At 39.5% G+C, this 217,716-nt stretch overlaps 19 protein-coding genes, 2 long non-coding RNA genes and 1 other non-coding gene across 49 annotated transcripts; 14 read left to right on the top strand and 8 right to left on the bottom strand.

Annotated features, from left to right (window-relative positions):
- Window positions 1–14,894: 14,894 nt before the first annotated feature.
- On the bottom strand, window positions 14,895–57,856 carry LOC143903807 (uncharacterized). Its single transcript, XR_013258806.1, has 3 exons — window positions 57,706–57,856; window positions 17,256–17,320; window positions 14,895–14,963 (listed from the first exon to the last, which is right to left on the bottom strand). It is a non-coding gene; the product is annotated as an uncharacterized LOC143903807 (long non-coding RNA).
- Window positions 57,791–108,447, bottom strand: LOC143903806 (ras-related and estrogen-regulated growth inhibitor). 3 transcript variants are annotated; one of them, XR_013258805.1, is made up of 7 exons: window positions 101,364–101,904; window positions 97,234–98,897; window positions 92,724–92,780; window positions 87,788–87,864; window positions 74,336–74,517; window positions 59,382–60,230; window positions 57,791–57,860 (listed from the first exon to the last, which is right to left on the bottom strand). XR_013258805.1 is itself a non-coding variant. In XM_077417776.1 (6 exons), exons 2-6 carry the CDS (start codon window positions 97,292–97,294, stop codon window positions 59,972–59,974), a joined length of 636 nt encoding a protein of 211 aa, XP_077273902.1. In that variant the 5' UTR covers window positions 97,295–98,897; window positions 101,364–101,904; the 3' UTR covers window positions 57,791–59,971. The 3 variants fall into 3 exon arrangements, 2 of the variants coding, with proteins under 2 accessions (XP_077273902.1, XP_077273903.1); XM_077417776.1 differs by having other exon boundaries at window positions 57,791–60,230; XM_077417777.1 differs by lacking the exons at window positions 97,234–98,897; window positions 101,364–101,904 and adding an exon at window positions 108,309–108,447 and having other exon boundaries at window positions 57,791–60,230.
- On the top strand, window positions 102,240–108,455 carry Spag1 (Spag1 axonemal dynein assembly factor). Its single transcript, XM_077417775.1, has 10 exons — window positions 102,240–103,322; window positions 103,733–104,009; window positions 104,239–104,455; window positions 104,682–104,843; window positions 105,131–105,258; window positions 105,521–105,624; window positions 105,829–106,747; window positions 106,959–107,082; window positions 107,484–107,654; window positions 108,345–108,455. The coding sequence occupies exons 1-10, from the start codon at window positions 103,159–103,161 to the stop codon at window positions 108,422–108,424; spliced, it is 2,346 nt and encodes a 781-aa protein (XP_077273901.1). The 5' UTR covers window positions 102,240–103,158; the 3' UTR covers window positions 108,425–108,455.
- Window positions 108,456–109,746: 1,291 nt separating this feature from the next.
- Window positions 109,747–109,818, bottom strand: Trnaa-cgc (transfer RNA alanine (anticodon CGC)). The gene has a single exon. It is a non-coding gene; the product is annotated as a tRNA-Ala (tRNA).
- An 808-nt stretch (window positions 109,819–110,626) lies between these two features.
- Med (Smad/Smad4 homolog Medea) lies at window positions 110,627–121,980 on the top strand. Of its 7 annotated transcripts, none has more exons than XM_077418453.1 (12): window positions 110,627–110,997; window positions 111,380–111,587; window positions 111,916–112,064; window positions 112,782–113,061; window positions 113,393–113,644; window positions 114,136–114,273; window positions 114,840–115,034; window positions 115,182–115,355; window positions 115,471–115,722; window positions 115,808–116,089; window positions 116,200–116,330; window positions 116,612–121,980. In XM_077418453.1, the coding sequence occupies exons 2-12, from the start codon at window positions 111,521–111,523 to the stop codon at window positions 116,690–116,692; spliced, it is 2,001 nt and encodes a 666-aa protein (XP_077274579.1). In that variant the 5' UTR covers window positions 110,627–110,997; window positions 111,380–111,520; the 3' UTR covers window positions 116,693–121,980. The 7 variants fall into 7 exon arrangements, with proteins under 7 accessions (XP_077274579.1, XP_077274581.1, XP_077274578.1 ...); XM_077418455.1 differs by having other exon boundaries at window positions 113,378–113,644; window positions 114,870–115,034; XM_077418452.1 differs by having other exon boundaries at window positions 113,378–113,644; window positions 114,843–115,034.
- A 586-nt stretch (window positions 121,981–122,566) lies between these two features.
- On the top strand, window positions 122,567–124,045 carry Mrps26 (mitochondrial ribosomal protein S26). The gene is made up of 3 exons (XM_077418471.1): window positions 122,567–122,727; window positions 123,059–123,311; window positions 123,428–124,045. Exons 2-3 carry the CDS (start codon window positions 123,070–123,072, stop codon window positions 123,867–123,869), a joined length of 684 nt encoding a protein of 227 aa, XP_077274597.1. The 5' UTR covers window positions 122,567–122,727; window positions 123,059–123,069; the 3' UTR covers window positions 123,870–124,045.
- A 479-nt stretch (window positions 124,046–124,524) lies between these two features.
- Window positions 124,525–139,479, top strand: LOC143904128 (A-type potassium channel modulatory protein KCNIP2). Of its 3 annotated transcripts, none has more exons than XM_077418468.1 (6): window positions 124,525–124,764; window positions 125,034–125,251; window positions 135,627–135,854; window positions 136,285–136,355; window positions 136,505–136,723; window positions 137,097–139,479. In XM_077418468.1, the coding sequence occupies exons 1-6, from the start codon at window positions 124,715–124,717 to the stop codon at window positions 137,205–137,207; spliced, it is 897 nt and encodes a 298-aa protein (XP_077274594.1). In that variant the 5' UTR covers window positions 124,525–124,714; the 3' UTR covers window positions 137,208–139,479. The 3 variants fall into 3 exon arrangements, with proteins under 3 accessions (XP_077274594.1, XP_077274595.1, XP_077274596.1); XM_077418469.1 differs by having other exon boundaries at window positions 124,541–124,613; XM_077418470.1 differs by lacking the exons at window positions 124,525–124,764; window positions 125,034–125,251 and adding an exon at window positions 132,412–133,074.
- LOC143904123 (uncharacterized) lies at window positions 125,477–130,779 on the bottom strand. 2 transcript variants are annotated; one of them, XM_077418458.1, is made up of 4 exons: window positions 129,958–130,779; window positions 128,396–128,629; window positions 126,980–128,150; window positions 125,477–126,742 (listed from the first exon to the last, which is right to left on the bottom strand). In XM_077418458.1, the coding sequence occupies exons 1-4, from the start codon at window positions 130,054–130,056 to the stop codon at window positions 126,234–126,236; spliced, it is 2,013 nt and encodes a 670-aa protein (XP_077274584.1). In that variant the 5' UTR covers window positions 130,057–130,779; the 3' UTR covers window positions 125,477–126,233. The 2 variants fall into 2 exon arrangements, with proteins under 2 accessions (XP_077274584.1, XP_077274585.1); XM_077418459.1 differs by having other exon boundaries at window positions 126,980–128,132.
- A 102-nt stretch (window positions 139,480–139,581) lies between the features above and the next one.
- LOC143904126 (palmitoyltransferase ZDHHC16A) lies at window positions 139,582–142,673 on the top strand. 2 transcript variants are annotated; one of them, XM_077418465.1, is made up of 6 exons: window positions 139,582–139,826; window positions 140,048–140,195; window positions 140,660–140,969; window positions 141,119–141,309; window positions 141,396–141,706; window positions 142,173–142,673. In XM_077418465.1, the coding sequence occupies exons 1-6, from the start codon at window positions 139,771–139,773 to the stop codon at window positions 142,261–142,263; spliced, it is 1,107 nt and encodes a 368-aa protein (XP_077274591.1). In that variant the 5' UTR covers window positions 139,582–139,770; the 3' UTR covers window positions 142,264–142,673. The 2 variants fall into 2 exon arrangements, with proteins under 2 accessions (XP_077274591.1, XP_077274592.1); XM_077418466.1 differs by lacking the exon at window positions 139,582–139,826 and having other exon boundaries at window positions 140,054–140,195; window positions 140,653–140,969.
- LOC143904124 (serine protease snk) lies at window positions 142,663–145,541 on the bottom strand. The gene is made up of 5 exons (XM_077418460.1): window positions 145,336–145,541; window positions 144,192–144,848; window positions 143,722–143,983; window positions 143,247–143,494; window positions 142,663–143,030 (listed from the first exon to the last, which is right to left on the bottom strand). Exons 1-5 carry the CDS (start codon window positions 145,400–145,402, stop codon window positions 142,693–142,695), a joined length of 1,572 nt encoding a protein of 523 aa, XP_077274586.1. The 5' UTR covers window positions 145,403–145,541; the 3' UTR covers window positions 142,663–142,692.
- Window positions 145,542–145,553: 12 nt separating this feature from the next.
- Window positions 145,554–148,879, top strand: LOC143904131 (uncharacterized). Its single transcript, XR_013258855.1, has 2 exons — window positions 145,554–146,333; window positions 148,455–148,879. It is a non-coding gene; the product is annotated as an uncharacterized LOC143904131 (long non-coding RNA).
- On the bottom strand, window positions 146,651–169,960 carry LOC143904120 (spermine oxidase). Of its 3 annotated transcripts, none has more exons than XM_077418447.1 (13): window positions 169,800–169,960; window positions 155,725–155,918; window positions 155,312–155,579; window positions 151,842–152,055; window positions 150,915–151,148; window positions 150,700–150,831; window positions 150,355–150,554; window positions 150,132–150,252; window positions 149,811–149,917; window positions 148,474–148,658; window positions 147,828–148,282; window positions 147,012–147,758; window positions 146,651–146,843 (listed from the first exon to the last, which is right to left on the bottom strand). In XM_077418447.1, the coding sequence occupies exons 1-13, from the start codon at window positions 169,844–169,846 to the stop codon at window positions 146,715–146,717; spliced, it is 3,033 nt and encodes a 1,010-aa protein (XP_077274573.1). In that variant the 5' UTR covers window positions 169,847–169,960; the 3' UTR covers window positions 146,651–146,714. The 3 variants fall into 3 exon arrangements, with proteins under 3 accessions (XP_077274573.1, XP_077274574.1, XP_077274575.1); XM_077418448.1 differs by lacking the exon at window positions 169,800–169,960 and adding an exon at window positions 156,276–156,652; XM_077418449.1 differs by lacking the exons at window positions 155,312–155,579; window positions 155,725–155,918; window positions 169,800–169,960 and adding an exon at window positions 152,636–152,776.
- LOC143904127 (uncharacterized) lies at window positions 152,795–155,259 on the top strand. Its single transcript, XM_077418467.1, has 8 exons — window positions 152,795–152,934; window positions 153,088–153,331; window positions 153,476–153,674; window positions 153,811–153,944; window positions 154,039–154,221; window positions 154,476–154,645; window positions 154,814–154,950; window positions 155,071–155,259. The coding sequence occupies exons 1-7, from the start codon at window positions 152,921–152,923 to the stop codon at window positions 154,938–154,940; spliced, it is 1,071 nt and encodes a 356-aa protein (XP_077274593.1). The 5' UTR covers window positions 152,795–152,920; the 3' UTR covers window positions 154,941–154,950; window positions 155,071–155,259.
- On the top strand, window positions 156,749–161,155 carry LOC143904125 (uncharacterized). 3 transcript variants are annotated; one of them, XM_077418461.1, is made up of 7 exons: window positions 156,749–156,893; window positions 157,390–157,492; window positions 157,857–158,119; window positions 158,516–158,709; window positions 159,088–159,247; window positions 159,444–160,591; window positions 160,736–160,976. In XM_077418461.1, exons 4-7 carry the CDS (start codon window positions 158,617–158,619, stop codon window positions 160,850–160,852), a joined length of 1,518 nt encoding a protein of 505 aa, XP_077274587.1. In that variant the 5' UTR covers window positions 156,749–156,893; window positions 157,390–157,492; window positions 157,857–158,119; window positions 158,516–158,616; the 3' UTR covers window positions 160,853–160,976. The 3 variants fall into 3 exon arrangements, with proteins under 3 accessions (XP_077274587.1, XP_077274588.1, XP_077274590.1); XM_077418462.1 differs by lacking the exons at window positions 156,749–156,893; window positions 157,390–157,492; window positions 157,857–158,119 and having other exon boundaries at window positions 158,159–158,709; window positions 160,736–161,155; XM_077418464.1 differs by lacking the exons at window positions 156,749–156,893; window positions 157,390–157,492; window positions 157,857–158,119 and having other exon boundaries at window positions 158,160–158,910; window positions 160,736–161,152.
- Window positions 161,406–172,884, top strand: LOC143904119 (uncharacterized). Of its 3 annotated transcripts, XM_077418445.1 has the most exons (14): window positions 161,406–161,575; window positions 163,178–163,212; window positions 163,504–163,970; window positions 164,827–164,891; window positions 165,117–165,345; window positions 165,466–165,591; window positions 165,768–166,058; window positions 166,218–166,358; window positions 166,482–166,935; window positions 167,350–169,248; window positions 170,919–171,828; window positions 171,968–172,094; window positions 172,182–172,321; window positions 172,552–172,884. In XM_077418445.1, the coding sequence occupies exons 3-14, from the start codon at window positions 163,649–163,651 to the stop codon at window positions 172,771–172,773; spliced, it is 4,926 nt and encodes a 1,641-aa protein (XP_077274571.1). In that variant the 5' UTR covers window positions 161,406–161,575; window positions 163,178–163,212; window positions 163,504–163,648; the 3' UTR covers window positions 172,774–172,884. The 3 variants fall into 3 exon arrangements, with proteins under 3 accessions (XP_077274571.1, XP_077274572.1, XP_077274570.1); XM_077418446.1 differs by lacking the exon at window positions 163,178–163,212; XM_077418444.1 differs by lacking the exon at window positions 161,406–161,575 and having other exon boundaries at window positions 163,142–163,212.
- Window positions 172,885–173,319: 435 nt separating this feature from the next.
- On the top strand, window positions 173,320–175,357 carry Tfb4 (transcription factor B4). The gene is made up of 6 exons (XM_077417806.1): window positions 173,320–173,542; window positions 173,627–174,120; window positions 174,211–174,333; window positions 174,428–174,563; window positions 174,711–174,747; window positions 175,216–175,357. Exons 1-6 carry the CDS (start codon window positions 173,533–173,535, stop codon window positions 175,289–175,291), a joined length of 876 nt encoding a protein of 291 aa, XP_077273932.1. The 5' UTR covers window positions 173,320–173,532; the 3' UTR covers window positions 175,292–175,357.
- LOC143903829 (anaphase-promoting complex subunit CDC26) lies at window positions 175,279–181,313 on the bottom strand. 3 transcript variants are annotated; one of them, XM_077417815.1, is made up of 2 exons: window positions 180,934–181,313; window positions 175,279–175,810 (listed from the first exon to the last, which is right to left on the bottom strand). In XM_077417815.1, the coding sequence occupies exon 2, from the start codon at window positions 175,804–175,806 to the stop codon at window positions 175,585–175,587; it is 222 nt and encodes a 73-aa protein (XP_077273941.1). In that variant the 5' UTR covers window positions 175,807–175,810; window positions 180,934–181,313; the 3' UTR covers window positions 175,279–175,584. The 3 variants fall into 3 exon arrangements, with proteins under 3 accessions (XP_077273941.1, XP_077273939.1, XP_077273940.1); XM_077417813.1 differs by lacking the exon at window positions 180,934–181,313 and adding an exon at window positions 176,608–176,859; XM_077417814.1 differs by lacking the exon at window positions 180,934–181,313 and adding an exon at window positions 176,261–176,396.
- Window positions 176,485–180,048, top strand: Ing3 (inhibitor of growth family, member 3). Of its 3 annotated transcripts, XM_077417794.1 has the most exons (7): window positions 176,485–176,626; window positions 177,417–177,488; window positions 177,576–177,935; window positions 178,152–178,575; window positions 178,864–179,062; window positions 179,127–179,247; window positions 179,885–180,048. In XM_077417794.1, exons 1-6 carry the CDS (start codon window positions 176,599–176,601, stop codon window positions 179,241–179,243), a joined length of 1,200 nt encoding a protein of 399 aa, XP_077273920.1. In that variant the 5' UTR covers window positions 176,485–176,598; the 3' UTR covers window positions 179,244–179,247; window positions 179,885–180,048. The 3 variants fall into 3 exon arrangements, with proteins under 3 accessions (XP_077273920.1, XP_077273919.1, XP_077273922.1); XM_077417793.1 differs by having other exon boundaries at window positions 179,127–180,048; XM_077417796.1 differs by lacking the exon at window positions 176,485–176,626 and adding an exon at window positions 177,190–177,328 and having other exon boundaries at window positions 179,127–180,048.
- Window positions 181,314–181,327: 14 nt separating the features above from the next.
- Window positions 181,328–185,137, top strand: LOC143903819 (sideroflexin-2-like). The gene is made up of 6 exons (XM_077417797.1): window positions 181,328–183,288; window positions 183,635–183,805; window positions 183,913–184,114; window positions 184,429–184,727; window positions 184,853–184,900; window positions 185,008–185,137. The coding sequence occupies exons 1-6, from the start codon at window positions 183,104–183,106 to the stop codon at window positions 185,117–185,119; spliced, it is 1,017 nt and encodes a 338-aa protein (XP_077273923.1). The 5' UTR covers window positions 181,328–183,103; the 3' UTR covers window positions 185,120–185,137.
- A 135-nt stretch (window positions 185,138–185,272) lies between these two features.
- On the bottom strand, window positions 185,273–191,134 carry Sfxn2 (sideroflexin 2). Of its 4 annotated transcripts, none has more exons than XM_077417801.1 (9): window positions 190,848–191,134; window positions 188,263–188,452; window positions 187,760–187,930; window positions 187,221–187,419; window positions 186,852–186,977; window positions 186,561–186,627; window positions 186,347–186,446; window positions 186,202–186,249; window positions 185,273–186,118 (listed from the first exon to the last, which is right to left on the bottom strand). In XM_077417801.1, the coding sequence occupies exons 2-9, from the start codon at window positions 188,415–188,417 to the stop codon at window positions 186,007–186,009; spliced, it is 978 nt and encodes a 325-aa protein (XP_077273927.1). In that variant the 5' UTR covers window positions 188,418–188,452; window positions 190,848–191,134; the 3' UTR covers window positions 185,273–186,006. The 4 variants fall into 4 exon arrangements, with proteins under 4 accessions (XP_077273927.1, XP_077273931.1, XP_077273928.1 ...); XM_077417805.1 differs by lacking the exon at window positions 190,848–191,134 and adding an exon at window positions 190,458–190,638; XM_077417802.1 differs by lacking the exon at window positions 190,848–191,134 and adding an exon at window positions 190,332–190,637.
- A 474-nt stretch (window positions 191,135–191,608) lies between these two features.
- Window positions 191,609–204,699, top strand: LOC143903810 (uncharacterized). The gene is made up of 7 exons (XM_077417781.1): window positions 191,609–192,097; window positions 198,145–198,472; window positions 198,901–199,138; window positions 199,823–200,510; window positions 200,839–201,418; window positions 201,556–201,690; window positions 201,839–204,699. Exons 1-7 carry the CDS (start codon window positions 191,937–191,939, stop codon window positions 201,983–201,985), a joined length of 2,277 nt encoding a protein of 758 aa, XP_077273907.1. The 5' UTR covers window positions 191,609–191,936; the 3' UTR covers window positions 201,986–204,699.
- Window positions 204,700–206,087: 1,388 nt separating this feature from the next.
- On the top strand, window positions 206,088–217,085 carry LOC143903820 (uncharacterized). Of its 3 annotated transcripts, none has more exons than XM_077417798.1 (6): window positions 206,088–206,247; window positions 208,692–208,858; window positions 209,944–210,161; window positions 210,684–210,758; window positions 211,152–211,383; window positions 212,484–217,085. In XM_077417798.1, exons 2-6 carry the CDS (start codon window positions 208,699–208,701, stop codon window positions 212,597–212,599), a joined length of 801 nt encoding a protein of 266 aa, XP_077273924.1. In that variant the 5' UTR covers window positions 206,088–206,247; window positions 208,692–208,698; the 3' UTR covers window positions 212,600–217,085. The 3 variants fall into 3 exon arrangements, with proteins under 3 accessions (XP_077273924.1, XP_077273926.1, XP_077273925.1); XM_077417800.1 differs by lacking the exon at window positions 206,088–206,247 and adding an exon at window positions 207,890–207,989; XM_077417799.1 differs by lacking the exon at window positions 206,088–206,247 and adding an exon at window positions 207,996–208,166.
- The last annotated feature ends 631 nt before the right edge of the window (window positions 217,086–217,716 follow it).

The raw sequence follows: 217,716 nt of genomic DNA, 5'->3' as shown, positions 1-217,716 counted from the left end.
GGAATATTCAGTGCAACGTATAAAAGCCCGTTATGCACGGCGACCAGTGCGGTTGCACACGTGCACGCGTGTGCATTAGTGTACGGCGCATGCTATAAATAGATGTAGCAGACCGCAGAGATTCTAAGTACCCCCCGCCTCCTTTCATACGCGATCGCATAGTCGATAGTGCGCAAGAGCGGAAAACTCACCCATATCTCATACATATCGCGAGTTAAAAAATCAAAACTGAAGAAAATTTATTATTTTCGAGATCAGAGCAGCTCTCTCCCCTCCTCACCCTTCTCGTGATAATGATTATAATCGTGCAGTTAATGTATGAAAAAGTGTCCATCTTTTAGCATCGATTTCAATAAAACTCATTTTAGAAGAGGTAAGAGCAGAAAACAGGAAGCAAAGAACACATTGTAGATCAGGCTTAATTCGCGTCAGAATTCAGGACAAAATTTTATTTATAATTTTATATATACGTCCTGTATTTGGGTGTTCTTTCTGTGATGTGTATTTTAAATTCTATTAGAATTCTATTTGTAATTATATTTGTCACTTAATATATGACAATATAAGAAATCAGAATACATATATAAAATATACATATTTTTAAAAATACACATATGAAATTATAAATAAAATTCTATCACAAATTACAAATCGTTTAAAATGAGCTTAAAAAAAGCTTATAGACGATTATGAGCTTATAAATAACGAAAATAAAAAAAAAATATTTGAGATAATAGTTATTGGCAGTGAAAGATTATCTTCAATGTAAGTAACCATTTCAATGCAATATAATATATTTCTATTCATCGTTATTAATAAAATTTTTACTTCCATCGACTAAGAATAGTGAAGCGTGGCAGGTGGAATTTCACGAAGAAATTTTATTGGAGATCGATAATCAACAAACCGTTTGATGTCAATGACGCGGATGGCAATGAACCGTTGACGGAAGTGCTTTGCGAAAGCGTTTTGCTTTCGCAAAACGCTTTCCGAGGACGTCCTTTTCTTAAATACCTTCTGTGTTGCTTCTCAGCAACGTGTAAGCTGTTGTCTTGGACTCATGTTCCGTCATTAACAAGGCGTCGATATAACCGTGCAATTTAAAACGCCGTTTTCGCGGCGCGGGCCGTTATGAGATACCGGTGCAGCCGACCGATTCTGGCAGGCGGCTTCTGTTTTCGGCAATGAGGATGTCAGACGAGTTACGATGCTGAGCGGCAAGTGTTACACAGGAAGCGAGACCGTGCGGTCCACCTTCTATCTTTTTTCTCTCTTTTATTCATTTCGACATTGTCTACTTCATCCCTATTGATCTATCTTTGACGCGAAGTCGCATTTGTCGAGAGAAAGCGAGAAAGTTCCAAGTATTAGTGACTTTAGATCCTTAGGCCTTAGATATTCTCAAACATATGGAAAAAATCTTTGAGTCCGAGAAATTTCTTGGATCCTAAAAATATTTGATACTTCAGGAATAACGTCATAGGATTCCGCAAAGATCCGTTTCATTAAGCGGAGTCCAAAGACTCCTTCGCAACGTCAGAGATAACATTCCTTGAGGCTGGAACCGAGTTGTACTCGCGGTGCAACAACGTAAGCAACCGGCAGGATCACGTTCCGAAGCCGAACGTGATCCGTGGAGCAGCGAGCATCAGGCATGGCGCTCAAAGCTGCAAGGCCGCGAGTGTGATCTCTTCAAGGGCTTCAAGGTCAGCGGTACAATCCACGACGCTGGAGGGCGACCGCGACCGGGAGAACAAGCGGCGAACCGCCACGCGGTGGAAGGAGAAGAGAAGGGGGTAGGTAGGGGTTGACCAGTTCGTTGCATAATTGCGTCACGTTGTCCGGGAATCACTGCCCGTGCACACTAGCCCGTTTTGCAAAAACTCGCGGCAAACTGGATTTCCCTTAAGCAGGGTCCACATTATCGAGCAGAACCGCGAGCCGAACTTCGCCGCGAACCGATCATGCGTCCACATTATCGAGCCGAACCGCGAGCCGAACTTCGTCGCGAGCCGATCATGCGTCCACATTGTCGAGCCAACGGGCTCGCGCGAGGCTCGCGAACCTCGAATCGAACATCAGTGCGAACCATCGCGTACTCACCCCACGAATTTACAAGGATTTTGATGATACGCGGTTTGGCTCGCAGTGTCCCACCAAAAGTCGGTATTTCGACGAAACATCAAAAGATGCTATTTATGATCAGATTACACGCTTTGTCGGGTGGTAGACTGGTAGTTAAGCTTCGAGCTAGACAAATAATGACAAAAAACAAAAAATGAACGATGAAAGAAAACGTGAGTAATTGCCCAGTCGCTGTATTTGATTCTATCCACGTATGTGCAGTCTACACGTCTACTGATAGACAAAATGGAATGGTCTGATAAAAAATGTTTAAAATTAATTAGTGATTATGAGCAGAAAAGATTATTATATACGGGACGCTAAAAATCCCGAACATTATAACAATTAAAAAAATGCATATTTATATTTACAATCGTATTTTTAACGTTGCAATATATATTATAAATTTATTGCGTATTTATCATAGATTTAGAGTATGTGTTTATGCAATATTAAATATAGTTGTAACCACTCTAAATATATAGTTTTATGGTTTGAAAAGGAATTAAGCTTTGAATACAAGAAAATAATAAAAGCACGCATATGTATACAAATAATTAGACGTATATACCAGTTTTAATACTTTTTTAATAAAAAGAAATAAGTAAAAAACTCAAATGTGATAGTGACATGTGATAGTGACAAAAAGATGACAACATTATATTGGCATCTCTGCAAAAAGAAAGCAAAAATAAAAAAAGTATGGAAACAGGAAAAGAGGTGAGTGAATATATGTATATGTGCTTTTATTATTTTTCTGTATTCAAAACTTAATTCCTTTTCAAACCATAAAACAAAATTTAGAATTAATATTGCATAAACATACTCTAAACCTGTGATAAATACGCAATAAATTTATAATATATATATTGCAATGTTAAAAAATACGATTGTAAATATAAATATGCATTTTGCATACATGTATTAAGAATTTATATAAATTTTATTATAAATTTCAATACGAGATTTAACTCCAAAAAATTTTAACTCATGTTCGCGGTTCGCGATGGAGTTCGATTTGAGGTTCGTCTGCAAGTTCTGCTCGAGGATCGGTTCGGGACTCGGTTCGCGGTTTGGCTCGATAATGTGGACCCTCCTTTACACGCGTGTACTTACACGTACGCGCAAATACGCTCCACGCACTCATGCGTAAAACACGAAGAGACATTACCTCCATGACTACATCAAAGACTTTTCGTAATGTTGCATGTAATGATAATTGAGCGCGTTTGAGCTCGTAAAAATCAGAACGCATTAAAATAATTGTAATATAATTATAATTAATACATGATCGGCACGCATTCTTGTTAAATATTAATAAAAAGCTACATTAATCATGAAGTAAAAGAACTTCTTGTTACTGTAAATTTATGGAAATTTAAGAAGTTACGACAAAACGTTGCCTATAAGAGAAAATAGTGACGTATTATTCAAAATAATTAAGATTCTAATTTTGCATTCGAATTTAGAATTAATTTATCGACTCATTAGGCGCATTCCTGTTTTTGCACCACCATGACGATCAGTGATTATATAACTACATTTTTCTTTTCCAGTTAGACTTTAAAGGACCAATTCGAGGGCCAATTTGTTTAATTAATTCTTTGATACTTTAACGCAAAAAAACATATTTCGTTAAATAATCTCGAGCCGAGCGTCTTCATGTAATTCAGTGCTTCGTAGCCGTAACTTTTTGTAGAATGTTTCCTGGCGTGCGCGTACGAATGTAATTTGTGTCCGTCGCTCGCAGGAACGATTACACAAACGATTAGATGGCCGGCCGCAACGTGAAATTATTAACACCAGCGCCGGTTATCTCGCGTCCATATACCCTTCGCCGCGCCGCGCTTTTTTATCTACGTTCTCTTTCCTTCCTTCAGACGGAAATCTACCGTCACTCAACGCATGTTTTAAGCAGCTCTTTAAAGTTTTTATATGACGCGGCAATACATCTGCAGTCCCATAGATAATGCGGATACGTCGCTTTTCCGCCAAGTCGAGATTACTGTGACCGTCGTTTGTAACGCGAAATTTATCGCTAAACATTAAACATCCGATAATCGTGTCAGACTTAGCAATATCTTCGCGGAACCACATCAGCATTCAGAAAAAAAATAGTATCAGTAACTATAGCAAATTGAAAAGAAATAGCGCATCTCTCATTTATAAAATTACAGTAAAAAAAATTAATAAGTTGAGAAAAAAATAGTAATGTTAATTTATAATAAAATATGGTTGAATAAATTATAAAATATAGTGATGTAAAATAGCTATATTAACGAAGAATATATTATTAATACAAAAAGCATATCACAGTGCATCATTATGTCACGATAACTCAATTAAAAAAAAATTTATTTAAACCAAAAAAATATAACTATCACATTTGATGTATAAAATCTAGATAACTACGTATAATTGTCCGGCAATTTTATCGTTTAATATTATTCTTTAATAATTATATACAATTAATAAAATGATGTTAACAATTAATAAAAATAAGAATCTAATTATCAATTATATAATTTATCTAATGATTTCTATATCGTTGCAGCTACAGATATTATATGTTACGTCACATTTATTGTCGTGACTATGTTTTGACAGTTTTCAATTCTTCTTTCGTTCTCTATGACTATAAAATTAGCTGCGAGCACTTAAATCTCAGAAAGTTGTCACATTACAGTTCCCAAGACTATCTTGTTTCCTCTGAATGGACTAGGTATTTCGAAACAATTTTTAATTGCTTTCATACTATCGGACACGGACTTCATTATATATAATTAATAAACTAGCGACTGTTGCGATACATTTGATCGCCGTCCAATCGCTGATAATTATAACAGTTCGTATATAGCGACAGGCCGCACCGTGCTGTCCAGTAATGTCGACATCTCTGCGCAATCCAGCCTCGCGAAAAAACCTTTTCCTCGGCTCAACGCGCCTCTCCCCTCTTCCTTCCGTGCTTTGATCATTTATTGATTCACAACCGACGCCGACGGTACGATTGCAAATAAATCGGCAATACCGTCGAGACTCGGAAAAACGGTTTTTTGCGCAACGGCAGCATCCGTCTCTTCGCGCGTGTGTTATATACGGAGACGGATTTATTTATTCGCTCTCTTATTTATTACGTGAGATTTCTCCAGCCGTGGCTTACGATTAATCCGCTCTCGTCGTGGCGCCATTATTAAAACGTTGCGCCGCGTGTGTCTAGGATAAATTATCGCCGCGCATAAATTCGCTCGTGACTTTAAGCACGTTGCGCACAGATATGTGTGCGCGCGCGTATAGCATTAGAGCGACCCGATCGTATAGCGCGTGGGGTGCAAAAAAAAATTCATTAGAATGCGTGTGAGTTACGCACGAGCAATTAGACAACGTGAAATATCACGGTAAAACCTGTCTGTTGTGATCACGTCCTCTTATAATCATTACCGATCCTCCATCACCGGCGAAAAATCGTGAATATAACGAGCCTTATACAGATCCTTTGAGCTACTTTTCTTCTCTCAGACAGTTGCTCATCAGCTTTGACGATTGATTCATGTATACGAGTGCGAGTGTTCATTTTAAGAATTGATTCCTCGAATTGCGTTCTGTCACAAAAGGCGTGACGGCGAAATTAAGCCTACGATTCTTCATCGAACAGGAAATTGATTTTTGCACGGTGTCACAAAGATGAGCCACGTACGAAACGATTCGCTCGTTTAAGGTACATTCGATAATCCCGCCATCATTACGCGCGAATCCGAGATTTCGCTAGTTAACCTACTTGCAAACGCGCTTTCTTCGCTCTTTTTTTATTTATTTGTTATTTTTTTATTATCACACACAATTTGACTCAATAACAGTTTGGAGGAACGATAATGAATACATAGAGTGATGTGATCATTGGATAAGTTGGAGAAAGTTTTCTGTTTGTGTGAAACTCTATCTACCATTATCATGAATGATCTCATTGAATTGTCGATTGTCCATCAACAAGCGCGATTAAATTCGCCACGAGATTCGACGGATTCCCGTCGATCGAATCCGTGCCAGGCCAATCCGGAGAAATTGAAACGTCATCGACTCGCTCGCTCGCAAATCCAGCAGTAATGATCCTTAAATCGCCAGCTAATCGCGATTAAGATTCTAGTTTGCGATTTACGTAACGCGCGCCTTCTCTGCAGCAGTTCTCTTTTGAATGGCACACAAGCGAGTCTAACAGCCTCCTTTTAATCCTCGACGGATATATAAAGCAATCATAAAATATCGATGGTCTGCGAAACGGCGCGGGAAAAATAATGTTGCGCCGTAGGCGAGATTATTGTAACTTTTTTTGCATCGCGGACATTTGATTGCCGGTGTTGATCGACGATACGGCAGGTGGCGAGAAGCATTGCGGCGGTATTGAGTGAAATCGGGAGCGCGCAGCGTATAGCAACTTCAATTAAAATTTGACAGTTTTAAGAGTCCGCCGGGCTCGTGCCGGAAAGCGGACAAAGCTGAGATCTATCGAAATCTATCAGATTAATAAAGCCGAAATAATGTAACTCGACTTATCGCGTTCCGCATGCTAAACCCCAACCGCGTAAAACCACTAATGTAGAGGTACCTGTAGGATGTGTTCTGCTTTCACTAAACGCTAGAATGTACGTTAAAGTGGAACCTAGATATGCTCGGGAGCTTACCTAACACGTCGTAAAAAGCAAATAATGATTAAGTCGTCTTTTTTAACAGAGATTAATTGTCCATCGCGATTGGGAGATATGGCACAAGAAAACATTTACACCGTTCGAAAGGTTTCTTTTATCAAGATACGTATATAAAATCTGTTCTCACGCGAGACTGGCTACTGTAAAATTTTAAGCAGCAATTAATAATTACGCCTTACATCAGAGGCAAAGGAATCTCTCGATAACATTTTACCTTGTTACCGCTTAATATGATGTATCTCAGTTACCGCAATTACAAGTCATAATAAATTCTGTACATACATCCGTAAAATAAACGCAGACGCGCCGTTTTACTGCGCGCGTCCCGCTTTTATTTAATTCACATCATATTAAAATCGCCCGCTCTCGCGAACTGGGACGAGGGGAGATTTACGGTCCCGATCAATTAGAGAAACGAGAGGCGCACCGTGAATTTTACGACGCACGAAACCAGAAACGTAATTTCGAAGTGCGAGCAAGTGCCGGCGCCGCGCGCTGCAGAGGTTTATACGGTTCATTAAATTATATTTCCGCGCGCGGGCGCGCAACCGATGTTTATAGTGCCTCTCGAAAACGCCGACAGAAGAGTTTCACACGCACCATTTTCATCCGCCACCCCGTCCTAGCCCCCCTTTAATCCCTATTCTAAAATTCGCGCGATTGGACCAAAGAACGATATTTTCGTAATAAAAGACGAATTACGTCGCTCGGGGGACAGAATTATTTAACGGCGAAAGTACGGAACAAAGTATTGAGGGGGGTGGCTCTCGGTGCGCGCGTATCGCGCGGAAGAGGACGTTTTTCATCGGACCCATTGCGAATTACCGACTTCTCGTTCGGGCCCGAGGGTCCGACTTTCGGAAACCAAGTGGCGGTTCGATCAAGCGGAAGTGATCGATGATCGCCAAATCGATTGGAGGGAAAAGCGAACTACGCTCGACTCGAGTTTATGTTCCATAGCGTGTAATTGGATAGAAATAAGCTGATTGATACGCAAGCAAGTTTAAGAAGTTCTCGAGATCGGAGTTTGGTCCCTCAACTTTCCAATCGGAATAAATCCTGCTGTAACGTGTGCACTGTGCATAACGTATATAACGGTAATATCGGCTTATAACGCCGTTCAAATTTGGACTGACTAAAATCACCGTCGTCCAGAGAGACTTTGTCGAATTCGCAGTTCGTGAAATGTCACGACTTCGTTATCTCGCTATAGTATAGGCGTCTCTTTGCAGACTCGGGGCTCCCGGGCTGCAGCCGCGCTCCGCGGGCGCGCTTCGACGTGCGCCGGTAATTGTTAATTGCGCAACGCAATCATCCATCATCGGCTAATGATACAATCCGGTGGCGCACGGTGGATCGTTATTACATTTCGGATGGCCTAATCGCTAATAAGGATTTATGGGCATCGTGCGCGCCGTTGGCAGAATGTGAAAGTCTCGGGTGCACCGTAACGAGGGTGTACCGCGTGCCTCATTCTCCCGTCTCCGACGGGATACGTTTATATACGTATCGTCCTGTATGAAGTAACGGCCCGCCGATATACCCCCGATGCAATTATTAATGAATCCGCGACGTTGCGATACTCGCGCGCGGCGACCTTTCCTCCGCGATTGCTGTATGTACGCAATCCACATTCGGGAGCGAGACGCTCGATTACCCGCCTCGCATTTCCATCGCGCTCTAATGAAAATCGCTGAAAAGCGCGTTCTAGATCCCCCGATGAAAGAACGCGTATACGCTGGAATTCGATAATTCTATTCCTATATATATACGTACCCGAATATGCCGAAAGGTAATCATTTAAAATAAAAGAAGACGCTAGTTCTTTTCGCGCAACCAGTCACGATACCTTTATACTTGATGCCTCGCGAATCATTAGAAAGTACCGATATATCTATAAGATATCTTTAGGCATCGTCGTAATTTCCTTCGGCCGGTTAGACGTAAAAAAAAAAGACGCGCAACCGCACGTAATTTGACACACGCGTCCTGACCCACATGCGTCTGCACGCACGAATCCCGTTTGAGAATTTTTGTGATTGTAAGAATTGTCAAATTATTGCGACGACGACGTACACACCAACGGTCTCGTACGAAAGTCCCGTTTTACATATAACGTCGCGATGACGTAATTGTCACTCCATTATTCTAACGAGCGCCACAGCTGCACTCGATGATTTCCTGACCCAGAACGCAGCGAATAATCGACTTTCGTTTACGACGAAATTCCGGTCGTTCCGGTATCATCCGCAGGATTCAGGGACGCCGTATTCACCTCGTTACCGTGAAATCGTGAATTTATGACTGGACCAAGATGTCAGTTATGTTATTAAAAGAAATCATGATATACATATATCTCGGCGAGGCTTCTCTCCTCGCTAATCTCTATTTACAATTACCTATAATCCTCGGAGATTTCTCCTTCCCCGGAGATTGACATCGCAGAGAGGCTCAGTGTTACTCGATAGATTATCTTTTTCTCATATTATATAAAAAATTTAAAAAAAAACAGAGATTATTAAAATCTAAACGCGATGTGATTAAATTTTTTCGTCAACATCCTCATCATAATTGTCTTTACGGTTTACTTTAGAGAATAATTAGATAAAGTCCCAAATTGTAGGAATTTTTATTTCTGATTTCAGAAAGTGGACTCGAAATGCGATATATAATAAATTAATAAATTTAGATCAATTCCCAGAAAACGAATAATTAATTCACCTCTATCTGATTCACTTAGGTTCTGATTAGTCCATTATTATTATTATTATTATCATCGAACAAAAGAACTTTTGATCATTAATGCTCACTTTCATTCAGAATCTCATCAGAAAACACAAGCTACAGATAGTCCAAGAACTAAAAGTTCAAAGCTGGAGGTTTTGTTTTTCCCACAACTACATCCTTTAAATCTCTGGAAATCTAGACTGAAAGTCGAACGATTGAATCTTCAGATGTCTATCACAGTATCACGTCGTGGTGATCCAGCAAATGACCTGCCTCGACAGGCAAGTCGTGATTCCCATCAGCGCCAGCGTTTAGACTGATCGGAGCGATCGCTATCTGGCTTGAGCAGCGCGGCGCCTGCGACGCGGCAGGCGCCGCGGCGGCCGCGGCGCGCAGCCTCGCTGGATAACTCCTAATTCCTTAGCGCTATAAGGCGCTCCTCAATTAACGTCACGGCGCTAACTTTCACCGCGAGGCAAAGCCGCCTCGGTTACGCCCCATTACCTTATTGCTCGCTTTGCACGCGTGCCTGTCTGCGTCAGCCTGCGTGAAAAGACGCCCCCCGGCGCCACGCCGCGCCGCTCCGCGCCGTGGCGCACACGCGTGCGTGCATGCGTGCGTACATGCGTGCGTGAATTGCGGTGCTTGGTCGATCGCGCTTGGCCGATCGGCCCGACCAAGAGAGGACGCGTAGGCGGAAGTGGATGCGACAGGGCAAGAAGATGAACAAGCGCGAAAACGGACAGGCGAAGAAAAGAATTACTTAGGAAGAACGGAGATGCGTTAAACTGATACGAAAGATTTATTGAGATCGTTCCTCCATTAAGCTTTGTATTGAATAAAATTAGAAAATAAAATATCTTCGGAAGTAGGATTAAAAATCTTCTCTCTGGATAAGAAACTTCACTTATAAATACTTATTTCTTCATGTTATATATTTAGAAAAGTTGAGCAAATATCTTATTACATTTTATGAGTATATATTGTTTCAGCATTTTAACAAATATTTCCTTGTAAGTATAATTAAAAATTTCGAATTTTTAGGATTTTAAATGCAGCATTATTTTTTCGCATTTAAAATTTATTATTATTTTTTAAATCTTATATTATTCATATTTCTTATATTTTTATATAATGCTAATGTATAATATGCTGTTATACTATACAATCTTACACGGTCTTTGTATGTCTAGCCATTCGAAAAGAATTTGTTCTAAAAAACGATAAATACCGTCCATCCAATTGGTAATTGTAAAAAGAAATGCCTGTTAACTATACGATCGGTGTACGAGTTAAAATAAAAAAAAAAGCAAGTGCAAGATCAGTCTCGGATACGTGATGATAATAATTTTTGCAAAGATCCGCTGTTAAGGAGATTGCGCGTCAATGATGGCCGTTGCGCCGAGCAAGGGCGTGTCCGTGAGGTAACGCGGAGTCTCCGGTTCCACACGATTAGTAGTCGATCACCTTATACTAATCTTTCGGTATAGCCGAAGTGCATCGCACACCACTTTCACCACGTTTTCCTCTTTCCGATCTTTCCTTTCCGCGTCGCGTCGCAGCGCACCTGCGAGACGCGCTCGCTTTTGCGCGCGGCGCGTCGCAACTGACGCGAGAGTGAAACCGGATTTACGAGAGAAGCTATCAGTTCTCGTATTCTATTTCGTATATCTATGGAATATCGCGTGTGCTCGAGCTGTACTCTCGGATATCGCTTAATGCTCCGATTACTCTTTTACCAGCAACTTCTGTCAAGGATTCGACGGAAGATTCTTAATCGTGCAAGCTTACCTTCCTCTTATTATCTTTTACAAGATAATAAGAATTTTATTGCAATTTTTTTTACTGCAACGTCTCTCGTATATCAGAGCAAGCCTACACACTTACCAGTATGTCTTTCTGATACGACAGGATTGACAAATATCCTAATATTACGTTCCTCTAATTCGTATCGATTTGGGTATCTTGATTAAGTTCAAAAAGGTCGACAAAGCGACGTGGGAAAAAAGTACTGCATCATTGCGCGTTCGTCGACTGACCGATCACGCAAATTCATAGCAAACAATAGAAGAGACCTTCTCCAGGCTTTTCTATCCTTCGCGTTTAGTCGAGGGCGCTATTTACGGATCAATTACACCGCAAATTTCTTCGGCTCACGCTCTGAATTGGACGAGTTCTTGCAAGTCGGCCATCGATAATAAACTTTATCTTCGAACTCGGATCTTTCTCATTTAATTGCGACATTTGCACACGGACACATACACGAAAGCAACATTTAAAAGCGATTAAAGGCAACGTTCGAGGCAGCCTCACAATCGGCGCCTCTAATTAAATGCCGCGACGAAAAAAAAATTTGATCGATTCGCAATTAAGACGAAATCAATGAGCGGTGCGCATCGTTAAACTTTTTACAGCCGTCTCCAATTCTTCAAGAGCTTAAATTAAGATTAGCGTACCTTCTTTTTTCTTAAGTGCCTTTAATTAGCCATTAATTAAAATTACTTTTATCAAATGTCCACGCGAGATGACTTTGGAAAAAATCAGATCCGTGTAATTGCAGCAATTCCGGGCAATGTCTGCGTTTCCACAAGGGGATCGGCTCGAGGGACTTCTCCGGGATGAGATTCTTGACAAGAATGGCCTTACAAATTTACATGCGAATAAATTTAACGGCGCGTCGCGCGAAAATAAACTGATAAGAATAACGGGGGATACGGAGACGATAATAAAGTCGGGATGGCGAGTTTGCGGAGGTGGCACGGCGTGTCGCGTGTTGCTGATGTATCACTGTAATTGGCGGTGTACATAATCCCATCCCGGCGGTGTGTCCGAATTAGGAAAACAATTAACGCTGCGGGCGACGAGCGAGCGAGGAGCGAGCGAGAAAGGAGGAAGGACGACGAAAGAAAGAGAAAGAGAGGACAGCACGTCGATGATGTTCCGGCGCTGTTGCCCGCTGGGATCGCATCAATCTCGTGTTCCGGACCATTCAAATGATACTATCTCGCGCGACTCGCGCAGTAATAAACAATGACATGTTCGCGAAGGCAACGGCCGTCGCGCGCGTCCACTGCCTTGCCCTTCGTCCTTTCGGTCTCTACTCTCTTGCGCTCCGCCCTGTCGGTCGCCCCACGAGCCCCACGGGATTTCTTTCAGATTAACGCGGCAAGCGCGTGATTTATCCCTTTGCATTTTTCTTTATCCGGATAAGCACGCTCCTCTTTCTCGCCCCCTTATCTCTCGCGAAGACGAAGGCGTCACGAAGATGACTTCACCAAGAAGGACCACAATCGGTAAAGTGAACAATAATTCTCAAACCATGCTAAGACAATTTTAGAAATCAATTTTTACTTTCGTAGCTACCTATTAAAATTCAAGTTAATATTCTAAAATTCTAAATAATAAAATAGGAAAGTTATTTATATAAAAAGCAAATTATATCGACAAGCTGCAGGCTGAAGGAACTTTGTAATACGGAAAAACATGAAATAAAAACTAAAAGAAATCTACGAATACTGATAAGAACAAAAGATATTTTTGATAATTATATAAAAACATCCGGAGGCACGTCTATAGCGCGCAGATAAACGCTCGCCTGTCGACTTTCTCGCCGAAAGACAAGCAAGTAAAATGTAGGTTGTCGTAAAACACGCGGCGAGGCGAGGGTGCCGCGATGAGAGGAGCCATGCAGACTTGCAGACATTGCAGACGTGCCGCCGCTCGTCCTCCTCTTCCTCCTCCTCAGCCTCTTCGCGGTATACTAAGGTCAGTCGTAGAGACGCGCGGTAGATGATTTCACCTCTCGGCCGTATTTATTATCCTAATCTCGGTACGGTGCGCGCGCGCGCCTATTTGGCCTACATTCACCGCAAATTGCCCGACCGACCGACCAACCGCCCCCATTTTTCTTCGCATACAGATCGAGCGATCGCGTGCAATCGGCAGTCTCACCTCGCACCGTAACACCGCGGCCGTTTCCTCTTTTTCCTCCCTCTTCCGCTTGACGCGCCGAATACGATACGAGACCGCGGTCGGCGGTCTAATAACAATAATAATGACTGCAACGCGCGCGGCGCAGCGCGGCGCGACGACGCGTGACGGCATGCACCGGTCGGATTACTTCCAAGAGGAATGCGAAGCTGTCTAAAAACCATGTCCCGCGGTGGACGGGCAGTTTGTTTAACCTTCGATCTCGTCGTGCTCCAATCCGCGAGAATCTTCGCGTTCTTGCGCATTACCCTTGCAATAAAATGTCTGGTGACGCGCAGGAAATCTCCGAACCTCGTCATGCATGCGAGTTGCATTGAGGTAACAGATTATACGTTCAAAATTTTTTTCGCATTTGCGAAATTAGCGGACTTTACTTCCAGGAATCAATTATATGGAATAGGGATATATAGCCGAAATTCTGCAAGATATTATATTTCTGGGTAAATTTTAAATACAGAGATGACTTCAGTGACTTCACCGATTATTTTGAAAGTCAATATATTTTATGTATTTCGAGTAGAAACAGAATCTGCGCTCTTGTCCGCGCTTTTTCATAAACTCGTATTCGAAAACGAAGACTCATTGCTTTATTGTATTTCATGTTGTTTTTTTTTATTATAGAATTTGTGAAGCAGTCTTTGATTTAAAATTTACATTTATCACGCATTAAATTTATCACATGTTTTATTAATATTTAGATAGAAACAAAGAATCCTTACTTTATAATCCCTATAGTATATAATATAAATATACTATGCTTTATTAATGTTTATGCAAAAATAAAGGATCATTGCTCTATAAATTATATAGAGAATAATTTCTCTGCCACACATAAAGAACGAAGTGATGCGAAGAATTTATGAATTTATAGACGACAATCGGAATTACCACTAGCAAAGTGATGGTCGGGCGTAATTAACGGCCCGTAATTAACGCTCCGAGCTCCGGTACTAACCGACTAATGACACCGATTTTCACCCACGCACTCATGCCGTGGTATCGCGATATCGCGGGCGTAATTAAGTACTTACGTCCGTGCGCCCGACATTAGCGCGCAATGTTCCATTGTTGTCACCGCGGCGAGCTGCTCGAGAAATGATCGCCTACCGCAATCTAGCGAACGCCTTCTCGCGTTTTTCGTCGGTGATCGCCACCCTCGCGCGGAATTCACCGCTGGTCTACCGCGATTATTTCCGGTACACCGTGAAAGATCACCGTGCAGTACACTCCTCTGTCTTTGCTCGCTTACGTGTCATATCTCGTTGAATTTACTGTTATGTGTAACGTTACACACACATTAAACGAGTCACCATCGTCTGCTGAATGGCGCTAATCAAGAATTGAATCTTGGTTCCGTGCAGGGCCTAATGTATGTTCAGCAAGATCTAACCATTGAATCTAATTCAAAGTATTCGTTATGGTCTGAAATAAACAGTTTAGCAGCTAGAGGAAAATAATATACAAAATATATAATATATAATTGAGCGGAATATTACATAAAGAAATTAAGAGAAATTATTTAAGTCCTGCATGTAAAGGAGAAAATTGTAAATGTTGTAAGAGTTAATAAAAAATAAAAATTTCAATATTTAATAGCGTTTTTAAGGAAGCACAATATTTTGACACGCAATTGTAAGATATCAATATTAGTTTTATGCAAATAAATTTCGAAGTAAAAATTAAAATTTACAATGCAGTTATCTATATTTATTGGATATTGGGACACATACATATATATATGACGTATATATGTGTTCATAAATAAATAACGTGAAACGTAAATATCACACTGCTATAAAAGCGTCTGATGTCAAAGTGCAATGGCGCGTATAATCGCGAGAGGGTTAAATAACAACGAGATCACAGGTCACGGACGGATATCACGGCGCGATCGCGTCCCGCTTCTTTTACTTTCGTCGGGTACGAACGAACGGCTCGAAAATAACCGCGAGCGAAGGTCTGAGCTATTAAAACCAGTTCCCTCTTGGCAGCGCGGCGCGGGCGGCCGGCGCGGCGCCGCGGCGTGGCAATTATTGCGCCGCGTGGCGCGGGGTTGCCCCGGTCGGCGCGCATCGCGTCAACCCTTCTCGCGCGAATTTTACAGCCCGCGGGACGAAATGGAAGTGCCACTTGCTCGTTTGAGCGACCGATTAACCACGTACCGCCGCCGCCGACGTAACGCCGCACAGCAGTTGGACAAGCGCCGCTGCTGCTCCGACAACGTACGTTGCCGAGATATACATATATAATATATGTCGTCGGCATATTTCCAAGTAGGATTCGGAGAAGCGACTTTGGCCTGGCCCGGGGTCTTACGGTTATTCGCGCGAAATTAAACTGCCACCCTCAAAGGCACCGGAGAAAGCCTCCGCGCGCTGCACGATCTTAGCTCGATCTTAGACCTCGTTTGCGCCTCACTTCTTTTTTTCTTTCTGCACGCAACAAAAATCCTCCGATTCGACTCCTCGTACCCGAGGATACATCGGCGGGCGTAAATTTTTTCGCATGCAAAAGGATGAAAGCACCGCATAAATCCGATCACCGTAGATCAGTGTCTTGTATTTTTGTTCATGAGATCTTGCTCTCACATTTTGAGATTTTTCGAGACGCGAAGCTACATTTTCAGTGAGGGTCATTTAAAAACATTTTTAAAATCCGGGAAACATTTACAATTTTTTTTCTGTTTTTTTTTGTTTCTGTTTAAAAAATGCGTAGCAATATCTTTCTTAGAGAGACAGAAATTCAACTCGTCGCGCATATATAGTAAGTGCCGCCTTAAGAACCATGAAGGTTCAATAAATCCATGCAAAAATTCACTACGTGTTTCACGATTCACGATAAATGTACGCGAGAGTCACTATCCTATGTTCTCCGGAATGCAATAGCAACGTCATAGTTACGTCTTCTTTGAGAGACGCAGAAATTCGAATCGTCGTAAGAGTATACCTCCCGGAGCACATCTTCTCGTATACTTAGTCGACTCGAGTTATGAAATGCGCGGTAGTAGCGGTGATATCTAGGAAGAGTTGGCCGTCGAGGAAACGACGTTGCGCCGGGACATAATAATAAAGAAATGGTTGCGGGGTGAGTTACGAGACAGGATAAGTGATATGGTAATGAGGTAGTACCTTAAACGAGCTAAACTGCAGCCCGAGTAAAATGAAGTGAAGTGAAGCTCGCTGCCGCGGCCGTAAGCGGAAAAAGCGCGCGCGCGGACGGCGCTCTATCTCTAATAATACGGCGAATAAAACGCAGGGGGGAATCAAAGTACCAGTGAAAGCCGATCGGTCGTTCATCCGTTCGATTCCGAGGGAACGGCAGAAGAGAAGGGAACGGCGGGAGTGAAGAGTCAAGTATCGGACGATATCCGAGTACGCCGTTGGGCCCATTGTTTTCGAGGGCGACGGCGTGTCCGTGTAATGGCGGAAGTGAAAAACTCGAGCCTTCGAAAGTGTGCCGATCGTCGTTCGAACGGCGAAACGCCTTATCTCGCCGAGGGATTATCGCGAGAGGTATCCCGCTGCGTGATTTTTCGTTCCGTCGAGGACGATGAAGGCGATCGGACGAGGCGATCGGTCGAGAGGCGAGTGACGCGACTTGCATTCATATCGGTGCCGGAAACGTTGAATTTGTTCCGACCGAGCGGTTCTCGCTGCGTCTACTTAAACGACGAGTTCTCGCGCAAAGGAATGGAGGATCGATCGTTTTACTCACCGGATCGTGGAACATATGGCTCTCGGCGGTCGGTTGCACGAAGACGTATACCGATAAATGGAATCCTGAAACGTAAATGAGAAAAACATTTTTAATCGCGATTATTTCTAGAGCCGAGAGTAATAACCATTAACTTTATTAAACTTTGAAAAATTAAAAACCGAATTTTTCTTAATTAAAAAGGCTCAAGATCAATGAGATATCGTAGAAGACTTATCATCGATAATTTCCAAGTTATGTTATTAAAAATGGCACATTTTTACCGAATTACACGTTACCCTCGAGTCATATATATAGACGTATAGAGAGTTAAATGGCAAATCCAATTTCAATCCTACTTGACGTATCAATTCATAGAGTGAGTTTACAATTAGAATTGGTCACGTTTATCTCCAGCGTGAAGTGATTATCGACCGGTCGGTCCCGCGGTCGAGCGAACACGAGTGAATTTTCGTCTTTTTGACAGCCGCTAAACTGATCTTGACTGTAAGCCGTAATCTACAATGTTGGATTCTCCGGCGCGCCCGTTGTTAAATCCATTCGCCACGGACGTGTAAAACGACGACAAGGCCGATAACTCCGAGAAGCTTCGTCCTTTCGGTCGGACGGCTGTAAAATTGACGTTGGAATAGGCGCAAATATATCTTGCCAGTTCCGATTGCCATAATGACGCACGTGATATATCGCGACATATCGCGACGGAACGTACAGAAATATCAATACATATATGGAAAGATCAAGATCACGTCCCAGGCCGTACGATTTCCGACGTATACGATAATATCGTTCTTAATGAATGATATAAATGACTCAATGGGCACAATACACATGGAAACAATACCTCTTAATCGATTTCTCTCGAGATATATAATTTATCGTTAAATCTGTTGCCACTCTATCACGATTTAATTTATTATGATAAATACAAATCACTGTTAGTTTCAAGTTCGGGAGAAATTTTATCAAAATTTTCGTGAGAGATAAACCTCCAATATCTTTTTCGGTACTCGAAAGAGAGTTGACAGATATATATCTTGGATTAAGAATGCCTGTGACGAGAGAAGAAGAACGCGGGGCGCGAGAGATATTCGGAAAACGCCAAGTAAATCGATGCAAAGTAACGTAACGTGGACACGAGCGTTTCGTGCCCAGGCCGGGATCCTGATTAATGCGGTTCGTGACGCGTCCGCGCACCGTATAAACTCGATCCTGATTAATACTGTTTACAGCCCCGCGAGATACCAAGAGCCATTAATCAGGATCGAGTGACGACCTCTCTTAAGCTACTCCTTCGTCCTCGACCAGACGCGGTATTCGCACTAATGTTAATCTTGCTGCTTATACGCACTACTTTTCAGCTCGGTTATTTTCGTCGCATATTACAGAATTTGTCCCTTTGTCGAAAATATAATTTTGTATAAATGTCTGTCCCCGGATTAACAGGAAGATAAAAAAAGATATAATTGAAAACCCGCGATCTCCATCGGGACTAGGCAGTGCATTTTGTTTAATCCTTAAAATATACGATGCAAAATTAACTTTATTAATTAATTTGTAAGCTCTTAAAAATCAATATTGCATTTTATCGCACTTTATGGAAAAGATAAATTATCACATCGAATCTTTCAAATAATATTTCAATTCAAAAGTATAGTTTATTTAACGTTAACGCTTCATACGAATTTCATGATGACATTTCCAGAAAAGGATTTTAAAACGTAACGTCTGACACACAAAAAACTTGCCACGTTTACTATGAAGATTCAGGATGAGCCGCGGATCTAACGTTAAATAATGTAAACGTGATTGTGGTAACGATTTGGAACCCGATCCCTTGCTCAGCGGATGATATCGATGCACTTGGCTCACAGGCTCGATCTCGAAAACCATTAATCAGGATCGAGCTCGACGACCTCTTCCCAACGCTACTCCCGGTGTGCATCGGCGTTGACCTTGGATCTATAAGCTCGAGAGCGCGAATCCATGCAAGCGCATCGGCGCGAGCAGGTGCAGTAGGCAGGAAACGGCCGGGTGACAAACGAGGAATATCGTATATCGGGCGGAAAACCGATATTATCGATATAAATATACTTGAGCGCGGCGATCTTGCTCCTTTAGCGGATTTTTCTCCCGCGGCAGTCGCGACGAGGACGACTCACGATCCGCGTAAATCAGCATTTACTCGCGGGCTCCTTGTCGCAGCCCCGCGACAGATGGTTTCCGCCGTAATTATGACAAAGCGCGGATAATGAGCATATTTTAGGTACGACGATTATACTCGAAGGCGCGGATAAATTACGGTTGCGCGAGTCGCGAACTCGTAAGTTATTTCGGTAAATAAATTATTATTCCCGTATATGCACCCGCGCGTACACAGAGCCATACACGCACATATATACCCACGCCTGAGTCATATATGTTGTATGTAGAGTGTGTGTTCCAGGTTTTCCTTCGCTTCCTTCAATCGCGCCCGTCTTTGTTCGATAAAAGCGCACAAGAACAAGGCGCGTTACAAGAACAAGCAGCTTCATGGAGATAGATCGTTGATAATATCGGTTGTTTCCAACGTCGGGAGTACCGTAATGAACGTGTCAAGTTGGAATCGAGGTGTGAAACTGAAATTCTTCCGCCGTGTCCAATCGTCTGCGAGCCGTCACTCGCGGGTCTATGAGTTATTGCATTCCTTTTTTTTTCGGCGCGCGCGAGCGAAAGTGCAATGCAATGTCGAAAGAATGAGAAACAACGCCTGGGAAACAACATACGCCGGATACGTCGCGTTACAAATTACGTTGTTCGCGCGAACCATCGATCTTCGGCTGCGAGCGCGTTTTGCTCGTTTCTTGAATTTCGTAGATTGAAATGTAAATTAGATCCCGCCGGCCCGACCGAGAGAGCGTCAGGGATTAGTCGAACGTGGCGCAACACGTCCGAGAGGCTTTTAAGCGTTTCGATTATGCGAACGAAGTGGAGAGAAATTAATCGAATCGGCTATTTGTAAAATCAATTCGTGTGTTTTTTTTTTCGAAATGTTATTACCGCACGGTACCTCGTTGCAAATTGCAAAATTTAAACTTTAAAAAGAAATATCGAAGAGAATATTTTGCACAATTTATTGTTATAGCACAGCTGTAGTTCATCGGTTTGCAATATTGATATAATCTTTAATGAACAAATCGGTATAATATTAATATTATTAATAACAATTATAATTACCATATATTCCAGCCGAGCGGCGTACACGATATAGCGTTCGTGAACGAACAAGCGGCACACGTGAGTGCGTACGAAATGCAATTTCTATACACACAGGCGCGGATTTAAATATAGTCGTCTTCGAGGGACGGTCGCGGAAGTTCTTTTACGCGGCGGGATAGGCGAGGGAGACGAAGGAGAGGCGGCAGGAAAGAGAGGGCACTTCGTGAAGTGCATCTAAGAGAGCAGCGCGCCCGCGGATTCCGTGAGGCTCGAGAGCTAAGTCGAGAGCGAAATTAATAGCCCACTTGTCATAACAGCCAACGATAGGAGCGAGCGTGGCGGTCCGAGAGAGAGAACCGGACTCGCGGTGATCTTAACGGCGGATATAACGTCCAGCCGCGAGCAATTCGCCGTGACGAATTTCCCCTACGTCAGCTCTCTGCTCTCTAGAGGCTCCCTCGGTCCGAGTGACGTATGCAAATCGCGCGCGTCTAGGAAAGCTTCTTTTCGCTGGATATTTGTGTTCACCGTTGGGTAAAAGGTCAAGTCGGATGCGTAGCTAAAAAGACTGTCAAAGGCCGACACATTTTCAATTGCGAGCAGCAAGAGCAATGGGAATACATCCTTATTTGGAAAATGTACTAGCAAGTATAATTTTCTCTCGGTATCCCTCGAGGTGCGTCCCCGTTAAGACTCGGCTCGTTTCAAAGTTCTTTGATTTTTCGTTATTTAACCGCGACGCGAAGAACTGTACTCCATCGGTCCTCAAAAGGGATATGAGGAAAGAAGTATCGGGTCGGGTACGGTATGATCCGAGCGGTGTCCGCAGCTGTGCAATATTACGCGGTAACAACGTTATAGCGCGGTAACGGCGCCTCCTATTACCGTGCTCTTTTACGCAAAGTGGCAGTCGAGCCGAGCCGAGCCGAGCCGAGGCGGCGAAACAAAAGTGGAAAGCGGGACGGATTTTAAGAGCGGCCTCGGCCACTTCAAGTACCGGCGCGATTTTCCGAGATGAGGGTAGGCACCAGCGCGCGCGAAATTATGCAAAATTGTCGACGCGCTAATAAAACGCCGCCAAGCAGCGGCGGCGGCGGCAACGGCCGACGCGTTGCGCCTCTCTCTAACGCGTGAGACGCTATACCTTCCTTCTTAACGCCGGCGTCGTTAGAGATCACCTGTTATCCGACCGATAATATATCTCCCCGATAATATTTCACTGACAATTCCCGGCTATTGAACGAACGATCACTTCGTTCGCCGCGTATCCACGTCTTACGTTTCGATATTCATATCGTTACTTAACACCGCGGAACACCGCGAATTGACGCGCGACATGTGGTAGACAGGTACTCGAAGGATTAATAAGTATACGCAATACACAGGGCCCCATGAGGGGGTCCCCCCCGCGCGCAGAAAATCACATCGACGTTCCGACACCACGCTCCGCCTCCGAGACGCTCTCCGCGAGAGAGAACGCGATCGAGGAGTATCTTAAATCCACGGCGCACCCGGATGCCCGCACGATCGTAAAAATGCTGGCGTGGCGACGGCGCGGCCCGCCGTGGAAGACGCACGTGGTTCCGGGTGATACCGACGCCCTCGATAAACAGCAAACGCGGGCGCTGAAATTTAAAACGCTGCCGCGCCGCCGGCACCGGCGCGCGTAAAAGCGCGTATATATATATGAACGTATTCTTCGGCGGTCGCGCGATTTCAATTTCACCTGGGAGGACACGGCGCGACGTCACCGTTACGTTTCGCATCGTATGGCACGGTCTTCATAAAGATAAGACCCGGCTGGGTGAAAGTTATTAAAAACTGGATGGCGCGCGGCGCATACGAGAAACGCTCGGGATGTCTCGAAACGTTAGATCAAGAGCAACGTCGTCGTCGTCGTCGTCGTCAAACGAAAGCAACGAGATCGCGATGCGATGTAGTCTCTAATACCGATTGACATCGAATGGACGCGTTTCATTCCGCCCGCGGCTGCCTCTTGCAACGCGCTCGCATCGCGATCACGCACTTGCACATCACCCCGATATTGCAACTCGCGACGTTCAATAGACAAGGGGGAACTTTCTCAAGACCTCAATACTCGCGAGACATTACGAACCTCTGCCTTCGCGAGCGATTCGAGCGTGAAGAAAATATGAATTAATAAATACCGGATGGATGACTCTCTGTTTTAAAGCTCTCAGTTTTTCCAATAAACGATAGCTTGTGCATGATTTCCACAACGGGAGAGATTAGAGAAGTCATCTTTTTTCAGCTTCTATTCTGTATACGGGATTAATAACACGATAAGCTTTGCGATGCGCCTCGTGGACAGCTCAATAATAACGATTGAATCGGAGTAAATAATTACAGTGATTACAAGTTGTGACGGGGGGCCCCGAGGTCGTCGGAACGAGAATGACGGAAGTTCCCTCGTCATTGCCGCGATAATTAATACGGCGAGCACATCGGCTGTTAACCCGCTTTTACACACTTGTATATCTCCGACCTTGCCTTACTCTTTATCAGTCTTTTAAATCCGCACGCGATCGGAAGCCACCATATAAGAGCGCCCGATGATCGATGGCTCTTGCGACTGACAGCGAGGTTTTCGATGTTACATCAGCGGCTAAAAATACATTCGCGCCAATCATCATGAAATATGACGTTTTATTGACACCGCACTAGCGCCGGGAGTTCGAATTAATTGATGAGAGAGTTATACTTATTGAATTACCTATACATATTATTAATATTTACTGCATAGTAATTTAAATTAATAATAGCTCAGATAAAAATATTGTTTCACAAAGGGCCTCGAAAAGCGGAGTCTACTTTATAAACAACTACGTCATATATATACACAACACACACGTATAGATTTACAAATCAATGAGCCTCTGTAGCAAATTAATTATTCAGGCAGTTACTTTTCTTCTTCCATCCTTTCTTCCCTCTCACAAAAGAATTGCCAATTACTAATGGTAATTCGCGATTTTACGATGAAACTGCCGGATGAGTTGCGAGAAGTGTCAAACGCAGAGCCATTACGACCACCACTAAATTCGGGGTCGACGTTGTCTGGACGTAACGAGTATAACGACGACTCGTCGTATTCTTATATTAGCTTCGTCTCGCGGCGAAACTTAACGCGCGCGACCCGAGCCGAGCCGAACGCGATCGTCGTCGTCGCGACGGCGATCGGTCATGGCGCCACCTTATCGTACCCTGCCCTCGACTTCCTGGTACGGCCACGGCGATCGCTTAAGGGCGAATCCGACGAATTCCTAGAACGTTCCGTAAGCGATTCTTCTTTCGCCGTATATACGTGAGCTAACATGCCTGCGCGAGAACGATATATATCGTCTCTTACGCCACCGTCGCGTGTGAAGCCGCGAAATTGGCACGTACGAGAAGTAATTAAAAAAACAATAAGGTGTTCCCGCATGACAACATCCCGTAACAAATCTCGCCAGTTTTTAAAGAGAGCTGATTTTATTCCTCGAATCGGAGTAATTTAAAAAAAAACTATATAAGGTACGAAAAAATTTAAATTAATAAGAATTTAAATGCTTAAAGGCTGAAGAAGAAGACCAAAGTTCAGTTTCAAACGCTCGCGAATGGAAAGTTTACAATTTTCTGATTTAAAATTACTATCTTCAGCCCGTCGACGTTGCCTAAAATGTCTGTGCCCGTTCTCCATTCCCGGCGTTTCTCCGGGGATGAAATTTAATTTTCTTTTTCTCCTCCCCCCCCCCTCCTCTCTTAATCGACCCAGCCTGGACGATGAAATCCTCGATGCCCCTTTCCTCCCCGTTCGGATACCGTGATTGCGTTTTCGTAGATTAGACTTCGGGGCCACCGCGGGTCTGAGATTGCCGCGCGCGAACGGACACGGCCGCCTAGGAATCTCGCTTTCTCAATTATTCGGTGCAATTGTGCAACGCCTAATTACGGTATTTTCGCGAAGCGGAGCCGTCGCCGTCGCTCTCGCGCTCTCGCGGCAGCGGCGGTAGGCGCAATTATCTTGGGCGCGCGCACGCGCGCCGGTGCGTCGGGATGAAAGGATCACGTGTTTCATTACGGCACGATATCCACCTCCCGTGGGAAGAGAGGCGAATCGTTCGCGCGAATCTTATTACGCGAGCGAGAACACGCGCGTTCATGACGAAGCGTTGCCGGTCTACCGCGTCGTCGCTGGGATTTCCCCCCTCGAGTGTGCCATATTATACCTCGGAATTTTCTTTCGGACCTCCGAGATTTCTCCGTTCGGAGATTGCGGCAATCTTGCAATACGTATGCGTTTTAATATCACATTTATTTCTACGTTCCGATTTATAAAGCGTTAATTAGGATTCCTGGACGCGTCAATAATATCGCGATATTATTATCGCGCCGTTCAAATAACGTCAGCTCCCGTGAAAAAATCGGCGACGAACGCGACTTAAATGCAATTTAAATGCACCGTGCCGGGCGGATTTGTTGAATTTTTGTGCGAGCGCGCGACTCCCGCGAGGACACGGCTTGCAATTTACATATTTGGTGAACGCTAATTAGGGATTCGAGGCTGGCCGACAGCCGCGGCACTTTGAGAGATCCCGGGCTCTTGACCGCGGTGTCACGAGACGTGGCGAAAGGGACGAACGGAGAGGGAAGATGATCCACACTGCTGCACATCTCCCCGCCTCGCAGCCGCCGCATTGCACGTACATCACTCGCGAATGATTTACACGGCCTTACATTAGCACAAAAGAGGCGGCCGGTAACGTCGCAGTTTGAATTATGTAAATCCATTTCGTTCGCGTTTTCACCGCGCCAATGACACCGCCGCGCCGCGGCGCGCGGCGCGATGGACACGGGTTTCACTTGGAAAGTCAAAGCGATTTCCACCGCGTAATCGACGCGAAAATAAACGTGTCGTCTAATATGATGCCGACCAATTTAGAAATTAGGACATCGCGTCCCACTTTTGCGCCTGGCCGCGAACGATTCGTACATGCGATTCTCGCGCGCGCGCGCGAGCGAGCGATGCTGTCTCATCGAGACATTCGGATGAGAGACAATGGAGCGTATGTCGCGCACGTGGCCCTTCCCGCCTCCGACCCGTCCGTCATATTTAGCGTCAAACGCGTCGCGTTTATCGGCCGTCCCGATTCGCGGTTTTACGAGCCAGGTGTTCGCCCCGGCTCCCACGCGTTTAAAGTTAAACGATCTACTTGGGAATTCAATTTCACCGCGCGCGTATACGCGTCGCAAAGAACACCAGCATATTTCATCGGCGAGCGGATGCCACGACGCCGAGCGACAGTTTATCGCGTTTTATCGCGTCGCTCTATTACTCTCCCACGAACCTGTCGAAGCCTCGCCGCGGTTCGCCGGTTAATTAATTGTTCGCGGCCGGGGCTCGTATGTCTTGCGCGCGACGCGTAGGAGGAAGGTCGGCGAAATTCCAACGCGCACGTTAATCATCCTATTCATCGATCTCGATGAGATCGATGGCGACCAGACGGCTTTTTGCGGTATATATAGGTTCCGCAAAGTCCCGCGTCCCGACCTCGCCGACTTTCCAAAGAGGCTTGGCAGCCGGCACAATAACGCGCAACAAAATCGGTCTGTTGTGTCGAGGCGCTCGTCGATCAAGCCGCAATGTTGCGCGGACCGTTTATCAAACTTACAGCGAATTTTCGACCCTGTTTTCGACGCGACTTTAATCCCATCGAGCTACCGATTAACAGATCGCGGCTCGTTCTTCGGTTCACCGATTTGTAAATCTCGAGATTCACGAGATTTGCGAGAAAATTATGCGTGACCCATATTTTACCTGTCGCTATATTTTACGATACTTTGTGTGTATTGCGATACGATGAAAATTTATTTCACGCGCGTGTGTCTCGTGCGTGATATTTATTGGAGAGGCGGGGTGAGGGTGATTAATCTAAACTTTCGATCGAGACCGAGAGAAAATGCGCGGCGCGGCGCCTCGAATGCCTAATGATCTAATGGTCCTTAGCGATTCGAAGCGCGGAAGAGTAATCGCGCGACGAAGCCGATTCGCGCACGTGGCAGATTCGCGTTTGCCTTTCGCCGCGACCCGCTCCTTATTGCTCCTTTCGCCGTTTCGGATGCGATATGCGCGCATCTCTTAATTGATTTCTTCCGGCACGTGGTAATCACGACGTGCTCTTCTCGGGATCGGGCAGGACGGGGAATCAAATTGATTCCGCGATCTTTTCCGGGCAATTTAATAATCCCGCTGTGACGTGAACGTTCAAATAAAAGATATTAGTCCGTCACGTTTAATCGTAAAGCAAAAATACATTTTAAAAAATCGAGAAACTTATTAAATTATCGCATCGTCGTTAATGTATAAAATATTATCAAATAACGTTAGTGTCAGACATTTTTTAACAAGAGAAGAAATCACCGCCGATGTTTCATTTAGTTCAGTATAATAATCCTGTTTTCCGCGCATCATTACCAAAGTGTTAAAAATTCCCTAGTACTACACACGTTCGTAGAAAGGAATTTAAGATTGAAAATAATATTTTTTTTATCCATAGTTGTCTCGATAAACTTCTCGAAAGTGGCGCCAAGCCGGGGATTAAAACCAAGAAAGCAAGGCTGACGGGACACTAAGCGACGAGAAAAATGCATAAGCGCCGCGCCGCTAAAAATCCTTTCTTCTTTCCCCTTCGATGAGGATCGGCGGGTCCTCGATCAAGGCCGCGTGCCTGGCTTAATGCCGCTTCGTTCGTGACAATTAAATGCAATTGCCGAGATCGTCGAGCAGCTCAGCGCGGACAAAGCGCGCGTTGAGCCGCTGACTCGCCGGGCGAACAAAGAGAGGTCCTGCGGCTATTTTTAGCCCTCTTGTAGCCCCGTCGTCGTAGCGTGTGCCGATTCGTGCGCGTCTCGTACATGTCGTCCCTTAACCCGGGGCCCGTGCAGATGCGCGCCGGACGTTACATCGGCGAAACGAGAATGCATCGGCGCTCGCCCGCGTGTGCTTTTACCGCATCAGGAATTTTTATTGGCGCGAGAATCTTTATTGGAGGATGGAGAGTGAAGGAATCCCGAATTGGAAAGAAAAGTGTAAACTGTGCAGAGAGCCTGTACGTGTTCAGCATATGTGAGTGCAGATATATTTAATTATACAATATATTATGAATTTATATTTCTTGAATAGTTTTTATTATATTTTTTAATATCCAAAGTATATAATATTAATTTATTAATAATCCATATATTGTAATAATGTTGTTTATATTTTACTAATAATGTTGTTAATATTTTCGATAATAAAACATGTCGCGAGAGCAAAAAAGGAAATATAAAGAAGCATCCTCGTGTGTTAGTGCGAAGGGCTGGGGAGATAACAAAATCACGAGGATGTAGGGTCGCGTTTCCTCGATCGTCAGAAATATCGCGGAGATGGATATCGCGATGCGTTACACACGGCGGAACGGCCACTTTATCACGGCCTCCGTCGCGATTACTTCCGGGTTCTGGCGCATCTTCCAGATGCACGATGATTAGCGATAGATGGGCGCTAAACCGCGGCACGAATGCATCGCCGTTGAATGCCAAATGAGGGGGGGAGGGGGGAATTCGTTTTCCCAGCAACCGACAACAGGAAATTTATGCCATCGATCATCTCTTATTCCCGCAACCCCATCTTTTGATTACCGTCCTATACCTCGTCTCTGGATTGCGCAAACCATGCCTTCGGCATTGAAAAACAGCGCGCCTCTTAACGGGCTTACGTAAACGCATTGCCGCGGATTTGCGCCTTTCGCGTTTACGGCAGCGCTTCCTATCCCCCATCCGCTTGCTTTGAGAGTTACGCGAAGCTCCGAGAGTGCCCGTTTGCAAGTTTTCAGGTACGAAATATACGGCCGTGATCTTGCCCTGCTCGCTATAAGCTTCATTATTTCCGAAGTTTTTTTGCTCGTTACGGAGCGATATATAGTTCAGCGATGTCGATGCGGATAATGAGCATTCCGGTAGCGCAGAGGGGCTCGTTTCTGCCGTGCCCCTTTCCCCTCTCCTCGCTTCCGCATGCGTGTTGCACGCATGTGCGTGCGCAGGTAATTCATGAGCCTCTGCGAAAATCGCGCGCGCGGTCGCCTTTGTGGGTCACACACAGACGCGGTGAAAGCCGAGATTTGACACTGGTCTGACCACTTCTTCGCACCCTCGCGTCGTATAACTCACGACGGACATGCCGCCGCGCGCCTCCTCGGAAGCGTCCGCTCGTTACTCATTGTGCCGCGAAAGAAGAGAAAAAAAAATAGAGAAGAGGGAAAGAAGAAAGTGAAGCATAAAAATTCTTCGTTGCTTCCAAGAAAAACTCCGCGAGACGCCGCGCGACTATTTTTGTATTCCCGATTATTAGCTGCCATCTCGAGACGCCACGTGGGTTTGAGTTTGACAGACGATGGGTTGTAAAATGGATCGAAAATCGCTGCTCACATCTGCTCGTCCGATACATTTTGCTTTATTTTATCTTTAAAGACTGAAACTTAAAGATTAGGAGTTGCAATTTCTACCTTTGATTTTTGCGTCTGCTTTTGAGTTATAGAAATACCGGAAAATCATTTAGTCTGTTTTTGGCAAATTCTATCTTTGTGTGTGCAAATAATTATGCTTTCTCTAATGTATCTTAGAGATAAAAAAAGGATGTCGATTTTAAAATGCATGTGTGTGTGTGTGTGTGAGTGTGTGTGTGTGTGTGTGTGTGTGTGTGTGCATATATATAGTTTTGTCTTTTTGTTATTCCATAAAACCCACTTCGCTTTAGTCCACGCTTAATTAATAATTCCGTAATTTGCGTAAGATTTCAGAATATAGTTCTATTTATAATTTTATATATTATATATATATTTTATATAAATGTGATGCATGTACATGTGTGTACTTTAATTTGCATTTAATAAATTTATATTTATTTTTTATTTTTCGTATTTTATATATATATACATGAGGGAAGGGGAGGAGCACGTAAAATTATTAACTGAATTATATTCTAGAATTCTAATACGAGTTTATAGATCGTCTAAAGTAGGCTTAATACGAGTGGCTTCTCGATATGCCGTTGCTTACATGTAAAAAGCGAAGTTTGACAACTCGCCTGAAACACGTTTTGTCGTTGGGCCACGGAGAAATTCTCCGTTTCCATTTTGCTCTTATCCTACCCGTAGGTAGGCGGATAAGTTAGTGCGAAACCGATCCGGAAAGAGGAGGCGATATCTCTCTGTGTTAGGTAAACCACGGGACAGCTAAACTGCGTTGAACCATACGAGTTTGCGACTTCTAAAGTGCATCAATAAACTTCGTATTGAAGCGTGACAACCCAAATTTCCGGCCGGCTCACGAGAAACGACATTTTTTTCGCTTTGCGTTGAAGAACGATAAACTCGAGGAAAAAATTATTTTCACTGGAATTTAGTTTAGTTTCCTCAGCGGAATTTGCTTCGCGACGAACATACACTGACAATAAGTGGCAAACATGTCGTACTTTCTCTCTCAACATATTCGATTAACGCGTATATGATGTATAATTGACGAGTCCAAAATTTCTGATGGCTCGTTAAAAGGGAAATAAGGAAACGCGGTGAAATCGATTTTGAAATCGATAATAATATTTGTAATCTTTTTCGGATTAAAAAATTTGATGCTTATTTGACTCGTACTTTACATTTCACATATAATTAATAGTCGAGTACATTTAGTAAATTTTACATAAATTATTAGGTGTAAATAACTTCACGCTACTTAAAAATATGATACGACGTTCTCTTTTAAATAAGCCCGAAAACGGAAGAGGTGCGCTTTCCTCCGTTCACGGACCAGCGACAATGCAACTTCACGTATTACAATGCTTCCTTGAATCCGACAAGATTAACGGCCCGGTATACTTCGCGGGACTTTCGGAAGAAAGCCTTCCGCATCGTGACAATTTATGAGCGGCGACTTTTCCGGGCGATCGCGCAACATCCGCCAAGGCGAGTATTTTAAATTCGCTCTCACGGTCGCATCGAAAATAATATAAACACACTTCACTAAAAACGCCACAGTTTTGTTATAAAACCCGATTTTTCTAACAAGGCAGAATTATATAATCTTGATTTTTTCGGAACTAGATGTTTCAAATTGATTCACAAGACTCAATTTAAAACTTAATGACACGCTTAATGAAGCTTCAAAACGGCAACTTAAAATTAGCCTCGCAATATTGCGCGATTGGTAAATAATAAGGAAGGTCGCCCGTATTTGCGGGAAAGGTATGTACGACTCTCCCGTCGATTGTGGGAAAGAGGGTTGGCAGGGGTGAGGGGAGGTAAGCTGTCGGGCTACAGGTGGCTCGGCGAACAATGCTCACGACGCGGTCACCACAATGGAGATCATAATCAAACCCTCGACGTGTAATGACTTATAGGCGCTCTCGCTCGTCCGCGTGGCGAACAATAGATCGACGGCGGTGAGACTTACGGCGGGAAACCGTCCTGGGGACCACTGCTCCTCGCGATCTCTTACGCTATCTCTCAAGTCTCACGTCCGTGGGACCGAGGGTCGATTGAGGATCGCCAGAAAGCCTCATCGGGTGCCATTTGCAACCGAGAGCTACCGAAATAGTCGAAGAAATGATAGAGGTTCGATCATGCGGAAATTTTAGAAACATTTAAAAGCCTACGTGTCGATTCTTAATAAAACAGCTACCGGTAATTAAGGAAGATATTAACGCCGGACGACATACCATTTCCTGAAGAAACGAGGAACAGATATCGAGAGTGAAAATCTGGTTTTGAAAGACTGTTCATTGAATCATTCAACTTCTATGTTACGACGACAAAACAAATTTTGCTCGAAGTTCGATATTTTATCTCAGCTAGATTTCAGCATTTCTAAAGTGTCGATCGTGTAAGTACGAGCGCGCGAATTAACTTCCTTCCTTCAACCGTTAATCGTTTGCGGATTTATCGCCTTTACGGGCGTCGGCGTCGCTGGAGACTTTAACGTCGCGTTACGTGCGCGCGAATATAAACATAATTCTTAAACTTTCCTTTCTTCCGTTATAAAACGCGGAATTAGCACATAGATTTTTGGTCGGATCGATAAACCGCGTGTGTCTCGGTAGGAAGTGGTCAAGCGGATTACACGGGGTTAAAGCAGATTCGGCGAGAATACGCCGCGGATTTTTTTTCGTTTACGTTTTTCGAGAGTGGCGCAACGCTCGCGTGACGGACGTCGCGTTCCCCTTATTTTCACCGGCACATGGGTGCACATTTCCGCGTTCGTTTGTGTAGTGCCACGAATCGTGATGAATATAACGGTGTGCCGGTCTCGCATTACCGAGAGCCGCGGTGGAGCAGAAGCGCTGCGCGTATACGTTTGATTGGATCATTCGAAACCGACCGCCGCCGCGCCGACCGTCCCGTCCGGGGCCGAAATCGTTTCCCTCGCCTCGACCGAGAGACGACGTGAACCTGCAATTTAAACTGCATTTTCGCGCGAGCCGTTATAATTGAGGACCGGCAGCGCGGCGCATCGCGAAACTGCGCGCAACGCGCCGGGCCGAAGTCATGGGTGCGCGATGATCGAGATTCATGCCAAATCGATCTCGCGCGATCGACGAAATTCGCTGCCGCCGCGGCACGCATCATCCCATCGTGCAGACGACGCATGGGCGTGCGAGGTCGAAGGGCGGCGCTGGCCCCATTCCGATTCGCATCCTTCAGTCTTCCTTCGATTACCATATAGCGTGCCACAATTCCACCAGAGATTCGCGAATGCAGAAACGAGACGACGTGGAATAAAAGCTGAGTGAGATTAACTCAATAAGATCTCGTGTTGAATATGACGGACGTTTGTATATAAGGGTATCGAAATTTGCCGATCTATCGATCTATCGTCAGATAATCTAGCATCTAGCAATATACAAACGTCTCTTACAGTTCGATTCTTTAATCTTCGAAAATTCAGGACAAGATATAATAATTTGTTAGTAGATCTTTATATCCTTAGGCTCTTAGACTGTTATGCTCTCAGATTTTTAAACGCTCGCGCGTTTTCGAGCTTTCAAGCGTTTAAATACCTCGTATCAGATCGCGCCAAATCCTTAGAGCCTAGGAAATTGCGTCGGTAATACAATTACGATTCATGTCCATCGAATGATACATTTACGCGACTGACGATTAACGGTGTTTAAATTGAATTCGTCTGCGAATGCGAAAAAGGCTCTCCTCCCCTCCCAACCATCTAGACTATAGGATTAGCTCGGCTCGAAATTGACGTTTCCGGCCGCACCTATTCCTACTGACTGCCGTATTGCTTCTCAGCGGCACACTGACACCGCGAAAGTAATTCCACTTGCCTATCAATAGTGTCGAATACGAAATTAATAGTTATTTGTGCAACGAGCCGAAAAGGCGAGTACATCAACTCCGCACCCGGGAATTTTCATCTTTACGCACGACTTGCACACCCTATTTTATATGTTGCAAGTGCGTGGAAAGTGGTCCATGCACGTGTTACATAAAAATAATTTTCACACTAATATATTTTCGATGATACTGCTGCGTATGATTTCCACCTGATAACTAATAAGCCTCGAAAATGAAGAGACCGTGATAAAGAAGTGATATATCAAAAATGCAAAAAAAAAAGAACTGTGTTTTGGAAACTCAGATACCTCATTGATTTGAAACAAATCCATGTAGTTGTCCATATGTATATGTATCTCAACTTCCTAACTTATTTCTTCGCTTTCCGTTTACCGACAAATGTCTTAATTTAATTGCGTATATAAAAGCGGCATACTGGTAACGATAGTAAAAAAAGGAAAAAAGCGAGAGAGACAGATAGGTAAGGCAGGCGGTACGAAAAGAATCGCGCTGAATTTCAAGTTTATCTTATTACCTTATTACTTCCTCAATTAAGTTTCGCCGGGAGCACATTAGACGGATAATGTTATATAGGACTTCGCGAGACCGGTTTTGCAATTCTCGTCCCGCCGATCACCAACGCACGCCTCGTGCGTTGAGTGTTGACACAACGTATTTGATCGCCGTACAAGATTCGAAAATTGGAGAATAGATCGTTATCGTGCCTCGTTTTTCCCTACCCACGGTATATTATAAGATACTTACTACGAGTTGATTTTCAAGAATTTCCTGTGTGAAATTATGAGAGCAAAGATTTTCCTAATAATGATTTTCTCGTTTTTTTTTTTCGAAGAAAATAATCTTTAGAGTATTCCACCTTTAATTATGATTAAATTAAAATATTTCTATATGAAAACGACGTGATTCTGTTCTTACATCTTTCGATTATCATATTCTTTCGATTATAATTTCATTATCATATTCTTAGAAAGCGTATCGTTGGATTATTACATTCTCGCGTTGTTACACCCTTAAGTGATTATATCCTCGGGTCGTTAAATCCTCAAATGATCGCATCCTCAGATCGTTACGTCTACGGGCAATTGCGTTCTTAAATTATTGTAATCTCGCGTTCTTACACCCTTGAGAGCGCCTCTCGAAACCTCCGCGGCAACGAATCGCTCCGCTCGTTCGCGAGTACATTTCGCGGTTACGGCGAAGGACCTTACAGATTACCCCGCGAACCGACGCCGCCGCGGTGTTATTCCGACAAATTACAGAGCGAGAGAAGGAGAGAAAGCGGGAGAGGGAGAAAAAAGAAGAAAGAGGACTTCCTCGAATCAGCGCCGAGAGAGACCCCGGACGCTTTAAACGCGGTCGTGTCACCGCAAAATTCAATATTTGCGGTAGGGCAGCGCGACTTTGTCTTCATGGCGCCAATGAATTCGCCGCCGCCGTCGCGTCGTCGGCACGATTTCTGCAATATACCGGGATTTCAATGTGCTTAAACGTGTTCCTGAACGTAAGTGCTATCAGACTAATGGCAGCTTCTCCAAATCAGCTCCGCGACCTTCGCTGTTCCTTAGGTATTGCGAATTAATGCCAAATAAGAGAGTTCTTCGAAGGAGGGAAGCGCTCACTTCCCTCTTTCAAATTTTTACGACAAAATGTATTCTTGGACGCAAAAAATTCAATTTGCGTTCCGTCTAATTTTCCTAGAATTTTTTATTCTTGCTTAAGTAGTCTTAACGACTAATTATCTTAGATGTTTTGATCCTGTACGTAATATGCAAATTCATATTTTCATTGTAATAGTCTCCGATATACGTTGCTTAACGAATCAACGAGGAAGATGTTTCTCCTGACTCCGCGATCTGTGTTTCCCTTAGCGCTGAATCAATATTTGCGTACTCCGGGGTTTGCCGTCGGTAAGACCGACTTGTCATCCATCAGCCACCGCCGAGTGACCTTGGACCAAGTTTTCACCGTGAAGCCGAAGAAACATGGCACGCAGAAGAAGCCACGAGGACACTGAACTCGATCTACAGCACATCAGCCACTATTCACATATTTGTTTCGCTAAGTGAAATGCCGTGTTCTCTGCTTTATATTATACTTCGTATTCTCAATGTGTTGCTTCAATCAATCACAAATCAAGCGCGACGCGCAAGAAATTGTTTTGAAGAGAAACGGACGACGACGACCCGTAACAAAGACGATGAAATTACATCGAGTTCTAAATAAGAAATAGGAGAATATTGAATGGAGCTAGATATCTCTCTCTCTCTCTCTCTCTCTCTCTCTCTCTCTCTCTCTCTCTCTCTCTCTCTCTCTCTCTCTCTCTCTCTCTCTCTCTCTCTCTCTCTCTCTCTCTCTCTCTCTCTCTCTCTCTCTCTCTCTCTCTCTCTCTCTCTCTGGTAAGAAGAAAAAAAAGAAAAGTCCCCATTGTAGATGCGATTTAATTTCCCTTATCGGAAAAAAATCGATCCGATCACGTCGATATTCGACAAGTTTCGCGAAGGGCAAACGATGAGGCGTTAAAAAGATATCGGGGTATCCGGCGTTTTGTTTCGCATAACGCCCCTACCGAGCATGATGAGGATTCGTTTCGTCGACCTTATAATTCCACGGGATATAATACTCTGGAGTGGTAGGATAATCATGAACATTAAAGGAGAATCCTCATAGGAGGATGGGGAAACTCACGTGATCCGCGATCTCTCATCTCGTTCAATGCACGCCGCGCTTAAACATTATTTTCGATGATCAAAAGACGCCTCGTGCGCGCGAACGATAAAAATATCCCGAGATAAGCCTCGCGATTCGTATTGTGTGTAAATATATACCCAATAAAACGTTCAACGTACCGAATGAATTTATAACGTGTGGTCGAACTCAATTAAGTATCTTAATTTAAAGTTCAATTATTAACGCGATGACGTGAAAGAGAGATCCACAGCTCTCGAAGATTAAACGTCTGTGTATCAATAACACTTCGTACAACAGTCCATTTCATGTAACAGTCCGAGTTTTGTAATAGAAGAGGTAATTAAATCTGATACATCTGTTACATCTCGAGAAAACAGTTCTTTGATGCCAACTCTTGCATTGTGCGCAACTCGCTTTTTCCGACAGCGAAAAATTTTAGCGGCGTGCGTAACGATCGCAACGCGTAACGGTATTATCTCCCGTGAATGGGCGATTGTCGGTGCCGGGGATTCGAATGCGCTGTAGCGTTGCTACTTTGCCGAATAAAATGCAAGTCCCGCGTAAAGGAGAAACTCTCGCGCGGGATCGTTGCCGGCTGTCTAACGCAGAAACTCACGTTTCTCACGGCGCCGCGATAGGAATCGCCTTTACAATTTGTCTCGCGCTCGAAATGTCAGCAAGCACTGACGGCTTTACGATCCGCGAGGACTTATTTTCAAGCGTCTCGCAAGGAGAGCAGGCCTTTAAAGACGTCAGACAGGATACCACGCGCGGCCGTAAGGATATAATTAAATTTATACGTATCCCAGGATCGTTAGCCCGGGGCTAATACGCGAGAATATATATATAGTATGACATGATATAATTACACTACCTCCCCCACTATAAGGAATATAATTCACGAACCCAACGAAGATATAACGAAACCTACCGTGTGTATATAATTATCTAAAAATATAATTCTATGAATCTTTCTTGAATGAAGTGGAAATAAAAATCATTCAATAAGTCCTATCATGAGAGACGAAGTCAATGTATGTAATTTTACGAGAAATAAGTTTTTTTTTTATATGTAGTGGAGAATAATTTAAATTTATGGAAAAGTGTTTTTTTTTTTTTTTTTAGAATGGAGAAGAGATCGTGAGATTTAAAAGCATTGTCTGATTATGAGAGCCATTAGAATAGAAACTATTATGCTTTCGCACAAGCGCGACCACCCAGAAAAGGACCGCGAGATTAATCCGATGTTTGTAATGACTATTAAAGGTGCGCGCCGACTCGGAGGCAGAGGTTGCATTCTCCGAGAGCGAGAAGAAGGTGCCTTTGTCGAGGATGCGCTCGCGCGACGAAACTTCGTGGATCGCATGAATGGGCGCCGGGATTAGCCCCGTGACATTATAATGAAGATGAGAGCCAAGACTAATGGCGGCAAAGTGAGCCGACGTAGCATTAATCAATGTCCCTTACGTGGCACGCTCTGCCGTGCAACAAAGAACGCCGTTTTCCTGGTGGAAAAACCGCCGCGGGAACGTCACTCGCCTGCGCGATCACAAGAGAATCCTTGATTGCCTGAAACAACGCGTCCGTCCATCGATATCCTCGCAGAGCCCACGATATCGGGATTTCTTATATCCCCTTCTAAATTAACCCTCGTGCGTCGTTTCACCTTTACGGATTACCTAGTTTCTTTTTTAAAACTTCCGCAAAGGCACGCGTAAAGTTGTACACTTTTATGTAAATAAAGAGGTTCGGATTTACGTGGATTGTTGCGTTACCACGGCAGCGCGTGCCACGTGTGAAGCGAGTGTATGTTCGTTAATGTACTTAAAAGCACGTTAGACCACCCAAAAGCCTTATACGAGGAAACAGGCCACCGCGTCGCGGCTGGACACGACGACGCTGTCTGCGGCTGCAATTGCAGTAACCGATGATCGATCGGTTCAGCCGCATCATTACAACGGAACAACGTGCCAATCAGGGTTAACGGGCAACGCGCATAATTATCAATGATACTTTCTCGAACAGAAGCCCCAACGAGGATGAATGATCGACCCGAAATCCGCGGCGATATCTTGGAACGGCACCGACAGAGTTGTTTTTCCTCTAACAAACACGCGACCTATATCTCGCGATACCACATTTCATATAATTAGCATAATCAATAAATCCGAAGCCGTTATAACGTATAGTATCTAAGTAGACTCGTTTAGAATTCCTATATAATTCCTATATAATTTTCTGGATTATCCGCGATCTGTGCTAGGTTGTTCGAAAGAAAAAAAAATGTTTCTTGGAGCCCAATTCACACGCCACTGAGCAAAGATTTCGATAAATATACAAGCTTTTCAGTATTTTTCACACCTGATAACGGACCGGAAATCGAGCTTTCACTCCGCGCTCGGAAAAAAGTCAATCGGAATCGCGAGGGCGCGACAAAAGCCGCGCCAGCTAGAAAACGGAACGCGGCAGGCATACTTACAATGAATTCATCCGCGACCCACACCCGCCACGGCGCGGCGGTGCAAAGTCGTCGCAATAAACTTTACGACACTTAATAACAATATCTACGGGCAGATAGCCTAGCTGAACGGAGCGCGCGAGCGAGCGAGCAACGCGTATCTTTATCACCCGGTTTTACTGCACCACCTTCGTGCCGTCATAACTGCGTCTCCTCATTGTCGTCGTCGTCACCGTCGTCGTAGTTCCTTATTAAAATCGACGACGGGGAAGAAAACAGCGCCCACGTCGTCGTCCCTCCGATCAAAGGTCTTAAGGTCCTTGCACACAAGTCGCACGATTAGAAATTCAATCTTCTAAGAAGTAATTTATAAGAAAGAGAAAAAGAAGAAGAGAAAAAGAAGAATAATCACTCGAATGTACAAATACTGTCTGAATAAAAGTGTGTATAAATAAGAGGCTGTTCTGATGTAAGTGCAAAACTAGACGCGAATTAGATACATCGGGATAATAAAAAACAACGGAAGAATAATTACATAAGTACATGGAATGAGTTAGAATTAATAAATTCAGTTAAGATAATATGTAAATCGTAACCTCAAGAGCAATCAATAAAGCATTTATCATCATCAAGCAATTTATAGCGATATGTCGATGTCATTTGGTGGCAGTTTGCCGTCTTTTTTAATATTTTTCATACCACTGCGTATGCGAATGTGATTTATGCTGTTTCGATTTATCGACGAGTCTGATTCTACTACTTAACAAGCGATATAATCTGCCATTCCTCGAATTTAATACGAATCGACTTTAACACGCTTCTTTTAAGCTGATACGATAGCAAAGTAGGTGCGGCATTGTATCGCAGACGGGCAGAAAAAAGCAGGCGTGTAAATTTTAGACGCTAATGTGCACGGCCCTTTATGGTGCGCCCATACGCGGAAGTCGCGTCGTGGAAGGTTGAACGACGTTTATTTTTATTTATTTTTTTTTTTTTACATCCTACGGAGAGCCAAGGATCCTCGTGGCAGCGCGAAAGCGAGAGTGGCCGGTGGTAGGTGCGCAGAGCGCATGAAAAGGAGCCGTACGCGATGTGCCGGGGCCCCAATTAAAACACACAGCATCCGCAACGCCACGCGATTGAGAGAGCGTGAGAGATGCGACGAAGGGAGAAGGAAGGAGAAGGAAGGAGAAGGAACCCCCAGTGAATATCCGACAATAATTCATCTTCGCGGAACTTTCCAGCGCGGTCGCGCGTCAGGAATAACTAATTATACGCGAAATTGATCGTGTCCCGTCTCGAGGGAACGTGCGTTTTCAATTAGCTTCCGATTACGACGATCGGTTCTCTGCGCGGGAACGCCACGCTCCGCCCGTCCATCTCGAGTGTCCTTCTCCGCCGGGGTGACGTAACGTTCGAGGTTTCGACGATTCGCGCGCCGCGAATAAAAGAGAGGGATATGGAACTGGCGGCCGAGGGAGAAGGAACGAGATCGTTCCTCCGGCAGCGGTAAGTGCCGGGTTCGTTATCGAACATCGGGCTTGGGTGCACCGTCCTCATCACGCCTTGGCCCTCACCCGGGTCCCAACTCGCCCCCTCTCTCGTCCACCCCGCCGCCGCAGACCAGTGCATCGCGATCTCGCTCACGCGGTCGCTCGCCTTCGCGAGAGCATCGATACCCGCCTTCAAGTTATGCAACTATGTAGATCGCGATAGAACCAGCTCTTTCAAGGCCCTGGGATGCCACCAATGCACTTGGGACGACTTGGGATAACGTCGCGAGGGAGGGGGGGGGAGCCTCTGGAGTATCGCGAACGCCGCGATAAGCCGCGAACGTTTCCCTCTCCTTCTTCGTCTCTCGACACTTCGTATTTTGCTATTAATTGAACTGCGAAGCGTCGATCGGTGAGAATAACCTGATTCTAAATTGATATATGCGACGCGTCTAACGTTACCGTTTCAAAGCTTCAGGTTGAATTCGCGAATGGCATATGGATAAGTTAAATTTAAGAAAATACCAGGGCTACAGATATTCAAGAAAAGATCCACTATTATTCTGAACTTTTGCCTAGGCGAACTTTTCACCCGCGAACGAACGTACGGCTCGGTATCGAAAACAGACGAAACTAATTGGGATTCTGCAAGCTCGTTGGCACGGCGACGCCGCGATCTTTTTCCAGCGTCGTATATCAGCGCTAAATTAAATCGGACGATAAAAGCGGCGTTACCCCGAGGGAGAGGGAGCATACGCTGGTCAGATTCATTACCGATACAGCAGCGTGGGAACTATGTAACGAACCTTGCGTAGAGGCGCACGAGTCTCTTCCGATAAATAAGACTCTTGCATATGCGATAGGAATATAAATCTATATAAATTTGATTCTGAAAGGGCGCAAGTTCTAGTGGAACTTATGAAAACCGTTTGACGCATTTTGATTCAAAGTGGGATGTCGATCTGTTTGATTTTAAATCACGAATCTGAACTAACAATAAAATGAAAAACATATAGCAGAAAACGAAATACTAGATTAAAAACTTAAGATTTTCAATCCTCTTAGAATTGATCTCTTCTTGACAAAAATGTCAAAAGGCGTTTCAACAGGCTTCGATATTTGTATTCGTTATTATTTGACAAGAATAGAGTCTTGTTTCGTAATCATATACGAGAAAATTCACGCCACGCGATTTATAGAATAGATTGCGCGAACAATGCGGAAAGAGGGCAGAGATTTCGCGAAGCGAACGAGACACCGCGACAATCTGTTGAAATCATACTTAATAAGATACCTGATAGCACCGTCCGATAATCCAGGATAACCTCGTCGTCTCGAGCCTGGGCTCGATCCTTGTCTCGCGATCGAGTTAATGTATGCAAATTGCCATGGCGCGAAATATTACTGGGATTAGATCAGCGAAATGCAGATTACGATAATACCGTGGAGGCGTGTAAATCGATCTCTTGGAATCTGAGGTATTTCCCTGACTTTTAGAAGGGGCTGTCCAAAAACCGACGGAGAATTCTTGCCTTCGCACATCGATTCTTAGGTTCCTTAATTCACGTCTGGCTGCAGCAAAATGCAATTAAGCGCATTTTATACGCACATATCATTTTTAACGAAATCCTTGACATAATCGTTTCATGTAGAAAACGATAAATAGTCTACTTTTATTCCGTATCTACTTTTTACATATCTTCTCTTTCTTATAGAAATCCTTAAACCTTCGGATTATCCGTTTCGACAACCGTCAAAATCTTTAAACTCAATTAGGGCATATTAATGTCTGTCTCAAAAAGTCCTTATTTTATCAAACAGTTATTCAACTATGTTTCTTCACGACAATTTATAAACCCTTAGATTTTCGGATTACGAAATTGTTCGACGATCAAATTGTTCGCGCGAACGAAACTTCAGCAATATCTGCCGCAAGAATAAGCTCTCATTTTTTTTTCCAAATAATTGTTCCACTAATTGTACTCTTCTATAGCAATTCTTAAATCCGTCAATCTTCAAACTGCAGACTCCAGAGTCGAACTCGAAAATCCTGGAACATTTGCCAGAATCCAATAACACCTATTCCGACGAATGAGCGTTCCTCTTCCTTCTCCGGGCGTCTATTTCGCGGGCGACATTTCCCGATGCAGTCTGGACGGTGTAGGTTCTTGCATTACAGGGATTACATGCTTGCTCGTCGTACCTGTGTGTCCCAGCCTCTCTCTCTCTCTCTCTCTCTCTCTCTCTCTTTCTCTCTTTCTCTCTTTCTGCCCTTCTGCTTCTTTCTCCGTCTTTTTCCCCCGTTCGAACGAGCGAGTGACGTCTCTCCTCTCTTCCCCGTTTGCCGAGCTCGCCTCGCGCGCTCTGCCTAAGGCATGTCTTCAATGGCGAACACGCTGTTAAATATAGCCAGGGCATTCATAAATCAGGCGAATACCGGCGATGTTAAAGGGGCGGTCGCCTCGCGTGGGCAGGCGAACGCGAATGCGCACGAGAGGAACGTTAAAGTAGGCAACATCGAGAGTCAAGGAAGAAAGGAGGAAGAGATAGAGAGACCATAACTAAATTCTTCCACCCCCCCCTTCCCCGACCTCGTGGGCCCTTTCTACCTCCCTCGTCTTCACGCCACTTCGACAGGATTATTTCCTTCTGGGTCCCTCTGCATCACCGGAGGCGACCACTTACGTATCCGCTAATTGCTACCGTGCGACACTTTTCTTTCTTTCTTTTACCGGGAACGCTGAAGCTGTTCATTTGGGATTTTGTTATCTCGATGCGTAAAACGAAACAGATTTAATCTCAAGATGTAAAAAAAATGCTTTCAAAAATTTAAAATTTTATGATTAGAGAGAGAAAGTTTAATATTAAAAGTGAAAACAAATAGGAATGATAAAAATGTAATTCAGTATATCATATAATGCAATGTAAATTACGATGTAATTTCAAATTTCTTTACTCGATTAATTAATTACGACACGCATGTGTGCCTCCTTTTTCACTGTTTACATTTTAAAGGAGAAAAAGAATACTTTAATATTACGAAAAACGCAAAGTGTTCCGAGTAATGTCACTGTTAATGCTATTTACAGATGATATTCAGAGAAAAAAAGAGAAAAAATGAAATGTATAAAGATGATGCTACGGGATAAACGCCACCGTCTTTCGAAGTCAGTCGCGGGAATAAACGTCTGTACGAGCCGACTAAAAGGTAAATAGAGGCAGAATGAATGAGAGAATGGCCCACTTCCTGACAGCGCCTTATATGAGCATCTATTACAATGCCGACAGCGCGGAGATCCTGCCGAGGACCGAAGGCGAAACCGGTCGCGAGCGCCTCTTCTTTCGTCTACTTCCTGCTTTTTAAAGTCGGGAGTGAAAGTGAATGCCACGAAAAGAAAAATGCCTACCGCGCGCGCGGTTATTAATAAGCCGTTATCGAATCTAGAGGGTCGGGCGATCTCCTTCGCGAATCTGTTCGAAACTAACAATAAATGACAGTGGTCAATTAACAATAGTAATCATATTAATATAACGAAAATAAAGTAAAAAAATCTAGAACAAAAAATTTATGTATATATTCATGTGAATGTTTTGTAAAACGGAATAATGACAAATTTTCTTTGCTTTACATTCCTATATATTAATCACATTACAAATTCAAGGATTTATAACTTACAAAAAATAATAAAAATTTATTTCGTTTGCTATATAATATTTCTCGCAGATGACGTTAAAATCCAAAGATTAAAATCAAGTGGAAATAGTCATCGGCAGAAAGAGTGAATATCGTATGTACGTAATATTTAACAGTAAAATGGTTAAAATAGATTTACACAATTTACGCACGTGGCTTTTGAAGCTTTTCCGCGAAGTCGCAGAGATTTTCCGTCAAGCAATTATTCCGGCAACGCGCAATTATTTTCGGCAGATTCACTGGCGTAACTGCGCTTGATATAGAGTTTGATATTATAATCGTCGCGGATCGGCCGAATTTATCCCATTATTTGTTTAAACGCAACGAACGTCAGCGTTTTAGAGTCCATCGGCCGATAATACGACGAAATCCTATTTCGAGCTGATGATTCCTCCAAAATAGAAGAGACGCAAAATATTATCCTGTCTCTATAAAACAAGTAACGCCAGTACTAGATCGATGTATGCTACGAAATTATCGTTTGAGAATGAAATATCGCGGTATAACGCAGGGAAAAGATATAATCAAACTTGGACAAATTCAAGAATTCAATTATCTACGAGTTTAAACAATTTAGAGGGAGAGAGAAAGAGATAGAGAACAAAAACATTCAGAAAAAAACTTAGAATAAATAAAACTTGATGTTAAAGATACTTTGAAGCATATAAACCCATCGTTGCATCTTCTCTGATTACGTTCATAGAAAATAATTTTTTAAATTAAAGATGAAACGATACTAAAATCTCCAACTGCAAGATTTCAAAATCTGAAAGCTTATAGTGATTCATGAGATATGTAGATATAGCACTCCAGTTGTAGATGTTAAAATTTAAAGATGTAAAAATCAAAACGGGCGAGTACCTATCTCTAAAATATTATATAAGGATCGCCAAATCTAAGAATGCGATGATATTAACGAACATTTTTTGAGGTTGCTTGTGTCAAACGTTGCGCTTCTGTACAAGACGCACATCAGCCTGTGAATTTATGTAGGATGCTGGATGGAATTTAAATGATTGTGGAGATAACGGTCGTGATAATTATCGCCGCATAAATCTGTCAACACTGCATTTCTGTTTCGACAGGGACGGTTTCTTATAGGAAAGATTGATAACGTTCAATTCGCAACTGCGCATAGCATTATCTCGCCGGCTTATCAGCGACACTCTTATCTTGGCTCTTACTCGCGAGCGTAACGCTTGCATTCATATGTGCAAACACAATGTACTTTTTTCGGATCCTTACCCGACGTTAATTAACATCGAAAAAGGGATTCCTAAAGATCAAACCGCAACACGCCGCCACTTTTGCGTGGTAGCAATAAGCTAGTAAGACCACGGTACGCTCGCACGGGACACTCGTGCCAGGCGATCCTTGTAAGGGACGAGCCATCCTTAACGATTTTAATTAACTCCGTTAGTCGGCGAGGGCCTCGCGTACGCAAATGCAATGGTCGGCTGTTTTACCGTTAGAGAACTGATAGGGAGAAGATGCGGTCACCCGCGTTCGTGTCCGCGGGGAAGCAGGACGAATCCTGAGAAAAGTCTGCGGGCAGATCGCAAGAAACGGTTCTCTTAAAAACCGCGACTCTACATGACCACTGTAACTTAAATCGGTGGTAATTAATCTTCTATTTTATATAAACTTGCTCTAAATTATTATTAAGATCTAAATTATCATTAGAAAATATATTAAAATATGCATTTTTTTGAAGACGTTTAAAATCTCATTTTATTTTTAACGTGCGTGTAAAAAATGTATGAAAAACATAAAAAAAATTGGGAAATCAACTCATTCTTGGATTCTTCGTTCGTGGATTATTCATAATATTCATGCAGCGACGAGAAAAATTTGAAGAGTCGATAATGTTTTATCTCCCACTTCATATACATTTTGTCGAAATGATTGCGGAGCGAAATAACAGCAACATGCACACTTGATTATTCCTACCGTGCGTTTCTCTTACAAACAAATTATACGCTTCCCGGGGAATCATATAATGGAAGGTATACCAGGGGATTAAAAGTAGGCCGTATGATATAACGTTAATTATAGGTGATGACATAGAAAGAACTTCAGGCGAGCTGACGAGCTGATGATGAAGATGATGACGTTCAAGACGGGTGTCGATGATAATGGCGAGCGAGCGCGGCAGCGCATCGTTCCGGATTGCCGGGCGTGCAACGTGAGTGAGTGAGTGGGTCGTCGGGCACAACGCGTGTCGCGATAATGTGTTTCTGGGTCACTCAACCGCCACTGTATATACACAGGGTAGCGATCGGAAAATTGCTGAAGCCAAATAGCTGTTATTTTGCAACAAATAAACGAAATAAAGTGAATTAAACTCTACTCTGCAAAAGAGAAACCCGTCATTCTCCCTTTTGCATTAACATAAAACGCAAAAAGAACATTTATAAACTTGTAAAAAATTTTAAAAAGTCGCGAACTTGGCTGATATTATAGTTGCATGACTCAATAATATATTCACAAAATCTCGACATGGGTGGTCATATTCATGAAAGCTGAAATTGCTCGAAGATACCGTTACAGTTATTAATGTTAGAGTGCGTATTTAACAGTTTTCAGAAGCACCTCGATTATTGCGCAAGTTCAAATGCTCATAATTTCGAGAACACATTGAGTTATGCAATTAATCGAATTGTTGGACCTTTCTCCTATTTATTTTTACAAATTATGTGTGTATATCTTTTTATATTATATATTAGTAACAATTACGGGTTTCTTCTATAATATTTAATTCATTTCATTCTGCCCACTCATTACAAAATAACAGCTATATAGTTTCAACAACTTCCCTATTGTTACCTTGTACACGCCTCGCGTGAATACGCGGCATGCGTCTATCATCATTTCACGTGACGCGAGAATCGATGATTAACCCTTCCGTACGCGACGCTTCAGCGGATCCAGCTGGAAAGCGATGAGCGTTATTTTTGTAAGTGACATACGGGGCTTCATGCAATTCCTGCTATGTAAAGCTCTTTAAGAAACGCGTGATCGATTCTTTCCTCAACATGAATACCAGAGGAACAGTTTATTTCGGACGAACGTAAACAAAGCGAACACGAACAGAAAACTTTCTGCAAACCGAAGAGCGAAGAGAGAATCCTATTCTTTAATTAATTTTAAATGGAATGCTAGTAGCAGCCTGCCTGTACCGGTAATAAATTCTCGATTAGTGACGAAAGGTGCGCGAGGATTGCCCGCGGTAATATTTAGCAAAGGGGGAATTGGGATAAGCGACACACGAAGTCGCATTAAACCGCTCCGAAAACAGGTTTACCGCCGAAGAGGATCGCGTTCTGCATGTGCGACGAAACTGGAAAGAAAACCTGTATTATGAGGTTCCGCCGCGCACGATCACGAATGGTTACGTATAATTCCGGAATTCTCGCGATTAGACTAGGCCAGGCACAGCAATATCTCTGGAAAATGAGCGAGCAGAGGGAGAGCCATTGGACGTTTAGCTGGGACAGTTTGCGGAGCACACTTCGCCGATCGTTCGAACTCTCTTCCCCCCCCCCGTCGATTCGGCCGAGAATTTGTACTCGTATAGATCCGTTCGACACGTTCCGATAGATCCATTTAAACATTTTAAACCGTTAGAATCGAGTTGGAGAACGACTTCTCACCGTTCACTACTTCGTATAGCTTACGTTATATTCCAGCCCATCTCGCGACGTATAGCATACGTATCATCGTTTAGCAGAGCTAATTACCTAACGGAATGATTGGGCCATTATGTGACCTGTAAAGAGAACGAACGTTTCTGTCCGATATCCGAGAGTCTCTATACAGTTCTAATCTCGACTAGTCATTCTCTTGCCCAAGGATTTTAGAGTACAACGGCATTGCGCAAGATAAGGTTCTTTAACTTTCAATGTGTGAGCAAAATTAAACTTGGAGATCGAATTAATACTTTAAGAATTATGACTGTTCTCGAAAAGCCAAATTAAATTCGAGATATATTTAATTCTTTCGTGAATCTTGGTTATCAATGCGTTACTTACGCACAAAGACTTTTACCGTTGAACACAGAAATGAAAACAACGGCTATATTTAATGGTTTCGGTAAACGATAAACGGAGCCGCCCAAGACAGGTACAACTTGCCGCGCTTATAAGGACGGTACATCTCTATCTTAACCGGCGGATATAATGGATAGTCTGCTCTCGGTGCGTGTACATACGTATGACCACGTGGTAACAATATAATCGCGATCCCATGCATATGCCGATCTCATAAGGTGGCGCGCTCGCGCGAACACACCGGCTTTTGCAAGAACGGACGTTCTCTCGCGCGCGTGTACACGAGAGACAATACGCGGAAATCGCATTAACGCGCGCGCGGCCGCGGGGTAGAAACCGCCACCGCGCGCGTTTGAGCACCGGGACAATAAGATCGGCATCGGCGAAAGGGCGGTGCCGAAAACCTTTTTGCGTGTCCGCTCATGCGAATCGCTCCGGCGCGGCGCCAGTTTCTCCCTTGTGTTATACACGTCCGAACGTTCGTCGCTAGTACCGTTCGCTTTAAATTTTCTCTTGTTTCATAATTTTCTCTAGCCCGTTTGTTTCATAATTTTCTCTACACAAATAGATCCACATTATAGCTTCTACCCAGTCTTTATCTGCGCTTTCTATCTACTGTATTTCGCTAACGTTTATAATTTCATTTCAATTTGAATAAGGAAATGAAATTTACTTTATTCGAGCAGTTTTATTTTTAAGATCCATTTTTTTGAGTTCTGAAAAAATCCTTATACTTAAAAACTAGATATAATTTCTATGTTTCTTATGATATAATAAAATATAAAGATCAAAATTTATGAATTGAGAAATAGAATTTTTCTAGTAAATTAAATTTTTCAAATTAAGCTTTTATCGATACGCGTTCTTGGCTCATTTCGTAATTTCTTCTACATATGTAAATAAATTTCCATTTTATCTTTATCGATTTTGTCCGCCTTTTCTCCCCGATCTTTATTTCACAAACATTTATATAGTTTTATTTTAATTTAAATTAGAATTTATTTTATTTAATATTTATGATTTTAAGACCTATTCTTGAATTGCTAAAAACAAATTTCTTACTTAAACTAAACTTAATTTGATATTTCTTACAATAGGTATAATAAAAAAAACATGAAAACATGTTAAATAAATACATGACAATAGAAATATATACATTGGGAAAAACAGAGATCTACAAATTATACGAATTAAGCTATTTTAAAGCTCCTGTGAGATGTTTCTGATATTTTCAAAGCGCAATGAAAACGCCTATAAATTATTGCTATCTTATCAAAGATGGTAATCCTAACTCAAGCAGATACATTTCCAAGATACATTACACACAATTGTGCACACGACTGGTCTTTCGAAACAAAGATGTTTCCGGCGCATTCAACAATGCACCTGTTGCGTAATCTACTGTCTACTAAGTGCGTCGAGAAAAGTTCGACCGTTCGTATTCTTTATATGGATGTCTGGCGACCTGGCACCACTGAGAGAGAAGTCTCTCGATTCAAAACAAGCATCAAAACCGTATGATTGAGTGCGCCTGTAATCTCCGCGCTTAAAATGTCCACTCGCTCGATTCTTATCGTTATTATACCGTACTTCGCCTATTTCGGAGGCTGTAACAAAAGCACACGTCGGCCACAATGGAAATGGTACCGTTCATCATTTCGACATCACTTTTCCTAGCTACATATAACAAGCCATAAAAGTACATTTCCCAACTTACAACGTAGGCGATATCGACCGACCACTTTTTGATAATAAATTAATTTGAGACACAATAAAATAAGGAAAAAAGATATAGCAGAAATAAGGAATAGAAAATATATTACTTAACTATCAACATAAAAAAATGAAAGTTACAAAAAGCCACATAACCCATAAATTTATATATACGTTCTTCTTTTTCTTTTTTAATTTAAAAGAGAATTAAGATGTCTTATCGTATATTAAGTGAGTCATGACCGTTATGATAACAACCAAGTAAATAGAAAATACCAATATACGATCAGAGACTGGATCTTTTGTGTCTAATAATATTTTTCGCGTAAACTTTTGCGAAGCGAAAACTGTACATAAATTCACGCGAAAAATATTATTAGGCATAAAAGATACAGCAAGACCGTATATTGACACATTTTCTAATTGTAAGATAATATCTCATAAACCGCATTCGTGCGTACAAATCTAAACATTATTAAATTTCACCTGTACTTTGTGCGCGAGGCTTATGGTCGTTTTTCCGAGTCGGGATTTGCCGTAAATGTCCGCACAAGCATGAAATTTATAGGATTAGAAAAGCAGGTCGCGCGAGAGGTAAAATTAAACGGACGACTTTTTTGCTAACGCTCCAATTAACGTCTTTAATCCCGCGAGTTGTCGCGACAAAAATCGTATTTCCGGATTATCGACCGATCCTTTGATGCAGTTTGCGCCACTATTGAATTCGTAAATCTCATAATTAATCGGCTCTGATAAACATTCCGATATTCAAGCTCCATAAAACTGAATCGTAAAAGAAAAAGAAGAGGAAAGAAAAGAAGACAAGGTGCAGTGCCAAACAATTTACGATGTAAATACAGAATTTTTTTAACCAATTTAAGTGCATGTCAAGCCTACTTTAAATATATATTTCAGGTCAGAAATCAGGATAGAATATAATTTTATGTGTTGCATGACACGAAAAACATTGAGAAATCAAAATTAAAATATGAAATATAATTTAAAATACACATAAAAATGTATAGCATATAATTATAATTGGAACTCTATTCTGCAACTTAACGCGATTAACATTGTCTAAAATGAGTTTTAAGTAGTGATTATTCTATACAATTCTTGATAATAAAATATTTTCCGAGAAATCTACAAATTATTTTTTAATTTTTTAACTTTGCTATTAAATTTAATTATTATTTCTAAATTATCAAAATTTCGGTTTTTTTAAATACTTTCTTATTATTAGATTCTCAGAATGTTATATTATTACTTGTGGTTACATTAGATTATGATGATTAATTTTACATTTGTTTTAGGCTCTCACATATGTTGAATCATCACTTCCTCCGAACGTACGAACAGCTAGAAAAGCGTCAAACATAAAACGTAATAATCTAGCAGTCACACGTGGGAAAACCGTGTTGCGCCGACTGCTGCTCTAACGATGCGAATTTATTTCGCTCGCAATAAATATGCTGGTCGGCCATAAACGCGCGCCTAATTGCGGCGGCGGTCTCGCGTTCGCCTTCTCTCGTTTTGCCACGCGAGCGATTTGCATTTCGCCGCGATTATAACCAATCCACCTCGCCCCATTTCGCTCAGGCTTCGAAGTGTTACGAGGAGTTCGCACTTTCAATGTTCACGTTTATCAATAGCTTATCATAGCAGCGACGTGATCCTAATAATTAAAAAAAAAATTACCGTGGCGACGACGTAGTATAAAATGTCGTTTTCATTCGAAAATTGGAGAATTGTTTCTTTCGAAAGCGATCAAATCAGTTACATCATCGTCCGCTCGCTGCTTATTTCTCGTGCAAAGCGGCCTTCATTGTAATTACTTCGCGATAATTGATACGTTGAGATAACCGGCGCCATTGGTAATTTCTAAGTTCTCGGTCCACTGCGCAATTATTTTACGACTAACGTCGAGAAAAAGAAAGAAACGTGGCACTTTGGATTCGATCTACAAACTCAAAAGAGATCTCCTCGATTTAAAATCATCAAGAAGTTGCGTTGAAATTTTTCGAAAAAAAAAACGAAAAGTCCAAAATCGATAGTAAAAATAATTTTCATAAATCTTGAAAAAATTTTTTTTTATAATTATAGATGTTTTATATTTTACAAATAATTTTTTTTTTAGAATACAGAAGATTCAAAGATTTATATTTTTATTGAAATTGATTGTATTCCTTTCTATCGTAACGCGCTCAATTGCATATGCTCATAACATAGCGCTGAAATAGATCGGACAATTAATTCAGTGGCGACGATTAACTCGGAGTGTAAGTAAATTTATGCGTTAAATCCGTTATCAAGAGGAAATCCGAAGCCGCCGCACGCTAGCGTGGAGAAGCCGTCGTCAGTTATCTAAAGAACCATAATCTCGACGCTCATTTATCCCGATTTAAGACGGTGTTAAGCCGTCGCATTCGACGCGGTGGCCGCTATTTATCGGTCCCCATTGTTCGTCGTAGAAAGTCTCGGCGGCAAGATAATCACTTCTAATTATCACTGGCCCAGAAGCGTACGATCGCGATAATCGTGCATTTCCCGAGAACGGGCCCCGGCGCACCAAAAAGACCCGCGTCCTCGCGCGTTCCGCCCGATAAGCCGATCTGTTCCGGTCTCCAAGATGCGAGAGTGCACAGTGTGTATCAATACCGCTGCATCGACGTGTAGCAAAGTAACGAGGCGTTCTTCGACATCCCTTGAAGCCGATTTGGTTTTAAAGCGGAGGCATTACTGATGCATCGCCGATGATTCTTGCGTCGCTACATTTTTAAAGCGTCACTATATTGGATTTCGACATTCTCGATTTGTTAAGAGATTATTTTCAGATTATTACGTCCCGAGATTATACAGCCGTGATCGGGCAATTACATCTCGTTGCTGCATTACACGTTTCGCTTCTCAGTCTTACGACTGCCGATACTCTCTCGAGATACGCGCAACTCGCTTCGAGTTGTTCCCATACAAATATAGATCGAGCGGCGAGGAAGGCTAACGTGTAAGCGCGCGAGAGTGCGTTTAAGACAATGAGCAGTTGGGCGCGGAGTTAGGTGAAAGCACGCCAATCATCTTCGCGATGAGGAGAATCTCGGCGTACTCCCTCAGCCATGAACAAACAATGGCGTGGCCAATTACCCGGCAATCAGACCTGCCGTTTGATCTCGCGAATCGCCCGCTCTCTCAGCAGGCATCTTGATAAAGCCGCGCGGCCACGCGCGATTAAACGGCGAACTTCGGCGAGCGAGTTTGCGGATAAGCGGCATGAGCGAGGTGGAGTTTAGGTGAAAGCACACAGCTTCCTAGTCGGGAAGCGTTGAGGATGTTAACGTAATCTCCGAGCCGCAAACAAACAGGTCAACCAATTACCGAGTGTAATACGATGATCTACACACGGCGCGGCGCGGATGGAATGGGATGCCGTTCGCAGCTTCCTGTGGGCGTCAGTTTAGGATTTCGAAATGACAGCGCTGAGGCAATTTAATAAACGCGTAGATTCTCGGGAGAATTTAGATGTCCGGAGAGATCATCGGATCGGATCATCTCTGCATCCTTATGATATGACACGAGACGTACTCGAATGGCGCTGTTAAATTCTTAGATCCTCCAATTGTGATACGCAACGCTAGTTTCTCTCGAATCTTTACCGTTTTATGATCCCTGAAATGTTAGGTCGACGAAATCTTAATAAGAAGTATCAAGTATAAATTGTCTCAATAATATGATATAATTATATCAATGACATGTATATAATGAAAAGATATTGTAACTAATTTTTTATTTATTTACCTAATTTTATTTGAATTGTGACTAATAAGACAATTTTTGGGAACAGAAGATCTCGAAATTCTCTCTCGAAAAGTTACAGTTTACCTTCAATATGTCTCGAATTTAATAATGTAATAATTCAGAAATCCCTTTTACAATCAAGCTTCGCTTGAATGGAAATTAAATAAACTGCGACAAATCCCCTCGCTTTCTCTTTTTCATTTTCTGAAAGAAAAATCCAATTCTTGAGTCTCTTGGAGATCGAATGAAGGAACGATCGTTACATCAATCCAGCCGAGATGATTCGTCTTGAGCAGCAGAAATCGGGGCGAAGGGACGCGTTACATTTATGGCGTGACGTTAATTATCCGTCGGGATCGCATCGCGCAGGGAGAAATTCCAAGGCGGCGCGCATGATTAAGCGACGCGCGTTCACTGGCAACATTACGGCCAGGTAACTGTCGCGTATTTATCGCGAGCGCAAACGATAAGCCTTTTCGATGCGACGTGGTAACGCCTCACGTTAATTAGAATTATTCGTACCCCTCTCGTTTTTCTCGCCCGCGCTGATTTAGCGCAATATTTATCTCTCGCGTCGCGCACCGCCGCCGTTCTATTAGCACTCTCCGTTCGCTCGCGTCGCGCGTTTGTCTCCTTTTATCTCGGATTTCTCGGGGGTCGTTGTCGTTACCACGTCTCGCGTCTCGCGCGAAAAGATACTCGCCGCAGAATATCTATTTATATTATGCTGCGGAGAACCACTATTTATGCTGTATATCGAGGAGATTATGTCCGATGCCTTCCAGTGGCAAATATTAATATCAATACTCGTCGAGAAAATGGAGAAATAAGGCTATGAATGATAATCGTAATGGCAAATGCAGAATATTTCAGGAAAAAAATCTACGAGACTGTAAACTGATAATTTTGGAAATTGACGATATATACTTATAGATTTCGTTCCTTATGAAGATATGAGCGAATTGCATAATAGTCGTGTTACTGTCAGTTTCCGCCGTTTAACGCTACTCATCCTTCAACATATAATTACGTGTTTAAGATAAAAAGTTTCAAAGTAGCTTTACGACACACGCCATGCAACCCGACGCATGCAACAAGCGCATGTTTCTTAACGCGCGAGTTAACCCTTTGTGAGAGACAGACCGTCGAGACCGGAGAGCGCAAACCTCATCGTGACCTCTCGGTACTCCTCTCCGTGATCACCCGGATCCCTTTTGAGGGATAATCTACCGAAGGGCTAGCCTAGGTAGGTCCGTCGATCGAGGCCACGGAGGAGAATCCGGTGTGCGCGCGTATTAAATTTCAAACTCTCGAGGTCAGATATGCCGCCGCGGCGCAGGCTGGTTCCCTGCCTTCCTCCGAAGGCGGAGGTGCAAGGTGCAGCGCGGGCCGACCTACGACCTTGGCAGTCACGACGCCGAGCGAGCATCGCCGACGCGCGTAGCGCATGGAATATCGTTTTCCCACAACGTCGTCGATATACGGGGCATCTGGATGATAGAGAGTCGCAGAATCGGATCTGAAATGATATCGCATTTGAAATCCGTCCGAAAAACTGCCGCTTCAGATCTCGAGATTTGCAAGACGTGAGTCTCCTTGAAAAGAATTCCGGAAGAATATAAAATATTTCGTTGCAATTTTAAGCCCATTTTAGACATTTATAATTCGCCCACAAAGATTTTGTTGAATATATTACAAAAAATATCTTACAATTAGACAACATTTGCTTGTTTCTATAAGGAACTTTTTCTCCTTGGCGATTTAAGTTTTGCGAAGGTAGATTACTCGCAAATTTTTTTTGCCGAAGGATATATTTCTAAAATGTCTCTTGATAAATCTGGGGGAGCCGGGGAGGTATATCCTTCATAAAGATGGGCTTACGTAAGGGACTGCGGAGTCGAAGGCTTACGTAAAAGGGACTGGCGACATTTACCGCTGACTGGTGGTCATCCAATTCTCGCGTTACACACGTTTTCACAATCAACCGGGACAGATATAACCGGATAGCCATAATTCGCGCATAATCTGATATAAATCTCCGATTCCGCATTGATACCGCAGCGAGTATAGAAACGTAAGTATTTGAGACCGACCGCGACGCTCGCACTTCAACCTCGATATCTTTCGGCGAAAGCAGCTTTATCTCTCGGGGTTCACCGGTACCGGCGAAACAAGAGCCGAACCGTCAGCATCCACAGAACGGATTTATTCTCGACGACACGACAGAGCCCGCGAGCAAGGGGAGAAAAGGGGGGGAGGCCCCCAAGTACAGCGCAAACGACTAAGCATCGTTTTCACCGTCGCGAGTCGGATAACACCGGTGGAAACCGTCGCTTTCGCCTTTTGCCGATAGCGAGTCGCGATTCTCTCTCCTGTTTCTCTTTTCTGTCGATCCCCCCTCTCCCCCTCAGCCCCCCATCGACCCTCTTTCCAACGCGTCCCTCGATCTCGAAGCCCGCTTCCCTGTTATCGCTCCCTGTCGAAAGTCAGCCTCCAGAATCGCGATCGGCAGGTGGTCATTGTCGGACCCTGCGCACGGGTGCACGCGCGAGCGAGAGAACGAGCGAGCGTATACGCTCAATTGTCGCCAATGGCGTCATTAATTAAGTAGGAGCCAGGCGAACTGGGACGAAAGCGAGCGAGGCGGGCTGATTAAGGCGATGTGAAAAGTTGTGCTCGAGCACGACCTGCCGATTTTTCGCGTTCGCGCAAGCCGCGAATTGCGCTACCGACAGGACAGGCAGTTCTCTGGCCTGGCGCGAGATAAGCGCCCGGGATATATCGTTATCGGCGACATCGCGCGCCGCGCCGGATTAAATTATGCTCGTTAGCGAGTAATAACGCCACCCACTCGGCTAACACGGTGCACGAGCAACGGAGTTGTATAGTCGAAGTTTAGTTTGGTATCTTTCTTAATGCGCACTCCAATCTTATTAATTAATATCAACAGTATCTCCTCTCAACAGGAGTTGTTAAATTGACATTCACGTAGAAGAAAATTGTAGAAAATTGTCCTGTTGAGAGGAGATACTGTTGTTTTTTATGGGATTAAAGAACTCTGTGAACACTGATCTGTGAGATTAATGCAAGATCAGTGAAAGTTTCCGATCAATATTATAAAATTAAGTCAGTAATTAGCAAAGAGAAGGAAACATCACGTTAAGTACAAAAAATTTTGATGGTTTGCTATTTATCTTGAAACACCAAGATTGCCAAGTGAATTATCAATGAAAGACTAAAGTTTGCAAAAGTCTCCAACCAGAATTACTACTTATACGATACATCTATCTAGAATCTAGAATGCAAAGAACGACAAGAATTTAATACAATAAAAAAACTGTGATGTCTCATTTAGCTTTTTGAACGTAACAGGATAATTGGTTTGGTTTCGACGCGCTGCACCGGGCGAGAGTTCCCGGGTTTCAGTGTGAGGTTTCGATTTCCCAGGTGAAATACGCAAATTGGAATTATCCGGGCTCGGGGCGAACCAATACAGTCCTCGAGCGACACGGTCCCCACGCGTAGCGACATCGTCGTGGCGATAAATCGACGACATCGGGGCATCGTTTTACCCGTACTGGCCGGATCGTTTGTCTTCGGGGAAGACGGCGAGAGGATCGTAGATGAGAGGAGGTAGCGGCGGGAGTGCCCGGGGGGGGGGGCGGATGTAAAGGACGCAAGGTAATATGAGAAGCGCGCAGCCCACAGGAAATTCTGTAGCGCTTAGACTTAGATGACTCGCGACTCGGAAATCTTAAACCCGACCAGGTTTTGAATCCTTGTACCTGCTTATCACCTCGTAATGTCGCTTCACGCCGGTGTATGCGAAAAGGTCCCGTGTGGTCCTCTCGCCTATGATATACGGCCGGTTCAAAGGTCGGTGTAGATTCCTTTATTCGGGGATTTCGGATTCCATTTCAAAAGTAGAAAAACTATTTAGAGACGTTATTATTTTATAGAGAGAGAAAGAGGAAAAGAGAGAAATATACTCTGTTTTTATTCTCTTTCCGGAAATACATAAGTTATTAAAATTTATTTTTATTCTTTTTTATGTCTTTCATAATACATTCATAAAACTTGATAATACTAAAAACACTTTTGCAGAATTTTTCAAATATCATTAAATTAATTAATTGAATTCTCAAGTGATTGTATTTTATTTCACTGTTGTGGTCATTAGTCCTTTATAAGAATATATACAAATTTACAAATACTCTCTTTTCTCGCTTTCTCATATTTCTCATACTATAGACACACTCTTTTGTGAAATTTTTTTAAATATAGAAGATTAGAGTCTTAAGTGAATGAATACATTTTATGTTTCACTATTATACGATTATATATTATTACTCTGCTCAACAGTGATATATATTTAATATTGCCGCCATTAGAATTTCTCTCTTAGATAACAAATTCTTATCATTGAAAATTTAAGACTCTCATTTCCTGCGAGATATTAGACCCCTTATTTACGTTGAGCTCCTGCTGCATCACTGCCCTTTCTTCTTTTTGCATTTTTCTGTCGAGGCGCGATCGTGCCGTCATTGCGAGAGAATGCATATAATCGGGGGCCCGTATTTTATTTCTGTATTTCGCGACCCGAGAGAGACGGGCGAACACGTGTTGCACTCGGAACCTTGGCCCGAATCGCTAGTTATTCGGCCGACAGCGAGTTCGCTTAACGAAATTCGCTAAATTCGCTCGCGAGATTGCCCGACCGACTTTTCGCGAAATCTACGATCGTCAGACGCCTCGCGAGGCTTCGTGGCTTTTGGCTCACAAAAAACAATGCGGTAACAAGCTAATTTCAAATCTAGCTAGCATCCGTAAATTTCAAATATACGAAAATACTGGCTAAGAGATTTGAAAAAATCTCAGAGCTATTTCGATATATTATTTTACATAAGAAGCAATACTACTTATATAATATTACATTTGTAGAAATAAAATCTCGTTAGTTGACTCACCGTGGGTGACCATTGATGATTCACATGGACAGGAAATGGGCGGTAGGACGGTGGAGTTTGACTTGGCATCAGGGTTTAACAAAAGACGCTCCTTTATTATTATCCTCTCTCGATAACAAGTGACTAGCACTTCGAATACAGCGATCGACATCTGCCTGGAATCGAATTACGCACTCTCTCACTCACACACATACAAATATACATACATATTTTAGAGGGACGCTAATTTCAAGTGGAATGTATCGTGAAAAAGAGAGACATTAGCTCCCCCGAACCGTTCCTGGTTCGAAGAAGCCAGCTTTAAAAGCCTGTGTTTTACGGTATTTTTTTTCTGTTGGAAACTGACGCGCTCTAAAGGGGGATCATGCAATTTACGGCTCGTTAACTATTCATTTTTCTAAACGTAATGTAAATAGAGTTGTTTCTTTTTTTCGTTAACACTCGCATCAAAAGGCACGTCAGCTGTTGGCAAAAATGTAAACGGATTTTACATTGTCCGGAAAGGCACTCTGAAAAAACTCTTTACAAACTACGAATCTCAAAAGTCGATCGTAGTCTTTATGCTAGAAAAGAGATCATTTACAAAACATCGCGCGCGATTGAAGAGCTTAGCAAGAAGGCAAACAACCAACACTTTCTACGATAGAGTAGTCGATAATCGATCCGTCATTTGACGGACGCGACATGGCATTCATTCACAAACGATTGTTAATATCTTTTTAATCCATTAATAGCTGTTTCTTATCGTTTATTCCGGTCTGCGAGAAATCCAAATGCAAATTACGATAAAATGACCAACTGAAAAATCTTCAATTGAGATTCAAATCTGTATTATTTCGTATCCTTTTGTTGCGATCGTAATATTCTTCATCATCAGATCGAATAAACAAATCAAATAATAATCTTTAATTGTAAACATTCGCACTCATTATTCTTTTCTCTTGTATGTAAATCTTAATGATTATTTAAGTCTCCGAGACTCTCCGCAGAGTATAAGTGAAGTATCGTGTGCGCTATTTACACTTAGGCTACTTTCTTTAGGAACATTAAGGTCATCGAATCAATCACGCTTGGCGATAAAGGTGTTACTCAAGAAGAGCGCTTGCGAACACCTTCCAGATACAACTAAGACGATAGGCAGAAAATCGAATCTAATCGCGATCTCTTCCACTTGGTGAAAATATCGAAATTTGAAAGACTCACGGGTTTCGTTCGGAAGCATCGAGAAAAAAAATAAACCCTAAACAGTATAAAATATTTTAATCTTGAGAAACGATATTTAATTTTGAAATCATAATTAACAAAGAGATAACTAAAAAATATATAAAAGTGGCGCGTAAAAACTATACGAGTTAAAAAATTATATATATAGATATCTTTTGAAAAGTTTAGATTTATAAATATCACAGAAGAAAATAATAGAGAAAAAAAGTTTATTACGTTTTGTGTATACTGTTTAGGGTTAATAACGTAATAACTTAAACACCGAGTGATGTGCAAGTATATTGTATGTATCCCAAATTATAAAAGTTGCACTCGCGGAACTACTGATTGCGAGGCGATTCGCAACCATAAGATCATTCTCGATAAATCGTTCTAAGGACTACATCGTTCAGGAACAACTTGCCAGTCACTTGTAATCACTGTGAAATTATCATAATATTAAAAAAAAGTACCTTTGCGTATCACGAACAATCTCTGAGTTCTACGTCGACACGCTTCTCTCCCGCCACTGAGAGCAGGATCACACGCGAACACCATGTAAATATCCTTCTTCGGCACATAAAAGTTTTTTCAAAAATAAATGTCGCCCTCCATGACTGGAACCTGCTCGGAGTTTGGATCTTCCAGCTGCCAGATGTCGAAAAGATCCTTTAAACATTTCGCACGTCAGACTTCCAGGGGGTATTGCACCTTGGGTATTGACCCTGCGTATCCTCAAAGCCAGAAAATCAGTCTTATGTCCTCGGAGTTTAGATCCTCGAATATGCTTCAGGACCGAGTTTGATTGCCTCGGGAATTGATTAGCAAATGTATTTTTTTTTTTACAAGATGCTTGAAAAGACTCATTCTCTTGCCAACGGACGAGAATGGTCTTCTGATCCCAATGATGGCGGCCTTTGTTCAGGAAGGCACAAGGGAGATTTCTACATCCTTAACGAGGACCTCGTCAGCGATTGGAGTAGACGTTGCTGCTGAGGACGACGATGTCAGTTCTCCTGCCTGGCTCATCTCGTCCTCCGAGGAGGAGGGCGCATAGAAGGCGTCATATGCTCAACGACGGCCTCTTCTTACGGTCCTTGGTGGTGTTCTTGCCGAAGATCGTCCCGAGGACTCTCGAGACCGAGTGGACGCCCAGTTTCCTGCGTATCGGCAACGCTCGCAGAAGCTGGACCGATCTCGCCTCCCGCAGGAGCGCCTGGAAGGCTAACGCCGCTCCCGCGGGACTCTCCGCGGCGCTCACCTCATAAAACTGACATCCATGCGCCAGCGACAACTGTTGGCCTTCGTCCACGCACACTTCTCTGCAACAGAAACGTTTATCGATTTCTCTTTAACGATCTCTTTGACGAATGCGCGCCTTCAAGATATCCAAGATTTAAAAAAAAATTCGAAACGTCTGCAAGAACATACATTGGAATTTTCTGTTAATATTTCTATGTAATTCAAAGTGTCTCCTTTGCATACTGAAAGTATTGCATTTAAATCCCAGCTCACCTCAAACTCGGTTTATATTTAAGTATAATAATGGATTTGGATTTAACGGTATTATTATTATTAAAGAATTAAATATTGCAAGACTCGAAACTATGTAAGTTTCCCAGGATTCGCGAATTTTCATCTCGTAAATAGCTTTGCAACTTCAATTCTCAAAAATAACAAAAATTTAAAGATCTTTTAGCTTTAACTTCGAAATCGTAAAACTTTGGGATTTACGGTCTCCCTGCTTTATGACTCTCCTTATAATTGGAGACTCGGAACACGATCGTCGGTTGAGAGGATCATCATTTCGCATGATTCACAGGGAATGGTTTATGTCGCGGAACACTCGAATCATGTGTTGAAACATCGATCGGGAGCGGCGGAAATGCGGACCGGATGTTGCGGGCGTTCGCAGATTTATACCGTTGGCGGACGTTGGCGCTTTCCAAGTCAATGGAATCGTCCAAGGCTGGAATTAAATCCTCGAAAAACGGCGGAACGTACCGGACGGACGACGGATGCTATGAGTTTGGCAAACACCAGACGCGTGGAGAGAGAGAGAGAGAGAGAGAGAGAGAGAGAGAGAGAGAGAGAGAGGGGTGATTGAACGACAACCGTAAAGACCATACATTTATGAGAGGAAGCGGAGTCACTGGAATTTCGCCAGGATGAAGCCGCCAGGCGCCACAGGATATTTATGATGTTAGAGTTAACAAGAACTTTGTTACCTCTTGTATATTTCTGTACATCTATATAATGCGCGCTATGTCACGTTTATTATAACATATGGGATATTATTTTATTCAAAATAGAAAGTGAAACGAATTTACAGAAATATATTTACGAGATTATTTAATTTTTAAAATAAAGCTTTATAAGCTCAATATATATATAAGAACTTGGCAAGTTTGACATTTCATTATAGTCTTTAAAAAGTTTTGAAATTATATTAGATTAATAATGTTTCACATATTTCTACAATATTGGCTTTTCGAATCGACTTTCGAGTAACTTGATGATAAACATGCCGACCGCAGCCTGCTTTATGCATTTTAATTACCACACACACCCACACACACACACACACACACACACACAAATGTGCGGATTGAAAGATTCGGGATCTTCAGATGCTTGGAATGAAGACGGGAAGGCGAAGGAAGGGAGGTATCCCTGTATTTCCAGCGTGGAGAGCGCGGCTCTACGTGTGGGGCAGAGGGGTTCCGATATTTATGGAGACAATTAAATTCGCAGGAATACATGATCCTCACGCGGGGTGCGCGTCGAGAAGAGGGCACGTGGGAGGGCGAGCGATTAGACGCGATCGTGCACAAGCCGACGCGACGTGCCACGCTCGCGGCCGTTAATATCTCCCTGTTCCCTTTTATATTTTATACGCGAGGCGCGATCCCTCCCCCCCCCCCACACCGTTGTTTACGAGCGGCGGGTGTTGGTTCCTGTCGTTCCCGCGCTCTTTCTCAATTCGCAGTAGACGGACGAGATATTTACGATGAGTATTCTGAGACAAGAAGCGCGTCAATACGCTCAATCGGATAATACACCATAAAAATGGTACGTGAAAGGGTGACGAAGATTTGTGTGGAGGAGAAAAGAAGCTGTAATCAAGTTTCGCGTACAACTGGCAAATCAAAAGATTTTGAGATTTTCATAAGTAATAAAAAATTTTCAAATAAAATTTGAGGTTTTCAACGTCCAAAAAACTTCGAGAGAAAGGAAGTTTAAACCAAAACTACTCGAAATACGAAAGTGCCAAAGATAAAAAATCACAGTCCGAGAAACTGAGGCACCTCAATTGAAACGGAAATGGTTCTTCCCGAACGAGTCGGTCTTGTCGCGCCTCGCTGCGAGGGATTGTCGGTCGCGATATTTCGAGATAAGCGTTATCGATGCGCAATATTCGCGACTACGACGCGACAGCTCTCTGGATGCATCTAAAGCGGCGAAAACTCGTTCTCGGGAGAGTGGTCTCACCAGCCCTGCAGCGGACTTCACTCTAATCTTTATGAGCTCCATTAAGACGACGAGCGTGGCTACTGGATAGGAGAGACCACAACGCGGTGGATCTGTGTGGCACGACATTCTACGAATTTCAAAAAAAAAATAGAGTTCTGATCAACACTTTTCATAGTTTTATAGTTCCCTATATAAAAATCAAAAAGAGTTTCGCATTCCTTAATTATGTTAAAAAATCGAAATTTAAAAAATATCCTAACTTCATGAATTTAGCACGATATTTTTTCAATTTCAATTTTTTAATATAAGGAATGGAGAACTCTTTTTAATTTTTATCGGAAACTGTAGAACTATGAAAAATGCTATCAGAACTCTGTTTTTTTTTACATTCGTAGAATGTCATACCAACTTCACAGATCCCAACGCGGTTTCCTCGGATCGATTTCAATATTCTGTCATTCTTCAAGCTAAAAAAATTTCACAATCTTATAACAAATTATTTATTTTTCAAAAAGTTTACCTCATTAGTATTTTAAAATTCTCTGATAAACTTTGCACTTTGTAACTAAGATTTAATAGCTTAAAATCTTAAAATTTTAAGGTTCTTTAAAAAGCTATAAGAAAATTTTAAATTATTAAACTATAAAACTTCAAGGTTTTATAACAAATAATGTATATACCTTTTTAAGGAAACTTTATCTTGTTTCGTAGTCTTACATTAGAGTCACACCTGATAAGATTAATTTAAAATCGATCATTTTCCGTACACGCGACACGCAAGGAGAGACGCGCTGTAATTTATGACCCGGGGATCGATGGATCTCTCGAATAATTCCGGTTTAATTAAATTTCTCGACGATAATCGTGACAGTTACGAAGAGCGTGTATCTCTTACATGCCATCAAAATGCCAGTTACGTAAATCGAATTGCTCTTTTCACGTCAGTGCCGCAATCACCGTCGCGGATCGACGGCCAATCGCTCGCTTGCAACACCGTCCAGGTCGGTGACATTTTATTTGTGTGACATTTTTGGTATTCGCCCGTGGCTATCGAGGCACCCCGTCGTCTTTCCCCTTTGTTAACTCTCCGCGAAATTCCCAGCAAATGCACGACCCCTTTATTTACTTCGATCACTCTCGTACACGCCTTGTAAAACATCGCTCGACCTCCGCCTCGTCATCCTTGCTGTTCTAAAGGTGAGTCCGAGGTTGAAAGGCTGAAATGCCGAGAGTGCACCCCTCGTCGAATTCTATTGTGCCTATTGCCTATCTCGATCTATTTGTCCCTTTTTTTTCATTTACGTGATATTTAGCATCTTAGAGCATGAGATGTCACTTCTAAAATTATCAGATTCATGAAACCATTCTACTTTTAAATACCACGATCTTTATAAAACGATAAATTTTTCAAGCCTCGAGTCCTAGGAGATCTTAGATCGACAGATTTTCGAGTGGAATAATATAACTCCAAGCCAAGCCTTAAAAGAAATATATATTATATATATTTATTTATAACATCGGTTATAATATTACACGTCTGGTCTTGGAACAACTCTTATTTAAAAGAAGATAAAGCATGAGCGACTTGGAATTCCTTCGTGAATGGAGCCTCGCGGCACGAATGTATACTTTTTTCGAGACATCCTGTGTATAGTAGCATCGAACGTATGTAATTGCGGCGCCGCCGTCGTTACTAGATCATCGGTGAGATTTCTCCCGGTATGCAAAGCCCCATAAAGGCGACGTAAGGAAGAGAGGTGGCTCGTAAGGCGAGAAAAGGAGCGTGTCTTCGTTAACGACGATCCGCATTCTTGCGGGAAATTCCTCTGCGTCCGATGAAGAAGGGATACCAAGTGAGGTTCTGTTCACCTACGTGTTTCTTCCGCGACTACAACGGTCGAGGCGCGATCTTCGCGATGCGAGCGACGTAACAAGCGATAATGAAGACGATTCATTAGCGGAAAGAGCTAAAATAAGGATTATCTTCGGCTGTCGATCGTATAAAAGAAATTTCAATCTCTTTAAAAAATTTTACTAATTAATCGTCAATAAAATTTTGTATTAATACTTAATTAATATTTACATGTCTATAAGATTCTGTATTAACATTAATATTAAACGCAATTGTAAATATTTTATTTTTTATTTATATATTTTACTATTATAAGAAATTTTATTTTGAAAAGCTGAAAAATGATATTTTATTTTACAGGCCATTAAACTAGGATTTTAGGTGGTTCGAACCTAAGAGAAGATTTACGTTCTTTGCATTCGTACGCTTGAAAGAAAACCATCGATCCGTGAATCCTCGGCACGGTAGGTTCACGAAGTGCGTCTCGAGAAACTCGAATATTTATTCGCACGCGCATCACTGTCCTGTTAATTTACCAGCAGCGGACACATGAGAAGCCGATCCAGCAAGGCTAATGAGCCACCACTCTTTATTCGAGTTACAAGCAAAAAAAACAGCGATCGCGAGTACTTGTATTTCCTAGCTTTCTCTCGCCCGAATCACGCAACGTCGATGATGCATTTTGAGTGATTGGTTGCATAAAATGCGACGAGATGCATTAGCACTCAAGAAACCGCACGCGCAAGCCACACCTTTATATCGCGCGTCTTTTATTAAACAAGCTATGTTTTTCCACGATTTTTCGTTTAACATTACTGCATGAAAAATCACGTTATGCATCGAAGAAATTATATTGCATTATAGAAACCGATCGCGTAGCCAATGATCACTAATTGCAAAATTAGTTTACTGAATTACACTCAGTGTTATGAGAGAAATTGATATTTCTCTTATAAATTTTTAAAATTAATATGTCTCATCTTATAGAAATTTTCTTATAAAAATTCTTGAATTAAATTCTAATAAAATAAATTTTAATTCTTAAATATTTCCGGATATTTAAATTGCTGAGAATCTTGCAGAGAAACTTATACAAATATCTCTAAGAATGTGATATAAAATCGAGGAAATTTATACAATAACTTAATATCTTCGCGTTTTCTACGATCAGCAAGCTCCTTGATATATGACGTCCATTTATCCGCATACTTATAGTCGATCCTCGACGGCAATACGTGAAACGTGACACGTGGCATCTAGACCGCAGACCGCAGTGTCAGTATGTGGCTGAAGCTAGCAGCGGGAGCTAGCAGCGGAACGTCCCGCGGACAGGGCCGAATATCATGTGGGTTCCTCAGGGGGTCCGAACGTATCGTAGGTTAATTATTATTAGCCGCTGGGCTTTTCTTAGATATTATTAATTAATGAAGATTAAATTCATCTATATATAAATATTTTTTACAATATTCAAACTGTTTTTTTATCGGTTTGATATAAAAACATGTTTTAATTATTATAGATTATTCGATAAATAATTGTAGAACATAGCAAAGAACGATTTTCTTCAAATTTTTAGGGAATCACGTTCTTGTAACAACAAAACGATTTAGAAGGTATTTGCAACAATCCGCGGTTCTCCTTAATTGTTATTAATTTTTTATTGATAAATTATTCAGCGGCGACCAATCGCAAAGAACGATTCTCTCCAAATTTTTATGGGATCACGTCCTTGTGATAACAAAACGATTTAGAAAGTATTTGCAACAATCCGCGGTTCCCCTTAATTGTTATTAATTTTTTATTGATAAATTATTCAGCGGCGACCAAACGCAAAGAACGATTCTCTCCAAATTTTTATGGGATCACGTCCTTGTGATAACAAAACGATTTAGAAAGTATTTGCAACAATCCGCGGTTCCCCTTAATTGTTATTAATTTTTTATTGATAAATTATTCAGCGGCGACCAAACGCAAAGAACGATTCTCTCCAAATTTTTATGGGATCACGTCCTTGTGATAACAAAACGATTTAGAAAGTATTTGCAACAATCCGCGGTTCCCCTTAATTGTTATTAATTTTTTATTGATAAATTATTCAGCGGCGACCAAACGCAAAGAACGATTCTCTCCAAATTTTTATGGGATCACGTCCTTGTGATAACAAAACGATTTAGAAAGTATTTGCAACAATCCGCGGTTCCCCTTAATTGTTATTAATTTTTTATTGATAAATTATTCAGCGGCGACCAAACGCAAAGAACGATTCTCTCCAAATTTTTATGGGATCACGTCCTTGTGATAACAAAACGATTTAGAAAGTATTTGCAACAATCCGCGGTTCCCCTTAATTGTTATTAATTTTTTATTGATAAATTATTCAGCGGCGACCAAACGCAAAGAACGATTCTCTCCAAATTTTTATGGGATCACGTCCTTGTGATAACAAAACGATTTAGAAAGTATTTGCAACAATCCGCGGTTCCCCTTAATTGTTATTAATTTTTTATTGATAAATTATTCAGCGGCGACCAAACGCAAAGAACGATTCTCTCCAAATTTTTATGGGATCACGTCCTTGTGATAACAAAACGATTTAGAAAGTATTTGCAACAATCCGCGGTTCCCCTTAATTGTTATTAATTTTTTATTGATAAATTATTCAGCGGCGACCAAACGCAAAGAACGATTCTCTCCAAATTTTTATGGGATCACGTCCTTGTGATAACAAAACGATTTAGAAAGTATTTGCAACAATCCGCGGTTCCCCTTAATTGTTATTAATTTTTTATTGATAAATTATTCAGCGGCGACCAAACGCAAAGAACGATTCTCTCCAAATTTTTATGGGATCACGTCCTTGTGATAACAAAACGATTTAGAAAGTATTTGCAACAATCCGCGGTTCCCCTTAATTGTTATTAATTTTTTATTGATAAATTATTCAGCGGCGACCAAACGCAAAGAACGATTCTCTCCAAATTTTTATGGGATCACGTCCTTGTGATAACAAAACGATTTAGAAAGTATTTGCAACAATCCGCGGTTCCCCTTAATTGTTATTAATTTTTTATTGATAAATTATTCAGCGGCGACCAAACGCAAAGAACGATTCTCTCCAAATTTTTATGGGATCACGTCCTTGTGATAACAAAACGATTTAGAAAGTATTTGCAACAATCCGCGGTTCCCCTTAATTGTTATTAATTTTTTATTGATAAATTATTCAGCGGCGACCAAACGCAAAGAACGATTCTCTCCAAATTTTTATGGGATCACGTCCTTGTGATAACAAAACGATTTAGAAAGTATTTGCAACAATCCGCGGTTCCCCTTAATTGTTATTAATTTTTTATTGATAAATTATTCAGCGGCGACCAAACGCAAAGAACGATTCTCTCCAAATTTTTATGGGATCACGTCCTTGTGATAACAAAACGATTTAGAAAGTATTTGCAACAATCCGCGGTTCCCCTTAATTGTTATTAATTTTTTATTGATAAATTATTCAGCGGCGACCAAACGCAAAGAACGATTCTCTCCAAATTTTTATGGGATCACGTCCTTGTGATAACAAAACGATTTAGAAAGTATTTGCAACAATCCGCGGTTCCCCTTAATTGTTATTAATTTTTTATTGATAAATTATTCAGCGGCGACCAAACGCAAAGAACGATTCTCTCCAAATTTTTATGGGATCACGTCCTTGTGATAACAAAACGATTTAGAAAGTATTTGCAACAATCCGCGGTTCCCCTTAATTGTTATTAATTTTTTATTGATAAATTATTCAGCGGCGACCAAACGCAAAGAACGATTCTCTCCAAATTTTTATGGGATCACGTCCTTGTGATAACAAAACGATTTAGAAAGTATTTGCAACAATCCGCGGTTCCCCTTAATTGTTATTAATTTTTTATTGATAAATTATTCAGCGGCGACCAAACGCAAAGAACGATTCTCTCCAAATTTTTATGGGATCACGTCCTTGTGATAACAAAACGATTTAGAAAGTATTTGCAACAATCCGCGGTTCCCCTTAATTGTTATTAATTTTTTATTGATAAATTATTCAGCGGCGACCAAACGCAAAGAACGATTCTCTCCAAATTTTTATGGGATCACGTCCTTGTGATAACAAAACGATTTAGAAAGTATTTGCAACAATCCGCGGTTCCCCTTAATTGTTATTAATTTTTTATTGATAAATTATTCAGCGGCGACCAAACGCAAAGAACGATTCTCTCCAAATTTTTATGGGATCACGTCCTTGTGATAACAAAACGATTTAGAAAGTATTTGCAACAATCCGCGGTTCCCCTTAATTGTTATTAATTTTTTATTGATAAATTATTCAGCGGCGACCAAACGCAAAGAACGATTCTCTCCAAATTTTTATGGGATCACGTCCTTGTGATAACAAAACGATTTAGAAAGTATTTGCAACAATCCGCGGTTCCCCTTAATTGTTATTAATTTTTTATTGATAAATTATTCAGCGGCGACCAAACGCAAAGAACGATTCTCTCCAAATTTTTATGGGATCACGTCCTTGTGATAACAAAACGATTTAGAAAGTATTTGCAACAATCCGCGGTTCCCCTTAATTGTTATTAATTTTTTATTGATAAATTATTCAGCGGCGACCAAACGCAAAGAACGATTCTCTCCAAATTTTTATGGGATCACGTCCTTGTGATAACAAAACGATTTAGAAAGTATTTGCAACAATCCGCGGTTCCCCTTAATTGTTATTAATTTTTTATTGATAAATTATTCAGCGGCGACCAAACGCAAAGAACGATTCTCTCCAAATTTTTATGGGATCACGTCCTTGTGATAACAAAACGATTTAGAAAGTATTTGCAACAATCCGCGGTTCCCCTTAATTGTTATTAATTTTTTATTGATAAATTATTCAGCGGCGACCAAACGCAAAGAACGATTCTCTCCAAATTTTTATGGGATCACGTCCTTGTGATAACAAAACGATTTAGAAAGTATTTGCAACAATCCGCGGTTCCCCTTAATTGTTATTAATTTTTTATTGATAAATTATTCAGCGGCGACCAAACGCAAAGAACGATTCTCTCCAAATTTTTATGGGATCACGTCCTTGTGATAACAAAACGATTTAGAAAGTATTTGCAACAATCCGCGGTTCCCCTTAATTGTTATTAATTTTTTATTGATAAATTATTCAGCGGCGACCAAACGCAAAGAACGATTCTCTCCAAATTTTTATGGGATCACGTCCTTGTGATAACAAAACGATTTAGAAAGTATTTGCAACAATCCGCGGTTCCCCTTAATTGTTATTAATTTTTTATTGATAAATTATTCAGCGGCGACCAAACGCAAAGAACGATTCTCTCCAAATTTTTATGGGATCACGTCCTTGTGATAACAAAACGATTTAGAAAGTATTTGCAACAATCCGCGGTTCCCCTTAATTGTTATTAATTTTTTATTGATAAATTATTCAGCGGCGACCAAACGCAAAGAACGATTCTCTCCAAATTTTTATGGGATCACGTCCTTGTGATAACAAAACGATTTAGAAAGTATTTGCAACAATCCGCGGTTCCCCTTAATTGTTATTAATTTTTTATTGATAAATTATTCAGCGGCGACCAAACGCAAAGAACGATTCTCTCCAAATTTTTATGGGATCACGTCCTTGTGATAACAAAACGATTTAGAAAGTATTTGCAACAATCCGCGGTTCCCCTTAATTGTTATTAATTTTTTATTGATAAATTATTCAGCGGCGACCAAACGCAAAGAACGATTCTCTCCAAATTTTTATGGGATCACGTCCTTGTGATAACAAAACGATTTAGAAAGTATTTGCAACAATCCGCGGTTCCCCTTAATTGTTATTAATTTTTTATTGATAAATTATTCAGCGGCGACCAAACGCAAAGAACGATTCTCTCCAAATTTTTATGGGATCACGTCCTTGTGATAACAAAACGATTTAGAAAGTATTTGCAACAATCCGCGGTTCCCCTTAATTGTTATTAATTTTTTATTGATAAATTATTCAGCGGCGACCAAACGCAAAGAACGATTCTCTCCAAATTTTTATGGGATCACGTCCTTGTGATAACAAAACGATTTAGAAAGTATTTGCAACAATCCGCGGTTCCCCTTAATTGTTATTAATTTTTATTGATAAATTATTCAGCGGCGACCAAACGCAAAGAACGATTCTCTCCAAATTTTTAGGGGATCACGTCCTTGTGATAACAAACGATTTAGAAGTATTTGCAACAATCCGCGGTTTCCCCTTAATTGTTATTAATTTTTATTGATAATATTCAGCGGCGACAAGAACGATTCTTTCCAAATTTTTAGGGGATCACGTCCTTGTGACAACAAAACGATTTAGAAGGTATTTGCAACAATCTGCGGTTTTCCTTAATTGTTATTAATATTTTATTGATAATTTATTTAGCGGCGACCGATCGCAAAGAACGATTCCCTCCAAATTTTTAGGGGATCACGTCCTTGTGACAACAAAACGATTTAGAAAGTATTTGCAACAATCCGCGGTTTCCCTTAATTGTTATTAATTTTTTATTGATAAATTATTCAGCGGCGACCAAACGCAAAGAACGATTCTCTCCAAATTTTTAGGGAATCACGACCTTGTGACAACAAAACGATTTAGAAGATATTTGCAACAATCCGCGGTTCCCCTTAAATGTTATTAATTTTTTATTGATAAATTATTCAGCGGCGACCAAACGCAATGAACGATTCTCTCCAAATTTTTAGGGAATCACGTACTTGTAACAACAAAACAATTCAGCTAGTATTTGGAACAATCCGCGGTTTTATAATAATTGTTATTAATTTTTTATTCATAATTTATTCAGCGGCGACCGATCGCAAAGGACGATTCTCTCTAAATTTTTATGGGATCACGTCCTTGTGACAACAAAACGATTTAAAATGTATTTGCAACAATCCGCGGTTCCCCTTAATTGTTATTAATTTTTTATTGATAAATTATTCAGCGGCGACCGATCGCAAAGAACGATTCTCTTCAAATTTTTATGGGATCACGTCCTTGTGATAACAAAACCATTCAGCAAGTATTTGAGACAATCCGCGGTTTCCCATAATTGTTATTAATTTTTTATTAATAATAACAATATAAAACTGCGGATTGTTGCAAATACCTTCTAAATCGTTTTGTTATCACAAGGACGTGATCCCATAAAAATTTGGAGAGAATCGTTCTTTGCGTTTGGTCGCCGCTGAATAATTTATCAATAAAAAATTAATAACAATTAAGGGAAACCGCGGATTGTCCCAAATATTTGCTGAATCGTTTTGTTGTCACGAGGACGTGATCCCATAAAAATTTGGAGAGAATCGTTCTTTGCGTTTGGTCGCCGCTGAATAATTTGTCAATAAAAAATTAATAACAATTAAGGGAAACCGCGGATTGTCCCAAATACTTTCTAAATCGTTTTGTTATCACAAGGACGTGATCCCATAAAAATTTGGAGAGAATTGTTCTTTGCGTTTGGTCGCCGCTGAATAATTTATCAATAAAAAATTAATAACAATTAAGGGGAACCGCGGATTGTTGCAAATACTTTCTAAATCGTTTTGTTATCACAAGGACGTGATCCCATAAAAATTTGGAGAGAATCGTTCTTTGCGTTTGGTCGCCGCTGAATAATTTATCAATAAAAAATTAATAACAATTAAGGGGAACCGCGGATTGTCCCAAATACTTGCTGAATCGTTTTGTTGTCACGAGGACGTGATCCCATAAAAATTTGGAGAGAATCGTTCTTTGCGTTTGGTCGCCGCTGAATAATTTATCAATAAAAAATTAATAACAATTAAGGGGAACCGCGGATTGTTGCAAATACTTTCTAAATTGTTTTGTTATCACAAGGACGTGATCCCATAAAAATTTGGAGAGAATAGTTCTTTGCTATTTTCTACAATTATTTATCGAATAATCTATAATAATTAAAACATGTTTTTATATCAAACCGATAAAAAAACAGTTTGAATATTGTAAAAAATATTTATATATAGATGAATTTAATTTTCATTAATTAATAATATCTAAGAAAAGCCCAGCGGCTAATAATAATTAACCTACGATACGTTCGGACCCCCTGAGGAACCCACATGATATTCGGCCCTGCCCGCGCGACGTTCCGCTGCTAGCTCCCGCTGCTAGCTTCAGCCACATGTGTCAGTATCGGATGCCGCCGATTCGAGAGGGCACCCGGTAGTGGTCATGTCGTTCGTCGGTCGTCTAGAAACCGTTCACGCGATATTTCGCCACGCCAGATCTGTTTACCTGTCCAAGTCGCTTGACCGACTTGGATGAGTCGCTTGCCAGAGTTGACGTGCCAGTCGGCCGATTAACTTACTCCGTCATCGTGTGGCTGATCGAACGTTCGGTTCGTTGAACTGGTTTTTGCGAAAACGCGCACCGTACCGGCAAAAAAAAAAAAAAAGAAACTCACGTGCGCGCGGCAAAAAGCCTCTCTTCAAACAAGAAACATATCATACAAAAAGTTTCCAGCAATTCCGGTAGTTTGCCAGTGGGCGCAAAATAATGTACGAAAGAAATCACATAAATTAATAATATCATGTCGTAATTTTTAAAAGACTCGGACATTTGAATCATTCTTGAACGCTCGAGGATGTAAGAATTTTGGTATAATTCAATTAAAAAGTCTCCTCTACTAGCGTACAAGGGAACTTTGAGACACATGAAGAATCAAAGTGTCTCATTTTCCTCTTCTGCGAGACACACCGAAACAACCGGTTCGTGGTGGGCAACGTGAGTGCAGAAGGGACAACAAAATCGTGCCGAGACAACCCGATAAAATGCCGCGAGGGGGGCTGTCTGTGAAAAATACAAATCGCGTGGTGCACGCGAAATCTCACCCCGTCTAGGAAACAGCCGGCAAAGATCCTGTTACTCGCAGGTGGAAAGTGAACTGCAGGATTAATAGAGGCCGGGCATCAGCACGTTACCTATATCGCGCGCGCGTGTGCGATCGGCATAAAACGCGACGTCGAGAGAAAAAGAGGAACGATCGAATAATCGACGATTCGCCGAGGGCGATACACGAAGCCGTGTCGCGCGATCAGAGATCGCGCGACGCGAAATGATATTGTAATTCTTGCGCCGAGCGAGCCACTTTAAGCGGCCCTCATACGATTCGTATCGGGCGGTCGAATGAGCTCCGGCGATAAATCTCAACTCCGAGAACGAGATTCGACATGACGCCTGTTTGGCGCTAAATAAAACGCGTGACAATCAACATTTATCTTGATTTTCATGATAAATTTGAACAATTTTTCCTCGGAAAGAATCTCGCGCACGGGAAAATATTGTCCTTTGCCCTCCAATATTCAATATTCGACATCTCTCTCTTAAATTAAGTCCGATATAAAAATTCCAGAAGTACTTTCAATTTATTTAATTTAAGAAAAAAAGATTACACCGTTAATCAGAGAGATATTTCAGACATTGACGGAAATATTGACCGTGTGAGTGCCCCTTAAGACGACAATCGACGAAGTGTGCCAGACTTGCGAGGCCGCGGGTAAAAATGGGCCACAATGTGTAAGCACAACATTACTTACGAACACACGCAAGCATCGTTTTTCTTTTGATTTTATTAGCGCGGCAAATATATTCAGTTACGTGCAGGTATCATGTAGCCTATTAACAATTACTCAACAACGGATTGAAATGTAACTACAGTAATATAGTATCAAATTCTGCAAGTGTGTGTTTCACCCGACGATATCAATAAATTATAATTCAAAAAAAACGCGCGCGCGATCATTATTTCTTATAATTATATATGATACGCGTGCGATGAACGAATTCCGAGATGCTCCGAAAGATGCTTCTCTCGCATCAGTGAAAAATTACGCCGTTATTGATTTGTTAATAATTACTGTTTTTACGATGCGCGTGTGCGCGGTTTATTTGGTCGTATATCAGTCAGAAGATCGTCATCGGACGTTACCCGGAGCATACACGCCCACCCCATGTACGGAACTGTTAATCACATTTGTAACAATGTTGTGATTTACGCTTACCGTGCGTGATCCAAATCTCTCTTGTTGCCGAGCAGGAGGGCGGTGAAATAGGACGGCAGGCGTAGATCCGCGAGTTGCTTGAGAAGTCCGCGAGCTTCCTGAAAGCTCCGCTTACATGTCACGCTGTAGACCACGACGAAGGCCTCGCCCCATCGTATATGCGAGTACAGGCAGCCATTCTCCTGAAACAATCGATGGAACACGACTGATCGCTGTGACATTCAAGAATCGAGAATCGGATTTAATTTGACGTATCTCTATTCGTATCTGCCGATATCCCAGCGCGTTTCAATGTAAGACACTCTGTCTCTCTAGATGCTATCGGCAAATAGAAATCGATCTTAATCCTTCCATGCTCTAAAGAGTCTGAGGAAAGAGACCCGCGTTTGTGGAATATTATTATTGAAAGAATAGGAGCTTAAATAAATCCTTAGGACTTTGCTCGGAACTTTCGCATCTCGAAATATACGCGCGACTAGCCTTTTCGGAGCATCTGTATCAGAGTGTATCTCTTTACGCACGCGGATAAAATCGTCTTTAATGACTTGAAAAAAAAAATTGTGTGTCGGGTGAACACGTATATAAAATTCGCTGCGCGTTGATTCCCCAACTTGCGTTCATAAATTTCAGCCATCGCACCTAAACTGCGGCACATCCGGCGGGAATAAATTTTATAGACTGAGATAAATATATACCTGGGTCCATGTGGGTATACATGGGCGTTATTTACGGTCAAATCTGTCGAATTAACATTGCGTGTAACGTGCTCGTAAATAAGCGCCGCAAGAACTCCGGCAACAGCGAGTACGTTCCTTCTATGCAATATAACGTAATGTCATAACGCGTCTTAAGAGTATCCGAGGTATCTTTGATATCCAAAAAAGAGCTTCAATGCTGATTGCATCGTATAAAAAATTACGCTATTGTCCAAACAAAAATTCAATGAGACTGTATAGAATTTCTCGAAATTATAAAAAATTTTGAATTTTTTAAACATTTCTAATTATAAACTTTTAGAATTATAGACGTGCGATTAAAAGATAATTTTAACATTATCGAATCACAAGACTTTAGGTAAGAAGACTGCGAAGATTACATATTACATTGGATATTATTGCAGAAGATAAGATACTATTAATTCCTTACACACACATTGTTATTTCGACGTTTCGTACTTTGGGAGATCAAAAAATCAAAACAGAGATATACCATATATTTCGTCTGTAGCCCCTAACAGACGTCATCGACGTAAAACGTCGGCAGGCGTGCATCTGTCGCGTCGCGAGACATGCTCGAGCCGCTCATAAATATTTATTGATCGATTGTATTCGAGGCAATTGAACGCGATGCCGGAATTACTTTCGCGCGTGTCGCATGAATGTATCGGCGTGGCGGCGGATTGCACAACCGCCGACGTCGACGTGATTCGTCCAGTTATGAAATAATGCAGAACGCCTCTTGATTAAGCAACGCCTTAATGCACTTTGCATCGCGTCGCGTAATTTCATTGAAAATGAGCCGCAATTATTCACTGACACCGTGTTCCCTCACGGTTGAACGTGACAAATAAGCAAGTGCATACGTGAAAATCCAATCTGCATTTATAATTTCGCCTGTACGTACATCTTTGTACTTAATTTAATTTTGGTTAGCGAATTTAGAGAGAACAGCTTTTTTGAAATAAAATTAAGTTAAAGCATGATGTAAATGTGATTTGATGTATAAAATATTATAAGCAATAAACTTAAAATATTTTTTATCCCTGAACAATCCAGATATATTTATACAAGCACAATTTTTTGCGTGTCTTAAAATTTTTTAAGAAAAACAATATTAATATATTAATTGAGATCATTAATAATCTCCAAATAATAATCTCTCAAAACTAAAGTTTCGTGACATTCTGAGAAGAAGAATTTTGAGAACTAGAAAAGGTCGGTAGAAAAATGTAGACTATAATTTTCGACAGGCGGCCTTCTTAACGACGCGACAGTTAACAGAACACCCGAAAGGACGAAACGATCGTGCTGTCCATTCAGAATCGATTCAAGTGGGCGAGGACCGCGCGCTTTAACACCTACGCGATCCTGCCGGATAAGCAACGATCGCCCCGACGACGAAGTTACGTTTCTTCGTGTTCGTGGCGCAGATAACGATCCCCCGGCTATTCGCTTTTACGTACAATGCAAATATTGACGAATAATAATGCTCCCCAATTAGAAGACCGCGTATTCCACATAAACGGCTTTCCGTGAGATCAATGAATACGCGGGTATCGCGAAACCTTGAATTTCAGTATTATGATTCACGCATATGGCAAATTAAAAAAAAAAAAATATTACAATATGGATTGTGTTTGTATTTGACGTTATGCAACAAAGCATAACGTCAAGATATTTTTTAGCAATTTTGCTGAATAAGAAAAGAGTTACTGAAACCAGGACGCATGTACGTTGCACATCTTTTTAAATTATTATTGTTTATATTTTATACATAATATATAGCGTATTCTTATATTATTATTATACAAATATATAGATATATTTGTAATATTTTTTCTAAGGAAATCACGTACTAAAAATTGATTTTGAAACTGGATTTGGTTCCATATAAAATAATTATAAATTCTATTTAATTAATACAATCTGTAATAGGGGGGGCAGCAATGTATTTGGGTTTTATTTAATTCTTCAAAGTACTTTTGCTTATAGTGTTTACGAGATTCTTTAATCTTTTCTACGTACTAGTGGCGCGACTTGAATCTGGGAAGCGAAACTACGAACGTGTACCAGTGTATTCCGGGACGTATCTTTCCTTCCTGCGACAATGCACATTTCTACGAAAGCGACATCAACCAACCCGACGCCGCGGGACGCCACATTATTACCTGGCCACTGACAATGAGTTACAGTGTTATTACTCGTAGTTTTATAACGACAGAGTTCCTACTAGGTTCACTCTTGGAAAAAAAGGAGAAAGAGAAATAGAAAGAGAGAGAGAGAAATAAAGATAGTAGCTTATGGTTGATATAACGAGGGGCGGGGAGTAAAGTCAAGGCAATAAACTGAATTATCGTTGTAACACTTTGAATCGCGCGTTACGATCGGCTTACATGGGAAAGATCGAGCTCACGGTGTATTGGTTACAAACGAACGAGTTAAAAACAAGAAAAATCATTGATATATTTATTCATCGCGGCGCTCACGCAGCTATTCCAGCCCGTTGGTCACGCGTATTAATAACATTATTAATCCTGTCGATTAAATTAACGTTGATTCGTCCCGCGAACGTGTAGTGCATCGTTCGTAAAAAAAAACAGTTGTGAAAAACACTCTGAGGTAGCCCGCATCTCATCTCGTTTTTTATTTTTCAATATGTATTAACCGTTATTCTCGAAGAAACAAGGAAAGCTACATGACCCATCTTGAGAGACATTCGGGCGCGAATTGACGTTTACGCGGCTTGTTTGCGCACATGTACACCATCGAAAAATTGAGATAAGCCCGCTAAAATGGAATTTCAATGTCAATCTGAAACTTCGTCATCAAGACGAAGACCGATCGTCGAAGTGCGTTGACATACCGCGAGTGTAATGACTTGTGGAAACATGTTTAGAAATGCCTGACAGTGACGTGAATTAACGTGACGTCGAGGAAGATGAAAATATATGTTTGTAAATTAAGACGTGCGCATTCCCGAAAAAAATTCGATGATTCGTAACTCGCTGTAATTAAGATTTATTCGCGTTAATTAAAAACGTCACACGATCCATTTAAGTCAACGATCTTCCGTTTACTTTTAAAGAGAAGCGTCACCTAAACCAAGATTAAACTTAATCATGACTGATTATTGATGAAATAAGTACCTACATATGATTACTTTCAAGTTTCTCTGATATAGTTTGACATCCAAAGAATTAGATTGCAGTAGGTGGAAGAATATAACGGCAATATGAAAGCAAGGCTGCCGGTCAATCGCATTCAAGTGCACGCAAGTCCCAAATGGCATCGTTACATTCGGTCTTCCGTTCCCTGCCGTTCTTCTCCCTCTTTCTCATCTTCCATCAACTTCTTTGCCGGGGGCAAGGAGGGCGCGCGCTTAATTATCAATTATATACCTACCGGCCCTCCCACGAAAAGCAATCGCAATTACGAGCCGGTCACGAGGCCAAGGGGGACTAGTCAGCCCCTTTTTCTTCCTCCCTCGCTTACTCCCGCCCTCCCCCGCGTCGTACGGAGATTTATTTCGTACGTGCACGCGGATGAAGAACAATGCGAGAATTGGGGAAGTGTGTCACCAGGCTGCCGGCACTCTTCATATTCGCGAGACGGAACACACCTGGGCGCCACGCGGCGCGTAGCATCCCGGACCGGAGCGGGTTGGCCGGCTCGGCCGGTCCAAGAGATGAGGCGGTATGATTGATACTTTATTGCGGTACGCGCGCGCGCACACACCATTGACCCGCAAAACCATATGTAGATTGTAAGAAATGAGACGCGCAAAAATGACAACAAAACGAGATAAGTGAGAGAGGGCGGAAGAGAGAGAGAGAGAGAGAGAGAGAGAGAGAGAGAGAGAGAGAGGCGAGAAAGAGGGAGGAGAAAGGTCGGTGGGAGGAAAAAATTAATCTACCAAAAGTGGAACGTCCGCGCGATTGGAACAAGATGAAGTACGATTGATACTTTATTTCGGCCCGAGACATTGACCCATATATCGAAATTATAGACTGAGTAATCGTATGTAGATTATAAAACTGTAACGTGTATATGACCGATTGCACACAGTCAGACTATAACGTCAATTGGCAGGCACGGGCGTTGTTAATCAACTTTCCCTTCTCTATCGACAAATCAAAATGAAATTAATCAGTCGGGTCAGGTAGGATAAAAAAAAAAGAATATGAGAAGAAAAAGTAAAGTACACAAATCGGTACTTCAAGCCTTCTCGAATTTTTCGCAGCTGCGAGAAAGATAAAACATTACGGAAATGCTGCACGGCATTTTTATTGATTTCTTCTATTTCTTCTTTCTCAATGTATTATAAAAGAAAAGAAATAACAAGCTGCGTGATTGTTAATGCAATTTTGCTGTCAAGAGTTTATGTAAGTGTATAGAGCAGTCAATTGTTCAGAATTAATTATCAATATCGCGCGCAATGATATATTTACTCCGACACCGTAAATCTTGACAACTGAATCGGAGAGACAGCTCCAACTATTCCCATCGTTTCGGTCGGTGGCTAGCCGCGCCATTATCCAGGCAGTTATGAGAAGAGGAAAACGGGTAAGACGATCAGCTGACGCGAGAATATTTGCGGAGCAAGCGCGGAGCCGTTGGTAATGATATAAATCGGTCTTATAAATGGTTTCCGTGGTGGTGGCTTATCTCGGCTGGCCGAAGATTTACGTGACGAGGAACAATGCACGATGGAAGTATTAATCGTGGCGGTCGACGAGGTCGAGAGCAAGCCGAGAGCCAGTCAGCAGCCACCTACCCATTTGTTGCTCGACTTCCTACCTACGTGGCCGATTCCGCTGGAGAGCGCCTACCTGAACTCCCGTGCCCTTGTTAAGCCGGGTTATTATTATACCCGCGTTGTGGAACACCTACTGCGATCCTCGTGATCGATATTACAACGAGAAGGTCTCTCTCACTTTCTCTCTCTCTCTTTCTCTCGGAAGCCAAGCGGAAATTCTATGAAACCCGAGCCAAGCCGAGAGCAATCGGCTCGCTCACCTCGGTTATGCAGGAAAGTGCGATTATTACCTGCAACGCGGTTGCCTCAGATCCCCAGGAACCTGGGATATTGTCCAACAACCCGAATTTTTGGAATTCCATGTGTTTCGCAATCCGGAGAAATTTAAATCTTGCGAAACTTGGATCACTAATGCCCGTTTTCACCCCAACGTCGTTTAACTTTAAAATTTAAAACTTACAATTAGTTTAACTCACTCTTTGTTTCTTTCTAAGGGGGACTGTTAGAAAGAAACGAAGAATGAAAAACGGACTTAAGTGTCGATGCTATCGGATTTTTAGTGCCTGGAATTTCTCAGCTCTTCGAATCTTAAAACAATTAAAAATTTACATCTTTTCAGATCGCGGGATTCAGTTATGCATTTTTTTAAATATGCGCGAAAAGATCCACGCGTTGGAGATTTCAGGATTTAATTCCGCGTATTAAAATCGAGATAAATCATTTCATTGTGTGTCAGAAATCGTCCTTCTCGGATGTAAATAAAGTGCAGTCACGTCATTTATCTTGACGGTCGTGCCAGTAAAGGTCTACCAGATACCATAGAAGGTAACAAGAATCCAGTAAATAAAATTATCGCGGCACGCATGGCTTATCAAGCAGATGCACGCGATCACGTTACGATACCAAAGTGCTGAACTTAAATCGACAAATTGAAATGCGATCGTCTGATATTATGCAACCAGCATCTAAAAATTTCTAAGAAATCCTGAGATATTCTCAGCGCGTTTATCCAATTCAGATTAAATACATTTTAATGTGACCAAGAAAATAAATCCGGAACTTTGAGGATTCTTGGTTTGTTTAAAACTTTGAGACTTTAGAACTTGGAAATCTTTAGATCTTCTTCGGAAACTTCCAAATTTCTGATCATATTGCTATATACTTTTAAATGTTATATTTAATACGAGATGCAACGGAACGGGTTTCTTAAGCTAGACTTAATAAAGACAATTCATTATAATGTACTGTGTACACACAGTAGCGCTCCGAGATTAATTAAGTCCAGATTCGCGGAGTCGCTAGCGGGCATTAGCGGGCAACGGCGGCAAGAAACGTTCCAAGCATCCGGGGAGAGGATTTATAGCCGCTTCTTGTGAGTCTTGTAAACGCGACTTAAGACGCGTGCCGCTGTCACTGCGGCCGGTGCCTGCGACAGTCAGCCCGACCGACTGTCTTCGTTAGTAATTGACATCACGATCCGCATGTCCGTGCGTCAGACGCACGCACACCGGGACGGGGACCGGCTGCAAAAAGGGCCTCTTTCATCGGTTTCCTCTCGACCTGTCGCTTGACGCGTGCCTATAAAGCGCCACGTTGCACGTCACTAATTGCTATCGGCGATACCACACGTCGCGCGCTTTCCAAGAAAATTCGCACGCGCGAGAAAGGTGGCCTTAGGAATGAGCCTCGTCGAATTCTTTCGCCACGCGATACGGCTAAACCGGATGCTTTGCGAATTCTGCTATCAAGTGCAGTAAGAAAACGTAATCTATATAACCAGAAGGATTGTAGAATAAAAAAAGAAGAGCACGCGGACTAAAAAAGATACAGTATTATACAAAATTGTATTTTGCAAACAAAGAAATCTACGAGTTATTAAATCTAAAAATGCATCAGCAAAGTCTTCGAGATCCTATAAAATTCTTCCATAATATCGCTTAAAATACATATATAAATTCTTGAAAATAATTTTTTACTTTAGTACTCGTGTTTCTTCTTTCCTCAGTTTTCTCGAGGTCTATTCGTTTTACTCCGGATACGTTTTCGCAATTTTCCCTTTCCTTCGTTTTCTTATTATGCGATTAATGAGGTGTGGCTCGAGACTACCCATTAGAACCATCGCATTAGAACGGTATTCATCATTAACGTGACGCGTATAAGACGGTCAAAGGTAGGCACGCTAAACTGGCACGAGCGGCTGCAAGCACGTAAACGTTCGCGTGAACATAAACTGCGTGTTCATAGACGTCGGCATTGAGGGACCGTGGGTGTCTTCAGTGTCTCAATAATTAAAGCGAAAGTGTCCTCTCAGTTGCGCGCGATGCGGTTTTTGATACAGTAATATTTATATTATAAGAAAACAATTTTAGAAAATAACGTAAATCTTTTGTGCGTGACATTTACGTCAAATATTTAGAAATATAAATACGCAAAATTGTACCTGCAACCCGTATTAAAATTTTGTACAAAAAATTTCTTTACTAAAATGCATTCTCCCAGCAAAAGTTTTTTTATTACGAAAAACTGTTTGCTACATATCTTTCGACGGACTGCTTATAACAAGGAAAATAATGAATTATCCCCCCGAAAAGGTATAGATTTTAGAAAAGACCTGTATCAAGTAGCAGAAATTAAATAATGTAACAAATGACATTTGGAACCGGACACTTCCTTGTTGGCGAACGAAGATCGCGGCCAGCCTTGCGTGGCGCTTATCTGCAAGGACATTTGTACGGTGAATCGTCTTGGTCGGCCGATTTTCAGGCGTATCTTAACGGCGATTGGGGGATCGGTATCCGCTACTCGAGCGTTCTAGCTCGAAAAGTGCGAGCGCAACGCGGACGTTGACCACGTGCGCTCAATGGGTTCGTGCACTTTAAATGCCGGTAGATCGCACCCGGGGTATCGTCGAGCCAGCGCGTATCGGGATATCAGGATGCACGTTACGTGGGAATGTCGGAAACGGATAATTCCGTAGATTAGAGCGCGTTTAGGTGCGAGGCTCTTATGTGCCCTTTAAGCCTCGGCATCCTCGTAACGTCCGGCGCAACGCGATTAGCTATCATCGAGGCGAGAAGTTCCGCTGCGGATAAAGATACGCGGTTCACACTAAATTACAACTCATAAAGCTATAACGATAAGTGAATCGAGTCGATTTACGCGCAGCTATACACCGAAGCAAGGTACACGTCATAAAACAATATTTCAAAAACGTTTATGTTTATATTTTTCACAAGTGTTATAATGCTATAAGTAAGAATATTTATATATAGCGAACAAAAATATTAAATGAATATTGTGGTACTTTTCAATATTAGAAAAGGATAGAGAGAGAGAGAAAATTATGGATATAGAAAAAAAATGTAATACATCCGACGTCATCTTTTTTGATGAATAATAAGAACTAAAAAAGTTGGTAATTCTATATAATATTTGTTACCAGTTTATGCATGATTATAAAAAAGATGATAATTGCGATTCTACAATATGTATTCGAGGATGCAGCGATAATACTCAGCGTATCGTATCGCGGTCGAAACGCGAGATGTGCCTGCGAATTTATGCCACTTCCCCCTATGGTATTAAATACGTTAAGCGTAATATCGCGGTTAGATATCGCGAAAGAGGAATGCAGGGATAATTGGAAAGATAACGCCGTGAATGTACGATGCATTATGTATTTTACTGGCACGGCAGAGGCCTTACCTTAGCAACGAATTATCGGCTGTTTGTTCTAATACCCGTTGCACGTCTCTCACAGATAGGTGAGATAGTCAGAATCTGGGTCCTCTCTCTCACGAGGAACATGAGAGCCTGGTTCCTCGGTAATTTAAGAGCTTTAGCAACTCGAACGTTCACGAGCTTGGGAACATAAGGATAGATATCAAGCACCTCAAAAGAGATCAAATTCAGAAACGTGAAAATTTGGAACCTGGAGAAAACTGGAAGCCTGATCTTGCAAACGTGACAGCACTAAAGTTACGAAACATGAGAAAAAAATTTGAAAATTGGAATTAAACTGAAATAAATTGACGTTTGAAATTTAGAGACATAGAACGTGCAGGTAAACGTCCGTACAATCATATTCTAATGTAAAAAGTTAAAAGGTTTTTTTAGTCGCACAACGGTCGACAGCTTTCGGATTTACTGAAGTTGAACGTGAGTTATAGTCGACGCAACCTGATAACAAAAATGTCGAGATGAAAACGATATGTTGCTCGTAAATGTTGCAGCCGTGATAAACAGCGCGTTGTCCAGGATTGATTGATCCTGGCGCGCGTGCGCGCGCGCGCGGTGGAGTTTTGCGGAGATTTGCCGGGAGTAAAAAGGGGACCCCGACTTAAAAGTCTCGTTCACAATGGGACCTCACGCGTTGAACGTGATATATTGGTACAGTCGGTACAGAGGAGTTAGAGAAGTGTCCGCTGATAGTGTATTTAATGATCCGCTTCTTCTACATCGACTTCCTGCACCACTGCCACACTGATCCACATCGATATCGATCTTCCTAGATCCTGTTCCCCAACGACATTCCCGCCATAGTTTTCTTGCTAAACACTAACTAAATTCGAAATATTTTTATTTACTTCAAATATCGAGTTCAGCAAAAACTGAAGATTATACGAAAATCTCAAAATATGGCATCTAAAACTTTTCAAAAATCAAAAAATTTTTTGAAAAACAAAAATCGCAGAAACCACCTATATCTATGTATAAATATTAGTAGTGAATTTTTTATCTTTATAAATATAAACCTAATATCGCCAAAATATTTTTATATTTAAATATAAAGTCCGTGTGTGTCGAAATAATTTCAAGAGTATATAACAATGTTAGCAGGCGAAGGGGCGTTTAAAACGTATAATTTTATACACGTACGTACAAATCGCCGACATCGCTTTCTGTTCCAGATTATTTATTGTATCCAGGCTAACGGTACATGCATCTTTACGCGTTTCACGTACAAGGTTCTCTAAATGGACAAGCATTGTTTGCGAGTCGTGTAGCGTCGGTTAATGGTGCAGTCGTATCTCTAAGAGAGATAATTTAAATATTGAAATTATCACGAGTAAAATTTAAAGATTGAGTCGCGAATCTGAAAAGGAATAATGCTAAAAATTGAAAAAATAAACATTTCAGAAATAATAAAACAAAGTTTTTAAAATTCTCATTAATATGAAAATCTATTAGAACTTGATTGCCCGAACATAAAAACTTGAAAGATCCTGTCATGGGTTAAAAAAAATAAAAAATTTAAAAGTTCCAAAATTTTGGAGTAATCTGATAACGTGAAAATCTATAGAAAGTAAGGAATGTAAATATATATCTCAATTCATTCAATGAAATGTAGAATTCGAAGAATCGCGTCTAGCCTGCCGTCCTGCGGATCACGGTTCGCGGCCTTTTAAGCGACAGGTGCAAACATTCAGGGAACAGCGCAAAAAAGGAAGCCGGTAATTGTAAGCCCCGGGTAGAAAAACCAGTTTGCTAAAAACAACCCGGGCCTGATCGAGTCTCGTTGCGGGGCTACCGAATAACCAACGGGTGTCGGTGTAGCAATGTGCGAGTGAGGAGCTCGTGAGAAGAGCTCGACTTGTGGAAATCCGCTTTAAAATGTCTCTTAAAACCTGCATCCTGCGGAAATTATGCGTCTCGCCTCCCAGGAAAAGAGGCCTCAAATGCATTCGAGATATTTTGAGTTGAGCGACAAATTATATTAGAATGATCAGTATAAATCACTTTTATGTGTTATAAAAAAAAAAGAAAAATAAACCTTAACATTTTTATTATGTCTATCTGATATGACAACTAAAATATAAATTAATGAGAATGTGGTTAAAGTTATTCGAACGTTGAAAATCTGTTCTTTAGTATGACGTTGACGTTTAACTCTAACGTAATATAAATGCACGCAGTCATTCTGCCACATTGAAAAGGCGCCACAGAGTCGCAATATACTTGAACTTAAGCAGGAAATACTTTCTATGAATGAACTTTCTCACCGCTCATCTCGAGGGAAAGATACAGTTAAATGCCAAAACGAACCGAAGCCGGAGACCCGCAAAAAAAAATTGCAACTTATTTATTCTCTCGCCGCGTAAAGCTACCTTCCGTGCTGTTATCAAATTACAAGGAAAGTCTGTCTTGTTTCAATAATATAACAGTTTATCTTCTTGGATAGTTTTAAATGACTTAAAGCTTGAGATCGTAAAAAAAAGTTTAGAGACTTTGAATTCTTAGACAATCAGAGATTTTCGAATTCTGAAGATTTCGTGTCCTAAAATCGCATTATATAAGCTAAAACAAGACAAACTAAAAAAAATGAAATTTTAAGAATTAGAAGATTAAAAGAACGAGGCATATCACAATCTCGGGATTGTCTACTATAGTTCAGAAATTTCGCGTGTCTTTGAACTTTTAAAACCTAAACTCTTTAACTTTACAGAATATAAATGGAAAACTTCAAGAATCGTAGATCAATATATCATTACGCAAATTTCCGTTGTGTTTACGTTCGTGTCGAACAACAATGATTTCAGTGAAAAAGGAGAACAATGCCTTATTCGACATGCTATAAGCGACCTCGCTGGAATTCCAACAAGCTCTCTGGTCGCGACAGGTGAAGCCACGTGTTGTTCGTGCAATCGCAGTCGCATTCGCAGTCCCCTTAGAATTTAAAGACGTTCGTTATTCAATTCAAATACGCTAACGGGCCAGCTCGCAGGATTTCCGCCTCAGCGCGACGTTCGTTGCTGTGTTCTAGACGAATTGGGTTAGGAAAGGTCAGGTAGAGACGATCGACCTGGAGCCGGTTGTCTGCGAGAAGAGGCTCGCAGTTAAGTATCATTTTTCAGAGAAAGTATCGTATGGAAAGTGTATGTGTCTCGAATACACATAATATACGTTAAAAAGTAGAAAGCATTATATATTACAAAGTACCTATATATTCTGATTGTGAGAAACGCGTAAATAGATTTTAAAATAAAATGCGAAATTAATCTGAATATATCAGAAACCAGAGTGTACTAAATATCAATATACATATATATTATAATTAGGTAAAAACACAATAGTTTTTAATGTTTGTTGAATTCTATGGCATTTTCATCTAAAGTATAAAATGAAATTTATCTAAATCTCATAAAATAGCGATTTTTGTGAATGGAACGCGCGCGCGTGTGTGTGTGTGTGTGTGTGTGTGTGTGTGTGTGTGTGTGTGTGTGTGTGTGTGTGTGTGTGTGTGTGTGTGTGTCGAGTATTCAAAGTCGGCTCTACAGAAATATCGCCTTCGCGATTTGCGAGTCGCTCGTTATTTGGCAGCGTATGATGGATGTGGGCCTTAAGGACTGCGGGAGCCCTATATTATATACGGAGGCCTCCGTTGAAAGAAGATATATTTAGACCGGGCCCTTGAAAGATCCTGCATCGTCTTAGCACGTCGCGAGGCGAATTCATTTCGCAAGCGCACGCAGGACCTTTTCCTTGATCACAAGGATAAAAGATTCACGAAAGGACGCAGGATACCGTTGCACATCGATGCATTATTTATTACCCTCGCGAGAGAAGAGCGCACGCAATCGAATGTGATTCAGATAAATAAATCGAACTGTTCAGCTCGCCATAAAGACGATTGCGCATGAAAATCTATTAGTAAGAAAAGCACATTTTTATAATTTCGAGTACTGTAATTTATTTAACAGCGAGATGATATAATCTTTTAATGTAATTATAAAAAAGACTAGGATAATTTTTAGGATAGTTAACTTTTTAGATTAATTTCTTAATTCGAAATTTTTAAGACTCTAAAAAATAATCTTTAAGTTGCTCCCCTCACATTCCGTCAAAGAGTTCTTTTGTCACAATTTTATATTCTCTGATATAATTAATATTAAAAACATATTATTTATAATATTAAATACGTATATATTAAGATTTAACTTATTGATTAAATTAAATAGGACTGTTGTAAAAACTTACCTCGCACCTGGACGTGTCAAGTATCTCGACCTCCGTCGTGACATTATCAATGGTGACGCTGTGTCGATAGAGAAAATCTGCAACAAGTAGAAATTAATGTATTTAATTGATCATAATGTCTCTAGTTCGATTACTATCGCTCTAATCTCGTGTAACTCGCGAGATAAATAAAAAACAACGACATACGAAGTAATCTTTCTTAATCGGCATCATTTCGAAGATACTCTTCGAGCTCTTTGGATATGTTTAAGCGACATTTTCTCAAGTATATAGAAAACGCAGCTAATGCGCGAAAGTGCCGTAGCAGTTAGTAACAACAATTCCAATTAGTTACGCCGACGCTCGCTGCTATGTCATTACGATCATTGACAATGACGCGTGGCTTTCGTTTGAAATTTGTGATCAAACAGATTCGAACAACCGCGTATTAAGATTTGCATTTTTCGATCGTCACACGCTTGAATTATTCGCCCACGTAAGGCAATCCTTGAAAATACCCACAAATGTTTATTACGTATTCGAATTACAATTTTGAATGTTCGCATTTCTATTATCTTCGATGTAATAAATTTCTGCACTTTTTCGTTTTACATTAAAATCGAGGCCTGTCGGACTGTTGGACTTTTAGTTTCTTGCGTTTCTAGAGTTTAACATATTCAAATATTTAAATTCTTGGACTTTGATATTCGTCGCGCCTCATATTTTTGAATACTGGAACTTTTAAATCTTCAGTTTACACTTTCGATAAAACGGATGAAAAAGGGAAAGCTCATATTTCTCGGAACTGATTAGAGCGCTCGAGGAGCACGTGCGCCTAAGGAGAAGAAGAAGGAGAGGAGACGCGGAAGTACGTCGAACACAGTAGCCCTAACAGGATAAGCACAATAAATGAACGATAAATAAACTCATAAACACCTCGTAGTGTCGGCAGCGTCGGCAGCGTGGAGTCGAAGAGGCGCAGAAACAAGCAAATAAGGATACTCGTTATATTAGCGGCCGTTACGCTCGAGAAAGTTTTATTGCCGGACAATGCTGATGGAGGGACGAGTTGACCAAGCGTTGCGACGGAAAATTCATTGCATCCTTCATGCATCCTCCATGTGCGCGAGAAACATCAGAGCGTGCGGAAAAACAAGCTTCCAAGACCGCGAGATGTAATTTGAACTCCTGCATGCGAGACGCAAAGATTTCTTCTGCGCTTGTGGAAAGAAAATCGAGCGATCTAGATAAGCGGAGATAAGCTAAGGCTGAAGGATGAAATTTAACGAACGCCACGAACGGAATTATTTTCGAGTAAATAAAGTGGACGTATATGCAGGAGTCGAGAAATCTAATTGTAGTCCCATTTAAATATACAGGAACTATTTGCATATCGGACGACATGGAAAGTTAAATCTTTGATGAGAAACTTTGATAAAAGTACCAGATTTAATTTCTAAGAAAACGAAAGTATGAGGAGATACAATAAAAGCTGTAAGTTGACGAAAAATAAGAAGTAACCGTGACACACTTTCGTCGAGTGCAACTGGAAATGTATATATATAACTGTCACCGATCGCGCGGATTCGGCTTCTGCCAGAGATCCATCTCCGATACGTGATCTATTGTCGATCTATTGGAGGAACGGAGGATGCACGATGCAATCTTCTCCGTGCACGGACAAAACGTTCCCATCCGTGCACGCGCACGGCCAGAGAATCGACAATACAAACGAGACTCGCTTTCTAAATCATTGCCTGGAATTATTCCACGCAAAGAGAGAGATTTGCATTGTTAATCGAGATCAAAATAATAACAAGTACACTGCATCGTGGCGAGAGATGAAAAGGACCGATTATCTCCCCCGAGTCCCGTAAAACGACGTCGCCGCGCTCGTGTACGAATGCCTTGTAATCGAAATTGCCGGTAAAGAGATCATCCTCGATCTTCCTTCGAGAGATTTCCTTCGAAATTTAAGTCGTGCGGTGGAAGCCAATATAAAGTGGCTGTTTCGAAAGTACCCATCGCTATCACCGCTTGCATGTTTAGATGTCTAAATTTACGAGAAAAAAAAAGAGAGATCTTTTTCGTGAAGATCGAGAGAGAGAGATTCAGAGAGTGGAGGTAGTCAGATCCTTAACTCTCCTTAAACTCTCACATTTCTGAATTCTTATATGTTTTTATACATATCCAGATATATTTCTGTATTTCAATTAAAATATTTTTATATTTGAAATCCTACACTAAGAAAAAAAATTTATTAGTCCCAAAAAATAATTGATCCGTTACGTTCAACTAAACATTTTAGTTAGTTAACTAAACATTAGTTGAATTAATTAATTCTTGATTAAAGAAACTAAATAAATTGTTGAAACAACTAATGTTTAGTTAACTAACTAAAATGTTTAGTTGAACGTATCGAACAAAATATTTTTTCGGATTAACAATTTTTTTTCTCAGTGTATATTTTCAAACTTTTTAAACTTGAGATTTATTTTATTTTCTGCAATTTACTTTAAAAGTCTCAAATTTGTTTTAAAATTATTTATAATGTCATAATCTTATTACAAAATATAATAAAAATTTTAGAGTATCCTTTTCATTTGTTACTTTTTCTATTGATATCTTCAGATTCACAAAAATATTCTTTCTTTTTATTAACGCGCTAAAGAATTTTTCCGCGTTTTGTTCGCCACATTACCTACGCAAACTGAAGGAAATCAATGGCCCCGCTTTCACCGTTCGAGGGCGTTTTCTTCGGAAAAGTGATTCTCCAACGATCGGGAACGAAAGTGTGCGCGATAATCCGCGCACGAGTCGCACAAAGTGTCGACGCATTTTCGATTCGTTTCACACAAGATGTACCGAGAAGATGAAGAAGCTATTGCATACAAAGACCGTATCGACCTTAATCAATTCTTAAAGTCGATAAAACGTAAAAATTCTTAAATTAATGAAATTGAAGACTCAATATTTCGATACTTCTAACTACAAAAATCCAAATAGATTATTAAAATCCTAAAATTTTATCCTATTACTGCCAAAAAATTCTACGTGACCTAAAAAATGTAAAAAAGATAACAAAAAAAAATTCTTTTACATCTCTGATATTTCCTGGGATTTATTTTATGTAAAGCAGTCTGTGTAATATCTTCAGACCTTGAGTCGTGTCTGATTGTGAGTCGCAGTTTTTTATCCGTCATTATTCTTACCATTTTTTATCGATCCTAGATGGACGACGATCAGTTTGTAACATTCATGGCGTCATCTTCGAGGATCGATTGAGCGATTATCCCCCTCCTCGATTGAGGGGGAACATATGAGATTATCCGCTTCCTGGTTACATTCAAGAACGATTATCCATCATTTTCCCAGGAAATTAATTAATACCGATAGTAGGAGAGAGCAATCGTGGCGGCACCCTTCTACACTCGTCCGGCATTATCGATCGCGGCATTATAGATTGATAGGAATCAAGATTGATTCCGAGTGCCCAGTTATACACGAGAGAAATTCGATAAATCGATGATTGCGCTATTGTGCGGGAAAGCTTTCCGCACATTACATTACGTGGATGCGGTTGCAAAGAAAGTAAAGAGAAACTTCGTGCAAATTGACTTATAAGTCTTCTTCTTGTAAATCTTCTATCCAATAAGCTTTATATTTGTTTTTTTTTTTCCGTACAAGCTGCTCGAGAAATTGCACAAACATTTTCTCGAGTTTAGATTACTATATTTATTTAGATTACTAAGTTTTTAATCAACTAATTTAGTTTAAAAATATATATATATACTAATTAACATAAATCATTAACATCTGTAAAAAAAACATTTAAAAAAATGTATATATAAGAACTGAAATAGTTTGAATATAATGATTTTCACTCCTGTCTTATGTCAATACATAGAATTAAATCCTTTTTCAAAAAGGAAACGTCGCGGCGTCGTCGTCCTGAATGCAGATGAAATCCCATTCAGTCAGTTTTATCTATAATCTATCCTAATCAAATAAATTTACATATTTTACATAATTATTTTGCTTCAAGCGCATCGATTATCGTCGCGATAATATCCCTGTAACTATCTGCGATCGTGATAAAACGGCGTGGTACTCGCCGCGGCGAGGATGTACAGCCGGCTCGGCCGTAGAGGTGTTACAAAAATACGAGCGGCCGGCCGGTTCAGGGTTAAGGGGACAATACTTCACGGTGGAATTTTTCCAGGCGGCTCGGATATCCGCGAAACTCGCCGTCGTAGCTTATACGTCCGCGGGCGTGCACGGCAATTATTACGGCGAAGTAGCCTGCATGAGTTATGGGAGAGATCTGCATTCTGCGGACCCTCCCCATAGGCTCTATTTCATATCGAGTGTTTAAATCTCCGCCCTCCACGGGTCCAGGTGTCTGTTGCGTCTCTCTCTCTCTCTCTCTCTCTCTCTCTCTCTCTCTCTCTCTCTCTCTCTCTCTCTCTCTCTCTCTCTCTCCTTCTCTCTATCTTTCTCCCTCTAAACCCCGCTGCTGCCCTACCCTCTTATCACGTGTATTTCTGTGACCGCTAGAATGCGCCCTCGGGACATCGCTCGCGAGGCGCCATGATTAAGATTTTTCACCGGTACCCTTGAATTAGAGTCCGGTTTCGAGCGCGAGAATATTTCACGGTGGATTTTTCCGTCGCGGTACCCCGCCGGAGCACGCGAGGGGCACCGATCAAGATTTAGATTCGCGTTCTGTATCACGGGGTGAGCCATTCGTGCGCGCGCGCGCGCGCGCACTCGAGTCGGAGCCGCCTCCCGGGAGATAAGTCGACAGCAAGCGAGAAAAGGAACTTAGTTAGATATGAACTGGACATTTATCCAGAATATGACGCCTCGAAATTAGCAACGAATGGCCGCAATCATTCATGCTTCGCAATTGGCAATTATCTTGAGGAGAAAAAAGGGATAATGAAGAAACACTTACCACTGGTCGAGCTGTACTCGCCGATGTATCGCCTCGTCAAGTACCGCACAACCACAGCTGCAACAGAAAGAGAAAAAGGAATTGATGAGCTACAAAAACGATCTCGTAAATAATCGTAATTGCAATTAATGAATCTGATATTACGTCTATACGAAATCGTAATTACAAGTATAAATAATAGAAGAAGGCGCATTTTCGTTCTGTAGCATAGAAGGACGCGCGCCCATATGCGCAGGTGTCGAAACGCCATTAACTTATTTTCAATATTAATAAAGAAACCATAAATATCGGGAAACGGGTTTTCTTGTGGGGTTGCCGGTTGATAAATTTCTTGCATCATAAATTCCGTTTCGTTGCGGCGCGAAACGCGGCCTAAGATTCAACATGCTGACGACGGTCCTCGCATCGTCGCCGTTGTCGTTCGAATCTCGCAAGACTTATTGAGTACATAGATCCGTACCGCTCCGTACTCGTAGGTACATCGTTTATAAATCTGTCGTCGAGTCCAGCCTGACGACGACGACGACGACGACGACGACGAAAGGGAAGAGGAAATACATCACGAAGAGAGGAAAGGAGAGGTAAAGACACGCGAGAGCAGAAACGGAATAGAGAACTTCATTCGTGAGCTATTTGCTGAGATGAGAGATAGAGTGCATATCTTCGAAATATCTCCGTGCAGCTGGACAACGATATTTCAACGCAGCAGATTCAACGCGCGCTTGCGGAAAGTCGATGGACCAGCGGGAACTAATCCCTTCAGAGAAGGAAATTCTTTTTAAAAGGATTACATATTACGAATAACGCGTAAATATTGCGCGAGTATTTTATATTTAATTTTACCAAAAAAGTTATAGATATCCCATAGGAGATAAGGATCTCTACGGTATCTTATCACCCTTCTTATTTTGTCATATTTCGCACATAAACGCTAAATTAGTACGATAAAATTATTAGTACAATGAAAAATCGAAGATCACGCTGATAATTCAGTATTTTGCACATTTGCAACAAATTGAAAATAAGAAACTTCTGTATATTTTCAACGGACCATGCAAAGACATCCGGATCATCACCGTGCCAAGTGACTCGGTAATCGAGTGAAGACACATTCTCTCTTGGAAATGACTGTCATCAAATTGAGGCAACGTCGCGCGTAATCCTATACAGGCCGCGCGAACCGGAGTAATTGATGTGGACACGAGAATGTTGCTCGTAATGCCTAATAGCCCCAACACAGTAATCTGTGCCAAGCGCCCGGGTCTAATGAAAGCACGTTCTCCTGCATCCACGCTCAAGTCCAAACGCGAGGGAAACCCGATACTCGTGCCAGATACAATGTGTTTATAAAATGCTTATCTTTCGTAGGGTCAACTCGGGTGAACGATGACAATATAGCGTGCCCGAGACGGCTGTACTTATGAAGAAATAACCGATGACTTACGCAGAATGCGAGATGTTGCTGTATAGATATCTCGCTGTAATATCCGTGAAAAAGGATAATCTCTCCCCCCCCTCTCCTATTAAATGGCAAAATTTCAAAAAGTGTTAGTCCAAATCTCCAAAAGAAAATAATATAGGTCTTTCGACCGATAGCACAAGTGACCATACGTACAAAATAAAAAAGAAAAAGGGAGAGAGAGAAAACGGGGCGGAGAGAAGAACGAAACAGGAAGAAGAGAACGAAGAAGAAGAATAAAAGAGAAGCCGATTAAGTCACCTGGGGAGAATTGTGTGTAATGTGGAAGATGCAACGATACGAGCAAAACGCAGCCATTCGCGGTGCCATTCGCCGACGTGCGATGCCAGCGCAGGGTTCTATAGATAGATCGTTGGTAGATAAGCCGCTTGGTGGACGTAAGAAAATAGTAATTACGGCCACGATCGCTGTTGGATAGGAGGGGACACAGAAAGAGAGAGAAGAAAGAGAGAGGAGAACGAGAGAGAAGAACGAGAGAGAAGAACGAGAGAGAGAGAGAGAGAGAGAGAGAGAGAGAGAGAGAGAGAGAGAGAGAGAAAGAAAAGAACGGGGGATGAGACGAGAAAAAGGATGGTAAGGCAAGTGATCAACCAAACGCATCCTCTTGTATTGTCGAAATTTTCTCTTCACCCCAAAAATTCAACACAATCTTTTATTGGAACAAATTTCACTTATTGTCATCTTGACTTGTTAACTTTATATCTCTTACCGCAGATCGAATTTTCGACACACAATATTTTTTAGTTGTCACTGATTGAGCAAAAAGAATTTTGTACAATATATAATTAATAAAAACCGAGTTTTATTTATCACGTCAAGAAAAGAAAGAAGAATAATGTGTTATTGGCTGAAAAACATTTGTCTTGTCAAGACCTCAAAATAACGGAAAATGTAATTTTTCTAAAAAATGAAATATTAAATCGTAACTTAATCATGTAATATAGAAAGTGTTCTATACTTAAAACATCAAAAAAGTAATAAAAGCCTCAGATTGATCCTGCAGAAAAAAAACTCGTTGAAGCGGGCGGATTCCACGAGCTACTATTCTGTCCGCTTTTCTTGTGACACGGCAATAAAGCAAGTCGTTTAGACCAAATGAATTTATGAACACGTCTCGGCTTGAGTAGCGGACCTCCAATTGCCTCTTCAATAAGCGTTAATGCAGATAAATGGCTGTAGATAATAATCTCACGTTTCTCGCGCGACCATAATTCTTTTCATGATTCCTCATTGTCAGCAGTTTTTGCGAAATCTACTCTTCTCGTTGAGAGAGAGAAGAAAGCTCCCATTTATTCGCAAAAATATCCGATTCAAATACTATATACGCTATACTGATATTTTTGCGAAAAAAATCAAGTTTCTATTACACAATTAGTACCAAAATTCAAATTCAAATTCCAGGTTTTTCCAAGCAAGATCTTCGTTTCCTTCATCGTGAAAGAGTTGCGGTTACGTTATTTTCCGTGTACAGGATGTTCTTTCGAGATCACCGCGTACGTCAGGCGGAGGTGCGATAATGCGAGGGAAGAAATGTTACCGCGTATAAATTCGGTATCCACAGAATCGAACACCGCGGACTACAAGACGGATGTATCGGATGTCCAGATCTTACAACCTGCCGCCGCTGCAACCGTTCGGGAATTTTCGTGGCGCGCAGCGACCTCCCTTCCCCCCCCCCCTCGCGCACGCAGAATGATATCCGATAACGTGCACGGAGGTCCTTATTATACCCAGCGGGGTCCCACGAGGGACTTTTAGGGATTCGCTCCCGTCGAGATATCCCTCTTTCCCATCGCAGCGCCGCCGCGTGAGAATGCACCGTTTTCATCGCGAAAAGTGGAACAGAACGACATTGTCGCGTGTTTTATACCGCAATCGCGATCGTGCGTGCATGGCATCAGCGAAACGCGCGAATGCAGAAGCTAATCACAATTAAATATGATCACGCACAAAAAAGTGCAATAAATCCCGACTTGGAACAATGCCAGTCCGTATAACATTCCGAGAATGTGGACGCGATCGAGCAACGCAGCTCTTCATTTAAAGATCCAAAAATCTCATGATTGAAGATTTTCAGAAGTCCGACATTACTGATAGATCTAACATCTTAGAAAGATATAATCGATAATGTTAGAAAGATGCAATTTCGAAAATAATGGCGACTCAACAACGCGATATGGTTCGTGGGTGATTGGTTCATTCCGGTGACTTAACAATGTGAAGCAACGTGATGCAAAATTGGTGAGCAGAGGAAGAAGGAGAATCACATGGACGAGATCAGAATAAAACGAAGAGCGCTCCTTTATTAAGGTGACCGGTCCTAGCGGTTATTAATAGGATTTATTCGAGGTCGGCGAACCTCGCCTTATCGCCGTTCGTTTGCTCGCTTTGTATGCGTCGCGCGACTGTCGAGTTAACTAATGCAACGTATTATTCCGCGGACTATGCGTATTCATCTTAACGGCACTTTCATTCAATGCGTTGCGTCGGTGCGCTATTAGACAACGCGCAGAAATTACACGCTGCACGACGACGCGGTATTAGTATCGTCCTCCATAATCAACGTCCTTCCGACATGATTCAATATTTCACGACGTTGCGCCATAATCGACCTGCGCATCTCTTTTCGCCGTCGTATATTATTCGCGAATGGATATCGGTTTCGACGCGACATCAATCACAGCGTGTGTTCTCATATTCTGAGGAAATCAATATATTGGTTCCGTAGATTTATTCTTCGCTGTCCGAGATTCGGTTCAATTCCGTGCAAGGTCAACGCGCGAAACCTTCCTCTTATCATTAAATCATAATGACGAAGTAACATTGCACGATTTGATTATATAAATTTCTTGCAATCTCAAGCAAAAAAATTTCGCAAAATTAACACGGAGATTATCGATGAATTCAATTAATCATGATTTCTTTGTTAGAATATCGAGGCACTGATAATAGAGATAACGAAAATAAATGAGAGTTATATCCCCTTACACGGGAATGAAGCAAAATCAAAAGACAGAAAAAAAGATTCACCTGACTTGCCGACTCTGGGGCCGCCGAGGACGACCACCTTGATCCTGTTTACGTTTGTCATCAGCTGCGTGGGCTAAGTGTCATTCGGGCTGGGCTGGCATCGCACATCGCTCCTTCGCGGCGGATGTACCAATTACATCACTTTGCACTTTACCGCCGTACTCACAACATCCTCTGGTCCTCGACAGGACACTGATGACACTCTCGCGCGTACAAAAGGGCCGGAGTCCTTTTCGAGCACACGCGATAATCGCGACACACTTACGGAATTAATTACTGTAACGAACGGTCAATTATCTGCTCGAGTCATCACCGCTCAATTCCGCGCCGATGTAATTATCGATCGCTAATTAATCTCCGGTACACTCCATTAAGTTCTCTCCCGTTTCCGTAAAAAGAGCGAAAGAGAGAGATTGCGAGGAAAACGAACGAGTCTCGTTCCAGTGTTTGAGAAGGATTATATAGATCAAACAGAATTGATAATTATAGCGCGCAGTGTTATAGAGCACAAAAATATTTTCGAAAAGAAACAGCAAGAGCCCCTTCTCTCGCTCTCGTTCTTCGTTCCCGATCCAGATATTTAATCGACGGTTATCGATTAATCGTCAGCTGAAGTCGTCACCGCTTAGGTACGGAGCTATTAACGGCAGCGTTAATTGGAACCTTCCCCGCTAATTCCCGGCGAGTCAGTGGAAATCGTGGCGATGGCCGGTGAACGGGCAGCCGACGCCGCGACGCGCTCGGTCCCGCGCGTCGTTTTCTACCTGGCGAACGAACGTAACCGCGATTACGAGCGTCCGTCTGGCACGTAGGAGCGCGCGAGATCCTCAACGGCGCGATAAAACCGCGCGTTGAGTAAGACACAGCTCCCTTTTCCAGCCGCGCGACGTTCTTGCGTAACTCTTGCGATTCACTTGGAAGCTCCGAATCGAGCGCGCTCGTGCTCCTTTCCCAAGGCAGCAGCCGCGATTGTCAACCTCGCGTCTTTCGTCCAGGAATCACAGCCTGCCCCCCTCGACGAGCGCGACTGTTTATCAACGTCGCTATCTTATCGCGATTTCCCGGTATTTTGAAGACGACGAGTCTCACATTAGTGTGATGTAGCTTTATTTATTCTTATTATTCCCTCTCGTTGCTTTTCTCTCTCCACGGTGAGACTCCAAAGAAGCTTTTGTCTTGGAGAAAATCTTGGTGCTCGGCTGTTCTCCAACTATTCGGTGATTATTCAATTGTGTATTCGATCGGAGTTAACACACCGTTCCCTTCACTTATCACTTCCGAACGATTAATGACACTATACTTGCAATATTTATTTTTTACAAGCGGAAGCCGAGGATTTGAGCTGATCCGCAACCGTCAACTCTCTCTTTCTCTTTCTCCGTCTTTTTCTCAGCAAGTGTCAATGCCTCACAGCTTTACGCACTAATTAACTGTAACTCCAGCTTCTCTTAATCGCGCAAGAACGCGAAGAAAGTTGGCGCTTCCTCTTCTCTCTCGGCTTCTTTTAAAATCTCGCGTTCTTCCTCTCCTTACACCGGACATCGAACTCGATGGCTCGATTCAGAATTACGAAGCCGGTCCTCCTTTTTCGCACCTTTCGAAAGCAAGGGTGACTTCCGAACGAGCCTGGTTCGCTCGCTCGTCCCGCGGCGGCCGACGCTGCGCTGCGAATAACAACACAAGCAGCGATTCAAGAAATGCCGTCTCTCTGGTTCCATTTATAACGGGTCGTCGGCCTTCCTCCGCGTCTTCTAGCTCGGCGCCGCCGACACGTCGGCGATTACGAAAAAAGGACAGGCACGCACGCACGCACGCACGCACGAACGCATGCACGCACGCACGAACGCATGCACGCACACCGATGCATACCTACTCGCTTCTCGCTCGCGCGCGAAAACGACGGCAGACGACGGCAGACGACGACCGCGAGAAAAGTAGGATGCATCCATCCCCCGCGGCGACGTGCAACGTTTTTGTTTTTGCCATTTTTTGCTGAATGCCTAATGAGCTAATTTTAACGTTTCGAGAGAGGTGGCGGGTTTAATTTTGAATGAAAGATTAAGTCATTTCGGAGCACGCGTCCGTTGCCGTAAAGTTTAGCTATTGGAGAGCATTTGATTCTCTTTTCTCCCGCCTACGTGACTGTTTGCTAAGCAAAAAAAAAACTCTCGCGACGAAAGAAAGTTATTGTAAGAATAAACTCTCGTCAAAAAAGTTGCGGTTTCGCAATTGAGGTACTTTCAATCGATGCCGCCGATAGATATGGCAAAAACTATCCAGATACTCTACGTTTATAATTAATTACGATAAAAAATCTAAACAGTAATCAATACGACAAACAAGCAAATAATCTAGCGAAAAGTAACTGAGGGGAAAAACGGGGAAGCAATCAACGTAGCGGGGAAATGATTAATGGAGAAACAATTAACGATAATGGCGGAGTAATAAACATAACGGCGGTATATGACAATATTTCGCCGTAACGGAGAAATAATTGATACCCAGGGTGATGAAACACGCGCGAAAAATCCCCCGAACGTCTTACGCGCTGAAAATCGCAAAATCGTCACCTCTCGCCTCTCAATTCTCGCCTCTGCGACGCTTTAAATGACACCTAAATTAGATAACGCGTCCCGTATCACGTATTAAACCTCATTATCTTCCAGGGCGCATCGCGACGATATTATTCACGAGAAATTCTTTTCACGCGGCCTTATCGCGAAAAACTCGTCCGAATGTTGACCAACAAAGCACGATCGTAAATTGCGACGCGTGCTAAATTAAAATGAGAATAGAACAAATTCACAACTCAAATTATACATTTAAATAATAAATTTGCGATCGTGTCTATTACGCAAGAAATTTCCAATATTAACCGGGTGCGATAACAGAAACACGATCAAAGTAAAATCATGAATGAGTTAGAAAAAGAATCCCCTAAATGTCCATTCAAAATGCAAGAACGATTCGCCGAAATACGTGATCGTAACACGTTTAACCGATATATGTTTATTAATCGTGATATAGCATATTCCTAAATAAACCGCAATTCAGCGTTTTCGAAGAGACAACAAATATAAAGTCATCGATAATACAATAAGAATCACTCGATGCGGCGAATAAATAAATCGAATTGAATCAAGTAACCTTTAAATATACCAAAACAAATTAAATCAAATTTTTATATCGAATAATGTTAAATGAAAGAAAATTATATTCATCAAGTAAAACGACACGAGCGAGAATAATCTCGTGTAATTGATTCGTTCAAATATCTCGCAGTCATGCGATTAATTAAATTTTTTAGTTTCGTCCTTATCTACCTACTTAAATTTCGGCATGTGTCACAAATGTTTCTGCTCATCGGCCGCGCAAGTGGGAAATCAGCTCGTTGCTCGCGATAGAGGATCGTAATCGGAAACCAGGGTATCGGTTTCCTTGCACGTAGCAAGTCTACGGCGTGTAAATACTAGGTGCGCAGATGCGCCACTTGTTTATTTGACGAGATTCTCTTCAGAGAATTAATCGCGCGATGTGCCTTGCGAAGATTCCATTTTCTGTCTTAGTGTCTTCTGAAAATTCTACCGATCAACGTCGATTAATGATAATTATAATCAACTAAATTGTACCTATCAGTTTTCTTTATAGTAAAAGTGCTTAACAGTGAGAACTATTACCTTATAGAAGAAGAATTGGTTAAGGCGCGGTGAGAATCAATCAACGTTGGAAGAATCGAGTTATAATTTACGTTATCCGTGTCGGAATAATATTCGCGCATGCAATTTCAATTAAACGTATCCGAGGTTTATGTATAAATTCATTCTGTCGATTAACAGCGAGTCGCGAGTCGCGTTAATCGCATCGAGGAAGGCCGATGACTCGTGGATTAAATAATACATTTCTCCACACACACACACCCACACTTGCTGAACGTTCTACTATCAAGATATAGATACTTTCAACGAATTGCACGCCAGCATATCCGATATCAATTAAGTCACGGTTATACGCGCATTAATAAGGAAATTAACTTTTGCAATTGACTTTAGGGATCAATTGATGACCTTTGAGCCCTGACAAAAGATGAACCGAAGTCTCTTGGTGAATCTCTCTCTGGGCGGAATAATTACCTGGAATAATCTCAACGATTACACTTGCACAACTACGGTTGGAGCTTGGCAGTTCGAATTCAGCAATCAAAAATCGATTAAGACTCGCCGATCGCGGCTCGATACTGCCGTGGCACGTCAAGCCGCCGATAAATGTTTAGAAACCCGAGGGCACGTTATTGAACGCCGAACTCTCCTAACGCATCGAGCACCACTCCGCGATTATTTCAGGATCACGTCTCGCGATACGCGCGTGTCCACAACTTGACGGTCCGAGCTCGCACTGAACAAGTTCGACAACGATGATCGGCGCGAGAAACGCGCACGATTATCGAAGCGTGTAGATAAGAGATCGTGAACTCCGAAAAGCTCTGTGCAATTTTCCGAGTAGTATCGCGGATCAGTTTCGCGAATTTCGAACGGGCGCACCACGGATCGTGGGCACTTGACGTGGAGGAGTACGCGCACGCGAGAGAGAAAGAGAGTAAAAACACACGCGGCACAATCTCGCAGCACTCTCCACTCAGCGAGCGCTCGCCGGCGAATGCGCGGCGCTCGCGGCCGCCTCGTCTAATATGCACTTGGCTGCGCTCGCTCACCGGGACGACCGGGACCGGCGCGGCGGCGGCGGCGACCCGACGATCACGAAGACGACGACGACGACGACGACCACGACGACTGCACGCCTCTTTCATTCGCCGCGTACTGCTGCGCTTCGCGTTGCGTCGCGTCGCGTTACGATGAGGCTGCGAGCCGACTGCCGTGTTAACAGGCAAACGTACGCGAGCGCGTGTCTGCGAGAGGAAGAGGAGGAAGAGGCTGCGTCGGGAAAAAGGGGAGAATACTGCTCTCGTGCCGCGAGACGCGCGGCGCCGACGAAGGTGGAAATGCGAGTTTATCCTCGTTAGACGCGCGTTTTGCGTGGGGCTCGCTATTCACCGCGTGGCCGTTCCACGGATCGTAACGCGAATGGACACGCGTAATTTCTTAGTTTTGTATAGGCTGCAGAATTTTAGAGATATAGAAATGCGAGATGCGCCGACAGAAATGAGAATTCTAGTTTTTTCTTCTTTTTTTTTTTTTAAGAACATTATATTCGACGAGTGTGAATAATAAGGCCTCTTATTCTGTTTAGCTAAACTTCTTTCACGGTTCATCTTTCCTCTTTTTCTTTTCACGTTGGAGACTAAAGGGCCTCTATATAGATCAGAACACCAGAACAGGCCTATAGTTTTGGTTGCAGAATTTTAGAGGCATAGAGAAATGCGAAATTTGTCGACAGAAATAAGAATTCTAATTCATCTCCTTTTTAAGAAGGATCATATTAGGCGAGTGTGAACCGGTCAAAGCATAAAGTTTCTCTTGCAGACATTTTAATATACATGCGTTTTTAATATTTGAAAAGAGTCGCGAGATTTTTAAGACTTCAAGACGCGATGTGCGTCGTCTCATTCGGCGTTTTCTTCCATGGAAAAATTTTATCCCCCAGGTATTACTTATCGATCGTTACGAAGGAAGGTCCGAGTCGCAGTCGCGTAGAAAATCAACAACTCCACGTATCCGTGGTAACTCGATGAATCAAAGGGCGCGTCAGCGGGGACAACCGTCAGGGTCGTGAGATCAGAGTAGTAATTGGAGGTGATTGGCATGCGCTCTTGGATCCAACAAATCCGGTTCGATCTCTGCTCGCAACCGCTGCTCAACTCGACCGTTGTCTCCGTCGTATACGTGGAACGTGAAACGAAGGTAACCTGCGTACAATTTGCGGTGTAATCTTCGGGGATCGTCTCTCCTTCCCTTCCCCGCGTTCGTTATCATGCTGGGCAACGAGAAGGAGGAGGATATCATTAGCGTCGCGCGGAGATCCGAGAAGAAGACTCTGCTCGAGAGATACAACATACCGGTGGAACACTTCACGTACGAATTTATATCGCAGTGCACCGACGGGAGAACACTGGAGCGCATCGTTCTCGTCTTGCGGTGAGTTCCTCGAGAAACGCCGGAAACTCAGGAGGAGCGAGGAACAGACGTTCGTGTTAACGCTAATTGATTACCATCGTTATCTATTTTATCTTGCGCACTGACGTTAAAAAATTTTCCCTCGACGTCTGCCAATCAGATTTGCGAGACTGGCCTTCCTCGAAAGGCCTCTCTTTACGCGCGAAATATTATTAACTCCATCTTGACGCTTCCTATTTTGCGTTACCTCTCTCGGCTAATCCTCGGTACATTATGATAATTACAGTACATACTGGCAATTTTTAATCCCCCGCGCTAATCGTCAGCGAGATTTGCAACCCTACTGCTTAAAACGCCGTTAAACCCGTTATTTTCCGGCATGTTTATTAACGATTCGTCATAAACATCTCCGCATGCGGTTTTAATACCAGTTCTGGGGAAGAGGGAGAGTATCCAGATTTGACGAAGCACGCGGAGGAGCGTCTCGCTAGGATTAAACCGACGAGCGCTGTTCTGAGGAAGGTGGAGGCAGTTTTGAGACGAAATATGTTAAATGTGGACGAACGGCAGGAAATCGACGACGACATGAGCAATTGGGCGTGCGAGATGCAATCGCGCGAGAGAGATTTAGAAGAGGGGAAAGCCATCCTTGCCAACGAGCCCTGTCTGCAACCGGAAATTCGAAAGATTAAAACTAATGACACAAAAGTACGTCAATATAATAATCAAAGTACAGAGATATACATTTTATTAAGATATATATGTATATCAATGTCTTTCGTTTCAAATTCGTATTTTACGACAATATTGTATATTATATTTTTGTGTTAATTTATTAATTCTTAAAGTATCAAATTACAAGCAATTATTGGTACAAAACTAAATGTAAAAAGAGAGTAGCGTAGAATTGTTTATAATTCGCGCGTCGCGTTTCAAGGATAAGAAGATGAAGATGAACGAGAAAAAACGCGATAAGCCCAAACGAATCGCCGCGTGTGACTATGAGGCTTGGAATAAATACGACGTCGACACGGAAATAAACAGGATAGACCTGCAGGACGAGCGGCGGCAGATCGAAATGAAGGAAATCCAGGAACAGCGAAAGGAGCTGGATAAAATAAATGAGATGGCACATAAAATGACAGTCGATAAACGTACGTTCATAAAGTAACATCTTTAAAGTCACGACGGTTAATTAACATTGTAAAGAGCTGTCAAATAGACTGTTAATTTACAAGGTGTCCCAGATAATCCGTACATCTCGTTTCTCTCATTAATTTTGATAGAATTTGTAATCCCGATTCTCCATTAATTTTAATCGGAATTAAATCCTCCCCTCCCCCTTGAATTAGATCTACTAAAGCTCTTAATCTCTATTAGTTTCATTAACCGGAACGGAAATAAACGTAATGGCGGAACAGGAAAGAGAAAAGGGGAACGAAGCCTTCAGAGCGGCTGATTACGGGGAAGCTCTTCGGCATTACAACGCCAGCATCGACGTAGACTCGAATCTAAATGCCTACAATAATCGTGCTATGACATGTAAGCGAACTCATTCTTTTATAATTGTATATTCTGATTAAAATGAATTAATAATTATACGCAATAAAACAGCTAAAGATATTCGAGTTTTTGTATTGTTGTTTGCGATATGTAATTTCTTCTAAATTATTAAACAATAAAAAAAGATCAATTAAAAAATTAAAAATTGTATTACCGCTAATAGAGATAGGGGATACATTGTGCTTTTTCAATTCAATGTTCGTCAAAATATCGCTTAATTCTGTGTTGCGTAATAAGATCCCATTGAGCCAATATGTTGCGTTCAGTTATAAAGCTGCAGCGTTACGAGGAGGCGCTTAACGACTGCAACACGGTGCTCACTATGGATTACAGAAATATCAAAGCACTTCTTCGCCGGGCATTATCCCTGGAACATCTCGAAAGGCCGCACGAGGTAATAAAAATTAATGCACCCGTAACATTCGTATTGATTTACCATCTATATTTAATGCCCAAATAAATTTCGCGGCTGAATAAATACTGATTGTGAGTCATCCATTGACTTTATAATGAATAAATTTAAAAATGTAATAAATTTATTGCGAAAAAATTGACTGCAACATTTGAAAGAAGAATTAAAAGATTTCTTATTTAGATTCCTCATAAGTACATTTCGTAATTCTCGTGTATAATCACTGATGTATTATTTTATACAGGCTTTAGCGGATTACGAAGCTGCTTTAAAATTGGAGCCAACTAACAAAGTGGCAATATCCGGTGTCAACAAGCTGAGAAAACCATGTGACTCGAGGAAAATAAGGTAGAAATATATCCAACCCTTAAATCCAATATCGTATACCATAATTTTTATCGAGCGGATTCAAACCAATAAATTTCAGAGCCTTGAGATAATACAGCACGTTACTTATTATACATTCGCAACTGTGATTAGAATGATACTGACGATTTATAAAGATCCGGCCATTACGTTACCGTCATTAAATTTCTGACTACGTTCTCGCAGGATGAAGATCGAAGATATGAACGACGACGAAAACAAGGGCGAGCGTATAAAGACGGAGAGAACTGCGAGAGCGGACAGCATTGAGTGTCCGAAACTGCGTGTTAACAACGATATATGTTATTGCGACAGAGCGCCAGGCTCGTCGCGAAGCATCGCTACGAAGCCGCACTTTAAAGCGAGTTACTGCGTGGAAGCTGAGAGCAACAAAGCAGTCGCGGCAGCATCAGCAGCAGTAGCGGATGCCGCGGCAAATAAAAGGAACGAGAAAACAACACGCGACTCATCGAGCGGCGATAAATTATCACCTGTTGCGAGGGATTTCGGTGCCAGAAATAAAACGACGAGATCGCAAAACGCCGTCAGGAGCGACGATATTTTCACGATTTCGCGCGAGTCATTTCCCGGGCCGCGTGGCGCAAAGGGTAGACTGGAAAAGTCGATTTTTTCATGCGTGTCGTCGCCCATGGGTAAAACGAAGCCGTCCACGGTCATCGTCGAAGAGCTTCCGCGCGATGAGGCGTACGAGAAACCAATAGCGGCGAAGGTGGAAACAAAGAAAGAAACGAGCCTGGTAAAAGAAAAAAGTGCATTAACAAAGAAATCCTGTACGAATAACAATAAGGAATCAATCTCTCTCGAAAAAGAGAGCAAGACTAAAATGAGCTTAACGCCCAGCAAAATTCAGGCGGTTGACAAGTGTGAGAAACCGAGGAAAACTATCAATTCTAGCGAAACAAAGGTGGAAGTAAAGAAAAAGACGAAAGAAGAGAGAAATGCGCCGCTAAGCAAAAAATCGACCGCAGACAAGAGTGAAAAGTTAATTTCCCCTGAAAAGAAAGGCAAGACTAAAGTGGGTACATCGGACAAAATTATAGCTAACGAGTGTCGGAAAGATAGCACATTGGAAATGGATCTTCGGGTATAATTTCAGATTTCGGAATACAATATGTAACTTTGCGTTGTTCCTTATGTTTGCAAATTCTCGAACGGTCATTATCGAAGTAATTGCAAAAAAAAATTAACTTGTTACAAGTTATACGAATAATAAAAAGTACAAAGAGAGTAACAAAAAAAGATTAAATAAAAAGAGAATAAAAGATAGAAGATATATTTCATGTAATTTGTTTCAGAAATTAGACAACATCGAATCTCCTTACGAATTTCTACGTTTGTGGCAATCTCTGAAAGACGACGTTAGTTTGGAGTTGCGCGCGAAACTTTTGCGATGCATAGCACACGAGGACATGAATAAAAGTAAGTTTTACAAAGTAATACTGATCGTAATGCTGATATCAATAACTAATTAAATATTTGCAATTGCGATGCAAGAATTCGTTACTTGGCCTATTAACCGTTTATTTTAGCGTTTATATATATTCAAATAATTATTAAATTATTCTCAACATATTTTTACACTTTAAAGGAATTTATAGTTCCATAATCCATAATTCACATACGTTTTAAAATAGGATTCTATTTATAATTTTATATATGCCGTACATTTTAATATATTTGACGATTCGACGTCCTAATTTTTCAAATGTTTCATGTTACGTGGCACGTAAAAATCGTAAATTCCATTTTGAATTCCGACACGAGTGTCAGAACGCGCAAAAGTGTGATCTAAGGTTCAAAAAATTCATTTTAATTTGCAGTCATAGGCAACAAATTGGATGGGGCAATGCTCAGTCTCATTTTGCGTTGCTTGGACCAACAATTCTGCACGCCGAAAGATACAGAGTTGCTCGCGAGTCTGCTGTACTCCCTCAGTCAACTGAGTCGATTTTCCATCATTATCATGTTCATGGATTCCAAAGATAAGCAAGGTAATATAAAAACAATATGAAATTAACTTGCCAGGCGACGTGTTCAATTGCCGTGATTTTGATCAAATTAGACGCAATTAAGGCAACTTATTTTCAGAATCCAGCTGATTCGATTCCCACGATTTCGACCAAACTCTGACATTGACTTAATCGACAATTAAAATTTAACCAGAATTGAGTCAAAATTGCTTATGCAAAATTTCTGCATAATTCAATATCTCTAATCATTTTCTTATTAAAAAATTAACAATTCTATGCCCATGTTAACTAAAATAGTATTGATATTACTTGATAAATTATCGATTAAATTAATCACAGTTTGGTTGAAGACTTAAGGCTATTCTACAATTGCGTAAGAGTAAGGAGTAAGAGTAAGAGTAACAAATTAATCAATCACAGTCGATTATTTTCCTCAAATTCTCACTGTGATTGGTCAATTTCTTACTCTTACTCTTACTCCTTACTCTTACGCAATTGTAGAATAGCCTTTAAATATTGTAGATATTCAGAGAGATTCACGGTTTTAAATATATTCAAATAAATATTTTTAAATATGATACACCTCTATTTAAGTACTGCGTCATAGACTCGTAGATGTAAGTTTCTAAACAGATATATCTATCGACGTATACGCTATTGCATAAATATAAATACCTGTACAAGATGCGTATAGATGCGTTATTTTTACAGCCTTGAGAAACATATTACGTTTCCTGGAAAAGGAGGATTCACCCAGGGTCTCGCAATTACGTCAGATTTACGTCACTTGAAGACCGGCGTTGCCATCATCGAACGTACGCATACGTTAACCCTGGTTAACGTATATATTTGATTATTTAACAAAAAACAGAATACAAATTTGATACTCGGAATTACAATAGCACTCACCGTATCGAGCAGAGTATCGTCGGCGAGGAGCGGCGACTCCCGGGCGTATACTCGTCGACGGTATCCGCGTTCAATTAACACCGAAATGATCGTCCACCTCCGATCCGGCGTTCCCGACGCGCGACATTTTCTCATCGGCGTGAAAATCAAAAACGTACTTGTACTGTCATGGCGGCGGACGCCGAGCGATCGCCAGAATGCGCGGATTACGAGCGCGCGCCGAGAAACGTATGATCGCCGATCGCGATCGCGCGGATCGATCGACACCACCGTTCCCGTCGTCGCACCCGACGCGACGCCGCCGACACTCGTCCGCGCGCGGAATCCGTCCCGGGACGGGTGAACGAGACGCGGAAACGCGGAGCAATCGCGAGACTCGGCCGCGGCACCGGAGTCGCTCGACGCGAACTGTAACCGACGCCACCGACGCGCTCGCGGCTCGCGCAAAAAACGCGGGCACCCCGCGCGCGCGAAAAAAAATAATGATATATTTTCCTCGAATGGTTGAAATATCGTTGAGAACACCGATACCCCGTCGACAAAAGCGGATTTACTACGGTTACGTATACGTACTGTGCGGTACCTCGCTCGACAATTGGCGATTCGCGAATTTCGCGATGCGAAAAACAATGTCGGAGTATCTGACGGCGCAAAATTTGATTGTGTGTGTGTGTGTGTGTGTGTGTGACTCGTCTAACTTCACGTTTCTCTCGCGGCGCGCGGTAAACTCGTCGTTTCAATTAATCGAATATTCGGATTAAAGGTGCCTTTTCACGTTGACGCTCGGGCTCGACGCTCATTTTCAACAAGCAAAAATCTTCTGTGAAATAATATCTTTTATATAATATATATATAATTGTAGTTTCTTCGCAATCGGTTCGTGTTAGTTATTCCGATTAATGAATCATGATTATTAGTAGATGTAATCAGTGTTGTTTGTACGATATATGTAACAAATTGAATTGCGATTATTTAATTAATAACGAATGCGATTACGCGTTATAATGAATTTCAGATTATAATCTTTAAACGTAATATACTTAAGAAAGAAAGAGAAAGAGAGGCCCCAAATAAGTATTTATGTTAAATTTAATTAAGAACTTTTTGTAATAAAAGAGATAAGTTCACAATCACATGTATACCGTACACTCACAATGTTAAGGATATATTATTATAATAAAAAAAAATAAAAAAAAAAGAGAGTTGGAGGAGCTGGGATTTGAACCCAGGACTTTCAGCATGCGAAGCAGACACTCTACCACTGAGTTACACCCCCATTTAATAGATCTCTGCTTAAACAGAGAGACATGAAACGCGCCATTTTTTAAAATTGTTTTTTCATAATTATATAAGGTCGAAATGAGATGAATTATATAACAGTACGTTGTCATATATTGTAAGGTGTTGTTTATTAGCTATTTTTCACGGGAAAAATATGAAATGGTTCTCATTTAGTTACGTCACGTATACGTAAAGCGCAATATAAAGTTCTATATAAAGCTTGAATTTAGAATCTGATATATAGCTACTTTCACTTTAACATTTTTATAGTAAATATTAGTTATATTTTTATTACAACGTATTATCTTTCAGATTACAATCCAAATAAAATAGAAAAAAGCAGCCAGTTTTAACATAATTAAATCTGACAATCTTCGAATCTTGAAAATGTTAATTTTTCCCGATACCGCGCAATTTTTAATGCGAAAACTTGATTCAGCAACATTCTCTCATTCATCTTAACTGCACTTTCTACACTTAATTTTTCTCTCTCTTGCTCCCTTGCTCCCTTGCGCGAGAATATATCGCCTATCTCGTTTCAAGTGCCGAGAGCGCAACTGGCGTGAACCCGATCGCAAATTCCCGCCGATTTCCCTCCATTCCATCCGGTCCAATCCGCAGCCTCCAATGAGACGGAGACGGAGAAAAAGAGCGGTCGTGCAGAGCTGCCAACGACGTTCGCGCGATTCGCAAATATAAAAATCCACCATCCATCCTGGACGATCGCCGCTCGCCGCGGCTGATTTTGGCCGGCCTGTTCGCGGCGACGGCGACGGGCGACATCTGCGACATCATCCGCGCCCCCCGCGGACATGTATTATTGATGCGCTAACGCCGCTAACCTATGCGACGGAACAACGCTCCCCGTCGCGCGCGCGAGAGAGAGAGATCTTGAATTGTGCCCCGCCGCCACCGCGTCCCGCTCGACGACGACGACGACGACGCTGCTCGGCCACCGACGTCGCGCCGCAACGAGCGTCTCCCCGCGCGCAGCTGTCATCTCGCGTCGCCCGTCGCCGCAGCCGCAGACGTTCGATCCGGATCCGGAGTGCGCGCGAGGAGCTGTGCCTGCGAACCGTGGCCGATCGTCCCTTTCGTGCATGCTGCCCGCGTGCGTCACGATCCCGACCCCGACCTCTCGTCGACCGCTGCGTCCTCGTCCCGCTGCTCGAACGTAAGTGTCGCTGCGTCGGCCACGGGCGACTCCACGCTAGAGCGATTTACGCGAGCATGTTCGAGAGTTTTTATCGAGATACGTGACAACGTATTGACACGCCAATACGTTGTCAGTGGATATGATTGAAATGTGTCACTGTTGACGTTAGATAAACAAAGGCAAGTTAGCTCTTGGTATGATGTCCCCAACAATTGCCAGCGATTGTTGGAGGCATAAATCAAGAACGGATAATTCATTGAAGGGATATAGCCTAATTGTTGGTATTAGGTAAACAAACGCTTTCCTTTCGTGTTATTCAGGATGGAGTGATCTTTGTAATTCTATAATTAAGGCTGTAGAGCAGCTAGATTGTATAAAAAATATGACGAATTATTTACAGAAAAGCAACTGTTGTGATACATGGATGAAACACGAATCGCTAGATGGTAGAGCGCGAAAGATTGGACTGTACCAGGTCCAAGAAAAAGATCAGTGATTTGAGGGAAGAAACGCGACAGTGTCCACCACGGCTTTCACCGAGATGGTTGGATTGGCGGGCGGGGGAAGTCACTTGTATCCCTCGCCCCCCATGCAACCAAATCCCGAGTGTAAATATCGCAGCAATATTAGTTATATTATTTGAATTATATCTGTATCGATCACTCTCTTACTCTCTTACTTTCTTCGATAACCTATTCATATCTTGAGGAATTTATTTGATACTAATAAATCATCAACTATTGTACAAAGTTAATTGACTAAAGCTAAATTAGTTGAAGCACTTAAATTAGTCAAATTTTTACGAGTTTAATTATTCCAGTTTTAATGATTTTTATTTCATATATTGTGTTATTTGGAAAAAATAGTTTTGAAATGAGATTACTGTATTTTGTTAAAATAAAATAGTCTTATTTTTTATGCATTTTTTTAATGCAGTGAGAGAGATGACTGGAATAGCACCTAGTGCTCCAACCAGCGCTGATGCCTGCTTAAGCATTGTGCACTCGTTGATGTGTCATCGTCAAGGTGGCGAGAGCGAAGGTTTCAGCAAACGAGCTATCGAATCGCTGGTGAAGAAACTCAAAGTAAATCCGATATATATTCCTATATCGCTAACATTGTGATGCATTATTTTGAAACAAATATTTTCAATTTTGTTATCTCTTTTTTTCTGCTATTTGCAATTATTTTCTACTGTCTTATTTTGTACGTCGAACAGTCGACCGTTGCTTTCGCGAAACAAAGCGAAAGTCGGTTGACCAAAACAACTGCAATTTTTATTATGATTGTCAAAAAAGTGTCGAAGCATTGGCGTCAGAATCATGAAGATTTGTTTTGTTCATGAAGATTTGATAAAATTCTGGAACGAGAGCATAAAATCAGGATTTCGTGCCTTCGGCACCATTTATGTTGGTTATATATTCGTTTAGGTTGTTATATATTTGCAAATCTTAAATAAATTCAATCAATCAATGCTCACAACATGTGTGGCGCTTTCGATGTTATCTTTGTCGCGCTGTGTTCTTGTGTTAAACATATATAACAGCAATGTTCAACTCAGTTACTTGTAATTCCATCGTGAACATTATTGTGTAACAATAGATTTGATTTTAATTCTAATGTGTTCAACCGATATATTCTTTGCACTCGCATCATCTAATTTTTTACCGTGACACGAACATATATGACTTTGAAAGAAGAGTACTCCTATTGTATTTTAAAAACAATTTTTTTACCGATTTTCTATTACATTTCAAAACTACGAAGATTAATGTATGACACGCGTGTAATTTAATCAACAGGAGAAGCGTGACGAGTTGGATAGCTTGATCACTGCGATAACTACCAATGGCGCACATCCTAGCAAGTGTGTCACTATTCAAAGAACTTTAGACGGTAGACTGCAAGTGGCAGGACGTAAAGGTTTTCCTCATGTAATCTACGCTCGCATCTGGAGATGGCCGGACTTGCACAAGAACGAACTGAAACACGTGAAATACTGCCAGTTCGCTTTTGACTTGAAATGCGATTCCGTATGCGTGAATCCCTATCACTATGAGCGAGTGGTATCGCCAGGCATAGGTATGTTACGATATGTAATCTTGCATTAGAATTTTTTTTATTTTTTAGTACTTATATTTCATATACGATATGATATTTTTTACTTCTTTTTGCGTTTTCCTCCCCTTTTTTCTTATTTTCGCTTTATTATCGTTACGCTCGTTTAATTCTAGTTTAATTCTATCGTTCCCAATCGTCCCTGATTGTAATTGTTCAACGAGATAAAAGTAAATTGTACATCCTGGGGTTAACGAATACAGAATACTAGAGAAAGAAATCATTGATTGTTGTGGTCTTCTTGGTGTCTTGATGGAATGGGTTGGTTTCCCCCGCACAGACCCGTTCTTTACAGACCTATCCGGCTTGACCTTACAATCCGGTGTGGGTGTGGGACCCGGCGGGAGACTGGTTAAGGACGAGTATTCGGTCGGCGGCGGCGGCACGGCTGCCGCGGCAGCCGCCGCCGCGGTTGGATCCGCGATGGACGTGGACGGCGAGATGAATCAGACGATTCAGCATCATCCGCCGGCTCAGCCAACCGCTTCGAACAATGCACAACAGGCCCAGCAAGGCTTTATACCGGGTTTACCACCGCCCAACCCGAGTAAGTTGAATGTGGTAACTGTATCTTCATTTGTGAAGCTTCCACTTTATCGAGAATTTTCATCAATTGGCTTTACACTTGATGTAAATCTGTTTGTAATTAATGTCTGGTGGCTAGATAATAATATACATCGATGAATTGGTACAACACATTAACGTGTGTGGACACATTTCTTTATCTAAATATAAGGATGTTAATAAATGAGTAATCCGACAAATCGCAAATTTGGCATGTGATGGTTACGTTTCAGGAAAATTTATGCAGGATACCATCCAACTGTGCTAAAAATATACATACTATTGAATTCAACGCGCTCGATATGATTGTTAATTATTAAAATGATTGCTAACGAGCTAGCCGCTTTCGTTTACTGCTGTCGAATGTAGATTTAGTAGGCAAGAATACGCTTCGCAAATTTCTCTTTTTTGTTGCGTAATACGATTTTTGTTTTGGCTTCATTGTTTTCTTTTCCTTTTGATTGTCCGGCACAGCCAGTACTGAGGGTATATTTAGCGCCGGTGGTGGCGGAAATAATGGTAATCCTCATGCTAAACTGGACGACAATAATTGCCCCAGGCAAACCTGGATTCCTACGCCTCATCACTCGGCGGGCCGTAACATGCATCATCGTACGTATTTCATTGTACACAGCTATTTATTTAAGGAGCTTCCGATTATATGTCGCTGATTAGCCATCGCTCAATGTTGCCAGTGTGCATTTTTCGTGATTCTTAGAATCGAATCAGAGTTTCCCAAATTAAATATAGCGCTTCGCAAAAGAATGAAGTAGTTGTGAAGTAATTGTGCGAGTACGAAAGACGATCTCTGAATTTATTTCACAGAAAACGTAAGATGTATTTGAAAGCGTTTCGGTCAATCGAAATCGTGAGTACAAACAGAAAGATGGGTAGAACATGTGCAACGATATCTGACTGACGTGTTTCGGATATCAACATAATATTTCAAATCAAAGTGACGAAATTTTGATTTTACAAGAATCTAAGAGTCTTGAAATTGGAGAGTTCTGCAATAGCATGCAGAGATCGAGAATCAACTATCAGAACATTCAGAATGTCTCTTTGGGAAACACCGATTCGCGCAGTGATCAGTTTCAGAGCGACGATAGCGAGGGCCATGTTCGTTGCATCTTAATATTTTATGTTGCCTGCATCGTGTATGAATTTTGATTTTACAGCAGTAGTACATCCAATGAGTCACACCGTAGGTAGCCAGCAACAGTCGCTGAATGCCGCATCGAGCGGAACGTCCGGCGCGCAGATTCTGAGTCCTGCGCAAGGACAATCGACCGCCGATACGTTCTACAGCACTACCACACCCCCACAGGACATCAATCAACCCCCGACAGTCGACGCGTTGGCGGCTTCTCTGGGTATATAATAAATTCTTAGCGTACCTTGCTGAATTAGCAGAAAAATTGCTATATTCTTTTTAAGTGTTGATCCTATAAGGATCTGGATTTTCCTTCTAGCATTTTTAACGCAAGCATTTTAAAATCTTTATTATATGGTTTAAATAGGTGAAGGACAGAGTTCTCCTGTGTCACCTGTGCATCTTCATCATCCAAACGGCTTTCCTGTAGGTACAGCACCATACAATTCCGGTGCGCCGCAATGGACTGGTGCCAATACTCTCACATATACTCAAAGCATGCAACCGCCAGATCCTCGACATCTTCATACGACGTCATATTGTAAGTCAATTATATTAAGCCGAAGAAAAATTCTTAAGTTTCTACTTTCTTTCTTTTTAAACTTTATAATTCAGCGGCATGACTTTAAATCGAATCTAATACTTCCATGAAACAGGGGGCCACGGAAATGACGTCAGTGGAAACATCGGAGGATTGCTCTCTACGCAACCAGCACCAGAATATTGGTGTTCCGTCGGTTATTTTGAATTGGACATCCAAGTCGGAGAAACGTTTAAAGTCAGCAGCGGTTGTCCCACGGTTACCGTAGACGGTTACGTGGATCCGAGCGGCGGAAACAGATTCTGCTTAGGTGCCTTGAGCAACGTACATAGAACGGAACAGAGCGAACGGGCGCGTCTTCATATAGGTAATTGTAACTCAATTGAGAGTTTTTAAAATGGATAAGCAAAAGAATATTGCAATGGTCCAATGACTAAAATGAAACATTTTAGGGAAGGGCGTTGTATTGGATTTGAGAGGTGAAGGTGACGTTTGGTTGAGATGCCAAAGCGAACACAGTGTCTTTGTACAGTCTTACTATCTGGATAGAGAAGCAGGCCGAGCACCTGGTGACGCGGTACACAAAATTTACCCCTCGGCATACATTAAAGTCTTCGATTTAAGGCAATGTCACAAACAGATGCGAGGCCAAGCCGCTACTGCTCAAGCTGCCGCAGCAGCTCAAGCCGCAGCGGTCGCGGGCCATCTCACGCATGGAGCGCCTATCACCAAAAGTAAGAACCGAGCATCTATCAATAACGCTTTTTTAATAACGTATAATTAAATACACTTTAATATACAGTCGCAGTACATAACGTATGTATAAATTGTAATTATCACTCAGGTCTCAGCGCAGCTGCGGGGATTGGAGTTGACGATTTACGAAGACTTTGTATCCTGCGTTTAAGTTTCGTTAAGGGGTGGGGTCCAGATTATCCACGACAAAGCATAAAAGAAACACCATGCTGGATTGAGGTTTCGTGATTTTACTTTGCAGATCTTTTTAATTAGAAATCTTTTTTTTTTTAATAGAAAACAGCAAGGATTGATATAACAATAATTCTCTAAAAGCCAATATGTAATACAGAAACTTATTAACCTTTTGCTTAGATAATTTTTTTAACTTGAGAATCCGAGAATAAACATAAAAGATTAAATATTTAAATCAAAGTCCAATTTCTTTTTCCATCAATTTGCCAATTATATTTTTTCACATATCTCTTTTAAGATTCTAATATTAATATTTTATTTTCTAGGTGCATTTACACAGAGCGCTTCAGTTGCTGGATGAAGTGTTGCACACGATGCCCATTGATGGTCCACGAGCAATCGAATAATTTCATCAACGCGAAGAGAGCATCACGATGTTATTGCTGAAATCGAGCACGCAAGTTACATACGTCGTTTGAACAATCATATGAGTAATTTTGGCTTGGAAACGCGAATGGACAAACCGGACGGACCAAATTCATCAGACGGAAATGATCAAGTGATTGAAATGCGAAATTCGGCCGGGGAGCTCGGGGAAAAGATCTTACGGAAGCTATTTATATATTTAACGACTCGTGATATAATAATCTGTATAGGACAGGGGTTCCCAAACTCTCCGACGTCCATGTTGCAGATAGTTGCAGATAGATAAAATACCTATATATTTTAAAATTCTATATGCATTTTACATGTGCATATTTTTTTTATCAAAGAGTGTACATAATGTAGCTCATCTTTATTTTTTTATTTGCAAATAATTTTTATTAGATCGAAGAGAAAAAGGGAGAGGCCAATGCGAGTCATTACACATGATGCATAATTCGTTGTTAGATATAAATTTATATGTTGATTGATTGAAGTTGACTAATTGAAGATTCTCTTAATTATTCTTATACTATCGTCCCGGAATTTCCGTAGGTAAACGAAAAAAATATAAAACGGGAATGATTAAACCAGAATCTATTTATTAAGCTTTTATATATAGAGTGTGACTTTATTAAATAGTTGTTTACGTAATATTCCTTGCGACAATTTAGTATTTTAATATCTTTTGTTGCTACTGTTTCTCGGTATAATGAACATATGAAGGAATCGAAACATTTATATTTATAGCACTATTTCATGCTATAAATATAACAGTCTTTCCATACTGGAAAAAGTTCAAGTTTTATCTTAACGTTACTCTATGTGATAACGCGATTGTATTTACACATGTTCAAGTTGTTTTACACTTCTGTTTGGAACTATAAAGTCATCGTTATATTTTTTATAAAAATGCGTTTTCTCTATTGCATGTATTTTGAATTTAAACATATAGGTGTTTTTAACATGTATAATTTGGTAGAATAATTTAAAAAAATTAGATTAAAAAGTTCGGTTAAAAATCCGATAATGTCGCCGAGTAATTCGATGACAAAAGAAGAAAAAGAACCATTGTCGTTTCCCTCTTACTCTCCTCTTCGCTTCGTAGTTTTTTACTGGTTTGAGAACCCCTGCTGTAGGATAAAATATGTGCCACGGCCTTGCACTACCACCAACGTACAAAAGTGAAAGAAACGTTATTTTTATTTACGAGATGTAATTTTTTACGGAGAGAGGCGACACGACGCGTCTCACCAACCGAGGAGCAGAAGAAAATAGAACGGCAGTTTTCTATTTTGCTAGGCGCGCGATGGGGAGATTCCCTCGGCGACGCGCAGTCCGCTAAGCTCACAGTGATACCAGTTTCAGAACCATTACATAGTCACCTGTTCTTTGAGATTAGCTTTGTAAGATAAACTGAACTACTGTCTACATTTATTACTTACCGCGAATGTTAAGCTCAACATTTATATTGGACAAGAGGACGGTCTTATATTTCTCTGAATTTCTGGATTTGTGGACGGTGAAATTGAAGAGCATATTAAAACTTTCTTAAATTTTTTAAATTCAAGGAAAGAATAATGGATTTATAAGCAAGTTTTAAAGTTTAGTAATCACAGAACTGGAAAGAGAGAATATGATGATTTCGAGCTTTCCGATAAAATTTAACAATTAGATCTGTGAGTCCTAACGTAAACGTTCAAGGATCTAGGAATTCAGAGATCCTGGACCCCAGGGATCTCAGAACCCAGGAATCTTGAAGTCTGAGGATCTAGGAATCCGAGGACGTATAAGAGTCCTAGGATGTAAGAATTATCTTTACGCACGTGTATACAGTAGGAAGATTTTCTCTAAAGACACAGTAATACATTTCTGCCAAGTAGCAAACGTAGATCGTAAGGATCACCCACGCATACACACAGTTATAATAATCCTTCGTAAAGATAAACTTTTTGTATTTAAATTCGCATAGAAGAGATATGATGTCACACATTTTTATGATTTGTGAAAAGATCATACTTAGAAAACGAATTTATCACAGTTTATATATATTATAGGCATAGCTCTAGCGATTTATATTGGCAGAAATTTGGTACAGTGGCGTTAGAATTATTTGTTTATTACGAATGGGTAGCTTGTTTATTGTCTGTTTTACAGTTTATAACCAAAAACTATTTTATATATAGAGACCTTGAGGTTCTATAATGAACATACTTGTTCATCTTTTTTTATTTTTTCGTTTCATCAAATAAAATCTTTTAATTTCTTAGTTATTATTGATTATCATTATTATTATCATTATAGCGGTTATTGGAGGAGACAATAAAGACCCATACGAAAAATAACATGTACAACCTGGAGCAATAACAAATGCTTATGTATCAACTAGTTTTAGATCTGAGGACACAAAATTTAAAAATACCAGGATTTTTGAATGGAGAGATGAGATTTTAAGAATCTTTATACCATATTATTTATTATATCTATATTGAATATTGACGCTGAAAGGAATCGAAGCAGCAAATTGAATTTCATTAAAGCGAATGAATCTCTCTCTCTCCGATTGTGCGTCTCTTCCAATTAACCGTCGGATGTTATTATTATTACAGTAGTACTTGTTGAATAATTATACTTACTGTTTACCAGCTATTTTATTAAAAAATATAATCGTACAAAATATTCTTATATATATATATAATATTTGATAATATTATAACATAGAGAGTGATTATATATAAGAATGAGAGAAAGAGTGAGCGAGAGAGAGAGAAGGAAAGAGAGTCGACCAAATACAACGGTATGCATGTACAAGGTGCCTCAAAATGATCGAAAACAATATCTCTGCTCACCTTGTACATATATACTCCGCACATATACATACTTATATATTTTATTATAATTGATTACGTATTCGCAAAAACAGAAAAAAAATAGTTAGAGAAAAATGTTTAACGCTTATTTACAACATAGTATTTACCGATTCTCGCTTCTTTGTTGCAATTCAGCCTTAGTGTTGCGGAGTGAATGAATGAATTTTCCACGAGAATTGGGATAACGAAAGTGAGAGAAGAGGATTGAATGTTACCGTTTAAACTAAGTTCGAGAAGAAATTTGCACTCTGAATATATACATAGAAGTTGTCCGACGATTACCGCATTATTTCTCAACGAGACAGATGCCTTGATGGGGAAGGGTCTGCGTGCTCGTCAAGGAATCTACAATTAAAAAGAAAAATAATTCAGTAAACGCGGAGCGCGTCGATGTACACAATGCCTTCCTTTGATCGACCAATGATGAAATGTACACACAGCTCAAGTATATTGTCGACAAGAGATTCTTGCTTACAAAGCCAAGCTAGAAACACATGTGCCATCGTTTTCGTGCATATATAAGGAAAGATATAAAACTTAGGATTTCTTACAAGACTGTATTTTTAACTCCAGACTAAGCGTCCCCCGTGAATCTAATAAGAACCTAAACTACCGTTGATCTAAGAAACTTGGCCGCGAAGCATAATATTTCGAAGCATCCGTAGGTCTAAGAAGCCGAAAAAAAAACAAAGAGATTCAGACTTCGACGATTGTAAGGATTTTTAAGAATCCAGGAACAGCTCCGAGGCTCTAAAGGGATCCTACGATTTCAAGTAGGAGTCTAAGCTTCTAGAAGGTTTCGCGAACCTGCAAATTCCATGGTTCTACATAATAACCAAAGTTCTAATCCAATCGTCTTAGTGCTTAGAAACCTCCTCCTGGTAGCGTAGAAAAAGCAGAAACAGAATGCATCTCCTGAAACAAGTCGTGACAATTTTTTTTACGCATGTATTAAAGTGATAATCACAAGCCGCGAATGAGCAGATGAGAATCTCTAAAATTAGCGATTGGAGGGCTCATCGACATGCTAAATGCGAGCTTAACAGCTTGTTTCTCGACAAAGAGACTTAAGTATGTATTAATAATTGATCCAGCAATGTTTCGTCAGCCGCCACTTATATGTGATACTGCCACTTTCGAATTTTGCGAATTTTGCCTTCAGACGAAATGCAGTTTTGAAACGCAAGAAGATTTCATAAAGTCTGGCTGTCAGAGGATCATGTCTCGCGTTGAATTTTTTATTTTTTTTTCCTTCCATTTATCGCCCGGAGAACGTTTAGCATGGTACTGCCCAGAGCCCTTCAACTTCGAAGCCCAAAACTTCCGAAAGGCGACAAACTGAGGCGAGATGTTCGTTTATACAAGTCATTTCTTCGTCGTAAAAGGATCACTGCGAGACAGACGGATCTTTTATCTCCTTACTTGCGTTTCTTCGTAGCAAACGGCACAAACTGGTCTGCGTCTAAGCCAAAGATACCCCCGACGAGATGCTGCAATGTTACGAAATGTTAAAAAAAAAATTATACGACGAGCGTGACGCGAGATTTCGATTTCTTTCTCGCGCTGGACGTTCCGAAAAAGGGAGATCGAATGGAGAATTAAAAAGCGAATTAAAAGAGAGATTTTTCTGCGAGACTTGACGGAACAATCGGAAGTTGATGATGTAGAACGCGCGAATTCTTTTCGGAGCGTCCCGCGCGCACGAGATGTAATTATCCTTGCGTAAAATTGTTTCCGTTAATCCTGCGTGTCGCAGGAATAGAATTACGTCGCGATCCCCGTTCGATTTACAATTGGATCCTGATTTTCGCCGATGCGCGAAATTATAACTATACGTTCGATCCGCGAGTGGCGTAACAAAGAGGGAGGAGAGAAGAGGAAATAAGGAAAGAGAAGACCGAGATTAGTATAGATACAAATTAATATCTGTGATTATCGTCGATGCAGATATATTTTAAGTAATTTCTACAGCGTTCGGGCACATTTGTAAAAAAGGAAACGGAAGGAGGAAGAGGAAAGAGAAAGGAAAAAAAGTAAAAAAAAAAAAAAAGAGAAAAACAATAACGCGATAATAACCATATACGGCGATAATACTTTTAGGGCGATTGTTGAGATAAGATTTATCCGTGTTTGTGTTGAATGCATGCTGTCGTACCGCGTGGTGACGAAGGTTAATTAATTACGCATTAATTGTAATTAGGATAATTAGTATATAGTGCGAGCACGCTGTTGCTATTTCGAGAGAAGAGGGACAAAAAAAGGGGAGAGGAGGAAAAAGAGGAGGAAAGACACGGAGGGAGCTCGAATGAATGTGTTTCGCGGAATCCGATTTTGTTGTTGTACATTATATAGATACATCGCATTATACACGATCATTTTCAATAAACATATTCTATAAATGATCTTTCTCTCTCTCGTTTGAACATTTTCTACTGCATCGAGACTTCATCCTGGGAGATGCGCTGAAATTTTCTCGAAAATGTTGCTTTTTTTTTAATAGATCGATCTTTATCTACCTTTCTCGAGAACTTGAAAATTTTTTACAACAAGATTAAGGCTCATTTAAAGAAAAATTGAACTATGCATTCGAAAAACTTCAACAATACTGGAATAATCGGAATAATCTCTGTTTTGAAAGACAATATTTTCATAAAAGTCGATTTTTTTTTTAAAGGATGTTCGAAGTGGAGTGTAAAATATAGCCTTACGAAATTTACTAAATTCACGGAATAATTTTTTTTTTATTAATTGAATGTTGCACAAATCAATTCACAATTGAAGATAAACTTTTGCACTGCACCCGAATAATATGTTATATGTTAAAAAAGAACCATATGAGTTAATATTAAAAATATGTATATATAGATTTATTTATTTTGATTTATATGACAGCATATCCTGCGCAACAAAACTCAGTAAAATCGCAAACACCTGCGTGTTGCCTTGTAAAAGTTATTAATTGTGATAATTACAAATGCAATTTGATATTGATTTCGAATGCGCAGGCGCGGCGAATCGATATGCATGGAAAAAGAAAGGAAAACACCATAACCTCACTTTTCGAGAGCGAGAACCTCACTTTTCGGAGTAACATAACTAAAGTTGGAACGGCGAAAATATCTTTGTTATTAATTCGAAGACATATTATGGTATTTGTCATTAATCATTATTATCAATTAATATTTATTTATTATATATACAGTATTGTGTATTTTTTACATTATGTGCTAAGTTTTTTATAAGATTATTATCCCACATATTCTATATACGTTTCTTTAATTTTGGTTTGTTTAAAAAACGTTCGTTGCAATATTATATTGTTAATCAATTATATGTTGAATATGTTGAGCCTCTTTATCTAAAGAAGTCGTTGATGTCACAGACTGATTTAATTGTATAAACAAATGATGTCGTAGTAACAATGTATGAATATTACAATGATCGAAAATAGTACAATTTTTACAACAATACTTCTTATAGCTCTAGAAATAATGCAGGCCATGAGGATAATAAAAGTCAACTCCTTAACGATGGGTACCGCTGGGCTCTGCGAGACTTTTGTCCCGAATTCCGTTTACACGCAGTGCGTGCGTTGGAAGAGGAAACCAATTTGGCTGCCCACAGCAAAGTCCAAAGTGTTTCGAATACCAAAAAGGCCTGTCCTACCTGTCGAGGACAAATTGGAGCTCCAGCGTTTGAATAATAATTACAGGACATATATGACATCGTTTAGGTACGTGATGCGCAAAGTGGTTCTATATAACTCTGACCTTCGACTGATAAAATGTACGTAGAAAATTCTGGCCACTGAAACTATATGTAGCTTGAAAATTAACGGGTATGTTGCAGGGCATATGTAAGGCAACTTGCAGAGGAGGGCAAGCAACGATCCGACGAGACAGTTTGTGAGCAGAGCGAAGAGGAGGACTTTGAAAGGTGCAGCGCTATAAACGACGAGTGGAATGCAGAAGTAGCGAAGACACGAGAGATCAGGCTGGCGGAGATGAGAGAAAATCACAGAAACGCGATCCTGCAGCGTTTGCTGAGGCAAGAGCAGAGGCAGGAGATGAAGAAGGAGATGCTCAACAAAAAGGTCAAAAAAATCAAGGAAGAATCTGTTACGTTCATCACTGCGGAGAACATAGACGCCGCGATCGAGGAGTGTTTGGCAAACGTCGTCGATCATAATCGCGCATTGGATTTGGAAGGAAATTGGCACAAAGGGCAATATCCCCCGGTCCCACCTGTCGAAGAGACGCAGAAGCCAGTGGCTGTCGAGCAACGAAGTTAAATTTGAAAATCTTACGTCCAGACTATTCGTAAAAGTAAAACTAAGCTGGTAAAACTAAACTTTGCTGGACTCGCACTTTTTACAAGTGTTCTATATTCTTGCTCGAATAATGATAAGCGTGATAAGTATGAGTTGTTATATTATAGATTGTAATAAATATAAAATAGATACTCCAATATTGTCCCTTACTATATGTAATTAATATTCCTAAAAAATTAGGTGACTAATAAGAGCTTACAAGACAATTAGCATACCATTTTATAATTGAAATAGACTGTATATAATGATTATAGACTGTCCATAACATATACTATGAAAAAAAAAATTACGATAGTTTTATTGCAGAAAGTTGTACAAGATACATAAGCAGTAATAATACACGTGCAAAATAATCAAACTTAAAGGCACGGCTAATTACGGTATCGGTTAATTAGGTCAAAGTTTTGCGTTCTTACGGCGAGGAGGAGCTTACGGAGAGCTTATGAAAAAAGTGTCTGAAGCATTCTGTATAATTAGCGTATTGCGCCACAGAGCACCTCATTAAAACCGCGTGACTCGAATGCAACCCGGTTGCATCTGCGACATATGGATGCATATACATAGAGGCAACTGCTGCTGTTTACCTGCTTCCCTTTAACGCACTTAAAGCGCAGTCTTTCGCGAACGGCGCGCCGACTCGCATCACCGATTTCGTCCTCTCGACTCTCGAGGCGAAAAGAAGTCGGAAAAATATTCGTAGACGAAGTGAGAACTGAGACTCGTCCGAATTCGAGATTCGTTGACAAACAAAATCGCGACGGAAATAGCCGTTGATCGACACTCTATTAAATGAATGCGATAATTAAATGAATAAAATAAGACTGTATCGGAAATTTATATTCGAAAATTACACCAAGTACCGTGAAATTATTGTTTTCTATCGTAAATTCGCAGTTATTTTGTATTGTAAAATTAATCGATACGGCTTTCGTGCTGTAAAATTGCGAATTGGTGAAATCTCTTAAATTATTGATCGATTCAAAAGCTTAAAAAAATTGTTTACAAACAAAATTGTTTTAAACTAAAATTTTTTATCTTTCTGTTAAGATTAAATAACTGAAGCTTGTAAAGCTTGCAAATCTTGTTATTATAAAGCGCAATTTAAAAACGTATCGTTCTTCGAAGGATTTCAGAAGCTTCAGAAAGGTTTAATTATTACGAATCGGCGTATCGACGAAAAATGTATAGTGTACATGTGACACCGGGAAGATCCGCGGAGCGAAAGAACTCGGACATGGAAAACGAAATCAGAGCGTATGCAGGACGGAGGAAGGAATCGATTTCTGTGAAGCTGATAAACTACATCCGCTCGCAGTTTCACAATCAGCCGGATGCTATGTCGGGTGAGTCGGAAAAAGTTTAGCGTTCTACACCCTGCACGATAAATTATTAAACTTTGATTATAGTCGCTAGATTTCGCCGACTTCTGTGTTTACGTATTTTAGCAAATATGTTAAGTATATGTAAATTGGACGTGCGCATGTAGATTTTTTGATGCATCAACTGTATTTATTATATTATTAATATACAAAATATTCTGCAGCTCGACTGCACAATCTAACTAAAAGTATAAGAAACTTCCACCATTTATTGTTCATTAATTATTTTTGTCTATATAAATTTTCTTATTTATATTTATTTATGAGACGTGAAATATATGTATTTATACATATATTATATAGATATATATAAATCCTATATATAATATAAAAATCCTAATCTTTTCCTCTAAACACATGAAAAAAACATAAAGCCTTCTCTCACAACGCAATATCGCAATCTCATGTAAATAATAGTTCAAGTATTTAATTAATATAAGTATTATATCGTTTTATCTCCGATCCACGGAATATATTTGCCTTTCCACAATATCAAGTTCTGAAGTTTTTGCCTCAAAATAGTACTTCCAATGATCTACGGTAGAAGCGTACATTCAAAGATAGATCCGCCCGTCTATCTCCCAAGGTATCGATTATTCAACTTCCATTTCTGTTTGCTATTGCTTTCTGTTTGGATATCACTCCCGTTTCAGTTACAAGTGAAATAATTGCGCGTGTCACTCGTCGATGATACGGAAGTGGAAGAACGTTAGTGCATCTCACGGCAATCGCATAAAATGATTACTGAGGCGTCAATTGCACGGTACACAAAGACGGATGGGCTTCGGTTGTCCCAATTCCAAACTGAAACAACAACAAGATCCTTTCGTGGCTTAGAAATGGAAGAGGATTATCGTCACTCCTCGGTTTGAACACCATCAGTTTCACTTGAAAGTCACAATTTTATTCTAGATACTTGTTTATTGTCGTATCTCGCCCGCGAATTTTAAGTTTTCGCTATGCCCGGCGCGTTCGGAATGTCAATCCGATCAGTAACGTTAAAAAAGAGCGGATCTGAGACCTGAATGTTCATGCCATCGGCGATGGACAATGGGTCGTACTCATTCATCCACACATCGTTGATAGGAGCATTGTGGGCGGTCTCCTGCATATCGTCGTTGTTAGCGAGGATGGTTGCGCGTGTCGACGTAGACTGCTCGAGCGGATTGCCGCGCACATTCGTCATTCGCATACCTTGCGAAGTGTCGTTGTATAACATCCAGTAGGGCGAGAAGGAATGTTGCCGCTGCTCAGCGGTATATCTACGTTCGATCGAGCAGCCGTTAACCGCCAGATTGGATCGTTGCGAGACGATCGGCGCCATGTAGCAATAGACGCAGGATGTCTGACTTAACTTGGAGTAATCCACTTGCTTGGGTACGTGATAGTTGAGAATGTTCTCCAGATTGTTGTTGGACTCGGGAGTCCACTTTGGCCAGAACGGCTCTATTGTTCCTGATTGATGAAACATTGCTTAATTAAAACATCACGAAAACAGATTCTGCTCTTTGAAAAGAGAAGAATTAATATTTAAAAAAAGTACATGTGATTTTTCGTTTTTATATAAAAATGTATATACACATACACACACTTTATATTTTATTTTTAAATTTATTTTTTATACGATCTTTATGTTTATATCGTCTATTATAATTTACAACAATAAGAAAAGTAAATAAAACAAACGCGCACCATTTGCCGGTCTCTGCAAGTTCCCCATACCAATTTCCTGATTAATATTAATAATATTATTTTCTATTATTTTCTCTGCCATAAGATTGCTTTGCGGTTGCTCGAGTCTCTCGTTCAACAGATTGTTCGTCTCCTGAGTGAATCGAGGATAAAGGTACTGATACTGTTGATCGTTCGCATATACATTTTGCTGCATGTTGCTCTGTTGTTCGAAGGTGTCAACGTTGCAAAAATATCCCGTGCTCATCTCTCCGTTGCGTCTGCTAAAATTTTGCAAATAATAAATATTAGAGGGGTCGTTAGTCATCATGTCTGTGCCGGTCGGGTAGTCGGTGCTCTGCGTGTCAAAGTTGAAGAAGTTTTGACCGCCGTTGCAAGCGGTATCTGTCCGATATTGATAAGCCAGATTGTTGTCCGCGTTCGCGGCAGCCGCGGTGGGATCCGTGTTGTTGTAGTAGATCGCGTGGAACACGTTAGAGGATTGTAGATCGCTTTCGGGTACCTCCATCACGCTAGTGACCGTCCAGTTCTGGTAGGGATTCGGCCGGTTGTTCATATCGCTGGGAAACCTGTACTGATTGTCACCAGCCAGTGCGCTCGAACTCTGCTGAGGCATCAAGTTCGCCTCATTTAGCAAAAACTCGCCATTGGAATTCTTCAGCAGGTTGTAACACTCATTGGTAGTCGTGTTCAGCTGATCTTCAGTCTCGTTGCTCTCTGACTCGGCGGTCAGGGTGTCAGAATTATCCAACAGATTGGTAGCCCAGAAAATGGAGCTGGCGATCTCGCCTAGATTGGCGCCCACCGGCGCCTGTAGCATTCTCTTCAGCAGGAACGAGCCCTGTGAGCCTCCCTCAGATTCTTTCAATGCTCGGTGACTCGATCTGTCGTTCGACGAGATCGCAAGAGGATCCGTGTCGTTGATCAGATTCGCTTTCGGGTAGCTCGGCTCGACTAGAGGAATCGTTTGAAGATTGGGCGATATCGACGCCGTCCGCAGATTCACGATACTCAGATCTTCCACTTGGTTATTGTTGTTGTCGCATGCTTGGAATTCCCGCTGAATCCTCTTAAGTAGCAACTGCTTGAACTCCTCGTAACGTGGAATCTTGGAATCGTCCTCCTTACTTGGTATCTCCTCCTCTGCACCGATCTGCAAAAACGGAAAACACTTTGTCCGAAGTCAATCATTGTCGCTTGCTCACTGCGTCGCGAAAATGAATGAAATATAAAAGTAAAGAAGAGGCCTGTTCGTTTTAACTGAACTTTTTGTACGGTTTATCTTTCCTGGTGAACTGTGCAAGAAGTTGAGCTAAAACGAACAGGCCTGAGATAAGAGAGAAAGAATGAGAATGTGATTTGATTTGTACAATAAAATCATATTGCGATCAATCACGGGAACTTATGGCAACTCACCCACTGATAAGGCAACTGTTGCTGCGACTGATGTTGCTGTTGCTGACAATAATAGTCATCATCGGCCATTACATAGTCGGGACTGTGCAGCGGCGTCGATGTTACCCCAAGCTTGGAGTCCTTCGACTTCCTCGTCTTCCTCTTGCGGTTCTTCCTCAGCTCCTGCAGCAACCGGCAAAACTCGGCGTCATTTCCACTTCTGGCAGCTTGCAGAACCTTGATCAACGCCTTCTTCTGCAATTTAAAGTCGTGACGAGACGACGGAATCGAACGTCCGCGATAATCAACTAAATTAGAAGAAGTGGAAGAGATCGAGGAAGAAATGGAAAAAGGATCGAAGAAAAAAAAAAAAAATATTTAAAAAATGTTATGAATTAAATTAAAAATTATATTTAACTTTTCCATCATTTCTTCTACTGTTAATTTATGATTTAAAGAAAAATATGGAACCTTTGTATTGAAAAGTGGAAACTTTAGTAAGTGATTTACCGAAGATATTGGAATTGAGACTTTGGGAATGTCGAAGTTGAGAATTGTAATAAACGCAATTCTGACAGAAATTAAACATATTTCGCAGTCAAATGATCGTTGGTATAAAAATTACAGCAGAATCGTAGTTAATAATTAATATATTCGTATAACATGAGCACATTCTGCGGCTCGATCGGCGATTAGTTCTCGGCAATATTTCGTCTCTACTATCTACTTAAAAAAAAAAGATAGAGGAAGCTCGAAAAAAATTAGCAGACGCATATACGAATAATGAAAACGACGGTTACCCTTCATTTCGCTTCAGCTGTGTACTTCGCTGTACACTCTCGGCATTCGGAACGAAGCGAAGTGAAGCGCGTATTCGGACCTTAGGCGGCAGAAAGGAAAGAACAGGGCACGGGAAGTGGGGGCGGAAAGTCCGCGAGGAACGGACGGAGCTGATAGCGTTCGATAGCGTCATTTTTGGTTAGGATCCCGCGTACTTCCCTGGATCGCGATCCAGTCTTACGCCCGTTACACGGGCGAGAGGAAGCGACTCGTCCCTGGCGGACGCGAGCGTTTGCCTCCTCGCGACGGTCATCGCCATGTCCGACGTCCGTTCGGGGCTTCGGGGGAAGGCGTGCGGACGCGAAGGGGTGTCAGAGACGGCGTTCGAATATCCGTTACCGGCAGCCCCTTATTGTACCGCGGTGACAACGGCGATTCCGAAGTTGCGATCGGCAACTTCCAGGTAAACGAGTCTTGGTTAGGAATTCCCAAATTGCCCGTCCACCCGGGATCTCGCGAGAGATCCGGCGATTTTGACCCCCGCGCCAACGGTCTCGACTCCCCAGTCCCCAACTCCCACGACTCGGGGAACGCGCTCCGCGGACTCTCCGGGGAGCTCCTTGGATCGGCAACCGCCGATCGATCGGGGCGCGATCTTCGACACTTCGACGGGAGTTCGAATAGATCGCCGCTCGGGGGGACCCAGACAGGCACCGGCGACGTGTGAGGGATCGAAGCGGACGGGGAAGGGAAAACGATCGTCGGGATTTCTTCATCGTTGCGGACGATGGGTGACAGCTCACCTTGATGTTACCCGGTACGCGGTACCTCAGGGCCAGGGCCTGCAGCTCCTTGTAGGACAGCTGCGCGATATCGCTGTCGCCGACGCTGCCGACGTTCATGTTGCTGCTGCTGCTGCTGCTGTATGGCGGAATTTCGTCGCTCGCCCGAACCGATTTTCGTGGATTTTCAAATTCGAGCCGACCGTGACTTTTAGCGCGAAACGCCGTAAAGTCGCGTTCTCAGCGGGGCGCGCAATTGCGGCAATTGAGGATTTTCGCCGTTCGCCGGACCATCGAAGGGGGCGGAGAGGAACGGCAGGCCGGGACCAATCAACGGCGGGATGCTTATCGATTGGTTGCCGTAGCGAGATCGAGATATCATTGATCGCCGGCTCGATGGGATCCTCTCCAATCGCTCGCGAGCGAAAAATGGCGCGCCAATCTGCGCCAATCCCAGTCGCGAGGACGCGATCTCTGTGAAATCGCGAAGAAAGATGAAGAAAACCATGAAAAGGCGAGGATGTAAAACCAGCTGTGATGATTAGACACGTTCTCCGAGTTCTCTCACCCCTCTCGCTGTCTGACGTCTATGTCCGCAATTACTATCCGGCAAGATGTTACCGGTACACGTGTTAATCACGCCTCCCGGTGAAATTACGTGCGTAACGTGCGGGATGCGTAGTGATAGGTACGAGAAAAGTTTATTTGGATCTAATCACTGACCAATGGCTTTATTGCGTTTACTCCTTACTCCGTTTTTGCAACTTAATTAATTTGCGATGTCAAAAAGTGGTTAAATGAAGTAAACAGAGTTTGTCTCTTTCAGGTTTTGATTTTCCAGGGCATTTAATATTTTAATTTAAATGATATTGCAGAAAACGTTACGAGAGAGGAAGAGAGGAAAGTGAGGAGAAAAGGAGAGGAAATCTAAATGTAATAATAAATATCAATTAAAGCAACATCGCAGCAACGTGAAACGACGAACTGCGTCGCGGGTGAACTGGAATGGTTCTTTCTGTGCGCTACTTTTGCGTATCGACTTGCGGAGTTTGTTTACGCGGAAAGAAGTTCGTCGAGAGCTCGTAAAAAATTTACAAGAGACCGAGATCGAGACGTACGTATGCAGTACAACGATACTTTATGCAACTTTGAGGGATAATGGCGAGAGGAAGTATGTATAAAAGCGAGAAGTGTCAACGAGTGGATATTAGAATTTAGCTTTATTAATTTGATTTTTTAAACAAAATTAGAAAATTTAGACATACTCTCTCCGATCTTTGACGCAAAAAAGCGTTAATGATGCTTGAAACGTATTATTTATTTGCAATTCCATTATTAGGATATCGCAGCTTCTGAGTGCGCCAATTACAACATTTTCGACGATATCGACGTTTGGTGCTCTGATTTATGACGCAAATAAATGTAAGAACGCTGTGAATTAATTAACTGTTCGCTATTTTTGCGAAATTCAATGTGGATTGATCTGCTTTACATCGTCGACTTACCTTCGTGCGTGGAATCGATGTACGGATAGAAAGCGAGTTGTCACATGCATTTCAGCGTTTCCAACGAACTTTGAGAAAAATATCTTTCTTGAAAAAAATCTTTGAACCGAGTTTAAGAAGCTTAAGAAAGAGAAACTCATTTTTATTCACATTTGGTACAATGTTTCAAGCTGTGCTTGACAACTTAATAACTCGTCATCAAATATGCATTGATATTTGTCGGCAATTATGTCATTCACAGAATTAACGAGCAAATATCTATTTTTAAAATGGGACAACTAGCAAGTGGCCTGACTTGTCAGCTGCGATGACAATTCAGCGGGTTACTTTAATAATAGAGTATATTATTGGAAGGGCATGTTGATGAGCCAAAATTGAAATAATACAGCTAGGGATGAGACGCTTGTCAGTTCTGTTTCACAATATAATACAATGTTTACCGTTTCTTGAGAGTTTCGGGGTCTTTCAAGGTCTTTAAGAAAGCCTTTCAGGAGTTTCAAAAAACTTTCTCTATTTTTTAAGCTTTCAACTTTTATTGGAAGTCTCCAACTATCGCGATTATAACTAACTAAAGTTTCATTTATTTTGCTATTTTTTTTTCTAAATTCTATCATTGGTAGAAATTCAAATATTAGAGAAAATTCTGTACAATTTGTAGCTAAATCGAAATAGACTTCATTTTTTCGACTAGAAGAAGCTGGAATATGTGTACATGTTTTAATCAGACTAGTAGAATTAATTCTACTTGTAATAAACATTGTACAAAGTACATTTTAATACTTCTTGCTTTCCAATATCTAACATTTAAGTATCAATTAGGAAAAAGCAGAGAGATGTACAGAGAGATATAAAATATTATATCTCTCTGGATGTAAATTTTTTCAGATATTTGGGGGAAGTTTTTAAGAATTTTTGACTTTTTCAGTGCTCGAAGTAACGATTCGAAGTTCTTGTCGAACCGGCTGTCGCTACCACCGGCTGTCGAAGATCGTCGCACTTGCGCGTTGAAAGCGACGTACTTATGGCACGTTTTTCCACGGATCCCCCACGGTGATTCAGTGTGGAATCATCGGCGCAGTGTAACGTCATCCGCAGCCGTCGTTCAGCATCGCGAAGGACGGACAGCTACCGCAGCAGCCAAAGCGGCGTATCCTGTGCGCAGCATCCGCAACTGCGTGGTTGTCCCAAGCCTTTTGTCTGTATATCTCGCTCTCTCCTTCTCTCATACCGCCCCGTGCGCGTGCGGAGCACCTCGTTTGGAGAGCGCGTCTCGGGATGCGTCACGCCGATCAGTGGTGGTGAATCGAATAATCCCGATAATTCCGTCCGGCCGCCGACATATCAGGGGCAGGTCGAGCAAGCAATCTGCGCGATTGCTGGCCGATGAAGGCGCGTAAGAGCCGCGACAAACGTAAGTTCGGAAAGCGAGAACGACCGTAAAGAGAAAGAAAGAAAGGCTGCTCGGTGATCAAGCTCTTCCTCCTGCTTTCTCGCCTCGTGTCCGTGCGGCACCGTTCGATATACGTGCCACTGCCGTTGATACTTGGACCAGTCGATCGACTACTCAGCGGAGAGCGTCGTTGACAAGCGGAGCGACAGCCGGGGGGTGATAACTGCCGAATGCAGCACCAAGGTGCGGTGATCAGCGTCCAGGATTCCTCTCTTCTTCTCTTCTTCTCACACCTTTCCCACCTCTGTGGAAATGGCCTGATTATCTGTTTGTCCTTGTCCATTTGTATGTAGTAATCCCCTGTTCTATGAATGGTAGTTTCTTGCGTAGGTCGGAGTCCAACCCCCGTGTCGCACCAGGAGTGTTAATGTGTCAAAGGTCATGTCTGCGTCGGCTTGGTTGGAGCCTTCGATATATCTTGGGAGATGGATATTTTTGGATAACACTCTTTCCCTCATCTTCCAGGTCTCGCTTATCGATTCTCGAATTCTTTCGGCGTTTAAATACTCGGCTTTTGTAATTCACGAAGCCTTCCTCTTTCATCTCACTCGACCTATTGCATCTATCTCTCTACAGCGATATCGCACTTTAAGATTCCGTAATTGAAACTCTTGAATCTTTAAAACTCTTCGCTTTCTTTTAAATTCCTTTAAACATTTTATATAATTCTCATCTCTTAATTCTTATAGCTTTTTCGAGATTTTTAGAACCTCAAATTTTCTAATCTCTTTAATCAACTGCCTACTCTGATACAACACTTTTTGTAACACTTTTCTATATTTAAATCTTAGCTTTTATTTTTTAATTATAGAATCTAGGATTTTTAAGTATTAGATTTAAGTATTAGATTTTTTGTTCTTAAATCTTTAGAACCTCTAGTAGAGTTTTAATTTCTTTTTTCTTAATTCTATGGATTCTTAAATACTATCGTACTTTCTTGCAATGTGATATTTCTTAATAAAACGGCAGATTATTTATAATGCCTTATATAAGAAGATTATTCGCAGAAATTAAAAAAGTTTTTTTTCCATAATTTTTTATCTAACTATATATAATTATACATTAAATTCTACTTGATTAATCTCTTTATAAATACAAAATCTGCGCTTCGGAGAACTTATCTCGAAGATTTCTGCGCACTTTTTCACGAACATTCACGCGTAACATTCATAATAGGAAGGGGTAGTCAGGAAGTAAGGGGTAGGAGCTGCAACGTTACCATGACAACCCCGGATACCCGGGACCAGAGCTAATAGTCACAGCATGTGTAGGGGATGAACAGAACGTCGCAGTTCTTTAGAAAGTAACTTTTGACATGTTATCATTTTATAGTAAATTGTAGACGACACGTAATGAAAATTTTTATCTCTGATTCTTGCTTGAATTCGATTGCTGAGATTGTTAAACTGCCTCGTTTTTACATTTTTTAATCTCCAAATTTTTAAACTCTCAAATATCTAGGTCAAGATTTACAGCCCTTAAGCGTGTTTGCAAAGACTTGAATGCTCAGATTTTACAACCCCTGCATTTTTGAATCTCCTTTTGACTCTTTAGATTACTTCTTTTTCCCTTAGATCTGTAGATTCTACCCCTTGTATTATATCGTAGATTATTGCTTAAACAATTCGTAGTTCTCTTATGATTATATTGAGCTCTTTCTAATAGCGAATTTCTATCGTTGTTTGATTAGTTAGTAATATAGCATTAGATTTCGACTCGTTAGTAAATAACATTGATGAAAATATTAAAAATGAAGGTAAAATTGCTATATTGCATCTATTTTATAGTCTATATCTCTGTTTACAAGGAAGTTGTTGAATTATTTCCTGCTTTTGTAAAATATATTTTCTTATCAGAGCGATATTGGAAGCACGCACGTATATTAATTGCATTTACCACAGGAAGCATTTCTGATCAAATCTCTTTATGGAACATAATCACCCAGCACTGTAAAATCCGTATCAATGGACTCCTTTCACTCTCAGAACATGAAGAATGTATTCTCGCAATATCTTCTTTCTCGGAGCTCTTTTGCTCTTCCTCAGTTCTCTTCTTGAATGATTTACACTATGGAGAGAGAGTCGCCCATTAAAAATAATTTATCAGTTAATGATGTTAAAAACTGATTAATATTTTAATAAACAACCAATAAAAATTGAAGATAAAATTAAATATATGTCGCAATATACCGTTGCAATAATTGTTACTGTCTTTTTTTCAATTTTTTCAAATTTGGATTTTATTTTGCAAGTTATTTATCTTTCTTGTTTTTCATATATAACAAAACGTGGTTTGTAAATTTGTAATTATATAGAAAAAAAAAACAAGCGACTTCGTATAGCGCGAACCACCACGATCTTTCTTCACCCCTGTTGTCTCTCGCCTCTCACGACTTCTCCGCTTGCAAGTCTTTGCGCACTGTGTAGATCCCTCCTAGAGTAGAGTATATATCCCTTCTTCAGGGATGCTACGGTCACGATGATTCCCTCAAAAGTAGAAAAAAAGTAAAGCAAAGGAAAAAATAACTCCTTTGTGTCCATCTCTTTCAAGTAAGAAAGAAAAAAAATTGATGGCGACCTCCCTTCTCGGCGATCGCGGGCGACGGGACTTTGCCGAAACTTTTCGCGCGAAGGGCGTCGCTGCCCCGCGCTCGACGACAAGAGGAGGGAGGCGCGAGAGGGAGCATCTCGAAGGCGCGACGCAGTCTTAGGAGTGAAGGGCTTGCGAACTTGCAGAAGGAGAGCTTGAAGGACTCGGGGGCGTTTTAGGGAGCTCCGGGGGCGCCGCGCTCGCCCTTGGTGGCCGACACAAGCCGGAGGAGCTCGCCACCCTCGCGGCCACCACCAGATTCTCCCGGAAGGAGATCCAGCTGATCTACCGGGGTTTCAAGCAGGAATGCCCAAGCGGTTTGGTCGACGAAGATGCCTTTAAGCAGATCTTCTCGCGATTCTTTCCGCAGGGAGGTAATAAAGGGATGATGATGATTATGAGAATGATAATGACGAATAATAATGTCGAGAGATCGCTGAACCGTAACATCAATAAAGCGTTCTTATTTCCATCATTGTAAATTTTTGATAAAATAAATAATCGTCATAATCGTCCTTATTGTAAAAAAAAAAACGAAATTTTTGAATAATGTTCTATATCTCCATCTTCTTTCTCAAATTTCGTGACATGAAATTCTTGAAACTTCCTGACTTCATATTCACAGAAATAAAATAAAATGATAATTTATATATATGGTTTCTTATAAGGATAAGGATTTTTTCTAAATTCTCAGATTCTTATCTTTTTCATTACGGTAAATGAGTCTATCTTACGTTATACGAAGAAGTCGCACATAGATTTTTTTTAAATTATCATTACCATTCTGATCATCACGTGTTGTAGACGCAAGTCAGTACGCTCATTATGTCTTCAACACCATGAAGAGGAAACCGTCCGGCAAGATAAGCTTCGAGGTGAGCGACGTGTTTTCGCAGACAAGTGCTTTAAAAGGCACGCAGAAATGTCAACGCGATATTTCAAGCTCGGCTCTAAATTTACCGAATGTTTCCATTCTATAGAAAATTCACAGTTTCAAACTGAGCTCGAAATTTTTTTTAATTAGGAGTTCCTCACTATACTATCGAAGGTGTCAAGAGGGTCGGTGGAGGAGAAGCTGCAATGGGTATTTGGTCTGTACGATTTGGATGGCGATGGTCTGATAAGCAAAGAGGAAATGCTGGACGTCGTCGGCTCCATTTACGACATGCTAGGCCGTTACACGCAACCGCAAATCCCTGAGCCGCATGCGGCCGCCCGTGAACACGTCGATCGTATCTTCCACGTGAGTATTAATATGATACCTAGTTAGAACAAAAATATCTAAAAAATACCTGAAGATAATTAATAACGAGATAAAGTTTATATAAATTATATAATTGACAGCAGCATTTTGCGATCCTCCAAGACTTAAGTAGTTACTAATTTCACAATCCACTAAGATCTATAAGAAATTATAATATTTTTAATATCTCTTATTTATATATGTATTTAGAAGAGGATGTATTACTTTAACAGATTTTTCAATTTATTGTATTTAGTCGTAATGATACTTAATGATAGGCAGTAATTAACGGTATTTCACATTTTATTTATGATTTACAATTAAGTTAAGTATTAATTATTGGTTAAAAATAATACCTCATGCATATTTTTAGTTGATGGACGCGAATAAGGACGGGGTGGTGACCATCGAAGAGCTAGTACAGTGGTGTTCCAAGGACGAGCAATTGTTGCGAAGTCTCGATACTCTGGACACCGTATTATGAGATCTTAACGTTCTATCGAAGATTTCAGTATCACAGATTATCAACTACGCTTTGAGCAATGACTACAATATATCATGAACCTTTCCATCGATCTACCCGCCTCTCTTTACGAGGAGAATACGCAAATTCTCAGTGATTTAACGATTATACATTTAAACAAAAACCGATAAAATCGAGTAAAAACGTTAAAAAATATATTAAAAAGACAGAAAAATCGAATTAAATCCGTTTGCGAATCGGGATTTTACGATTTACAAGTAAAATCCAATAATTCAATGTTTAGAGAAGATCAAACGCGACCAAAATGTCATTGCTCGAGACGTATCTTTAAGAAAAGACCCCGAAGAACCCTTTCGCACGTGTCTTTGTAAATATGTACGTACCTCGTTTACACACCTACCCAGTCTTTCAAGTACAACACTTCCGATACATGATTCAATGATTGAGGATCTGAAAGAATCGATGATTAAAGTCATCTTTAAAGTTTCTTAAAGCTTCACAGCTTTGAGAATTTTTGAAACGTTGAAGTTATAAAGTATTTTAAATTATTATATACAAAATTATTAAATTATTTATTAATTATATCAGAGAAAGTAGATCATCGGTCCGTTCAAATGCTCAATTTCTTGCAAGAAATAGATGAATTAAAAAAGTTATCGATACGAATTTGATCTGCAAAGGCAGAAAGGGTATTCGTAATTTAATTGAAATCGAGAATCTTTCTCTCTCTCTCTCGAATTATTCTTATAACTTCACAGAAAATGTACGTCTTTTTCTTCTTAGAAACTGTTTTGTTGACTCATATATTTTTAGAAGATCGCTATGATATTTACGTAGTGTTGCCGAGGTGTTTAAGCCTCCGGAATCTTTAATGATATTAATCGATTGACCCTTCGAGGGCGCAAGTCTGCCCTAGCTCTTTAAGATTTCTAAATTTGATCTTTCAATCTTAATGTACTATCGTGAACGCCAAATTTGGACTTTTTAGTCATCGATTGCAAAGCAGTACTCTTCTCCGGCCAAGTGAGGGAGACCAACGTTGCCCTGTTATTACCTTGGCCTATACCTCGTGTGATTATCCTGTACCTTATTATTATATAATATTAATTATATTAATATATAATTATTATCGGAGTTAAGGTAACTCGTTGTCTGCCATACGTGCCGTCAAAAATAATATATCCTATTTTTTCGGATCTCCTAATATCTATACTTTTTATTTCAAGACTGTCTTTTAAGACCTAAATTCGTCAACCTCATTGCAGTTTCAGATCTTTGTACGATTTTGATTATTCGCGAAATTTTTTATTTCTGGAACGCTTTGATCCCATGAAATTCTTTAAGCACTCTTTGATTTATAGATATTTTATGTTTGACTTCTAAAGAAAGATATCTTCTTATGTAGTTCTTCATGGCAGATAAAGTGTTAATACCACTTATTACACTCGTTCTTAAATTGTTGAAGTTTAAGGTTTAATCCTTCTTACAGAAACGAGCTATATATATATATGCTTATATACATATACATGTATATCAGTATATGTATATAAATATATATGCCTATATATATATACATATATATATATATATATATATATATATATATATATATATATATAAAATTGACTGTTAAAAGCATTCCATGAATTTATTCTCGTCCGCAAATATAATTGCGAATTTTTCGGCGTTGTGAACGCAAAATGCGCCTTTTGCGTGTCTAACAAGATTAGCGTGTAGCGTGTATATATACGTGTATGCACTTTTGTTAAAACGCATGTACACTCGTGCATACCTATGAGAAAATAAATCTATCTTTGTACGACGAATCGCTATGTCATTTGTCTAATAACAAAATATCTAAAGTTTAAAGACATCTATATTTTTAAACATTTTAACAAAATTTCAGAATTCAATGTTTTCTCTCCCTTAGATTTTCTATTAAACTGATATGTTCATTAAACAAACTCCCAAATTTTATATTTTTTAAAATATGAAAATATATGTAAGCATTTATGTGTGTGTGCGTTTATATTTTATATTTTTAATAGTTTTAATTTTTTTTTACGTATGTATGTTACAAATTCTCAAATAAACAGTTCTGCATATTCGGGAGTGTTTCCGATAACGTTTGAAAGTGCCGCTTGCAAAAAATGGCGGGAAAGTCTGTATATGCTTATGCGTTTTCTCCTATTTTCTGACACAAGTCACATAATTTCACATTTACAAAAATTCGATTTGCGAACGTATGTAATAAATAATATATCTAACATTATACGTATGTACATAATTTTTTTCGACGACATTTCTACCCTTTCCTGAAAACAAATATGGCCATATGGCGGACAAGGCCGTACTTGCGGATCGATCGAGGTATTCGAGGTTATCGTTTCTCACCGCGGCGGCGATTGTCGGTCACAACACCTTATCGGATGTCTTATCAAGGTGTGCAAAGTGCGACGTTAAGGATGAGCGAACGAGTGTTCGCGAGACATGACTTCAATATAATTAATACGCCAGAATTATGAGCACGTGCATGTGAGTGGACTCGAGGGCAAACGCGAAAATGGCGAAGATACAGTGGTCCTTGGCGACCTTGGCGAAGGCGCCAAGCATTCTTCGGTAAATCCGATAAATTTTTCCACTTGTCGAACTTTCATCTGTTAAATTATATATCTCATCGCGCAACAAATTTATTTTGTCTCTATTTTTCCGATTTCTGCCTATGTCGATTGCGTTAAAAATTATTGAATTTTAATCCAACCACTTATTGCTTTTTTATGCTATATATATTATAATTTTATGTGGACCTGAGAGTATAATCTGATTTCACTTGTTTTAAGGGTTAGTTTAAAGCGGCGGTGGTGGCGGCTACAAATTGTCTTCAGATCCCTGTTCTACAATGACTTCTTGAATTGGAGTTACGCTTGTGATATACTTATGGAACCCATGTTCTGGTTTGTCGAGAATTTCACCTCCTTTTTGGGTCCGGTAAGATTTTAAATACTATTTCTTATATCGTACCTCAAAATCTCACATTAGCTTTCTTAACACGAATCTAATATTATACTTGTAGCACAAGCCTCAGCTGAGTTAAAAAAAAATCAATACTACGATTTTGATACTTGAAAACAGATTTTTGTGATGGCAAGCCATCAAATTTAAAAAGAGAATCACAACTGGATCGACATATCTTGACTAACTGAGATATTTTTAGAGATTTTTTCATTGTGGTTGCGTTTCGTTATATTAGCGTTAAAGTGGTTGTTCTTCTTTTGTAATTAATATATTTTATTCATGTACACCACAATAACGAGTGATATTCTGACATGACAATATTTATGTCTATCAAATTAGATGAATAATATTTCATAGAATACTCCACAATACTTCATTTTATATAACACAAACTTCACAACATCCACAATGTATTTACTAAGTGCTGCAGTCCACAGGTGTTCCTGGTGATGGTGAGCCTGCTGACCTTGAGCATTGTGTACATTGCGTACTACTTGGGCCTACCCTGGTGGTGGGAACAAAGTCCATCGATGACAATAATCTTATTGATAGTCGGAAACTGGCTGCTGGTTAATGTCTGCTTCCATTATTATATGGGCGTGGCTGTGCCAGCGGGTAATCCACCTCAGGGAGGTCTTATCCCGGAGGCTGTGAGCATTTGCAAGAAATGCATCAAGCCAAAGCCACCCAGAACACATCACTGTTCTGTCTGCAACAAATGTATCCTCAAGATGGATCATCATTGTCGTATCCTTGCATATTTCATGGATTATTTTTGTATATCCAATCAGTTTTCATCAGTTAATTATACGTTATAGATTAATTAACATCAATGAGAATTTATAATGGGCGATTCTGCAGCATCCTGTGAAGAGTTTTCCTTAATCAATGTGCAGCATGGTTAAACAATTGCGTCGGCCACTACAATCATCGGCACTTCTTCCTATATATGGTTTATACCGTAGTTGGCGTTACGTTTATCATGATATTCGGTATACGACTTGCCTATGAGGAGTTCTTCCCTGACCAAGAACCGGAATTGAACGGCCATCCGGTGCGCCTCAATAATTCGGAAATAATCCCAATGGTACGTTAGACAAACAATTAATAAAACATGCTTATCAAATTATCATTTTTGCAAAATGTTAAACGCGTGCGCGTTGATTTATACAGACAGAATCATTAGATCACTTGAGCAAAGAGGAGCTGGCAGAAATAGCAAAACAGGCGGCAGAAACTGAGGCCAAAGAATGGCGACAAAGACTGATAATTTTCGCGGGTTTGATCTGTGTCGCTACATTTGCGGCGCTGGGTGCCCTAGCCTGGTGGCACGCAGGTCTCATCACCCGGGGGGAGACAAGCATTGAGGCGCACATCAATAGCGCTGAATCAAAGAAGTATCGAGCCCAGAATAAGTTCTATCAGAATCCGTACGACTTCGGGCCCAAAGAGAACTGGAGATTGTTCTTAGGAATAAAAAATAGGTATTGGAAATTTTATCAAGACAAAAGCGTTAAATACTGTAGCAATCTCCGATTAAAATACAGACAACTGAAATATGAAATATGAATCATTAATGATAGGCTAGTTGAATGAGAAAAATAATGAACATATTCATAAAATAATATCACTTCTATAGAATTTTCAGTCAGAAAAATCAATTTAGTTAAAAAAGTCAAACTTTGCAAAATTAATTCAACTTCATGCATCATTTAATATGTCGATTATGTATCTCACCTTCGAAATGCTTATGTTCTTTTAACTTTAAAATGACTACAATTTCGAATTTGAGCGAAATTGGAAATTAATAATAGCTATTGCAAAAAAAAATTTTGGTTAACATATAAATAATTTATTGGCACTTCGTGAAATATGTCATTTTCGCATTATTCTCATTAAAAAATTGTCTAATATTATTCTCATAATGCATCTAAATGTTCGTTGTTACAGAAACTGGTGGCATATCTTATTTCCATCGACTCATGGCCCTTACGGCGACGGGCTTACGTGGCGAACTATTCATGATAGCAAAATCTCTTGATTTTTTAAGTTTAGAATGTCGCACACAGTCCCACGTTCTATAATTCATACCTCCTCGCGATTTCTTTTTTCTTACGTTCCAATATTCTAGTCAGAATCGCAGACTGTTCAACTGCACTACCATAGTTAATTGAAGTGGCATATGTACAATTAACCATTTGCAATTGTCTAATTCTCTCGACTATGTAATTGGAGCGAGTCAACTTTTTCTGAAATTGCAAAATTATTCTTACATGGTAAATGGACATCGTGTTATAAAATAATGAGAAAATAGAAAAAAAATTTGCAAATGCCATAAATTTCTTAGTTTTCAATTAATTTGACTGACTAGTTATTTGATAACTAATTGTGTAAGACTTGATTTTAGCCAAATACAATTTAATAAAGGATGTTTTTGTACCTTTCGTAAAAGTCGGATAAATTGCGATTCTTATCTTCGTGACCAGACAATATCTTCGATCCATGGAAGATAATGGGACACTCTGGTATAAACGCCGGGGATGTCGATCATCGCGCACCCCTGACCGAAGCTGGTGACACCGATCACTTGGAAGAGACACCCGCTCGTAGGATGGACTATTTGCAGAGGACCACCCGAATCTCCTTGGCAAGTGTCTCTGGTCCAGTTGCCACCAGGATCGCCGGCACAGATCATACTCGGTGTGACACCGTATGGAACTTCTGTGGAACTGTTGTGCCGTATTGTGCAGGGCAGATTGTCTATCAGATCCAGTTGAGCTTTTTGCAGTCGATCGCTAACTTCTCCACCTGAAAGCATATAATTATTTAATTTGAATCGGTACTTTTGCCTTATAAAAATCTTCCATGATAAAGGGCTTTGCATCTATTAGAAATCACATTCTTAATAAATCCAGAGCTCTTGGACATCTAGATTTTCAAATCCATTTAGCTCTACGAATCTTCGAATTTCGTGCGATTCCGTAACTCCCAAGTTTTCGCGCGAGGAATTACCGGATTATCTACCAAATTCTTTAAGGCCCCAGCCGCTAATCCAAGCCTTTCTAGGCACGGTATCGTATTGCTGATAAAGACACGCGGGTCGTACAGATGTGCTAAACGTGACGTCGTTCACAAGCTGCACCAAAGCTATGTCCGCATACATCGCGGGTGGCTTGTAATCCGGATGTCTCGTCGTATTTTTAACGGCAACTGTGACGCCTTCCTGGTCCGCCAATCTGTGGAAGCCTATCCTTGCGTGAGTTGGGCCGCCGCTGCAAAAAGATACATTGTATCTTTTATTGACTATATCTTCTCATTGACTAACTTCATTAATTATTTCATAAATAACTGCAAGATCAATATTATAGATTTTTCTACATTCTAAAATTCTACATCGGTGGATTTCTAAAATTCTCGAAGAAACATGTCTTGAGGAATAGCTTCGAAATTAGTAGTTAAGTAGTTTTATTTAAAGCGAAAAAAAATGACAGAAGTATACTCTGGCCCATAAGTACAATGCGCAGCGGAAAGAACCCAGGTATGTGAAATCAGCGTCCCGCCGCACATCAGAATGAATTCGGAACCGCTTTTACCTAGGGCGACCATGTGAGGGAACTCGCCAACCCGGGCCTCGATGCCACCGACCACCAAGCGATTCGTGTTCTCACAGACATTATTCACCTCGATCATGGCCGACGATGAACCAGTCAGAGACGTTATCGAGGTTGTGCCCGCAATTTCTCTCACATATTCATCGCACTCTGAAATTTATTTTATAGATATGATTGTGATTTATGTTAAATGTATAAAGAAAAATGGATCTTTTCACTATAGACTGAATGCATGATTTGTTACATTATAAACACGTGTACTTGTGTAAATTATTAGGTTTTTAGACTTTTATATCTGTAAATTTTTTAATCCTACAAATTCTTGAAATATACTAATATATAATCACATTTTACTTACTAAGTTCTGATATCGTTTTCACTGGACTGATCTTCATGGGTATCAGATCCTCCAATAATGGACGTGAGATTGGAGGTTGAATTTTAGGAGGAGTACGCGTAGGAGACGTTGTAAAATCATTATCAACTGGTGTTGGTGTATTAAATACTGGTATATTAGATGTTGATATAGGATAATGTGGTGATGGTGGTGGTGTGTAATGGCTTTGTGTATCGGATCTTGGTGAACTGGGAGAATCTGTATCAAACCTTGTATCAATGCTTTTAGGAGGGTTCAACTGGTTCAAGAAGGGATTGTTCATAATATTAGGAAAGAGATCGTTATTTATACTATTAGGAGTGGGATTATAATTATTATTGGACATTGAAGTCGGTGATGTAAAGCTATTTGACAAGAACGGGTTTCCATTTCCATTGTTGCTGTTTACCGGTTGCATACTATTAGGAGTGGGATTATAATTATTATTGGACATAGAAGTCGGTGATGTAAAGCTATTTGACAAGAACGGGTTTCCATTTTTATTGTGGTTGCTGTTTACCGGTTGCAGGAAAGGATTCCTATTTTGAGCACGAGGAACATTCGCGGACGGTTGGAGAAAAGGATTGCTGCCGATGCCCGAACTGAGTTGAACTTTGTTTAAGTTTTTCGAAAAACCATCTAAAAAATTGGACAAATTTATAGAAAGATAGATTTTTTTTTAAATTGTACACTTATATATTATCTCCTTTATATTATCTTACATTATATATAATATCGATTTGTTTTTTTATATTTTAATTTATAGCGTTAAAATTTAAGTTTGCTAATATAAAAATTATAGAATAAAAAAAATTTCAAAATAAAGTAAATAACAGAACCGGATAAATTAAAAATCTTCTTTATAACAATATAAATATCACTATCCAAGAAATATCCATTTTTTATATACATGGATTTCACATTTATTTGATTTTAACAATAACGTATAACGTTTATAATCACAAATAACAATCGTCACAACAAAAATAAAATAACGACATCTAACAACGCAAAATAATCCACAGGATCGTCCCTGGCAATGAATAACACTTGAAATAATTATTAATAACGAGAAGTAAGTGTTTGTTCTTATTATTAATTATTAATAATCTTGAATTTTTCCTACCAGCGGACCGGATGAAGACCACATCAAGGATCAGGAAGATCGAAACCAGGTTGAAACAAAAATCCATCACTGAAGAGACACAAGGATACCGAGTATTCAATGTCAAGACATTTAGCGACGGAGATAAACTGATGTTTGCGACGATTAACGGCGATGGAATCTGCGTGCGTCTCTTTTTCCCGTCTCTCCCTTCTAATTTTACAGAGAAGAACATGGAATGGAAGAAGGCGATAGGTATAAAAAAAAGCAGAAAGAGACGAAGACAAGAGCGTGTGGAAGATCAGGGTGGGGAGCGGTCCTAACAGTCCCGAGGTCATGGACTTTATCTGAGATATCAACGTTGCAGTTTTCAGTAGCAGGGTCAATCGCAATTGACAAAACAAAGTAGCTATCGTTAATTACACTAAGAATTAAATTATAACATCTCAACAGAGTTATGTATGTCTGTTAAAATTGTAACAAGTACGATTTAGAGTGTGTTATAACATAATAGTAACTTTGCAAGTATAAAGTATAATTATGAACGCAATATATTTTGAATATGGATATTTCATTATTCATCCATAAAGTTAACACAATTATATAAATTTATATAATTGTTATGTTAGATATATTTAAAAAAAATTCTTAGTAACAGGACCAATGAAAGATTTAATTTTAATTCTTAATAATGTAATGTTTTATTAATTGCTGATCATAAATCTTGAATATTCGTAGTATGACTGAATGCATTTGAAACACGAAGTGCCTGCCCTTGCTCCGTAACATTCTTGCAACAAAATAAGAAAAAGGAAAGGAAGGAAGAAAGGATAGATGCGGACTGACATTCGTCAAGAATAAATGTCAAGTGATGTCAAGTGGGCGCTGTTCATCTTCGATCGCTTGATTGGCCTATTGGGAATCACCGATTCTGACGCAATTGGTCGAAGCGGATAAATCAGTTAGTGTATTCCGCAAAAATTGATGAGATAAGAAAATAGCGAAAAAACAGGAAAAAGGCAAGCCAATCCAATAATACTCACCAATACGTAGAGACATAAGAAATAATATACTTGTGGAATAAAAAGTGAAAATGTGATATGCACAGCGTTGCGCGAAGAAGTAGAAGTCGAAATACAAGAAATAAAAGTTACTAAATAAATTTATTAAATAAATAGGAAATTAGTTGATATTTAATAAATTTAATTATATATATTTAATAATAAATGATTACATATGGAACATATACATACACAAAGTAGTACGAAAATTTTATTATTAATGACTTATTAATAATGACTATTATTAATTTTGTAACAAACAGGACAATGGCTCCTGCAAATTTAAACAAATTTATTGTGCTAGTATTTACATATTTACATATCGACCTATTTATGTATTTACTTGATGTTCGTATGATGTTGTAAAAATACTTCAGCTTGATGGATTCCCGTCTCGTAAGCTCCGTGCGTTGTCGAGTAGAACTCGTCATGCGTAGCTTCGCCGGCGAACAGTATGACTGGTAAATTCTGCCATATTTGCAAAAATTTATAAATTAGACGATAATTTTTTTCATAACTTCGAGTTATCTTAATAACATAGCATCAAAAGTCTTGAAAACCCATCACACAGATCATTGATATCTTTTAGGACTGGAAAATTTAAGATTGAAAAAATGCGTTGTACTATGATCTCACCTTTTTCCTCTTCGTGTTATTTTGCAACATTGTCGCCCAGACTGGCTCGGCTAACGTTCTAGGCGAGACGTTATCCTCCTCGCAGCTCTTCGTGATATGACTATAACCGCCTCTCACGTATCTATTCCCGTTCCATTTGGTTCGGACGCATTTCTTTACTGGTGGAAAATTGCGACACCGCAAATAACGTGTCAATAGGTTCCTGCAATCTTGTGCAATTGTCTCCTCCGATAAATCCTCGACGATACATGCACCTCGCCCACCGACCCATACTATAAGAGTGGCCGGATGAGTCGGCAGGACGTCAAATCCTGTGAGGTCCTTGGTCCACTCCGGCAAGGATTGATGATCGGCGTCCCTACGCCAGAGCAACTGGAAACCATTCACGTCTTTTTGCCACCAAGGTTCGCCGAAGTCCAGGAAAATCTTATTGATGGTTCCGAAACCGAGGTCTTCAATCGCGACGGTCAGACGACTCGGTAACAGCGGCTGGAACATCTTCCGGTGGTTCTCTTTTAAATAGCCGAGCGAGCAAGTGACTATGACCGCATCGGTGAGAATTTGCGTCCCTTCGAAAGTCTTTACAATGATTGGAGAATCGTTTGGAGAGTCAACGGAGTCCCGCCAGTGAATGGTTTCCACGGGGGTAGCTAAACGCACTTTTCGCTCATTCAGATTGTCAACGAGGAGATTCGTCAAGGAACTGTAACCGGACTTGAAGAGCAAATGTTCCGGTCCACCAACGTACTGTGGAAATCATTGTTGTTTTTATACAGTGCCCTTATTCTGAAACGTTGACTTAAAAATTGAGTTTACCTTGAACTTCCCCCAAAGAATTGCCGATAAATCGTCCAACGAGTGGCAGCAGTTATCCACCAGGAGAAACCGTACGTTCCAATCGAAAATTTCCTCCTTCATCTTCTTCTCCATCGGAGAATCGTCTCTTTCGTGTAAATAATCCTCAAATCTAGTTCTCATGATAGAACCGATATTCTCCTGCTTCTTCAGAGGCCATCGAGATTCGCAGAGATCGTCCGAGACGGTTCGCACGAGATCGTCGACTTCGCGAACCAAGCTCTCGTTCATGATCGTTCCATCGTCGCGCAAGAAAATTCCATCGCCGTCCGTGCCTTGAATGTTCGACAGTAAATCACTGTTGAGACAATACTGAGCAAGCCTGCTCTTGTCACCGTGCAAAAATTGTGCCCCGCAATCTATCCAGCCATTACCCCATGGAACGGAATGAATTCTTCCTCCAACCACGTTTTGGGCTGTGAAATGACATAATCCGGAAAATGTTGTTTTATTTTTATCTTTTTTTGTATATTCAGATCTATTTTTCTATCTTATATAAGTTTTTATACTATTATTTATTTATAATGTTGTCTCAAAGAGAGACTAGTCAGATCAGATTGAATAAAACATTAATTTTAAATTTTTCAGGAATATTATGTGCGTGTACCTTCGAGGAGAAGATAATCTGTAAATCCCGCATCCTCCAGAGTTTTCGCCGCTGCCAATCCTGCGATTCCTGCGCCTACTATCACGACTCTCGTTGTTTCCATTCTTCTCGCGCTCGCGTCAATCTCTATCCGCAACGCTTGGTCGAAATTGTCAATCGTCAGTTGATCTAAGCGATCGCACGTTCTATGTCATCCGAAGAAATTAGTCTAAATCTTACAATTAGATAAATACACACAAATATATACACGTATACACGGTGTGTTATTTTCCTAATACGAGTTTTAGTACCCTAACTTTCTATTCTATAAAAGCTACGTATAAGTAAACTGCACTATTCATTTGAAGATAGTCTCGCCTGTAATAATGGTCTATAACAAAAGACACGAATAATAAATACATACATATAATAAACGCAATAAATAAATAAATAATAAATACGAGTAGTATTCCTCTCACTAATAACGTTATGACATGTAGTTCATCAAGTTCATGTAAATTATATTTTCCCTTTTACATCAATTTACACGATGTTAAAATTTACATTATTATAATGTACAAAAAGTAGTTTTATACAAATGTTTACATATTTTATACAAATGTCTACATCTTACAAACAAGTACCGTAGTCACCCATGCCTTAAATATATTCGCCTGTTGCGAATATTACAAATTGTAAAATATTTCTAGTTTCCCGTAATCCCGTTCATTATGAGGGTGTAGTTGTAGAAGATGTAGCTAGAGGTGGGCGTTTAATTGCCTAAGAAAAAGCATGCAATCAATGTAAATATAATTGCAAAAGTATTATTGTGCAAGATTTAAAACTGATATGTTTAAAAATAACAATAAATTAAGCAGAGAAACCTACTTCTATTAAAAAAAAGTTTCATATAAAATAAAATATCCAAACATTAATAAGCTAGACATAATAACGTAATACAACACAACACGAGATCATGCAAAAATAAGCGGAAAGGATTATTAATTTATTATGCATTAAATATGATTCCACAGAGAGAGATACATTACACATCTTTTATAAACTAAATTTTACTTTACAGATCATTCCCTTTTTTTTATTGAATTTTATCAAACTGGAAAAAATCACACTTTAGTGAAAAATATACTATAACAGTTTTGATTTTAAAAAATTAAAAACTTTGTGACAAAAAATGTTTAAAAAATCAAGTTTTTCGCAATTTTTAAAACGTATTTGATTAAGTAAAATAATAATTAATCAATGTGATAAAAATGAATGCTTTAAGCGTTATTATAATATTGTATTTATTACACTATTGATATTAAGCTTTAAATGAATTTCAATCGACATAATCTTACCTTTCAAAGTTGATTAGTCTATCCGCTTCGCGGAAACCAGTTTCCACGGCGCCGTGTACAGTGGAATAATAATGATCGTGCGTAGCTTCTCCAGCGAAAAGAATTATCTAATCATGATTAATTTCGTCAATGTCAATAGTCTTTCTTTTACAATACGATTCAACTTATATAAGATAAAACTACATGACAGGCTAAGGCTAAAAATAGAACATATCTTGATTTTTTTACAAAATGAAGAATCAACATAAAACGATGAGGAGACTAACTATAATATGTCAAATAATGAAAAATATTATGTTATCTTTAGTTTTGGATACATACAGGTTTATTTCCACTCATAATTGGTTCGGCCAGATCTCTCGGTTTTACATCCATTTGTTCGGAAACCATGCTTTGGAAACTATACGAGCCTCGAAAATGTTCATCGGTATACCATTTAGATCTAAAAGTTAAAAAAAAAAACAGGCAATATAGCAAGGCCATAAATTAAAGCGGATCTAATTATTTTTCTTTCAATCAGTTTCAATGGAAAATTAATAATAACCTTAATATTCTTGTTGGTTTCACAACATTGTAATGTTCTCCCAATGATTTATTTAACAATAAATACAATCCGTCGTATACGTCAACATCCGATAAGGTTTCCATGTGTCTCGCGTTTTTTCCAGTTATCCAAGCACATAAAAGATTCGGCTGATAAGCCACAGTGAAGAACGAGAACACGTCACAGAGCCACTCGCTACTCTAAAACAAATATTTGACGATATTAGTAAAAGGATAGGGAAAAAATCGTAGAAATTGACTTTCAAACAAATTATTCGTTATAATCTGCAAGCTTAGACAGACATTCAGAGACATTCTTAGATTAGACACTCGAATATTTGCTTACTTGACCATAGGTTTGCAAGAATTCCTCTTTAACTTTTTCTGGCCAGATAAAATCAAAGGTGACTTTATCCTCCGGCCACCATCTATGCGGAAATTCAAGGTAAACCTTGTTCGCTGTTCCAATATTTAATCCCTACGATATAATGATGTTAATTAACATCAACATATACACATAACATGCCATTTTATTTTACAGTACTGTATTGTTAATAAAACCTCTATCGCCCGTTGTTTCTTCTGCGATAAGGGTGGCACGAACATTGTAGAATGTTTCTCCTTCAGAACACCTAGAGACCCAGTGAATATTACATGCCGCGTGAAATATTCGCATCCATCTCTGGTAGTCACCGTCACGTTCTCGCCTGAACTATAATTGATAGTTGCCACAACTTTTCCGAACTCTATCCTTTCCATCACTGGCAAGCGTTCCTCTGCGTTCGGAATATTTTGCTAATAAAATAATCACATATGCTTGATTAGAAAAAGAGATTGCTAAAATAATTGATAAGATATGTACTAATAATTCATTAATTTATTAAAACGTAATAAATATGTAGTAAAATGTACTACAAATATATATAGATTATATATATATGTAGGTCCGGAAGTATGTTCCGGGACTTTTATTTTTGATATCGGTATATTCCGGGACATTTGGCAGTTTCCAGGACTGTCCTGGAAAAAATTGATGTCCTACGGCAATTTTCGGGACAGTTTTTTGAATCTGATTACATATATATGCGTTATATTCCAGGACTGTACATTTCAAAAAACGTAAACAGTTCCGGAACATACCTCTGGACCTACATATATATTGTAGAATATATATATATATATATATATATATATATATTATAGGTATATATATATATACAAATATATATATTACTGAACATTAACTTAATTTTCAAATAGCGTATAATTTTAACTTCTATTTTATATATATTTTTATATATTTTCCGTATATAATTAATCCTTTTTTCTTGTTTTATAAGTGAATTAATCTTCATTCTTGCAACTAAATTTTAAACTTTTTGAACATTACTTCGTTTTAATCGAATATATATTTTAAATATTTTTGAAAGGTTCTCTCAGTATTTTGTAAAATAATGTTTCTAGTTGGATATTCAAGTGATTTCTTACCATTAACAGATCTAAAATCGTTTTATAGCCACGATCTTTCCAGTTCAACGCAGGATCGCCTTCGCAGTCCCAGTATTCTGCCATACCTTTCGCAGAAACGTCAAACCATGTGTCGCTACATTCTATAGAGTTTTCCATCTTTTCTATCCAAGCTAAATAGTCAGCAACTCGAGTACGATTCATGAAAGGGTTCTCGTCAAAAGCTTCATAATATCTACAACATTAATGTGTGTGATAATTAAATTAATTATCATAATGTATTACCATAATATTATACCTATACACAATATATATATATATACATTTTATTTTAAATATTAAATAAATGTAAAATAATAGAGACCCCTATTATGAGACAGGATCCTAATATGAGATGGCGGGTTTTTTACATGGTGGGATCAAAAGATGGGGCTTATATAAGTCCTTTTACCTTAAAATATCTCATATTAAAATCCTGTCTCATAATGAGGGTCTTTCCTCTAAAATAAATTGCAAATATTTAAGATATCTTTTCTCTCTCTCTTTTTTATCTTTATTTCTTAGCTGTTGCAACAATATTTTATAAACATTACTCTGTTAAGCAGTATATTTAATTTAACTTTGCACTCATGATTTTTATATATCCACTGTGCTTATGCTTACATACTCAAAAAACGATTATTTAGCAAATTTATTGGATCATAAGCAAATTTTGTTGAATAAAGACAAGAATTCTTATACTTCATAATTTCCTCTAATTCAAATTTTAAGCGGGTAGATAACAAGGATGAGTCATCGTCAACCTTGTACTCAACTGTAGTAGTGTGGTGGGGAGAAGCACTGACTGACACCAGTAGCATGTCGCAATCATTCTGTCACATATGAAGACAGCATAGCCTCTAAGTGATACTTGGATTCTAATGGACTAAGTTGTTCAATTTGAGATATATATATTTTTTATATAAATCTTGAAATATTTCAGTCATGGAAATATACTGTATAGTCTGTGCAAATCATTGGAAAACCAAACTACGACGGTAATACAATCAAATCCTACTAAAAACTTTTATTGCCAATAAAACTCAGCAAGGCACAGTAGAATGTTTGCAAAAAGGTAACAACATTTCTGAATCTTAGATTGCTATTTTACTATCATCTCAAACCTAATAAAAAAATGATTTCTTATAAATTTAGATACTATTAAATATTATACAAGTGAGTGTCGTCTTGAGAAAAATGTGAACTTCAACGAAAAGAATAATTCTAGGAAAGTAGATCCAGAACTGGAGAAGCTGAGAAACGAAGTGGAGAGACCACCAGACTTAGATACAACCGTTGCGAATATACAGAGAGAATTATCGCGCGTTCACGCTGCGTACTTGTTCGAGCACATTGGCAAGGCTACACTGCAGAGACTATGCTTGCTGCTGAGCTCCACAGCAACAGGGAAGATTTACGACGGATGGCAGGAGTTTGCAGCACACATGGGCTTAACGATGGAACAGATACGCGTAAGATTATTAGAGAAATGACAATTATATATATATATATATATATATATATATAATAAGTATGCATACAAATTCAAATCATACATGTATTATAGAATAATAATAATAATAAGTACAATATTATACCGTCATTTTATTGCTTAGTGCATAGATTATGACTTCAAAGGGCTCCAGGATCCAACGTATTACGTGCTTTTGACTTACGTGCAGTCTCCGGAGGCAACAATGGACAAAATTCTGAGTGCTTTGCAAAAAATGCAACGACTCGATATAATAAACCAAATTAAGGATCATGTGCGCGATCTAGTCAATGTTGCGTCGCAACATGTCACAAGCCAAGATGGTAGAGTAAAGAACAGTAGCATGTTTTTCTTGGCGTTACAGAATAAATTATGAATTAAAGTCAAGTTTGGAAGATAAAGCTCCAAAAATGTAATAATTATATACTTAATTATATTAATTATTCGTTTTTCATTTAGGATCTGAAATAATTCAACCTGGACATATGCCAAGAGCACCATTAGTCCTGAGTCCCATTTTGACAGTAGAATGCAAAACCGGAATCCAAGAAAGTGAATCAATGTACACACCACAAGATAATCAACAGAAGAAGGTTGCTCGACTAATTTATATATTCGCGAAATTTTGCTAACAGATAGCAAGAATTTTAATCAACATTTTTTTAATATTATATTTTATCATATCAGCATGAACAAACATATGGCTGTATAGTTATGCTGACTTTTGCTCATGACGGTTTGCCAACTGCTGAGTGCATTACAAAGATATTCAGGTCTAAACAACCACGAATAGGCGTGCTTACGTTGCAAGAACAAGAGAAACATGTCTATAGTAGAGCTGAAGAATTTATAGACGATTGTTTCAATCAGGTAAATTAATTTCTCCTTCTTCTTTGATGTCTCGAATTGAGACATGGTCTTCTAGAGAAAAGCAGTTCTATATGGATCTCGGTTTTCGCTCAATTTTGTTAAAATTGCAATTTTTATGGAGAAGGATTGTAAGCACTTTGCTCAATCTCCAATCTGAAGAACTGAACTTTAAACATTGAAATTGATTTTTTGAATTCTGCTAATTTTATCAAATTTTTTACATTAAGTACTATAATTATTTAATCTACTTTCAGGTAGATTATATTATACCAATACTAACAAGAGGATACATTGAAAGGATCAACAACCCTGTGAAAATGCATGAACAAATGCACAACAAATTGGATACAAAATATTTGAAGTACATATATTCCTTGTTGAGATATGAATACGTAAGAAATCAATGCTGCAACAATCGTGTGAGGTACATATAAATTGATGAGTCTCTGATAGCAAATTAGTAAATAACAAATATACGATAAATCTTTGATAAGCGTTTATAATATATCGCTTATATTTGTTTACAATTAATGTGCACACAGAATATGTATGACAAATGCCTTTGTTAATTTGTTTTTGTTTCTGTTATCAGATGTATTGTGCCTGATAAAGATGTTTATACGATTGTGCAAGCAAGTCTGCATCCCACGTTGCAAGCGTGGTTTCGTGAAAGTGATATTGACGATTTCGTGAACAATATTCTCTTCCATAAAATTTGATATGAAAACCGTGAGTGTTTGGATGAAAATAAAAATTTCAGGGCTCATATCTTTTTAAAAAAACCTTCTATAATCTCTATATAATACCTGATATCTATAAAATCTATAATATTGATCTTTTTTTTTATAGGTATAATATTGTGTTTTAATTGCAAGTTAAATTTTTGGAGTAAAAACTTTATAGGCTTATAAAGTACAAGAATTTCATGAAGGGCTATTATAAATTCAAATTTTTGCAAGATTTTTTTGCAGCCTATTCCTCTTATGTTAATAAAATAAACGAACATGTTGCTTATGCTTTACCTTATTTCCCAAATAATTCGTATTGCAATTATTTAAATACATATCCTTCCTAGACAAAAAGTACTCACTTTCTTATTAAGTAGTCGCCATAAGATCCCGTTACCTCTTTGAGATCCTCCGGTTTTATTTTATCCAGAAGATTACGATGAATCCTCACAGCTGCACTACTTTCCTCCACGGGCATTATTTCACCATTAACAGTGGCAAATTCATACTTGGTGGGATCGAGCAAACCTGCGTCTGAACTCAACAAATCATGTTTGGAGGCAAGTTCAAACACCACGTTTCCAGATTCTCCATGGACCCATTGAGCGCCGAGATCCACCACATACTCACCTGGAAATATTGAAGTACTCAGACGTCTGAGACTCCAAATTTTCTTAAATATCAAAAGTTAAAAAATTGCAAAACTATCTTGATATCAAAAGACAACACGCGGAGCTAAACTGATTCAGAGTCAATTAAGAAGATTATTATTTACCAAAGTTTGTGGTATTTATTCTACCACCAATTCTATCGTTGGCCTCTAGTATCACAAAGTCGCTCACTCCTCTCCTCAACAGCCTGGAGGCAGCCGCAATGCCAGATGCCCCAGCTCCAACAATCACAATTTTTGTCTCCTTCGGCATACCGCAAGCCCGGGACGATCGCGCTGAACCCAACAGATTTGCTGCACTGCCGAAGAAATGTCTCTGGGTATTGTCGGGAACAAATGTGAATAATGATCTTAAATGAACTCGAATTGGCTCAAGCAGATAACGCATCGGATTAGTCAAATCACTGGTTAAGAAAGATCAGTGTTATCTCAACCAGGAACAAAGCACATTGGCAATTTGCAATCTTCTCAGATAGCTCCTATAAAATAAGACACGCGAAATTTTATTTCTACAGATTGTTGTAAGAAAGTTACAAAGAAAAAAAGAAATTCGAATAAATTATTTTGTTCCTTCTCGTGTGTTTGTTTATATTTTTTTCCTTTAACTCCGGCGTTTGGGCTTCGCGTAACCTTACCATCTATGACTTCGCACACACCTGATTAATTTTATTTAAGCGTCAAGCGTGTCGCAACGAATTTTTATTCAACACTTTGCGCTAGAACTGCGAGGGAATCGCGTCCTCGTCGATGATGTCGTTGTGTGTAAACCGCAAGGCAGGGAGGAGCCTTCGCCAAAAACACCCTGATTCGTCTTCACGGAGGAACAAATATCAACGGGCGACGGGCGACCGAGAGCGAACGATGAATCATTCGAAGAACAATCCAGAACAATCTGCCAAACACCGGCATTCCCAACGATTGCCACAATTCGCTCGCATTCACACCAATTCACACGTGTTCACAACGTGTTCACCACAGTCACGCGTGACGCGCGAACGGACCGTACCGACCGACCTGACCGTACCGACCGAACTGAAGGATGCTGAAACAGCTGAGACAGGTCTGAAAGAAAGGAACAAAGAAAAGAGGAAAAAAGGAAAGGGTTGAGAGACGCTCGTACATGCGCAATAAAACGAGCGTTAGCAGACGCTATTGTGGATCACATGCAATCACATGTGTGAGATGTGAGATACATATGTATACATACGTGAGACAAAATGCAGCGGAAAAATCAAAATTATCTCAATCTCAAGATAATAGCGCACACAATTCGGGTGTGTATTGTGCATGGTTAAGTAATTTAATATTTTGGTATTTTTAATAGTTATAAAAGAATATTACCATCTGCACTAATTGTGAGAGGGAAGTCCTTTACTAGGAAATACTATAGCACAAAAATCGAGATTATACTTCTGATACGACAACGTATAAATCCTGTATATTTGGTTTTCAGAATTGTTCGTGATTAGCATGGGGGGAAGGGCTTACTGATAGCCTTACCTAACCTCCAACAATTTATTTTGTTTAAATTCATTTGGCTTAATTTTTGTGTTATTATATTTAAAAAAACATTGTTTTTACTAAAAACGAAACAAATGTACAATTCTTTTCTTACGAGTTTGAAGAGCGCATAAATATAGCACACATTATTATATAATTTATTCGTTAAATTTTGATCAAGTTTGGGGCTAACTAGGCAGACGTGATTTAAAGACGTTATTTTTACGACTAGATATATATATGTATTTAACAAGCTCGATTAATTTTCAGCACTGGTACGAAATGGAAGGACAGATAGATAAATTTATCTTAAATGAATTATCATCATTGAACAGAAAATCAAGAGGCAATAGTTTGAAGAAGTGAGAAATGAGTAAGAATAATTGAATACATACAAACATAAATTAAATGAAACAAATTATACTTAACAAAATTCAAAAAATATATATATAAATATATATATATATTATATATATATATATATGTTTGGAGAAAGACGTTTTATTTTATTATATCTATATTGTCTGTAATATTTTTGTGTGTAACCGTTTAATTATAGGAAATACATTTTTATCATAAAAAAACAATAAGCATTTTCATAACTGTATCTTAAAAATATTTATAAAAATTAATTGCTATAATCGTTATTTGTTCCTGCTAAGATGAGTTATATATCATTAGTTGAATTAGCTTTATCGTATGGCATTTAATAATTCTTATATTTAATAAAATTTTAGGTGGGGACAGCCCAGTGGCAGAAACAATATTCTTCTGAGCTTGCCTTCTCATTCTCATGTGAATGGCGTACCGAGTCTCGTGTGCAAGATCGGTCTTGTTAGGATATCCTCGCAAATACTGCAACTATCGAGAGGGCAAGAGTTATGACACTGTATGGAATTGCTCGACACCAGGCCATCTTCGAGGCAGAGGCCGTATATAAAAACAACGTTAGCCATAAATCGATATCTGAGAAAACAATGATATATGGAATCATAAAACAGTAAGAATAAAATCCTATGTGTAAATACATCATGAATACACAGTGTGAACACTTAAATATATCTCTTTTGTGCCGTGCATATATATACAATTTGTAAATAGCTTTTAAAAGAACACGAATATAAATTCAGTGGCACTGCACGTACAAATTTACACATTAATTTGCATGGTTGTATTTATGTCAGACAGTACAATGTTATCGCGGCATTCGAGGCTACATGTACAAATGGCGAGTGAAACTGTTTGCATTATCAGAAAATTGCGCGAAGTATTATGTGACTTTAGCTATATATATCGCTTGAAAAATATTGCCGTACAATTTTGCAATATAACTTCTACTAATTTACGAAAACTTTTCGAACATGATTCATTTCTTATCTATGTCCAATTATTACAGGCGGATACATAATAAGAGAGATCACGAGTAAAGATGCAATTGAAATAAATTACATTATCGTATACATATACATTTCATGAATACAAAAATACGAATGCATAATGAACGAAAAAAGATTTACGATATTTCGAACTGACTGTTGTTTAACACTCAGAAATTTCTGCATAATTTTATCGATCCGCAAGTATAAAAAGGTAACACTAAACAAGTAGACGAGTCAATTTATTCGGTTCGCTAAGAACTTATTGGGGTACAGAAATTACTAAATAATTTTCGAACTGATTATTATTTAATAATTAGTATTATCAGTTAGAAGTATGCGTATTTTTATGCTTATGTCGTTAGTTTTCGTAGGCAAGATATTAGCCCTACCGAACTATAAAAGACAAGTTCGGGTATGTATATTTTATTAAATGTTTTATTAAATATTTTATTAATGAATTTGTAATCTATTAGATATTATTTAAAAACGTATATAATACGACTCACTATTTGCAAACAATTAGAAAAAATAACAACAATGTGTTCTTTTCTGGATTATTAATTCTTAAATCTTTCTTTTTTCCATATAGGGTATTTCGTTCTCAGATGATGCGTCAGTTTCTGCAGGTTTAGGCGGAATAGGAGGAAAATTAAAAAAGAATATTGGTGTGACAGTACCGCACAGTTTATTAAATATAATTGGATTGAGCGATGAGTCAGATAGCAAGGAAATAGGCTTAAATATTGAAGGTAATTAAACGAAAACTAATAATCCAAGTTTTATAATAAAAGAAATTTTGAAGGTTTGAGATATAATATATGATAAAGAGTTCTTAATATGTGTTACCGTTATTCATTATTTTGTACAATTATTAAGAAATGCCAATTTTATCACTTTTACAAGTGTTATTGTTATTTAAGTGTTATTATTAAACATTTTCTGCAGGAGGAATAGGGCTCAAGCCTAAATTGTCGCTTGGTGGAAGTGATGCAGGCTTTGGAATATCGCTTGGCGGGAATGGCGGCTTGGATATTGGAATGTCGGGCAACCACAACAAGAGACCTTCAGAAAAAGAACACTCCGATGACAAACATGACAAATCCAAAAAACACCAAAAATCTGCAGAAGAATTTAATAGTAGTGGAATTTGGGGATCGATTACTCATATTTTAGGTGGAAACGCTGAAAGCGACCATGCAGATCACAAGACATCACTTGATACCGATAAAATATCTGCTGATCTTGGCGATGGGATATCAACTGATGTCACGGGTAAAAAATATAGAGAACATGAAGAACACAAAGAACACCACACAAAGCATAACGGATCGAAAGGACACCAAAGCTCAACAAGTATGAACTGGACTGCTAATAAACATTTAGAAGAAAATAAGAATAGTTATTGGGACAAAGGAGACATAATTGTTATACCACTCTCGGATAAAGAAAAATCAGATGAAGATGTCGATAGGAACGGAAATGATAACAGTCACGTAAAAAAATCATCGAAAGAAAATGAAATTAAAAACAGTGGAAAAAAGAGAGAGAACGGCAATGATATGGAGAGAGGAGAAAATATTACAATATTACATGGCAAAGATGGACAACACAGTGGCAGCGATAAAGGACGTAACAATGGAAACGGAAATAGTAACAGTCACGTAAAAGGAGGAAGCATCGTAATATCACACAGAGATAACGAAACCAAAGAGCAAAAAGCGTCAGAACAGACTAAAACTAAGAATAGTGGAGAAAAAGAAGGGAACAGCAGCAATTATGATAAAGGTAAACAATCTGGTGATCATACGGGAGGTAGAAATAATGATGTAAAAAGAGAAAATACTAATCATAATAACGGGGAAGACGGGATTATTAACGGAAGCCACAGCAATGAAAACCGAAATAAGAATTCCACAGAACATGATGGTGTGGTGGCAGGCAAAAAATCAGATATAAAAATGACTAATGGACCTTCATGTAATTATGATGAAATTCTCAGTACTGGAAAATGTGGTAGCAACATTAAATCTACATTACAGCTCGTTCAAACGTTTATCCGCAGTTTTGATGTTATCGTTCATTTCTTATTAGAGGTAAAAATTTATTTCTTTTATACCCGAATAATTTTACAGTGTAGAAAATTTGCCAGAAATAACGTGTTTTATAATACATAAACATTTATAATTCAAATATAAAGCAGTTAATTTTACAATATTAAATTTCCATTTTTTTTGCAGCAAAATGGGACCGATTTGCGCAAAGTGTTGTGCCAAGTTTTACCACATAATAGTAAGCTTTCCTGCCAATTGGGTTGTGATGTTCTTCGTGTCAAACCAATTTTGAAATACTTCTGAATAAGCGATGTATTTATAATATCATATTTGTTATCTTAGCAATAATTAATTTTTGCATTGATAACATATAATATACATTATTATTATAACAGAAATATATGATAATTGTTCTCTCAATAACTTTAATTGCAATTTAACGATGTAATGATTAATATTATAATAAATACATAACATAATAAGTTCTTCTTTGATTTGTGGTCATCTTTTCTTAAAAATTAAATAAATAAATTTTTATTTTTACAATAAATCAGAAATTCTTTTAATTTTAATTTTGCTTCTGATGGTCCAATCAGGAGAATTCGTTTTCAAAAAAAAAAAATTTTCTTATTAGCCCATGAGCTGCGTTCCGACAACCGACATAAGTAATATTTGCATTGTAAATGTGCTAAATAATGTGTACATTAAAATTAAAGTAATTTGTAAAATAAAGAATACTTGTTAATACTCGACAATCGTAATAAAAGGTAAGCATATATAGTATTTGATTTTCGAAATACGGAAAATGCATAATCGCAAAGTTAAAAACGGCGCGTAGCGACGTCGCGTCGATCTTGGCGCGTGAAGTTGACCGCGCGGAAAACGAAGCGCCCTCGCCATTTTGATTACGCTACCCCTTCGTTTCCAGAACGCGGCGGACGGCGGACGTTGGATAGAGATCGGCTCCGCGCGGAACGAGTGGCGTCGCGACTCACTAACTCACTTTAAACTTTAAACGGTAACAATGTACGTATATGAACCTCGCGTTCATTATTTACTGCAGTACCTATCGCGTAGCATAGATTCAGAGCGTATACCGGTCGCGAATGTCGGCGAATATCGCATATGTCAGCCGGAAATATTAATACGCCTATTCGCTAGAATGCAAAGTGACAATCGTACTAAAAGGCGAGCATATTATTTCCTTCTCGAAGTACGCAAATGTATATAATCGTGAAATTAAGAGCGCGGGACGCGCAGCGACGCGCGGCGCACTCGGCGCGAGACGTTGCCCGCGCGGCAAGAGACGAAGCGCCTCCGCCATATTGAATACGTTTTCCTTCTATTTCCAGAGAACGCGACGGACACGGTCTAACCAAAATTACACTGTGTCAAAAGTACACTGCCTTAGGAAACTGTTTCTTTATTCGGTTTTTACTGTAATATACATTGTGTGAAACGAATACAAAGCGGTGATGAAATTCAAACGAAATCAAACAGCATTGCGATTGCAGAAGACAATCGTGGTTGAATCGATTGCGTATCGATCACAATTGGAAATTGGACATTGATATTGGTCACAATTCTATGTCGGTACCGACCATTTGTGCATCGATCACTATTATGTATTTAATCTCGATTGTCCTCAATTGCAATACTATACTACTTTGATTCCGTTTGAACTTTACCACCACTCTGTATTCGCTAGTTCACATGCATATTAGAGTAAAAATCGAGTGAAGAAGCAGTTTTTTTGTTCCATTTAAATACCGTCCACGTTTCTATTTTAGTATATCTGCCATATGCGTTCTACATAGTTTTATACAGAGTCAGGTAATGGTTTAGGGTTTAGGTTTAGGAAGTTATGCTCACAGCATGATGAATTCTGCTTACTTAACGTTATTTTCTGCTACGTTAACTGAATCGGTAACGTTGACTACTTTTTTTTTTAAAGCTGTAATTTCTTATTTTTTTTTAACATTAGTTACAATAACCCGGACAGCCGAATCTGTCGAGAACATATTTTGAAAGTGTCTGTTGCAAATTGTCGATAGAATATCAGCAAAAATGTAAAAGATACTGTTAATAGAACAATAGGAGATTGACTGCAGAATCAGCTCATCCACTCAAGATCCATTATTTCGTGACCAATTGAATGATGCAGTTCATTTAAATGTTTATGAAATGACGAATTTTCCTCGGTTTTTGCCTACAATCTGTTGTCAGATTATATAAGAAAAAGAGAGAGAGAGTTTATCGAAGAAGGATCGACGAAGAGAAGAAGAAACGTTGCATTTTTTGATATGCCAATCAAAATGGTCACATTTTTAAGAGTTTCGTTGAAAGTCGTCGGATTTTTCGAAATAAAATACTATTCTCTGAAATATGAAGCAAATTATAGATTGTCTAAAGTTGGTCATGCTTATAACAAAATGAAGTTGAAATTTCACTCTGAATTTATCCAAAACTTCATTCGCTCAGACACAACCTATTAAATTTTAGTCATGTTTTTTATAACCACCAAATTGACAAGTATTAATTACAAAAAATTAACTTAATTCAGAAATATATTTAATCAAAGAGGATCAATTCAGTTTTGCTTCAAATATGTCTAAAATTTCTTTAAAGGCTTCCAGCACGGGACTGTCGTTCCAACGCACTAAGTAAGCATTTAATGCCGTTAGATTAAAACAAATTATTAATTAGCCGAAATTCTTAATTACATAGAGTCACATTAACAAAATATTTTATATATAATTTTAATTTTATTATCTTTTTCTCTTAATTATGCGTACAGTCACATTTATAGAATTTTATGTATAAATTTTAAGTTTATTATTTTTGTATCTTTTAACTGTATAGATATTTTCTTTTCCATATAATTACTGTTATATAATTCTCATTAACTCTGTCAGCATCGAACGAATAATCTTTATATCTTTACATCTATACAGCCTGCCGACAGCTAGAAGAAAAAATAATTATTCATCGGATACAATTTTTCGAGAAAAATGGCCGAAGAAAGATTCGAGGTTGAAGCCGTTCGGGTTTTGCTGTTCTTGGGATCATTTCGACCCTCTCTCGCGATACGATCAACGAATGCCGCCCTACAAATCTTCACTAATGGCAATCACTTCCGTGCACGAATGTCCGGTGACTAAAATGCAAATGAAATTTTCCACGTCCCGACTTTCCCGGGAGAAGAAGAAGCCCGCAAAAATAAGGACGTCAAACGCAGGCGATCAGCAACGACGATCAAAGAATAGCAGATTAAATTATTCCAAGATCAGTAGAAACAATCGCTATATAAGGCACTTTTTAGAGGATGAAGTTGCATTGGCAAAGGATATCTTCTGGGCAGAAAAGAAAAGAATTTACAAGGAGGCAACCAAGAAGGCGATAAAAATGGGAAAGAAGAAACGTGAGCCTTCTTCATTAAGCCTCGAGAATAAAACTGTTGTCGAGTACTAAAAAAAATTTTTTTTTTTATTAAATGCATTTCGTATATATTATTTATTTATCTCGAATGTTATGTCTAACAGCGAAAACACAAGATTAAAAATTGGATCCTTTAAATAAAAAAAATTATTTTATCGCTGTAATGCCAATAAGATCGATATTTAAAAAAGCGACATAGGTGAAATATGATTATTTTATTTTATTTTGCATTAATTATTTTATACAATCATTTTATTACTGGGTGGAATAATATATCAAAGTCTGCGTTCGTTTATTCACATTGGGAGCTATTGGGAATAAACGAACGCAGGTATTATCTTTCTTATGCGGCTGTTTGAGCATAGTGTTGATAACAGCAAAATTCAATCAGCATAATATCAGCAACACGTTATTACGCGCCATAGTGCGTAATGTCATTATGTTTGCGATAAAATCTTGCATTTTTTATATCTTATATTGTTACTTGTTTATACATATATCAGCATCAAAACATATTTACTTTGCATGTAAACTGTTCATATCCTCTCAATTCTATTGTGTGATAACTTGCATATGCATTTGCAATAAGGAAAGTTTATATGCAAATTGCAAACATTTTTATTCTACGTATGTATGGTTAAATGATAAATGTGATGGAAGAACAATACGAAAGAAGAAAGCTTAAAGAATTATAGCTGTTTGAGAATAGAAGATAGTTGAGAAAAAAAGGAAAAATACAGTTTAAGAAGATTTTAATAGATGTTATTAACGTTCAATTTGTAATCGCATATCTTAAATTAATACATTAATATTTGTAATATTATTTTCTTTTTCTATAGGCGACAAATTCTTCCCAAAGCTGAAGACAGGTCCACGATGGTACCAAGATTTTTCCCCGAATCAAGTATGATGTAAAAAAATATACGATTTCAAACTGCGATTCTATTTCGACAAATGAAAGTTTAATAAAAATGTGATGGAAGATGACTCTTTCTAAGATAGCAAAATTACTCTCATTTAAATGAAATATTGTCTCTCGATCTTGATTTTCAAGAGATCTCTAATTAAAATAAAATTGTAGTTACATGATGCTCTATATATTTCAAAATTAAGTTGTATAAATTCGTAGATGAGGAATTTAATGACACTGGAAAATGTAATGCGCACTGATTACGAAGAGACAAAGGCAACTGGCACGCAAACGACACTGATAGCTATCGGCGTCATTTCAACGTTCTTCAAATTAAAGCCGAGCACTATAAAAGAGTTGCACAAAGCGAGCAACTTAAATAGCGTTGATTTTCTGCGAGAAATTTACCGAATCTTAACGGGAAGTGATTTCTGCGAGGAGGGATATAGTATATCTCATATCTTAAAATAAAACTAACATAATTAATATATAGAGTTATTTTTATAAGACATTCTTTAACGAAATCATTTATGATAATTATACAAGAGAATGATTTAACTCACTACAGAAAAAGTTTACGATTGTAACGAGAGGATAATATTATCGGCCATTGCATTTTTAACGCTGCCAGAGACAGTGAAGGAATTACATAGGAGATTGCCAGCAATAACTATGCCAAGATTGCCACCAAAACGTAATTTTGCAACATTGAAAAATATTATTAAAATTTTTAATTTACTATCTTTACATATTTAATATCATAATTAGTACAATTACCGTTATTATAAATTATTATTATTAATTATCTCAAAATTATTTATTATTAAAAATAAGTAGATATTATTCGCTTAGCTGTAATACATATTTTAGCAGAACTAATAACATGTCTGGCGAGGCGAAAAAGTAGCTGTCCTTATAAGGAAGAATTATTTACACGGCCTGATTGGGCCGGTTATCGAAATGCTTTACGGAAATGGCGAAAACAATGTAAACTAACTGCAATTCCGAAAATAATCTTGCCATTAAACAAATATGGCCAGTTTTTTATTAATGATAGATCAGAGATTAAAAAGCGGAAAAAAGATATTTCCACCGAGCATCTTGAAGAAATCAGTATGAAAAAATTGCAAAAAGTTTCCTCAACTACGTACGATCAGAAAGGTAAAAAAAGATTAATTAAATACAGAATATGTAGTAGACTTTTAAACATAGCGATTAGTTGGTGTATTTTAACAGCATAATAAATAAATATAAATTGATTAAAGTATCAATTCTCATAAATAAATGTAATAAATATTGTTCAACATATAAACTTCAAAGATTCCTCAAGAGAACAAAGTGTGGAAACGGTAAAATCAGCAACTTTTAACATTTTTCGATCGCCAGACGATGGCAAAAAATTTAGTTCTACGACTAGGAATCTTAGAGAAAAACCAGGAACCACGGAATATAAAATTTACGGTATAAATTATTGCAATTTTATTGCTTTTTTAAAATTGAAAATAGGAAATTCATATAACAAAAAATATATTAATATCTATATAAGCATTAAAAATGAAACTTTAAATGTTCGATAAACTTTAGGCCCGCCGAAACCGCCAGGAGTGGGCCAAAAATCCTGGCTAGGAAAGAAGGACGCTCATTACATGATAGCTGGCGTATCCAAGGGTTCACACGATTATCCTGTAACTTATGAAATCACGGGCGTGGCCAATGTGACACCAAGCAACAGCGACGAAAAATTTTTCGCAGTGCTGAAACTCGACCAATTTAAAAAGGTTTTTCCCATTGGCAGAGAAAATCTGTCAATAAATTGGCAAGAATGGCTGCAAAACGCTGATGAAGACTATAGACAGTTGGAGGAAGAAGCTGACAAATTAGTCAAAAATGTACAGGCAACTATAAAATCAGCATTTCTTGGCCCCGTTTGCGATAGTTGCTGCTCATGTCGACAAACAAGAAAGTTTGATGAAAAATTGCAACAAAGCGAGATTGGCGAGACGTTGATTAATGCAGAGCAGAATGGAGAGAAAAATACGTGAGAGAGATTATTATAAAAAGACTAGATTTAGATTGTGTTTTAGATTAGATAACTTAATTAAATGGATGTTTAAATTATAATGGTTATTATATAATTTGACGTTTACAACCAATTGAATAAATTATAACTCTATTAGAAATTTTAATATTAATTTTGAAATTTTTGAAAATATGAATGTTTACATTTTTTACTACTGATACCCTTCGATTCTAATTCTGGAGTTTTAGATTCTGAAATCTGTAAAACTTTGATGACTTTTAAGATCTAATACTAATTTAAGATTCAATTTTTAATCTTATAATTCTTTCTTTCCAAAATTTAAAAAGTTAAACTCAAAAAGTAGAACTCAAAAAATTAAAGTTTTAAAAATGAAATGACATGAAATAAAATACAAGGACGTTTTTGCGATAGACACTTCGCGGATTCGATGGCAATGCAATCCTCAGGGCAGAGTGCAACAGGATCACCAGTTAACGAGGAGGATGAGATTAAAACAAACATCATTATCAGTGGCGTTACCAAACAGGCTGGGCAAACTCAATACTATATATCGGGTATTCAGAAGGACAAAATACCACGAACGCCTGAACCTCCGATACCTCAACCCGTCAGGAATGTTCCACCTTGTTCGTGTGCTATTCAGCAAATGACTGATAAGGACATAAATCTGTCTGCGAGCAAGGACGACATTCCTTGGACGAAGGAAGAAGGATTGTGTCCCGGAAAGAAGTACAGACCAGATGAGCTGGGTGCATATTCTTGCAAGACATATCCTGGAGATAAATTCTGCAGGTACATTCCTTTCACGAAGGAAATAACAAGGATGGAGAGGAGAAAAATAGAAAAACGAGGAGAAGAAGAAGAAGAAGAAGTAAAAGAAAAGACTGCATTTATTGAAGCAAAGGAAAAGACTCAAGTTTTAAGAAAGGATGTTACGGAGAGAAAAAATGATAAATTCATTCCTGACCCTGATTATTCTGCTTACGACGATCCCTGGAACATATCGCGAACTGCGCCCAAGGCAAAAATAACGAAAACAGACTATGAAACAACTTTGAAGTTGACACTTCCAGCATGGCCCACTTCTTTGCCATTAAAAACGCAAGAAAGACAAAATGACTTTTCTTCCTCAAAAGAACTGCAGAAAATTAAAAATATTACACAAGATAAGAAAAATAATAAAAAAACTTATAAAATCTTCTCAAAATCATCAAAGAAAATAAAAAAAGAAATGAAAGATATGAAGAAAAATAAACCGACATCATTAAAAAAGATTGCAATTAATAAAAGAGGTACAAAATTGTCGAGTAAAGTTTCTGATTTGATGACAATATTGAAAATGGGAAAGAAGCAACAAACAAAATCATCATTACCTAACAATCCAACTAAGCAATCTAACAAAATTAATAAGCTGACCAAACACAGCTTAAGGAAGAAAAAGAAAAATATAATAAATGAAGCTGAGGAAATCGATAATCGCAAGCGAGAAATGGCAAAATTAAAGAATATGTTTAAGTCTTTCGCGGGCATTTTAGAAAACATCCAACCGGCAATTCTCCCAGGAGAGTTGTCGGCAATTAATCAACGTAATCCAGAAGAGAAAATCGAAGAAATAGTCGATTCGTCAGCTGCCGACGACGAAGAACCGAACCAAAGAATAAAAAAGGAACCTTGCGGTTGGAGAACGAAGTCGGAGCAGGAACTTCCGGCGAAGAAGACTCTGGCCTATCTCTGCGAACCGGATTATCCTTTGGAAACGATGGCGGTTCGTCCTGGAGGACGACCATGCCAATGTAGAGAAAACAGAAATAAGAAAAAGATTCTTATGTATAATGTAAGCGGTTTGATGGAAAGGAAAATAGGTGGGAGAAAAGCTAGAAGAATGAGATTGGAGGAAGAGAACAGAATTATTGACGGTGTTCTTTATGTCACGCCACCCGTTAGTCCCCGAAGAAGTGATGAATACGTTCCAGAATATGATCTTCTCGAATCGCCGTATGACATGTGTGTTAGCGAAGCTACGGATAAAACATTGAAGCTGATAGAAAAGTATTCTGGACCCAAAAGCTTGGTAGAAAAGATACGGAGAAAATCAAAATTATGCAATTGTAACAACGCCGTCACAAAAAAAGATCTTATTAATCAGCAGCGAAACCTTGAAGAGACTCGAGAGAAATTAATGGAGTCCAAATCACCAGAGGAAAGATGGAAGATAGCGTTGAAGGATACAACATTGATGGATTATTTTACGCAGCGCGACAATAACGCTCCTTGCTGGACGTCCTGTAAGAAAATTGCTCGTAGTGCCAGGTTAGTAAGAAAAAAGATTAGGCTAACGCGAAATTGTAATTATTAAAGTCAAAATTTTGTTATATTAATCATTTAGTAAATTCAAATTTGCAATATTAAATTCTCAATAATTAATAAGTTTATTTTAATAAGATACTAATTTAATATTCCAATTAAATATTAAAGGTTCAGGCAATTATTAAATTAACTAATGAAAGTAAGAATCATAGAGCCGCGCAACTGGGTATTAACATTGAAAACATTGTATTTATGATAAAATCAAAACTACATACATACGGTCTGTTGTTGAGTAGATAAAGCGTTAAATACATCATCTTTAATGTAAGAATAATGTCGAAGGTTAAAAATTAACGCGGTAAAGTATAGACTAAATCACTAAAAGATAATACAGTTCATAGTTCGCATAAACTCGCAACGTTATAATTACGTAAGCGCTAAATACTTTGGTGTTGAGAAGTCGAAAAGTCACACTTAAAAATTTTAATATGCTAGCATGCGCAGTTAAAAATTAGGTAAGAGATAAAAAATGAAAATTAATTATGGATACATACATCAAAGTTGTGAAGAGAAGGCCTGTGATTTCCTTATGGCAAATCATGTTGTAAGGCTGCAGTTAATACAAAACGGTCGGACAGATATCCGACTAATAGATACGGGAGAACATGTTCGTACATATAAAACAGTGAGGAAAAGAGGGGAAATGAGAATGAATGGGGAATAAATGAAGCTAATATAGGATGGAAACAGATTCAAGGTCAGAAGGTAATCGGATAACAGTTCGGTATCATTCTGTATGTTTAATGCAGAGGGTTATCGCTTAATGTGTGCCATCTCTCAGATATTATTCTTTTTGAATAGGAAGAGTCAATAAAAAGAACATCAATCTGACATTAATACAAAGTCTTGTTCGCCGTCTGTTATTTCCTGCCATCGCTTACAAACTAATCACGACTTTGATTACGTCCAAATTTTAGACAAAGAAACCTTTCTATTTAAAAAGAATAATATTCGAACTTTGATGTTCGCATCCAGATTTAAATTTTATTTTTTATCTCTTAATTTTTGATCATACAAACTATATAGCATTTGAATTTTTATACAATTACACACACACACACAATGTGACTTTTTGACTTCTCGACACCTAAGTATTTAGCGCTTACGTAATTAACGTTGCAAGTTTATCCGAACTAGCCGCTTTTATTTTTCAGTTTATATTTTGCCGTTAATTTTTAATCTTTGATGATAAAATCAAAATTACATACATTACGTTTCGATTTATTATAAGACCATCTTCGGTGTAAAAATAATATCAAAATTTAAAAATTAGCAGTAAAATATATAAACTAAAAAATAAAACGGTTTTTTACACTGAAGATGGTCTGATATAATAGATCGAAACGTATGTACCTATGTAGTTTTGATTTTATCATAAATTATACATATGTTTTTAACGTTAACACTCATTGTCAATTGCGACTCTATATATGCTTTTTACTCAGCGAACACAATGTTTGAAATCGGGTGTCCCGATTTGGGACATGCGTGTTGTCTGGGTATTTTCTTTAATTGTTCTAACATTTAATTTCCAACTTATCATTCAAACATAATTAATAACGACGATATTAGCAAGCAGTTCATATTATTGAACATCATATGGGTTATTGCAGACCTCGCAGATTGAAAGTAGTAAAGCCCGTGTGCGAATGTAAACACGAAAGAAAGATTATAGAGCAAAATGAAGAAAAAACCGAATGGAAGGCGCGCCAACAAAGACTGAAGGCTTTGAAGAAGCAATCTTTTATGCACATTGCTGATCTTTCAAGACCGATGATAGAGAACAAAAAGTTTATTATATCAGATGTAAAAAGAATCCCGCGAGAAGATAAGAAAGACGACATCAAGTATTGCATATCAGGTGTGGCAGAAGATGTTTCTATGTCGTCACCTCAGAAAATAGTCGATGGTCTGAAAATGTCCACGCCGTTCCAAACACCCGTATCTAGTGAGAAAGATATTTTACGAATTGCCGCTCCGCATCGACATTGGTCGCCAACAAACATTCCACCAGGTCCATTGCCCAGGAAGGAAGATATCTTGAAAGAAGAAATGGAACGTAGAAAGAGAGCTAGAGATGAAGCATTTAAGCTGATTTACGGAGATAAGAATGAGCAAACTGCATCTTATTCAACGACTCGCGATGATCCAGAAGTATTCGACGATCAGAAATTGATAAAGAAAATCGAAAAGAAGAAAGATGACACGAAGGAAAGTCACACAAATGTAAAGAAAGAAACGTCCAAAGCGATAATGAAATTAAAATCATTGAGCAAGAAGAATAGCAGCAAAATAGTATATCATAAAGACGCATCGCGTAAGGAAATTACTGGTAAAGTAGTTCGCGAAGAGAATAAATATTCCGAAGGAGCTGTTGGCGAGGTCGGCCATCAGCAAAATGTACCATACAGACAAGTGATCGATAAGACAGCAGAACAGATTGATCATGGAAATCATCGAATAAACGGCGGCGGCGATAAAAAATATATAAACAATAAATCTGATCTTATAACGATAATGAAGGTATTTTTATGGATCTTTTTAGTCTGCATGATAATTTCAAAGTATATCGATATCAATTATTTTATTTACGAATGCCGTATCAAAATTGTTCAGATTAAATTATGTAGAATCTAAAATATATGTGTATATAAAATTTCAGGTTGAATTAAAGAAAATGGCTGCAGAAGGTTATGCATTCGCCAAATTGCCGAAATGTTATCTAATGCCGCAGCTTCAAGATTGGCTCATGTACAGGGAGGGTGTTGTTTTCTCGGAAACGGACAAAAGTACTTTTTGGTGGCGACGAATTAAAACGTCGTTTGTTTATTTCTAATTGTTCCCTACAATTATTTATTTTTTTCTTGTTTTTCTAGAAAATTTGATGCAAGCGACCCGTACCACTTGGGAATTAATAAACTTGCAAAAAATGGAGATCGAGAAACCATCATTGCACATGACAAAACATCAACTAAAGAGATTGACTTATGATCAAGTTGACAGGATAAGGAAAAAGGTCAATTATCATTTTTATTATCTGCGAATTTTTATATAAAAGTCGTATATATACTTTACATGAGATTCTCTCATTTGTTCTTTTTTTTTCAAATTTTGTTTCCTTTCTCCTATTTTTCATAAATTGTTCTTTACTTCGATATCAATTTCTTTAATTATATATTTTAAGTTCTAAACTAATTATTTATTTTTTAATTAAAACAAATTTATTATTACTTGTGTTTCGAACAGATTGAAAAGATCAGAGAGACATATCACAGCGAAGTGCGTAAATCGCGCGTTTCTTACGCCCGTATGATGTGGAGTACCATGGAACATGGAAAATTTCCGTCCGCGTCATTCAAAAGAACTTTCTTTACATATATGGCTAGCAAAGAAGCCGATGGACACGTTTATAAACCATGGTTGCCTTCCGAAGCACGCGAACGAGATTTCAATTTTTGTTGCTACTAGAGTAATTGTTGATTGAAATTTTACACAGTTACGTTTACGTATGATATAGTTTAATTAAACATATATATAATTAATAATACTCAAAATTTTTAATAATATATATTTAATAAATATATATTATTAATTATATATATATATATATAAGTATATATATAAATAGTAAAAAAATTGTATTTGTTTTTTTAAATGTTGTTTTAAAAATTAATTTTATGTATATAAAATTTCTTATGTAACATTTAGAAAATTATTATTTGAATATATTGACAAATTACACACACATATTTACATACAATATATATAATTTATTTATAAACAATTTTAAAAATAATAAATTTACTAAATTTATATAATTATCAACTATTTGTTATTATAATAATTTTTATATAATTAATAATTTAAATTTTTCTCTTGCAAAAATTTGCTTACCGATGATAATTTCTTTGTTCGACTGTTGATGAATGTGTTCCTATGATGACGCTAAATAACATCTCACAAATTCAATCTAAATTTTTTCACACTGTCGCCACTGTCGCCACTCGCCAGTAGTGTCCAGTGTGCAGTGTGGTGCACGTGTGCACTTGCCTTGCACAGCAGTGGCTGCATTGCTGCATAGTGCATGGGAGATCTGGTGTTTGTTTATTATTAACCTCTAATTATTTCTATACTGGATAAATAACAGAATAGAGAAACTTTATGTGATTCAAAGAAATTTTTTAATTCAAAAGAAAGTGATTTAAAAAAGAAAGAAACTCCAGCAAAATGTCGTCTGGTACATTAACATCCCTATATCAATTTTGTAGATCTGCAATTATTTATCCGACCTCTGTTTACTCATCTACTTGTAAATTTGCAGAAATAGAGACAAGCTTGCTGGTAATCGTTCTGGATGTCAATCCGATGCAGCGGATAGTGAAGCAAGAAACAAAGATACTGTCGCAATGTTTAGATTCTACGATCGTCTTTGCCAATGCACATCTTATGCAGTCGTCCAATAATGAACTGGCGATAATGGCGTGCCACGGCCACAGTGCTAAGTTCCTCTATCCCTGTGAAAATGCAGTAGAAATAAGGCAGATGGATGGACAGTATGAAAAGTTTACCATGGTGGAGCGCACGGTGCGCCAGCAATTGCAGCAGGTCGTCAGTGAGATCTCCATGGATGTTCCGTACATGGAAAGTCTCATCTCCGGCGCGCTCGGTATGGCGTTGTGCTATATCGCTCGGTTGGAGCGAGACAAGGTCGCCGGCCAGAAGCTGCATCCCAGAATATTGGTGATCACTGCCAGCAATGACTCCGCCACGCAGTACATGAACTACATGAACATATTCTTCACCGCACAGAGAATGGTTTTTGTCTCTATTGGTTTTTTTATATTATTATAACGACAGGATCGAGACGATTTGTAACGCAAAGGAATCTATTTGGTTTACTTCCAGAATGTTATTTTGGATGTATGCAGCCTGGATCAGGAGCTGACGCTCTTGCAGCAGGGCTGCGACATAAGCGGCGGCAATTATCTGAAAGTACCACAGCTTGCTGGATTGCTGCAGTATTTACTGGTGAGTCATTCATTGCTTAATTTTATTACAATTGACGCAAACGCGATTATTATGTACACCACAATTTATTTCTGTTTCTTTTTAAATAATTTAGTGGGTGTTTCTGCCGGATCCCAGCGTTAGGTCAAAATTAGTTCTTCCTCCGCCGGTGAAGGTGGATTACAGGGCAGCGTGCTTTTGCCATCAGGAACTTATTGATATTGGATATGTTTGTTCCATATGTTTGTCAAGTAGGTATTGCTCTAAAGTTACGTATAGTTAGCAATGTCAACAGTCAATTTTAATCAATGTGAAACAATGCAGAAAACATTTAAACGCCGATGTTAAACATTGTTAAATTTATTTATATTAAAAAGGTGTCTTTATCTTTTTTATAGTCTTCTGCAAATTCAGTCCAATATGCACTACTTGTCAGTAAGTATTTTCGTAGCTGATATATTAATTGTACTGTGTATTAAGGACGTTCACCGGTCCTTGTACCAGAGAAAATCGAAATTCTATAGATTTTCTTGAAACTGTGAATATATACGTTAATTTAGGTGTGCTTTATGCGTGGTATAAATTTCAGTATCTCTTGCGGTATAAAAATCGAGATACCGAGCCTCCAAAGTTTCAATTTTTACCAAAATTTAGTAGAAGTTGAAACTTTGAGGCTCGGTAGCTTGATTTTTTATACCGCACGAGGTACTGAAATTTATACCACGCATAAAGCACACCTAAATTAACGTATGTTCACAGTTTCACGAAAATCTATAGAAAATCGATTTTCTCTGGTATAAGGACCGGCGAACGTCCTTAATACATATAATAGTACGTGTTATGTATTAATACATTTTGTGTATGTCATAAACGATAACTGTGATTTATTGAAACTTTTTTAAGCACGGTATTCAAGATGCCGGGACCTATGCCGATGAAAGTGAAAAAGAAGAAGAAGATATCGGATATCGTCCATTAACCTTGTATATTTCACACATAGCGATTACATTTTGTAAATAAAAGCAACGTGACATTGTAAAAACTGTTCTTGGGATTATGACTTCTGGATCATAACCAGTGTGATTAATTACAGAGAATTAATTCATTGGATAAAAGAAACAGTCGCAATTTATGTAAGTACGTCGTACATAAATCGTATAAATTTGTACAATATAAATGTGCCGAATAACTTAAAATCAAAATTCTGTTGAAACGCATAATTTGGCCGCTGTTTATTCATGCTGTGATTCGTATCCCGAGTCGGCCGCTACGCTATGTCGTGGTACGATTGTGCGTGGACAGATGCTGCGGCACGTAACCGATGCGCTCCTGAATCTCGCTCTGAGGGATCTTGCCGCCCCACGTGGGCGGGTTCATGGACGCGGACGCTTTCCTCTCGGGATCCTTTTTGGACTCGTGCGCTTTTCTTATTTCCTCGTACACCTGTAGGTCGTCCAGGCGCATTTCTATCCGAGTCGGACTTCGTCGTATCATCGCGCTGAAAAAGAAAATAACATCACATTTTTTTTTTTTTCCAATGCAAGACGAATCTTTCCAAAATTTAATTGAAAGGAGAGTCGAAAAAATTTAACTCGCGACGTCTGAAAAGTGCTTAATCTTCTCCGAGAATCGATCCAAAAGTGAATTTAGTAAAATACAAATGTGCGAATCGAAAAGATTTATCGTATGAAACAAGAAAAGAAAAAAAATATCTCGTTTTCTAGTTTTTTTTCTCGACAATATTTAGGAGCGCGACGTTTGCAGAGCCGTTCGAAAATTAAACGCACAAACGAATGATCCGAGATTCGCCGACAATCGGCAATTTTAACCGGAGAGCGAGCAAAGGGGCGCGTGTCACGGTCACGGATCTTAATATTTCCCCGATCGGGCACCGGGCTCCTCGAGCCACGTCCCTGGCGCCCTTCGCGTAATATGGCGAGGTACATACACACGACGACACGACGATGCTCCAAATAATCCCAAACCAAAGCCGCTTCGCCCGGCCCGATCCGCGTTGTCGTACGACAAACCTCGTCGGTCGCCCACCTCCAAGAGATCCCGGCCGAGCGCCCCGGCCGACGGGCACGAGGGCCGGCGCGAGAGCGCGTCGAGAGCGGGCCCCGAAAATGCGAATGCGGAGGGGTCGGACGCGCGCGGACACGCTCTCGGTCGGCCGACGAGTTTCCCGTTTCCCCGTAAAATACCGCGGTGTTCTGCGGCTATCCGACGACGTGCGGCGGATCCTAGTCAAGTATACCAATCGCGGACGATCGGCGGCGCGGGAAGATGCTCTACCTCGAGGATTACGTCGAAAGTGCGTAGGAAAAGCGGCGCGCACGGCTCGCCCGCGGGATCCTAACCTCCGTTCCGTGGTCGCGCGGCTAACCTAAAAAGGCCCGACTCGCCCGCGCGGGCCCGCGGCGAACGCAGCCATTTTTATTTACGGTCCGCGATCCGCGCCTCCTTTTGCGCGCCGATCGCGACCCGCCCGCGACTCCGTCGTAAAATGCGACGGCGAGGTCGTGCCCTCGACCTCGCGTCGAGAGGTTAGGCGCGGTGTCTGGTCGGCACGGCGAGACGCGCGCGCGTTGCCGAAAAAGATTAATAAATTATCATTCAAATCTGTGGGCTCGACGTTGAATTTCATTGTCTCTTCGTGCCTTTCCAACAACTAATTAAAAATTCATTAAAAATCCCTCCTCTAGAGTAGTAAGACTCCGATGTATGTACTTAGTAACGATGTATTTTTTTTTGTCAACACGAATATGAGGATGAATAGTAATAATAATGAAATATTACAATCCTAAGGAGGAGTACTGATTTTTATGCTATAGATTTAATATTTGTTCGCGAATATATATATATATATATATATATATATATATATATATATATATAAAGTAGATGAAATAGATAGTTTGATATAAAATTGTGTGGCAATCGAAAGACTCGTTACATTATATTAATCACAGAGATTGTCAGGAATAAAATTAGAAACAATGCGGAAGAGTAATACGTAAGAAACTAATTCAGAAATAATTGTATGTTGAAGTTTAGAAGTTGGTAACGATCTCTCTTTGCTGATGTCTGTCTTACGGTTTCAGTGATCGAGCATCTTCCGCAGGAGTTAAGGGACCGGTTTACCGAGATGAGGGAGATGGATCTTGGTGTACAAAGTGTGTATCGTTTGATACAATAGTCAAAACTAACAAAACCGATAACAAGAATAATTCATGTAAAACTAATGTCAAATCTGTCCGCAGATTCCATGGATAGCCTGGAAAAGAAAGTGAAGACGTTCTTTTCCAATGCCAAGAAGATGAAGCTCAGTGAAAAGGAGGCGGAATACGAGGCTATCAGGAAAGAGTACTATAAGACTCTGGAGGATGCCGATGAGAAGGTCCACTTAGCCAATCAGATGTACGACTTGGTGGACAGGTACCTGAGGAGGCTCGATCAGGAGCTGCACAAATTCAAGATGGAATTGGAGGCGGACAATAAGGGCATCACCGAGATTCTGGAGAAGAGATCACTGGAGCTGGACCAGCCACCTACGAATAGTAGCCAAAAAGAAAATCGTTACAGTTTCACTCCAAGCAGAACGCGGGACAATCACAGCCATTGTAAGTGTAATGTCCCTAATAATGCGAATTTTCAATTCACGTTAGACGAAAGATGTATTATTATGTTAAACTCACATAAATCGCAAAATTATCAGGTTACTTCAGGATAATCTGTAAAATTCACTAAGCACTAATGATAAACTTATTCTAAACGGGATAAAATCGTAATATGTAACAATTTTCAGATGTAATTGCCAAATTTCAAATGAATTTTAGCTCGGTCGGAGAAGCGACGGGACTCCAATGCATCTTCTACGTCGGTCGAGAAGAGGCTGGCAATTGAAAAGTTGCCAGCGACGACGAGTCTACCGGAGTCACGACCAGCGTCAGCGAATTCCACGCCTATTATCGCGACGAGCAGTGTCGCGCCGACGCCGGCAGCGATTGCTAATTCTGTGGGATCGGTATGCTATAATCTCGGCCATATCGGTGCCGGCGGTAATGCTATTGCAGCGGCCGCGTCGCAGGCGATCGCGGCCACGCAATCGATGCAACAGGGCAGACGATCCGCCAGTCTAAAGGCGAGCTATGAGGCCATTAACACCGGCGGCGTACACGCCGCGGAATTCAGCAGGGAACTCGCCGGCGCGGCGCAAACCGCCATCGCCGCCATACAGGAGACCACGAAAAAGCATAAAAAGTACATGAGATGTGTAAAAAGAAGAAGCAAATATCAACTAAATTTGTCTCTTATTAATTCTCTCTCTCTTTATGGAAGTATCAATAATTTAGATAATAGATCAATTATACTGAATTAGATATTTCTAAAATGAATGTTTTTAATTAAAAGACTCAGTTAGATAGTCATAGATATTAGATTTAAAATCTCTGTTAAATTAGGGGTGCTGTACAATTTTTTATTTTATTTTATGGAAGAATTTCCTGTACGGTAATTGCTTAAATAACACATTGCTGGTACGAATTTTAGAAAAGTAACAGCCACCGTGCCGAGTTCGAGCGTGATCGCAGCTACGGTGCAACAGCCCGTATCACCACCGGTGGTTACCACAACTACGCAAGTAGTGGACCCGGACAATCCAGATTGGACATACGATCCGAACGAGCCGCGCTATTGCATATGCAATCAAGTGTCGTACGGCGACATGGTCGCTTGTGACAATTCAGACGTAAGACTCGTCGGCATCTTCCAAGTAAATTACAAGCGGATAGATGTATAACGATTGCTTTTAGTGCCCCTTTGAATGGTTCCATTATCCATGTGTGGGCATCACCGCGCCGCCCAAGGGGAAGTGGTACTGCCCTCAGTGTACGTCCTCGATGAAGAGGCGTGGCGGACGGAAGAACTGATTAGGTGAGAAGAAGAAGGAGAAGAAAAAGCTAAGGAACCTTGTTGACCACGTTAAGAAAGCATTGTTGCTACTACCTCTTAGACACTGTCCGTCGAGTACCGACTTAGTTAGGAAGCCATTATTAGCTCTGATTTTGTATAACTTTTTCAACGTGCTGTTTCGAGTCCGCGTCGTCATCTTGACCTTCGGTCTTCTTTTTTTCGCAATTGACCGAGCATACACAGGTACGACAATGTTCTATCAAAATCTCGAAGTACATCTAACGGATATATCATACGGATAAATCGAAAGATTTCATATACATCTCAATATGTTTCGCATACCGCCGTTACCTCTGAGCGATAAGGGAAACGGGACGAGATAAACAAATGGTGATTCGGAAAATATGAGAATCGTTGTAATGTATTCTTCGACGAGTTTGAAATTGACTTGCTTCTCCTCAAAAACTTAGAGATATTTAGGTATTAGGTATTTAATAGAAAACATTTCCCGATTAATTAGGCTGTAAATAAGTAAAGGAGCTCCATTTTTTAAGTAATTTTAGATGAGCCTTAGTTTAATAGAAACTTAATTTTGTGTAAAATTTGAACCTCCAATATTTAATGTGTTGAAAATGAAGAATTTACTTTTTTGATGAAGGAAAACCGAACGCGAAACTAAACTTCGAATTCGTCTGAGGATAGCGACTTACTCTTTCGAAGCCACTTTATAAACGGATTCTACTAATTTCGAGGAAAGAATTGTAGCGAATTGGTGTATAAATAAAATTATCTATGCAGCGAGGCGAACGTTGCCAAAACGAATGGTCATATTTCTCTCGGCTAATTTACCACCATTTTCCGTATCCACAAGCACAATTCGAATTTATCTCATCTTTAATTTATCTTAATTTCACCCCTCTTGCCGCAAAGTCACAAGATGCAATGTAATGTTCCGAATTTCATTTTGTGCATATTGATACCAATTTAAGATTCACTTATGATTACGAATTTTCCTCCTCGGCAAGCTATAGTTACGTTAATCCTGAATCCCAGTAAAAACCTCACAACGGTCTTTCTTCAAAATATTAATCAAGCAACAGAGAAACCACAACATAAATATAAGTATAATTGTGAAAGTAACAGCGGATATCTCTATGACTAATGTTTCTAGGTCCATCATTTTGCACTATTAATAGACACCATGCTCGTAATTTGTTATCCTAATCGGCGACTGGATCGTGCGATCCTCGAAGAATTCCGATAGACGAATAGTTTGTCGAACACCTCGCCGCTTCGTGACATTTCAAGATGATCGCGTGTTCCATGTTTGTGTTTATCTACAGTTTTGTTTTCTTTTAGAGAAATTGAACGCAAAATACGAATTCTCACGCGTGCGAACTGCTGTTTCGAGCAACTCTATCCAAATGAATCCTGGAGAGCAGAGATTTTCTAACCGAGTTAGAAGGCAAAATTGTAACGAATTGATATACAACGTACAAATATAATGAATCGTGCAACAGAGATGAAGGTCGCCGAGATAAAGAATCACATTTCTGTCGACTAGCTGCCATTTATGAGTCAGCGAGCAATTCGAATTTATCTCGTCTTTATCTTAATTTCTCTTTTCCGCCATGAAATTGCCGGATGCAATATTTAATACACACTCCATTTCACGCAGAAAAATATCGCGGTTCGACATTTACTTACATTAACTGCTCGAAAATTTGTCCGAATATTCTCCAGTTATGTCGTCCTTGAAAATAGATGGGATTAAAACAGGAGAACAGAGGTGTTTCCCTTCAACATCTTTCGCGTACTCTCACATTAACTGATAGCAGAAAAGCAGCAAGAGAACAGTTATGACGGTTACTAAAACGAGAATCACATTCATTTCGCCGAAAAGCTCCATATTTCGCTATCAGTGCGGCGTTTACTTGCTGCTTTAAATTAGCGGATTGTTAAACACTAATTAACACAGCACGCACTGTATATGCGCAATTTATTATGTTCGGCGATTTGATCGTATGAATTTCGATGGATCTCGAGGATTTTACGCGTATACTGTCTCACGCCAATGTTTTCGCGAGATTGGGAAGCGTCTCGATAAAAGCGATGCGCGACATTTCGAAGAGCGATCGCGTTTCCGTCCATGAGTTTATATTTACGTTTTCATCGCTCTTAGAACACGAGATTCAAACTCGCGTGTATGGGAAGCCGGGTAGCGGCTGCCGTTTCCAGCGATTTTATTCAAACGAATTTTGGGGGTGTCGATTTTCGGGAAGAAAGACCTGTCCTGGATTAAACAAATAAAAGTAAACCGTGCAGAGACGAATGCCGTTGCCGAGATAATCGCGCGCGTTTCTTCCGATTGACTGTCTTTTCGTGTTCTCAAACAATCCGAAATCTATTTCATATATACCTTTAATCCCTTTTCATCTCTATTCTTTCGTTACGAACATTATTCGGCGCAGTCAATGAACGCTCCGAGCTCCGAATTTCATTTCATGCATGGAGGATATAAATTCAAGAGGAACTTTACCAATTGCTTGGAAATTGTTTAACCCCATTTGAATATTTCCGCGGTTATATCATTTCATTTGAATATGAATTTAGGTAACTTAAGCTTGATATGATCAGTCAAATCAATTGGCAAAGGCATACCAAAACCAATGATGCGTTAAAGTATTGAGTACGAAAGAGAAAAGTGACAAATATTTAAAGTTTCTACTTCGTCATTTTCATCCATTTCGTTATCAGTCGCTTGGCTATTGCTTCAAATTATCAAATAATTCAAACAAATGTTAACACTGTAACACATGGCGTTAATAAAAATATTACTATAGATATTATATTCAACGAATGTTCAAAACTTCGTTCTGAGTATGAAGATATTAATTCAAGATCTACTTACTTAAAAATATTCTAGTTCTTTTCACATATGGTTAGTTTTGTCTGATTCTAAAATCTGATCTTCAATGTAAACAGACCACGTTCTTGCAAATAAATAAGTAATTAAATATATGCACAAGTGCGACAAGGTATATATGTGTAAAAATAACAAAAATCTGTATATATTAATTCAAGAATTTATTATAATTGAACATCCTCGAGTATCATTTCGTTTATTCGGTATACGAATTTCAACCCTACTTTTATTATCATTCAATTATTATCATTCAACCTTTATTATCATTCAACCCTACTAATAATTTTTCTATCATCAGCCGAAGGCCTTTCGTCACCTATTAATGAACTACTAAATAGTCACTTATTAATAAACGTTACTAAAAACATTGAAGGACACAAAATGAAATTGTTTTCATAATTAATCTACAGTCTTCAATCATGGTCACTCATTAATAAACTATTACCAAAAACATGATAAAAAATTATTTTCAATAATTAATTTTTGGGATAATACTTTTTTTTCATCTGACATATTGCCATATGTCTTGAAAATATGTACAAGCGGTTGTCAGAGCAACGAGTAGTAAAAGAACGAAACCAGCAGCCTTGCTCCTTTTTCTGTCTACGTGATATTGAAAACGCATGATCTATCTCTTTTCATGTCTTATTGGTTATAAGTTCACGATGTACTGTGAAATACCGTTGTGACAGAGTGCCCCATTTTATAAACATACTAAATAAATGCTATGAGAACAAAGAATGCTGGAAATCATATCGGAATTATCACGCGCCTTTTATCTCTTCAATCCGTCTAAACTGTCAGCATAGCTGTTTAAATTTATTTAGCACAGTCTCTTCTGCATTATATCGTAGCTGTCATTTCTGCGTACGTATATTTTTGCTTATACTAGTATTTTTAATCGTAAATTCGAAAATAACGAGAGATACGCGATTAGTTGGGCGACTGGCGATGAAGGGAAAGAGTGGCAAACTTGGAGGTGAATCCGAAGATAGGATCGACGTCGATAAACCACTTTGGAACCAGGACACGTATCTCGGAAGATGGATGCATTACGCCTTCATCACCGACTGTCGTACGATACTCGTGCCGGAGGACAAATTGTGGGAAGCAAAAAAGCTCTGCGAAGACTACAAGTAAGTTGTACTGGTAACGCTTTTTCTCTCTTCTCTCTCCTTCTTTTTCTAAATTAATTTTTTCATAAATCTCTTCTCAAATCAATTTGTTAGCATTTCAATTTTTAAAGAAATCAAGTTTATTGTAAGAATTATTTAAAAAAATAATACATGATTATTATATAATTATAAATAATAATATTATATGTCACATATTATATACATGTAGATAAAAATTTATATAATACAATTATATATAATATGTAAAATATACATATAAATATAATTATATTAAATTATATAGTTATAATAATTTATGTTTAAAACGTTAATGTTTATTATTATTTATTGTTCGACTGTTATTCAGAGCCGGGAAGGAGCCGGAGGGCTTGCAAAGAAAGGACATAATCTACGCGAAGAAGCTCAAGGATAGCGCCTTCCATCCCGACAACGGCGAGCTCATGCACGTGATAGGGAGAATGTCCTTCCAGTTGCCTGGTTCCGTCGCCCTTACCGCTGCCATGTTGACCTTCTACAAGTTAACTTTCTAGACAAATAATAAATATAACCGTCCCACGCGCACGAATTCCCGATCAATCGATTCCCGTACGATTCTATTTCTATCGTGCACGATATTTCCTTCAGATCCGCCTTCGGCGTGATAGCCTGCCAGCTGGTTAATCAAGGCCTCAACGCATTTGTCAATTACACTAATCGAAACGCGATGAGCGACGAGCCGCAGGACACCGACGTTATCCGGCAGGCGTTCGTGCTCGCCACCGCGGCGAGTTGCGCGGCCGCTTTGGGATTCAGGAAGCTGTTCTCCACCAGAGGCACTCTCTTTGCAGTTAATTCACCCTAAATCTAATTCCTCGTTCTTTCCCGAATTTCCTGTTTTATCCATACGAACGTTTAAAAGACGTCATCAAACAATGTCTCAATTTTCCTCTAATCGTAAGAAAATGACAACTAATAAAATTCTATAAAACTGTAAATCTAATTATAATTCGCGATCTCAAGGCTTTCGAGACTTTTACTTATAATTGTCATTTTTTAAGAGTATTTGGATTCCTTTTTTTTTTAAATATCGGAAAATTAATTGTAACGCAAAGAGGAACGCAAGATCGATGAGGGTTCAAGAGATTGTCTTCTTCATCGCAGAGATTCGCTCCGTTTTGCGCGGTGGCTGCCGGCAACATGGTAAATCTCCCCATCATGCGGCAACGGGAGATCGAACGGGGTATTCCCATATTTGTCAAGAACGGTGACGAGGTGTGCATCATGAAGTCGCAGGTGGCCGCGGTCAAGGGTATCTCCGAGTGCATCTTCACAAGGATAATAATGGCCGCGCCCGGAATGCTGATGATCCCGATAATCACGCAACGCATGCGATCGTATTGCTTCTACCAACTTCGTCCGTGGATCACATTTCCCGTCGAAATTGGCTTATGCACTCTCTGGTAATCCTCATAGCGTGTTTACGTAAATTGATATTGGGCAATCTCGCACAAATGACGCAAGTGTTGATAAGAAAAATCTCTGGCGCAAAGTATATTAACAAATGTCCCTTTTTCTCCTTATATAGCTTGCTGGTCATGATCCCTTCGGCGCTCGCCATTTTTCCGCAGAGAAAGTAAGAGTTGAAATTAATTCTGAATACTTTTGAATAAAAGAATTAATTCTTTTTTAAATAAGGAATGTATTAAATAAAGACATCAGTAACATGTTTTTCCTATTAAGCTCGATGACACCGGAAATGTTAAAAATATGTCCGGAGGAGTACGAAATATTTCGAGAGAAAATGGGCCAGCGCAAACATCCGGATAAAGTTTATTATAACAAGGGATTGTAGTCAGTATAAATAAAAATAAATTTATATTCTGTTTCGTATTGTACAAATATAAACGTATTATTAGACTTTCCATTCGATCTGTGAAGTTTTTGAATTCCCAAAATATGATGAAATTATATAGGAATTGTTAAAGCTGCATAGAAAATGCTAATATTCAATTATCGAACCACATTTATTGATGCAATCGTGATGTTACTATATCTATCATTAATTATATATGTAGCAAAGAGTTTCTTATTGTATCTATATGTGGCAGCATTTTTACCTTTGACAGGCATCACAAAATTCAATAATATTAATAACATTAAGTAATTACAATGCTTAAGTAAATATTGTATTTAAAATATGCAAAACTTATAAATTAATGTTAAAACGCCTGACACAGGAACAATAAAGCACTTATTTATATAAATAAAATTATTGCTACAATTTTTGTAATTATGCGTCAGTAAAACACCAATGTCAACGTTTCATCCTTTACTAATCTATTGTTTCTATTGCATCGTGGCTAAAGACACTTCTCTCTTATCGTAAGATACTTTAGCATGTGCCGACGTAATTTTATTTTGTCACCCTGCGGATATTACGTTTTGTGTCTAAATCCTAATTTAAAATTGACTAAACGTTAATTTAAAAAATTTAATACCTCAAATCATAAGAAAGAGTTGTGCGTAAATTTTTAACAGCAAATTAAACAAATTCCTATTATAATAATTAACTCTAACTTAATAAGTTATATTAATATCAATTTCGAGTTTGTTTCTGATCCAGCACAGAAAAGTTTACCATCACTGTGTCACTTGAAACAACGATATTTTTATAAAGGATGGAATAACAACACTTATTTACGTTTTTAATTTCATAGGACTAGAACTTTTCTCATAACATTATAACCCCTTGTTAAAATATAAATACGTCGGCAGTTTGCCTTCGCAATTCTTTTGTAGTAACTCGTAGTTTTCCGGCTCCCAGCGCTGCAAGGTGGTCGTTTTGAAGAAGCTACAAAACGCATCGCATAATAAATTAAAAATAAAATATAGAAAGAAGAGTTTTCAAATGTAGAATATAGAAACATTGTTTACCACATTTGTGGAAATAGCGCACACGCCGTCGGCACCATAAACGTCAGCCTATTTGACACAAAATTCACATAATAATTAATGTAACATTTTAACGGCAACGATAAGGCAGGCAAAAATAAGATAAAAAAGGGTGTGATATACTTACGAAATTCCACACATCATAATTTGTATCGGCGCGTGCAGTGGTTTGATTCTCTGCATCCACGCGTATTTCTCCAATCTTTCCATTATGGGCGGTAGGATAACTGCGGAAATTAATTATCGTTTTAATTAACTAGACGTAATGCTGCAAATAAATTCGTAGAAAATTTTAATAAGTAATTTAAATCGAGATGTTTAATCGATTTTTCAATACATACGCATGCCGGGTGCGCACATGACGATTCTCGAAACGACGACTTGACTGATGCCTTTCACAGCCGCGAGCTGAAAACATTTAACAACGGTTACTAAAAAATTCCAATATGTTTAGCATGAAGTTTAATAAGATTTACAACGACACCATACTCCAAAATTTTAATATTATCTCAACTTGCAAATTTAATTTGATAAGATATATAAATTAATCTTTATGTGCGTGTGCGTTGTGTGTGTGTGTGTGTGTGTGTAAAATTGAGCAAATTTATTCGCCAGCTATAGATAATGTATACCTTCGATTTTGTAAGTTTCCTGCCGTCCTCGTCAACGAGATCCACGCCGTTCGCAATTTCATTCTGTCTCATTAGAGGGATATTAGCGCAATTAGCGGCCGCCACTGCGGCGAACGGAACGTACCTCTGAAATAAGTTTTTTATCTCTTGTATTCAGTAATCTAGGCTTCCAACAATTCGAGACGAGTCTCGGATACTTTATTTTAAATTATATACAGGGTGCTCCAAAAATAAAAGCTCTAATATGGTCGATCTTCTTACAAATTAAAATAAACTACTTCAATTTCGTCAAAATGGAAGGTTCGTTAGTTATTGATGTAATTTCTGGGACACTCCGCGTAGTTTCTAAATTGCTCTTGCAAAACTTACAGCCATTAAAGGGCTCGCGCGTTTCTCCCAATACGATTTGCATCCTATCGCAGTTATCATCGCCGCGACAGTAGCACTAATGTAAGCTACACCTAGCTGATTGGTCGTTACAGGACTGTTAGCATTCCTGTTGGTGTAATTGACGAGCGCGTTGAAAGACTGGTTGACCCATTGCCAAAAAACTACCGCTTGAGTCGTCCTAGATCGAATCAACATAGTTAGTACATAGTGCGTTAGAAAAGAAGCACAATAACATGTTCTATATAGATCACGCGATAAGTTCTTGAAACGAAGAATGAATTCATGAAATCATAGGAGCTCGATTAACAAAAACCTCATATTTTATTAAAATTTTATTAAAATAATTAATAAATTTTTATTACAATTTAAATAAATAAAATCAATATTTTTTTTACTTGGTTGCCGAAACGTTTCTGGTTTCTTCAAAATGTCGATATGATCAAACGAAAGAATCTCCAATGACCGTGGCACGAAAACGGGATCGAATTTCCAATGAAAAATTGAGTTCTGCAGAATACCTGTAAAATTGAAGCATAGCGCCGGTAATGGCCATTCCTCCCGGCACCTGGAAGGACATTCTGCCGAAGACATTCTGCAGATCGCCGGTGTCGGGATGAAAGGCGGATTCGTACAGCTTCCTCGCATAGATGATTTGCTCTCTGGTAGTATCGGCTGGCTCTTTGCCAATTCTATAACGTACAAGAGGCGAAGATTTTCAAGCGATTCGAGAATACAAAGTCGAATGCGTACAGCGTCCCGCATTGGCCGCATTATTATTCCCAATAACAAATTTTAATTCAAAGGAAACTTAGGTTGAACACAAATGTATCGACATTTCCAAAACTGGTTCAAAAGAGAGAGAATTGATAAATATATTAAATATATATAACAGACATAAATATTCGATATTATTGACAGTGCTAAAATTTTCGTTTTCGAGCTGATCAATGCTCGTCGAATCTACTATAAAACAAAAAAGAAATTTCACGAAATTGCGTGACGTATATATGTTTCCTATCACCTGTACAGCTCGCACAACTTCTTAGCAGCTAACAGCTCCGATTCTGATTTGACGCAGGTGCGGAAGTCGGTCATCCACGCGAAGTATTTCCACCGTCCCACGAAGGTGTTTAGATCCCACAAGGGTTTGTCCAGGTCCATTCTCTCATTCGTCATCGTGTCCAATTAAGAGATATCTCCAGCGCAAATGTCTAATCAGAAATATAATTTGTGAAGCGGAAGAGATAAGTTATAATTTTACAAAATTGACTTTTTGTAAATTGGAAAAAATCTTAATTTCCTTTCTTTTTAATATGTTTTCGATGTATTTACTGTTATTTATAAATTGGAAAACTTTCGCTCGGTTGATACGCGCGATAAAGAGCATACAGAGTGTCTCAAAGTGCTAGAGTAACATTCTAAGACAAGATATACTGCAAGTTTTATACAAATGGATCTTACGTCGAATGCTGGCCGTTTTGCGTGATCATACGTTTCGCATGTTTCGCATATAAGCCATGCTTCCTTTCGTAATGTTACAAGAAGTCCGACAAAATGAGGATATATTTATAGTTTCAGTGCGCGAGCTCTCTCTCTCTCTCTCTCTCTCTCTCTCTCTCTCTCTCTCTCTCTCTCTCTCTCTCTCTCTCTCTCTCACTCACTCTCTCTCTCTCTCTCTCTAGCTCTGTGCATGAAAATAGTGCGCTGCGGTCGAGCATTTTTAATATACTCGCAGCAATTTTCGCTCCTTGTCATCGAGATGTTACGTAATATTTTTCCACGAGCAGAATGAGCATAATAGATAATACACATACATATAATAATTATAGAGCAAAAGATAAAGGTCAGTATTTATTGTCGATGCAAATATTCTTCAAAGTAAATCTAGCAAAGAACGAACGATATTAATGTTGTAATCATTATACTATTCATACAATTTTTAAGTCGATTTGAAGTCATAATTCTTGTATTTCGTTTCTCTTTTACATTCTTTTTCGTCAACAAACTTTATCTAAAACCTTGAAATTTTGTTTCGTCACCAAACTTTATTCAGAACTTTATCTAAAACTTTGAAATTTTTCCATTCAGAAATATCTAGTTTTGTGTCTACAGAGAAATACAAATCTATATATCCATTATATTTTTTCAAATTTATTTCTATATGCATTAAAAAATTATTATAAGTCTCCTACAGATAATTTTTGATAACAGATTCTTTTGTTTTGGCATATTATGTCAAATGTGCCTTCCATATATATTGGAATAAAATAGGGGGATCAAATTTTAATATTCTTCTTCACAACATATTTCATATTCTTCCTCTTTGATTCGCGAGCAACAGATGCAAGTGTAAAATTTTGAAAACTTTTTCGCGAACGTTCGGTTATCAGCTAGTGACGAGATATCGGCTTTGATTTTTAGATTACCTACCGCAAATGATAATGATAATGCGATTATACTCGCATGCAATTTAAGAAGCGTTACAGATTAGGACGCTTTATTGTATAACAAAGCTTTTAGAGATTAAGACGTCTATAATATTCTATAACATCAAAACGGCCTATTACGATCGAAATTTCAACTGTAAACAAATCTAATAAGCGATCATATCTCATCAAGAAATAAAATAAAGGGACAGTCCGCGAAAGTCGGAATAACGCTAAATCGTTTGCAATCTCATAGTGGAATCGATAGATAAGCGTCATTGCGCATTAATCGGTGTTGTGTCATTCGTACATATATACGTCGCCGCTAATCATTCGAATGCAAGCCGTAATTGCGCAAGAACGTATTACACGTTTCAAGAGCCCCAGCACACTTTTCAAATCATCAAGTAAAAACAAAAACATTAGAGCAATAAGGACAAATTGTAATAATTAATTAACAATAAAACCTGCTTCTCTGTTCATATTGCCATTAACCAATTTAATTCAATCGAATAAATCTTAATTTGGTTTAGTCGACGTATATAATTTAAATTATATTAACTTTCTTATCGCAATTAAAAAGTTTTAATTTATAGATCTCTCTCATCTTTTTTTTTTTATTTCTAATTCTTTTCATTATCTTTTTTCTCACTGGAATACCAACCAGTACGATTTGTAACGTGATTTTTGTCGTCTTTTCGTTATTTAGTCAATGTGAACAATCCTAAATTATTTGCAGCTGTGAGAACGTGCGAACATGGCTTGACAAGCGTCACCACATTACACGCACTTTTCGCATTATCAATATATTCCTCTCGTGCATCACTTCATCTCTTCCAGCACTCGTCACATCCCTGTATCGACTCATCTCCGCGCTCTCAGAAGCGGTCGCGGTCGAAGCGGCGCGGCGACCCAGTTTTCGGTAGGGTGCACCCGGCGGCAATCACAGTGGTCGGTGGTCGAACCAAATGACCACTTGTGTTTACCATAACCATAGCGCTTTTTACATCAAACGTCAACAACGTAGACGCACGGAGCAGAAGGATTACGGCCGCTATCGGGCCGCAAATTGGACCCGGTGGCGAATAATCCTGCCCTCCGCTGCACTCGCGTCGGCGTCGCCTTGAAGCGCTTGCCGCTTATGCAACGTTTTATTAAAGCATAAATTCTAGCCACTCACCCCACCCGTGAAACGCACGCTGCACGCTGGAGTTGCGCTCGGCCGTTCCCGGCCGTTCTGTCTCAATGTCGTCTGTCGTCGGCAAGCGCCGAGCCGGGACGTGTGTGCCACAGTGCGACGGGCGCCCGGCGCCGAATCCAAAAGGAGCGATACCGCGTGCGATGATCGTATCGTACAAGAGCCCTTATTACTACGCTACTGACACCGGCAAACGCGCCTTTCAATGGGAGAGAACTTGCGCTAAGCCGCGTTCACATACCGTTTACAACATTGTGTGCAACGCAGTGTCAATAGAATCTATTTTAATCTCACATCGTTGTCCATTATTTTGATTAGAATCCAAGACTTTACAAAATCAGAGATTTATATATATATATATATATTAAATAAAAAGATGTACGTATATAACGTAGAGATGGAACTACGCTACATCAGTTTTATCATATCAATCCGCGCAAATTTGCTGCTCTGAAAATCTGACGTCGGTTGGTAGTTGGTAGCATTGTTCGTCAGTCATAAAACGAGTGCGGCTCCAGGGCTGTCCAGGGCCCCTTGAAGCGCCTTTTATATACAGACCTGGCGTGGCGGGCCGCCTCCAGCGCGCGCAGGCGCACCGGGGGCGGCGGCGCAGCCAGCTGTGTGGGCTGCTAGGCAAACGTCCCCTCTACTTGCCAGCCTACGCACGCTCTGTCCCCCACCTGCCCCCTGGCCGTAAAGCTTCACCGCCCGCCTCACGCGGTCTTCGCACACAGCACACAGCCGCAGCCGTCGTTCCTCACGTCCTCACGTCATCCGGTTCAGACAGACTGCGAGCGAGCGAGCGAGCGAGAGAGAAAGAGAAAGGGGAGGGAGAAGGGAGACAGGGAGAGAGAGAGAGAAAGAAACAAGGGGCGGTGCGTCGCGGCGTGGAGCGGCGCGCGGCGCACGAGACGACGACGACGACGACGACACGAGACGAGCCGCTCGCTCCTCTCTCGGTCGGCTCGGTCGTATAGCGGAGCGAAGCGGAAAGCGCAAAGCCCACGTCACACCACGCACCACCAGGCTTACTCGCGCGCTCGCTCGCAATAACTCTAAATTCGAGGCAAGATGGCGGCCGCGGCGGCGGAGGCCCCGTCCGCGCACCTCGCGCTCGCCACGGGCAACAAGATCCTCGTGACCGTCGAATCCGCGCTGCCCGACATCCTCGTGGTATCTTTCGTCCATGGCGCCAAGTGCTTCCAAGGTGCGCTCCTCGACGCCGCTAAGAGGTAAGATTTAAGGGAGAGAGGGGGTGAGAGGGAAAGAGAAAGAGCGATATGAAAGGCCTCGTGCTCTGTGACTTGTTCTTTTTTGTTTTTAATTTTTTACCGTTCACCGAAAGCCTTTGTTCTGTCATCGAAACAATATATTCAATCCCCGACCACCCTTCGGCTTTGAAAAAATCTTGAGAAAAGGGCGCCCTCTTATGCGGGCTCCGCCGCTGAAGCCAAAGGTTTCCGACGGCTGGTGGTCCCGAACGGAGCTTGGGATTAGCTGATTCGTCGATCTGGCGATCCTCCGGTCCGTCGGGATCGGGTTTCGCTGGAAATTGATAACGCTAGTGCTTGTCACACCAAATTTTAACGAATCAAATTCTCTCGCGAATCATTGATCTCTTATGGGAGTTTTGCACTGTGTTTCCCGAGACCTGAGAACGATGTGTTTTTTTGGAAATTGGTCGGTTCCAAGGTACCCTGAGTCACTATTTGTGAACGGAATGACGGACGCATAATGGAATGTTCAATAGAAAAGTTGATGACTGAGTCCACTTTATGGTTCGTCCACTTGAGATTTCTCGAGATGTTTGGCGATCCTGGAGAAATGTTCTACAAGTCATAAATTAAAAAAAAACATGCCTTCGGAGAGGGCTTCGATTTTTTTAAATCTTTTTATCGCTGCACGCAAGTTCGCGGTTTGAGGCAAAGTGACAATTGCTCGTCAAACCGGATATTAATGACTAGGCTCTTTTGTGTCATTCTGCGGCCTGTTATTTCCTGCACAGCTTTATGTAGGCGTCTCGATATTCCAGGATACCGAGAGCTCTAAAAATTCAAGATAAATCCTTGAACGCTAATCGATTCGTATTCGTCAAAATTATAGCAATAATCAAGCAAATATTTGTATTCGGGAAACAAATGTTACCCATATGTTGTTTTGCGGGTTTGATTCTTTCGATTTTGTACACGGAAAAAAGGATTAGCTACTTTAGCAAATCTATTCGAAAAATGTGGGACAACTAATTTTTTTTTTGCAGCGAAAGCTATTATTCAGCAATAGTTAGCAAAATCTAAAAGGTTCAGCAAAACTTTAACGGAAGGTTTTGCTATTATTGCAAAATTATAGCTCTCGCTGCAAAAAAATGTTAGTTAGCTCATATATTTTAGCTAATCCTTTCTTTCCGCGTACAACAATTCTGAGATTTTGGAGCACGAGACGCGAAAAATTCGGGAACGCCGAAGTATTATAGATTGCACAGCTGAACAAATAATTTATGATGGTTTCTTATCTTTGCCACGCAAGCCAAAAGATTAAGGTACAGGCAAATAAAGATCGGGACAAAAAGCAGAATGATCTATGATCGATGTAAACGACGATTGATGTCCCATTGCTAGACGAAGTCCGGTTGGTTACCGCGTGGTTATAACTTGCAAATCTTCAGGCGTATTGTCGAGATTCAAGGATGTGTCATGTCCAACTTAAAAATTCAAGTACCTGGAACAAAGCCAGGGTTCCAAATGTCTGACAGCGTCAGGATCTCAAGGATTCGTTATATAATCGATCTAAAATTGGGCGGTTACACAAAAGTGCCGTCGACTTTCTCGTGTAGCATTCTCGGAATTCAAGGATCTCTCTTTCGAGCCTAAACTGCATATTTCATTTATGAAAAGGAAGTATATAAATTGTGAATTGGGAAGTAGATTCTTTTTTACAAGAATAAATATGTATCTGTAAAAAAACTAGTGTAACAACTTTTAAAAAAATTAAATTTTGAATGAAATACGTCGATTTAATATCTAGAAATAATCCGAGTGCGTTGATGTAAAAGATGTATTAATTATCTTTAAAATTTTAGGTTTTTTTTTCAAGAAAAAAAAGTTTTTCTCCAACTCTCACTTCGTTCCTGGAGTTAATGCCTCATTATCTTCCCTTATCACTTTTAACTTTCTAATTGTCGTAGTTGTCCAAGCTGAAATTTGGATCGGAAGGTCTAAAGCTTTGTGATTCAGTTTTTAAGTATCGTAGGGAATGATATTCAGATTCGGGATATTTTAATTATCACGATCCACGGGATTAAGTTGTCGCAGAAGTTGGAGGGCGGTCGTCCGACGGCGCGCCGCGCGACGCCCGTCGGCTTCCACGATAGTGCACGAACTTAACGCACGAAACTTGGCACGAAGTATATCTCATTTCCTCCGAGACGTAAATAGGCCCAAGTGCCGAAAGCTCCGATAATTTTGATAACTTATCTGTTATTTAATAGGAAGTGTGTATACGCGAGCGCGTATACGTATGTTCTCCTCCCGGCGCGGCGCCAGCTGCGATGGGCGTGGAAGTCCCGCGAGTTTCGTCAAATTTCACATGACTCGGCTGTCGCAAAGTCGTCGTGAGATATTACAAATGAGACGTTACATCCTCCGCCTATTTTTTTTTCCTCCACTTACACACACACGTGTATAATCGCGTATACCCGGTGTCCCGCGAGTCGCACGCTTTCCCTCGATGGCGGATCCAACTCGGGGAATTATCTTTTCGGCGATAATTTAACGGGAGAGCGTAAATTATTGGAATTTCCTTCGCGCGACAGTGTCAGAATCAGATTGCTGGTCAAATCGTCCTTTTTTTTTTTTTAAATCGAATGTGAGGTTCATCTGCAATCAACGGGCGAGAGATTGACAGTGGCGAGTGACGGGTATATAATGGAGTTTTCCGCTTCAATAAAATTTCTGTTAAGGCAATAAGCGGACTTTGAATAATCGAGCGATACGTTGATAAACGTAACGGAAGTTTCGTGTCACCCAGTATATGCTAAAAAGACGTGGCTGTGGTGACTCATGGTCTCGCATAGTAAACGCCACCTTCGTAATACAGTCGTTGCCGACTTCTTTGATACGAGCAGTCATTTCGATTATTGGCAAGTCAACTAAGTAGTCGTTGTATTAGTTGACCACTGTTGTGGCAGACACACGAGTTAATCTACAAACTTATGAAGGGCGAGCTCTATGTATAGCCATCAGGCCAATAACGCGTGGGAAAGGCTACTTAAACTGAATTTACTCAAATATTATAACCACCGAGTTCATCGAATGAGATTAATCAACTTAATGAATTTCATCGTATGAAGTTTTACCATGAAGCCGTTGTGGTTTATCGTATACTCGATTATATGTTATTGCAACATGAATTGAATTCTATTATTGAATTAACTGAACTCTGATGGGTGTCACAATAATGGATATATTAAAAACCGATTTCGTCGAAGGGCTATTATTTGGCGGGGCAAACTCATTTTCTGTCAACGCCGTGCAATTATCCAATTAGTTCGATTTTATCGCGGAATAGGGGTGCAATTTCGATGACTTCGAAATCGCGCTGGTACCGATCTCGATCGATGTCAAATTGCCCCGGACCTTGCCGTCCGCGAGCGTTATGCGCTCCCGTTTATCCGAATGGCAATTTTGCTCGTGCGATCGCTACTTTTGTCCGCTGAAGCAGTTGTCTTTTTTCTCAGCGCATTTTTCTCAGAGGCCAGCCGGGGTTAGCCGCCCCGTGAGTCCAGAGCCAGGCTCGTCGCTGTGGCCGAACAGCTGTTGCCCGTTTTCTTACCCCGCGCTCTAGGTTTTCTTCTTGTTCAAGCGCCAATGGCCGCTCCGTGTCGCAATTGCCACACAACCATTGCCCGGCAGGGCTGTAAGCGGGGTCAGAAGGGTCGTTTTTAGGGTCTGGTGATTAGCGATACGTTTTAATTAATTATTTGGGAGTATCCAATGTTGACTGTTCTTATAATTGCGTCGTTCGTTTGCTTTCCTTTCGTTAACTTTTGTATCTTTGTTGCAATAATAAACGACACCGCTTTAGGCCCGATTGATATAATATTTGATATAACAATACTGATATTTTAGTGTGTTTTTTATTTGTTGGCGAATTTTTTTTCACGCCAGTTGTGTTGCAATATGTGTGGCAATTTTGTAAAATCTCGAGCTAGGCTAGATAAGGAAAGATGAGTGATCCAGAGACGGTATAGTTCCCGTTTACACGGCCCTGAATGCTAGTCGGGGCCACCGACCAACCGGGCCTGGCTTGTGTCACGTTGTGCACGACGGTATGGTGCGACAGAGGTTCCCATACTTTTCCGCTGTGCACACTAGAATTCGATATAAAATTTTCTTAATTCATTCTAGAAAAATTGGCGGTGTTTTAAAGAATTTTGGGAAATACGATGAAATATTTATATACAGCGAAAAATCAAGTTTCCTTAACAATGGTTTACGTTCAAAGAGATTAAATCCGCTTTTTTCCCTTTCTAAGAAGATTGGTATCAAGATTAGCGTCAAAGAATTCCTCGAAACATTCTCGGGCGATTGTAGAACTCATGATATTCATATAGCAATTGCAAGGAGAGTATTAACTTATTTCAATAAAATATTGCCTTTTCGTTAATTAATTTTAAACATATCTTATTTTAGCAGAATTTGGGTTCGAACGAACTGTGTGCTCTATTCAATCCGCATTTAGGAAAGATCGAGTGCAAATCGATGACTAAATTCGTAGACGACTGAATCCAAGGACATGAATTTATTAGACTGGGGAATGGTATTTATCGATCTGCTCGACATCGAGCCAAAATACGTCCCAGCTGTGCGGCTCGCGTACGATCCAAGGTTGAGAACCTCCAATATAGTGGTCTCGTGTTCGTCAGGAACAAAGGGAATATCGTCGACGTCTCTGAGAACGCCACCATTTGCGGGTCGAAACTGCGGATGTGTGCGTGGACACGAAGCAGAGAAACAGCCACGTGTACCAACGTCGTAGTCCACGTTAACCGTCTGCTTTATTAACTTAAGAAATGAGCCAGTTGTTGTTACATCAGTTGTTTTTAACGAGATATAATTGCGAACGTCGGGAAAAACAAATTAGAATTCTAATTGCGAAGGTCGAAGATTATATAACAGAAATTCGATCGGTGTTATCGAATAGAAGCTTGTTGATTGATTAAAGTTCAGTTAAAAATATGCAAATTGAGGCAAGCTCAGAGATTAGATAAGCGCGCGCACATTACAGATTTTAGAATACAAGAACGAGGAAAAAATTTGAATAATTCTAGAACCAACGAATTTACGACTGCGGGAAATCTTCGTGTTGCAAAATTACAAATTGGATAAGCGGCGATAGCGGGCAGGGACCCCCTCCCTCCAATTTATCAGGTTCCATCATAATCATTTTCACGTCGTGGCGAATCTGCTGATTCCCGATATTCCCTCCCGGCCATTTTTCTTTTCTCGGCGCGGGCTGACTCGGAATTTCGAGGGTCTGCCTCGTATCGGGACCCAGAAAATATTAATGGGTATACTGTCAGAGGCTGTCGCTCATTGTACGCGCCTCTCTCGAATCAATACCATGATATGACCGCGTTGTCGGTGCACGGGAAGCCGACGAAGCATACAGCCGAAAGCGTTGCCCAATCTTCTGCCTGGCCATTCTCATTTCGCGTCGGTTTCTATTGATTAATTGTCAATGCACGTAGGCAAGTTAATCTCAAAGTCGCGAAAGAATCTAGAGAACTTACAATCGGTAAAAAAATTCAAGTCTTAAAAATGGAGAGAAACCATTTGTCATTTTAACCATTTTCGGTGGTAGAAGTCCGTATGTCGATCGGAAGCCTTTCTCCTAGTCGAAAGGAGCAAATCCAAAATACTCCTCGAAGCGTAGAATTTAGAGGAGAATCGAGATTAATTAGCGTTGAGTAGAGTATCTCTCATAAAGGAACGTAAGAAACCTCTTCAATTTTCTCGCAGTGTTTATTGATTCGCGTTTATGTAAGGTGAACGAACGAATCTCCCTCGGCTATCGCTACGTGCGAAAATAGGAAACTAATCAAGTAGTCAAGCAGTCTTGAGAAATCCCTAAGGTAGCGGCACGTTGTAATGTTGTGTCTTCCACAGAAACAGACAATAAGTTCCGAAACGACGGAAATATTGATAAGGCGTCATTATCTCTTCGGATAGTTTAGATATCGATTTAAACTTCACAAGACGCGCTACGCATTATGTTCCTGTAGGGGCCTTCCCTGCGGTGTTCAGCCCCCGGAGCCGGTGCCGGACCCCGATGGCGACAAACTGGCGACGATCGCGGCGCGTTTCAGCTATTTCCAAGAGAAGAGGAACGCGTCTTCGTCATCGGCGGCCGCCGTCGTTGCCAAGGTCGATCTCCGCAGGAGCATCAATCCGCCCGCTAGATACAAGAACGCGAGGCCTACGGTGAGACTGAGACCCCGCCAGGTGCTCTGCAGCAAGTGCCGGTCGATCTGCAACGAGAACAGCGAGAATGTCGACGTCAGCAGGAAGCGAAAGCACGAGGACGCGCAGCAACAACAGCAATCGCAGCAGGTACCGCGAACGTTGCTTAGGATCCTATGTACATATATAGGATGTCCCATTCATATATAAGGCTGAAACGTTTCTTTGTACGGAATTTTCAAAAAATTTGCAAAGACGGAAATTGCATTATTATAATAATCTACAAATTTAAAAATACTTTAAATCAGGGAAACTCAGAAGTCATAATATATAAAGTTGAAAATATATTTTTAAAAACTCGTAACTGTCGGTATTATCGAAAATGTGATAATGTGGGTCATATCAGTCCTCGAGAGTTTTTAGCTCTGAGTTTAAAGCTCTGATAAGCGACCATCTTTTTCGGTAACGTTAATCTCATCGGGCTTCTAGAGGCTCCATCGATGTCGTTGCGCGTTCAATAGATGTTTGATCCGAATTGTTGCATGGAAGTAAACTATTTTCTTTGCTGATTCTATCAGCTGATCCCAGGATCCACGAGAAGAAGCGACCGACGTTGCGGTCAGCAACCGCAGAAGACTCAGCGAACACTGCTGTCGGAATGCCGGGCGCAAAGCACGGTCTCCAATCAAACGACGACGAAGACGACAAGTTCGAGTACCGACTCGTCGAAGCTAGGAGCGTCGCTGATCCCAAAACTGTCGAGATTGCAGCCCAACGAGATCAGCAACGCGACCCAGGGGTCCGGTCAATTATCTGGTACGTTTTCACGTGTTACACTTTCGATGGAGTGACTATTAACGTTAACTTCTACAATTACCGGAGATTTTAAGAATATGCAACTTGAAAAAATTATAGATATATGTATTGCGATTCTGTGCGAATTAACTGTGTGAGAAAAAGTATAACCAACTCCGAATTTACTTTCCTTCAACAAACAATTTGCTTTTGCGATGTATTTATTTTCCTAATGATATAATAACATCAGTTAATTACATGTTTCATACGTAGAAACCTAGAGAGCATATATCATACCAATTATGCACAGCAGTTGAAATTAAAACCAGTTACATGAATGGAAACAAAGTTCAAATCTTGAAAATTAAACATAACTTGAGATTAATAGATTATATAGGACTAAATTTTTATCTTATTGCTTCATGTATATAAATATAAATAATTTAACAAAAAAATTATATACATAATTTATCTAGAGTTTTTAAAATCTCCGTTGCATTTTATTTTGTGTTTTATTTTCTCTTACTGTGTCTGTTTAAAATAATTCGAGAAGATACGTATCTCCAGGTGTTTGCGAAAATATGAGAAATTAGATTCGAAAATATTTTTCGGATTATTGAATTTCTAGACGAATTAAGGAAGTTTAATTGAAGATATGATCTTGATCTGTATTTGATCGTACTGAAGACTGGACAATTGTTTCAGACAAAGTAAAAGTCGCAGCGAGCGCACAATCTTCACATTGGTCTGTTAGAAGCGAAGAGGAGGCGTCCTTGAACATGCTGGCGTCGTCGCAGGAACGGGTGGAGTCCACCGCCGACTGTGACAATAATCCTTCGACGGCTTATTGCGCCACGCCAAGAAGACTCAGCAGTTCGTCGGTGGAGAGCGCGAAGGTTCCCGAAGAGGAGGACAAGAAGACCTTCGCGGCCGCGGACTCGACGATGAGACTGAGAACCGGCAGAGTGCCGAGAAAGAAGCGCTCGGTGGGCTCGATGGAGGATCTCTGGGACGAATCGGTGTTCGAAGATCCTACGAGAACTGCCAGGACCACGCCGGTGATTAAGATCTCGTTTGGTGCGCAGGGCGAAGGGACTGTTCTCAAGATACCCGCGAAACCTCAGGATCCTGACGCGTACGAGCAAGAGACGGATGACGCCGATGACGCTCAGCAAGAGAGAGATCCTCTGGAGCTGCCCAGATCCTTCGGCGACAATTACGAGGGCGAGGAGGACGGGCAGGAACAGGTAGATCCTCAGAAGCAGGGCGGCGTGGTGAAAGACGCCAGTGCAAAGGCGGCAAAACGGGCCCTAAAAAAGGCCAAGAAAGAGGCTAGGAGAAAGATGTTGGGCGGAGTATCACCAGCGAGATCTCCTTGTAACGGATCGCCGAGGTAAGATTATAGCAAGTGAAAAATTATATAAATCCAAGCAATCCGTAATTGGTATATAGTTTTTAATTTTATGGTATTTTTTATCTTTTAATTTTCTTACAATGTATATATGTATACAGAGTGTATGTATACATATACAATAAATTATATAAAAATACATGGCACAATTGTATGATTAAACAATATAAAGAAGTATTACAACTTTTATTATTATTAATTTATTAAATGTATTTGGCTGCATATATATATATATATATTAAAAATTTTTATTTACGAAGCCATATTTTTTTAAGAATTTACCGATTTATCGTTATTTAAATTTATCTAGATACAACCCCACGTATGATCCACTCTCATATCATCGCCGGAAACACAAGGTAAAGCATAAAAAGAAGCACAAGGAGGGCAGGAAGCACAAGAATCAGCAACAGCAGCAACAACCGGATCAGCCACAGTCTGAACAACTCTGTTTGGATTCCACGGGACAACCGCAGCAGCAGCAACAGCAGCAGGAACAACAGCAACAGGAGGAGGAGCAGCATCAACAGAATTGGAATGTCTTACCGGGCGGCGGTGAGTCCTACAGAGCCATTAAGGAGCAGTGCCTGAAACAGAAGTTGTCGATATCTCTCAAGAGGTTGAACACGAATGCGTACGCGCGTTGTGATTATCCCGTGAGTAACGCGTCCTCCGGCTGTAAGAGTTCGGGCGGTAGCAGCGACGAGTTGAGCGAACATGAGCCGGAAGTAGAGACCGCGCCAGATTTTCCACCCCATCAGTCGCACCCACTGGTCATGCGTCTAGCTGCCACCCCCGTAGCGCACTGTCTTACAACCAACGGTAAGCGGATGGACGTGGGCGACGTCGTATGGGGCAAAATCCATGGCTTTCCCTGGTGGCCTGGCAAGGTACGCTCAAGATGTTTCAAAAAAGCTGATTGTACGGTTATCTCTCAATAATGATAAACCCTTAATGTAGAATAAGTTACAACAATCATCGTTAACTTTTAGTATCCATTGCTATCATTGAATTTTATTATGTGCAGGTGTTAAGTATCACGGTATCTTGCAAGGAAGACGGTACCTCGTCGGGTCCTCAAGCTCACGTGGCTTGGTACGGATCGTCAACGAGTTCACTGATGTCCTGTGATCAATTAAGTCCCTTTCTGGAAACCTTTAAGGTGTGCACATTCAAAAATAATATAATAATAAATAATAATAAAAATAAACAGTAAATAATGGATTGAGTAATTAAAACCGTTGCAAAAGAAAAGGTACGAATGTTACGACTTTTGGAAATTTGTCGAATAATTATGAATCTGATTCCAGACGCGATATAACAAGAAAAAGCGCGGCCCGTACAAGGAGGCGATACGGCAGGCCCAAAACGAGGCTCGAAGTCAAAGTACGCCTAACTCAACTAGCAACGTGTTGAACGTCTGCGGTTCGCCCCGCGAAGTCAACGTCCTTTCCTAAGGAAAGTTCTCCGGCAACCATTCCTTACTAACGAGCATCCGTTAGCGTGATAATTGAAGCGTTCGCGGCGAGCGAGCGAGCGAGAGAGAGAGAGAGAGAGAGAGAGAGAGAGAGAGAGAGAGAGAGAGAGAGAGAGAGAGAGAGAGAGAGAGAGAGAGAGAGAGAGAGAGAGAGAGAGCCGATCGGTAATTAATAACACCTTCAAACTTGTTCAACATTTCTCATCGACTTCTCCTAAAACGTTTTCTTCACGTTTTCTACAGTAAACAAGTTTAAGTGCATGGATCTTAAAAGATTTTGAGACTTTTTAATTGCTTTTCTTTGGATCTTAACTCCGCGATCGTTTCAAACTTGAAGTAGATTTCGTATCTTTGGATTTTCCAGTACTGATTTCGTACGCTTCTTTATCATGATAATTATTGCTGCTAATCCCGCTAATGACTGAAGGCCGAAGGTAACACTCTTACGTCATGTGAGCAGATTAACACTGATTTTTCGCGAGCGCTTGGATTAACGACGGATCGGAATTGTGTAATATATGAAATTTTGTACATACTCATTAGCGCTAATGAAATAGTTACTGATCGATGTTTTGTCAGCCATCTGTCTCGCTATCAATTGCTTAAAGCCAGTCGCGCCGGCATAAATTAACTAACCGACATCTTTACACTGATATTTTTTCTACAGTTCTAAAATTGCTAAAAAAAAAATTACAACTTGTAACAGTGTTAAAAGAATTTTTTTAAATTTTTTATTGATATATACAATTAGTAATTAAATTTTGAGATATATATTATCTCTGAAGCTCTAAGATTGAAAAACTGATAGGATTGATAAAAAATTGATAGGATTGAAACATCCTCGCATTTTAATGATGTAACGGTGCTTGAATTATAGTGTTATAAGATCCTAGGTGAATTATAACGCGTTGTTCAGTCATGAAACATTTCAACTTTGCAGAATCGTATTTGTAAAGTGTAAATTTTCGTTCTTCTTCGACAAAAGCAGTCAATATCTGCGGGGTCGACTGACTTCCGATGAAAATTGAATCGCGAATGTTTACTGATATCGTCACTGGCTTTTCTGTTTTCGGCTTACCAAGCGGACAGTTGCGCGCAAAAATCTTATTCTAGGTATTTTTATCACAAGTACTCACTGTGAGGTTCAGTCTTTCATTGATTAATCTCTCGAACATCTCGGGCGGCGTGACTCGCAATTGCCCAAAATTGATAATTATATATATATATCGCGTAACTATCTCAGACTGCACATTACCGTTTATTATGTGTATATAATGACATACGTTCATCATATGCGGTATATTTTTCAGATTTGATATGTACATAAAAATCAAGAATATGTATTTATATATATATATCTATATACATATATCTTCTTATTTTTTTGTAGCGTATTTTAATTTTTTTTCTGAGACAGGGAAAGCAGCGATTCGTATTTGAGGAATTAAGTGTACGAAAATTATTGGTAATAGAGTTATCAATTATTCCGACGGCCGCCATAGTGATTCAAGTCGCAGATCTAGCTGGACAAAAGCGCTTTGTTTGCGTGTGCTTAGAACTATATATTTAAATGTAAATTTTCCTTCTCCGATAAAGACAGCCAATTTTTACGCTTTGTGCCAACACTGCCGTGTAATTAAACAATCGATTGTTTGATGTTCGAGCAACGGTAATTGTAAAGCGAGTTTACAATAGCTTGGGTGAATTTTGATTCCTAAAAACTAATTAACTAGAAAAGCATGTACATTTCTCTCTTCTCAAGAGAGATACATACAAAACGCGATAGAAAATTTTCTTATATAGCTACAGATCGAAAATTGACAAAAAATAGTTTTTATAACTTTGATAAATGAAACCTTTGCTGAGTTTTAGTTTGCGAATTGTTAAAACATTAAGATCGCTAAGTTTTAACTTGATTCATAACTCTGAGGACTTATATGTCGATATTACAAACTGGAATTATATTCAGCATTGCAAAATATTTTGTAGAAAAGAAGTCAACAATTAGAAATCGGACGTCTGTTCTAATCTAGTAGTGAAGACATTGTGAAATCGCGAATAGTACTTAAGAAATCCTGATTATTGTTACATCGATGTTGTGCCACTGCCTCGACACGATTTTCTTCCACGAAAATATTTCCATGTCTAATCGAGTCATTATTGACTGATTTTTCTTTGTAGTGTTGGAGTTGAATATATCTTGTGGAAGGAAGCTCATTTTTGTAGAATATTCGAATTCAATACACGACACATTGAGAACTGATTGTCAGGAATTATTAGGAGAGATATAAAAAATTTGTTGTTAAAAAAATGGAATATTTTTGTTTAAATATTTTAATCTAAATTCTTGACTAAATATTACAAATTGTATTAATAGATCATTAATAATTTTTGTAATAATTGAAACTTGGAAAAGGCGTTTGTTTTTGCAATACAATTCTTGCAAATGAGTTTTGTAAAAAGATAAGGCATAAAGAGTCCTGTAAAATCGACTGCGACAGCCTTCTTGTTTAATTTTTAATTTAATAACTGAAAGCGGGTGATGTGTGTTTCCCGCGATTTGTCGTCTATAAATAGGTGCGAAAAAAGAATGTGCGTATGAGAAAGAAGCGGAATGAGAGAGGAAGAGAGAGAGAGAGAGAGAGAGAGAGAGAGAGAGAGAGAGAGAGAGAGAGAGAGAGAGAGAGAGAGAGAGAGAGAGAGCTTGAAAAAAGAGAAGAGAATGCGAAGATAAGGTGTTTTAAGTAACTGTGATTTTTTTGCAAATGTTTTATATATATATTATATATATGTATGTTATATACATAAATATGAATTAATTTCTACACATAATATAAACGATGTTTCGATGTCGCTGTGTTTATACGGACTAGGCTAACATATCGTTAACGAAAATATGATGACGATTATGATTATTATTATTATTATGGGCTATTATTATTATGATTATTATTCCTTATTATTGTTATGGAGCTCGAGTGTTGCTGATTGCTTGCTGTAAGTATACGAGGATGTATCGTATCGTCTATTGGCGCATTTTTACCGGCTTTTTAAACAAATAGAAACGGAAATGTTAGTTCGTTACGAAGAAGAAATTTTGTGCATTTCTTATTTTCTTACGGAAAGAAATATTTTCTTCGTTTATTAAGTAAGCTTTTGTTATTCGTACTTATGAGGCGCCGTGTCACTTAGCTTCGGCCGTTTTTGTTATTTAATTTTTCTTTCTCTTTTTCTTTCGTAACGTTTTGTGTTAAATATAAGTATTTATGCGCGGCAGAAGAGGCACTCGTACGCCATTGCTTCGCCATAAATCGCATTTTCTCCAGACGTATATGGACTAATGAAAATTATAGTTTATTGTGTATTATTAGGAAACACATGATATATTCGCGATAATGTATAGTAATAAAAAAAAATTTATTTAGATCTTTTATATTTCAAATGTAACAAATGAATATTTTATAGCTAAACGTTCTCGAGAAACTTATTTATTATTTAGTGAGGGATATACTTGAGAGAGCCTCAACGACGGAGAAATCTGGAGAAGTAATACTTAGGCGAATTAATTCCGCTGTACGAATGCTATTTTTACGCAATTTACGCATAAACGTGCGCTGATTTAGGAATCACAATTAAACATTAATTTACGAGATATTAACGTTGCAATTTGGCGAAATTTTCAGGTAGGCAAATGATTTTAATAAATCGGCATATCTACCTCAAGCTTTGTTCTTATCTTCCCTACAATTCGAACACAATCCAATTAACATCCTAAGTATGCGGACTCGATATTCTGAGTTCGCGAGACCTCTTCTATACATAATCATCCTTAATGACTCGTAGCAATTTATTGGATTAGTCGTTGGATTAATTAGCTGAGCTACATCGATAACCACGATGATTGGAGAAGAGAGATGCGAGGATACCGCGTTTCCATACACTACGTCCGATTTCCGGAATATCCCCCGTTACAGTCATCCGAATTGAAAATCGGGCTCGGTCGGAGGGGGATGCTGGCCCGTGACGAATGCGCGCGCGCGCGCGCGCGCGCGTGTCGCTGATAAGCCGGCTTCCTTTGATTTTCCGGGGTAGGACCGGCGTGCCGCCGGTCGGAACCCTCCTCTCGCGCGCGTCGCACCTCTGTGTCGTTGGCGTCGCGACGCACCGCGACGAAACGCGAGGATGCATCGCCGGCAGGTGCGCGAGCTTTCAGGCAATCCGACAATGGACCTGTCGAAAAAGGTATATGATCGAGTTCCGCTTTCCCCCCTTGCGACGCGACTACAAGTGTCACAGTGATTGCTAGTGATCGCGGTGTTTACGGACCATTACGGACTTGGAACGAGCGTGAAATGGCTCGGTCGCCGATCGTCTCTTAATTGGTGTCTCTAAAACGTGCAAGTAGTTCGCGAGAATCGTCGGGATTCTGGCCCCCGATAAGCGAAACGGTGAACGAACGGCGAGTCGCTCGGACGGAGTTTCAAGTTTCAATATCAGCTCTGATCCGATTAATCAGCCACGTGCAGTTTTAACAATCGTGCATTACTCGAGGGGTTTAGAATCATTATCCAGGGGTTTCTATAGAGAACACACATCATACACATTTAATGCCACTCTCGATTGATTATATAGTTATACCCTTGAAACATTAGAGATGTCGTCTATATGAAACAAACACAAGTTTAAATAAATGATAAAACCTCGTTGCTGACTTTTATTGTTAGTTTCAAGGATATCTTACTTCAATAGAAACTTTGTGAGTTTAATTTGTGCGTGAGAAGCAGTTTTTTATATATAATTTATAATACACTTTTTGTACTGAAAGTGATAATATTAACAGCGATAAAAAATTGTAATTATTGCAAGCCCTTTTAAATTTTCGGAGGTAAAAGCAACTCAAAATTTGTTAGAAGAAAGAGGCAGCGTGACTGACAAAAGACACCTTGTATATATACATCCATCCATCACCGATTACGTTATAATAAGTTTACTACTTATTGGAGGAGGCGGAAGGAGGCGAATCGCAATTTTTTCCTTAGTTTATTAAATTTCATTTAATTTTCGTAAGTTTACCGATCACATTATACGTGGAACCGACAGCATGTATCGCAATACCACCCCTTGTATAACGGAGTCTCTTGCGATCGATCGAACGAGCACGACGTGGCGCACTCCTGGAAAAGTACCCGTCTTTTTCAACCACCCCATGTATAATGTGTATGTTTAGGTTGATTTGAGAACTCTAGGAATTAATTTGCAATATTTGGTATCATCTTTCGAATTTCTTTCTTTATCTGAGAGATTGTTTGTCTTTTCTTAACGCTATATATACAGATTTACGTAAAAAAAACCACAATATTTTTTTGTATTTTCCTTAAAAAGCGATTAAAAATTTTCAATTGTCATCCATCATTTTTTAACGTTTCATCACCAACCCTCATAATCATGTAATTTTTAAATCTTTAATAAAAAATCTGTAATGTAAATTAATATTAATAATGCACTTTTACAATTTGAATATTATCTCAGGCAAACGTCGAAATCGCAAAATCGTAAAGGGCAACGCGTCTTACGCTTCCAATTAAAAATTTCGACTTCCGCGAAGCTCACGCGTTTCTCTTTTCTTTTTCAACCCCTTGATGTTTTAAGAAGCCATATGTCTTAATATCAAACAAACACGAGATATGGGTTTTAAGGCCTTTGAAGCCCACGAAATAAAAAAAAGAGATAATATTGTCACTTTGCCTCACTCTTTAAGGACTCCGTCGTTCTCGTCTTTTTCATCACCCTCCCTTTCTTACCCACCCCCTTTTCGCGCGCAAGCTCCGTTCTCTCGCTGGCAGCTGCAGCTGCGCGAGTTTCTGCACAGGAGTAGGTGCACACCCTTCCGCAACTGCAGTTGGCAGTACGCTACTCCTCGGATTGCAGATCCGACGTTGCTCGCATATTTGACAACGACTTCGATTCCATCGAGTTTTCACTTGGTAGCGCGTCTCGGCACTATGCTTGTTTATAACCGTTATCTTTTTGACGTCAGTTTTTGATAAATGTACATATATGTAGATCTTTTCTTCCAATAACTTTTCGGGAGTGACACTCTAAACGTTATGGAATTGCTTGGCTTTAACTGCGGCGATTGACGGGTTGAAAGTAAAAGTGGTGTAAGTCTATCGGCACGTCTATCGCTTTGTCTTATTACATTATTGACGTGTCTCATTGCTGTAATATAAAATTATTATATTACAACCTACAGCGAATTATTATGCGTCTCTTTGTAACTCGGGAACAATATGGAAAATTAACCCTTTGTCCATACGATTGTTGTAGAATGTAGATTGATTCCTCGCTTTCTTCTTGCCGGCAGATATTCATAATACTCTATTGTAGTATTTTTATTGAATATCTATACCAGATTATATATATATATATATATATATATATATATATAATAAAACGCTTTCTTTTAAGGAAAATATTTATAATTTTTTTGCGCAATTTTATACGCGGTGTTATAAATTGATAATTATGTTTCCGCTTCCTCTGTATAGATATGTATAATAATCTCGGACGAGTAATGTGATAATGTGTCGTCCGAAGGTGTATTATATGTATACTATATAACATTATATTTGAAATTATAGATTATACACGATAACTGTAACTTACATCATGTTGTATACTTACAGACGAATTATGATACACGTGTCGTCCGAAAGCGCGGATAGATATGATCGGTTGAAACGCAAAGGAGCGGCTTTCCTAACGAATCTGTTTAAATCGAGAAAATTGGCGGTAGGGATGAAGATTAACGAAGACGAAGAGATGGAACGAGCGCCCAGGGTGGAGACTCCTGGTGAGATATCCTTGACTCTTGATAACATTTGTTTATCCTTACGAAAACACGAAAATCTGTGAGGTTCTTAGTTTATCTTATTGCCCGTCAATTAATCGTTGTTTTATTAAATTAAAATTGAAAGCGTTAAATATATTCTGTCGGATGAAATTCTGTCGAATGCAAAAAATCTTAAGCAATATGATACGTTGTTGATTTATGAATTTTAATACAGAGATATTAAAACAAAAATTATTTAATAATATTTACCTATACAACTCATTTGTTAAAATCGCAGAGTTTTAATTAACGTCAACATTTACATTAAATCTCGTTAAAGGTTACTTCACGTTTTTTGAATGTAAATAGCAAAATGAAGGTCTAACTAATAAATTACGCGTCGTGACAGAATACGTCCCCATGTGTTCGATTAATAAAACAAAGTTTCAGATAATAAAATTATATATTGATTGAGAGAATTGTTTTATGTGGAGTTAATGAAAGCACATGCGTACATGCGCGCGTTGTTACGCGCCGCAACTCAATACCTCACGTATTTATGAATTCCATTTCTAAAATCCTTACAAGATAATTTTTCCACAAAACATACTTATATAAAAACTAAACCCTAATAATCTAAGTCCCGTTATTTGTCCAGACCCTTACCCCGTGACTGTGACTATCACTTACTTTCACTTATTACTTTTAATCTAAAATTCTTTTTCTGTATCTCCTGATCAACAACTATAAACGATGACTAGTTCCATCCTAACAGTGTCATACACCAAACTTTCAGTTTTATATATACTTGTTCTTTTAAAAAGCCGCCCCAATCGCTACTTCCGATATTAGGATCGACGCTTTGCGTTATTGGTTAATACGTATCGACGAAAATTCAACTTATTCTTTTAAAAGAGAACCCCTCTTAAACTGCTCGAGTTAGTTCTTAGTCGTCTCTTAAAGCGATTACATCTTCGACTCGTCGCTTGCTCTGTGCCAAATAAAGTCTTAAGTGGACAATTGGTTACCTTTATTTTATAAAATCGTTGCGTCTCGCGCGTAACAAGCACACGTGATCGATAGCACGAGCAATGTTTTGCTTGCAGCAATTATTACGAATGCTTGTCGCCGGGGCGGCTCGGAGAACGACAGCACGATGTCCCAAATTCCGTCGACCTTGAGCGTGACAGCGGTGGACGTTGTCGTCTCCTGTCAGCCGTCACCCTCGCACTCGATTCTGACCCTGACACCCGGTAGAACGCGTAACATCGATCAGGACATGGAAGCACTCAGGCTGAGTCGTCAGGACAATCCTTTTCTACAGGTTCGGCCCGACCATTATTCCGTTCCATAAAAAAGACAGATTTTTTGTAAAAATTTTCAATCAAACAATTTCACGAATTGGGTTCTCAAGTAAAATTTTTTTATTAAGCGGTATCCATAATTAATGTAGAGAATCTAAGCCGATTTTTAGTACTTTATGAATTAAAAAAAAAACCCAAATTTGAGAAAGTTATAGCTTTCTAAAGTTTCTTTGATGACGGCAACTTCAAAAGATTTCGCAACAACATTATGACGTCACGCACATTTTCGTGTACTATATTTTCTTCAATTTTGAAGATATTGCAAAAATTCAAAAAATTTACAAAGAAAGTATGCCATGATCTATCAAAATATACTGTTAGGTAAAAGTCGGTTGAAGACCGAATTGCTGGAGTTCTGAATAATTCGCGACGTTGCTTTACTTTAATTAAAAAAAATGCTTATTTTTGATAATGCTGCATACGACTTTGCTCCGTAATATATATCAACGTAATTGTATGTAAAATTTTCTCTAATTATGCAGGTATTGGCAAGTCGAGAGAGCCTTGTGGAATCGATCGAGGAGTCCGAGTCCGACGATGCGATTCTAATGTCGCAGGTGAGCTCCCTCGTCAAACTTTCACGAGCTTAATAAAACATTTATTTCTATACATAGACAATGTAAAACAAACTGTTGTACATATAAATAGTTTGCCTTTTTTACCATCATGACTTTTAAAGAAGGGAGTGGAATTTTTATAACTGTTCCCAAATTGTCTCTAATCCTAAAGAATTTAAATAAAAATAAAATAATTGACCAGTTTTATATTTGGGCGCAAAAATTGAAAAAGAACATGATAATGAATGAGCCAACTTTCTTGAAATGTAATATAAAAGGAAGAAAGAGAGAAGTGTTTCAAGAGTATTTTATACTCATTTTGAATGAAGTATTATACATATATATTTTTCTAAGCGTGTTTAAGAAGAAGTATGAAAAGACATGTGTTTTCAGGAATACGGTGACGCGGATCCGCTTACACTCGCGCAGGTACACGAGCACCTGGTCCGCAGTCCACCACCGGCTTCGTGGCCCAATTCTACGGCCTTCCAGTTTCCCAATCAGGACGAAAGCACCCTGGGCAAAAATGATGCGGCACTCCTAATCAAGAGCCCGTCAAAGACGCCCTCGCATCGCGGTAACGACCACGAGCTCTCGAGGAGCGAGACGACGACCGATATTAGAGGTGAGAATTTTAACGAGGATATTTAGGATACGACACAACGTTCACTTTTAAGAGTTATTTAAAGAAAAACTGTGACTAAAATTACTTGAAAATCGATAGAAAAATTTGCTATACTCGGGTATTTATTTCTTGTAACTAAAATTATTTATTTCCTCCAAATCGATACACTTATGTAACATAATTATAAATCGTATAAGAACAAATTATATTTATATAAAAATGATATTGTCAACTGTCAGTTGATATTAGAAATAGGAATTTTATGACAAAGAGATATTTATATGAATGTAACAGTAACGCGGTTATACTCGTTTAATTATGAATTAAAAAGCTACCTAAAAACTACTAATTGTTAACGGTTAAAAATTTGAAACTCTTGTGGATGAAAGATTACTACCTATTTATTTATATTATACATTTGTAACTAGAATGTTTCTTTCTTTTTCTTTCTTTTAAGAATCGCAATGTTTGCAGTAATGATAAATTATACAAGAAAGGAATATGAAAATGACATTGTTTGATCAAATCAATGAAGTAGGTGGGATTCTTCGCGTGTCTAGGTGAAATAACGCCGACGCGATACTGAGTATAGATCGGAGCTTCAGCAAATCGATTCGTTTACGAGAGACACTTACGTCCAACCTTGACATTGCACTCTAGACTCTAGACACGCGCGATCTCGCGCGATCTCCTTCTCTCCGTTTCATATATATGTATATGTATATATATTATATATGTATATATTGCCTCTTTCCACTTTTAACCCGATTAAATTAAGGTTCCTGAGAGTGGGCAATCGAAGGAAAGTTTATAGCTTTCTACCTTACTGATAAAATTGGATCAATACAACATTTATATATTAATCACACACACATTTACAAATAATAATTACACATACATGATGATTTATAAACATATTTAAATATATTTTCCTCTCGCACACACGTAACAACTAGATAGACATATAAAATTAATATAGATAAATACTATATAAATATATTATATATTTGTATACATATAACACTTTCTATAATTGTCTACGGCTCGATAAATCTGGAATATTTATACTTTTATATGCTATCTTTTTTGTTTAATTCTAGATCGGCATTCCCATCCCTTCTCGTTACTACATCCGACGCCGATTCGCTCCTTGTCGGAAGTTCGACGACTTCACCGATCGGCCGACGACAGCGTGCAGCTCATGTCGAACGAATAAATTTCGTCGGGACGTTGAATCCTGATCGGAACAATTTCTCGTGACTGAGGGATGTCGGTTCAGCTATGCCGAATATCCTTCGAGAACAGCGATTCAACTGACAAGTTGAAGAAAATTTCGTTCGTGTAAACGAAATTCATGATCGATTCCAGGCAAGGTTTGTCCTAAGAATTTAGAAGGTTGATATACGGTGGAGATTCACACCGAGATTCTCATGTATCTGGATGATACTTGGTCGTAGATTAAAGCTACGATATATAATATTTGAGGTGAATGTGATAGGAAAATTACAGAATGATCAATGATGATTAATCACACGGTGATTAATGGAGCACGACGAGCATGAATTTCAAGCGCAATTAACACATTCTCTTCATTGAGAAAGTTTAAAAAAGAATGCGCATGTTGAAAAAATAACGATTTCATCGTTTTTGAATTTCTATAGTTTATCAAATTATATTCGTCGTTTGTTGTGTTAACCAGAAATTATTTCTTCATGAAATATATAAATTCGATCGTCGTCAATTGATTTAAATAGTTTTAATTATTCTAATCGATGTTAATAATTTTTTCATAAGTCATTTGCAGTTACGATCACGTGTTTTATCAGTAGGCCTACTTTCTTACAAAATGATTCAACAATCGAAGTATTCGGCATCGACGTTTTCCGACTGTTTTACTTGTATCTTATAGATGTTAAATATCAGATTAATATATCGTGTTTTTTTTACTTTTATTCGCGAACAGTATATTGTATAACTAATTACTTATATATAAATCAAATATTTTTTCCGGAATAAATATTACATAAGTATCTTTTCAGCTTCTTGGAAATACGCCAAATCGAAGAGTCTATGAACTCCAAGATGTTACAGAACATCTTATAGTTTGCAGGAGATTTTAAGAATTGCACTATTGCATAATTATTATCAGACTAAATCTCGTCAGCTGAGAGTATTAGATAAATATTTAACGTATTGTGTTTTCAAGCTTTAAATTTATATAATTTGGATGCAATTGGATGCAAATATCTTTAAACTTTGCCCCTCGAAGAGCAATATACCGTTATGTAACAATCGTTAAAGTACGAGGCTTAAAGTAATTATTAAATTATTACTCATGATGAATGCATTATCGGAATTTGTTGTTGATTAGAGATACGTTGATACGATAGTTATTGTTGAGGCACACGTCTGTAATTATTCGTGTAATTTAGGTGTCTATTTTATGCAGTTGTTTTAGAAATATTTCACGTTTAATTGTAATATTTTCTATCAATGAATATTAATTGCTCTGATCTTGATTGTTGTTAAGCTAACAAAAATATTTTTGTTGACGAGTTATGCATACCTATACTGTATAAGAATTTCTGTTTTAACTAATTGCGAGGAAATTGTGAGCACAAGATACGCAATAGTTTTTCCATCAAAACTCACTTTTAATGAGACGATTGCAAAAGGAATAATTTAACTGATGCACACACGTAAAAATTGATAGCTCCGAAAAATAATGTTAACGCTAATGATGCGCCAAATGTACAGGCCTCAACAAAACAATTCCTCAAATTAGATAACTAGACGAATAGCCGTTAAGATCTTTTTTATAGAGCGGACAAATTTTGTCGATAACGATTTACTTCCGAGGTTGAAAGTAGTATTTCTTTTAACGACAAAAACCGTTGTCAATGAATTCTCAACGAAATCATAAACATTTCTGTTTGTTCTTAGAATAACGATTTTTTCCAAGAGATAACGTTAACAGAATCTGACGTGCTCTTCTCAGATCTAATGTTATAAATGTTACTATTATAAATTGTATATAAAACTATATTTGGAACCTTATAGAAAAAGAGATCTTGTACAAAAATTAAATAAAATTATTATATAAATTGTTGCACTTAAAATGTTAATTAACTTTTCGATTGTCTTGGACGTTAAATGTTAAATTTATTGGCATATTGGCATGGTTCCGAAAATTCAATATTAACTTAATACACAATACGTGTATATTTACATAAAAAATATTAAATTTTATTAAAATTATTTGTCATTTACATGAATTATTGTAAAGAAAAGTAGGATGTAAGTTTTTAATTATTTAAATTAAATATAACATTATATAGAGCACGTCGGTTTCTTTTACAGAGTTTTTATACATTCTTGAAAAATGTTTGATACGGTTTTCTGATAAGTTTAAATACTTTAAATAGTAGTAGGGGCGGGGGTGGCCAACCGAATGCAGTAGAATCACATATATTTATCACACAGAAATAACACTATAAAATATTGTCATTACAATTTATACATATTTATATACTCATCTCACATCCTCATGTATAAAAATCATATAAACCAATCGTTAGGACAACTCCAAGCTCATTAACGTAAAAAAAAAATAACACTGTATTAAAGATAGAAACAGACTTCTTTACAAAAAGTATCTAATAAATGTGTATTACATCTCGGTCATGGCCACCCGGGGTAGCGTCGAGGCACAGTATATACTGTGGTCGAGGTCGAGAATAATCGGCGCAATTTTAGCAGGGTTTATATACGAACTTTGGGGGAAAAAGTCAGTAGCGGATTACGTAGAAAGTTATTATTATATCAAATTAGAGTCCAATCGACTTGGCCATTGAGAATTGAAATTAATTATATTATATAATTGTATTTAGATCTCACACACATAAGCGTTAGAGTCTGAAAGCGTTCGCGCTCAGAGCGAAGGCACGAAAACGCGGTAAGCCGATATAAAAAAAGACAGTAGAGAGACTTATTTAATCTAGTCGAGTGTAATATATGGACTTCGCGTGGGATGTCCATGAACGTATTCCGAGCAAAAGTGGACGGTATTCGTAGTCGTTTCTTGTACAGTCTTTGTAAGGAGCTATCCTACAAAAGAGTTGGGACGGTACATTTACCAAATTTTTGTAATCCAGTAACACACATTCCTATTATATTTCTTTATTTATTAAATAACACATATATGTGTAAATGTTATATAAACAAAAATGTTTTCAAGAAACGATTGTGAATGCCGCCCTATGTTCGAAACTTGCAAAGATTATTTTGAATATATATATAACCTCAAGTGGGTTTATAGTATAAATTAAATATTGCGATTTTTTACGTTTAAAATGCAATTTATAAGTTACGAATTTAATCATCTCTTTCTCTGAACAACTGATATAATAACGAGGACATTACTGAGCATTTGCACAGTACCAAAGAGTTCTGAATATCGAGGTATTAAGCTAGGAAACGACCGGTATATATCTATAAATGATACACATTAATCCGACAAATTAGATTAGTTTAAAAGGTCTATATTATCAATAAGTTGATAATACCATCGAAAATCCGGCGCACCCTCCCACGATAACACGAAGAATTCGTGGTACGCAGATTCGAGATAAATCTTGAGAACAGGATTATCACTATACTTTTTCAGTAACCAAAATGCCGCAAAATAGTTTTATCTTATACCGTGTAACGGCCTACAAAGCGTGTACTCGTCGAAGACAATGAACACTAATGACAAACGAAGCAACCATTTTTATCGAATAATTTCACTTTGAGCAACTTTGAGGATTTTAGACATGTATGACTTGACTTTTGTTAAGGAAGTACGTTGCAAGCTCGAAATAAAAAAAAAGGAGAAGATTTTCAGGCGAACGCACAGCATAATTTAAAACACTCTGAATTCTGTAAAACTTTCGTTAATACATTATGTAGAACGTATGAGGTCTCTATAGGTAAAGTCTCATAACAGCCTGTATCGCCGTATTGTTTGACGATAATCAATTAAAGGGATTATTATCGATTGCGGCATTGATTACTTATAAAGATTTAATTTGTCTTCGCAACTATTAATCACATGCTGATTTGTGTGCAAAAACCAATAGAAAAATGAAAAATGAAAAGCAGCGGCCATAAATCAACTCAAAGGAGGTAGGAAATAAAAAACTTAAAATACTTTAGAAAAAAATATATATATATACGTATAGAGGAAAGTCCCCTATTATGAGATATAGAAATCCTAATATGAGATGGCGAAGTTTTTTCACGGTGGGATCAACAGATGGGATCTAAGGGCCTTTTAGCTTAACATATCTCATATTAGGATCCTGTCTCATAGGGGACTTTCCTCTATATGTATTATAAAACACACAATAATAATAATTATTATTTTTAAACTCTTATTTTCCACCTATATAAATTCTACGTCTTTATAACATCTCGTATACATTTCGCTATTCGTTTTCGCAAACAAATCGTCGTGGTAATACTATTAACATACTTGAGCGGGTGTGTTGAGGGGAGACATATAGAATGTCCAACGCGCACAAACACATACACACATGAATACTTGCAAAGTATGCGTTTTGCAGTCGCGCGAAGATTGCGCCGCGATCTGTGCATGGAGATGCGTTCGTTGTTTTCGAATAAAAGTGAAATATATTTGTGTTACTGTAAATGTAACGTTACATCGTATAATTCATTGCCTCCTGCCCTTTTACAGCAATCTATAATCGTTTTAACAATTTAATCACCTGTTAGAATTTTAATGCATTTTTTCTTATATATCAAGAGCGAGAATGAGTGAGAGTGAGTGAATGAAAGAGAGAGAGAGAGAGAGAGAGAGAGAGAGAGAGAGAGAGAGAGAGAGAGAGAGAGAGAGAGAGAGAGAGAGAGAGAGAGAGAGAGAAGAAAAGACAAAGAGAATTATATGAAATATATACGCAATAAGATTTTAATTAATATAAATATTGTGTTATGATAATAATTCTTATTGGTCATTGCAGTGATCGAATTGTTTAAAATATGGCATTTAATCTTAGCATATAAAATAATAAGAAAGTAAAATATGAACCCCCTAAAAGAACGCGTGTTATGTTTAAGTACAAGCCCGTCAGAGCAATCACGTGTGTACGCATGAAAATAATACTATATACTATTAAGTTCATTATTTTCTCTTAAAAAATTGTAAATCTGTAACAGGACGAGCAGAGAACCCGATTTGACGAGAACGAGCTGATCTGATTAGAAAAATGCCGTTAAACTTGGCATTTTTTGGATTTCTTTACTCTGATAATCATCATATTTTATGTACATATC

The sequence above is a fragment of the Temnothorax americanus genome, unplaced genomic scaffold, assembly GCF_048541705.1.
Source record: "Temnothorax americanus isolate GAGA-0224 unplaced genomic scaffold, ASM4854170v1 Scaffold5, whole genome shotgun sequence".
Taxonomy (NCBI): domain Eukaryota; kingdom Metazoa; phylum Arthropoda; class Insecta; order Hymenoptera; family Formicidae; genus Temnothorax; species Temnothorax americanus.
Note: the sequence above shows the minus strand (reverse complement) of the source record. Positions and strands in the feature narration are given on the sequence as shown.

Excerpts from the sequence above, each read along its gene's own strand:
- LOC143904119 (XM_077418444.1), top strand. The coding sequence starts at position 163,157 with ATGTCTAAAATTTCTTTAAAGGCTTCCAGCACGGGACTGTCGTTCCAA. Across the intron at positions 166,359-166,481 it reads CACGGAATATAAAATTTACG|GCCCGCCGAAACCGCCAGGA; the intron begins GTATAAATTATT and ends GATAAACTTTAG. Across the intron at positions 169,249-170,918 it reads AAAATTGCTCGTAGTGCCAG|ACCTCGCAGATTGAAAGTAG; the intron begins GTTAGTAAGAAA and ends GGGTTATTGCAG.
- LOC143904126 (XM_077418465.1), top strand. The coding sequence starts at position 139,771 with ATGGCGAAGATACAGTGGTCCTTGGCGACCTTGGCGAAGGCGCCAAGC. Across the intron at positions 139,827-140,047 it reads AAGGCGCCAAGCATTCTTCG|GGTTAGTTTAAAGCGGCGGT; the intron begins GTAAATCCGATA and ends ACTTGTTTTAAG. Across the intron at positions 141,707-142,172 it reads TTCTTAGGAATAAAAAATAG|AAACTGGTGGCATATCTTAT; the intron begins GTATTGGAAATT and ends TCGTTGTTACAG.
- LOC143904128 (XM_077418468.1), top strand. The coding sequence starts at position 124,715 with ATGAATAAAATAAGACTGTATCGGAAATTTATATTCGAAAATTACACC. Across the intron at positions 125,252-135,626 it reads TCAGCCGGATGCTATGTCGG|AAGGAGAGCTTGAAGGACTC; the intron begins GTGAGTCGGAAA and ends GCGAACTTGCAG. Across the intron at positions 136,724-137,096 it reads ACGTCGATCGTATCTTCCAC|TTGATGGACGCGAATAAGGA; the intron begins GTGAGTATTAAT and ends GCATATTTTTAG.
- LOC143904123 (XM_077418458.1), bottom strand. The coding sequence starts at position 130,056 with ATGAACGTCGGCAGCGTCGGCGACAGCGATATCGCGCAGCTGTCCTAC. Across the intron at positions 128,151-128,395 it reads AACAGTTGCCTTATCAGTGG|TGTTTTCCGTTTTTGCAGAT; the intron begins GTGAGTTGCCAT and ends CTTCGGACAAAG. Across the intron at positions 126,743-126,979 it reads CTTGCAGAGACCGGCAAATG|GAACAATAGAGCCGTTCTGG; the intron begins GTGCGCGTTTGT and ends TTCATCAATCAG.
- Tfb4 (XM_077417806.1), top strand. Across the intron at positions 174,121-174,210 it reads TCTTCACCGCACAGAGAATG|AATGTTATTTTGGATGTATG; the intron begins GTTTTTGTCTCT and ends GTTTACTTCCAG. Across the intron at positions 174,334-174,427 it reads GATTGCTGCAGTATTTACTG|TGGGTGTTTCTGCCGGATCC; the intron begins GTGAGTCATTCA and ends TAAATAATTTAG.
- LOC143904125 (XM_077418462.1), top strand. The coding sequence starts at position 158,617 with ATGAACGAAAAAAGATTTACGATATTTCGAACTGACTGTTGTTTAACA. Across the intron at positions 159,248-159,443 it reads AATAGGCTTAAATATTGAAG|GAGGAATAGGGCTCAAGCCT; the intron begins GTAATTAAACGA and ends CATTTTCTGCAG. Across the intron at positions 160,592-160,735 it reads TCGTTCATTTCTTATTAGAG|CAAAATGGGACCGATTTGCG; the intron begins GTAAAAATTTAT and ends TTTTTTTTGCAG.
- Sfxn2 (XM_077417801.1), bottom strand. The coding sequence starts at position 188,417 with ATGACGAATGAGAGAATGGACCTGGACAAACCCTTGTGGGATCTAAAC. Across the intron at positions 187,420-187,759 it reads GCTATGCTTCAATTTTACAG|GACGACTCAAGCGGTAGTTT; the intron begins GTATTCTGCAGA and ends GATTCGATCTAG. Across the intron at positions 186,119-186,201 it reads GCGCTATTTCCACAAATGTG|CTTCTTCAAAACGACCACCT; the intron begins GTAAACAATGTT and ends TGCGTTTTGTAG.
- Med (XM_077418450.1), top strand. The coding sequence starts at position 111,521 with ATGGTTGGATTGGCGGGCGGGGGAAGTCACTTGTATCCCTCGCCCCCC. Across the intron at positions 111,588-111,915 it reads CATGCAACCAAATCCCGAGT|TGAGAGAGATGACTGGAATA; the intron begins GTAAATATCGCA and ends TTTTTAATGCAG. Across the intron at positions 115,035-115,181 it reads CGCGTTGGCGGCTTCTCTGG|GTGAAGGACAGAGTTCTCCT; the intron begins GTATATAATAAA and ends TGGTTTAAATAG.
- Mrps26 (XM_077418471.1), top strand. The coding sequence starts at position 123,070 with ATGCAGGCCATGAGGATAATAAAAGTCAACTCCTTAACGATGGGTACC. Across the intron at positions 123,312-123,427 it reads ACATATATGACATCGTTTAG|GGCATATGTAAGGCAACTTG; the intron begins GTACGTGATGCG and ends GGTATGTTGCAG.
- LOC143904127 (XM_077418467.1), top strand. Across the intron at positions 153,675-153,810 it reads ACATGTCACAAGCCAAGATG|GATCTGAAATAATTCAACCT; the intron begins GTAGAGTAAAGA and ends TTTTTCATTTAG. Across the intron at positions 154,222-154,475 it reads TAGACGATTGTTTCAATCAG|GTAGATTATATTATACCAAT; the intron begins GTAAATTAATTT and ends ATCTACTTTCAG.
- Spag1 (XM_077417775.1), top strand. The coding sequence starts at position 103,159 with ATGCTGGGCAACGAGAAGGAGGAGGATATCATTAGCGTCGCGCGGAGA. Across the intron at positions 104,456-104,681 it reads TAAAATGACAGTCGATAAAC|TTTCATTAACCGGAACGGAA; the intron begins GTACGTTCATAA and ends AATCTCTATTAG. Across the intron at positions 107,655-108,344 it reads GGATTCCAAAGATAAGCAAG|CCTTGAGAAACATATTACGT; the intron begins GTAATATAAAAA and ends TTATTTTTACAG.
- LOC143903829 (XM_077417815.1), bottom strand. The coding sequence starts at position 175,806 with ATGATACGACGAAGTCCGACTCGGATAGAAATGCGCCTGGACGACCTA.
- LOC143903806 (XM_077417776.1), bottom strand. The coding sequence starts at position 97,294 with ATGACAAACGTAAACAGGATCAAGGTGGTCGTCCTCGGCGGCCCCAGA. Across the intron at positions 74,518-87,787 it reads TTGACACGTCCAGGTGCGAG|GAGAATGGCTGCCTGTACTC; the intron begins GTAAGTTTTTAC and ends CGATTGTTTCAG. Across the intron at positions 60,231-74,335 it reads AGAGATTTGGATCACGCACG|AGAAGTGTGCGTGGACGAAG; the intron begins GTAAGCGTAAAT and ends TTTCTGTTGCAG.
- LOC143903819 (XM_077417797.1), top strand. The coding sequence starts at position 183,104 with ATGAAGGGAAAGAGTGGCAAACTTGGAGGTGAATCCGAAGATAGGATC. Across the intron at positions 183,289-183,634 it reads AAGCTCTGCGAAGACTACAA|AGCCGGGAAGGAGCCGGAGG; the intron begins GTAAGTTGTACT and ends ACTGTTATTCAG. Across the intron at positions 184,901-185,007 it reads GCCATTTTTCCGCAGAGAAA|CTCGATGACACCGGAAATGT; the intron begins GTAAGAGTTGAA and ends TTTCCTATTAAG.
- Ing3 (XM_077417794.1), top strand. The coding sequence starts at position 176,599 with ATGCTCTACCTCGAGGATTACGTCGAAA. Across the intron at positions 177,489-177,575 it reads GATGGATCTTGGTGTACAAA|ATTCCATGGATAGCCTGGAA; the intron begins GTGTGTATCGTT and ends ATCTGTCCGCAG. Across the intron at positions 179,063-179,126 it reads TCGCTTGTGACAATTCAGAC|TGCCCCTTTGAATGGTTCCA; the intron begins GTAAGACTCGTC and ends GATTGCTTTTAG.
- LOC143903820 (XM_077417798.1), top strand. The coding sequence starts at position 208,699 with ATGATACACGTGTCGTCCGAAAGCGCGGATAGATATGATCGGTTGAAA. Across the intron at positions 208,859-209,943 it reads GCCCAGGGTGGAGACTCCTG|CAATTATTACGAATGCTTGT; the intron begins GTGAGATATCCT and ends TTTTGCTTGCAG. Across the intron at positions 211,384-212,483 it reads GACGACGACCGATATTAGAG|ATCGGCATTCCCATCCCTTC; the intron begins GTGAGAATTTTA and ends GTTTAATTCTAG.
- LOC143904124 (XM_077418460.1), bottom strand. The coding sequence starts at position 145,402 with ATGGATTTTTGTTTCAACCTGGTTTCGATCTTCCTGATCCTTGATGTG. Across the intron at positions 143,984-144,191 it reads GAAAACGATATCAGAACTTA|AGTGCGATGAATATGTGAGA; the intron begins GTAAGTAAAATG and ends AATAAATTTCAG. Across the intron at positions 143,031-143,246 it reads CTGGGGCCTTAAAGAATTTG|GTGGAGAAGTTAGCGATCGA; the intron begins GTAGATAATCCG and ends ATATGCTTTCAG.
- LOC143904120 (XM_077418447.1), bottom strand. The coding sequence starts at position 169,846 with ATGATTTGCCATAAGGAAATCACAGGCCTTCTCTTCACAACTTTGAT. Across the intron at positions 150,555-150,699 it reads TCTTGCAAACCTATGGTCAA|AGTAGCGAGTGGCTCTGTGA; the intron begins GTAAGCAAATAT and ends TATTTGTTTTAG. Across the intron at positions 146,844-147,011 it reads ATAACACGAAGAGGAAAAAG|AATTTACCAGTCATACTGTT; the intron begins GTGAGATCATAG and ends CAAATATGGCAG.
- LOC143903810 (XM_077417781.1), top strand. The coding sequence starts at position 191,937 with ATGGCGGCCGCGGCGGCGGAGGCCCCGTCCGCGCACCTCGCGCTCGCC. Across the intron at positions 201,419-201,555 it reads TTCCCTGGTGGCCTGGCAAG|GTGTTAAGTATCACGGTATC; the intron begins GTACGCTCAAGA and ends TATTATGTGCAG. Across the intron at positions 201,691-201,838 it reads CCTTTCTGGAAACCTTTAAG|ACGCGATATAACAAGAAAAA; the intron begins GTGTGCACATTC and ends ATCTGATTCCAG.